General features: G+C 53.8%; 10 protein-coding genes, 1 long non-coding RNA gene, 1 other non-coding gene and 2 pseudogenes across 27 annotated transcripts; 5 read left to right on the forward strand and 9 right to left on the reverse strand.

Moving 5' to 3' along the window:
• Positions 1-10,697: 10,697 nt before the first annotated feature.
• LOC149852709 (urokinase plasminogen activator surface receptor-like) lies at positions 10,698-12,574 on the reverse strand. Its single transcript, XM_090029833.1, has 5 exons — positions 12,452-12,574; positions 11,968-12,105; positions 11,370-11,513; positions 11,046-11,183; positions 10,698-10,912 (listed from the first exon to the last, which is right to left on the reverse strand). Exons 1-5 carry the CDS (start codon positions 12,570-12,572, stop codon positions 10,698-10,700), a joined length of 756 nt encoding a protein of 251 aa, XP_089885959.1. The 5' UTR covers positions 12,573-12,574.
• Positions 12,575-27,518: 14,944 nt separating this feature from the next.
• LOC149852710 (TNF receptor-associated factor 1-like) lies at positions 27,519-48,131 on the forward strand. Of its 10 annotated transcripts, none has more exons than XM_090029810.1 (10): positions 27,519-27,671; positions 27,971-28,036; positions 32,757-32,996; positions 38,937-39,185; positions 44,049-44,183; positions 44,593-44,656; positions 44,852-45,094; positions 45,780-45,957; positions 46,351-46,499; positions 46,602-48,131. In XM_090029810.1, exons 4-10 carry the CDS (start codon positions 39,160-39,162, stop codon positions 46,821-46,823), a joined length of 1,017 nt encoding a protein of 338 aa, XP_089885936.1. In that variant the 5' UTR covers positions 27,519-27,671; positions 27,971-28,036; positions 32,757-32,996; positions 38,937-39,159; the 3' UTR covers positions 46,824-48,131. The 10 variants fall into 10 exon arrangements, with proteins under 10 accessions (XP_089885936.1, XP_089885937.1, XP_089885933.1 ...); XM_090029811.1 differs by having other exon boundaries at positions 27,971-28,032; XM_090029808.1 differs by lacking the exon at positions 27,519-27,671 and adding an exon at positions 27,725-27,850.
• Positions 48,132-48,211: 80 nt separating this feature from the next.
• On the reverse strand, positions 48,212-58,305 carry DDAH2 (DDAH family member 2, ADMA-independent). Of its 2 annotated transcripts, none has more exons than XM_090029831.1 (7): positions 58,194-58,305; positions 52,498-54,768; positions 51,944-52,043; positions 51,614-51,687; positions 51,058-51,177; positions 50,683-50,826; positions 48,212-49,874 (listed from the first exon to the last, which is right to left on the reverse strand). In XM_090029831.1, exons 2-7 carry the CDS (start codon positions 52,783-52,785, stop codon positions 49,758-49,760), a joined length of 843 nt encoding a protein of 280 aa, XP_089885957.1. In that variant the 5' UTR covers positions 52,786-54,768; positions 58,194-58,305; the 3' UTR covers positions 48,212-49,757. The 2 variants fall into 2 exon arrangements, with proteins under 2 accessions (XP_089885957.1, XP_089885958.1); XM_090029832.1 differs by lacking the exon at positions 58,194-58,305 and adding an exon at positions 58,049-58,133.
• A 757-nt stretch (positions 58,306-59,062) lies between these two features.
• CLIC1 (CLIC family member 1) lies at positions 59,063-67,252 on the reverse strand. Its single transcript, XM_090029838.1, has 6 exons — positions 67,179-67,252; positions 62,047-62,156; positions 61,721-61,846; positions 61,194-61,300; positions 60,131-60,312; positions 59,063-59,321 (listed from the first exon to the last, which is right to left on the reverse strand). Exons 1-6 carry the CDS (start codon positions 67,218-67,220, stop codon positions 59,160-59,162), a joined length of 729 nt encoding a protein of 242 aa, XP_089885964.1. The 5' UTR covers positions 67,221-67,252; the 3' UTR covers positions 59,063-59,159.
• Positions 67,253-67,287: 35 nt separating this feature from the next.
• On the forward strand, positions 67,288-72,439 carry SAPCD1 (suppressor APC domain containing 1). 3 transcript variants are annotated; one of them, XM_090029841.1, is made up of 5 exons: positions 67,288-67,440; positions 68,074-68,214; positions 69,349-69,450; positions 69,644-69,769; positions 70,761-72,439. In XM_090029841.1, the coding sequence occupies exons 1-5, from the start codon at positions 67,321-67,323 to the stop codon at positions 70,881-70,883; spliced, it is 612 nt and encodes a 203-aa protein (XP_089885967.1). In that variant the 5' UTR covers positions 67,288-67,320; the 3' UTR covers positions 70,884-72,439. The 3 variants fall into 3 exon arrangements, with proteins under 3 accessions (XP_089885967.1, XP_089885969.1, XP_089885968.1); XM_090029843.1 differs by having other exon boundaries at positions 69,349-69,408; XM_090029842.1 differs by lacking the exon at positions 67,288-67,440 and adding an exon at positions 67,491-67,881.
• A 141-nt stretch (positions 72,440-72,580) lies between these two features.
• On the reverse strand, positions 72,581-74,332 carry LOC149852714 (uncharacterized; annotated as a pseudogene).
• Positions 74,333-74,445: 113 nt separating this feature from the next.
• Positions 74,446-95,730, reverse strand: VARS1 (valyl-tRNA synthetase 1). Its single transcript, XM_090029677.1, has 30 exons — positions 95,513-95,730; positions 95,189-95,332; positions 93,211-93,361; positions 92,950-93,083; positions 92,568-92,658; positions 92,111-92,211; positions 91,759-91,886; positions 91,240-91,404; positions 88,966-89,047; positions 88,750-88,869; positions 88,425-88,533; positions 88,213-88,301; positions 87,391-87,481; positions 86,766-86,890; positions 86,162-86,265; positions 84,596-84,754; positions 83,359-83,449; positions 83,169-83,274; positions 82,815-82,885; positions 82,125-82,250; positions 81,941-82,045; positions 79,941-80,009; positions 79,761-79,839; positions 77,566-77,693; positions 76,900-77,064; positions 76,271-76,474; positions 75,949-76,060; positions 75,677-75,852; positions 74,789-74,938; positions 74,446-74,635 (listed from the first exon to the last, which is right to left on the reverse strand). Exons 1-30 carry the CDS (start codon positions 95,588-95,590, stop codon positions 74,567-74,569), a joined length of 3,522 nt encoding a protein of 1,173 aa, XP_089885803.1. The 5' UTR covers positions 95,591-95,730; the 3' UTR covers positions 74,446-74,566.
• A 3,868-nt stretch (positions 95,731-99,598) lies between these two features.
• Positions 99,599-112,217, reverse strand: LSM2 (LSM2 homolog, U6 small nuclear RNA and mRNA degradation associated). Its single transcript, XM_090028403.1, has 6 exons — positions 112,208-112,217; positions 110,954-111,327; positions 102,361-102,428; positions 101,667-101,697; positions 101,453-101,512; positions 99,599-101,087 (listed from the first exon to the last, which is right to left on the reverse strand). Exons 1-6 carry the CDS (start codon positions 112,215-112,217, stop codon positions 100,962-100,964), a joined length of 669 nt encoding a protein of 222 aa, XP_089884529.1. The 3' UTR covers positions 99,599-100,961.
• Positions 112,218-112,499: 282 nt separating this feature from the next.
• Positions 112,500-127,992, reverse strand: LOC149852717 (uncharacterized). The gene is made up of 9 exons (XM_090029691.1): positions 127,859-127,992; positions 126,984-127,680; positions 126,673-126,883; positions 126,144-126,233; positions 125,465-125,640; positions 124,235-124,361; positions 117,956-118,072; positions 116,425-116,609; positions 112,500-115,924 (listed from the first exon to the last, which is right to left on the reverse strand). Exons 2-9 carry the CDS (start codon positions 127,362-127,364, stop codon positions 114,227-114,229), a joined length of 2,985 nt encoding a protein of 994 aa, XP_089885817.1. The 5' UTR covers positions 127,365-127,680; positions 127,859-127,992; the 3' UTR covers positions 112,500-114,226.
• A 4,613-nt stretch (positions 127,993-132,605) lies between these two features.
• On the forward strand, positions 132,606-188,778 carry LOC149852718 (uncharacterized). Its single transcript, XM_090028404.1, has 16 exons — positions 132,606-132,851; positions 141,656-141,934; positions 142,404-142,466; positions 146,801-154,901; positions 157,922-158,038; positions 159,547-163,509; positions 166,381-166,513; positions 166,944-167,070; positions 174,130-174,246; positions 175,416-176,320; positions 180,581-180,963; positions 181,289-181,456; positions 182,445-182,526; positions 182,993-183,119; positions 186,576-186,692; positions 187,866-188,778. The coding sequence occupies exons 7-16, from the start codon at positions 166,508-166,510 to the stop codon at positions 188,774-188,776; spliced, it is 2,943 nt and encodes a 980-aa protein (XP_089884530.1). The 5' UTR covers positions 132,606-132,851; positions 141,656-141,934; positions 142,404-142,466; positions 146,801-154,901; positions 157,922-158,038; positions 159,547-163,509; positions 166,381-166,507; the 3' UTR covers positions 188,777-188,778.
• A 10,994-nt stretch (positions 188,779-199,772) lies between these two features.
• On the reverse strand, positions 199,773-222,248 carry LOC149852719 (uncharacterized). Its single transcript, XM_090028405.1, is given in 6 exon segments — positions 199,773-201,917; positions 202,909-203,035; positions 214,778-215,042; positions 215,044-215,198; positions 215,200-215,336; positions 222,239-222,248. Coding segments are annotated over 6 exon segments (2,832 nt in total). The 3' UTR covers positions 199,773-199,779.
• Positions 222,249-235,426: 13,178 nt separating this feature from the next.
• Positions 235,427-246,900, reverse strand: LOC149852720 (uncharacterized). Of its 4 annotated transcripts, XR_016439431.1 has the most exons (4): positions 246,260-246,900; positions 245,759-245,814; positions 244,048-245,651; positions 235,427-238,332 (listed from the first exon to the last, which is right to left on the reverse strand). It is a non-coding gene; the product is annotated as an uncharacterized LOC149852720 (long non-coding RNA). The 4 variants fall into 4 exon arrangements; XR_016439429.1 differs by having other exon boundaries at positions 244,048-245,814; XR_016439430.1 differs by lacking the exon at positions 245,759-245,814 and having other exon boundaries at positions 235,432-238,332; positions 244,048-244,335; positions 246,260-246,889.
• Positions 246,901-250,559: 3,659 nt separating this feature from the next.
• LOC149852721 (U2 spliceosomal RNA) lies at positions 250,560-250,732 on the forward strand (annotated as a pseudogene).
• A 3,305-nt stretch (positions 250,733-254,037) lies between these two features.
• TRNAE-UUC (transfer RNA glutamic acid (anticodon UUC)) lies at positions 254,038-254,109 on the forward strand. Its single transcript has one exon. It is a non-coding gene; the product is annotated as a tRNA-Glu (tRNA).
• Positions 254,110-263,844: the final 9,735 nt, after the last annotated feature.

Raw genomic sequence — 263,844 nt, forward strand, 5'->3', positions numbered from 1 at the left:
TGTCCCAGCTGCCTACTGAGGACTAACAATATTTCTTTTTAACTTTTAGGAATGATCATTTCCTGCAGAATCCAGATTGCTCCATAACTGATGGGGTGATGGCCTTATCCAGAGCCCGGCGTCAGGGAGAAGGCACTGGATCTCAGAGGGGTACGCTCAGTGCTTTGCACCTGGTTTGGGGTTGGGAGACCTTGATCCTGATCCCCACCAATCAGGTGCCCCGTTGCTCTGGCAGGGATCTGGGCCTAGAGATCCACCGGATTCCCAGAGATGCCCCCTGCCATAATCCCCTCTGCTGCTTGCAAGGGGGCTTTCAAAGGGGATGTGCACTACAGTGCCAAGAACAGGGGCTACTAGCAAAAGAGGGACCTGCATAGGCAGGAAGAGGTCCTCCAAGGACACCCCCACCCCGCTGGACATCCCTGGTCCTGCACCCCCTCCCCCATGATGGCCACAGGAGTTCATTAGCAGGGGGAGCAGGTAGATGTCTGGCCTACTAATGAGGAAATGGATCATTAGGGGGAAGGCCCTGGCCCCTAGGAAACTGGCAAGGCAGGATGGGGGTGATTATGGGGCTGGGAGTTGTAGATGCCCCTTCCAAGGAGTATTTCAAAGGCTCGGTTGCTCTGGTGAGGCAAGATGGAGGGGAAGGGGCATTATTTGCAGGTCAAGGTGGGTGCTACCCCCTTGTAGCAACTCAGGACACTTCAGTCCACAGAGAGACACGGGGAGGGGGAAGTGGGGTTTGTGTGACTCCAGGGTTTCCTGCAAGTTTCACAGTTTCATAGCTTGTGGGGTCGGAAGGGACCTGAGCAGATCATCTAGTTCGAGCCCCTGCCATGGCAGGAAAGAGTACTGGGGTCAAATGACCCCAGCAAGGTGATTGTCTAGCTTTGTCTTAAAGACCCCCAGGGTAGGAGCCAGCACCACTTCGCTTGGAAGTTGGTTCAAGACCCTAGCCGCCTTCACAGTGAAGTAGCACCTCCTGATATCTAACCTAAACCTAACCTCTTCCAGCTTGTGACCATTATTCCTGGTCACTCCTGGTAGTGCTCGGGGAAACAGGGACTCCCCCAGTGCCTGCTGGTCCCCTCTGACTAGTTTGTAACAGGCCACTAGATCCCCCCTCAGCCTTCTCTTGTGGAGGCTGAACAGGTTCAGGTCCCGCAGCCTCTCCTCATAGGGCCTGCCCTGCTGTCCCCTGATCATGCGAGTGGCCTCCTCTGGACCCTCTCCATGTTGTCCACATCCCCCTTGAAGTGCAGCACCCAGACCTGGATGCAGGACTCCAGCTGTGGCCTGACCAGTGCTGCATAGAGGGGGAGGATCATCTCCTTGGACCTGCTCGAGATGCACCTGTGGATGCATGACAAGGTGCGGTTGGCCTTCCTAACTGCCTCCCCACACTGCCGGCCCATGTTCATCTTGGCATCAATGATGACTCCAAGATCCTTTTCTGCCTCTGCGCAGACAAGAAGGGAGTTCCCCAGCCTGTAGGTATGGTGCTCGCTCTTCCTCCCCAGGTGCAGCACCTTGCACTTGTCAGTTCTGAATCCCATCCTGTTCTCATCCGCCCACCCCTGTAACCCGTCCAGGTCTGATTGCAGCCTATTTCTCCCTTCTAGTGTGCCCACATCCCCCCACATCTTAGTGTCATCAGCAAATTTGAGCAGGGTGCTTTTCACCCTCTCGTCCAAGTCACTGATGAAGATGTTGGACAGTGCGGGCCCAAGGACCAAGCCCTGAGGGACCCCACTGCCCACGTCCCTCCAGGTCGAAAATGACCCGTCCAGCACCACTCTCTGGGTGCAGCCCTCCAGCCAGTTGATGACCCATTTGACTGTGTGGGTGTCAACACCAGTCTCCCAGTTTCTTAATGAGAACGGGCTGAGAGACAGTGCCAAAGGCCTTCTGAAATCCAGGAAGACTATGTCCACTGCTACCCTTGCATCTAAGGATTTAGTGACCTGGTCGAAGAAGGTCACCAGGTTGGTCTGACAGGACCTGCCGCTAATGAACCCGTGTTGGTTGCCCCTAAGCATGACCTCCCCTGCTGGCCCCTCATGGACATGTACCAGACTAATTGAGGGCATTGGGCTGGGTAGAATGGGGACAGGAGCTGCAGTTGGATCTAGAGGGCACTGGGCTGGGTGTAATGGGCCAGGATGCTGCTGGCTCTGGGGAGGGGCTGTACATACACATGTAGATTGCTTTGCACAGGTCTGTGGTGTAGCAGGAGCTTTTGCCACTCAGTCCAGCCACAGTGTCTGAAGGATGCAGGTCACACATCCGCAGAGCCACACATCCCACTCTCAGGGCATTCCCCATGACTACTGGGGGGGAAGGAGGCCAGAGGTGAGCCCAGAACCCAGGCGTCCGGGGCTGGAGCAGATGGCCAGGTACCCAGGAGGGACTCTTATCTGACTGAGACAACCCAGCAGGCATCTGAAGCCTCTCAGGGAACCCAGACATCCGGGCTCCCAGCCACCCCTGCTCTCTTCCTCCAGTCCTCACCCCTCTCCCAGGGTCTCCAGGCATCTGAGCCTCCCTTCCTCAGCCCTCGGAGTCTCACCTGGAGCCAGGCTCAGCTCCTGTACCACACAGGTGTTTTGTGCTAATTGACACATCTCCATCTCACCCCGGCAGTTCCCCTGCCAGGGCAGGCATTTTGGGCAGCGCAGGCCAGAGGCTGTGGAGAGATGGAGCTGATTTTTGGGAGGCAGAAATGGGTGTAATGGGGATAGGAGCTGCAGCTGGCTCTGGTGGGGAGCAGGGCCTACTCACCAGTGACCAGCAGCCTGAGGAAAGTGGCCATCTGAAGGGCAGGCATCATGGCTGCCTTGTGCAGTCCACACCTGTCTGTGCTGGGCTGGGCACCTCCTGCCTCTTATATGGGCACTGGGAGGGGCTGAAGATACTGAGGAATACAAGCATCTGGGCTCCAACCCCTTGTTCCCCCCGGCGGCTGAGGGGCTATGGCAAGCTCCCGCCATGCGGGGCTGACAGCGGCGCTGTCGACAGCAGGAGCATGGCGGCAGCAAGCGGGAAGCTGCTGCAGGCAGCCACAGTGCTGGCAGTGGGGATGGTGAGCACCGACTGGCGGTCAGCAACCACCTGCAGACGCTGACACTGCCAGCAGCCAGTGGCAATTGCAGACTGCCCACAGGTGCCACCGGCAGTGTTAGTGGCGGGGGGCGTGAGCAGCAACGCTGGCAGTGTCAGCAGCGCCTTTTCACAGGGGGCGAACAGCCTGCTCAGGGGGTGTACGTGCACTCGCGTGCACCCCTACATGTTGCCAATGTCTTGTTCTAAGACCCCAGGTCCTACTTCCAGGAGAACCCAGGCATCTGGGCTCCTGGTCCCTGCTGCTCTCACCCACGAGCCCCCAGTTCTGCCCAGAGAGCCCACGTATTCTGGCTCCCAGCCCCACCCCTGCTGTCACCCACCATGCCAGGGGCACCGCCAGCAAGAATGGTGGGGTGGCAGCTCTGTACTTATCCCGGGGACAGTTGCTGCCAGGGCAGGGAGAGAACCCAGAAGTCCAGGCAGGAAGGAAGCTGGTGCTAGCCTCTGGGTGTTATGAGTTTGGACCATAAACCTGTACTGGGCATTGTGCCTGAGGGCTGTAAACCTTATCAGAGCTCCTCACCTGGCCCTAAGATACAACAGGGGTGTAATGGGAACAAGAGCTGCAGCTGACTCTGCTGGAGAACAGGGCACACTCACCAGTAACTAGCAGCCTCAGGAGCATGGCCACATATAGGGCAGGCATCACGGTTCAGTCCACACTGGTCTGGGTTCGGCTATATGAACACCGAGGGTTGTAGAAGTCAGGAGGGTCGGGAGGGGAGGTGAAGTCGCACAGTGATTCAGAGTTCATCCAGAAGGAACCCAGGCATCTGGGCTCCATTTTGGGGTCATGCCAATGAGGTTGTCCATGGTTTGGGCACATGGTGGCCACTTTGGGACACTCTTTTGGCCTCACACCAACCAGGTCATTCAGGCGTGGGCCTGTGACAGCCATATTGTGGTTATCATATTGGGAAGCCAAACAGGTTGTCCAGGGGGTTGGCACATGATGGCCATAAGGTGGACACCAGATTTGTGTGACCTGTGCCACCACGCTCAGTCCAGGTGATGCGCTGGAACTTGGGTCCTCAGGGTGCCAGTAGCCCTGGGAGCCCCTCAGGCAGATCTACTGACTGAGGTGTCCCATGGAGAGGTGTTTCCCTCACCCTTACTGCCCAGTAATCAGCTCTGAACCAAATGAAGATGTTATTCTTTATTATACACAACTAATTTATATAAAGGAAAATATATAACTAAAGAAATATAATAACAATTGTTAATAATAAAACTAAAAATCTGGAATAAATTCACAAATACAACATCAGGTGGATAATACCAGCACACTGGTGATCCCACCTGTGCTAAACTACCTAAATAACTAAATTAAATTTGTTATAACTCTTTAAAACAGTTTCCTCCCATAACCCAATTGATTTCCTTCTGGTCACAATCCACTCCCCATAACAACAAATGACAACACAGCTATAGCTATGATCCACCACTAGGTGGTGGAGGGGGGCCTTCTCCCGCTGGGGGAGAAATGGGCTCCTTTGATGCTTCCTGGTAACACCGCAAAACAGGCACTGGACAGCTGCCGCAGACGGTAGGCTCCCTGTTGTTTCCTTTTGGAAATTCACTGGGCATCCCCTCACATACCCATGATGATTTGTGTTCTCTCAGCCCACTCCCTCTCTGAGCTGTCTCTCCCTCCCAGCACATCCACCCTCAGACATGGGTTTCCCTCTGCAGGCCTCTGATTCTGCAGCTTCTCCCAGCTCCAGCCAGTCTATCAGCCTTGCTTACCAACCCCCTCCCACTCTTTCCCTGGCACCTGTGTCCCTGGTTGCACAGCTCCAAACCTGGTGGAAAATCAGCTTCTCATGGGATGAGCATGGTCATGCTTGAAGATAGGTTCAAGATACAGCAGACCTAGACAGGCTGGCAAGTTGGGCAGATCAGAGCCAGATGAAGTTCAACAGCACAAAGTGTAAAGCGCTCCATCTGGGGATGAACAATCTTCAACATACAGGCTCGGTGGCACCAAACTGCCTAGCTCCATGACTGAAAGGGACCTAAGGGTAATAATAGACCATAGTATGTATGAACATGAGCTGTCAGTGCGATGCTGTAACCAGCAAGACAAACAATACTCTGGCATGCATCAATCAATGCATCTCAAGCAAAATCAAGGAAGTGCTTCTTTCAGCATTGGTGAGAACTCAGCTGGAGTACTGCATCCAATTCTGAGCCCCACACTTCAACAAGATGTGAAAAAGCTTGAGAGTCCAGGGAAGTGCCACCTGTATGATCAAGGCAAGGCAAACCATATGAGGAAAGGCTGAGGGACTTGGGTCTCTTCAGGCTAAAAAAGAGAAGGCTGAGAGGGGACTTGGTAGCAGCTTACTGCTACATCGGGGCGTACATCAAGGGCTCGACAAACAGCTGTTCACACACTTAGGGAAAACCAGGAGTAATGGCCACAAACTCCTGGAAGACCATCCCAGGCTTAACTCTAGGAAAAACTTCTTCACAGTCAGGGTAGCCAGACTGGAATAAGCTCCCTCCATAGGTGATGCAATCACCTATCCTGGAAATCTTCAAGAGGAGACTGGACGGTCACCCCGCTGGGGTCACCTGGCCCCAGTTGTCTTTCCTGACTAGTATAGGGAGGCTGGACCCCATGATCTTGCAAGGTCCCTTCCAGCCCCTAGCAATCTATGAATCTATGACATTAGCTCTCTACCATCCTGAGGCCTGCTCCCTGGGCAAGTTTCAACTCAGTCTCCCCCGGCTGGGGCTAAGTCTCTGCCCCCTCTCTCTAGAGCTGGAGTTGGCTCTTCCCCAGCTTCTCTTCTTCTTTTCCTTCCCTCAGCTTTTTATGGCTCACTAGCAGCCAATCAAAGCCCTCGGTTTGCAGCGTGAGCGCTGGTCACAATTCAGATGCTCCAATAAAAAGCATGCACTGTGCATGGCATACCCTCCTGTCTGGTAGAGCAATTGCACCCTCTGCGAAATTTTTGCCACCTTTTTCTTGCAGAGCTCTTAAGCACGGCTCAACCACTCACCTTGCAGCCAGGTGAGCTTTGTATCTGCTACATTTGCCACGTGTCAGCCAGGGCGTCCAGGGTTTGGGTACCTGGGGGCCATATGAGATTCCCTATGTGCCTCTTTCCAGCCCGGTTGTCTGGGATTTAAGCACATGGTGGCCATTTTGGGACACCATCTTGGCCTTAGGCCATCTAGGTCATTCAGGGTGGGCCTGTGGCAGTCATGTTGTACACACTATACGGGCCTCAGGTCAACCAGGTTGTCCAGGGGTTGGACAGCTGGCAGCCAATTTGGGATGCCATATTGGGGTCATGCCAATCAAGCTGTCTGGGCTTTGGGCACACGGCAGCCATTTCTGGTGCCTTATTTACCTCATGCCAACCTCCTTACCCAGGGATGGGGCACAGGGCAGCCATTTTGGGCCACCAGCTTAGCCTTACGCTAACCAGCTCATTCTGGGTGTGGGCCTGTGGTGGCCGTATCATGGATGCCGTATACTAGGTGGTTTGTAGCTGGGCCTGCGGCAGCCATCTTTGAATGTCACCTTGGCACCATGGTAACCTGGCCATAGTCATGTGGCAACCATATTGATTACTGCTAATAATAATGAAATGTAATGATCGTAACAGTCTGATTATGCATTATATTTGTATTGCACTTATTATTATTGTTCTAGTCATCATTATTATAGTTATGGTGGTGGTGGTGTTTTCATAGTAGCTAGGGTCAGGAGGGACCTGAACAGATCATCTGGCCTGACCCCCTGCCACAGGCAGGAATGAATGCTGGGTTCACAAGACCCCAGACAGACGAGCATCCAACCGCCTCTTGAATTTGCCCAAGGGAGGGGCGAGGACCACTTCCCTGGGAAGTTGGTTCCAGATTTTGGCCACCCTATCTGTAAAATATTGCCTCCTGATCTCTAACCTAAACCTGTTCTCCATCACCTCGTTACCATTGTTCCTCATCACCCCTGCTGGTGCAGTGGAGAAAAGGGCTCGACCTATTTGCTGTTGATCTCCCCTGATGAGTTTGTAGGCAGCCCCCAGGTCCCCCCTCAGCCTCCTCTTGCCAAGGCTGAACAGGCTCAGGTCCCTCAGTCTCCCCTCGTAGGGCCTGCCCTGCTGCCCCTGACCATGCGAGTGGCCTCCTCTGGACCCTCTCCAGGCTGCCCACATCCCTTTTGAAGTGCGGCGCCCAGTACTGGACGCAGGACTCCAGCTGCGGCCTGACCAGTGTCACACGGGGGGGAGGATCACCTCCCTGGACCGGCTTGAGATGCACCTTTGGATGCATGACAAGGTCTGGCTGGCCTTGCTGGCTGCGGTCTGGCATTGGCAGCTCATGTTCACCTGGGAGTCAATAATGACTCCAAGATCCCTTTCCGCCTCTGTGCTCTCAAGAGGGAGCTCCCCAGCCCGTGTGTGCGCTGTGGGTTCCTTCTCCCAAGGCACAGCACCCTGCATTTGTCTATGCTGAACCCCATCCTATTCTCATCTGCCCATTTTTGTAGTCTGTCGAAATCTAGTTGCAGCCTCTCTCTCCCTTCAAGTGTGTCCACCTCGTCCCACATCTTAGTGTCATCAGCAGACTTGGACAGCGTGCTTTCCACCCCCTCGTCCAAGTCCCTGATGAAGATGTTAAGCAGCGCAGACCTGAGGACCGAGCCCTGGGGGACCCCACTGCTCACATCTCACCAGGCTGAGTACGACCCATCCACCACTACTCTCTGGGTGTGCCCCATCAGCCAGTTTTTTACCCATCCAACTGTGTAGACATTAATGCCACAGTCGCTTAATTTATTGATGAGGATGGGGTGAGGGACAGCGTCAAAGGCCTTCGTAAAGTCTAGAAAGACTACGTCCACGGCGACACCATCATCCGAGGATTTAGTCACCTGGTCATAAAAGGCAACCAGGTTGGTCAGGCAGGACCTGCCTTTGATGAACCCATGCTGGTTGCCCCGAGCACGATCTCCCCTGCTGCCCCCCACAGATGTGCTCCTTGATGATCCTCTCCGAGATCTTCCCGAGCACCCAGGTGAGGCTTACAGGTCTATAGTTACCTAGGTCCTCCCTCCTCCCTTTCTTGAAAATCGGGACCACATTAGCCAGTTTCCAATCCCCCGGCACCTGGCCAGATGACCACGAATGCTCATACAGCCAGGCCAAGGGCTCCATGATGACCCCTGCCAGCTCTCTCAACACCCTTGGGTGGAGGGCATCTGGACCTGCAGATTTAAAAATGTCCAGCCCTTTCAGAAGATCCCTAACTACATCTGCACTGACCCAAGACAGAGCTATCCCCAAGATTGTCCCTACCTCTGGCAGGAGGGATGTCCTGGTCCCTGTTCAAGAAAACAGAGGCAAAGAAACTCTTAAATTAAAATATTACCTTTCTTGTCTGGCATAGCCACAAGATTACCGTTTGCATCTTACAGGGGCCCTACATTGCCTGGTGCCCTCTTCTTGCTCCCAATGTACTTGAAAAAGGACTTTTTGTTGTCCTTAATCCTGGATGCTAGCCAGAGTACCATCTCTGCCTTGGCCTTCCTAATAGCCCTCCTACCCTCCCGGGCGAAGAGGAGTACTCCTCCTTGGTGACAGCTCCTCTCTTCCACTGCTCGTATGCCCCGTTTTAGTCCTTGGGTGTTACTGAATGCCCTTGCTGAGCCAAGGAGGTTTCTGAGCACTCTTCCCCCCTTGCTTCTCTCAGGGACTGTTACCCTTTGGGCCTGGAGGATTGTGCCCTTAAGGTACGACCATCCCTCGTGGACTCCCATCTCCTCTACCTTCTGGGCCCTCAGTGTCTCCCCTACTAGTCTCCAAAGCTCACTTAAGTTGGCCCTTCTAAAGTCAAAGGCATTAGCCTTGGTGTAAGCCCTTGATACCCTGCGTTGGATAGTGAAATCCAGCAGGTGATGATCGCTATTGCCCAGGTGGTCAGGGACCTGCAGTCCCCTCACCAGGTCATCCCCCATGGCCAGAACCAGGTCCAGCAAGGCGTTATCCCTGGTGGGGCTGTGCTTTTCCTGGATAAGGTGAAGGTCCTGTAATACAGCCAGGAAACTACGCAAGCAGTCAGACCTGGCTGTCTGCTCCTCCCAGCAAATGTCTGGGTAGTTTAGGTCACCCATGACAATAACATCCCTTGACCTAACCGCCTCCATAAGCTGAGTAGAGAAGTCCTGGTCCAGCTCTTGCCGCTGGTTGGGTGGTCTGTAGTAGACACCCACCATAAGGTCCCTTGCACCACACCCCCCTTGTAATTTGAAAAACTTGGCCTACAGCACCCATTGTGTCTCCCATCCAGGTATTAACCAGACCCAGGACTGCTTAGTTTCCAAGCTTGGACAGGATTGGGTACAATGAGTCTGGTCTGGGCATTGGTGGCTTTTAGTGTTAGCATTACTGGTCTTGTTTTGTTGTTATTATTTATGCTAATAGCAACAATAGTGATTATAGCAATTAACAGCAACAATAGCAATGGTTTAACTGTCAATATCTGTTCACTAGAAATAACCCATCATCAAGTACATTGTAACTTTCAGAAGAAACTTCAGGCTCTTGATTTATTGACTGATGGAGTAACAATTGATTGATTGACAGCCTGACATGTTTATACAGAACACCACAAAATGTTCTTTGTACCAGATGCCTACTGAGAATCAAAAATATTTCTTTTGAATTTTTAGGAATGATCGTTTCCTGCAAAATCCAGATCGATCCATGGGTGTCGGGTAATAACTGAATTAATGGACATGTAGTAGACACGATGGGCTATGTCCAGGACTTGACACCAGGAGGAAGACACTGCATCTCAGAGGTACGTCCGAGGCCTAGCACCAGGTTTGGAGCTAGGAGACCCTCATGCTGATCCCAACCAATCAGGTGCCCCGTTGCTTTGGCATGGATCCGGGCCTAGAGATTCACTGGATTCCCCCAGAACCTCCCAGCCATAATCCCCTCTGCTGCTTGCAAGGGGGTCCCAAAGGGGATGTTCAGCAGGGGCTCCTAGCAAACGAGGGATCCCCATGGGCAGGAGGAGGTCCTCCAAGGGCACCACCCCCTGCTACTGCAGCCCCTCCCCCATGATGGCCACAGGGGTTCAATAGCAGGAGGAGGGGGTGGATGTCTGGCCTGCTAATGAGAAAATGGGCTGTTAGGTAGAAGGATCTGACTCCCAGCAAACCAGCAGGGCAGGACAGGCGTGCTTACTGGGCAGGAAGTCGGAGCTGCCCCTTCCAGGGAGTATTTCAAAGGCTCTGTTGCTCCTGGGGCAAGATGGAGGGCAAGCGGGCATTATTTGGATGTCAAAGTGGGCACTGCCCCCTTGTGGACACCTGTAAGGCTTCGGCCCATGGAGGCAGTTGGGGGGGCTGGGGGGGGGGGTGCGTGCGTGCGTGCGTGTGTGTGTGTGTGTGTGAGACACTTGGGTTCCCTGCATGAGGAATGGGTTCAGGTGATTTAGAGCTCAGACGTGTGGGTTCTGTGAGTGTGTCCCGCACACCTGGGTCTACCTGGGAGTTGGACAGGTTCCAGCGGGTCCCAGCCCGGATGCCTGGGTTCCCTGCCCCCCGTTCAGCTCCAGAGCCCCACCAGCAGCAGCAGCAGTGCCAGGGGCAGCAGCAGGGTGGGCAGGGGGTCCCGGTGGGGGGCTGCACGGTTGCAGAGGTTCTCAGAGCAGCAGTGGAGCTTCTGGTCCCAGGGCAGCAGCAGGCGTGTCAGGGGGTGCCAGGCGTGGCAGAGGTTGGAGGTGCCGCAGCCGCGGAGCAGGGTCCTAGGGTTGTTCTTGTCTGGGGGGCAGAGAGGGAGGTGAGTGCAGGGGCCCAGGACCCTGGACACCTGGGTCTCTTGGCAGAAAAGGATGAGCTGGGGTGGGAGACCAGACTCCTGGGACCCATCGGGGAGGGCAGACTTGGCTCTCACCTGTGCTCTGGACTGTCACACACTGGTCCATGGCCCCCGTACACCTCATGACCGGCATCTGCAGACGGTTGCACTCGCCAGCTCCTCTCTCCCGGCAGCTGTAGCAGAGCCTCCCATTGTGCTTCTCCTGGGGCATCTCTGTGTGGGGAGTGTGGGGGGGAGGTGGTCAGGAAACGCAGGGGTCTGGGCTCCCAGCCCGTTCTGCTCTCACCCCCCAGCCCTCACCCTCAGAAGAATCCAGCCATGTGGGCTCCCAAGTCTCCTGCTCTCACCCCCCAGCCCCCACGCCCTGCCCAGAGACCCCAGGCATCCGGGCAGCATTACCAGTAAAGGAACCGTTGTTGCAGCTGGTCCCATGGCAGCGCTGCAAGTGCACATAGGTGAGGTCAGACCCTGCAGTGATGGCCAGCAGCTCTTTGGGGGGCCCTGGCCACCCGCAAGCCTTGTACATGCTGTCTCCCCGCTCCCCTGCCAGGACATGGGAGTAGTAAGGTAACAGGGAAACTGAGGCACAGGCAGAGGGTTGGGAGGGGGCTAGGTCAGTGTGGGGCATACTGGGGAAACCAGGTGTCTGGGTTTCCAGCCTCCCTGTTATCAACCCTGATCCATGCCCTGCCCTGTGAACACAGATGTCCAGATGGCCAGCCCCCTGCTCTCACCCCTGCCCCACTCCCCCCATCATGGAACCCGGGCTCTGAACCCAGCCACTGTGGTTTTCAGCCAGCACTGGGCTTTCTACCTGCCAGGGCTGTGGAGAGCCCAGTTGTCTGGGCTCTCAGTACCCACAAACGTCCCTTCCCAGTGTGGGGACAAAATCCACATGTCCAGGCTCCCCGCACCCCGTGCGAGGAAGGAGCCCAGAACCGCTCCCCCTCCCCCTCCCTCTCCCCCTGCAGGAGGGTCCCAGGTGTCCGGGCCTTACCAGGCAGCAGGCGCCGGGAGATCTGCAGACACTGGGCCTGGGGATCAGCACAGGTCAAAGTCGGGGTGTCGGGGCCACATTCGGTGGCAGATCCCACGCAGGTCTGACACGGGAGACGCCAGGCAGGACCTAGGTTACCTGCAGAGACATGGGGCTGGGATGCGGCTGGCTCTGGGGTGAATCGGGCTGGGTACAATGGGGACAGAAGCTGCAGGTACATCTGGAGTGCAGCAGTCCTGGGTACAACGGGGTTAGGAGCTGTGGCTGGATCTGTGGGGGGCATTTGGCTGGGTACAATGTGGACAGGCACTGCAGCTGGATCTACAGGGCATAGGTTTGAGTGTAACAGGTCCAAGATGCAGCTGGCTTTGGCGGGGATGGGGCTGGATACAGTGGGGACAGGAGTTGCAGCTGGCTCTGGTGGGGGCAGGGCTGGGTATAATGGGCCGGGATGCAGCTGGCTCTGGGGAGGGGCCGTACGTACCCATGTTGACCGCTTTGCACAGGTCCCCGTAGCAGCAGAAGCTGGATATGCTCAGTCCAGCCGCTGTGTCTGAAGGGAGCGGGTTACAGGTCCCACAGCCCACCCGCAAGGCATCTATCATGACTGCAGGGGGAGGGAAAGAGGCCAGAGGTGAGCCCAGAGCCCAGGTGTCCAGGGCCTGGAGCAGATGGCCAGGTACCCCAAGAGGGACTCTTATCTGACCGGGACAACTCCACAAGCCCTGCAGCTTCCCAAGGAACCCAGGCATCTGGACTCCCAGACCCCCGCTCTCACCCTCCAGCCCTCATTTTCCTCCCAGGGAACCCAGATGTCTGGGCCCCACTGCCCCAGCCCCCGGGGTCTCACCTGGAGATAGGCCCAGCTTGTTCACCGCACAGGCTTTCTGTCCCGGCGCGCACGTCTCCACCTCGCCCTTGCAGTTCCCCTGCCAGGGCAGGCATTTCAGGCAGCGCAAGCCAGAGGCTGTGGGGAGATGCAGGTGATTTGGGGGTGCACAAGTGGGTATAATGGGGAGAGAAGCTGTGGCTGGCTCTGGGGGGGAGCGAGGCCCACTCACCGGTAACCAGCAGCTCAAGGAACATGACCATGTATAAGGCAGGCATCATGGTTCCCGTGTGCTGTCCGCACTGGTCTGTGCTGCGCTGGGCACCACTTGCCTGTTATATGGGCACTGGGAGGAGCTGCGGGAAGGTGGTTGCGGGGGTGGGGAACAACCCGAAGACACAGACTGACTCAGAGCTGATACAGAAGGAACCCAGGCATCCGGGAAGTCAGGCGTCCGGGCTCCAACCCCTTGTTCTAAGACATTACATCCTGCTCCCTGGTGAACCCAGGCATCCTGCTCCTACCCACAAGCCCCAATCCACCCCAGAGAACCAGGTGCCCGGGCTCCCAGCCCCCCACTGTAAACCATATATCAGCCAATCTCCCAGCCCTGGGAAGTAACTGCCTCTAGGTGGCATCAGGCTGGGTATAATGGGCATAGGAGCTGCAGCTCATTCTTTGGAGGGGGGCACAGCTGGGTATAACAGGATAAGAGCTTTGGTTGGCTCTTGGGTGGAGCAGTGTTTACCCAGAGATAGGCGCTGAAATTCCTCTGGGCTGCTGTTGGGTTCATTAATTGGGCAATTAAAGAGCAGAGGTGTCACAAGTGAAAGTTCCTGCCCTCTGTCTTGGCCACATGCACACCCACACACACCCACACCTGGGTCAAGGCCGTGTGACATGTGTCCTACTGGACACTGGGCCTGACAATCCCAAGAACGGAGTTGCCCCAGATTGCAATACTCCCCGCCACCCTGTCCATCTTGGAGAGGGAGGGAGCCGTGGTATCCAGGCTCCCAGCTCCCCCTGCCCTAGTCCCCTCAGCCTCACTTCCCCCCGGAGCTGGAGAGAACCCAGGTGTCTGGGCTGCCCATGCACCCCCTTCCCTGCCCACCCCCGCCCCAGCACATCCCAGCGTGCTGAGGCTGCCTGGGAGTGCCTGTGCCTACCTCGGCACCTTTGTTTTAAGCCAGAGGTGCCCAACCCCTGGCCTACAGGCCAAATGCGGTCCTTGGCACAGTGGCATCCAGCCCACAGGGATCCCCCTGGGTTGAGAAATGTGACAGTTCATACAGCCACTTTCCCCAGCTGCCATATCCCCAAGCCCTGTTGGGGGGAGTTGGATCCAGGCCACAGCCCCTTCCCCACTCCCCACTGGGCCAGGTCAAGCCCCCTAACTGCACACCCCAGTGTGGCTAGGTCACAAGCCATCTTCCCCCTCCCACCCTCAATGGGCACTGCCCTTCTGGCCCACTGAGCAAAAAGGTTGAGCACCGCTGGTTTAGGCTTCTGAGAGCTGACAAGAAGGTGCTGTGAGATCCCAAGCATGGCTCTCCCTGCGAGACCACAAGTGAGGCATGACGTGAGATCCAGCCTCAGTTCCCCATGCTGTATAGATGGGGTCGGGGCAGAACCCAGGATCACAGTCCCAGGTGCCCCCCACATTGGCAATCTTTGCTCCCATGGCCAGGAGCCCCGTTACCATTGGATGAGATGAACAGTGCACTGCAGAGGCTAGAAGCACCAGCACCAGCCACATGCTTAGAGAGGAACCTGCCACAAAGCTGCTCCACATGTTTTATGTAATGACTCGGGTCACCTACTCTGGGCTTCTTCATGCTGTTGGATAAACGTAGCTGGGTGAAGCCTTGAGACGTCGTTAACCAGTTAAGCACCTCTTAAGTGCCACCTGTGCCAGGGGCCTTACAGAGAGAAACCAAGGCCAACCAGTGGGACAAAGGCCTGTGAGAAATTCAGAAAGAACCCAGGAGTCCCGGCTTCTGGCCTGCTCCACCCCTTCAGGCAGAGCCTCACTGGAGAATGCGCCTTTCACTCACCCTGCCCCCTGCAGGCTCACTGGAAGGTCCTCTGGCTGTAGGCATGGATGGTGAGACAGTGGACAGATCTAGAAGGAGATCAGAACTGGTGCAGTCCACAGGTGGAGATGTGTGGGGGGGGCTTGGCTGGGACCGAGATCTGGGTGCGGCAGGCACATAGCCTAGAAAAGCAGGGCAGGGCCACAGAGCTGGGAATTTGGGCTGCACCAGGGCTGGGAAGCAGGGCAGCCCTAGAGCAGGGATCAGTCCTTGAGAGGCTGGTGCCAGCTCCGGAGGCTGCTGAGGTCAGATCTCGTGTGTCCTCCGAATCCATGGGCTAGGGTCTGGACATGGCTCTTCTCCACCAGGGCGATATGGTCATTCTAGGAGACGTGTCCCTACCACCTGGCATGGGAGTCCTGCTTCCCAATACAGTCTGTCTGTCTGCATGCACCCTTGCATCTGTGTCTACCCCCTGCTCTTCCGCCCCACTCCCCACACCACCCCACCCACCAGCTCAAGAATCCCAGCTTACCATTACTTGCCCAGAGCCCCAGCCTAACCTCCCCACCACCAGCTCCCGTGGCCAGCTCAGCTCAGCTCAGCAGCTTTGTTTTGCAGAGAAAGGAAAACATTGGCAAAGAGATGGGCAGTGACCAGGACAGAGACCCACCGAGACTGCAAAAAGAACCCAGGAGTCCCGGCTCCCGGCCTGCTCCAGCTCCTCAGCCAGAGCCTCCCGGCTGCAGCTGGAAGGGGATGGGGCTGCCCCTCGTAGTCCAGAGCCAAGGGAAGTCACTGGACAGACACAAGTATGGAGGGGATGCCGTTCACTTACCCTGCCCCCATCCTACCAGGTGCTTGTAGCAGCACTTGGTCCCAAGGGGGGGCCATGATGCCCCTTGGAGGACATGCGACTCCTGGCCCACTCCAGCTCCTTGGGAAACCTTCCCCTTTTGGCTCACCGGCCACATGGGGATGGATCTTACAGGGTTCTGGGAGTCTGCCCCAAGGTCCCAGAGGGAACCCAGTTCATCCCTGCCAGCTTGTGGTACCCATGCCCAGCTGGCCCCAGCCTTGTCCCTGGGACACTCAGCTGTGGTGCTCTTGGTCTGTCAATCCCTCAATCACCAGCTGCTTCACAGGCAGTAATTGTGGCCTCCATCCTACCCCAGAGCCATGTGCTAATCTCACAGGTGTTACTCTGAGTCCATCCCTTGGACCATCTGTAAGCCAATCCACTCAGTGTGCCAGGTCCTGGCCCTAGACAGGCTCTCCCCTCTCCCTGGGACCTAGTCCAGCTTTCGCCCCTCTTGATCTTCATCTCCTTTCACCTTTCACTAATCTGACTTCAGCTGCTCCCTGGCTTTAGTCTCCTTATGGTGGCCTTAGTCCTCCTGGCCTTGACCTAGTTCCTCCAGCCCCACTTACCCATGGCCCCAGCACGGCTGCTGTAGACCTGCCTCAGCCATCAGCCCTCTGGGCCCCTGACCCCAGATTCTGCTGCTTTCCCCAGCCATAGCTCTCGCACCCTTGGCCTGAACCCTCCACACCAGCCCTAATCCCCCAGGGTTCCCGACCCCTGGCCAGGCTGCTCTCACCAGCCCTCAGGCCCCAGGGTCCCTGACCCGAGGCCAAGCTTCCTGTCCCAGAGTGCCACACTAGGCTCCTCTCCAGGAGCTCCATGTTCCCCTCCCACAACCTGGTTGTCCCGTCTCAAGCTGAATCACAACACAAATACATGCAGACTGCCCAACTCAAACCCACCCCACTCTGGGTCACTGCCTTGCCCCACCTCACGTTCCCTTTACCTCCCGGTTCCCAGCTCTTCTGGGTAGCTCAGGTGCCTGCCGATCTGTCTCCTGCCCCATCTCCCCCAGGACCTCATCTCCCTGCAGCCTGTAGGGTCACACTGACTGCTTGGTCCCAGGTATTTGGTTTCTGTGCCACCAAAGCACTGCCCCTTCCCACCCTGCTGCTTCCCAGCCAACCCCAGGGGTTTCTGCTTTGGCTCGAAGGTCAGCTCGTCCTCCTCTACTGCAGCTGAACTCTGTGGCTTGCAGCCTTTTGTAACAAACCCCTGCAGTGTCAGGCACAATCATATGCCAATGAGGGGTTTACTCGCTTCATATATAGTGTCCTAGAGATAAGGGTCACAGGCCAACACGCCAGCGAGAGTATCAACCAGATCAACCAGATTCCCAGAGATCCCCCCAGCCATAGTCTTCTCTGCTGCTTGCAAGGGAGCTCCCAAAAGAGATATGCATTATAGTGCCAACAACAGGAGCTCCTAGCAAAAGAGGGACCCTCATAGGCAGATGGAGGTCCTCCGAAGACACAACCCTCACCCTGCTGGACACCCCCTTCTCCTGCACCCCCACCCCCATGATCGCCACAGCTGTTCATTAGTATGGGGTGGGGGTTCATGTCCGGCCTGCTGATACTCAGCTCCAGGCCCTCCGCAGCAGCAGTGCCAGGGGCAGCAGTACGGGGAGCAGGGGATCCCAGCGCGAGGCTACACGGTTGCAGAGGTTCCCAGAGCAGCAGTGGATCTTGGTGTCCAAAGGCAGGAGCAGGTGATCCAGGGGCTGCCAGGTGCAGCAGAGGTCAGGGCTGGCACAGCCACGGAGCAGGGTCACAGGGTTGTTCTTGTCTGTGGGGGCAGAGAAAGGGAGCAGTGCAGGGCCTTGGGAGCCTGGATATCTGAGATCTCTTAGCAGGAAAGGGTGAAGTGGGGATGGGAGCAGGGGTGCTGGGATCCCCAACTCCTGGGACCCCTCGGGGAGGGCAGACTTGGTTCTCACCTGTGCTCTGGACTTTCACACACTGGTCCATGGCCCCTGCACAGCTCATGCTCTGCAGCTCCTGACGGTTGCACTCGCCAGCTCCTCTCTCCCAGCACCTGTAGCAGAGCTTCCCATTATAGTTTCATAGTTTCTAGAGTTGGAAGGGACCTGAGCAGATCATCTAGTCCGACCCCCTGCCATGGCAGGAAAGACTACTGGGGTCAAATGACCCCAGCAAGGTGTTCATCCAACCTCCTCTTAAACACCCCCAGGGTAGGAGCCTGCACCACTTCTCTTGGAAGCTGGTTCCAGACCCTAGCCGCCCTGACCGTGAAGTAGCACCTCCTGATATCTAACCTAAACCTGCCCTCTGCCAGCTTGTGACCGTTATTCCTGGTCACTCCTGGCGGTGCTCAGGGGAACAGGGACTCCCCCAGTGCCTGCTGATCCCCCCTGACTAGTTTGTAACAGGCCACAAGATCCCCCCTCAGCCTTCTCTTGTGGAGGCTGAACAGGTTCAGGTCATGTCGCCTCTCCTCATAGTGCCTGCCCTGCTGCCCCCTGATCATGCGAGTGGCCTCCCCTGGACCCTCTTGATGCTGTCCACATCCCTTTTGAAGTGCAGCACCCAGAACTGGACGCAGGACTCCAGCTGCGGCCTGACCAGTGCCGCACAGAGGGGAAGGATCACCTCCTTGGACCTGCTTGAGATGCATCTGTGGATGCATGACAAGGTGCGGTTGGCCTTCCTGACCGCGTCCCCACGCTGCCGGCCCATGTTCATCTTGGAGTCAATGATGACCCCAAGATCCTTTTCTGCTTCCATGCTGACAAAAGGGGAGTTCCCTAGCCTGTAGGTGTGGTGCCGGTTGTTTCTCCCCACGTGCATCACCTTGCACTTGTCTGTGTTGAAACCCATCCTATTCTCATCCGCCCACCCCTGTAACCTGTCTAGGTCTGATTGTAGCCTGTTGCATCCTTCCAGTGTGCCCACATCCCCCCACATCTTAGTGTCATCAGCAAATTTGAACAGGGTGCTTTTTACCCCCTCGTCCGAATCACTGATGAAGATGTTGAACAGTGCAGGCCCGAGGATCGAGCCCTGGGGGACCCCACTGCCCACGTCCTTCCAGGTTGAGAAGGACCCATCCACTACCACCCTCTGGGTGCGGCCCCCAGCCAGTTGGCGACCCATTTGACTGTGTGGGTGTCGACACCACAGCCCCCCAGTTTCTTAATGAGAACAAGGTGAGAGACAGTGTCAAAAGCCTTCCGGAAGTCCAGGAAGATTATATCCACTGCTACCCCTGCATCTAATGATCTGGTGATCTGATCGTAAAAGGCCACCAGGGTGGTCTGACAGGACCTGCCACTGAACCCGTGTTGGCTGCCCCTAAGCATGCAGTCCCCTGCTGGCCCCTCACAGATGTGTGCCAGCATAATTTTCTCGAACAGCTTTCCTGGGATTGAGGTAAGACTAACTGGCCTATAGTTTCCTGGGTCCTCCTTCTTCCCTTTCTTGAAGATGGGAACCACGTTGGCCCTCTTCCAGTCCTCCGGTACCTCACCAGAGCGCCACAAGTGCTCGTAAAGCCGTGCCAGGGGACTGGCAATGACCTCGGCCAGTTCCTTTAGGACTCTAGGGTGGAGATCATCCGGGCCGGCTGACTTGAATACGTCCAACCCCTCCAGAAGCTCCCTAACTAAATCCTCGCTAACCCGTGGCCCAGGTGTGCCTCCCCGGGGGCCCAAGGGGGGCCCAGCAGGGAGGTGACTGTTCTGGTCTCTACTTAGGAAGATAGAGGCAAAGAAATCGTTAAACATGTTGGCTTTGCCATCTGGTGTGACGACCAAGTTTCCCAACACGTCCTGCAAGGGCCCCACATTACCCGGGACCTTTTTTTTACCCCCTATGTATTTAAAAAAGGATTTCTTATTGTCCTTAATCTGGGAAGCCAGTCCCAGTTCCATCTCTGCCTTGGCCTTCCTAACTGCCCCCCTGCATCCCCGAGCAACTACAGAATAGTCCTCCCTGGTGATGACCCCTTCTTTCCATTGGGTGCAAGCCTCCTTTTTAGCAAGGAGACATTCCCGGATGCTTTTGGTGAGCCACAAAGGCTTGCGTGCTCTCCTGCTCCCTTTGATCTTCATTGGGATTACCTTCCTTTGGGCTTGGAGGATCGTCTCCTTAAGGAGCGACCACTCTCCTTGGACATTAGGCTTCCCCCGGGGCACCTGTGTGGGGAGTGGTGGAGCACTCATGAAGCACAGGGGTCTGGGCTCCCAGCCCCCTCTGCTGTCACCCCAACCCCCACCCTGAGAGAACACTGGCCCCCAGGCTCCCAAATCTCCTGCTCCCACCCCCCAGCCCCCACTCCCTGCCCAGACACCCCAGGCATCTGGGCAACATTACCAATAAAGGAGCCGTTATTGCAGCCGGCCCTGTGGCAGTGCTGCACATGCACACAGGCCAGGTCCGGCCCCGCAGTGATGGCCAGCAGCTCTTCAGGGGGGGCCTGCCACCCGCATGCCTTGTACACGGGATCTCCCTGCTCCCCTGCCAGGACATAGGGTAGTGAGGCCACAGGGAAACTGAGACACAGGCAGAGGGCTGGGGTGGGGACTACTGGGGAACACAGCTGTCTGGGTTTTGAGCCTCCTTGGTCTCAACCCTGCCCTGTGAACACAGGTGTCCAGATGGCCAGCCCCCTGCTCTCACCCCTGCCCCACTCCCCCCATCATGGAACCCGGGCTCTGAACCCAGCCACTGTGGTTTTCAGCCAGCACTGGGCTTTCTACCTGCCAGGGCTGTGGGGAGCCCAGTTGTCTGGGCTCTCAGTACCCCCAAACATCCCTTCCCAGTGTGGGGACAAAATCCACATGTCCGGGCTCCCCGCACCCCGTGTGAGGAAGGAGCCCAGAACCGCTCCCCCTCCCCCTCCCTCTCCCCCTGCAGGAGGGTCCCAGGTGTCCGGGCCTTACCAGGCAGCAGGCGCCGGGAGATCTGCAGACACCGGGCCTAGGGGTCAGCGCAGGTCAAAGTCGGGGTGTTGGGGCCGCAGTCGGTGGCAGATCCCACGCAGGTCTGACACGGGAGATGCCAGGCAGGACCTAGGTTACCTGCAGAGACATGGGGCTGGGATGCGGCTGGCTCTGGGGTGAATCGGGCTGGGTATGAGGGGGACAGGAGCTGCAGGTGGATCAGGGGTGTGGCAGTCCTGGGTACAATGGGGTTAGGAGCTGTGGCTGGATCTGTGGTGGGAATCGGGCTGGGACAGGCGCTGCAGCTGGATCTAGCGGGCATCGGGCTGGATGTAATGGGGCCAAGATGCAGCTGGCTTTGGGAGGGTGGGGTGGAATATAACAGGGACCAAAGCTGCAGCTGGATCTGGTGGGGGCAGGGCTGGATGTAATGTGCTGGGATGCAGCTGGCTCTGGGAGAGGCCATAGGTACGACTGTCAATCGCTTTGCACAGGTCTGTGTAGCAGCAGGAGATGAATACTCTCAGTGCAGCCGCTCTGTCTGAAAGGAGCGGGGTACGGTCCCACAGCCCACCCACAGGGCATCTATCATGACTACAAGGGAGGGAAGGAGGCCACAGGTGAGCCCAGAGCCCAGGTGTCCAGGGCCTGGAGCAGATGGCCAGGTACCCCAAGAGGGACTCTTATCTGACCGGGACAACTCCACAAGCCCTGCAGCTTCCCAGAAACCCAGGCATCCGGACTCCCAGACCCCCGCTCTCACCCTCCAGCCCTCATTTTCCTTCAGGGAACCCAGATGTCTGGGTCCCCCTCCCCAGCCGCCAGGGTCTCACCTGGAGGTCGGCCCAGCGTGTGCACCACGCAGGCGTTCTGTCCCGGCGCGCACGTCTCCACCTCGTCCCGGCAGTTCTCCTGCCAGGGGAGGCATTACCGGCAGCGCAGGGTGGAGGCTGTGGGGGGATGCAGCTGAATGGGGGCAGGGGACAGAACTGGGTGTAACGGGAACAGGACCTGCAGCTGGCTCGGGCGTGAGGTGTGACCAGCAGCCCCAGGAGCATGGCCGTGTGTAGGGCAGGTGTAATGGCTCCTGTGTGCCCTCAGCACTGGTCTTTGCTGGCCCAGGCACCACCTGCCTCTTATAAGGGCACTGGGAGGGGCTGCAGGGAGATGGGGGACCCTAAGGCACAGGGTGAATCAGATCTCATCCGAAGGAACCCAGGCCTCCGGGCTCCAACCCCTTGTTCGAAGGCACCAGGTCCTGCTCCCTGGAGAAACCAGGCCTCTGGGCTCCTGGCCCCTGCTGCTCTCATCTACAAGCCCCCAATCCCCACGAAAGAACCAGGTGTCCAGTCTCCAGCCCTGCCCCTGCTGTCACCTGCCATGCCAGGGGCACTGTTGGCAGGGATGGGTGGGGATGGGCAGCTCTGTACTTAGCCTGGAGGCCAGAGAAAACATGGGGACCGTCCCTGCCAGGGCAGGGAGAGAACCCAGGTGTCTGGGCAGGGAGGAAGCTGGTGCCAGCCTCTGGGTGTTCCCAGTTTGCAGCATGAACCTGTACTAGGCATCATGCCTGAGGGTTTAAAGCCGTCAGGCACGATGCCCAGTAGAGGTTCATGGGCCTCTTGCCTGGTCCTGGGATGCTGCTGGCTGTTGGGCAGGGGGGGTCATCAGGATGGGTGTAATGGAGACAGGAGCTGCAGCTGGCTCTGGGGTGGAGCAGGGCTGGGTATCAGGGACAGTGGCTGCAGTCAGTCTAGGGCGAGTGGGGCCCACTTACCAGTGACCAGCAGCCCCAGGAGTGTGGCCATGCGGAGGGCAGTCGTCATAGTTCCCGTGTTCAGTCTGTGCTGGGCTGGGTCCTGCCTCCTCTCATATGAGCACTGGGAGTTGTGGCCGTCTGAATTCGCACAGTGACTCAGAGGTCCTCAGGAAGGAGCCCAGTTGTCCGGGCGCCAACCCAACCCCTTATCCTAGGGCACCTGCTTCAGGGAGGACCCAGGCATCCAGGCTCCTGGTCCCTGCTGCTCTCACCCACAAGCCCCCAATCTGCCGCAGAGAACCAGGGGTCTGGGCTCCTAGTGCCCCCTGCTCTCACCCACCATGCTAGGGGCACTGCTGGCAGGGGCAGAGGTGGATCTGTACTGACCCCAGGGGCTAGGGCAGACGTGGGGACAGTCCCTGCCAGGGCAGGGCGACAACCCAGGTGTCCGGAAATGGGCTCACCATATTGAGCACCTGGCAGGGGTTGAGCAACTGGCAGCCAATTTGGTGCCAGCCTCTGGGTGTTCCCTAGTTTGCACCATGAACTTGTCCTGGGCATCGTGCCGAAGGGCTGTAAACCTTATAGTGGCCTTCTCGCCTGGTGCTGGGAAGTGGCTGGCTTTGTGGGGGGGGCATCGGGATGGGTGTAACGGGGACAGGAGCTGCAGCTGGCTCTGGGTGGGGCACCATGCTATTTCCCAGGGACTGGTGTTGACATTGCCCAGCCCCACCATTAGGGCTCAGGTTCATTAGCTGAGCAGTTAACGAGCAGGTTTTGAGAGGCAGACTCCCTGCCCCCCTGTCCCCACACACCTTGCTGGGGGCGGGGGGAGGCCAGCGGGGGTGCTGCAATCCGGGACAGCCCCGGAAGTTCACCTGCCCCAGCCCCTTCCTGGAGAGGGGGAGCCCAGGCATCTGAGCTGCCCAGACCCCCTCCCCTGACCTGGACCCCCCTTTTGGTGCCCCTGACTGCAGTGGGCAGGCAGCCCTCACTGTCACAGCAACCAGGGCATGCAGGTGGTGGGCACAGGGTTGCCAGGGCGGCCATAGTGAGATGCCCCATTGGCCTCATGCCAGCCAGGTTGTCTGCGGCTTGGGTGCGTGGTTGCCATTTTGGTCACCGTACTTACCTTGTCCGACGTTGGAGCACACGACTGCATTTTGGGACACCGTGTTGGGGGTCATGCCAGTGAGGCTGTCCGTGGCCTGGGCACATGGCAGCCACTTTGGACATGCTTTTGGCCTCATTCCAACTAGTCATTTGCAGGGGCGGGCACGTGACGGGCATATTTCAGTCACCATATTGGTGTCAAGCCAAGCAGGTCATCCAGGGGGTTGGTACGTGATGGCCATAATATGGATACCATGTTTGCCTCATGCTACCCTGGTTGTCCAGGGTTTGGGTACCTGGGGGCCGTATTGGACACCATATTTGCCTTGTGCCAGCTATATTGCCTGGGATTTTGGCACATGGTGGCCATTTCGGGACACCATCTTGGCCTTAGGCCATTCACGTCATTCACGGGATGGCCCTGTGTCAGCCATGTTGTGCTCACTGTATTGAGCATCTGACAGGGGTTGAGCAACTGGCAGCCAATTTGGGATGCCATGTTGGTGTTGTGCCAACCGGGCCGTCTGGGGTTTGGGCACATGGCAGCCATGTTTTGTGCTCTATTCACCTCATGCCAACCCAGTTGTCCAGATTTGGGGCACGTGGCAGCCATTTTGGCCTAATGCCAACCAGCTTGTTCAGGGTGTGGGCCTGTGGCTGCCGTATCATGGACACAATGTTGGTCTCAAGCCTACTAGGTGGCTTGTAGCTGGGCCTTTGGCAGCCATCTCTGAATGGCACCATGTGGCAGCCATGTTGATTACTGCTAATAATAATGAAATGTAACGATTACAACAGTCTGATATGCATTATATTTGTATTGCATTTATTAGTATTGTTCTAGTCATCATTAGTCATCTATAGTTATTACTAGCCAATTGCCCATCGAGAATGATGGGGAGAGGGGCAGAGCACTGCCACCCGCCACCCCGGGCCACCGCCACCTCCCAGGAACGGGGGCAGGCGGGAAAGCTTGCACGCAGCGGCCGCTGCTGCCACCCGCTGTCTGGCCCTGCTGCCACTCCACATCCAGCCACATGTGCCTGCCAGGCCTGCGCCAATCCCCCCACCCACCACTCCGCGTCCGGGCCCACGGTCCCCACCGCCACTCCATGTCCAGCCCCATGCCCAGAGGCAGATTAATGTGTACTGGGGCCCTGGGCAAACACAAAATTGGAGGCCCCCTCCCCACACAGGAGCTGGGTTGCAGGGGCGGGGCGGGGGCACAGGACCACTTCCCCTCCTGGTGCTGCCAGGCTGGGGGTGGGGGACACATGCCACCTCTTCTCCCAGCTCCCTGCCCCCCTGTCCCGCTGTGGCCAAACATGCACATGCAGGAGTGCACACAGACAGGCACGCACTCTACTCTCACTCTCTGCACATGGACACACAGACACAAACATACTCTCCCTGCCGTGAACACACACACACCTAAAAAGAGCAGGGACACTTCAAAAGAGCCGCCCACCTGAGGCTGGAGGTGGCAGCGCCAGGGGAGGGTCTCCTGCATTAACACAGCTGGCCCTGCCCCCACCCACTGCCCCGCCACCCGGCGCATGCGCAGTCGGGCAGAAGCATTATGGACAGACAGACAGCCTAAGCCTTTTATTATATTGGATGGTGGTCATGGTGTTTTATTGTCATCATTACTGGTCTCGTTTTGTTGTTATTATTTATGCTGATAACAGCAATACTGATGACAGCAATTAAGCAATAGCAACAATAGCAATGGTAATAATTATATTTCAGTTGCCAATATCTGTTCCCTAGAAATAACCCGTCCATCAAGTACATTGTGACTTTAGCCACAAATTACAGGCTCTTGATTGATTGATTGACAGCCAGACACATTTATTCAGAACCCAACAAAACTTGCTTTGTCCCAGACACCTCCTGAGGATCAACAGTATTTCTTTTGAGTTTTTAAGAAAGATTGTTTCCTGCACAATCCAGATCTATCTGTCGGTGACAGGTAATAATTTAATTAATGGACATGTAGTAGGGCTAGGTCCAGGACCTAGCGCCAGGAGGAAGGCAATGGATCTCAGAGGTATGTCCAATGCTTTGCACAAAGTTTGGGCTTAGGAGACCCCGATCCTGATCCAAAGCAATCAGATGCCTCTTTGCTTTGGTGTGGATCTGGACCTAGAGATCCACTGGATTCCCAGACATCCCCCCAGCCATAATCCCCTCTGCTGCTTGCAAGAGGGCTCCCAAAGGGGATGTGCACTACAGTTCCAACAACAGGGGCTCCTAGCAAAAGAGGGACCCCCATGGGAAGGAGGAAGTCCTCCAAGGACACCCCCTGCTACTGCACCCTCTCCCCCATGATGGCCACAGGGGTTCACTAGCAAGGGGAGGGGGTGGATGTCTGGCCTGCTAATGAAGAAATGGGTCATTAGGGGAAAGGACTTGGCCCCCAGGAAACCAGCAAGGCAGGACAAGGGTGTTGATGGGGCAAGGAGTCAGAGTTGCCCCTTCCAAGGAGTATTTCAAAGGCTGTGTTGCTCAGGTGGGGCAAGATGGAGGGAAGGGGGTTTTATTTGGAGGTCAAGGTGGGTGTTGCCCCCTTCTGGCGACTCAGGAGGCTTCTGTCCATGGAGAGATGGGGAGGGGCAGTTAGGAGTGTGTGTGTGTGTGTGTGTGTGTGTGTGTGTGTGTGTGTGTGTGTGTGCGCGCACGCGCGCGTGGCACCAGGGTTTCCTGCAAGTTGAATGGGCTCACATGATTTAAACTCATATACCTGGGTTCAACTGTAAGCGTGTCCCGGACACCTGGGTCCGCCTGGGTGTCGAAAGGGCACCAGCAGGTCCCAGCCAAGATGCCTGGATTCACTGCCCCTGCTCAGCTCCAGGTCCCCCCCAGCACCTGCAGCAGTGCCAGGGGCAGCAGGAGGGGCAGAGGCTGGAAGACGTGGCCAAGGTCAGTGGTGGCGCAGCCACGGAGCAGGGTCACGGGGCTGTTGTGGGCTGGCGGGCAGAGAAGGGGTTCAGTGCAGGGGGCTGGGAGCCCAGACACTTGGGTCTCTTGGCAGGAAAGGGTGAGCTGGAGGTGGGACCAGGCGGCCTAAGAGCCTAAACTCCTGGGTTCCCCATGGCTGGGGGGCGGGGCGGTGTTCTCACCTGTGCTCTGGACTTTCACATACTGGTTCATGGGCCCCGTACAGCTCACGCTCTGCAGCTGCTGATGGTTGCACTTGCCTGCTCCTGTCTCTGGGCAGGCGTGGCAGAGCTGCCTGTTGAAGTTCCCCTGGGGCACCTCTGTGTGGGGAGTGGGGGGGTGTTAGGGTAGCTTGTCATATTTTTTGCTTTAAAGTTGCACCTGTTTATCGAGTGGTGAATTATAGCATTGTTTAAAGTTTTCTTTACATTCAGCCTAAAGTTCTGTATCGTCTCATTGTTATCTGAACTTTTCAGTGTGCTGGCATTTGCAGTATCAACTGGCCTTGTTTCCTGCAAGCAGCTTATAGCCTGGAGTTTGCTCGCATGATGTTTCTGTCCGTTTTCTATCTCTGTGAGAAGTTTTTCTAAGACAACATAGTAATAGTTTTGGTACTAGCTCAAATTTACTGAACTTGGCAGTAATCAGCTGAATCAGAGGGAAGAAATGATTGGATATGTTAATGAAAGGTGATAAAGAAGACCAATGGGCAATGCTTAAAGTAAGACACTGGAAAAAGGCCAAATTAAGAGATGTGCTTGTAATGGGGATGTTGAACAAAGGAATATGCTGACAGGATAAAATATGAACAATACGCTGACTGCAGATAGACCAATCCAAAAGCAAGAAGTCGTCAAAGGAGACAAGCTAAAGAAAAGCATAAAAGGGGAAAGCAAGAAAGTTAAGTGTCGTCATCATCCTCATCATCATCATCATCATTTACATCATGAATCCAGCCTTCATCATCTGTCCCGATCATCCCAGCCAACGATGCACCCTTGGGGGGGGCATTATTTGGAAGTTGAGGCGGGTGCTGCCCCTTTGTGGCCACTCAGGAGGCTTCAGCCCACGGAGGCGGGGGAGGGGCTGGGGCTATGGTGTGGGGGGGACGACACACACCTGGGTTCCCTGCGAGTTGAACGGGCTCATGTGATTTCTGTGGCAGGAAGCCACCTTTGTTTCTCCCCAAAATCTCTGTGCTGTGACTGTGATTAGGATGGGCCCAGGAGAAGAGGCACGCCTTTACCCTCTCTCTTTAGGTAACCTGAGCTGGCTGCATTCCTGAGGGAGGGGGAACCTGCTCCCTCTGCCCACGTGACCGGTATCACCTACCTGGGTGAGGGGCATCTACCTGGGGGGCTGGAGTCTGCCCGGCAACTAGTGCTGTATTTCAGATTTGTTGGCCAACAGCCAACCAGAGCTGGCTCCATCGGACCAGGTGAATGAGGTCACAGGGGCTATATAAGTTAAGACTGCCCAGGAGGAGGGGGCAGCAGCCATGCGGGGGACTCAGACTTAGAGAGGAGCCTTAACATCTGAAACTGGCTCTCTCTCCCAGAACTCATGAACAAGGAACTGCCCGCCTCCAGAGGGGATTTCACCAGCCTTGGGATGAAGCGTGTGAGTAAGTTACTTGAGATCTGATTAGATATCTAGCTGGCAATAACTCAGATGCGTGATCAAAAGGCTACCACAGCCAGTCTGTTTGCTTTTTAGGATTTCTAGGATATTGCTCAATCTTGTACCCTATTTTCACCCTACCCCCTGTAATCAATACATTTCTCCTTTGTGACTGGTGTGGGAGACTTATTGAGGAGTGGGTCTAAATTATGCCCAAGAGACCCCTTAGGTCTGCGGACTAAGGGAGACTTTCATTTTTGCCCCCGACTTGGGGAAGTGCCCCAAGTGCCTGTACTGGGTTGAGCATCCATAGGACTATTAAGCCTGTGTTTCCCCAAGGACACAGGGCCGAGAGAGTCCCTTCTCGGGGTGGTGGCAGCTACGTTACCCCCAGGCTAGTGAGTGTGCTCCAGGAAGGGGGTCGGCCGGACGTAAGGCGCCCCTAGGGAGGCATTCGGAGCCTGGAAGGTGGGTGGGTGCAGGGAGGTGGGCGGCTCAACACAGGAGCGCCCCCTACTGGCCCGCCACAATTTCGAGCTCAGATACCTGGGTTCTGTGAGCATGTCCCAGACTTGGAAAACACCCTGAGGCTGGGCTGCGGGAACTGTAACTTGCTCCCTTCAGACACCATGGTCAGACTGAGCATATCCAGCACTAGCTGCTACACAGACCTGTGCAAAGCGATCGACATGCGTACGTACGGCCCCTCCCCAGAGCCAACTGCATCCTGACCCATTACACCCAGCCTTGTCCCCACCAGAGCCAGGTGCAGCTCCTCTCCTGGCTGTATCCACCCCCATCCCCACCAAAGCCCCTGCCTCCCACGCCTGTTACACCCAGCCTGATGCCCTCTAGATCCAGCTGCAGCTTCTGTACCCATTTTACTGAGCCCACTGCCCCGCAGAGCCAGCTGCATCCCAGCCCTGTGTGCCCACAGGCCTGCCCAACTTTGCCTTGAGTCCCCTGAGTCAGAGCTGCGTGGGATCTGCCACCACCTGTGGCCCCAACCCCCCAACCTTCACCTACAGTGACCCCCAGGCCCAGTGTCTGCCTGGTAAGGCCCGGACACCTGGGATCCTCCTGCAGGGGAAGGGGGAGCGGTTCTAGGCTCCTTCCTCACACCGGGTGGGGGAAGACACCTGGGTCCTGTCCCCACTCTGGGAAGGGACATTTGTGGGTACTGAGAGCCCAGGCACCTGGGTTCCCCCCCAGCCCTGGTAGGTAGCAGGCCCGGTGCTGCCTTAAAACCACAGTGGCTGGGTTCAGAGCTCGGACGCCCGGGTCCTCTGCTGGGAGGAGTGGGGCAGGGGTGACAGTGGGGGGCTGGACATCTGGACACCTGGGTGCTCAGGACAGGGTACAGGTTGGGGCTTACATGGGCACTGGGAGGAACTGCGGGGAGGTGGTTGGGGGGAGCTGAAGGCACAGGGTGACTTAGAACTCATCTGGAAAGAACCCAGGCCTCCGCCTCCACCCACTTTTTCTAAGGGCCTTTGTACATGCCACAAAATTGAACTTTAAAGCAGCTTAAATGCTCTTGTGCAACACTTTAATGGTGTATTGCACTTTAAATGACTTTGGTACGCAGCACAATAAAACAACTCTGAGTGCAGCAGCCAGGGAGGGAAGCACCAAGCCCCGCGGGGGCAGCTCAGGGGCTGTGTGCCCCGGCGGCAGCCTGTGCAGGCAGGATCCACTGAAGAAAAAGAAAGTGGCGAGCCTGATTTTTATTTTTTTTCTTCTCCCTGGAGATTGCCTGCTTGAGCTATGCTGGGCCCGGTGCTTCCCTCTGCAGCTGTGGTGGGAGCTGGTGCTTCCTTCCCCAGCTCCAGGGCCCCCCGGACTGCTCAGGCCAGGTGCCAGTGGGTGGGTGCTGCCTGGGGGGGCACCACCGCGGAGGGAAGCATTCCCCCCCTGCACCTCAGGGACAGCTCACCCTGCCAGCAGCTCATCCCTCACCAGGGGAGAGGCAGGTAAGGTTCAGGACCCCACCCTTGTGTACATGCCATGGGGGTTTAGTTCAGTTTAAATTGAAGCAGTGTTTTTAAAAACCCACTGTTTCAATTTAGGGAAAACTAAGCCAAGATAAACCCCTGTGGCATGTACAGGCACCCTAAGATACCGGCTCCTACTCCCTGCAGAGCCCAAGCATCCGGGTTCCTGGACCCTGCTGCTCTCACCCGCCATGCCAGAGGCACTGTCTGCAGGGATGGTGGGGGTAGCTCTGTACTTATCCTGGGGGCCAGGGCAGACATGGGAATAGTCCCTGCCAGGGCGGGGAGAAAATCCGGGTGTCTGGGTAGGAAGGAAGCTCTGCAGCCTCTGGGTATTCCCAGTTTAGACTGTGGAACCTATACTGGGCATCATGCTGAAGGGATATAAACCATATATTGGCCTCTCTCCAGGCCCTGAGATGTGGCTGGCTCTGGGGGCCATCCGGATGGGTATAACGGGGCTGGTAGCTGCAGCTCATTCTTGGCAGGGGAGCAAGGCTGAGTGTAATGGGGACAGGAGCTGCAGCTGGTTCTGGGGTGGAGCAATAGGTTGTTTACCCAGAGCCAGGCACTGACAGTTGCTTTGGGGCTGGGGTTTGTTAACTGAGCAATTAACTAGCAGAGGTGTCGCAAGAAAGTTCCTCCCTGCCCCCCCACACTGACACCTGGGTCAAGGCCCTGTGAGGAGTCCTACTGGAAACTGGGCCTGACAATCCCAGGAAGGGAGTTGCCCCAGATTGCAACACTCCCCCCAACCCTGTCCATCTTGGAGAGGGAGGGAGCCATGGTATCCAGGCTCCCAGCTCCCCCTGCTCTAGTCCCCTCAGCCTCACTTCCCCCCGGAGCTGGAGAGAACCCAGGTGTCCGGGCTGCCCACGCACCCCCTTCCCTGCCCACCCCCGCCCCAGCACATCCCAGCGTGCCAAAGCTGCCTGGGAGTGCCTGTGCCTACCTCGGCACCTTTGTTTTAAGCCAGAGGTGCCCAATCCCTGGCCAGTGGCGATGCATATGGGGTGCACGTGCAGCCCCTGAGAGTGCTGGTGCACCCCCCTGACAGTCAGCGTTTCCTTCTTAGGCAATGGGGGGGCAGGCAGGAGCACTGGTGCCCCCCTGAGAGCACCAGCCAGGGAGTTGGGGCACCAGGAGAAGCACCACTGGCACTTCCGGGCTCACCCCTGGCACTTCTGGGTCAGCATTATCGGCCATGGGGGGACCTCACCCAACCCCATCCATCCCACCCCTGGCCACTGACCAACCGCTGACTCAGGAGCCACCAGGCGCCCATGCCCCAGGCTCTGCTGCTTTCCCTGGGCATAGCATTCCCATCCTCAGCCTGATTCCTCCACACTAGCCCTAATCCCCCAGGATCCCTGAACCCTGGCCAGGCTGTTCTCACCATCCCTTAGCCCCCAGGGCCCCCTCCAGGTCTCCATCCTCACCACCGCAACCCAGTCATCCAGTCACAAGCAGAATCCCAACACCAAATACTGTAAATACAGCCTGCCCAACTCAAACCCTCCCCACTCTGAGTCACTGCCTCACTACACCCCAAGTCCCCTTTAGCTCCATCCTCCCAGCCCTTCTGGGTAGCTCAGGTGTTTGCCAGTCTGTCTCCTGCCCCATCTCCCCCAGGAGCTGTCACCCTGCAGCCTGCGGGGCCAGATTGGCTGCTTGGTCCCAGGCACTCAGTTTCTGTGCCCCCATAGCACAGCCCCTTCCCATCCTGCAGCTTCCCAGACACCCCCATGGGTTTCTGCTTTAGCTTGAAAGCCAGCTTGTTGTCCTCTGCTGCAGCTGAGCTCCGCTGCTTGCAACCTTTCTTCAGGGTCTGCTGCCCCTCAGCGCCTCTAGCTGCTGGGCTGGATATATGTGGCAGGAGAGGTGACTGAGGCCCAGCCTCAAGACTTCAGTGGAATAACTTTGTAGTGTATTCCTCTCCCTGTCATGCTATTGATGGATGGAACATGTGGCCAGTGACTACTGAAGCCGCCTGGTTAATCATACCTTCAGTGTAATGGGTAGATGGGGGCCTAGGAAACATACCCAGCATTTTCAGTGTAAGGCCTAAGATTCTTCCAGACGGGGACCCCTTAAACTGGTATTCTCCTTCCTGCACACAGCTCATGTTCTTCACCATTACTGTTCTCAGTGGCAGCAGATAACAGAACAAGGAGCAGTGGTCTCAAGTTGCAGCAAGGGAAGTTTAGGTTGGATATTAGGAAAAACTTTGTCACTAGGAGGGTAATAAAGCACAGGAACAGGTTACCCAGAGAGGTGGTGCAATCTCCATCCTTGGAGGTTTTTAAGACCCGGCTTGACAGAGCCTTGGCTGGGTTGATCTAGTTGGTGCTGGTCCTGCTTTGAGCAGGAGTTGGACTAGATGACCTCCTGAGGTCTTTTCTATGACTAATGTCTTATTCACCAAGTCAATGTGATCTCAGGTGAATCTAACTTCAGGGCTGGTTGACTCTTTTTGTAGCTGGATGGCCATTTTTATGGCGTAATCAGGACTTTGGACATGTGGCTGGTCTAGCTTTATTGCTCAGGTCACCAGTGAATTGTGTGATAATGACTTTGCAACGGTGGCCTATCTTTATTGTGCAGGTGAATTGTGTAATGCAACTGGTGAATTGTGTAATGCACATAACTTGTGCCAGGCCCTCAGTGTCTTTTTTTCCCCTATTTGTGTGTGTGTGTGTTTTCTTTTTCCTTTCTTATTGGGTCATTCAGTGGTCATGAGGCCTGTTTTCCAAAAACTGCTTTTTGGTCCGGTGGCTTTTGCCACCTGACACAGATCCAAGTTGTGTTTTCTGCATCACTTTTGGGATTGGGAAGATGACTTGCTAGTGTCAGCCTGCCAGAGCACCCAGACTCCAGTGGTCTGTGCATCAAAAGCAACAGCAACCAGATACCACCCAAGAAGACACTCTGCATGCCTCAGGACGACACAGGACCCTGACCTTGGATTCGGTAAGTGGTAAACTACCCTCTTGGAGAGTCACAACCAGTAATGGCACAATCCTTTGAGTTAGGCAATCCCTTCCTTTCCTCCCTCCAAAGTCCTCCAGAGGTTAATGACATACAGACACTGGGTAATAGAGAAAGGCAGTCTGTACAGGTTTCAGAAAGAAGTGGGGTGGACTTGGATGGGAATCTGAAGGGTACTGGCAGAGCTGAAGAACAGTAACGAAAGTAAAAAATGTAGTTTCAGAAGCTCTGGGCACAGCTGGTAGGTGGTGGAGACAGCGTGCAACCAGAATAGCCGAACAGACTATAGAGAAGACCAAGGAGACAGAAGAAGCTGCATAGGCCATAGAGCACTGGAAGCCACAGGCTGGATCATCAGACTTGAAGGGCAGTCATTAGTGGCTCAGCTAGCAGCTGGTATCAAGGGGAGTCCCCCAGGGGTTGGTCCTGAGGCCAGATTTGTTCAGTTTCTTCATCAGCAACCTGGAAGATGGCACAGAGTGCACCCTCAGCAAGTCTGCAGATGACACCAAGCTGGGGGGAGTAGTAGATCTGCTGGAGGGTAGGATGAGTTTTCAGAGTGATCAAGACAAATTGGAGGATTGGGCCAAAAGGAGTCTCAAGACAAACGCAAGGCCCTGCACTTAGAACAGAGCAATCCCAGGCTGGGGGCTAACTGGCTGGGCAGCAGCTCTGCAGAGAAAGCCCTGGGGGTGACAGTGGACAATAAGCTGAATATGAGCCAGCAGTGTGCCCGTGTTGCCAAGAAGGCTAATGGCATCCTGGGCTGCATTGGGAAAAGTGTTGTCAGTAGGTCAAGGGAAGTAATTATTTCCCTCCATTCTGCACTGGTGAAGCCATGTCTGGAGTCCTGTGTCCAGTTTTGAAGGCCCCGCTACAGAAAGGATGTGAACAAATTGGAGACTCCAGTGAAGGGCAATGAAAATGGTTTTGGGGCTGAGACGCATGACTTGTGAGGAGAGGCTGAGGGAACTGACTTATCAGTCTGGAGAAGAGAAGACTGACGGGGGATTTAATAGCAGCCTTCAACTCCCTGCGGGGGGTTGCAAAGAGGATGGAGCAGGTGACAGAATGGGCTCAGGTTGCAGCAATGGAAGTTGAGGTTGGTGTGACAGGCGCTTGGTGCATTTGTCACTTTAAGAGAAGAGCCTGCTCAGGAAGTAACCAGTAGGTGAGGTAGTGGCCAACTAAGCAGACAGCTGGCCAGGACTGGAGCCATATAAGCCCAGGGCCCAAGCCGGTCAGGCAGTCTAGTCCTGGGAGCCGCCGGGATAGGAGCTGAGGGCAGCAGGACTGCTAGCAGAACAGCACAGAGCCCAGGAAGAGGGCAGCCCTGGGAAGAGACAGCAGATGAGCCCCTAGCCCACTGAGGGGCAGAGCATGGGGCCAGAGAGCAGTGTGGGGCTGAGGGGACTCTGTGGCCTGTTCACAGAGGGGACCTGGAAGCTGTGGTCTCTGCGGTCTCAGGGGGGACACGGCCCGGCCCCACGTCTCCCGGGGTCTGGACCACGTGGGGTGCGGAGGAGGGGATGGGCCCTGCCCTGTGAGGACAGCTCAGCAGAGCCCCTCGGCCCCGTTCTGTCTCCCCTCTGCCACAGGCCCAAACCCACATCTCCCTTGTCCCACGTGTCCAAGGAACCTGAGGAAACGGAGGACCCTGGTGCTGCCTCCCCATGACCATCCAGCCCCACCGTCGTGGGGGATCCTCCCGCGGGGCCGTCACTGCTGGGCTAGCTTAGGGAGGAAGCTGTGTGGCTTCACAGGCCCAGACAATCCATGGGGACGCCCTGAAGAGCCCCCGCACCCATCTCCCACAGCTGGCATCAGGGAACAGTCATATATGTCCCATCCCACCCTGGAGTCCACCATCTCTAGGTCCTTCCCATGGGAATGGCACCAAGAGAGACCGCGTTTGGCATCTGCCTTGCATCCTGTTAGGATGTGGGGACATCTTCCAACACCTTCATTACTACAAGGTCCAGACCACCGGCATGATGGGGCTCCAGCACCATGCCCTGGCTCTATCAGCAGTAGGTGGGTAACAGCATATTGTTCCATGGATGTAGGTTGTGATATTTTCCCCTGTCCCTCTTAGTTAAGGCTGTTCTTGACAAATGCACTCCAGGTGTTTTCCTGTCCCCGATTGCCCAGGGATGAGGTCAGGCAGAGGATTCCTGGCTTTCCTGGGTACTGATTTCTGGGTGTCCCCAGGGGGAACAGGTTGCTGTATGTCCAGAGCAGATGTCTGTGAAATCATGAAAGATGCAGAGAAAGGAAAGAGATAGCTCACCCTTTGATTCTGAAGTCAGTCAAAAAACAGGGCTCTAGACTAACTAAATAAGAGAAAGGGAGGGGGAACTAAGTCTAAGCCATAAAAGCTAGTGCTCGCTCACTCTTTCTCTCTCTCAAATATAGATAGATAGATATAAAATGTGTATTATATTAGGAAAATTATGTTCGCTCTGTGCATGTGTGTGTATAGACATAGATATAAATACAGATAAATAGATAGATATTATTTAATTAGTCCATAAAGGTGCATTGCTACCCTGCCTTATTACCGAAGGAATCAATGGCTCGTTAATGGCCTATTTCACTTCACAGGTATTGACCTTTCTCTCGCCTTTTCAATGGTCATGACTGATGAAGCTAAACTTCCTTGGGGGGCAAAGTTGTTCTCTGCTACCTCTGGTCTCTTCTCCCATTTCACAGTTCTTTAGCCAACATCAGAGGTCCCGTTCCCCGCACCCCCCATGGAAACCAGGCTTCAGCAGTCTGTTGAGTTTTATTTGAGTCGGAGAGGGAGAGGGAGTCAGCTGAAGATGAGCCTGCCCTTGTTCTTTGCAACTATAGCTCTGGGCATGGAAAAATGTATCCTGCCTTTCAAAAAGAAAGTGTGTGTTATATTTGGGAGCGGGTTATATGCGAGAGAATATAGTAGCAGAACTAGGGGGCACCCACTGAAATTAATGGGAGACAAATTTAAAACAAATGAGAGAACCGACTTTAGCACAGGAGGATGTAGAGGCAGAGAGCAAAGCCAGCTTCATCCAGTGGTTAAAGCACATTCGCAGAGGATGGATCCATTAATGGCTACAAAACGGGGGGATCTGACATCTTAAACCAACGGCAGTGGATGCCAGTGGCCATGTGAACAGAGGTAGATCACTCTTAGATAGACTATGTCTATATACACTCCACTAAAACATCTATCATGGCCCCTGTCAGAGACAGGAGATTGAGCTTCTGTTACTACAAGGAAAGATCTTTTCCTCTTCAGCTCGCAAAGCCAGGTGTGTGTGATATGCCAGGGCACATTATATGCTAGAAAATGCAGTCATTTTAGTCTTCCTCTGCTTTTATTCTTGCTTCTTACAGAGTGAGAGCATTGACTTGCATTTCAGTGTGGAAATTGCTCTCACAATGTTCATATATTAAGTTTTTAGGGGACTTGATTGTGGGGGCAGGATTACTACCCTTCCTTGGCGAGCACATCTGGAGGTTGAGAGTGCAATGGTGCAATTGGGGAAAAGCATCTTTAGGGCCTATTTTTGCAAGAAAGTGTGACTCAGAAATAGGGGGGACTAATGACACAACAGCATTCAACAATCTGGCCCCTTTTTTGCCTAATTTGTTGTGGTGGGGGTGTGGTTCAATTTAATATATAATCTAGCAAATGAGTGCCTGGTGCAGGAGTTATGTTTGCATTTGCTTTGATCTTCAACTAAATAGTGCAGCCCTAGCCTGCTAGCAGATTAGTAAAGCTTCTAGTTTCTCTTTAACAGGAGAGGAATGTGCAGTGTTACATGTGACGATGCACCGCACCGCCTGTTCCCCACTCTTCAAAATCCACCCGTGCCCAGAGAACTGCAGACCTGGCAGCTCAAGTTCAAGGGCAGGTGGATCTGGGCACAGAGATGAAAGAAAGGCAGGCCAGGGAATAGATAATGGCTTGGTCTGGGGAAGCTGGAGTCAAGTTAACTGAATATCCGGTCATAAGGGGGTGATGTCCCCAGCATGACCACATCTCTGTATTAGGATCAAAGCAGTCTAATATATGTAGATTTATGCAAAGCTCCCCCTCATACCTGATCTGGGGAGAAGATAACAGAGCTGTGGTGTGTGCAGGTCTATGCTAGATGACCGCAGCAGGAAGAAGGGGCAGATGAGTGGCCTTCTTCTAGCCGGTAACAACAACATCCTGAATTTATGGGGTAAGAATGAGGGATTTTCATACCCCTGGTGTCTGCAAGGAGGAAAATCCAGCAGAGCGAGGAGGGTGATTCAGCTGAACGGACACAAGGGGGCACTAGACTGCCACATACATGGTTGACTTGGCCTCTATCCTTATGTGTGTAGCTTGTTTCGTCGGATTACTCTTTCATTTGTACCTATCAGGGCTGACCCTGGCTTTCTGGATAAACAAGGGAAGGAAGAATGGGTCAGGCAGGAATATAGGATCCCAGGTTCACAAGCAAGTCAGGCTAGAAAGGACGCCAGTGTCACATCTAGTCCCGCCCATGCTCCAGGCAGAATGATCCCAGACTCTACCATCCCAGCCAGGACGCTGCCAGGGATGGAGACCCCGCCACCTCTCCGGGCAGCCTGTTCCCAGTGCTGGAGCCCCCTCATGGTCACAAAATTCCTCCTCCTGCAGCCTGAGGCCATTGCTCCTAGTCCGGCCCCCTCTGGCCACAGATAAAAGCCTATTTTTATCCTCTCTGGCTGTGCCCTTCAGGGATATGAAGGTTGGTATTATATCCCCCCCTCCCCCCCCCCCCCCCAGTCTTCTCATCTCCACATTCAATCACTCTAGCTCTTTCAGCCTTTCCTCATCAGTCTTGCCTCCAAAGCCCCTAATAATTTGTGTCACTCTGCCCTGGGATCTTTCCAATCTCTCTACCTCCTTGAAGTAAAAACTGGTCACAGGACTCCAGGGGAGGCCTGAATTGAGTGGGGGAATCCCTGCCGTGGATTTGCAAGTGACATTCCTGTTACTATAACTCCGGAGGCAGTTGGCCTTTTTTTGCAACAAGAACACCCTGGTAGCTCATACTCAGCTTGTTATGGTCTACTATAACCCCAGGTCCCTCTCTGCTGTACTGCAGCCCAGCCAGTTATTCCCCAGGCTGCCTATTGTTATGCCCTCACCCCTTTCATCTCTGCTCGCAATTCTGGATCATCACAGATCTTGTCCCATCTCTTGTAGCCCTGGAGAGAGGTTCCCAGTTCCCACTCCCCCTCTGTGGTGGAAGATGCAGAGAAAGAGGTACCTCTGATGCAGGAGGTGGTGCCTTCTGGGAGGTCTTCTACCCAGACAGTAGAACATCACCCTCTTTGAGACCTCCAAGGGGTCATCACAGGATGGCAGCATTGTAGGGATGGACCTTGTGGGTTATCTGGTCCAATCCTCCATGTCCAGAGCTTATCCAGCCTTCTCTTGGAAACCTCCAGCACCATTCCCCAGGGCTGCATTCTGCTGCCTTGATGGATCTCAACACCCTTCCAATGCAGACGAGCTATTTTCTCCCAGAAGGTCCTTTGATTAGAAGCTTTGGTTCAGTTTCCATTCAAAATGTCGAACAGTTGAGAAATACCCTCTAAGTTGCTGTCTTCTGGGAGGCCTCCTACCACTGGAGAGGAGAAACCACTTCCTCTGCAACCTCCAGATTCTGCGCAGACCCAAGACGGGGCTGTTGGGTTATTTCCATCAAGGCAGCCTCTGAAAACTTCCCGTTTACCACAGAAACCTCTCAAAATGCCCACAAGACTAAGAGTTATTTCACTTTCAGCTTTGACATTTCAGGTTTGAAATGATGGAGGTGGGCACCCGGGTCTTTTCCAATGCTGAGATCACGTGGGTTTTGGGAATTTCTCTTTGTGCTCAGAAGTGTCTCTGTCGCCTTCATTTCCTTCCTACAGAGGAAACTTCTCTCCTACATTAAGCCCGTGGACTCCTTCAGGCAACAGAAAACCTCCATAATCCGCCCTGGATCTGCTGGTATCAAGTCCCTCAGCCAATGATACTTCTGTCTGGGGCTCTGTGTGCTTCCAGCATAACTGGTCCTGAACATACGACCACTCTACTCACCTTTGAGCTGTCCAGTGACTTGGTCACGATTCATCTCTGGTCACAGAAGTCACCATGACATCCTGTTGCCTAGCTGGCAGGTACCCTTGTGAGTTGGCTGCAGATAAAGGAGGCAGAAATAGGTTTACAGCTCAACCCTGAATTTGCTGAGTGCTCCACATTGCCCTTCAGCCTACAGCCCATTTCTATAGACAGCTGGTTCTAAATATTTTAATAAATGGCCTCTGGTTTTGTTTAAATATCTTTGTTTTGCTGAAACTTTGGGGACTGGACTGAACCAGACCTCTCATAGACTTAAAAGGTGCCCATTACTTGGGATTTATATCCTCGGGAGAGTAGAAGGTGTGGCGTGCTGTTCGTCACCATCATGTGTCTTCTCTACCTTAAATTATGGCCTTCTCTGACAAGGCTGTTTTGTTTTTCCACATGATTGAAGCATCCTGACATCAACACATACCTATCATAACAAAATGGCACCCAGCACATTTGGCTATATCAGTCACTACTAATATTTTAAGAGAAAGCTGTGAGATTACTTCATCTGTGGCCTCCCCCTACACTGTCTCCTTTTGGGCCCTGTGCTTTGTTTAATTGGCTCTCCCGATGGGTTTAGTCAGACGTGCTGATGGCTTCCTTTATTTGCTGACTAATTGTCACAGTGGCAAATGTCCAGGCTGATTGCTCAGAAACAGGCTTTGGGGCTTTCTGCTTAGCCAACACTTCTGTGGCTTGGCCCAGGCCCCTTGTAAATGGCCAAGGCTTGGGAACAACCCCGTCCCCCATCAAAATAGATCCCATCTGGCCCTTATACCCACCTCATTAAAGATTAAACAGGGCCCCGTCCCCTTCCTGCCCCTAACAAGAGGTCATTTTCCACTGACGTGCCCCCACAACCCAGCGCTGTGATGATGATGCTGCCATATTGTTTTTCCCTCCAGAGAAAATCGCCCTGGGATTATAGGCCCAGTTGGCCTATAGCCAAGCTGTTGCCTATCCCCATCCTGGCTTTGGGCTTTTGTGTATTTTTGGCCACAAATTGAAAACACCACAGCAGAATGCATCCTCTACGCAGATTTGAGGCTATTCATTATAATGTTATTGGCTTTTTTAGGGCTTGGGAAGGGTAGGAGCCACTTGAGGTCTTTCTCTGGAGATGTGGACCGATTTTTTTTTTTAGAGGGGAAGCTAAAATTGAACCTTAAAGCGTAGGGTAGTGAGAGATCCCTTGAATCATGTGGTAATTACATGCAAATTCACAGTGGGCTGGCGTGAGGGGAGTGTGGGCTACTGTCCGGCGGGGCCCGGCCTCCCTTCGCTGCGTCCTTTGGGGGTCGGGGCCAAGTTAAGGGGGTACGAGGAGACCAGTTGGCCTGGAGGTGAGGCCTCCAGCACCATGCCAGGCCCTGGCCATGGCCTCACTCCCTGTTGGGATGGATTAGGTCAGCCCGGGCCCAGGCCCAGGCATGTCCTGCCCCACACGGGCCTCCATAGTGTCTGGGGTCAGTGCCGTGCAGACAAGGCCAGCGCAGGGGTGGGAGAGCAGGGGGTGCTTGGGGCTGAGGTGGCCAACTAGACAGGACCTGGGTAGCATGGGGGTCACTGGTGTTCCCCTCATGTAGGGAACATGACTGAGTGCTAGTGCTTTGCACTTGTGTGTACACATACGCACACACATACACACAAGAACGGACAGACAGATACAGCCACAAATGAAGACACAGGCACACACAGTGAAAGACAGATGCCTGCACAGAGAGACGAACACAGACACACACACATAAATCTGCACACGTGTATACACACATGCGCGGCTGCCCAACATACAGCGACACATTAACTGTACACAGTGCCCTTTACACAGGCACTCCACTCTCGGACAGATGTACAAACACACACATGGACACCATGCCCATTACCCACATGATCTGACATGCACACACAGTGACACAGACCCTTTTATACACACATGTGCTCTCCAGCATGTCCGCGTGCACACACGCAGAGCCACAAATGAAGAAACAGGTGGTCATAACTATAGACATGTGCACACATGTACACACTCACACAGGTGGCTACCCAGCACATAGTCACACACACACACACACACACACATACACACACCCCTAAAAAGACTCTCCATGACATATGTACACACATGCACACACAGAGTAATACATGACCCATCACACACAAGCTCTCTGACACACACAGTGACACACAGACATGATGGACAGACAGACAGACACACACACACACACCCATCTCTCACATCTGGAGACACACAGAGACACTGGCACAGATGTAATGGACAGAGATGCAAAGACAAATAGTGGCAGACACACAGAAACAGAGGGACACAGCCACAAATGGAAACATAAGACAGACAGATGCGCACACATGGAGACCAATACACACCTATCCATGTGAACACATACATCCTATTTCACACGGACAGACTGCCCTCTCTCTCTCTTTCTCTCTCACTCACACACTGTTTCTTTCTCTTTCTCGCACACACAGACCATATCTTTCACAACTGGAGACAGGTACACACACACACGGAGGTGCACACATACAAATGAAGCTGCAGACAGACACACAGATGTGATAGACAGGAACACATACAGAGTAGACATACACAAATAGTGGTAGACATGCACATGTGCGCACACACTTGCACAGACCATCTCTCATATCCGGAGACAGACACACACACACACGAACAGATACAGCCAAAAATGAAGACAGACACACACACTACCAGACAGATGCGCATGTGTGCACACACACTTACACGCACGCACACACCAGCACAGACATGACAGATGCAGGATAGACACAGACACACACAGCCACAAATGAAGACATAGACAGATGCATACATGCAGAGACTAGCACACACGCACACAGACACAAACATCTCACACACACACACACAGAGAACTGTTTCCTTCCCACCCACCATGGCCTCCCCTCCGGGCCTTTCCCAGTGGCCGAGGCGGGGGGTTCCCGGGCTAGGGTGGGGGGTTCCTGCCGGGAGGCCCCTGGGGCTGCCCCACTGTCCTGGGCAGGAGGGTAGTGCCCAAGGGGGGCAGAGCAGGGACCCATAGCTGGGGGGGTGTTGCACCAGGAGGGGACACAAGGTGCCCCAGCCCCCGCAGACACCTTCAGCTATTTCCTTCCTCTTCCTTCCCCTCCCTGGGCCTGCCCCCACACACAGACACACATGACGCGGGGGCCGGGGAGGGCTGTGAGTCACTGGGGACCCGTGACGCAGGCCTTGGCTTGGCTGTGGCAGTCAGGACCTGGCCGCAGAGAGAGGAGGACGTGGCACTGGGTGAGCTGAAGCTGCGGGTGCGGGGGAGATGGATGGATGCATGGATCGCAAGGATGGATGGCTTGGAGGGAGGGAGGGTGTGTAGGGATGGAACGGACATGTAGATGGATGTAGGCAGGGGGCACATGCGAATGGATGGGTGGGAGTGTGGAGATGAAGGGAGGGAGGGATGGAGACATGGGGGTGAATGGTGGATCAGTGTGGGGATGGGGGGTTGACGGCGATGCATGTAGGAGCAGATGGACGCAGTCTATCAGGATGGCTGGATGGACAGATGGATGGGGGATGTCAGGGATGGATGGATGGATGAATGAAAATGGACGGACAGGCAGATGTGGGGATTGATGGATGGCTAGACAGACAGACATGGGATGGATGGATGGATGGGAGCATGTGGGACCAGATGGCTGGATGGGGCTGGGGATGGAGGGACTGAGGGAAAGGAGAGTGTGTGTGTTGGGGGGGGGGGGAGGAGGAAATGGATGGATGGATGGATGGATGGACAGGAAGGGGTGGGGGCAGGGGTTGCATGGCTGGACGGCGGGATGAACGGAGGGCTAGCTTGAACGGAGGGCTAGCTGGATGGGGAAGGATGGAGGGGACGGGTGCTGGCCGGGCTGGGTGGCTACAGGTGGCAGTGCTGGTGCAGATGGGCCGACTCATGACAGGGCCACGGGCTGGATGGACGGGATGAGAGGGAGGGGAATGGCCGTCCCGGCTTCTCCTCGGCCCAGCGGGATCCCCACTAGTGTTGCCCTCCCTGCCTCCAGCCAGGGGAAAGCCCCCTGCCCTGCCCCCCGCCTCCGGGAACTGCTGCTGCCTGAGGGGAGGGGGTTTCCCAGAAGCCTTCAGGGCAGCCAAGGGGGAAACAACTGAAAGCAAAATCCCCCCACACAAGGGCCTTGCTTCACCCCTGTGAGCCCGGCTTGGCCAATCCCCGCCAGGGGAGGGGCTCACCCACCACTTTGCAGCCCATGAGGTTGGGGGATGGAGACAGACAGGCTGTGCCATGTCCCCTCGGCCAGTCACAGTACGGGGAACGCATTTATGACTTGTCTCCCAACCAAGCAGGGCAGAGGGAGGGGATGAGAGCCAAGGAGAGTTCAGGGAAAGGGAAGGAGGCCCTGGCCTCCCAGCCAATCAATGCTCAGGGAGTGAGAGCCAATGAGAAGTCAGGGGATGAGCCTAGAGCTCTGCCTTGTGGCCAGCTGGACCAGGAGCCCGCCATCTTTCTAAGCCAGTCAGCACTCAGGGAACCCACGGTCTGGTCTCTCATACCTGCCAGCCAATCAGCAGGCCAACACCAGGTCCACTAAGCCAATCAGAAGGGGGGAACCAGGGTAGACATACAGCCCATTGGGAAACAAGCCAATCATAGCACAGCACTGCCTCCCACCCAATTGGGGGCTCAGGGCATGCAGTGACAAGAGCCAATGAGAGCTCAGACTGGCGGACAGAGCCCAGAGACAGCCCCAAGAGCTCTCAGCCAATCTGAACTAGCGGGACCAACAACTTAGCAGCTCAGCCAATCCGCCACAGGCTAGGCTGCCCCACCAGCCAACTGCAGTGCTTTAACCCCTTCCTGCCCTGTTCTGTCCCCTGACAGGGACATGAGCTCCATGGTCTTCACCCCCTGGAGCAGCACCGAGACCCTCACAACCCCGCAGGGGGGCGCTGCAGGGGCCCCAGACCCCTATGAGGAGGAGACACCCCCCTGCGGCTGCTACCAGGCCCTGAGGAGGTAAGGGGCACTACAGGGCATCCCCAGGGGCACTAGGCTGCAGGGAGGGGCCAGAGCCAGTTGCAGGGGGCATCCGTCCATGGCAGGGGCAGGTGGGCTGGGTGTAGCCTCCATGGTGGGAGCAGGGGGGGATCCATCCAGGCTGCCATGGGGGACATATCCAACAGGTGACACCAGCCATGGGGGCCAGGTACAGCTCCCCCACACCCGGGTGAGGGCACTATGCCAGTGTCCCACAGCCCTCCCCCTCCACTGCTCACTTGATTGCAGTAACCTCCCCAACCCCCACCAGCGGCCAGGCTGATGCCTGCCTTGGGGGGCCTCTAGGGGGCACTGTGGGACAGGGGGATCCCACAAGGGCAACACTCACCCCGTCCCCCCATTTCTACCCCTCCCTGGCGTATTTCAGGGACCTGCTGGGTCCAGAGGGGTACAGAGCCCCAGTGCAGCCGCTGTTCAATGACCTGGATCGGGTGAGTGGATGTAGGGGACTGGGGGGTGGGGGTGACCAGAAAAGGGGCATTTTACCCTAGTGCAGGCAGTTGGAGGGGGGAGCAAAATGGGCCTGGGGTCCAGCAGGAGGCGGTGGGGCAGGTGCTGGGCTGTGGGGCAGGAAGGACTGAGCAGGGGGCACTGTGCTCAGGGCCCATTCCTTTGTCCCTGCCCAGGTGCATCATGGTCCATTGGAGGCCCACACCGCTCTCCTGCCTGGCAGAGAGGGGGCTCCTGGTGCCAGCGACCTGCTGGGGCCCCTGGAGCGGCGGCTGGAGCGGGTGGAGCTGCAGCAGAAGACCCTGCACAACATCCTGGCTGTGATGAGCCGGGAGCTAAGCCGGCGTGAGGAGCCTGGGGCCGCAGCCTCTGAGGCCCTGGGGGAAGCCCTGGCCCGAATCCTACAGCTGGAGGAGAAGGTGACTCCTTCCTCTTGCCTCTTCCCCACACGCCAATTCATCCCCCATTGCCACCCCCCTCCCTCCCATATGACCCCATGGCATCAGATTTGACCTGTGACCCATCTCAATTGCCCCATAGTCCTTAGTATGGATCCATATGTCACTCCTCTTTGACATATGACCACTCCCCTCTGGCACTACGGTTGACCTTTGACCTTCTGACAGTGGCCTATGACCTTCCAATGGTAGTGTGTGGTCTTCTAAGTGTTGCCTAGGGTCTTTCAACAGTGGCTTGGCATGGTAGCCTGTGGCCTTCTGACAATGGCTTATGAGGCCTCCCATTGCCCACATTAGCCAGCGACCTCTCACTTTTGGCCTGTGACCTTTGTGGACACTGTCAGAATTGACTGACAGGAAGAGCCTTACAAACTCCCTCACCTTTGTCCTTTCAACCATTGTTGAGCAGGCTAAGTCCAATTTTGACCTCTGACCACCCAGCTCTAACTAGGCCTACAAGCCCAAGGCATGTGACCACGGACCGTGACCTCTCATCTGAACCACATCACCCTTCCCCTTTGTCCTCAGCCCCGTTCTACTGTCTCCTACTTCACTCAAATGACCATGAAGTGGGGAAAAACCTTTGCCATAGGGTTGACCCTTCACCTCTGACCCCACCTATGTCTCCCCCCTGACCTCTCTCCAGGTAGCCCATCAGGACTCACTTCTGGCCATCAAGGATGTCATGATCAGCAGCTTGGGTGCCCGCATCCAGACCCTGGAGCAGACATCCTATGATGGGCGCTTCCTCTGGAAGGTCACCGACATCACCCTTCGGAGGCGGGAAGCCCAGACAGGCCAGAGACTTGCCCTCTGCTCCCCCTGTGAGTACCTCCCTCACATAGCCCACTGTGCATCTCATCTATGTCTGCTCCTCTAGTGAATGTCTGTTGAGAGGGGTGAATGGTCCCCACCCCCGTGGAGCCTATTATAGCCCCTATGACATCCACCAGGAGGAAGCCCCAGGGACAAACACCACTCCCCAGCCAGGGAGGCAAAGGGTAGAATGCAGCTCACCCATCCTGTGTCTCAACACATCAAAGCATGCCATTGTCCCCCAGCTAGGAGGACTTGCACATCCCAGCATGCTTCTGGCCGTTCACCTGGCAAGGAGTACAATGGCTTCCTCCAAGATGGCCAGCTGGGTGGAAACCCCTTTACCCAAGGGGTCTTCCAAGGTGGCCACTCACCTTACACACTCTCTCTCCCCACACCAGCTTTCTACACCCGCCGCTACGGCTACAAGCTTTGCCTTAAACTCTTCCTCAACGGGGATGGAGCTGGAGCCGGGACTCACCTCTCGCTCTTCTTGGTGATTATGAGGGGGGAATACGACTTCCAGCTCCAGTGGCCCTTCCAGCACAAGGTGAGCAGGGCACCAGGGACATATGGGGGGCAGTCTCATCCTAGGCCCCTTTCAGTGCAAGCCAAGGGCAGGCTGACCCTGAATCCCACTCTTCTCACCCAGGTCACCTTCAGCCTTCTGGACCAGAGTGGGCAGCGGCACGTGTCCACTTCCTTTCGCCCCCTGGGGACCTCGTCATCCTTCCAACGCCCTGTTGGCAAGAACAACATCGCCAGCGGCCTCCCCGAGTTCTTCCCCTTGCGTCAGCTGGAAGCCCCGAGTGGGGCCACCTACCTCCAAGAGGACACACTGGTCTTCCAGGCTTTGATAGACCCCAATGTCTAAGGTGGGCATTCCCAAAGGACTAGGGCCTCAGGCCCCTAAAACATGGCCAATGCCTTTGACACACCCTTGGCCACCCTTCAAGCTGGCTGGCCACACCATGTCTCCCCAGTAAATGCTTCCTGCAAGATGACCACCAATCAGAGGTGGCCAAAATCTTTAACTCCACCCTTGGTGTCTTTCAAAATGGACGCCTGCACCAAGTCTGCCTGACATAAGCTTCCTTCAAGATGGGTGCCTGTAAGACATGGTCAGCATTTTCAACTGCACCCGTGGCATGTTTCAAGATGGCCACCTGCGCTGTATCTCCCTGGCAAACACTTTCTCCAAGATGGTTAGCCATAGGATAGGCAACGTTTTTGTTGGCAGCTTAAGATGGCTGCCTGTGCTGTGCGCTCCTGCCAAAAGTTTCCTCCAAGATGGTTGCCTGCAAGGTGTAGCCAACACATTTTAAGATGGCTATCGACACAGTACCTTCTTTGGCTCCACCCCTGGCATGTTTCAAGATGGCTGCCCATGCCATGTCTCCCTGCCAAACACTTCCTCCAAGACAGCCACCTGTAACATGTGGCGTTGGCTTTCTTGGATGTTAATATTTAGCTCCAACCTTAACGTGTTTCAAGATGACCACTACTACAGTTTCCCTGACCCCAATGACCACCAGCAAAACACCATCTGGACAAAGGCTACTTTCAAGATGGCTGCCTAAGATGTGGCTCCTGCTTCCAAGATGGCTGCCACGGCAAGGCACCTGCTTGGTGAAGGCTACCCCCATGATGGCTAACCTTCTTCCAAGGCAGTCACCTGCCTCTTAGGTGTCTCTGCCACTAGTCCCTAGCCAATAGTCTCCTTCAAGATAGTGGTCATGACCAATGGAGTCCCCCCACCAACCCAATCCCATGGGATCTATCCAAGATGGCTGCTTGGCACCTTCCAAAATGGCCTCCATCTAATCTGAAGGCTCCGCTCCAAAGCTGGTAACCAAGATGCCTGCCCATGGAAAAATAACAGAGGAGGAGAAACCTACTTGGTGGCCATCTTGAAAGCCACTTTCCAAGATGGCTGGAGATGCTGGGTGGCAGCCATGTTGGAAGAGGTCTTGTGTCACAGGAGCCATGAAGGGATGACAGTGGTCTTCAAAAATGGGTCTTGCTCATGACAGTGGCCTCCTATTGGCCCCCTGCCTGACGTCTGGGACCAACAGGGTGTGATTTTCAACCCCTCCCCCCATTGGTCACATTCCCCAGCAGACTGAGATGAACCTATTTATTTTGACAATATTAAATTTAATTTATTGGTTTATGACTACAAGGGGGGTGGAGTCTTGTGCTTCTATCATCTCCCACCCAGGAGCGCCAGGACCCACAAATCCACTGCACGGAGGCCCCGGATTGGCTTAATTCTTTATTGAGTTCTTGGAGGCAGTGAGTAATGCTAAGCTAAGAGACAACACCTTCCTCTACATGGGGATACAGACCCCCCGCAACCCATAGCAAACAGGGTGCCGGGTGTGACTTTCTCCCTGGCTACTCTACCACACACGCGCGCGCACACACACACACACAACATAGGAGCCGTGGGCCCAGCCTCAGGAGGCCTAATTGCTCCTTCAGGCCTCGGCCTGGTCTCCCACCATGGATCAGGCCTGTCCAGCCTGGCATCACACGCCAGTGCCCAACCCCAGAGGCCTATTTGGCCTGGCATCCACCTGTTGGTACCATTTGACCAGACCCTGGGGTCTGTACTGGGCCTGGAATTAGACCCTCACCACAGCAGACCAGGGGGTGAGGGTCTAATGAGGTCCACAGGGCTGGGGATCGGATGCCATGGCAATGCTGGCCAACCTAGGAAGCCTGGCATCCAAACCTTGCCATGGCCGACTATGAACCTACCCTACTGGGCACTGTTGGCCAAACCAACTGCCCCATCCAGACTGGTACTTGGCTAGGCCTCACCAGGTTGCACTAGACCCAAACCAGGCCTCACTTAGGCCCGACCATGCCTGACTGGACCCTACAAGGCCTGACCTGACCAGGCCTGATTAGACCCTGCGAGGCCCGACCAGGCCTCAACCAGGCCTGACTGGACCCTACTAAGCCCAGCCAGGCCTCAACTAGGCCCCAAACCAGGCCCCATTAGACCAGGAGTGGGCAAAATGCTGCCCGTGGGCCAGATGCGGCCTGCCAGGCCCGACTGCCTGTCATGCAGCCCTCCATGGCTTGCCAAAACTCACTAAGTGGCCCTCTGCCCAAAATAATTGCCCGCCCCTGCACTAGACCAATAGCTATAGTTGTGAAAGGAGAGGTTGCCGTGGCAGTGAGAAGCCATTGGTTGCATCTGGCAGGGCTCTGAGGATCACCCCGAAACACCAGCACCACAAAGGGGTAGGGGAGCTGAGAAGCCATGTTGAGGGGCTGGGGGCAATTGTGAGGGGAACATGATACACTCCCCACAGCTCCCATCAAGCCACTGAGGGCCTCTGGGCCTGGTGGTCACCGAGCAGCCCCCCAGGAAGTGAGCACAGCCCCACAAAATTGCTCCCCCGCCCCTTGCACTGGACTGCTATAGAGACCCTGCAAATTCTGACGAGGCAATTCATGGGTCCACACCCTTGTCCCGGTACGGGGAGACCCAGTCCTGCCGCCGCTCGTTCTAGGGTACTCTGAACCCCCTCATTCATACATTAATTGTGGGGGGCTATAGAAGGACCCACTTCCCCAGCCAGCAGAGGACAGTAGACTGGACTGTGATTGCTGGGGGGGGGGGAGGGGATGTGCTAAGGGAACCCCAAGTTTGGGAGGGAGAGAAGGAGACTGATGGGGGAGGGGCAGCAGGGGATCACAGGAGCTGCCCCTGCAGGGGAAGGGAGTCCCCCCAGCCCCGAAGGTGGGGGTTGGGGGGTTAGGGCACCCCCATATTTTGGGGGGCCCTAAGGCACTACAGGTCCAGCTTCTTGTTGATGAGGAGGGCACAGGAGCTGAGCGCGCCCCCCAGCTTGGCCACCTCGCTGCAGGCTGCTGGGATGAGGGTGCAGTCCGGAAGCTTCTGGAAAGGCTGTGGAAGGGACCAGACACAGAGGGGTCAGGAGAGAGGTTGGCGGGGGAGATCTGGCTGCAAGTTACTGGGGGTACAAAACTGGGAGCCTGGCTGCCTTCAGCCCTGCCCCCAAAGCCATGTCCCACCCCTAGCTCAAGCCCCGCCCACTACAGCCATGACCCAACCCCTAGGGTTAAGGCCCACCCACCTTTTCACCCCTGCCTGAGGAAGTGCCAGACCTTGCCACCACTGGTCTACTCAACCTCAAGCCCCACCCACCACTGCAGGGGTCCCACCCCCATTGGTCTCTCCTACCTCAAGCCCTGCCCCCAGAGGCCTGGCCCCCATCACCTGCAAGACCTTCCCAAAGGTCCCACAGCCCTCTGTCCCCATTCACTGATGCCACCCCCAATTCTCCACCCCTATTTGCTGATCCCATCTCCATCCCTCCCTCCCCACTGACCATCCCCGCATCTCTCCCAATTGGCTAAGCCCAAACCCACCCCCACCCCCACCGATCAACCTCACTTCCATCCCCATTACCTGACTCTGCCCCCACCCCTCCTTCCCAACTGCTCAATCCCGCCTCCACCCACATTGGCGGACCTGGCCTCCACCCCACATTGGCCTATCCCACTTCCATCCCTCTATCCCCATTGGGCAATCACGCCTCCATCCCGCAATGGCTGATGCAGGGCCCACTCCTCCATCCCCATTGGCTTTCCCTGCCTGCACCACTCCATCCCAGCTAGCTGATCCCGTCCCCACTGCTCTGTCCCCGTTGGCCGACCTGCCCCTCCCTTCCATTCTCATTGGTCGATCCCACCTGGAGGCCACCGGGACACTCCTCTGGGCTGCGGTGGACGAGGGCGGCGCCGCCGGTGCCCAGACGCACAAAGAGGCAGTTGGCGGCCGGGTCGTCGGCGAGGGTCAGCGTTTCGTAGCGGTGGTCAGTCAACTGCTCCATGGCCTGGGGGCCGCAGGGATCAGAGGCCGCGGTGCCCTTCACTCCTGACCCATAGCCCCCACCTTGCCTCACTGGTGCCCCTCATTCCCGACCCAAAGCCCCCATTTCCATGATGTCCTTCACTCCCAAACCACAGCTCCCCTGCCCCCCCCAAATCTCACTGGTGCCCCTCACTTCTGACCCACAGCTTCCCGCCCCCATAGGCCCCTCAACCCCAGCCTCAGGCCTCGATACCTTCATGGCCTTCCTAGCAGCCTCGCTGCTGCCAATGGTGATGGTGTCGGGTCCAGCCATGCTGCAGAAGCTCTTCAGGTGGGAGGAGCCCAGCACAGGCACCGTGGAGACAGCAAAGTCCTGGGGGCGGGTGAAGGAGGCCTACTCATGCCCCTCACTCCCGACTTGCAGCCCCTGCCCTGCCGGTGCCGCTCACTCCCAACCCGCAGCCTCATCCCCTCCCAGCCCTGCCAGTACCCCTCACTCCCAAACCACTGGGCTCCAGCCGGGCAGCGAGGTCTGCTGGGCCAGGCAGAGAGGAGCCTGGACACCCGAGTTCACCCGTGACTTAGAGAAGGGGTGCTCAGAGCAGGCGGGGTTGGGAGCCCGGACACCTGGGTTTGCTCCCAGGTCTGTGTGGGTCTGGTGAGTTCGAGCAGGGGGACTGGGTGCCGGGACTCCTGGGTCCCACCCCTGCTCTGGGAGGGGTGGGGGGCTAGGGTGTGAAAAGGGGGGGGCAGGGCTGAAAGCCTGGACACCGGGGTTACCTCCCACCCAAGCCTACATCCAAACTCACCCGAAAGGCATCGGCCACCATCTCAGCTCCTCTGTGATTGGTCCATTTGGAGATGCCCACAAAGAACTCCCGGCCTATGGGGTGGCAGGAAGAGACCTGAGGTCCCAGTCCCGCCCACCTTCAGCGCCCCCCAGCCTGGTGCTGTCCCCTCACTCCCAACCCACAGCCCCGCTCTGAAACCTGCCCTTCGCACCCAGCCCCCTCATCCCACACCTCAGACTGGGCCCAGGACACCTGGGTTCATTCCCAGCTCTGGGGGAGGGGGAGACTGGACTCCCAGCGCCCCCCCCCCCGGAGCTGCAGCTAATCCCCCCCTGCCGACCCCCTCACCTGTGAAGAGCACGTCGCTGCCATCCAAGGTGGCTCCATCGTCCGCCACCTCGACCACCCGCAGTTTCAGCTCCTCCAGCACCTTCCTGATGCCGCTGATCTGCAGCCATGGAGTGGTGGGGGAGGCTCCTGTCAGGGGATGCCCCCCTCAAAGCTCCCACCAGCCCCCTGGGAGCTCCCATGGAGCCCCGTCCGCTGGGTAGGCCTCAAGGGTTCCTAATGCCAGATGCAGGGAGAGGACCCAGGCGTCCGGGCTCCCAGAACCTCCTGCTCTCACCCCTTCTCCCCTCCCAGAGAACCCAGGCATCCAGGCTCCCAGCCCCCTGCCTCTCTCTGCCGGGAAGGGAACCCAGGCGTCCAGGCTCCTCCACACCCACTTCCATCTCTGGGAAAGGAACCCAGGTGACCAGGCTCCCAGCCTCCCCTGCTCCAACCCACCTGCCCCACTTCCTTCCCAGAGCAGGGAAAGAACCCAGATGTCCAGACTCCCAGTCCCTGCTGCCAGCGCCCACGCCCCTCCATTTGCCGGGAAGAGATCCCCATGCCCAGCTTACCTCTGCCCTCCGTGCAGGCTCCCAGGGCCGCGTGAGCAGCGCTGTGTCCCCCTGTACGACGGCAGCATCCTCCAGCAACGCAGAGCGGGGCAGAGCCTCGTCGGGGGGTAGCTCCACCACCTGCAGGCCCAGCTTCTGGCGCAGGACACCCACCAGCACCCCGTGCTGCCGCTGCGCCTTGGCCAGGTCCACCGGCTCTCCCAGCCCCTCCGCTGCCTCCCCCAGAGAGCCAGGCAGGCGCCGCACCACGGCGTGGGTGTAGCGGCCAAACGATGGCAGCCCTGCCATGGGTGCGAGGTTGGGATCAGGCTTGTTGATATCACCGAGTCCTGATTGCAGCCCCTGGGAGGGTCCGGTCGGTTTCTCGGCTCCTCTCTGCTGGTTCTACTCCAGCCCCTCCCCACTTTTCCTGAGAGCCTCTGTCCTGATTGATCAACTGACCAATATTAGGTCTTGTCAGTATCCCTGATGTCAGTCCCCCTTGCAGGAGCAGGCTGCTTTCTCCTTGGAGCTGAGAGTCTCTGTCCTGATCAATCAGTCAATCAATTGATCAATATCAGTCGTGTCAATATTGCCCACACTGACCTGAGCCGCCTTTGGAGAAGAGAGTCTCTGTCCCAATCAACTGATCTGTATCAGTTGTGTCAGTATCACCGACCCCAATCTCGGTCCCCCCTGCAGGGTCTGATCAGTTTCTCCTTGGAGCTGAGCTTCTCTGTATGGATCAATCAATCAATAATCAATTCCCTTCTGGCACAGGACTACAGCCAATCAGTTGGGTTCTCAGTTCCCAGGAAAGCTGATCCCCAACTGGTCAATCTATAAGCCTCCAAGCAACTGTTTTCTTCTCCCTCTAGAGTTTCTAGTCAGTTTCTTCTCCTTGAAGCTGAGACTTTCTGTCTCAATCAATCAATATCCATCCCATCAATATTGCTGACCCCCAGCCTCAATCCCTGTTGCAGGATCTGGTCACAGTTTCTCCTCGGAGCTGGGAGTCTCCGTCTGGAGCAACTGATCGATATCCAGCAATCAATTCCCCTGGCACGCGATCAATTTCCTCTTGGAGGCAGGAAGAGCAAATCAGTTGGTTTCTCTCTCTCTCCGGAAAAGCTAATTACCACACTGGTGAATCTATAATCCCTCAAGCAATTGGCTTCTTCCCCCTCTAGAGCTTCCGGTTAGTTTCTTCCCTGTGATCAGTTTCAAGTCTCCGATCAATATTCCCAAGTCTGGTCAGTTTCGCTGCCAGGGCACCGATGGGTCAGTCCCCCCACCACGAGCTGCAGATCAATATGTTCCGCAATCAGTCAATGGCCCTCAAGGAAGTTAACTCAGGCCTCCAGCACTTTTGGACCCCAAAATGAAATTAATCCAACAACTGTTGCCAAGGCTGCGGTTTTCCCATGGATCGATCAATACCAGGGCATCTCCAGTTGATTCTCCCCTGCCGCCAGCACTGAACATCCAATTGTGTTGTCCCGGGCAGCAAAGCTTCAATCAATATTTCCCTCCACAGCCGACAAGTTGTCAATTATATTCCTCCCTGCATCCAACATCTGGCCTATTTCTCCCTTTGAGGCCCAACTCCCATCAATCTTGTGTCAATCTGGTCAATTAGATCCCAAGACTGACTGTTCTGGACGGATCCCTGGCGGCGTTCTGTCCTGTCACCAGGCAACCAATCGATTGATCACCAGTTCCCCAATCATTGTTCCTTCCTGATCACTAATTGGATGATTTGGAGTCTATAGATCTCCCCAGTCAAGCAGCTGGTGTTTCCCCGGATCCGACAGAATTCACATCAGCATGGATGGATCAATCAATTTGGGACCCCAATCAATACCTCCTCGTCACCCATCTCTCCTGTCAGCCTCAAAGTGCAGCTATCTTAAATGGGGTTACTCATCAGTCTCTTCCAGGAACAGCTGGGCCACCTATCTTCTTGTTTGTGATTAAATTAATCAATCAACAGGACCCCTAATTAACGTCCAATAAATTTCTCCAGCAACTTCCTCCTTTCCTGGAACAAACTGCACCTTATTTCTCAGTTGGTTCTTGGTGGACACCAAATCTCTTCTTCCTAGTCACCTCTCCCAGAGGACACCAAACTTTGATCCAGTCACAGTTCCTGGAAGACACCAAATTGCTTCGATTTCCACTGAAGGCACAAAAATTCCCACCCCTTTCTGGAATTTCTGGGGGCAAAGTGGAAATTTTGGTGGCAAAAGGCCTATAGAAACAGGCCTGCTCTGGTCTGGGAGCCTCCAGGACCTTGAAAGAGAAGAGAAACGTTGAGATCAGTTGGAGGTTTCAGATGCTAAATCCACAAAAGAACCAGGTGGAGATTTACCCTTGGAAAAATGTACATGTGGCTTCGTATTATAAATTATCACACACTGGTTACACACATGTTGGGGATTGGACTAGATGTGACCTCTCGAGGTCCCTTCTAACCCTCATTTTCTATGATTCTACATCTATGTTTAGATTTATTTATTGTATTTATCTATGTCTATGCATGTATATTATTTATAGATGGGTATAATGTACAATTATGAATATATGCTGTGTGGGCACAAGCTGGAATACATGGCATTGTATTATCAATTATGATGTATATATAATGGATTCTCCATGTGGATATTTATGTATTGGTGTGTGTGTGTATGTATAAAATGAACATATATACATGTAGACTTATTCATATATGTATGTTTTACATATATTTGTGTATAAGGTGCAATTAGGAATCAGAACTTGTGGCAATTTGGAATACATGCAATTAGGAATACATGTTGCATGTGCAAATAAGAATATGTAACACTATTATAAACTCTGTGTGTGTGTGTATAGTAGATTATACATAACTGAGCATGAGTAAATATACACGTGTATATTATTTATATTTGTGTATAATACACAGTACTTGATGCATGCTGTGTGTGCACACCGGCGTATGTGGTATCGCATTATAAACTACTACCTACATACAAATGATTCTATGCATGTATATCCTTTCATATTTATACATGCACATTCATATCTGTGTCTAATATGCAAATATTATATGTTATGTGTATGCCCAGACAAGGATGTGTGACATCATATACATTTATATTTATACAGTTATATACAAGTAAATATATTTACTTCTATTAGTATATTACTTATATTTGTGTATAACATGCAGTTATTAATACATACTGTGTGTGTGCATGCACACAGGGAGATATGGCTTTGTGTATACATAACTGATGATTTATTCTTATATGTGCATCATACTTGGATATATGTAATTAAGATTATATGCTGCATACAATAATTAGCCATACTTCTATCCATATAAACATAAATGGACACATACATATAACACACACATATTCCTACAAATACACATGCATACATATATACACATATGCACCCACATATATGCACATACATGCATATACACACATATATTGATACACGTGCATCATACAAACACATATTCATGCATACACATACATACACACTATATATATGTACAGCATACAATTATGAATACGGTATATGAGGTGTGTGCATGCACAGGGATACACAGCATCACTGCACGCTAAATTATACATACGTGATTATACACATGTGCTTGTATATACCTCTTTACATTTGGGTATAACATGCATCCATCTATACTGCGTGTGTCTGCACATGGAGTTGACACACACAAATATCCCCATGTGGAATCAATGATACATGCATATAGTCATAGTTTCAAAGGCAGTGGCACACGTACATATGGACAGACTGCATGCTGTGATGACTGTGCACACATATGGGTGTGTAATTCTTACGCAAGCTACACACTAAAGTACACACACACACATAATTTTGCACACACAGCACACCACACATAGACGATGTACACTGAAGCAGGCACTTTATAAAACACTGTAATAAATTATACATAGTGATATATAAGTAATCATTCATAACACAATGCCATGTATGTGTGCATGAGAGCCACCTCCTCTCTCCCCCTCACCACCCCTCTCATGCACACACACACACAAGCCCCCGCCAGGGTGTCTGGAACTCACACAAACCAAGACCCAGATGTCTGGGACATAGAATTGCTCATGCATGCACAAAATACCCAGTGTGTGAACCCAGGCATTACACCCCCCGCCCAAGAACCTAGGTGTCTGGGACAAACACACATGGGAAGAACACACATATATGGAACTTAGATGTCTGGGGCACATGCATGTGTGCCCACATACACACACACACACAGAACCCAGGCATCCAGGACACACACACACCATGAACCCAGGTGCCTGGGAGACACAGATGCGCACACACACACACACACACACAGAGCAGGAATCCAGGTGTCTGGGACACACATACACACACTCACAAGGAACCCAAACACTGGAGACGCACGCACGCGCACACAGCCAGCTCAGGCATCCCATACACACACCAGCCAGAAGGGGCCTAGGGAGACAGACGCACACCCAGTGAGTGACTCTCCTCTGTGGAGGGGGTGCTGCTGGCCGGACACTTGAGGTCTCCCCCTGCTGTGAGAAGGGAGTGGGAGTGGGTGGGTCACAGCTGTGGGGGCTGGGAGCCTGGTCGCCTGGGGTCTCTCCCCTCCTCCTTCAGCCAACCCTCGCCCCCCAGCCTCAGTTTCCCCAATCCATGCCAACCACAGCCCACCTGGGTTTGTTAACTGATTGGGGCGGAGGTCACGGGCCTGGCGCAAGGAGCAGCGGAGGTCTGGACTTTGCGGCCTGACTAGGGGCCGGGGGTGGGGGGAAGGGCAGGGGGAGCGGCTGGTCCAGGACTGGGGCCCGGATTGGCTCAGGGGGAAAAAATGCAGCAGCTGGTTCCCGTTAACAACACACACAGACACCCCCCCCCCGCCCCAGAAACCGCACCCTGCACACGCGCACACACAGGGGGACACACCCCCTGCACAGACACAAAAACACGCACACAAGACACGCCACACCCAGCACAGAGCGATGAACTGCAGGACTGGACACACACACACACACACACACACACACACACACACACACACACACACGGCCAGGCCGTCTCCTCCAGCCCCTCCCCCCTCTTCATGCCACACCCAGCACAGACATGAACCCCAGGACTGGACACACACGCGCACACACACACACACACATCGCCTCCAGCCCCTCCCCCCTCTTCTCTCCAGCTCTCAGGCCAGCGCCCTCCCGCAGACCCCAGGCCCCACCCGAACCCTCCCCCCGAGCAGAGACCCCGGGTGCCCAGGCCGTCACCCCCAAGCCACCCCGTAGCCCCTGCTCAGACCCTCCCAGTGCCCCTCTGTCCCCAGTCCCTCCCTAGGACCTCCCAGTGCCCCCAGGCTCCCCGGTATCCCCAGTCCCCCCAGTCTTCCCAGATTGCCCCTAACTGGTGCCCCCAGCCCCTTCCCAGCGCCCCAGTATCCCTCGTGCCCCCCTACCCAGTGCCGCCCCAGTCCCTCCAGTGCCCCCACCCCCGCCCAGAGCTCCCAGTCTCCCCAGTGCCTCACAACCTGCCCCTAACTGGTCCCGGCGTCCCTTCCCAGGGCCCCCAACAGCCCCAGTGCCCCGCTACCCCACCCTTTCCCAGAGCTCCCAGTCTCCCCAGTGCCCCAGGCCCCGCCCCGCCCCCAACTGGCCCCGCCCCCCCGGCCTCACCCCGCTCAGCTCCGCGCGCGGCCGCCGCCCCGGCCCAGGCCATTGTCTGCCGCGGGGGCGGGGCCAGCGGGACACGCCCCGGGGCGGGGGAACGCGCCGCAGCCAATCCGCGCCCGGCGGGGCGGGGCGCCACTGGGGATACTGGGCGGGGCGGGGCTACACGCGGGGGCCGCTAGAGCCGGTAAGCAAGGGGGGAGCTGCTGGGACAGCGCGGGGTCGCAGTGGAGCAAAGGGGAGCTGGAAGATGACACGCTGGGAGGGGCTGGCCTGGACAGAGGGATTGGGAGGTCCCGATGCCAGGATGGAGACATACCGGGATGCAACGGGAGCAGCCAGGGCTGTCTCCGGCTCTCCGGGGCGTGGGAGTGTTCACCCTGGCCCCTACTGATGGCTCCCGACAAAGGCCCCGATCTGCAAGGCAGCCTGCACGTCGGTCCAGCAGCTGGAAGGGTGTGCACCCCCAAACAACCCAGGGGGCTGGGCTGGGCTGGCCACACACACTTCACACCCCGGCACACGCCTGTGCCCCCCCCCACCCGCCAAGCACCTCCTGGGCCATGCAGCTGTTTTCTCTGCTCGTCTCCCAGCGCCTGTTGCAGCACCCGCGCCGCCTCGCCTGTGGCCTGCTGGGGTCGGGAACGTGGGCAGCGGGGGTGTCACCCACCAGTGGGGGGTCGGGGGGGCTGCCCGGGTGAGGCTGGACGGGATCATGTACAGGCAGAGGCCGGCGGTAGGCTGGTGCCCCTCACCCCCACCTGCAGCCCCTGCCCCCAGCCCTGCCCGTGCCCCTCACTCCTGGACCCCTCCTCCTCCTCCCCGACGCCCGAGTCCACCCGCCCCGGGCGCCTGGGTTCACTCCTGACTCCATCCTGGTTTTCGGTCATTTTATTTTATTACAGAAAAACCCAAGCACAGCTGCCCCTTCCCAGGGCATTACAGCACCCCCCCCCCCGATCTGCCCCAGGGCTACTTCAGGGCTTTGGCCACCAGCTCGTAGGCCAGCTCGATCTCGGCCGGGTCGGGGCAGGTGCTGGCGAACTCCTCGCGGGCGGCGGCGGCCGCCAGGTAGCGCTGGAGCCCGTGCAGCTCCGCCGGCACGGAGAAGCCCCGGTACTTGCGGCAAACCACCTGGGGGAGAGGGGGGGAGTCACCCGGGAGGCCACACCGCCTGCTTAACACCCCCCCCCCCACACACAGACAGCAGGCAATGCCTAAGCCCGCCCCCTTGGGAAAGGCCACACCCCCACGGGGGGACAAGTCTCCCCCCCCCACGGGAGAAGCCTTGCCCACCTCTGGCTCCACCCCCACCCAGCTCTAGACCCACCCACCGCTGGGATCAGACCCCTCAGCATAGGCCCAGCCCACATCAGGCTCTGCCCCAGACAAGCCCCTCTTTACTGGCTCCACCCACCCAGAACAAGGCCTGCCCACCCAGGCTCCTCCCCCAGGCCTCCCAATTCTTTCCCCTCAGGCTCCACGCCCCCATTCTGGGACCCTACAGAACAAGCCCTGCCTGCCCCCCTCGCGTTAGACTCCACCCACCTATCTGCAGAGACTCCCCAAACCAGCCCCACCCACCTCTGTGGCTCCTCCCTCACAAAAAGGCGCACCCCTAACCACACACCCCCGGCTCCACTCAGACCCTTTTCTGGGACTCCCAGGCTCCACCTCAGGCCAAGCCCCTCCCACCAAACCCCCAGGCTCTGCCCCCTCCCGCTGGGACTCCCAGGACGAGCCCCCCCACCCTCTCCGCTCTGCCTTCCTCCCCTTTTGGGACCAACCCCCCCTCAGGACATGGCCCACCCACCCCTGAGGCCCCTGCCCCATAAGCCCCACCCACTCCCTTAGGCTCCACCTTCTTGTGACCTCTCCCAGGATAAGCCCCACCCACCCCTTCAGGCTCCATCCTTCTGGACCCCCCCAGGCCCTGCCCCCACCTGGAGCACGTGCAGCTTGGGCAGCAGGTTGCAGTCAGGCAGTGTCAGCTCATTGCCATCCAGGAAGAGGCGTCGTGACGGCCCCTCGGCCTCGGCGCTCATCTCGTCCACCTCGTCGGGCAGCGGCGTCTGTAGGTAGGTGTCCAGCGCCCCCAGCGCCTTCAGCAGCCCCTTCTCCAGCCCTGAGCAGGGTCACAGGGAAGGCAACCAATCAGGACAGACATGGGAAAGGGGGGCAGCCAACCAGGATGGACACAGGAGAGAAGGTGGGCAGCCAGTGAGGATGGGGAAGGATGGAGGGCAGCGAATCGGAGTGGATGTGGGAAGGCAGACAAGAAATCAGAATGACCGTAGGAAGGAAGGCAGCCAATCAGGATCAAGGTGAGATAAAAAGACACCAATCAGACATAGGAAGGAAGGCAGCCAATCAGATCCAGGTCTTTTCCCAGGCTGGCAGCAATGGAGCAGCCAATCAGAATGGGCATGGGACGCCAGCCAATCACATTCCAGGAGGAAAGAGAGGACCCCAGTCTGGATGGATGTGGGAAAGCCAGGGAGATTTGGGCATGAATGGAAAACAGTCAATCAGGATCCATGGCAGATAGAGAACACCAATGGGAGGATCAGTTAGGACTGAGGTGGGATGGGGCAGCCAATGAGCTTTGGGTAAGGATGGAGAACAGCCAATCAAAATGGACGTAGGATGGAGGGCACCAGTTAGGATGCATTTGGGGTGAAAGACCAATAGTGAGGTTTGGGGGTGGAGCCTGAGGTTGGGAAGGAGGACAGCCAATCAAAACTGAGGCAAGAAGGGGGGCAGCCAATAGGCCAATAGCAAAAAAAACAGGCTGGAGGTGGGAGGGGGGAGGGGAGGTGAAGCAAAACCCAGCCCATGAGGAGACAGGCCAGGGAGTTGAGCAGGGCCCAGAGGCAACCAATCAGGATACAGCAAGGGTGACAAATGGTGACCAACAGCACCCAATGGATAGACACGCAACTGCTGGGCGGCCAATGGGGAGGAAGGCTCTGTCTCCAGGCCAAGCCCCGCCCCCGGGGCACTCACCCGCGTTGAGGGCTGGGTTTGAGTTCTTGATATATGCAGAGAACTTGGCGAAGACGTCCAGGCCGGCCGTGTTGGTCTCAGGGTTGCGGGCAGCCAGCTTGGGGTACCTGGGTGGGCCGGGGGCAGGCGCTCAGCAGGGGCTCCGCCCCTTCCCTGAAACCCACCTCCAGCCCCTCAGAGGCCCCCAACGCCCCAGTGCCTCAACTCAGCCCCTTCAGTACCCCACCCCCATTGCTCCAGGGCCCCGCCCCCACCCTCAAAGCCCCACACGTTGTCCTTCAGAGCCTGAGCCCTACCCCCACCCTTTCAGAGCTCCTCCCCATGACATAGCTCCACCCCCACTCCAAACCCGGCCCCCACCCTAAGAACCACCTGCCCCCCAACCTACCCTTCGCCTCACCCCCACCCCCAGACCCTGCCCCTTCACCCTCAGAGCCCCACCCTCACTCCCTCAGAGTCCCACCCTCTGCCACAGACCCTGCCCCTTCCTCCACAGCCCTGCCCCCACCTCCCAGGCCCCGTCCTACCTGGGGGGCCCTAGGGTTGCCTCCAGGAACTCCTCGATCTTGTTGGTGTCAGTGATCACCTCATCCCCGTAGAGCAGGAAGGGCAGCTGCCCCCCGGGGCACAGCCGCTGCACCATCTCCGTGCGCCTGGCGGGGCAGGGGTGAGTCAGGGACACTGCCCAGGCTCGGGGGGGGGGGCAGAGGGCTGCAGGTTGGGAGTAAGGGGCACTGGCAGGGCTCACAGGGGGCAGGGGCTGCAGGTCGGGAGTGAGGGGCACCAGCAGGGCCGGGGGGGGAAGGGGCTATGAGTCAGGAGTAAGGGGTTCTGGGGGCAGGGGGTCACCCACCGCCTGGTGTCCACTGTGGTGACATTGAAGGTGACCCCCTTGAGCCACAGCACCATGAAGAGCCGCTGGGAGAAGGGGCAGTTCCCGATCTTTGCTCCATCACTGCCAGCCTGGGGAGAGGCATGCGAGGGGTTAAACCTGGCCTAGGCCCCTCCCCCTGCTGCCATACCAGCTCCCCCCACCAGGTGGAAGGAGCCAGCCCCCTTCCTCATAGGGCCCTGGCCACGCCTCCGGTTGCTACGGACCCCCCTAGGACCAGGCAGTTGCTAGGGAAACTGCCCCCTCCTGCCCTGCCCAGTTACAGTTACCAAGGAAACCCTCCCCTCAACCCCTCCTAGCCTGCCTGTCTGGACAGATGGTTGCTAAGGAAATAGCCCCTCCCACTCCACCCTCACCCAGGTAGCAACTGGTTCCTAGGGAGACACCTGTCTTGCTAGGGACACGCCCCTTCTTGTCCCACATGGCAACAGCTGCTAAGGGAGGCACAGAAATACAAGCTGTTCCTAGGGAAACTGCCCTCCCCCCCACTATACAGCCCTAGGGAAGTTACTAGGACAGTAAGCCCCACCCCTACCTTCTCAGGGCCACACCCTCCTCTGGTCACCATGGCAGTGAGACACACCTGTCAGGCAACTGTTGCCATGGAGAGACAGCACTACACCTGCCTGGCATCCCGTGGGCCTAGGATGCGTGAGTCCCCCCCAGTCCTGGGAGGGCAGCGGGGTCTGTGGGGCCCCGACTCCTGGGTTCCCTCCCCGTTGGGGGCGGAGGGGGCATGGGGCAGGGGCCCCAGACACCTGGGCTCTCGGGGAGGGGAGGGGAGCAGGGCTCGTTGGTTTGAGCAGCGGGGTGGGAGGAAGCCCCAGTGCCTGAGCTAAGCGGGGAGGGGGCTGCAGGTCGGGAGTGAGGGGCACCAGCAGGGCAGGGGGCATCTGGGCTGCTACCACTGGGCAACCATTTCCCCCCAGCCCCCGTAGGTGGAGTCAAATGGTTCCTTCCGCTGAGCTCCCAGCTAAGCAGGACCACCCCCCCGCAAGTTCAGCCCTTGGATGGGAGACCCAGTGTGGGAAGGGAGAGGTGGGGGGCCCGGCCCGGCCCTCCAGGCCTCTCGTCCTTCGCAGAGTACCCAGGCATCCGGGCTCCAGCCCCCCCTCCCCTTCCCTCCAGGCCTGTTTGCAGTGTCAACACCCAGCCTGGACCTGACCCTGGCCCCACCCTGGGGAGAGGCAGAAAGGAACCCAGGCATCCAGCTCCCAGCCCCCTCTGCTCCCACTCCCTTCCCTGGGAGCCCGGCATCCGGACGCCCAGCCCCACCCGCCTGCTCTAAGGCCCCAGGACTCGCTCCCCTCCTGGAGCTGGAAAGAGCCCAGGCATCCTGGCAGGGACCCAGATGCTTCTGTTGCAATGTTTAATCCCAGTCCAGCCTCAGGGCTCAACCAGCGGCGCCACACCCAGCCCGGCATGCACATGCACATGCACACACACGTACAACCCAGGCATCCTGCATGCACAATGCAGGCACAGAACCCAGACTTCTGGGGCGCACGCGTGCACGGGTATTTCCTGTGCAACTGTATCTTTCCACATCCGATATAGATCATTTTTAATCTCTCTGCATCTCAGCAGGGCCCATGATCCCCCTCCCCCTGCTGTGCATGCGTGTGTGGGGACTCATGCGAACATGTGTGTGCACACATACGGGCGGGGGGGAGGGCTCTGCTGTGTGTACTTAAAGTGTCCTTTTGTGAACCGGTGAATGCCTAGAGTGCTGTGCATTTGTATAGGTGTAAGTCCTCAGATGCAAAAGGGTGTGTATGTGTGTACATGGGTACACACACATGTCCACATGTGAATTCATGTGTGTCCATGTGTGGACTTGTAAACTTGTGTGTGTGTGAGTGTGTGTGCGCATGAGTGTCCACATATGAATTCATGGGTGTCTAGAGGCCTGTGCATGTGTGTATCTGAAGGGAACAAGGAAAGGAGAAAAGATACCGGGGCAGGGAAGAGGTACAGGGAACCCAGCCAGAATGGGGGCCAGAAATGCCCCCAAAAAGACCCCACCACATCCCAGACATAATCCATCCTGCCTTGTCACAGCCATGGAAACCAGTATGCAACACCTCACCAGTCCAGCCCTCAAACTGGTCCCCATCTACAGACTGAGCAGTGGGGAGGGTTGGTCACCTGGGCCCAGTCTGATCCAGTCCCCACAGGATTCAACCTCAGTTCAGGCCCAGCTCCGGGGACTGGGAGATCTCAGCCACACAGATCTCAGGTCAAGTTCAATTCCCTGGTCACTTCCACTGGAGGAAATTGAGGCAGGAGCTAGACGGGGGTGGGGAAGGCAGTGAGCCTTAAACAGCTGGATCCACCAATTAAACCAGGTCTAATGGCGGGGTGGGTCATTAGCCAATTTCACACCCAAATTTGCTTGGAGACAAGGAAAAAAAAGCCCTATTTTAGTCAATGTCACCCCAAAATCAGCTAGAACAAAAAAAACCCCTTCATTTTAGTCAATTTTGGGGTGAAATTGACTTTAAAAGCTGTTTTCCCCCCCCCTTTTAGCTAATTCTGAGATGAAACTGACTAAAAGTATTTTTCCCCAACCTAGCTAATTTCACCCCCAAATTAGCTAGAAGGGGGAAAAAATCCAATATACTGTGGTCAATTTCACCTCAAAATTAGCTAAAGGGGAAAAATATTTTTAGTCATTTTCACCCCAAAATTAGCTTGAAGCCCATTTATTTTCAGCCAATTTCACCCCAGGTTTAGACGGCATGGAACCAACCCACATTTAACCAATTTCACCACAAAATGAATGAGCTGGAGGCCAACAAATGTTGGTCAGTTTTATAACCAAATTAGCTGGAATCCAACTAACTAATGTATTTGTGGCCAATTTTCTACCACAATTAGCTTGGAACCAAGAAACCAACTTGCTATTGAACTTGAAAAGAACCAAGCAACCTGTTTTTAGCCAGTTTCACACCAAAAAAGGCTAGACGGGAAGAAACCAGCATGCTGGTGATCAATTCCACTCCACAATTAACCAGATGGAAATGAATCAACTTGTCTTTCAGTCAGTTTCACACCAAAATGAGCTGGAAGCTTATGGCATCAACCTGCTTTTAGCAAATTTCACACCAAAATGAGCTTGAAGAGAATCAGTCAATGTGCTTTTAACCCAATTCCAACCCCCGCCCCCCAAGCCCCAAATCAGCTAAAAGGAAAAGAAATCAACTTTCCTTCTAGTCAATTTCACACCAAAGTTAGCTGGAAGGCAAGGAATTTTACCCAATTTCACACCAAAAGGATCTTAGGGCCAAATTTATTCTTAGCTAGTTTCACCCCAAAATTAGCTGGGATCCAACAAACCATTTAGCATTGGTCAGTCTCACAGCACAAGGCTAAATTTAGGGAACAAATCAACCGTTTTTTGCGGGGGGGGGTTAGCCAGTTTCACACCAAAATAACTAGAAGGAAACAAGGGGATGTATCTTTAGGCAGTTTCACATGCAAATTAGCTGGAATGGAAGGAACCACTATCCTATTTTTACCTAATCTCATTTTACCAAAACCTAATTTTACCAAAATTAGCTCCAGGCCAATTTATTTTTAGCTAATCTCAAACCAAAAATTAGCTTGGATCCAGCTAGCCAATCTGTTTTTAAACAATTTTTGCCCCAAAACGAGCCTGAAGAGAAGGAACCCGCTTATTTTTAGGAAATTTCCGGCATACATTAGCTTGAAAAGCAGAAGTCAACCTCAGGTTTTTTTAGTCAATTTCACACCAAATTAAGCCTGAACAAAAGGAACCAACCTGCTTTTAGCTAACTGAACACTTAAATTAGCTGGAAGGAAATGAATAAATTTATCATCAGTCAATTTCACATCACAATGAACTGGAAGAGGCCAAATCCATGTGGTTTTAGCTAAGTTCATGCCAAAATGAGGTACAAGGGAAGGGGCCAACTTACTGTTAGTCAATTTCCCTCCAGAATTAGCTGGAATCCAATGAACCAATTTATTGCTAGTTAATTTCAAACTGAAATGAGTTAGAAGGAAACCAGATCCAACGGGGTTTTATCAGCAATTTCCCACCAACATGAAGGGCTTTGACAGGGGGAACTGGAGTCAAACTGATTTCAGAATGAAATCGAAGTGGTTTCTGAGGGTTTGACTTGAGGGGTTTGTTGTTTTCTTTAAACTGGAGAGAACTGGAATCAAATGGGCCTGAGGGGCTTTGATAAGGAGAACTGGAGTTAAACTGGTTTTAGGAGCTTTGATCTGGAATCTAACTGGTTTGAGGGGTTTTCTTTTACTGAGGAAACTGCAGTTAAATTGGTTTTGGGGTGGGGTGATCTTGACTGCAGAAGCTGGTGTCAAACTGGTTTTAAGGATTTTGATCTGGAGTCAAACTAGTTCAAGGCGCTTTGACTGAGGGAACCAGAATCAAATGGGGCTCAAGGGCGTTGACTGTTTCAGGGTCTTTGATCTGGAACCAGACTGGTTTGAGGGGCTCCCACAGGGAGGAAGAGGGGCCAAGCTGGTTTCAAGGGCTCTGACTGGGCGGAACTGGAGTCAAACTGGTTTCCGGAGCTTTGATCTGGAATCAAGCTGGTTGGAGGGTCTGGACTGGGGTAAACTGCAGTTAAACTGGTTTGAAGGCTTTTGATCCGAGGGCCTCTTACTGGGAGGGACTGGATTTACACTGGTTAGAGGATTTGACATCAAACTGATGCGTGGGCGTGTCTGACCGGTTTCCAGAGTTTGATTCGGACTCAGACTAGCTCCAGGGGCTTTGGCTGGGTGGAACTGGGTTCCCACTGGTCTCGGGAGCTCCGATCTGGAATCCGGCTGGTTTCAGGGGGTCCCACAGGGAGGAGCCGGAGCCGGAGCCGGGCTGGTTTCGGGGCCCGCGGCAGCCGGAGCGGAGCACGCGGGAAGGCGGCGGCGCGGATGCCGGCGCGGGCCGGGGAGCGGAAGCCTGGGCTCGCTCTCCTCCCTGCCCCCCCCGGGCTGCCCCAGCCTCCATCCTGCGGGGGCCGCGTCCCTTCCCCGTCCCGGGGCGGCCGAGCAGCGCCCCTCGCTCCTGCCCTCCCACCTCTTCCTCTCCCCCTGCCCCGCACCTTCACGAACAGCTCCACGGGCGGCGGCTCCGGCTCGGCCATGGCTGCACCCAAGGGTCCCCCCGCCCCGCCCCGCCCCGGTTCCCTCCCCGCGGGGCGGGGCGGGGCGGGGGGCAGCCCGGAGACGGGGGATGGGGGCAGGATGCCTGGATCTTTTGGGGGAGGGGACTCGGGCGCCTGGGTGCGCTGGAGGGGGGAGGGGCAGCAGGGCACCGGGGGGGGGCGGGGAGGCGATGGGGACCCCCCGCTCCTCCGGGGACAGGTGGGCACCTGCGTGCTCGGGGCGGGGCCGGCAACCAGCGCCATGAGCCGCCGCGGGACGGAGACTGGGCCGGCTCGGGCGGGGCCGCGATCGTCCCCCGGTTCTGGGGCGCGGGCGGGCGGGAGACCGGGAGTTTCACTCGCGCAGCCTCGGCCGGAGAACCCGCGCCCCCCCGCCAGGCGTCCGCGTGCCTTGTAAACGCCACCGCTGCCTCCTCCCCCGCCCCCGGTGCCCCTCACTCCCGCCCCCCCCGCGGGGATTAGGGCCCTTTGTGCGGCAGCGCCGGGCTCAGCAGTGCGGGGGGGAGGCGGGGCGCAGTCCGGCGGACCCGGCGTCCGGCAGCAGCGCCACGTGCCCATGGCCGCGCGGGGCTACACCGTGCTCATCCTGCCCCTGGGCAGCGCCCTGGGCAGCTGGGACGCGCTGCGGGGCTTCCTGCGGGTGAGTGCCCTGAGCCCCCGGCCCCGGCGTCCGGGCTCTCGACCCCCCTAAAAAACCCAGGCGTCCGAGCCGGGCCCCTTCCCCGAAAGGATCCTCGTGTCCTAGCACCCCCCGCCCCAAGGGCCCCAGGCGTCCGGGTTCCCAGCCCCGCAGGGGACGCAGGTGTCCTGACGCCGCCCCTCCCCCCCCCAGCTGCGGCGCCTCCAGGGGCTGGAGCGGGAGCGAGACGCGCTGCTGCAGGGACTCGAACTCGCGGACCGGCTCCGCGCCTGGTGCCAGCGCCACCTGCAGGCGGCCCAGCGCCGCCGCCGCCACGCCCAGCGCGCAGGCGCGGTACGTACCACGGCGCCCACGGGCGGCGACGCGGGGCGGACCATTGCTGATGTGGCGGGGTGGGGCCAGGTTTCTCAATGGGGAAGGCGTTGGAGGGTCGCCCGTTGTTATCAATGGGTGCGGGGGGTCTTGTACAATGTTCCATACTGTTATAGGCTGGGGGGTTCCGTTATCAATGGCGAAGGGAGATGGAACATTTGGGTGGGGGGTTCCGTTATCAAAGGGGAAGGGGAAGGTTCATTGTTATCAATGGGATAGTGTGTGCGTGGACTCTCCCATTGCTATTATGAGGGGGGTTCCGTTATCAGTAGGGGGAATGGGGAAGGAGAGTTTGGGTCAGTTCATAATTGCCAAAGGAGAAGAGGGGGCAGTAACTGGTTCACTGCTAATGGGGGGGTGGAGTGTTCCATTGCTGTTACAGGGGGTGGTTCCATTATTATGAGTGGGAAAAGGAAAAATTGGACCAGTCCATTGTTATCAATGGAGGCGGGGGGCGTAATTAGCCCACTGCTAATTTAGGCGGGGAAGGGGGGGAGTAAGAGAGTCCATTGGCATCAATGGGAAGGGGGGGTGCCATACCACTGGTATCAATGGTGAGAGTGGAATGTTCCATTGGATTGGTAGTGGGTGGGGAAGCACCCACTGTTATCGATGGGAGTAGGAGGGTGGAATGTGCCATTAGTACGATGGGAGGAGCATCCACTTAATAGGGAATCAGTTCATTGTTATCAATAGAAATGGGAAATAGGAGTGACCCATTCTTGTCCAAGTAGGGGGGATGGGGTGGAATGTTCCATTGCTGGGGGGGATCTGGGAGGTTCCCTTTTTGTCATAGTATCAACGGGGATTTATTACGAATAGAAACAGGGGCACGTGGATGCTATTGGGGGTATGGAAGGCTTCATTATTTCTGACGCAGGAGGAGAGGACATGGATGTTCCACTGTTACACTGTAATGGAGCGGGGTGGACGGCCCCATGTTTCCCACAGGGATCAGTGGAGGCATGGCAGAGCGGGGCAGGTTGCAGGGAAGCCTAATGTGATGGGTGGTAGTTGAGGGGACCCAGGTCTGGGGAGGTGTTCTCCACCAGCAGGCCTCCCTGACAAGTGTTTCCACTGCCTTCCTGCTCCCAGGACTATTCTGGAGACTCCCGCTCCGACCACAGCTGCCCCCTGCTGGCCAAGATCCAGGAGGTGAATCAGTGCCTGGAGAAACTCCTTGCTGGGCCCAGAAAGGTTCGGCTGCGGGCCAGGAGTGGGGGGCACCAGAAGGACTAGGGGAGGCAGGAGCTACAGGTCAGGAGTGAGGGGCACTGGCAGGGCTGAGTAGGGGCACTGAGGGGTGGGGGCTGCAGGTTGGGAGCGAGGGGCACCAGCAGGGCTGGAGAGTAACAACTAAGTGCTGCCTCCTCCCTCCCTCCCTCCCCAGGGCACTGCCCCCCCTTGTTCCCACCAGGACCAGGCCGGGGGCCACCCCATCCCACTGTGGAAGAGGCTGGAGTTTCAGCAGCAAATGCTGGCGGTGCTGCGAGAGCAGAACCGCTTGCTCGTCAAGGTGAGGCCGCAGGGGCAGAGGACACTGAAGTGGCCGACCAGGCTGCTGCCACGGGCCCGTCCGTGGCCAACTCCATTGTGGAGCTGGGCCCAGGACAGCCCACGGGGCTGCTGTGGCTGACCCAAGATGGCTGCCAGGCCCCGTGGCCAGCTGGGACAAGATGGCCGACTTCTGCCAACTATGTGCCCCCCTCCCCGTGGGCGTTAGGCCCTGGGCAGGGCCTCTGTTCACAATGGCCGACTCTTGAGGCAACCACTGTGGATGGGCCCCTGACATGGCCGATACCCCACGGTAGGGCGGCCTGAGGTGGGGGGGCATGACAAATAGCTGCGCCGACAGGTCTGTTTGGGAGCAGGCAATGGAGGAGGCCGGCTTCAAGATGGCCGCTGGCACCGGGCCCTAGGCCTGAGGCGGGGATGGTACCTCAGGGAAGGACGGGGCTGTTGGTAGTGAAACAAGGTGGATGCTGGAGAAGCCAGCCTTGCCCAACAGCACCAGATGGCTGCTAGGGCAGTGGGTTCAAGATGGCCACTTTGCTGGCGGCACAAAGTACACCCCAGGGAATTGCACATTTATGCGTCCGTGTAATTGTGCGCATACAACATACGACCGACCACGCATAATTGCATTATATTGCATACTTTAATCTGGGCAGGCTCTGTGCCTCCAGGGCTCCTGGCGCCAAGAGCAGTGGTGTGCAACCAGGCAACCAGGAGGGGAGCTCCTGCCTGCCGCAGGGCATTGTACACCCCTGCTGTTGGCAACAGCGGCAGCTCCAAGATGGCTGCCTCTCCCCCGCCCTGCTAAGCCAGCCTCGTGAGGGCCTGCCTTATATGACTGCCAGAGGTTGCCTGGCTTAAGATGGACACCCTTGCTGCCCAACTGGGAGATCCCTCCCCAAGATGGCTGCTTCTTCTGGGGGGAGACCCCAAGATGGCTGCCCCCCAAAGGGCCTGCCCCAGGTGGCTGCCCACCGCTGTCTTGGCTGCAGGAGGTGTCAGCCAAGAGCGAGCGCATCGCACGGCTGGAGCTGGAGAAGGCAGCGCTGGTCCAGCTGCTCCGGAAGACCCAGGGCGGCCGCAGCACAGCCCACAGGGCGCCCACGTTCCTCTGAGGTCACGTCCTGCTTGATGACATCGCACCTGTTGAAACAAAACCCTGGCGTGGTGACCTGTGTTGCTCAGCGATGTCACTTCCTGCTGCTCCTCCTCCTAAGGTTGCTGCCTCTGAGCTCACCTGCCTGGCGGTTTCTTCCCCCAAACTGATGTGGTCTGCAGGAACCTGGGCAGCCGGGCCGCCTGCCTGTCCTGCCCGCGCTGGAGTTCGTTGCCCCACTGGGTGCCCCAGGCTTTCCCTCGCCTGGACAACCTAGGCGCATGGGTCCCCTCACTTCCTCATGGCCACATTTCCTCTGTCCTCTCGTACTAACACACAACCCCAAACATGTGGGTCACCCCCAGGCATCCGGGGCACATGTACGCACACACACACCACCCAGGCATCCACGACAAACACAACCCAGGCACACGAGATGTACACATACCCCTTGAACACCCTCCTCCCTGGACCAGTTTCCCAGTGTGTGCCAACTGGGCCTCTGGGACACGCTTTCTAAGATAAGAGCCCAGCCCTTCACTCCTGGTGGCTGCAGCTGGCCAGTCTTCTTGGCCATTTCCGTTCATGCCTGGGAGATAGCAGCACCATATCACAAAGTGCCTTCCTCCAAAACTGGTCTCCAACCAGTCGATCTCCATCAACTGGTTGATCATGGAGCCTCTGACAGTCAGTCTCGGGGGTGGGCACCAGATCCTGCGGTGCCCTTTACTTACAGAAAGTGATCTTCACCATGAAAAGGTTGGAGGCCACTGCTCCAAAAGGTTTGTTTCAGAGCCCCCCTGGTTCTCCACCCTCCTTCCACCACTGTACATAGAAGTATCAGTTGAACTCTGTTTTCAGTAATGCCAACAGTCACAAAAAAAAATCACGAAACTCCTGATTTCCAGGTCAAATTAACTGACTCCTGATCTGATAGATCAAATCTTGGGATTTTTTTTCTTCTGGCATGTGTAGAGAGCGCAAAGCTGGTAAGTCAGTGGAGGGTAGGGGGCAGGGCGTTGACTGAGGCCCCCACGGGGATGGAGGGGGTGGGGCAGGGGCTTTGGCCAGGGCTCGTCATGCAGCAGAGCCATGGGTAGCTGTCTATCTGCATGTCTGCCCCTCACTCCCAAGCCATACCCCACCAGCCCTGCTGCTGCCCCCCACAGCACCCTGAGTCCTCTCAGGTTGTGGGGGGGGACCCCCTCCCCAAGCTCCAAATCCCACACCCACAAACCCACACACCTTCACAAATAACACCCCCCCCACACACACACACATTTTTAATCTATTTTAATTTATTTAAAACCAACACTTCTCTTTGCAAAAATCTAGTTAGTCTAATAAAAGATATCCGCTCTACCATGAGTCCCGATTCCTTCCTCCCCACACATACAGACTTCAAAAATAGCAGTTCATGAGTTACATTCCAAATTCCTCAATTTTTAAGTTTGTCTCACGATTTTTGACACAGGGCTGGCAATTGTGTTTTATTGATACAATACTATTTTTAAGGAATTTGGAAGCCTTCCAGTGCCTCGATCATGATAATAAAATAAGTTCTAAATACCTATATATTTTGGTATCGTTTTATCACAGAAAATCAGAGACCCCACTGCCCCCTTCACCCACCAAGATGTGGGTCCAGCTGTGGCTATCCCCCTCTCCCCCGCTGCTTTGTGGCACTGGGCAGTCCTGATATGGTGGTGCCCCTCACTCTCAACCCACAGCCTCCCCGGCCCTGTGGGTGCCCCTCACTCCCAACCCACAGCCACCCACCCCAGCCCTGCCAGTGCCTCTCAGAATAAACCGACAGTAAGGGCTGGAAAGGAGTCTCAGGAGGGACCTCAAAGCAGGACCAGCCCCAACTAGATCATTCCATCCAAGGCTCTTGTCAAGCCGGGCCTTAAAACCCTCCAAGGATGGAGACTGCGCCACCTCTCTGGGTATCCTGTTCCAGTGCTTCACCACCCCCCGAGCCAGAGTGTTTCCTAATATTCAACCTCAACTTCTCTTCTGCAACTGGAGCCCATTGCTCCTTGTTCTGCTCACCCAACTTCTATCATTAGAAGGAACGAGGGCTCCTGGGTTGTTTGCCAGCTCTGGAGGACTGCAGACCTCAGATGTGAGATCAGGAGGGCTGAGGAGCCAGGACACCTGGGTTCTCACCTCCCTCGGGGCTGTAGGACCTAGTAGGTTCAAGCTGGGGAAGGGGGAGCTGGGAGCCCTACTCTGCATTGGTCACCTCACTGCTTTGCTGTTGGCGTTTGCAGCTTAAAACTTCAGAAGTTGCAGAAATGACAGAAGAAGTTTTGAGGCATACTTCCTGAATGCCTTACAAACTCACTCCTATGGTCTCCTTCACGTTTTTGTAGTAGACCTTCCAGTCAATGAGGCGCGCGTCCACTGCGTTCTCTCCTTTCCTGGAGAAAAAAACCATCTCTCCAACATCACGCTCCATGACCAGCCTTCTGCAGGTACTTCGGCTCATTGGAAAACTTCTCTATGCCCATGTTCAAAGCCTCCCCAACCTTGTTGGGCGCTCACTGCAGACTCCTCACCGTCGACCGCACCATCTTGAGGCTCTTCTCACTCAGGCAGTTTCTGCTCAGCTGAAGCATCTTCCAATACGTTGTCCTTGCTTGGACACTGTAGGTAGGACTCCCCTCCGGCCATTTGATGGTGACCGTGAGGGCCTTGCCTGAGAAGAACCGCAGCCTTGTCCCATCCCACTTCACATCCGTGGTGGGGATCTCTTGGATGCACGCTGGCTCATTGGGAAACTTCTCCAGGAAGAAGAGGTCCAAATAGCCTCTCAGCTCTGCTCATCTCTTCTCAGGATATCAGCCCCGTGTGATTCTCTGGAGGTTCTCCACGCTCAGCCTTTGGGGCTGGGAGAACAACCTTTCCAGGAACGCGTCGGCCGGGGTTCTTTGACTTTGTAGCAAGGATCCCCCTGGGGCTGCCTCTGGCCTGGGACACCCTGCTCTCACACTCCCCTTCTCCAGAGATAAACACCCACTCTGTCCCCTGGCCTGCAAAGACCACCGGGCACTGTCCTGCACACACTGGGGCTCCTGGGGGAATTCCCTCAGGGCCAGCTCGAAGCATCTTAACCTGGGAGTCATCTGTAGCTCTTGCTGGGCCTGACTCTTCCTCAGGCCCTTGGTGCTCGTGGCCCTTTCTGCCATGGGGGCCGGAGGAATCCGAGCCCCGCACTCCTCCCCCACGCCCCCCAACGACCTTCCCGAGTGGCTGCGCGGGCGGCACCCCCAGCTCAGCCACGGCTGCACCCAAGAGCCCCCCAGACCCCTGGGACCCCCTCCCTGCAGGGGGGGCAAGGCAGGGTTTCTATTTTTATCAATGGGGGGAGTGGGGGTCTTCTGGAATGTTCCATCACTTGCTCTCCTCCCCCAGCCCCAACTGCCCTCCCAGAGAACCCGGGCGTCCAGGCTCCTCCCCCCGCACCTCAACCATGGTACGGCCCAACACCACCCCCAAACCCCCTCATGGGATGCCCCAGACACAGCCCCCCACCACATGCCCCCTGCAAGCAGCTACCCAATCACAGGGGCCATCTCAAATGAAGCAAAATAGTTTAATGTCTCTGATACCCAATCAGCTGGGAGAATGTGGAGGGCAGGGGGGTCCGCCTGTCTATCCACCCCCCGGATAGACACCCAGTCTGGGTCCATGGGGGGCTCACAGCAGAGTCTGGAAGGTGGCCAACGCCTCGTCCGTCTTGCGCAGCTCTGCCTCCACCTGGGCCAGCTGTAGGTCAGAGGTCAGAGGTCAGGGGCCAGCACCCCTGTGGCCAGGCACTATGCCATGATCCCCCCTGCTGGACCCCCCCCCTTCTCACCCACCACCCCTAGTGACTCCTCACCCCACAGCCCCGTGACCCCTGCCCTCATGGGCACCCACCTTGGCAGCGTCGGCCTCCTGCACCTGGGGGGGCACCTTGGCACTGTAGCCGGGTGCTGCCAGGCGCTCGTGCAGCCGCTCCACCTGCCGTAACAGCTCTGCCCGGCGCCCCTCCAGCTTGCCCACCTCCTTCTCTACGTCAATCAGACCCTAGTGGGGCAGAACGGGGAGGTGAGTGTTCAGACGCCGGCGTCCCATTCTCCATGCATGCTATACCCCCACACCCCACCGCCACCTGCCGATGCCTGGGTCCACTCCTCATGCCCCCTACCCAAACACCTGGATCCTGTTTTCTTTGACCCCTCAGCACCAGTCCCGGATGCCCGGGTCCACTCTCCATAACCCCCAGAACCAGTCCCAGATGGATGCCTGGGTCTGCTCTCTGTGCTCCTGCCTGCAGCGCCAGCCCCAGATGCCTGGGTTCATTCTCCATACCCTGCCCCTGCCTGCCCTCCTGCACACTTCGGTCTGCTCTCCACCTGCCCGGGTCCTGCTTTCTACTGCCCCCCACCCCCGATACCTGGGTCCTGATCACCACCACACCCTGTGCCCCAGCTCCCCCAGAGGCCCCACTCAGACACCTGGGTCCCTCCATGTGCTCCTCCTGGAAACCTGGGTCCCCCTGCCATCCCTTCCTGGACACTTAGGTCCCACTGGAGGGCCCCTTTGCAATGCCTGGGTCCCCCCTCTGCTAAGATGCCAACAGGCCCCTCCTGGATGCTGGGTCCCACTCTCCACTTCCTACCTCCAAGACACTTGGATCTGACTTTCCACTGCCCATCCTCCCCAGATACCTGGGTGCCCTATGAATCCTTCCCAGATACTTGGATATCCCTCCATTCCCCTCCAAGACCCCTCCCAGATGCCTGGGTGCCCCCATGAGCTGACCTTGAGCAACAGGTGGACAGTGCAGCGGTCAGAGGCAATGGCTACAGCACAGCCGCCAGGGGCAGCCTCGCCAGGCCCCAGTGTCTGCACGGCCTGGCACGAGGCTAGTGTCCGGATGTAGCCGGAGACCTGGGCTGCCAGCTGAGCAGTGCCCCTGTCACGACACTGCAGGAAGCCTGGGGGAGAAAGGGTGGGAAAGCAAGAGAGGTCAGAGGTCAAGGGGGCAGGGCATGGGAGAGCTCCGCCTCCCTGGCCCTGCCCCTGGTACCTACAGTCGGCTTTGGTCTTGGTAAGGTTGTAGTCGGCCCGCAGGGAGCGCACAGCCCGGACGATGCCCAGCGTAAACTCCATGGCTGCCTCAGCCTCAGCGTCCTGCCAGCAGTACTGGGGGCAAGAAGGGGTTAACAGTGCCCCTTACTCCCAGCCCGCAGCGTCCAGGCCCTCATTCCCATGCTGCCAGACCAGCCCTAAGTGTGCCCCTCACTCTTAATCAACAGCACCCCTGCCCAGTCCTGTTGCCACCCCTCGCTCCTGACCTGCTCCCCTTCCTAGGTGCCCCTCTGGACCCACAATCCCCCCACTCTGGGGCAGTACCTGCTGGGGGCTTGGGTAGGGGGCCACACAGAGGCTGGGGGCGGCAGGGGGCCGAGGTGGCAGGCGCTGGAACAACTCCTCAGTGACGAAGGGCATGAGCGGGGCCAGCAGGCGCAGACCGGCATCCAGGCACGTGTGTAGCGTGGCCCGAACCGCCCCCACCCCTGCCTCTGGCCCCTCTGCCAGCACTGGCTTCACCAGCTCCTGTAGGGCAAGGGGGGAACATGGGTCAGACAAATGGGGTGGTGGGGTGCAGCACCCCAAACCCCACCCTCTGCTCCCTCCCTTCATGGGCCCCCCTCCATAGACAGGAGTGTGGAGCCCTCTGTCGTCCTTAGGCCCCACCCTGAAAGCCCCCATGGCTGCACCCACCTCCTTCCAGGGCCTTCCCTCTATCCACATTGGCCCCAGCCCCATAGACCCTCCACCGATCCCTGCTGGCTCCACCCCCACTCCACAGGTCCCACCCCTTCCCTTCAGGCTTCAAGCCCCTCCCTCCACCCCCTTGGGACCCACCCCCAGCCTTATCTCCAACCTTCATGCCCCCCATCTCCAGTGGCCCCACCCCTAGCCCCATAGGCCCTGCCCCCGCCCCCACCTCCAAGCCGTGCCCCCCAGGCGTTGCTAACCAGGTAGACGTCACAGAGCTCATATAGCCAGAAGCTGTAGACAGCCGTGGTGAGGGCCGGGAAGTCGTAGGCATGGAAGGCGGTGTCGCACAGTGCCACGGCCTGGCTCAGCCGGCTCAGCATCCAGCGCTCTGCCAGACCTGCCCCTGCCAGGGCCAGCCCTGCCTGTCAGGGGGAAGCACACGCAGGTCATGCACACGTGCCAACCCAAGGGGCACCTGCCCCCAACCCCCAAGAGAGGGGCACAGGAAATGGGTTGGAGTGAGGTGGGCAGGGCCTATGGGGCTGGTGTCAATGGGGGTGGAAGAAAGGGCATGGATAGGGGTAGGTAGGGCACTATGGGGCTGCTCGCAAGGTAGGGGTACCCATCACCTGGGGTCATGGTTAAGGCTGGGGGGGCATAAGGGGCGGTTTCTATCACCCAGCGGTCCAGGGAAATGGAGGGTGCCATGGGGGGGGGGGTGTCTCTCTCACCTGAGGGTCCAGGGAAGGGGCTCGGGATGCTATGTGAGGGAGGGGGGCCCTCCCCTGGGGGGGGATCTCAGACTTGAGGATTGAGGAGGTCTGGGGCTGTCATACTTGGGGGCCCAGGGGAAGCTGCAGGGTGCCATGGTACAGGTGTCCCACCCCAGGGGGAGCCCAGGGGTGCCTTGAGCAGTCCCTCACCTGGGGCTGCGGGGGGGGGCAGTAGCCGGGGCCCAGGGCACGCAGGCCGAAGCGTGTGGCGTTCCACAGCTTGTTGCAGAAGTGTCGGTAGCCCAGCACGCGCTTCACATCCAGGTTGATATCACGGCCTGGGCGACAGAGGGATGACGGTTAATCAGGGGGCAGGGGCTGGCTGGGGGAGCTGGGGGCTGTCCTGGGTTAACAGGAGGTGATTAGGGGATGCAAGCTGGGAAGCTGGCCCAGAGAGCTGCCCTGGCAGTTTGCAGGAGGGCTGGAGTTACTTAGTCATCTTCATCATTTGGACTGAAAACCTGCAATCTCTGACTGATTTCCATCAGTAATTCAACATGCGGCACCCTTCCATCAGACTCTCTGGAATACTCCAACACCAAAATTTCCTTTTAGATACTACAATCACTATCCAGAATGGTAAAATACAGACACCACGGACCAACATACATATCTGCACAGAACCAGCAATCCCCCTAAACACATCAAGAAGGCTGTAATTTACAGCCAAGCCCTCAGATACCGCTGAATTTGCACGGAGAACACCTGTGATCATCACCTCAAGGACAGAGCGAGCACACAGTGGTAACAGCCACCCAGATACCACATGAAGAACTGCTGCACAATAAAAGAACACCCCCCGACGAATCTCACACAACTGGTTATGACATACTACCATTCCCTGAAACCTGTACAGAAAATCCTCAAACAATTGCAACTCAGACTAGATGAAGACCCAATTCTCACAGAGATCTTCCCAGAAACACCCATCCTAGCCTTTAAACAGGCACCAAACCTATATCCCAAAACATGCTGAATGGATCCTGACCATGCCTGGACAAGAAATGTAGAACCTGCCAACACATTTCCACCACCCTCACTATAACTATATCCCACAGAAACATCCCCATTCCTGGATCTTACAGCTTCGCCTCCAGAAATGTGATATCTCATCCAGTGCACCAAATGACCTGGTGGAAATTATGTAAGAGAAACAAAACAACAACTGCGTACCAGAATGAATGTGCACCAGAAATCTATTAAAGAAAAGAATACCCAACTACTTGTGGGAACACATTTCTCACAAGAAAACCACTCTCTCTCCAATCTCTCAGTTCTAATCCTCAAAGGGAATTTACAAAACACCTTTCACAGATGAGCATATGAACTTCACTTCATAAACCTCTTGAATACAAAAAAATTATGGACATTGGATTTATGACACATTACAACCTGCCTGACATCTGACTCCCGAGGTACGTCTCCACTATTTACCAGCTACATTCTTATCACCAGGTCGACATTCCTCTTCTCTCCCCACCTGTTTCTTTCCCATTGACTGCCTCAGTTTGCATTTTCACTGATGGGAATTCTCCCAGGCTGGCCTCTGGCTTCTCTTCTATCCCATCCAGGAGAGCACAGACCAACTGCAGACACCTCCTCAGCCTGATGAAAGGTGTCTGCACCCAAAAGCTTGCAAAGATTTTTTCCAACTATCTGAGCTGGCCTAGTAAAATGTAATAGATCTACTCAAAGAACCTTGCCTGCTGTTAGCACACTTACACACTCTGCAGGATGTTAACTCTGGATCTTACTGGTGTCACAGCCCAGGAAGCCCAAGCACAAAGGTTTTCAAATGTGTTGACTCTGGAACCTATTGATGGGAACCAGCAAACACTTCTCCAGAAAGGCCAGTGACCCAGAAGCCTAAAGGACCAGTCTGTGAGGGTGAAGCTAGTTAGCAGGGGGGCGGATTTGGGTAGTGGGGGAAGGCAGCCCAGCAGGAAAGAGGGAGTTAGTAGAGGAGGAGCAGGGAGTCAGCCCAGAGGGGGTGGGGGGGGGATAGTGGAGGGCTGAGATGTCAACCCAGGGGGTTAGCAGTGATCTCACTGAGATGTTGACTCTGGAACCTACTGAAAAGCCCCCACTAGCTCCGGTCTAGGAACCCCAAACAGAAGACTGATAACAGGGTGTTGACTCTGCAATCTAATGGTGGGGGCTGGTCACCATTGCTCTAGGAAGGCTCAGCCACAGAGTTAACCAAACTATGTGTTAGTTCTGGAACCTACTGATGACCTCCATTAGCTCTACCCAAGAAAACCCAAGCACGGTTTCCAGGACCTGACTCAAGAGTAGCTGGGGCTGGCCTCACAGGGAGTGGCTGGCAGTTGGGTGGGGGCACCCACCTTGTGCTGTGTAGGCGCAGAGGGCAAAGCGCAGGGCATCAGTGCCGCACTCGGGGATCCCAGCTGGGAAGTCGCTTTTCTGGAGGAAGAAAAACAGTAAGACCCCTCAGCTCAGTGCCTACCACCCCAGACCCCAAAGAAAGTGGTCTGGTCTTGCTTCCCCTCCCTCCTGCACTTCACCTGGCCCTCCTTGGCACGCTCCACCTCGGCGGGGTCTAGGTTGCTGTCCAGGAGCTGGGCATGCAGGCCCTGGGGGAGAGCAGACGGATTGTTGACTCTGGAACCTACTGATGAGCACTTGCCAACAGGGCCCCAGGGGAGCCCAGGAAGGCGAGAGTTTCACTGGGTGTTGACTTTGGAACCCACTGATGGGAGCCCATGTGCTATACCCAGAGAGACCAAGTAGGAGACAGCTGATATAATGTTAACTCTGGAACCTATCGATGCCACATCAACGTTAACTCTGGAACCTATAGCTGGGCAATCACTAGCACCACCCCAAAAAACACAAGCATAAGATAGTTCATGGGTTGTTGGCTCTGGAAACAACCAATGAAGTCAAGTCATCATGGCTCCAGGATAGCCCGCCCAGAGAATGAATCTCAGTGGTATATTAAATCTGGAACGTACTGATGCCAAGTTGCACTGTGCTAACCCTGGAACCTACCTGTGAATTCTTTCTGTGCTGCACTACCTCTAGGCCCCACCCACAAAATCTGTATTGTGTTAACCCTCAAACCTACTCAGAAACCTATGGGTTCTTAACTTGAAAACCTACCAACAGACATTTACACTGTGTGAAATTTACTGATAGAAGCTTGCATGGTCTTACTGCTGAAAGTTACGGTGGTCATTTGCATCGTGTTAACTCTGAAACCTACTGGTGGAAACCTGTGCGGTCTTACTGTTAAAACCTACCAATGAAAAAGGCAGCATTGTGTTGGCTCTGAAACCTATAGCTGGAAACCTGTATTGTCACAGCATGAATACCTACCAATGAAAACCTGCACTCTGTTAAGCCTGGAACCTGCTGATATAAATCTACAGCATCTTCACATTATAACCTACCAATGGAACTTCGTGTTGTGTAAACACTGGCATCTAATGATGGAAACTTACATTGTCTTAAAATTTACCAATGAAAATTGGCATTGCCTTAACTCTGGATCCTACTGATAAAAACCTCTATGGTCGATGATGGAATTTTGCATTACATTAACACTGGAATTACCAAAGGAAGTTTGCATGGCCTTAACACTGAGACCTATTAATGAATATTTGTACAGTGTTGATCCTGGAGCCTACTGATGGAAACCTGCATTCTTAGCCCATCAATGGAATTTCACTGTGTTAACTCTGGAATGCAGATGGAAACCTGAACTGTCTTCATATTAAAACCTACCAATGAAAATTATTTCTGTGTTACCTGTGTAATCTACTGATAGAAACCTGCATTGTCTTAACATGATAACCTACCAATGAAAAGCAGCATCTTGTTAATCTGAAATCTACTGACAGAAACCTTAATGGCCTTAGTATCATAACTGCCCAGTGGAATTTTGCATCATGTTAACACTGGAACTACTGAAGGAAATCTGCATTATCGTAACATTAATGCCTATCAATGGAAATTCACGTTGTGTTGACTCTGAAGTATACTGATAGAAACATGCATGGTCTTAACTTTAAACCTACTGCTGGGAATGTGTATTGAACCTTGAATCAACTAATGAAAACCTGCATAGTTTTACTAATTAAACGTATCATTCTCAACATTAAAACCTATCAATGGAGATTCCTGTTGTGTTAACTCTGGAACCTACCAATGGAAATCTGCATGGTTTTCAGGTTAAAACCTACCGCTGGAAATTACCACTGTGATGACTCTGCATCCTACTCATCAGAACCCACTTTGTCTTAACATTTAAACTCACTGATCTGTATTTGCATTGTGTTAACCCTGCAACCTACTGATGGAAACCCACAGCGCTTAACACTGAAGCACACTGAAAAAAAATGCATGGTGTTAACCCTAGAACCTACTGATGGCCAGGACTCAAAGTCCACTCCAAAACACATTGGCTTGGCGATGAAGTTACCACAGGAGCACCCACCCCCCTAGCTCTCCACTGGGAGTTAGAGCTAAGGCTCAGGGAGGCAGAGCCAAGCCCAGTCCTTACCTCTAGCGAAATGCCACTGATAACATCCAGGGGGTCAATGACATTGCCCAGGGACTTGCTCATCTTGCGCCCGTGGGCGTCCCGTACCACAGCATGGAGGTAGACCTGAAAGACAGGGGCATGAGGCAGTTAGGGGGGCAGGAGGCAAGATGCAGGGGCAGTAGGGGGCACCGGCAAGTCTCACCTCACGGAAGGGCAGTTTTCCAGTCAGCTTGAGGCCCAGCATGACCATCCGAGCCACCCAGAAGAAAAGGATGTCGTGGCCCGTCTCCAGCAGGGTCCCCGGGTAGAAGACCTCCAGGTCCTCATTCTGTGAGGGGGGAAAGGGCAAACATGGATGCCTGGGTCCCTAGGAGTGATGGCCCAATACTACTCTCCCTCACCCTAGATACCCGAGTCCCTAAGAGTGATCGGCCACCCTTGTCCCTGATGCCTGGTTCCCTAGGAGTGATGGCCCAGCCCCACACCCTACCCCCGAAGCCTGGATCCCTAGGAAGGACGCCTATGACCTACCAGGGTTGCAAGCAGCTGGTGCCCACCCCAGATGCCTGGGTTCCCTACGATCAATGATTTTGGGCTGAAGAAGTGTCCTGTATTACGGCCCAGACACTTGGGTTCTGACAGCCCTGTGCTATGGTGCCAAATTGGGTCAGGGGAGTCAGGGACCCGGATGACACCTGGGTTCTTAAGAATGTCCCCACCTGCCTGGGTCCCTAGGAGTGACTGCTTAGTCCACCTTTGCCACAGACACATGGTTTCCTAGGAGTGATGGCCCAGTCTACCCCCTGCCCCAGACAGCTGGTTCCCTAAGAGTGAGGGCCCTGTGCCACAGCCCTCCGGACATCTGGGTCCTACACGCATTTCTCAGACTTACGAGCTCAGGCCAGCCGAAGATGGAGAAGGGGAAGAGGCCAGAAGAGAACCAGGTGTCCAGTACATCTTCATCTGGGGGGGATGTGAGGAAACTGATGGGAACTTATGGTCCTTGCCAGGCCTGCCAGTGGCCCTCGCTCCTGACCCATAGCCCCCCCAGCCCTGCTGGCACCCCTAACTCCCAACCCGCACTTCCCCGTCCGCCCCCCCCTTTCCTGCCAGTACCCCTCATTTCTGACCCACAGCCCTCCTGAGCCTGGCTAGCGCCCCACTCCCAACCTGCACCCCTCAGCTTTGCTGTTGCTCCTCCCAACCCCCCCAGTGCCCCTCAGTCCCAACCAACAGCCCCCCATACCTTGCCGTAGAGAGATTTTGTCAGGGGTCACCCCAAATGCCCTGGCGGCCTTGCCACGCGCCTCCTCTTCGCTGCGCCCACTCACCCAGTACCTGCCGTCCGCATCCTGCCAGCGAGAGACCCTACATCAGCCCATCTTCCAGTCTCCTGCCCCTGGCCCAAATATGGGCCCCCTTCCCCTCTGTCTCACCTCCCCCGGGGGCACAGCAGGGTCATCAACAGTGATAAAGTAGGCAGGAATGCGGTGGCCCCACCACAGCTGCCGTGAGATGCACCAGTCCCTGCAAGGGGAAAATAAAAGCCCTACTAGTGCTGCTGCCTGATAGAGGGACCCCAACCACCCCCATGATATATGTGGATTAGGGGTGGTCCTGGTAAATGACCCCTAGTGGAAAAAGTCCCACTGCTGCTGCTGTCTGCCACAGAAAATAACCCCAGCCCCCCCACAGCATGATAAGAAGATCCTGGTGAGTGCCCCCAGGTGGATAAAAGCCCTACTACTGCTGCTGCCTGGTGTAGACAGCATCCCTTAGTGGCTCACCCATGTGTGATAAGCCAGTCCCCGGCTCTGTGGACCGGGGGAGGGGCCCCTCTGGAGGTGGTTAACCCAATATCAGGGCAGATAATAGCCCTACTATTGCTGCTACAGTGAAAGGAATACCTCTCCCCCTATGATCCCAGTATATAGAAGGGCAGTTTGGGGATTCATCTGATGTCCTCCTATGCCCTGGAGAAGAGATAACAGCTCTACTATTGCTATTGCACCCCCTAGGGGCTCAGGCAGGGGCAGAAGGGACAATTATAGCCCCAATGGGGGACAATTCTAACTCCACTGTGGAGTGATTAGGGTCTGTGCCCCCCTCCCCGTGCCCATCTCTTGGGATCTGATTTTAGAGGATAACAGCCATGCTACTATTGTTGCCATAAAGGGCCAGCCCAGAAGATCAGAAGTCGCAGTTGTAGCTCCACCGTGGGGCAAAAATGGGGGTCAATTCTAACTCCACTGTGGGGTGGAGACTGGGGCTGAGTGCCCCTCCAGTGCCCATCTGCTGGGACTTTATGTACAGTGTGTAACAGTCTACTACTGCTTCTGCAATGGAAGAAGCCTACCACGAGGCTTGTGAGGCAGGGACAACTGTAGCCCCAATGGGGGGCAGAGTCTGGGGGCAACTCTAACCCCACTGCAAGGCAGAGATTGAAGGCTGGGTTCCCCCACTCCTGTGCTTGTCTCCTGGGCCTTAATGTTAGGCAGGTAAGAGCCCTACTACTCCTGCTGCAATAAGGGGTGCTCCATGTTACCGGATGGAGCGCCGTAACCCTCCACCCCAGCTGGAGGTGAAGGCGGGGGGATACCACGGCAAAGGCAGAAAGATGGCGGAGGGGAGGGGGGTGTAAGGGCAGAGAGATACAGGGACGCCGGGCCTCACCGGATGTTGTCCATCCACTGGAACCAGGTCTTGAGATGGAAGTCAGGGAGGATGCGGAGGTCGCCGCGGCGCACGGCCTCGGCTGCCCCCCGCGCCATGCCGTCGCAGCGCACGTACCACTGTGGCTTCAGCAGCGGCTCCACCACGTCCTTTGAACGGCTGCAGGGGAGAAAAAATAGTCCCTGGGGCATGAGGTGGTCCTTCCTCCTCCTCCCCCATACCAAAAGGTATACCTCTGCCACATCAAATAGTACATTCACACCCCCATACCAGAATATATCCCTCCACTGCCTCAAATAGTCCCTGCCTGCCCCCTATGCCAGGATACATTCCTCCAGCCCCTCAAAGAGTCCCTGTCAGACCTCCGCAATATTAGATATACTTCAACCGCCTCAAACAGTCCCTGTCTCCCTCATATTGCCATGTGCATCCCTCCACCCATAGGAGGGGCCACGGGTGTCCCTCTGCCGCCCCCTACCCCCCTCAAAATAGCTCACTGTGCCCCACCCCCAAGACCCACAGATATCCCTCCGCTGCCATCCCAAGACCCAGACTATATTCCGCCGCCACTTCAAATAGTCCGCCTGCCCCTTCCTAATACCAGGATGCGTCCTTCTGCTGCCTCACGTTGTCCCTGTCTGCCCACCACCAATGACAAGGTACACCCATCCGCCACCTCAAATAGTCCCTGCGGCCCCAGCCCCGTACAAGGATACATCCTTCCACCACCTCAGGTCATCCACCTGCCCCCTTCCCTTTCACCGCATATATTTCCACCCACTGAGGCGTGACGGGTGTCCCTCCGCCCCGCCTTTTCAGAGCCTCCCCGCAACCTGACAGATATCCTTCCACCGCCTCAAAGAGTCCCCAGCAAGCCCCAACAGATATCCCTCCACTTGTTCAAAGAGTCCCTCAAAAATACCGATTTCCGCCCTCGGACAGTTCCCTGCATGTCCCGACGGGTATCCCTCCGACCCCTCAAAGAGCCCCCTCCACATGCCCCAAACAGACAACTCTCCACTCCTTTCAGTCCCCACAGCATCCCCCCCCAAAGATATCTTTCCACCCCCTTAAAAACTCCCCTCTTTGCCCTGATGTCCCTTCACCCTCCGCGTCCCCTCCATTTGCCCAACAGGTGTCTTTGAGGGGGCAGAAGAGCAGCTTCTTCACCCCCCCCGACAGAGATCCTTCCACCACGTCAAAGAGTGCCCCCTGCATGCCCTGACAGCTATCCCTCCGCCCTCCGAGTCTCGGCAACATGCCCCGATATCCCGCCACCCCCTCAAGGGCCCCCCCCCAACAGATATCCTTCCGCCCCTCAGAGTCCCTCCATGATATCCCTCCATCCCCTCAAATCCTCTGACAAATCTCCCTCCGCCCACTCGAAGAGTCGCCAGACCTCGGCACCACCCCAGCAGCCCCTAAAGGGATCACTGCCCCCTGCCCCCCTACCCCCACCCCCGGGGCAGAGGGATGCCGCTGTGCAGCCGATATCCCTCTGCCACCCCTTCCCCACCTCCCCCACCCCCTGGATCCTTGCACCGCTGCAGGTAGTCCCCCACGCACCTGCAGATGGGCACCACCATGGGGTTGTCCTGGACCCCCCGGAACAGCCCCTGCTCCTGGAGGGCGGTCAGCACGGCCCCGCGGGCCTCGAACCGCCGCATGCCCTGCAATGGGATAGGAGGGTCACTGAAATGCATTCCCCCACCCCGTCAGCCTGGCGGTACGGTTTCCCCTCCCCCCATCCCAGTTCTTCTTTTCCCTGGACCCAGTATGGCCCAGTTCCCCCTCCCCACCCAGATCCGGAATAGCCCAGTTCCCCCACCCCTGCACCTAGTGTGGCCGATCCTCTGCCCTTCCCAGAACCAGCATGGCCCAGGTCCCCCTCCCCTCGCAGATCCAGTACAGCCCAGTTCCCACCCCCCCGAAACCCAGTATGGCCCAGATCCCCCTCCCCTCCTGGACCCAGTATGGCCCAGGTCCCACCCCCTCAACCCAGTACGGTCCAGGTCCTCCCACCTCCCCCAGCCCCATCCCATCCCAGTTCCCCCCACCTCTCTGTGCCCAGTCCAACCTAGGCCCCTCCCCCAACCACAGTACATCCCAGCCTCCTCAACCCCTCCAGCGCCCCTCTCCCCAGGACAGCCTGGTTTGGCCCCCTGGGTACCAGGAAGGGAGGGGGCACGTTGATGAGGTGCCCGCTGTCGTCAATGATGGTGATGCAGGCCAGGCCATGGCGCTGCCCCACCTCGAAGTCATTGTGGTCGTGGGCTGGTGTGATCTTCACCGCCCCTGGGGGGGAAGAGTGGAGGGGGGAGTGAGAAGGAGAGCACAGGAATATGGGGGGGGGGGGTCAGGGACCAGCCTGCTGCCCCAGGCCCCCCCTACCACCTCCAAGGCCTACCCACTCAGCTCTGCCTCCCCCTCCCCCTCCATACTTACTCTGCATAAAGCCTCACCCACTCCCCATAAAGCTCTGCCCATTCACTGGCATACCACAGCCTCAGGACGCTCCTCCCACCACTAAGCCTCACCTACTGTCTTTAGACTCCACCTCTAAACTAAAGCCCACCCACTCAGCTTCTATCAGGCCCTGCCCACGCCCCTCTCCTTTTCAACCACACCCACTATTGAGTCTGGGCCCCACCCCCCTTTGACCCCACCCATACACTCCCCTAAGCTACACCCTCTTGTCATTCTGCCATCCAGAGCAACTCGGATCTCCCCTGCCCCTCCACTGAGGCTCCGCCTCCCCTTAGCCCCACCCTAGGCCTTGGCCCCACCCCGGGTACCTGTGCCGAAGGCCATGTCCACAAAGTCGTCGCAAACGATGGGCAGGAGGCGCTGGGTGAAGGGGTGCAGGACCTGGCGCCCATGCAGGTGCTGAGGAAGCAGACAGATGGGGGCAGTGAGCAGATACCCCAAACCCCACCCAAATGTCCCAGCCCCCAGGGCACCCCAAACCCTGCCCTGCTCCAGCCAGTCAAACCACGCCCTAGGTCACCTCGAAACCCTACCCCCAATCTCCCAGGTGAACCCAAAACTCTGCCCCTCCCCCAGGAAGATGTCCCAACCTCCAGGACATCCCAAAAAACTGTCCCCTACCTGCATCCACACCCCCCCAACATCCCAAAATGTCACCGCTCCCCCAGCAAGACACTGCAATCTTTAGGGCACCCCAAAACCTTGCTCCTTCCCCCATACCCTCTGGACACCCCAGAACTCCAGCCTTCCCCTACCTGAAGCCCCAGGCCCCAGGGACACCCAAAACCCCCACCATTCTCCCTACCTTTATTCTTACCCCCTGGACACCCTAAAACCCATCACTTGCCCCAACAGCATGCCCCACTCCCAGAGCCCCCGCCCCAAACCCCACCCATCCCCCAACAACCTGCCCCACCTCCAGGACTCCCCAAAAACCCACCCATGGAACCACCTAGTCACTCACAACCCCCCAGCACCCCAAAACCCCATCCCTCCCCGTACCTGTACCCCCACACCCTCTAGATCACCCCAACCCCCTTACCTCGACCTGCAGCTTTCAGGACCCCCAAAACTCTACTCCTCTTCCTACCTGTACCCCCACCTCTAACTGCTGCCCCTGGGGCAGGTACCTGGTAGCGGGGGTCCTTGGGGTGCACAGCCACTGCTGTGTCCCCCAACATGGTCTCCAGACGTGTGGTGGCCACCACCACTTCCTCATCTAAGGGACAGAGAGGAGGACAGACCATGAGACACCCCCCCAGGCCTGGCCCCTGCCCCCCCAGATGACAGCAGTACCCCCCAGTGGTGGACAAGCCCTCCCAGAGCCCCCCCACGACCCCACCTGAGCCCTGGAGCCTGTATGCAAAGGAGACGAGGACGCCGAACTCGACCTTGTGGGCATAGCCGGGCACAGGCAGCAGCGTGCGGCCCCCCAACTCCTTCTTGTCCACCTGCCAAGGGGAAACAGGGGGATCAGCCCCCCAAAACAGTTCCAGCCACCCCAGAGTCCCCAATCCTTCCAGACACACCCAGATCACTCCCCCATTAATGCCCTAATCAACCTTCAGCTCCCACCCTCCCCGCAACCCGCACCCCCCCGAGAACGCCCAGCTCAGCCCTGCTCCCTCCCCGCCCCCCCAGCTCTGCCACAGGTCCGGCCCCCGCACCTCAATGTCGGAGATGGCTGAACACAATGCGCAAGACCAGTTGACCAGGCGAGTACTACGATAGATGACACCCTCGTCATGGAGCCTCACAAAGGCCTCCTGCACTGCCCGCGACAGCTTCTGCAAGGTGACAGCATCACGTTTCACAGCCCCTGTACTGCAGGTTGCTGGGGCAACTCTCCTGCCACCACCACCATGAAGGACCCCTACACTTACCGCATCCATGGTGAAGCAGGCCCGGTCCCAGTCCATGGAAGCACCGAGTTTCCTCAGCTGATGGTAAATCCGGTCGCCCTTCCTGTGGGGTAGGAGGTGGCAGCATCAAGGTTGATGACCCGGGGAAGGAGGGAGCCAGCAGGGACCACTGTGACCCAGGTGGGGCTGGGGGGTAGGGGCTGCTAGAAGGTGCTGTCTCCACAACTCTGAGCAGTTGCTCATACCATCTCCCCCCCCGAAAACATGATTCCCTTCCTACTCCCCAGGCACATGCTGCCGCTATGTCCCCATGTCTGGTCCCTGCCTGTAACAGGTGGGAAAGAACTGCAGGCCAAGAAGCAGGGGTGGTTGGGTGGGTCTGTGCTGGGATTCGAGGAGGGGATCCAGTTGACAGGTGTAAGGCTGGGGTGGGGGCAGCACCATGTGGGATGCCAGAGCTCCCACCTCATGATTTTTTTAAATTTATTTTTCTTTCCTTATTTTTTCACTAGCAAATGTCCAAAAGTTTTTACTGACAACAAAACATTACTGTAGTTGTTGCTAATCCCTAAATTTCAGCCCAGCCCTTGTCACAGCCATCTGGGACCTGGCAAAAGGGTTACATTCACATGTCGTACAACTTGTGTCAATACAATCATATATCAGTTGTATAGTTTGGTCAGTTGCCAGATATAATGCAGGCCAGCAATAATATGTGCCAGCAAATAAGCTTGGCTGTCAGCAGTAACAAGCGACAGCAATAAGGTTGGGTGCAATAATGCGTCAGCAATACCATGTTAGCAATAAAGTTTGGGTGTGAGTAGCAACACGTGCTAGTCACAACACGCATCAATGAAAGAGACTGAGTGTCAGCAAAAAATATGGGTACCATTCACAACACTGATCAGTAAAAAAAATTTGGGGTGTAGGTTACAACCTGGGTCAATAAACCAGTTTGGGTGTCAGTCATAATACACATCAGTAAAAAAGTTTGGGTGTCAGTAAAGAAACTTGGGTGTGACCCAAGTCAGTAACAACATGGATCAGTAAAAAAATCTGTGGTGTCAGTCACAACCTGGGTCAGTAAAAGTGTGTGCATATTTTAACATGGCAGTAAAAATGTTTAGCTATTAATAAAAAGTTTGGGTGTCAATCATAATATATTACAATAAAAAATGTTTGTGTCAACAAAAAGTTTGGGTATCAGTCACGATACGTCAGTAACGTGTCAATAAAAATATGCATCAACCACAACACACATCAGTAAAAGAAGTCTGGGTACCAGTCACAATATATGCCACTACCCAAGCCAATAAAAACATCTGAATGTCAGTTGCACCATGTATCACTAACCTCTCATGTCAGCCATAATACCTGTTAGCAAAAATGTTCAAGTGTCAATCACAATTTGTGACAGTAAAAAGTCTGAATGTCAGAGAAAAGTTTGGGCATCAGTAACACATTCCATATCAGTAATACATTCCAGTCAGAGAATGTGTCAGTAAAAAAGTTCAGATGTCAATGGCAACACATGGCAGTAAAATAGTTGGACACCCACATTTTTTCCACTGACATTCACACTTTTTCACTAGTACCCAATCATATGTGCCAGTAAAAAAAAATTTGGGCACCAGTCACAAGTCACGCCAGTAAAATGTCTGCCACCCAAACTTTTTGTTTGTTTGTTTTTAACTAACACCCAAAAATTTTTATTGGCACCGATGCACAACACATCACCGAAAATTCTGCATGTTGGTCACAACATGTGTCAGCAAAAAAGTTTGCATGTCAGTCACAACGTGCCAGTGGCAACATACATGTGTCAGTAAAAAGTCTGCATGTCAGTCAAAACATATGCCAATTAAAAAGTTGGACACCCATTTTTTTTTAACGACAAACATTTTATTGTTGCCAAATCAAAATATACATCATTAAAAAATTTGAGTTTTGATAAAAATTTCGCCAAAAAGGTTGGGAGTCAGTTAAATAGCTTGGGCGCGGGTCTCACACGCACCAGTAAAAAAAAACAAACAAACAAACAAACACTTGATACCCAAACTTTACTGACACCCAGACTTTTTTCACTGACACCCATTTGTTTGTTTTTTTGATATCCAGTCGTAACATATCTCAGTAAAAAAAACGCTGAGGTGTCAGTAAAAACAGCAAATCACCAGGAAAAGAAAATGTTCTTAGGTTGGGAACCCTGCTAATGTGACACACTGGGGAACCCCTGGGGGAACTCTGTGGGGCAGGGCAGGGAATTCAGCAGGGGGCACTGTTCCAGGTACTCACTCTTCCTTCCACTTCCAGACCTGGCGCACAAACTCATCCCTGCCCAGGTCGTGCCGGGTCTTCCCCTGCTCCTTCCACATCTTCTTCTCTACCACCACCTGTGTGGCAATGCCGGCGTGGTCACAGCCTGGGTTCCACAGTGTCGTCTCACCGCGCATACGGTGCCTGCCGTGGCATGGGTAGGGGGGTTAGGAGCACTGGCAGAGGGCAGGGGGATATAGGTTGGGAATAAGGAACATCGGCAAAGTTGAGGTGGGCAGGACGTTGCAAGTCAGGAGTGAGGGGCCTCTGTATGGCTAGAGCAGATAACGGGCTAAAGGTATGAAGTGAGGGGCACTGCAGTGTGGGGGAGGGAGGGGGCAGAGCAGAATAGGGGGAAGGAAGCTGCAGGTTGGGAGCAAGGGGCACTAATGGACCTAGGGGGTGAAGCAGAGGGCTGCAGATCTGGAGTGAGGGGCATCAGCAGGGCTGGAGGGACAGGGAGCTGTGGGTTGGGACTGAGAGGCACCAGTGTCTCACCAGCGGGTCAGAGTGTCCTGGATGGCATTGGTGAGGGCATGGCCGAGGTGCAGGGACCCCGTGACGTTGGGCGGAGGGATGCACATCATGAAGATCCCCCGAGGGTTTGGCTCTGACACCCTCGTCCGCTGGAGGGAGAAGCCAGAAGGTCATTTGAGATACCACTTGTCGTGTTTCCTATCACCCACACTGTGCCTGCCCCAGGGTGAGTCCCTGATATCCCCCCATCAGAGCCCCCATCTAAAACTAACCCCACAACCATAGTGGTCCCCTGCTAGGGGATCTCCCTACCCCCCTATCATGTCTAATCCCACATGTTGCCCCACGGAGGGGCAAATCCCCCAAGACTCACCCCAAACTCAGGCTTGAAGTAGCCCTGGCGCTCCCACCAGCTGTACCAGGCAGCCTCTACATACTGTGGGCTGTAGGAGTCAGGCATGGGGCCGCTGACATCTGCAGGGCATGGATGGGGCTGACAACAGGCAGAGGTCTCCCTTCCTCCCCACCTGCACCCCATGGCAACATAGAACCCAGGCATCCAGGATACACATGCACACCCAGAACCAAGGCTATAACCTACCTGACCCAATTCAGTCCCCAGAGAACCCAGACACCTGCAGCACATGCAGAACCCAGGCATCTGGGACACACGCACACTACCAGGCCTCCTGACGCTCAGCTGGGAGCAGGCTGAGGCCAGACTGCAGCTGAGGACAGGGGTGAACTTGCCCTCCAGACAGGAACCAATCAGAACCCTAACCTCAGTACATGGCCTGCCTTCCCCACCCCAACCAGCCCCGCTCCTCTACCTTTCTTTTCTCCAGGGGGTGTGGGGAGGTCATAGGTCATAACCCCAGGATCCTTCTTCTCCTTCTTCTCAGCTTTCGGCTTCTTCTGGGCCTGGGAAAGATGGCAGAAGGGGGGACAAGTAGAGAAGAGGGGGTAGGAAAGTGCCTCAGGGTCTTTACCTGCCCCCCCAAAGCCAGCTGCAGCTCCTGTCCCTGTTGTATTCAGCCCTGCTCCACCCCAGATCCAGCTGCAGCTCCTATCCCCATTACACCCAGCACCACCACCCCCAGCCAACCGCAGCTCCTGTCCCTGTGACACCCACTCGATGCCCTGCAGAGCCAGCCGTGGCTCCTGTCCCCGTTACACCCAGCCCGATGCCCTCCAGAGCCAGCTGCACCTCACCTCACCCTGGTGCTGCTGGATACTTTTCTCCTTCTTCTGCAGGAACTTCTCCAGTTTCTCCTTCTTCTTTGCCTCCTTCTTGAGCTGAGATGCACTCTTGGGAGGGGGCTCTAGGGTCTCCGGGGCTGGAGGCTCTGATTTTGGGGGTGGAGAAGACTCAGGCTAAGACCCTAGGACAACCACCTCCAGCAGGAGGGTCCCAGGCTCAGAGAGGTATATTCCCCACCTCCCTTTCTACCCCCTCCCGAGAGGGGTACTTACCCAGGGTGACTGGTGGGGGGGCTGGGCCCCCCAAGCCCTGGGCACAGAGTTCCACTGGTCCCAGTACATCCTTGAACTGGGGCTGGTGAATGCAGGTCAGGAACCAGCGGGTGACGTTGGGATAGGTGGCCCGGCTTGAGGGGTCCAGCACCTTAGAAGGTGGAGGCGGGGAGAAACCATTGTCAGCAAATATAGGGGGGGATGAGAGAGTATCATTACTGGAATGAGGAGATAGAGAGACACCATTTATAGTAAGAGAGGATGAAAGGATGAAGGCGTACCATTATTGAAGTGGATGGCATAGGGAAAAACCATTCCGAGTTGCAGGGGGGAGAAGAGGGTGAAGCATGTGGATGTGACATTATATAATATATGCTTGTGAGTGCGGGCACACACACGTTACATATGTGCAATGTGCATGCATTAATCATATATATTATCTATACCTACACCAGCACGTATTTATAAGTGCACACAGAGGACATGCATGCATGTATGCATGTGTATATATTGTGTACGCATGCACCTACTTGTTTATCACATATGTGCACTTATGCAATAAACATGGTGCATGCATGGGGGTGGGTACACACCTATTGTATGTACGTGTGCATACTAATACATTATATACATGCACAGGTGTACATATATATCATACACATGTATGTGCACACGTTTACATATGTAGGTGTACATACATCATACATACGTGTGTTTATACACATATTAAATAGACGTGCATATATGCACATAATGTAGGTGTGTGCATATGCATATTTTGTGAGTATGCGCATGTACATACAAACGTCATACATACATGTATGGGTATAAACATACTACACAGACACGTGCATATACTCACACAGTACACACGTGTGTGTATGCATATACTGCACAGACATGTGCATGTGCACGTAGCGCAGATGTGTGTGTATGCATATACTGAGTACACACATGCTCGTACGAATATCGTATGTATGGGTGTGAGTATATATGTATTGCATAGACGTGCGTATATCCACATAGCGTAAATGTGTGTGTACACATATATTGTGTGTACATGCACAGCTGTAATGTCACATGTTGTGCCTATACACATACTTCATTGCATACATTGGTGCGTACATATATACTATGCATATGCGCGTGTGCACTGGCATATGTGCCTTGGTACATATGTATTACACATACATCTGTGTGTCTGCATGTGTGGGTACACGTTATGTGTATGTGAATGCGTGTGTATCACACTGATGGGGAAGGAACCATCATGGGAGGAGCAGAGAAAACAGAAGGAATCGTTATCAACCAAACAGAGGATGAGGACAGGGAAATTTTAAAATGGAAGAAACCATCACCAGGATGGTGGGGGGAATATACTGAATGGGGAAGAAACCATTACTGGTTGGAAGGGGATGGTGGAAGGAACCATTGCCAGTGTAATGGGAGGAATATTCCAGATGGGGAAGAAACCATTAACAGTGTGGTGGGGGGAATTTTCTTAATGGGGAAAGGAAAAACCATGTTGGTTGGGAGGGGAGAATGGAAAGAACCAATACATGCAGTGGGAGGAATACACCAAATGGGGGAGGAAGAAACCATTACTGGTGGGGAGGAGGGAAATGCAAGGAACCATTGTGGGAGAGGGAATATTCCAAGGGGGGGAGGGAGAAACCTTTACAAGTTGGGGGGCCATGGAAGGAACCATTAAAGTGTGATGGAGGAAATATTCCAAAAGGGGAAAAAATCATTGCTGGTTGGGAGGGGAATGGAAGGGTCCATTAACAGTGTGGTAGGAGGCAATATTCTGAATGGGGAAGGAAAAAACCATGAATGGAGGGGGATGGAAAAAACCACTACCAGCGTGGTGAGGAGAATATTCTGAATGAGGGAGGGAGAAACTATTACCAGCTCGAGTGTGGGGGTGGGGGTGGGACAGACATGGGATACACCACCACTGGGATGCAGGGGTACTCACATATTTGTAGGGCAGCAGGAGGGTGCAGGCCACGGTGATGTCTGCCAGTGTCACAGCCTCGCCCACTAGGTATGTGCGCAGCCGCAGGTGCCCATCCAGGACGCCCAGCACCCGGCGCAGCTCTGCCTCAGCCCGCTCCACCACCTGCATGTGAATGGGGAACAGGGTCAAGTGCAGCCAAGGCTCCTGCTCTCCTCCTGGAGAACCCAGACATCCGACCTCCCAGCCTCCCTGCTCTTATGCCCCCACACCCCTTCCCAGGGAACCCAGGCCTCCTGCTCCCAGCCCCCACCCCCACATCCCTCCCACAGAACAGAGGCTTACCTGTGGGCCAAGGGCTCCCAGGCCGAGGTGGGGTAGGGAAGGCAGCGGTGGCAGCTGGGGCCACATCGGCTTGGGCATAGGCCACCCACTGGCGCACCAGAGTGGCCTGGGCCAGGCCACAGCCACGCAGGGCTGGGGGTGCCAGCAGGAAGGTGACAGCGATGGCTCCGGTCACGCGCAGCCCCCCTGGATCCTCCAAGGCTGGCAGCCGGGACAGGGCAAAGGGGCCAGGAGGTGTCAGACCGGGCACGGTCACCACACGGGGTGGACAGGGCGCAAAGCGCGATGCCACCAGCGCCTGCTGGCTGCCCACATCTTCAGCACAGGGGGACACAAACAGCGTGGCCATGTCCAGGCCTGGGACCAGGGAGGAAGAAAGGGGGTGAGAACCCAGGCACCCAGTGCCCCTGCTGTGTCCCACTGGAGCTCGTGGGGCCCACCCAGGGAACCCAGGGGTCTAGGCTCCTAACTCTAGCCCAGCAGCTCCCCATTCCCAGTGGCAGAGAACCCAGACATTCAGGCTCTCAGCTCCCCCCCGATCCCCAACCCACCCTAGGAACCCAGGTGTCTGGGCCCCTGGGCCCCAGCTGATGCAATCCCATGGACACCCTCCACCAAAAGGGACCCAGGTGTCCAGCCACGCCCCCTATAACAGCAGGTCCTACTGTAATCTGGGGAGGAGGGAGAGAATTATAGTGGGTTGTACCATAATTCTAGGGAGTAGGGAGGTCCTACCATAATTCTGGATGGGGGGTAGAATTACAGGGGGTCCTACTGTAACTAAAGGGGAGGAGGATTATAGTGGGTGGTATCATCATTTGGGGGAAGGCATGGAGGGAATTACAAGGTGGTCCTATCAGAATCCTGGGGGAGGGTTAAAGTGGGTCATACCATAATTGGGGGGTTACCATAATTCTGGGGGGAGGGGGGAATTATACTGGGTCATACCATAATTCTGGGGGGGAAGGGAAGAATGACAAGGGATCCTACCATAATCCTGGTGAGGGACAAGGGGAATTACACTGGGTGGTACCATAATTTTGGGGGGAGGGAGATATATACATACATATACACATACATACACACATATATACACATAGAGAGAGAGAGTATATATTTTTTCATCTTTTTGTGTTGTTTTTGAAGCATGGAGCTTTGCTCTGCTCACATCTATCCAGAAAACTGATGTAAACATTATTTTCCTAGCCTGTAACTTTGACATGTTGCTCCTCTTAGTGTATCTCTCTGTTAGTTCTTCCTTCTGTGTTGCAGTCTTAACAAAAGCTGCAAGGTGCTGCACCTAGGGAGGAAGAACCAGCAGCATACCTACAGGCTGGGGAACTCCCTTCTCGTCAGTACAAGAGGCAGAAAAGGATCTTGGTGTCATTATTGATTCCAAGATGAACACAGGCCACCAATGTGGGGACGGAGTCGGGAAGGACAACTGCATCTTGTCATGCATCCACAAGGAGGTGATCCTCCCCCTCTACGCGACACTGGTCTGGCCGCAGTTGGGAGTATTGCATCCAGGTCTGGGCACCGCACTTCAGGAGGGACGTGGACAACATGGAGAGGGTCCAGAGGAGGCCACTCGCATGATCAGGGGGCAGCAGGGCAGGCCCTACAAGCAGAGGCTACGGGACCTGAACCTGTTCAGCCTCCACAAGAGAAGACTGAGAGGGGATCTAGTGGCTCTCTACAAACTGGCCAAGGGGGACCAGCAGGTTATGGGAGAGTCCTTGTTCCCCCGAGCACTGCCAGGAGTAACAAGGAATAATGGTGATAAGTTGACTGAGAGTAGATTCAGACTGGATATCAGGAGGCACTACTTCACAGGGAGCTAGAACCAACTTGCAAGGGAAGTGGTGCTCACCCCTACCCTGGGGGTCTTCAAAAGGACGCTAGTTAATCATCTTGCTGGGGTCGTTTGACCCCAGCGCTCTTTCTTGCCTGTGGCAGGGGGTCGGACTTGATGATCCGCTCAGGTCCCTTCCAACCCTACCAACTATGAAACTATATGGGATCCTGCCATAATTCTGAGGGGCTACAGTGGGTTGTACCACAATTCTAGGGGAAAGGAAGAAGAATATGAGGGTCCTACCATAATTCTGGGGGCGGTATTATTAGTAGACTGTACCGTCATTGGGGGGAAGGACAGGGGGCCCTGCCATAATTCTGAAGGGGTGAGAGAGGGATTATATGGGGTTCTATCATAATTCTTGAGTGGAGTGGGAATTACAGTAGGTCCTATGATAATTCGGGGGGGATTAAAGTAGGTCATATGGTAATTCTGAGGGGAGGGGAATTATATGTGGTTTTAGCATAATTGGTGGGGGGCTATAGTGAGTCCTACCAACATTGTGTGGGAGGGAGAGGAATGGCAGAGGCTCCTACCATAATTCAGGGGGGAGGAGAGATTGTAGTGGGTCCTATCTTGACTGGGGGGGGGGGGAAGGGTGAAGCATGACAGTAGGTCCTACTATATGGGGGGGAAGGAAGTTAGTGGGTCATACCATAATTCTGGGAATGAGGGGGGATTAGCAGTGAGTTGTACCATACTTCTGGGGATAGGTGGGAAACGATAGGGTGCTATCATTCTGGGGCTGGGGGGGACTATACTGGGTCATACCATAATTCGAGGGGGGGAGTGACAGGAGGACCTACCATAATTCGGAGGATGGAATTATAGTGGGTTCTGGGTAGTTGGGGGGGGGGTCCAGGGGCTCTACCATAATTCCCAGGGGAGGCAGGGAAATGACAGCAGGTCTCACCATAATCCTGGAGGGGTGGGGGGATAATAGTGGGTCGTGCATAATCCTGGGAGAGGCGGGGTGGGCACTAAGGAGGGTCCTACCACAATTCTGGGGGAGGGGATTCCAGGGGGCCCTTCCAACGCTCTGGGGGGTGAGGGAATTACAGGGGGCCCTGCCACCGTTCCCCCGCCCCCTTCTTACCTCCCAGAGCCCCACGTGTACCGCCCGGCCTGGCTCTATACTCCAAGGACCCGATTAGGGCTGGCCACAGCACTGCCTGAGCCGCGCGACGCAACCCCGCCCCCTCTGCTTCACTAGGCAGCTGGAGGGGCGTGGTCGGATTTAGCCGTGCCCCTCATTAGCATGAATGTGGGTGTGGCTTTGTTTATCCAGCTGGACAAGCACTACCGTGGACACCAGCAAAACGGGGCCTTGTAGAAAGGAAGCTGCGTGAAGGCACAGAGGTGCTGGGGTGGATAGAGCGGCCGCAGCGCGAGCCGTGCAGCTGGGCAGGATCATAGAGCGTCATAGTGCCCCCTGGGAGTTAAAGCAGGGCAGGGCGGGTCCTGGGGCTGTGCAGAGCCGGGGAAGAGCCCAGCTGTCCTGGCCCCAGCCCCTGCTCTCACCCCCAGGCCCCACGCCGTACGTGACACTGGGATCTCTGCGGGGACGGGCCATTAGAGAAGGGGGCTGGGAGGGACATCTGGCTGCTTTAGGACTGGTCCCAGAGAACCCAGGTGTCCCTCCCCACCCCGCTCCCCTAATCCCCACGCCCACTCCGCGCCCCTCCCAGGCTGGGAGGGAGCCCAGCCGCCCAGCTACAAGCGTTTGTGGCGCAAACTCCCTGGCTCCCGGCCTGGTGGACCCCCTACCCGTTTCCAGGCTCACAGGGAAGGAGGTTGGAGAAACCGCCGTGGGGTGGCAAGCAAAAGCCTGCGCCAGGCAGAAGCCGCTCATCGCTAGCAGCCCCTGGCCCGGGGCCGAGGCGGGTCAGGCTGGGCTGGGGTGGGTGCTAGGTGCTCAGCAAGCAGAGCCGCACCGCTGCATGGAAAGCAGCTCTCGGAGGGGCAGGGAGGGCCCCTGATCTTTCAGGCCCTAGAGGGGCCCCGCGTGCCAGATGGAATCGCCTGGCCAGCTGGCTTTTGCCCACCCCTAAAATGCAGAGAACAGGAGGGGGGTGTGATACCCGCACCCCCCCCCCCCGACATAACCAGAGAACCCAGGCATCCCGCCCGGTTCCTGCTTTAACCCCAGGCCGCTCCTGGACTGAACAGAGAACCCAAGGCATCTGGGCCGCAACCCAGGATATGAAAGAAGAGGGGAGACGGGCTGGTACAAAACACTCTTTTATTGAGATGTGGGAGCATAAAACCAGACCAGAAGGGACCAGCACCAGCCCTGGGAGGGATGGAGTCACCCCCCACCCCACCCTGGGGAATGGACCAGGCCAGATGGGCTAGTCCATCCCCCCCCAAGGCAGCCCCGTGTGGCACAGGGGATTCTTGATGAGGCTGAACAGGCCCTGGGGCTGGCTGCTGTGGGGCAGGGGGGTGGGGGGAGAAACTCCAAGATCAGTCCAGTTGACACCATCCCCCACCCCATTCAAGCAAGATGGATCAATTTATGCTTCCCCCTACACACCAAGTCAAAGGAGCTACTCCACCCTACCCCTGCAGTCCAAGCTGGTTGGACTAGTCCTTTCAACCCCGCTACAAAGCTAAATGGATTAGTCTATTCTACCCTGCGCGTTCCAAGATGGAGACCAAAACCCTTCCAGCCCAGAAGCCAGATAAACTAGTCCAGTCTAGAATCCACCCCCCCCAATCCAGGCCGAATAGGCCAGTCCATTCTAAACTCCACACCCACCCCTTTTTTAGCTCTATAGCTTAGAGCCCAGAGCCCCACCTCCTTAAAGGGAAGCCCCCGGCCCCATTTCAGTCCCCCCTAGCTCCAAGGCCCTGGGGGGCCTCCAGGAACCCAGATGTCCAGGACCATGGCCAGTACTCCCCCCCCCCCATAGACCCAGACAAGCCTGGATACAAATCAAAGGTTGAAGACACCCAAAATTTAATCCCTCACTGCCAAGTCTATGCACAGACGAGGCCCCAAAGATGCCCCCATGTGATTGTTTGCCCCACAGGTGCTGGAACCCCTTCCCCCTCCAGGACCCTTGACTCTACCCCATAGGGGGCAGGGAGACTAGATACTCTGCCTTAAAGGAACCAAAGGAGGGGTAGAAAACTCAGTGCAACAAAGGATCAGGCTAAAATAAGGGTGTTCAAGAGTGTGGTGGAAAAAAAGATGGGGGCCCTGTAAGAGGAACCTCCCAGAAGTTGCAGGGGGGAAGAACCCAGGCATCCAGGGCCCTGGATGTGGCTCCAGTTCTGCTCAGGACTGGAGCAGGAACCCAGGCATCTGGGGAGGTAGATGATGGCTCCAGCTCTGCTCAAGACTGGGACAGGGATCCAGGTGTGTAGAAGGGCACGAACCCAGGTGTCTGGGGATCCAGATGTGGGCTCCAGCTCTGCTTAGGACAGTGCAGGACCCAGGCACCTCTGAGCTACTAGCCCAAGTGTTGGTGGGGGGGCAGGCAGACCAGGGCAGGAACGCAGGGGTGTGGGGAGGTCTGGATGTGGGCTCCAGCTCTGCTCTGGCCTGAGGCAGGAACCCAGGCATCCGGGGGGAGGGGGGGCAGGTCACTGCTTCTGCTGCAGCGCCTCCTTGCGCGCAGCATCCTGCAGCAGCTGTGTGTCCACCTCGTCGGCTGGCAGCTGCACATAGCGGACCACTGAGCCCCGGATGAAGCAGTTCTTCACCGACAGCTGGCGGGGGATGCAGGAGGGTCAGTGTCCACAGCTGGGGGACTCTCCACCTCCCCCAGGGTACTCCAGCCACAAGCTAGGACCCCCCACAGCCAGTGAGACAGCCCCACCCAAGCCAGTCCCCACCCCAGGACCTGGCCTCCCCTCACACTACCAGCCACCAGCACCCTCCCAACCCTCCCAGACCCCTGCACCCTCCAAGCCCCTCTATAGCCTTCCTCCAACACGCACCTCCAAGCCCCTTAAACCCCAGTCCCCACCACCCTCAACTCTCCCCCCCCAAGCCTGGCCTCCCCACACCCCCCAAACCCAGCCCTCCCACACACACCCAAGCCTAACCCCTGTGCCCCCCAGCTGGCAATTACCATGTGTGGGTACTTCTCAGGGTCCGTCACACTGATATCTGTCAGCTTGATGTTCAGGTACTGGGAGTGGGAAGAACAGGGACAGGCCCTGAGCCTGGGGCTGTGAGGTAGAGGCCTGGAGCCTTCTACCTGGCTCCAGAGCAGCTTGAGGGGGGAGGGGGTGGCCCTTTAAAGGGACCAAATCATTGAGGGGTGCGGAGAGAAGAGGTCCTACCTGGTCTACGGAGTGGAGTGTCCCACAAATGCTGCAATAGAGGAGGGGGTTAGTTCATGGGGCAGGGGGAGCCCTGATGCCTGGGCTCTCTCCGTGCTCTGGAGGAGTGGAGTTTGGTTGGGGAGTGGAGGGAGTTGGGAGCCCAGATCCCTGGGTTCTCTCCCAGCACCTGGCTGGAGATGGGGGCGGGTGCGTTAGAGCTGGGGGCTGGAAGCCCGGACGCCTGGGTTCTCGTGCTGCTCTGTGTGGGGGATGAGCCTAGATGTCTGGGCTAATCTCCCAGCTCTGGGAGGAGAGTGGGGGCCAGGGGAGTTGGGAGCTTGGATTCTGAGCCAGCACCGGGATGGAGGTAGGGGCAAGTGTGGCGGGGGGCAAACAGGGAGCCCGGATGCCTGGGTTCTGTCCCAGATTTGAGAAGGGGTGGGGAGCACAGCCTGGGAACCTGGTCAGCTGGGTCCTCTTGCTGCCCCGGGAGGCAAACGAGGTGTGGTGGGGGTGCTACTTGGGAGCCCAAACACCTGGGGTCTCTCCTACCTCTGGGAGGGGAACTGGGTCTGGTTGCGGGGGGGGGGGTTGGGGCCTGGACACCTGGGTTCTCCCTCTGCTCTAGGTGGGGAGAGCCGGGAGGGGAGGGGGGAGTTGGGAGTCCGGAAACTAAGGCACCCCCCCAGGCCTGAAGTAGGCACCTGCTCACCTGAGGTCGTTTTTCAGCTCTACCACCACATCTTTGCCCACCAGGGACTTGAAGAAGGAATAGAAAAGCTGTGGAGGGGAAAAAAATGGCAGGGCTCAGCCCAGGGCAGGCACACAGCCCCCCCCTGCCCCGAGCACAAGGCTGAAGCTGGTCCTTTATTTCCAGTTCCTGGTCCCTTTCCCTGACCCAGTCTTTATGCAGCTGAAGGTTGTTAGCAGCAAAGCAGAAGAGCCAAAGAATCCGGGGGTGGGGGCAGCAAAACTGTCTATTTGCTTATGACAACCTAAAATAGCAACATGCCTCAAGGACAGCCCCGAGAAGACCTGATCTGCAGCTGGGTTTCTGGGGTCAAATCCTCTCCAGGTCACCCCAAACCACACGTCTCTACCACCAGGGAGTGCTCTGAACAGGTCTGAGCAGGGCCCTGTCCCACGCCAAGCTCAGTTCTTGTGCCAGCGCTGCCCGCTCCCAGCCTGGGCACTGTGGGCGCCTGCCACAGTGTTGGCTTTTTCTAGCTAAAGATAATCTCTGGGCTTATTTCATTCTTGCAGTGTACCACGATGATTCCCGTTACTATTTTGCCCATAACGTGTCTAACATTCAAAATTCGGTAATGTGCTATTACTAGTAAAAAACACTGGAGGACACATCATAACAATTTTAACCCTCCCGACCTTCTACTACTAAATCACAGCAGGGGGCAGATTAGGAATGAAATTCGTGATTGGTTTAGTTTTTTTCCAGGGGGCTTTAGGTTAGACTCCTCCTACCGCCCCAATTTTCTGCCAGTCAGCGATGCAGTTTCGGGTGCTCGCCCCAAGAAATGTACTAGCTTTGTCAATTTTGGGGACATGGAGTGAGACTGGTTAGTTTTTGGTTGCAGTTCCATAAACACCGCCCCCTGCACAGCAGCCAGCATGTCCCCACATCCATCCGTCAGGATGTGGGGGGCTTGTGCCTCACGTGGGCCACGGGGCCCTCTCTCATTGGCACAAACTTTCTGCAGATCCATAAAGTATTTTCCAGGTGCTCATCCCAAGAAATATACTGGCTTGGTCAATTTTGGGGTACAGCAGCAATCTTTATAAGTCACCTTTGGGTTTGGTTTTTTTAACTTGTTTGTCCAAGCCAGATCATGGTCCTTTTTGTTTGTGGGGGGTGGGATGTTAAATCTGACTCTGCCATTGTCCTATCAGCATTTTCACAGTTAGGTTATTTACATGTTAATTCTGGCTTCCTACACTCACATTACTCTGATCCCCGCCTTTGATTACCTGCCTCTTGGTTGGAGGCAGACTGGGATACAGGATTAACCACTTCTCTACTCTCAGACCCGTGGTCTGGTCTGGTCTGGTCCTCCTGTCCAGAAACTGTTTTGGCTGAACCCTGCCTGCCTGCCAACTACCTGACTTGCTTATCACAGCGATGACCATAGCCCTTCCATGTCCAAACTGTTGTGGTGCTGATCAGGCACCCTTTTTTTCCTGTATTGTGTCCTGAAATCTGATGCCACTACTGACTTCTGCCACTCACCTACACTATGCCAACCTAAACCCTTTTTCTTTGTATTTTAGAACTTTTACTTACGAAACCCCGATTTGACACTTGGGCTGGCTAGAGAGATACCATGGTAATTTTTCTGATGCAGTACCTGTATGCATTTCAGCCCCTGCAGTTCCTCCCCCAAACACACACGCTTGTCCCCAAGCCCCTCCACCTTCCCCCCCCACCACTGCTCTAGCTCCAATATTCAGGCCCCCCGTGGGCTTCTCCTTAAAATTCCTTTCCCCTTCAGGCACCTGACTGAGCAGCCCAGCCCCAGCCCGTGTCCTGCACCCACATCGCCCAAGCACCCCTCCATCCTGCACTGAGGATGTCTTCTTCCTTTCCCATCCTGGACCCCCCCATTCCAAGCACAACCACTAACAGCTCAACCCCCAGATCCCATTATCAAAAGGTATCCAAACTGTTTATCAGAAATCCATTACTGATTTCCAAAGTTATATGAAATATTAAATAAACTTTAAAAAACCATGCAGGTACACAGGAGCATGAAGTCTACCAGTTTTACAGAGCATCTTCGCCCACCTGAGCAGTCCTTACATGTGCCGCCAGGCAATTTCTCACCACAGCTCCTCTACCACTGTTTACTTGAATGTCTAATCCCCCTCCTTGCCCTGCTTGACTCTGTCTAGATCCGGCAGCTGTATGGGCAGCTGGTGCTTCTTGAGTCGGGGGGGGGGGGGGCACATGCCCCACCTGACACCAGTCAGCGACCCCGGGGGGGGGGGGAAGGGGGGAAGCCATCGCCCCATGGCTGATTTCACTTACCAAAACGCAGCTGCACCGCTTCTGGAAGTCCCGTGGCCACTTCCAAAAGTGGCATGGCCGCTTTTGCTGACAGCCACTCTCCCCAACCAGTGCTCACAGGGGTGCACATGCACCCCTATGCATCACCACTGGGTAGCTGCTCTCATTTCCCCCAATTCTTGGGCCCAAGACCCACCGAAAATTTCACCCTATGTTTCACAAATATTGTGCAGCACACAGGCTGCCACTATGAAAGTGGTGATATTCTCTGGCTCCAGCTCCATCTCATAGTTCAGCAACCTCCACTGGGCTTTCAGGCACCCAAAGGCACATTCTACAGTCATGCAGCTCTTGCTTAGGCAGTGGTTGAAGGTCCATTTTTGTGGTTCAGTCACTTGCTCCTCGTACAACTTCATGAGCCAGGGCAGGAGTAGATAAGCCACGTCAGCAATTTATGAGGGATGGCACTGAAACACCCCAGATGACAACATTCTCCAGGCCTGGGGCATCTTGGCCCTTCTCCACCATCCCAGGCAGCAGTGAGTTTCAAAAGACATGTGCATCGTGGGTGCTTCCTGCCCATCCTGTGTAAATGTTAGTAAATCTTCCTTGGTGATCCAACACAGCTTGGAGAACGAGTGAAGAAAATCCCTTCCTGTTGATAAATGACCAGTTGTTCTGGCACAGTGACAGGACGGGATGTGCGCGCTGTCCTGTGCTCCCATGCAGCTCGGGAAGCCCATTGCCCTGAATCCTTCCACCACTTCCCTGGGGTTATTGGAGGAGATTAATTTGTTTGCTGCCAGCTCCAGCAGCAGCTCACAGACCTCTCTTACTGCCACCCCTGCTGTGCAGGGAGCCACACCGAATTGATTTGCCACATGGTGCAGGCTTGTTGGAGTGGCCACTTTCATGACAGCCATGACAATACACTTCGTTGGGGTGATGGGCTTCAACATGACAGTTGTCTGGCACTCAATGTGTGGCGACAGCATACTAATAAATGTGAAAGGTGCCCCCGCTCATTCTCAATGTCTCTAGCCACCGTTTTCCTACAACCAGATCCCCATCCCTGTATTACTTCTCTGTGTGCCAAAGACAATTACCAGGCGTTACCCTTCCCTCACCACAGGCACCCAACACTATATGTGGGGGCTCTCTCCCTAAACTGCATTTGGCAAGCCAGGCACTTTACTGGCTTTGTTCACCAGCTCCCACCCCCACCACACACATTTTTGAGGTCCCAGGAACACTTCACTTGCAAAATTCCCGGCCAGTTTTACATGTGTGCATATCCCCTTCCCACCCACCCCTGGCTGTGGGGGACCCCCTGCTCTCACCATTCACTGTTTTGGGGCACACTAGCTAGGGTTCGGTCCCCAAATTTCATACTGCCTGCCTGTGTAGCCTGGGGGAAAAACTTGTCTGGGAGTAATTCAAATCCAGGCCGGGACTCGATGTGACATTTCAGGACTGTCCTGCCCAGTGAGGGCCAGGTGGTCCCCTACTCACAGCAAACCTCGTGGCACTGCAGCCAGGGGGTAAGGGAGCTACCAGCAGGAAGAGGAGCCCAAGACAGCAGCCTCCCCTGCCCTTCACTGCTGGCTGGCTGAGAAGGTGCCCCCTGTGCTTGCCCCCCTCCCCTAATTGCAGCAAGGAGTGGGGCTGCATGATGGACAACCCTGGCAACCAATCAGTGGCAAGGGGTGGGGCCACTGGCACCCCTTAGCTAAAGGCATAGCGGGGGGAGAGGGCCAGGCTGCCAGGACCAGCCCACAAAAATGGTGGCCGGCCTCCGTGATCTCCACGTTCAGTTTGAGCGCTGACCTGCTAGCTGCCACACACCCCTCAGCGCCTGCACGCAAGGTACATTGCCCAATACAAGGATTTTATCTTGGGCTGGGACTACGGGGCAAGCCCCTCTTCGGCTCACCACAAAACATACGTCTCTGCCAGCAGGAGAGTCTCCCTAAAGAAGACTCGGCAGCGTCCTGCCCGACACAAAGCTCAGTACTTGAGTGCCCCCCACACAACTGACAGCCCACCATGCCTGTGTACTAAATGCATTGCCCCGAATACAGAGCCGAGTCGTGGATAGGATCATCAGGCAAAATCCTTTTTGGGTCACTCCAGAAGACACATCACCACTGCCAGAAGAGTCCCGTGACAAAGCCTGGGACAGTGTTTCCCAACCCGAAGCTTGGTTTTCACGTGCCAGCCTGCCAACTGTCAGCCCCCAGACCCACGTGCCATTGACATTGTTACACATCAGGAGTTGCTTTTAGACTGGGATTATGGGGAAACACCCACTCTGGGTCGCCACAAAACACATCACCACCACCGAGGGGCTCTCCTGAACAAGTCCTGGGCAGGTTTCTGCTTGACTCGCAGCTTGGTTTTTGAGTGGCAACCTGCCAGTTTCACCCACCCTGTAAGGCAAGGGCAGGCAAAATATGGCCCGTGGGCCCGATCCAGCCCGCCAGGGACACTCATCCAGCCAACTGTGTCCAGCCCTTTGTGGGCAGAAGGGCCTGGCCCATGCAGCAGCAGCATCCAGCAGAGCTGCTGTTGCTGCTGCTGCAGCTGCCAAGGACCTGCTCAGTTTTCCCAGTCCCACCAGGGCAGAGCAGGGGACAGACACAGAGTGTCTGCTGCAGGGAGAGGGATGTCCAAGACTGACCCCATCCCTCTTTGCTCTTGCTTCCTGCCTAAACTGAATCCAACTGAGAAAATGGCCCCAGACTCCATAAGAAACAGTGCATCCAAGCAGAGTTCCTATTCTCCCAAAAAGGGACAGAATCCAGAGATCCCATGAACTTCACTACAGATTCTGCAGTCACAGATCAAGTTCTGCCTCGCAGGAGCTTGTACTTCAGAAAATGTGCTATTTTTTTCCAGTGATGCCCACCTCCTGAATGAGCTGCTCTGTCAAACCTGTGCAAGTCCTAGGGCTGCGGGATGCTGGAGGACTCAATCTGCTGCTCGTGTTCAAAATATATTTATGACTTCTGTATCAAATCACCCTTGACATGGGCCAATGTCAGGAACAAGGATGTGACAATTCTCCTGCTAAGGGAGTCCTGGATCCTCTGAAGAAAGAGTTGGGGAGAGCCGTGACAATGGAGTCCAAGGAGAGGGAGGGCATCACAGCGTGGAAGGCAGGTGCCAGGTTTTCTTAAGAGCCAATCCTCACTGCAGAGCTGGCAATGACAGGTGGGGGCAGCTGCCAGGTTTTGCCCCTTAGGTGCTGTGATAACACAAGGTGTACATGGATACAACCTTCTAGGGAGGGCTGCGCCCATACGAAGGGTTTCTGTAAAGCGGGCAGGCTAAGCCCTTCATTGCACTCTCCCAGCAGAGGTGCAGCTTAGGTGCTGCTAGTCCAGAGGAGAGAGTTGATCTTTCCCAACTTGGGTCACTCCTTCCAAGCTGGAGGAGTGTTTGCTTCCAGGGCTACAGCATTTTCTGCACAGTCCCAAGCCTATGTCTTTGTCCTTCCAAGCCATCCCAAGGGGCCTGTGGGCCCCACACCAGAGAGTTAGGATCCTGCTGGTATTTCTGTTTCTGTGAGTTTCTTTATGGAGCTCTATAAAACCTTCAGGCTCTGTATCACACTGAGCATCACTGTGCCAAAGAGGACTACTGTACAGCCCCGTCTGAGGTCACCCGGCACACTGGGTTACCCTGTCCTGGGTACCCGGTGCTGTTCCCCACCCTCCACACACCCAGCGTCTCCCCATGAAGTTCTGAGTTTTCCTAGCACCCGTTCCTGGGGCGAGGGGGAGGCAGTGTTTGTTCCTCTAACCTGGACCCAGGAACAGGGACTCCAGAGCTCCCCACAGCTGGGCAGCTCTCTGAGGCAGAGCTCATGTTTGGTGGGACCCGTTGTAGGGGCCTTACCTCAGCCCTGCATTTCCTTCCAACGCGCATCTTTAAGTACATTGTGAGTCTATGTCCTGGCTCTCAGGGTGTCAGTTAAGCAGTAGCCACTTTCCCCATCCTAGAAGAGAACACCACACTGGCAGGCAGGCCTGACTCCTGTGTGCAAGAGCTCCCGTGGGTGATGGGGCAGTTCTCCTGGGATGCTCCCCATCATCTCCCTTGGCCGATGCCAGCTTGAAATTCCCTGCATTAAACGCTTCTTCCATTCTTCCCCATTTGCGATAGTTGCACAAAGGCAAGGCAGCACAGCACAGTGTCCTGAGCAGGGGGGACGCTAGGGTGGGTCTTGTGGGGCTCAAGGTACCCCAAAATTCCCCATAGCTACCCCTCCCAGCCTCCCATGCCAGAAAGACACCAGCACAGGCCCTGGCCCCAAGCCCAATGGCCAGCCTGTCTTCATCCCACCCAGAAATCTGGGTGGGAACATGCCCCCTGCCTCCCGAAGGCAACAATATTGGCTACACAGGTTAAAAAAAAAAAAAAAAAAGCCAATGGTCGATAACGTTAATCTTCCTTGTGTTGCTGCTGATCCAATAAGCCACCAATATATCAATGCACCTTTAGCTGACAGACGGCAAGAACAGTGCACGGCGACTTCATCCCGTCTCTGCCAGTGAAAAGGTAAAACTAAGGATCACAACTGTCTTGGTTTTGCTGCTTGTTCTGAAAGGACAAAGTAGAGCAGAGGGAGAATCAAGTCTGAGTGCTCGAAACTGTGTGAGAAGGAGCAGCTGCTTCTGCAGGAACTAGAGAGGGAAGAGTAGGAGACTCGGAGGAGCCATCAGGAGAATATAGCCCAACTCTCTAAGCAAAACTCCTCTCTGTGCAAGCTAATCTGAGAGACAGAGCAGAGGAGCCTGCAGCCACCTGCTGGGCTGCTGAAGGCCAGTCTGCGCTGCTGATCCGCCCCTCACTGCTGCTGCCTTCTGGCTCCAAGCAGCCCCTCTGCCTTGATCCCAGGACTGATGGAAAGTGAACCAAGTCCCAGGCAAGAGCCTCCGTCAGTTTGGAGATCTGCCAGTTTGTACTGGCAGGAAATTCTGATTCAAGAAATGCATCAAGTTATTAAAACAAGAGATGGACAAGACAAGATATCCTGAGCAATGTAATGCCGACACAGACAAATGGTCCATGCCCCACTCTGACTGCATTCAAGTGCACCAGGCAGAGGCAGACTTAGGGATTTTTCCTCACACCAAAAAAGTGATGCATATGGAACAGAAAAGTTGTAAACTCACTGCATGTTGGTACAGGTGGTTTCACCCAGTAACAGAATCACTATTTTTTCCTCTTTTACCCTTTCTAGGATGTGAAAATGACCTTGGACAGGTGCTATGTCTTCCCTTTTCCCTTTCCAGTAGATTCCTGCATGTGGGTGGCAGGAGTATTTCCACAGAAGAGCTGGGCTGCGCAATAATGGGGGTATGTTCTTCTTAGGAGCAAGAACGTGAAGCTTCAGGAAACAAAAACTGTATCTACAGAACTGAAGACCGTGTACAGCATCCCAGGGATGATGGAAATTCAAAAATATACAGGGCACATGTCAAGTTCATTGGTAGAAGTAGTATCACCTGTGTTGAGAGCACTTGGTAGACATAAAACACACAGCAAGTACAGTGGGATGCGACTGACTTGTGAGCAGACAGCCCTGGAGCCACCTCCACAGCCCGTGTCCAAGGGACTCTGGGTCGGCAGAGCAAAAAGATCCATTATAATGGGGGACCGGTCACTCCAGTGAACAGGGGAAGTTGCAAACAGGAAAATAAAGGTCAAGCAAGTGGATCCTGCCCTGCAACCTGGAGGAACGCGTGTCTGGATCACACCTTGAGGTGCCATTCAACAATTAATCACCTTTTAAGGGCCTCATGTGCCCGGGGCCTTAGAGAGTGACACCACGGCCAGGCACTGGGCAAAGGCCTGCGGGAAATTCAGAAAGAGAGCAGGAGGCCCGGCTGCCGGCCTGCTGCCCCAGAAGATGGCCTCTGCCCGGGGGGGGGGGCAGCGCCCCGCGCGCTGAATGCCTGCTCCGTTACAGGTTTAAACCAGAGTCTGATCACCTAACCAGCTCACGTGCAAGGCCTGTCCCTCCCCCCGGCGACCCGCAGCTGCGCGCAGAGCTCCCTGGCTGGGCCGCTCTTCCTCTCCACCTGACACGGCCGGGGGCAGCCCACAGCTCCCACCCGCGTTATACGCAGCACGATGCCCGCCAGAGCCCGACGCAGCGCCCATCCCCCCGGTCACGCACAGCCGGCCCGGGCACACGAGGGGAGGGGCCCCCCGCCCGCACCCCGCACCGCCCCGGAGACGCGCTGGCGGCCCGTGACGTCACGCGGGCACTCACCATCGCAGCGGGACCTCGGGGGCACGAGCCGGCAGCACACGGACCGGAACCCGCACCCTGCGCATGCGCGTGCAGGGCACATGGGGAGGAGGCGCGGCTTCTTCTGGCCCCGCCCCGCCGGGAGGCGCGGCCCCCGAGAGCCGGGCGGCGGCCCGGGCTCGCCCCCGCGGCTCCTGGGGGACGGCCCGGCCCGGCCCGGCCCAGCGAGCGCCAGGAGGCGGGGCGGCGCGGAGGGGAACAGGGCCCGCGGTTAGAGCCGCGGACACAGGATCGCGCAGGCCAGGCTCCGGCCCTCCGCACCGGCCAGTGCAGCGCCTGCGCCCGTCTCGTGCGCCCCAAGGAAGCCGGGCTGGCCGGGACCGAGCCCGCTCGCACTCACACAAGGTGATGTGCACCTGAACCTCACACACGCTTCCCCCACCTCTCTGGGCACCTGCCAGGGAAGACCTCCAGCCTTGAAGCGCCGGTTGCAGCAGCCAAGCTCACCCCCACTTTTCTACCAAATCAGCTTCTAGCTGGGACTTCGGGGGTGGGGGGGCTTTATTCCACTTTCCCCAATCGAGGTGGGGGTCTTATTCGGAGGGAGGGTTGGTAAACTAAAAGGTACAGTAATCCTATCATCTTATTGCTTAGCTGATTTGTGCTTGGCATAAATTTAACCAATCAACGCCCCCCACCCCCAACTCCTTGGAGAAAAAGCATTGGTAAACATCACACAAAGCAAAGGTGCTTCTCTTCTCTGATAATTCAGGGATGGGGATATTGTTAAGTCATTCACAAACTGGACAACGACGACAGGAAAACCATGGCATAGCCAGCAGCTGATTGGTCTTGGGAAACTATCAGAAAACCCCTTCAATTCCAATAGCAGTAATTATTAAGAGCCAAACAAAATCAGCATGAATAAACCACCCCCAAACCAGGTGGCACTCAAGCATAAAATAAGAAGTTGAATCCAGTGCAGGATGAAACAGGCATGTTCGAGAAGCCCCCAGAGGGTACTCGGCAGCAGCGTGGAGAAGTGGGGCTAGTCGTCTGTGCGCTGGTAGCACTTCTGGTTTCACTGCTGGCAGTTCTGGGCTTGGCGATCTGCCACCATCCCCCACTCCCATGCTGGGAGCACACCAACCTGAAAAATTTGAAAACCCCTGCACTACGATTTTCTATATACAAGTGGGAATTCTCCCTTGCTTCTTGTGCCCGTTTCTGGGGATGCAGGTTAGCAACCAGGTTGTGATCTGTAAGCACCTGTACTTTGTGCCATGGCTTGTCAAAGCATTGCTGCTACTTCCCAAAACCCACTCTGATACTCATGAGTTCATGGGTCAGGATCTCAAGATTTCTTTTCTGCTGCAGTGGGTCTGCAGGAAAAGAGGCAAGGATGCAGGATTTGGTCTGAGTCCTGCCATTGCAAGGGGGCACCACATCTATTACAGTGCTGGATGGATCCATTTCTACCACAGAGAAGGTTGAATCTGGATGAGCTAGCAAATCGGCAGGGGTGAAGGCCCATTTCAGACACTCAAAGGCTCGCTAGGCTGCCACAGGCCAGTAAAATGAGGTTTTTACTTAGTAGAGTGGGGAGAGGGCTAACAATAGATGGCAATAAACCAGACACAGGCTACCAAATGTGGGAAGTGCAGCTGGGCTCCAAATCACCACCTCCAATTTCACCCTGCTCAGCAGCTCTTTGGGTCTCTGGACTCTGAACCAAGAGTGAAACCAAAAGAGACTATCTATTGGCTTTATCCATCCTGGTGGGAATGCCACTATCAAATAAAAACTGGAGCATAAAACACGGCTGTGGCCGTGGGTGTAAGTGGAGGCCTAACTTCATCAGCAGGGTCTCAGTTGGACTCTCCCATGTTCCCATTTACTTGATAGAGCTGCTCTGGGAGAGAAGCAGACACCTGGCCTTTCTCTTTGCAGCAAATGAGGCTGGCTGTACTCCACATGGGGCGTGACCCATTTTGGCTAGTGGGGGCCTTAGTGGCCTCCCTATGCTCCTATTCAACCCTGTTCAGGGCCCTGACAACATATGCTGATGCATCTACTTTTCTAACACCCCACTCTCTTCTCCATGGGGTGGCAGTAGAAGTTTCTCAAAGACCCCCATCAGCATGTGCAAGCCTGGGAAAGGGGTGATGCAGTGGGGAGGGAAGGCATATGGTTAGGGTGGGAGACATGGACTGATTCCCTAGCAATAAATGTCCTCCTTCTTGCAACTCTAGAGCCTCACAAACAAGAATCTTGGGACCAGGAGGGAAGTCGGAGCTAGGCCAGAGACAAGTCCCCGAGTGTCATTTGGAGCCCGCTGTCCTGGGGAGGACACCTATAGCGAAGGCATCTTTTCCCCATGTGAGCGCCGGCTGCTTTTAGAGGATGGGGATGGTCCAGGCTTCAAGGCTGATGCACGAACATGAGCATGAGCCTGCAATGTGATGCTGCAGCTAGTAAAGCGACCAAAATGCTGGCTTGTATCCATAGATGCTTCTCAAGCAAATCCCAGGACATCATTCCCCCCTTGTATTTGGCCTTGGTGAGGCCGCAGCTGGAGTGCTGCGTCCAGTTTTGGGCTCCACAATTCAAAAAGGATGTGGAGAAGCTTGAGAGAGTCCAGAGGAGAGCCACGCGCATGATCAGAGGTCAGGAAAACAGACCTTTCAACGACAGGCTGAGAGCCATGGGACTCTTCAGCCTGGAAAAGCGCAGGCTCAGGTGATCTGATGGCCACAAATAAGTTTATCAGGGGTGACCACCAGGATCTGGGGGAATGTTTGTTCACCATGAGGTTGAACGGTCAATAAACTAGCACAAGATCCTTTCAGGCTGGACGTAAGGAAGAATTTCTTTACTGTCCGAGCCCCCAAGGTCTGGAACAGCCTGCCATCGGAGGTGGTTCAACCACCTACATTGAACACCTTCAAGAACAAACTGGAAGCTTATCTTGCTGGGATCCTAGCTGACTTCCTGCCCTTTGGGCGGGGCGCTGGACTCAATGATCTTCCGAGGTCCCTTCCAGCCCTAATGTCTATGAAAGTCTATGCAAAGATCATCTCCTCTCAGGTTCCCCCAGCATCTGGGCTGGTCTCTGCCTGAGGTGTCTCCTCTTAACCCTTCACCTGCATCAAACCTGGGAGGCCAACCTCTGTGTCTTTTGGGTTCTACAGTGCGTGTTGCTGCAATGCACCAGCATGAGACTGCTTCCCTGCATACACTGGTGGGTGCTGAGCAGGCATACATCCTCAGTCCCTTCCTGTGTTGCTGGCAGAATCATGGACACTCCTGGATATGGATGCACTGATGCTGGGCCAGTTTGGAGGAGTGGAGGAAGCACTTCCCACACTCTGAGCACTGATGTAGCTTCTCCCCCGTGTGGATAATCTGGTGTTGGGCCAGGTCAGAGAATTGCTTGAAGCTTTTCACACACACTGAGCACTGATGTGGTTTCTGCCCCATGTGGATAAGATGATGCCGGGCCAGGTGAGAGGACTGCTTGAAGCTTTTCCCACACTCAGAGCACCGATGTGGTTTCGACCCCATGTGGATGAGCTGGTGTCTGTTCAGGTAGGAGGATGTGGCAAAGCTCTTTCCACACTCCAAACACTGATATGACTTTTCCCCCATGTGGATACGCTGGTGCTGGGCCAGGCTGAAGGATCGGTTGAAGCTCTTCCCACATTCCGAGCACTGATGTGGCTTCTCCCCTGTGTGGATCAGCTGGTGCTGGGCCAGGTTACAGGATCGGTTGAAGCTTTTCCCACACTCCAAGCATTGATATGGCTTCTCCCCCGTGTGGATAAGCTGGTGCCGGGCCAGGTCAGAGGACTGCTTGAAGCTTTTCCCACACTCCAAGCAATGATATGCTTTCTGCCCCGTATGGATAATCTGGTGCCAGGCCAGGTCAGAGGACTGCCTGAAGCTTTTTCCACACTCCAAGCACCAATGTGGTCTCTCCCCAGTATGGATGAGCCGGTGTTTGGTCAGGTTGGACAACAGGATAAAACTCTTCCCACACTCCAAGCACTGATGTAACTTCTCCCCCATGTGCATAAGATGGTGCCGGGCCAGGCTGGAGGATCGGGTGAAGCTTTTCTCACATTCCGAGCATTGATGTGGTTTCTTCCCTGTGTGGGTCATCTGGTGCTGGGCCAGGTTACAGGATCGGTTGAAGCTTTTGCCACACACAGAGCACTGATGTGGCTTCTCCCCCGTGTGGATAATCCGGTGCCGGGCAAGGTCAGAGGACTGCTTGAAGCTTTTTCCACACTCTGAGCACCAATGTGTTTTCTCCCCTGTGTGGATGAGCCGGTGTTTTGTCAGGTAGAAGGATGTGGTGAAGCTCTCCCCACACTCCAAGCACTGATATGACTTCTCCCCTGTGTGGATCAGCTGGTGCTGGGCCAGGCTGGAGGATCGGTCAAAGCTTCTCCCACATTCCAAGCACTGATGTGGCTTCTTCCCTGTGTGGATTAGCTGGTGTTGGGCCAGGTTACAGGATCGATTGAAGCTTTTCCCACATTCTGAGCACTGATATGGCTTCTTCCCTGTGTGGATCAGCTGGTGCTGAGTCAGGTTACAGGATCGGTTGAAGGTTTTCCCACACTCGAAGCAACGATATGGTTTCTCCCCTGTGTGGATAATCTGGTGCCGGGCCAGGTCAGAAGACTGCTTGAAGCTTTTCCCACACTCCAAGCACTGGTGTGGTTTCTCCCCCGTGTGGATGAGCCGGTGTTTAGTCAGGTTGGACAACAGGATGAAGCTCTTCCCACACTCCGAGCACTGATGTGACTTCTTCCTTATGTGCGTATACCAGTGCCTGGCCAGGTTGGAGAGCTGCCTCAATCTCTTCCCACGCTTGGTGCAGCGGTGCCATGCACTCTGATGCTGGGACAGGTCTTGCCAGCAGATTAAGTTTTTCCTGCACTCAGTGCAGCAGCATGTCTTCCTGTCCAGGTGGATGTGCCTGTGCTGAGGACAGGGAGAAAAAAAAAAAAAAAAAAAGGGTGAATGTCTTGCCATACTTGACACAGCTGTGCCTGATGCTTCCCCCTCTGCACAGGTAGGTGCTTGACCAGGTCTGTGGAGCACACAACGCCCTTCCCCACTTTGGTGAAGTGGTGGGGTAGCTCTCCAGAATGGGTCTGGTGGTGAGCAACGTGGGTAGAGGCAGGTGAAGCTCTTCCCACACCTGGTGTATATATAGGGCTTGTCCCCAGTGTAACTTATCTTGTGAAGAGCCAGGGCTGATGGGCACTTAAAGGTTTTCCTGACCTTGGGGTGGGGCTGGGCTCTGTGTCTATGCTGGGCAGTGAGCTCCTGCTTCCCTTTGAGGCTCTCATGCAGTGCCTCTTTCCAGTGGCTCCTTAGGTCTCTCAGCTCCACACAGCTACAACCTAACACTCCCTGCACCCAGAGCTCTTTCCGGGTTCTGCCCTTTTTCCACTCTCACACTCAAAAGGAGATGGTACCTGGTTCATCACTACGTTCTCCTTCTGCTTTTGGGGCCTCCCCTGACTCTTGTGCCATTGCTCCTTCTCAGGTTTCAGGGAGTCCATCTCATCCAAACTCCCTGGGGAAGCCTGTGCCGGCTCCAGGTCTGCAGACCCTTCCACAGGAGGCTTCTCCTCAGCTCCGCTCAGCATCCAGGCACCTCCTACATGGGGAACAGAAACTCCAGATTAGTCCCTGCCCTGCTGCCAGAGGGCAAACCCTACTATTCCTTCTGCTAAGATGGGCCTCAGAGCAGGCCTGGACCTTGGCACTTGTGTTTCCTTAAGAAAACAAGGTCTTCCCGCCAAAGCCTCAAGTGCTGGGGGTGAGGGAGGGGCAGGTCCCTGTGCTGCATTAATGTTCCCTAGTCAGTAGAGTTCAGAGTTTCTGGCGCAGCTGTCCATCCCATCACCTCAGGCCCTGCCAAGACAAGCACATGTGGGACATGCATGTTAGGGCAGTGCCTGAATAGCTTCATGCTCTAATGGACTAAGCATGAGGGGAAGACTTAGAGCTCTGGCTCTCTTCTGAGAGGAGCAGGGCTGTACTTCCTGCCTGCTTCCAGGGGAAGATCTTGTGCAAGGAATGCAACCATGGAGCTTTCCTCTGCTGATGGGTCTTGGGTGGCCTCCATGTCCCAGGAGTCTTCTAAGGCCTTGGCATGAATCTGAACCTGGACTCTGTGCTGAATCTCAGGCTCTGTGACACTTAAGGCCCCAGACAGGACACAGGAAGGGAACAATTCTGGTGCAAACCATGGGGGATTCACTTCCCACCCCCCAACAACCTGAAATCTTATGAATCCCAATCATGGATTCTATATAGACCTTGGATTTGACACATTACAACCTGCCTGACATCTGATTCACAAGGTACCTGCCAGACCTGACCTCTTACACTTTTTCCCCCCACCCCTCCCTACTTTTCTGCCCTTTGTCTTCCTAATTTCCAGCCATTTCCTTTTTCAAAGACCATCTGTTTTCTACCTCGTATTACCAGGACTGTAGTCTCCCTGACTCACCTTCGGCTTTTCCCCCCTCCCCTCCCTGCTTTACCTTTTGTTTTCCCCCTCCCCTCCCTGCTTTACCTTTTGTTTTCCTAATCTCTACCTATTTACATGCTCAATGACAACTTGTCACACTTTTAGCTTCTCTCATTCCTTGGAGTCTCAGAACAGCAGAGACTTCCTATTCCTGAAGAAGGGTGATTGTACCCAAAAGCTTGCCAAGAGCTTTTTTCTAACTACTCAGTTGGTCTAATAAAAGATACCACATCTTCTCAAAGAACCTTGCCTGCCTATGTCCTTAGACCAACATGGCTACAACCAAAAACCCAGCAGAGTGGGAACAACACCTGCCTGGACAAATTACAGCATAATATACTGTGTTTGAGGTCAGTACCCTGGAATGGCAGCACAGGACAGACCTGCCATTTCCAGGTCCCCCTGGACCTCTGGGCATGAAGCTTTATTGAGAGCAGAGTGAGGTGGAGGGGACAACCACAACTCACCTGGCAGCAGGTTCTCTGATCTTGGGATTTCCCCACTGTCTTCATCATCACAGACCCAGAGCTCCATCTGTCCTTGCTGGATGCTGCAGATTAAGGCAGGTGTGGGACCTTGATATCCTGTTTGGGGCAGCAGTTAAAGAAAGTTTGTGACTAGATAGTAAACGCAGAATAACCAACCTGGATTTGGGGAACGGATCCAATGAACTCATGGTTTCTACTAGGGCTCTGATGGATAAGGGAGAATAGGCATTTACGATGAAAGAGAAGGCACTGCAGGAAGAAGCCTTCAAGAGATGATGGTCCTCATCACCCAGGTGGTAGAGCAGGGGTGGGCAATTATTTTGGGTGGAGGGCCACTTACTGAGTTTAGCAAGCCATCAAGTGCCACATGACAGGCACCCGGTAGCAGATAAATATTAATTTTCTAAATATTTTAGGGGCCCCGCAGGCCAGATGGAATGTCCCAGCGGGCCGCATCTGGCCCACAGGCCGCATTTTGCCCACCCCTGTGGTAGAGGGCTAGTCGTAGGAAACAAAGCACGAACCATTCCTGATTTAGAAAGAGCACTAAACTGACAGAGTCACCAGGGACAGGTGTGGAGATGCGGTGATCCAAGATGTACTAGGGAACAGAAACAAAGCTTCTACTGTTTTCAGAGTACCAAAAAGAACAGATATTGGACATGTTTATGGATGGGTAACATTTATCTTATTGGTGTAATTCCAGGAAAAAGAGTGAAAACGAGCTTAGGAAAGGTTTAAAGCAAGGCAGTGAAAAGCATACATGACAGGTGGATGACAATGAGATTTTTTCTGGGAGAGAAAGTAATTCATCATCTCCAGGGACAGAAAAGAATGATTTCATAACTGTAGCTGCAACTGAACAATCATTCCATCCATTGGGAGGATCATACCAGGAGGAGGGATGATGAGTGCACAGGTTGGCAAATATTACAGGATTTAACACAAAGTTCCTGGGAGTCATGGATATGGACAAAAGGAGGCAGAAGGAGACACATTTCACAGCATGTGAAAGGCCATAATACAGAAATAGAATGATAGACTCACAGAACCAGAAGGGACCTAGAAGCTCATCAAGTCTGGTCCCCTGCCAAAGGCAGGAGGTTAATGAGCTCAAACTAGCTCAATGAGGTGCTTATCCAGCTTCTTGAACACCTCCAGGGATGGTGACCACACCACCTCTACTGGGAGTGTTTTCCAGATTCTGGTTACCCTTATGGAGAAGTTCTTCCATATGCCCAGTCTAAATCTATTAGTTTGTGCCCACTGGTCCTCATCCTTCCAAGAGGTGCCTTCCTGAAGAGCTGCTCCCCCGATCTTGGTGCTCCCCCCTGACATATTTGTAGGTGGCTATCAGGTCACCTCAGCCTCCTCTTACTCAGGCTGAACAAGCCTAGTTCTTCTCAAAGGGCCTATCCTCCAGGCCCCTACTCATGCAGGTGGGCTTTCTCTGCACCCTATCCACATCCTTCTTGAAAACTGGGCACAGTACTCCAACTGCAACTTCACCAGTGCCAAGTAGAGAGGGAGAACCACCTCTCTGGAACTGTTGGCAACATATCAACTGATGCACACCAGCTTCCTATTCCCCCTGCTGGCAACCTCATTGCAATGTTGGCTCATATTCCTTTTCTAATCGACAGCAACCCCCAGGTCCCATTCGGAAGCTGTGCCAGCCAATGCCCATCCTATAATTATGGTGACGGTTCTTCCTACCCAGATGAAGGGCCCGGCACTTTTCCCTGTTGAACCCCATCTGATTCTGATCACCCCTAGCCCCGTCTAGGTCATCCTGGATCCTTACCCTATCGTCTGGTATTCTTGCAATTCCCCACAGCTTGGTATGGTTGGCAAACTTAATTATAGAGCATTCCACTCTCTCATCCTAGTTGTTAATAAGTACGTTAAAAAGCACAGGTCCAAGCACTGATCCTTGTGGGATATCACTGGAGCCAGCCCTCCAGGATGAGGCTATCCCATCGATGACAACTCTTTGGGACCAGCCCCTAAGCTAGTTGTCCACCCACCTCACCGTAGATTGGTCCAGGCCAGTACCCTCCAGTTTAAATGAGAGAATTTCAAGGGAGACTGAAGTCTAAGTAGATGATGTCTACATTATGTCCTTTGTTCAGCTGGTTAGTTGTCTGATCGTAAAAGGACACCAGGTTTGTTAGGCATGATCTACCCTCCACAAAGCTGTGCTGGTTGTTTCTTGATACCCTGTCAGTTACACGTTTGTGATTGATGGCCTCCTTAACAATTTTATCAAAAGTTTTTCTTAGGACTGAAGTCAGATTGACCGAAGTCAGACATCCCTCCTCCCTTTCCTTAAAGATGGGTACTATGTTGACCCTCTTCCAGTCATCTGGGACCACCCCCAAGTTCCATGACTTTTCAAATATCTTTGCCGAAGGCCCTGCTACGAGTTCAGCTAGTTCTTTTAGGACTCTTGGATGTAGGTCATCTGGCCCAGCAGACTTGAAAATGCCCAGTTGTTCTAACAGGACCCATTACCAGGTCAGGGCTGATTTCATGTTGTCTGCTGACATCCAAATATTCCCTGGGCCCCTGGACAGCTCGTTAGCCTTCTGGAATACTGACGCGAAGTAACCATTTAGGAGCTCAGCATTTTCATTGAGATCTACTGTGGGCTGTCCCTCCATATTTAGTAGGGGTCCCACAGTGGAGCTTGATTTTTCCATGCTCCCCATGTACCTGTAGGACTTTTTGTTGTCTTTAATTTCAGATGCTAGCTTGATCTTCGTGCCTGCTTCGGCTTTCCGTATCTCATACCTGCAGAACCTGGTTATACAAGTGAAGTTTTCTCTGGCTGATGATCCTTTTTTCCATTGCTTACACGTATCCTTTTTTCAAGAGTTCTCCAATATCCCTGTTGAGCCAAGCAGGTCTCTTGGTTCCTTTTCCGCTTTTTGATCTCATGGGAACCGCTGCTTTTTGAGTGGAGAAATTGCTCCCTTGAGGAGGCACCATCGCTTCTGAACTCCCAAATCCACCAGCTGCTGGTCACAAAGGGTCTTTCTAACTGGACTCCCAAGTTCATTAAAGTCTGCCCTTCTGAAATCTAGGACCTCTGTTCTGTGAACTGAAATCCCACCCCTCTGGTGGATGGTGAACCGACGCAGTGGTCACTGTCAGCCAGAGTACCACCAATCCTCAGGTCCCCTACCACATCCTCCCCTTTGGTAAACACTGAGTCCAGAGTGGCTTCCTCCCTAGTTGGTCCTTTAACAACTTGTGACAAGAATAGGTCATCAACAGCTGCCAAGAAATTGGCTGACCTGCTGGACCTGGCCAAATGGTCCCCACAACAGTATCATAGTTGGTAGGGTCAGAAGGGACCTGAGCAGATCATCAAGTCCGACCCCCTGCCATGGGCAGGAAAGAATGCTGGGGTCAAATGACCCCAGCTAGGTGTTTATCTAGCCTGCTTTTGAAGACCCCCAGGATAGGAGCAAGCACCACCTCCCTTGGAAGTTGGTTACAGATCCTAGCTGCGCTGACTGAAGTAGCGCCTCCTGATATCTAGCCTGTATCTACTTTCCATCAACTTATGGCCATTATTCCTTGTTACTCCCCTTGTTAACAGATGTCAGGATAGTTGAAATCACCCATGCCAGTCAGGTCTTTGGTGCTGGCTGCCTCAGTCAGTTCCCTGGAGAATGCCTGATCATTCTCCTCTGACTCCCACCATGAGATCTCGCTCTCCTGAACCCCCCTGTATCTTGACCCAAGGGTTTTGAAGGACCTCTCCCCACTATCAAACCTGACCTGCAGGGAGAGGTACCATTCCTTCACACGGAGGGCCACCCCCCTTTTTCTCCTAATGCAATCTTTCCTGTAGAGCCTGTAGCCATCAATATCCACTGCCCAAGCATGTGTGTTGCCCCGCCAGGTCTCCGTGAACCTGATGAGGTCAAAATCTTCGCCTAGCAGGAGAGCTGGCTCCTCCCGTTTACTGCCCATGCTTCTGGCATTCCCATAAAGACACCTGAGTTCCCCTCTGGTTGCCTCAAGTTTTCAGTCACTATGCAAATGTCTTGCAGTGTTGGTGCTCATCTGGGTGTCTGCTACTTAGATGCCCTCTCCCAGGTCATTGTGGAAGGATTCGTGTACAGTAGTGGCTTCATATACAACAGTGGAACCTCCCTCTCCCCCCGGTCTTGCCTAGTTTAAACCCTCCTCAGCAAGTCAGCAATTCTCAGGGAAGAGCTTTCTCCCTCTACCTGAGGCAAATACCATGATCTACATGCAAGAGATGATGGCTGAACTGTCTATAAAGATCGAGGAATCCAAAGGCTACATGGTGATACAATCTCCAAAGCCTTTGGTTGACCTCCTCGATGCACTTCTCCCTTTGTCAGCCTCAGCCCGACTGGGAGGACTGAAAAAAAAACCACTTGGTGCCCCTAGGTCCTTGAGCTTCACCCCCCATGGTCTTGTAATCAACGCATTATTCTCCCAGAGCTGTTTCTCACCATGTCATTGGTGCTCACGTGGACAAGTAGTGGTCTGCAGGGTGGACCAGCTCAGGCCTATATGGTCTTTGTTGAGCTGGAGAAAACATTTAAGCACTTCCCTAAAAAATCCTCTGGGGGAAAGGGAGGGAAAAGAAAGCATCAGAAAAGCAAAGTGATCTAGTAAAACCTAATACCTCAACCCTGCATGCAAGCCAGAACAAGCCCCTGTATGAGAGATCCTCTTGAAATGAAAACTGGTTTTTAGTAGCTCCTGCAGCTAGACCACTTCTTTTTATCAGTGATGGGCATCTGATCAGCAGAGGGATTTTAGGCAGATCACAAGAAAACTTTTGAGAATGGCAGTGAGTTTGAGAGCACAGGCCTTAACATAAATACAGCAAAGCCAGAGTCTCTGATCTATAGAGATGAAGATATTAGGAAGCGACGTGGACAGAAACTTCCATTAACCTTTTAGTAGAAGTACCTCAGGTATGTTATGTATACATATGTCTCTAGAGGAGGAGTTGAGGAAATGCATCATCCACCTATTTTAGCAGGAGAGGCTGATAAGACTTTCTATTAACTTCTGCTGGGTTGTAAGAGGAGAAGAAAGGAGATTTAGATAATCACAGAATGGAGCACGCTAGAATTATTAAATGTGTTTGGAGAGGACACACTAGTGAAGAGAGCAGTGGGGAGGAAGTGGATTTTTATAGATTTATAGATTGTAAGGCTGGAAGGGACCCCAGAAGATCACTGGGTCCAACCCCCGGCACCAAGCAGGAAAAATAACTGGGGAGGTCAGGTGACCCCAACAAGGTGACTGCCCAGTCTCCTCTTGAAGATTTCCAGGGTAGGCGACTGCACCACCTCTGGAGGGAGCTTATTCCACAGTCTGGACACCTGACTGTGAAGAAGTTTTTCCTAATGTTGAGCCTGAATCGATCTTCCAGGAGTTTTCCCCTCGGGTGCTTTGGTGAACAGTTGTTCACCAAGCCCTTGATGTATTCCCCTAATGTAGTGGTAAGCTGCTACCAGGTCTCCTCTCAGCTTTCTTTTCTTCAGGCTGAAGAGTCCTAGATCCCTCAGCCTTTCCTCGTATGGCTTGCCTTTTAAGACTCTGACCATACTGGTGGCTTCTCTTTGGACTCTCTCAAGTTTGTCCACATCCTTGTTAAAGTGCAGTGCCCAGAACTGGACACAGTACTCCAGCTGTGGTCTCACCAGTGCTGAGTCGAGCAGAAGAATCACCTGCTTGGTTTTGATGGAGGTGCATCGATTGATGCATGCCAGAGTATTATTTGCCCTAGTAACTACAGCACTGCACTGTCAGCTCATACTCATACTGTGATCTATTGTTACCCCCAGGTTCCTTTCATTCATGGTGCTAGTCTGGTGCCACCAAGCCTGTAGGTGTGTTGGGGGTTGCTCATCCCGAGGTGGAGCATTTACATTTCTCAACGTTGAACTTCATCAGATTCCGATCCACCCAACTTGCTAGCCTGTCTAGGTCCCCCTGTATCTGTAGCCTATCTTCAAGTGAGACCATGTTCCCCCATAACTTGATGTTGTCCATAACCTTGGCTAGCAAGCTCTTCACCCCCATATCCAATAAAGATGTTGAAGAGTACTGGACCAAGCACTGACCCCTGCGGGACACTGCTGCCCTGATTTAAACCACCAGCCAAAAGTTCATGAGGATGAGACTGGAAACAGGGAAATGACTACAAAACTTCAGAGGTCACATAGCTCCAGGGAGAAGCAAGAACCAGAACTTTACCCAGGGAAACGAGGGCTTGGTAATTCTTCAGCATCTCATCCCGATAAAGCATCTTGTCTTCATCTTCCAGGAGCTCCCACTCCTTCCGTGTGAAATACACAGCCATGTCCTCAAACACCTCCTGGAGCTGCAGTCATAAGTGTTATAGCGTCAGTGTCTCTTCTTCCAGCCCCCACTGCCCTGTCTAGAATCATTCTGTACTACAACTAATTGCAATCTTAACCATGACAAGTAAGGATACAAAATTCCCCAATCTTCAGCTGACGTGATATGGATGCAGCTGTGGATACAGGAGTTCGTGTGTCAGCTTTAGCCCAGCGCATCATATTCTATTTGCTCAGTCCTTTGAGGTAGCCTGGGCAGGATTTTTAGAGGCAGTGAGCCCCAGCTCCATGCACTGTGACCAGGCCTTCCCATGCCAGCACCCCTGGCTTTCTGCACTTGGCAGGGAGCTCATGCTAATGCCAGTTTGGTGTGCTTGCAGGCTTCATCACCACAGGCTTGATGCTCTTCAGGTCTCTCTGCTCCCCAAATTTTTTACAGAAGCCCTGGCTCCTCCTGCCCTCTACCCCATCTGTAGTTTTCAGTTTCATAGTTGGTCGGGTCGGACGGGACCTGACCAGATCATCAAGTCCGACCCCCTGCCATGGGGAGGAAAGAATGCTGGGGTCAAATGACCCCGGCCAGGTGATTATCTAGCCTCCTTTTGAAGACCCCCGGGCAGGAGCAAGTACCACTTCCCTCGCAAGTTGGTTCCAGATCCTAGCCACCCTGACCGTGAAGTAGTGCTTCTGATGTCTAGCCTGAATCTACTCTCCGTCAACTTGTGGCCATTGCTCCTAGTTACTCCTGGTAGTGCTCAGGGGAACAGGGACCTCTCCCATTTCCCGCTGGTCCCCCCTGGTAAGTGTATAGACGGCCACCAGATCCCCTCTCAACCTTCTCTTGTGGAGGGTGAACAGGCTCAGGTCCCATAGCCTCTCCTTGTAGGGCCTGCCCTGCCGCCCATGCAAGTGGCCCTCCTCTGCACCCTCTCCACGTTGTCCACATCCCTCCTGAAGTGCGGCACCCAGAACTGGATGCAGGACTCCCACTGCGGCCTGAACAACGTTACATAGAGGGGGAGGATCACCTCCTTGGCCCTGCTCGTGATGCATCTGTGGATGCACGACAAGGTGTGTTAAGCTTTACTGTACTCCCAATCACAACTGAACCTGGTGCCCTGCTCACCTCCAAGCTCTCCTCCTGCTTTGGGGGCCTGCCCTGCCCCTTCTGCACTTGGCCTGGCTCGGGTGTCAGGGAGCTCCTCTCCCCCAGTCTTGCTGGGGAAGTCCTCTGCAGCTCCAGGTTTACAGCTCCCTCCTCAGGAAGCTGCTGCTGTTCAGCTCTGCTCAGTGTCCCAGCACCTTTGGGGTGGGGAAGAAAATACAAAGGTTAGCCTTGGTGCTGCTGGCATGAGGAATGCCCTGCTAGTCTCCAGTACTGGCCTGGGACTAAAGCAAATAGAGACTTCAGTGTGTGGAAGAGGGGGAAAGAAGGAAGACTCAAAATCCCACAGCTCTTTCTAACAGACCTCCAGAGGCATGAGGCTGGAGATGAGCCCCAGTAACTGTCCCAGTGTGGGATGGTGATCACAGCATCCTGCCAGAGCCTACAGAGACATCACTCCCTGAGAAAGGAGCTTGAGGGACGTTGGGGTTGTATCAGTATCCACGTGCGTGTGTGTTGGGGAGCGGGGAATACAAAGTCAGCCTTCTAGAGGGCATGTGAAATGTTTCCAGGGCTACTGGGAGAACAAGAACCACTGATCTGTTGGAGCACTGACTCCATCAAAGTGTTCTGGCAGAGATTTCTCCACTGAGGGATGGTGCCTCCTGTTGCTGGAAAGGGGAGAACCACTGCTCCTTACCTGCACCAGAGGAAGGGCCTTGTCTGGGGCACCATCCCAAGGAGCTTTCATCTGTTGACAACTCCCAGGTCTCCTCAGTTCCAGGGAAATCTACAACAGAAGAGAGCCCTTGGTTAACTGTACCTGAACCAGCCAGAGGCCACTAGGGAGTCTTATTTCCCCAGACCACCTCCACCAGCCCCTTATTGAGCACAGAGGGCTCACGGGGGCATGAGAAAGGGGTCAGTGAACATTGACTATTGAAATATGAAGTACATCACTGATTTTTACCATGGCAGCACGTCAAAGCCCAAGCAAGATAAAACCTGTGTGCGCTGAGGACTGCATGCATGCATTGAGAAAAATCAGGGTCCTCAGCCTAGGAGTTGCTTACTTACAGGAATTAGAGCTCTGTCCCAGCCCAGCCTTGTGGTTATGAATACTGTAGCCCTGTCATAGCCAGGGGCAGACATCTGACCCTCTCTCCCTGCATGCAAGACAGCCACTCAAGCACCCAGACCAACGCAGAGGCCTCCATGCTGTAACTCACCTGACTCCTGGTGGGGTACAGGCTCCACTCTAGAGACACAAGGTGGCTTGTCCCCACACCCTGGGGTTTCCCTCTGTCCTGCCTCCTCTAGGGGCATGTTCCCATGACAGGCCTTTGGCTGCTCCAGCCAAGAATCACCAGGGTCCTGCCGTGCCCCAGTGGGCTGCACCTTGTATGAGGATACCGCCCTCATCTTCACACTTGTTGTGATCTACAAAAGAGATAAGTATGTCATTGCAGGGCCAGGAACTAGAAGAGATGGAGCTGGGAGGGAACACTGTGTAAGCACATGGAGGTAGGAACACCCTCACCTGGAGATTTTCATCCTTATCCTGCCCCAGCTGGAAGCCCTCAGCCAGGGCCACGGCATCAGCACAGGTCTCCACGCCGCACCCCCACTCCCAGCTCTGCATCTCCTGGGGCAGGATGGCCAGGAACTGCTCCAGCACCACCAGCTCCAGGATTTGCTCCTTGCTGCGGCGCTGGGGCTCCAGCCAGCGCTGGCAAAGCTCCCACAGGCGGCTGCAAACCTCCCACGGCCCCTTGGCTTCCAGATAGCGAAGACCCCGGAAGCGTTGGCGCCAGGTCTCTGGGGTGGGGAGGTCGTCCCCCGGTGCCAGCTGTGGGGTCCCCGAGGACATCTCGGCCTCAGAAGGGGGCTGCAAGGCCTGCATCACCTCCCGCCCCTGCATCTCCTGATGTTGGACTGGTGCCTCCTGCAGCCGCTGCTTTACTGCTTGTGCTGCCGACTGTCTTGGAGACGCCCCCGCATCCAGACCTGGAGGACACAAGGGACCTGTCCTGCCTCCTCGGCTGCTGCCTGGAGACCTCCTGTGCCTGCTCCCCCAGCTTCACTTCAGGCTGCACCAGGGCTACGCAGGGAAGGGCCACGGCTGCCCCGGGCTCCAGCGCCGCCCCCGTCTCCCTGAAAGAGGCCTCAGCCCGCCGAGGGCCTGGGCTCCCGCTCTCCCTGCGCTCAGGCACGGAGCCTGCCCGCAGCACGGCTGCCTGTGGGAAAGGAGGCACTTACAGACTTCACCACACGAAGCGAGGCCCTGGACCCCAACTGACCCCGAGCCATCCCCCTCCTGCCCCACACGGGCTGCGGGCGCCGGGCTGGCTCCAGAAACCCCCAACCAGGGCCCCCCACCTGGCACGCAGCGCCCCGGCCCTCCGCAGCGCCCACCTTCCCCACGGCCCCCGCAGGGGCCACGGCTCCCCGCACAGACGTGACAGGGCCCTCACCCCCACACGCCACCCCGCGGCCCGGGCCGTGCGCAGCGCCCGCCCAGGCTGCAGACAAGGCAAGCCCCGCCCCGCCCCGCCGCGGGGGCTCCTGGGAGCTGAGCGCAAGCCCCGCCCCCGCATTAACGTTTGGTGCCCCCGCTGGGCTCGGGCACTCACGTGGGGGCAGCCCCCTTCCGGCCACGGCCCCGCCCCCAGGCCCCCGGCCTCAGGTTCCCGCTTGCGGCTGACCCCTGAGTCCTGGCCCCGCCCGCGGGACGCCCAGACCCGACCCTCCGCTTCCCCCACCAGCCCTGCGGCCCGTGCCTCGGTTTCCCAGCGCCGCCCACCCCCGAGCCCGCCTCCCGCCACGCCCCAGCCCCCCCGTCAAGGCCTCGTGCCTCAGTTTCCCCCGACCCCTCCAGCCCCTGTGCCTCAGTTTCCCGAAGAGCCTTTCTGCCCCCAGCCCCTCAGCCAGGGGCAGTTTTGCTCTGCTCGGGTCCGAAGCCGGAGGCTTCTCCGGTGCCGGCCCAGCGCTGCTGGCTGCACAGCTGGACGTGCCGCCCAGGCCCCTTCCCTCCTGCGCCAGCACCACTATGGGGCTCGCTGTCCTGACGGTCCCTGGTGCGGGCGACCTGCGGGCCCTTCCTGAGACGGCTTTTTCCTGGTCCGGGTCACTGGACGCGCACGGGAGTTTGTCCCAAGCAGAGGAAGAGAAAACTCAGATTTTCTTGCGGTACCAGCAGGGGCTGCGTCGTTCACCGCCCCCTGCGCGCTTGCACCCCCGTCCTGCCCCCAGCCTGCGCCTGACGAGGAAAACCAGGACAGGGAAAGCCTCCTTGCAAGCAGGGAGCTGTTTATTATCCCCAAAGGAGATCTGGACTCGGGCCTGCAAACACACAGGCCCTTTCTCCTGCTGTGTGTCAAACCCTGCCCCTCCTCCTCCTCCCCCCACAATACCAGCTCTGCCAAGGAAAACGCGCTAGTTTTAACCTGTGACATCAGGTCCAAGGCGTCTCACCCAGGTGGGCAGGCGCAGCCTCCTCGCACGTCCAGCTCGGCCTTCTCCCCCGGCCAGGCACGTCCCGTGTGTGGACACAGCGCCGAAGACCCCAGGCCCCACTTCCCCTAACCCGTGTCTTCTGAGTGCCCACCAGGACCAGCGGAGGAGCCAGGCCCAGTGCTCAGCTGTCCCTGACGCTGGTACGGCTCACAAGAAACCCGGCAGAGCCCAGCAGCCAGGTGCGCTTTGCTGAGAGAGAAGAGCAGCTGCCGGAGCGAAGCAGCAGCACATTGTCACTGAAGCCCCGGCGAGAGGAGGGAACCAGGGGGCAGCAGGCGGCATCCCACCAGAGAGGGGATCATTCAGTTTTCGGGAGAGGAGAGGGGCTCCAGCTGGTCTGAGCTGCCCGCTGCACAAAGGGGCCAGTCACGCCTGTCGCTCCGATTCATGGGTCCAGGTCTCATTGCCACCGCGCTGCTCCCCCATCTCTGTCCTGCCCGTAGAGGGGACCAAGCCCTCCACTTCCACAGACGCAGGGAGGCTCCAGGCCTTGAACGGGGAATAAACGTGCTGGGGCAGGGCTGGGACATGCCCCACAGCAGAAAGCCCCAGGGAGGAAGGGTCTCTGCCCTGACACTGCGCACAACAGGCAAAGCCCCTGGGAAGAGCTGAAACGCAGTCAGACAGACAAAGGAAGAACAAAAGCCGTTATCAGGGGACAGTTGCGATCCACCAGCCTTTGACTCCTGTACCCCTCAGGGTCCTGCTGCCCCGCTCAGCTCACAAGAGGCACCTGCCTTTCACCCCAGCTGGGAAGGAGCAGCAAGGCCTGGCTCCATCGCAGCCTCCTGGCTACCGTGCCTGCCCAGAGCGCCAGGCAGGTCCAAGTGGGCTGGGCATACGTACTGTGAGAGGAGAGAGGCCAGTGAGGCAGGAGTGGGCACAGAGCGACCATAGAGCTGCACCTGGGGCTCCTGCAGGGACCTGCGCCCTGGAGGGATCTGAGCTGGCCCTGGGGGTGGGAGCAGCCAGTGTTGCTGCTCCAAGACAGGGAGAGCAGGTAAAAGAAACAGCTGCAGTTCTGCCCCTCGCTGCCCTGCCCGGTCTCCACCTCCTGCAGCCTCCGTCCATCTGGCTGTCCATCCCCTGGCTCAGAGCCCAGCCCCAGGCCCTGCATCTCCCTCCGACATCTCCTCCTCCCCATCTTCAGTGGCTGGAGCAGCAACTCCAGCCCAGCCCAGCCCCACAGGAACCTACTCCAGGGGTACTCTGGGACTCAAGCCACGGAAAAAAAACAGCAGGTGCTCAGTTTTGGTTTTATGCAATACATGACGTTAGATATCTGTTACGTTAAAAACTCTGCCCTGAAACCAAGGTTTTACAAGCCGGTATGAGGAGGTGGCTGAAGCCTGTTACATGGCTGCACAAGAGGATGGAATTAGACCCGTGCACCCTGATTCACGGGGAGGCAGTGGACCTGAGCAGGGCCAGAGGTAGGGCCAAGGCACCAACTGGCAGCATGTGTGCCACGGCCTTGGCAAGGCCATTGACCAGCACCATCAAGCATGGATGCTCACACAGCTCATCCACCACCTCTGCCCTGCCCTGCCCCGACCACCTGCCTTGTGTTGGGGAACGGGTGAGCCAGGGCCCTGCTAGGGTTCACCAGGAGGCACCAGGGCTCACTAGGATTCACCGGGGGGAGTGTGATCCCAAAGAGGCCATGGTGCCTGCCCAGAAGTGGCTGCATTGCTCAGCGGGGAGGGAAAAACAGGGGGACGCCAGGGCAGCCTGAACAAAATGGCGAGCATTACACCAAACCCAAGGCAACCTGGCTGGCACTAAGCAAAGACAGTTTCCACAATATGGGCACCAGATGCCCACTCCATGGACAACCAGGTTGCCATAGCAATCCAACATGGTTGCCACCTGCCCTCTACCTGCATGCCCTGGCCCCCAAGCAACATCAAGGGATGGCCCCCGAGCAACATCAAGGGATGGGCCGGAAAGGGATGTTGGCTGTAAGAGGGCAACGGGGCTAGCGGGTGAGACCAAGGAAACCACAGATCAGTAGAGCACAGTTGAGAAACACCTTCCCCAGGAAACCTGGGTGTCTGGACTCCCAGCCCCCGCTGTGTCCACCTCCAGGCCCCCACTTTCCCCCAGGAGAACCCAGGCATCCAGGCTCCCACCCCTGCACCGACCCCTCCTCTCTGCTGCCCCAGACTGAAGCCACCCCGTGACCCTGCTTTGCCAGCCCCAAGCTCTGCAGCCTCTTGCAGTCCCTGGCACACCACCTGCTGCTGCTCTGGGAGCCTCTGCAACGCACAGCCCCTGCCTGGATCCCCTGCTCCTGCCCTCTCCTCCCCAGCTCCTGCTGCTGCTGAGCGGGGGGCTGGATCTGAGAGCGGGGTGGGGAGCCAAGAGGTCTGGGCTGGGTCCCACTGGAGCCCATTTAATGCTCAGGGGACCCAGGTGTACCACACACACACAGAGCTGTATAAAAGGTACCCACATTCATGCAGCTGGTGGGGGTTGGGGGGGCACCTGGTTGCCATGATAATGTGTCCCCAACCCCAGTGTCTAGCTGCCCCAGCCTTTCCGCTGCTGTCTGTGGGCTGCAGCCCCTGAGTGGCCACCAGGGGGCAGCACCCACCATGATACCTAAATCAGCTCCCACCCCCTCACTTGCAAGTTGCCCCAACCGGGCCAACAGATCCTTCAAAATACCCCTGGGAGGGGCAACTTCAAGTTCCTGCTTCACAAATACCTCTACTCTGTCCTGCCGGCTTCCTGTGCAGTGGGTTCCTCCCCCTAACTGCTAATTTGGTCCTTAGCCTGCTGGACATCCACCTCTCCCCTGGCTAATGAACCTCTGTGGCTAGCATAGCGGGGTACGGTAGCAGGGGTGTCCAGCAGTGGGGCGATGCCCTTGCAGGACCTCCTCCTGCCTTATGAGTGCCCCCTTACTAGGAGCCCCTGTTGTTGGCACTGTGGTGCACATCTCCTATGGGAACCCTCTTGGAAGCAGTGGAGGGAATGATGGGTGGGGGGGATCTTTGAGAATCCAGTGGATCTCTAAGCGTAGATCCCTGCCAGAACAACAGGGCACCTGGTTAGTGGGGCTCAGGACTGGGGTCTCCCAACCCCATTCCTGGCGTGAGGCACTGGGTATACCTTTGAGATCCAGTGCCTTGTCCCTGCCCCAAGCTCTGAACAAAGCTCATCATCTCTGCCAACTCTTTAATTCATTAAGTACCTGTCACCAATGAAGTGATCCTGATTCTGCGGGAAAAGATCATTCCTAAAAATTCAAAAGAAAAATTGTTGGTCGCCGGTGGCTGACTCAGAGAAAGCCAAGCTTGCGGTGCTCTTAATAAATGTGTCAGGCCATAAATCCATCCATCCATCAATCAGGAGCCTGGAGTTTGTTCCAAAAGTCACAATGTATTTGATCCATGAGTTATTTCAAGAAAACAGGTATTGGCAATTAAAATGTTATTATTGCCTTTGCTGTTTCTTTGTTGTCATCCTAATATCCTTGCTGTTAGTGGTAATAATATAACAATAACAACAAACTACCACAATAACAACAATAGTAAATGCAATAGAAGAGTGATTCGTAATTTATGAAACTGAGGCAGGAAGGAGTTTGCTAGCAAAGTGGGGGAGGGAATCCACATCCGGGCCCTCGCTCCCAACCCCCACGCCTCTTCAGAGAGCCCACATCCGGGCACAGCGCCTCCTAGCTGGCTTTCCCGCACAAAGAACTTCCTCACCCCAGCCAGATCAGTTTCCCAGGGCTGACTACAAAATTTCCCCTGCTGCAGCCAGGATGTAGCAAGGCTCGTGGCCAACACCAGCCCTGGGTGCAGGGGACTGGACCTTGCTGCTGCCCCCCGGGGAGTGGGGACCTGTGACGCTGCCCCCCGGCCCCTTTTGGGGTGCAAAGGTAAGGCGCCACTGGGCTAACTCTGGACAGGAGGGCAGGAGGAGGGAACCGAGGCAGGGGGAGGTCTTGGTGGGGTGGATCGGGGGGAGGCTGGATCTGGGGGTGACTCCAAGTGCTGGATCTGGGTGCGGGGCATGGAGGCAGTCTAAATGGGGGCTGGCCAGGGATTACCCTGGATTAAGGGAAGGGACAGTTGGGGGGCCAGGATGCAGCTACTGGGGTTCCTTCCAGCTCCCTGAGGTGGGACAGAGCAGGAGACCCCAGGACACGCCTTGGAGTGGAGGACATGGGGGGAGGAGTCCGAGCTGTTTCCTCCTGAAGGTCAGTGGAGGTGGGGAGAGCAGATCCAGAGGGACGTAGGATTGTTACCACCACGCTCAGGGGCAGGGAAGGTGGGGGGCAGCCTAGACTGGCCACGGATCCCGGCTCCCCTCCATCTACCCCCCACAGCCCCAGATCTGCTCCCTGAGGTGGGCAATAAACAGACCAAAGAGACACAAGAAGGTGCTATTGCGTCAGTCCAGCCCACATGGCTGCTGTTTCATAACCACGCCTCAGGGAGCCTGATTCCAGCCTTGTGTTGATTCTGGTGGAGACGATCCAGGAGCAGAGCAGGGCGACCAGGGAAAGAGGTCACAGCCTGGCCCACCCTGGCCTGGTCAGACCCCAACTGGCCACACAGGGCTTGGGGTTTGGGAATTTGGTGCAGGAGGCTGTGACCATATGAATTAGTGCTGCTCCACTGCCACAAACTTCTCTGACTCCGTGGGCTAGGTGCAATGGCTCCACTGGCCACATTTGGCCCTTGGGCCGGAGCTTGAGCTCCCCTGGTATAGCGGGTTGGCTCTTTTTTTATAGCTGGGTGACCATTTTTATGGTAGGGTAGTTACTCTGGACATGCAACTTTATTTATTGTGCCGATCAGTGAATTGTAGTTGTGTAATATATGTAATGGGAAGCGGGGGTCTTCAACATAGAAACCATTTCAGGACTGCACTTAGTGTGCTCCCAGGGAACTCCTGGTCCATGGGGCAGTTCATAAAGAGCTTCAGCCTTCATAAAAGTTGTTTGTTAATAAAGTTCCTTGGCCATCTTTTGGCTCCGTTAGATGCCAGCGCATTGTCTTTTGGCACAGGGGCAGACCTCTTCTCCCCAAAATCCTGGGGAGATTTTTAAGCCATCCTTTTTTCCCTGACAAACCAGCTGGGGGAAATTGGGGAGGAGGGGCATTATATGTGAAGAAAAGGCTCCCAGGGGGTATGGGTGTTTGGTGGACATTAAACCTCATCACAGCTGGATTGACCCCTGCTACATGGCTCCAGTACCCAAGCCCCTAGCTCTGCACTCCAACACTGGCTCCCGAGACCCCAGCCCTTAGGTACTTACATATCTTCCCAAGTCAAAATATTTTCTCTTTGGGGCCTGTTGTATTCAGGGCCATGCTGTATGCTGAAAAACACGGTGGCCGTAGGCATGAGATCACCGGGCTTCAGCCAGTGGTGCTGGTGTCTGTGATGGTGATACCTCGCTCTCAGGCTGTCGCATTCTCCTTCTCGCCACCTTTCCTTTATCAGAAGGCAACCACTCTGTTGGTCCCTCAGTCTTCTCCTGGCCAGATGACCCCACAACCTCTATCCTCAGGTCTTCTTGATGGGTCTTCCACTCTAAGGGATCCTCCACTAAACATCTGTTAATTTGTCTGCTAATCGGGTCCTGGCTCTGAAGACCTAATGGGTGAGACCAGAGCATCACCTTCCTGCCCTAGAGAGATCCAGCATCCAAGAGCAGCATGGGAATGCAGTGCTGTGTGGGGCTGGTTGCTGTTTGTTAGAGACAGATCAAGCTGGTAGGGAGGGAGACAATGAGAAGATCTGGGGCCTTCAGAGAGGAGCTAACGAGGGAAGTGCAAAGGAAGATGCTGGTGGGTGTCCAGTGGACAATGTGGTGGAAAGGGCGGTTGTGGAGGTGATGGACATGGTGGTCCATGTCTTCTTCAGCGGAGTTCTTGTGTGGGAGCCAAGATAGACTTAAATGGCCATGGCCAGGGGATGTGGAGAGAAGCGATGAAGAGGAACGTGCAGGACAAGCCGTTCCTCTGAGCCCCAGCGTGGAGAAGAGGTGGGTTCCTTGGAGATGAGGTGGATTCCTGTCCAGGCGCATGACAAGAGCTGGATTTTCTAGAGCCTGGTGGCAGCCTCTGTGTGCGACAGCACATGCAGCCTCTGTGCGTGGCATGGAGCAGACAGCAGAGCAGTGGGGAGTAGTACGAATCACAGAACCATAGAAGTCGGGTCGAAGGGACTTTGCAGATCTTCAGGTCTGACCCCCTGCCTGGGCAGGACAAAAAACTGGGCTCAAATGATCCCAGCTAGGTAGGCATCAAGCTTTCTCTTAAAGACCCCCAGGGTAGGAGCCAGCACCACTTCCCTTGGAGGAGGAGGGTGGCAGGCAGCACAGGGCAGGGAGCAGGGCCTGGGGCTTGTGCGGATGGGCAGAACCAGGAGCCGGGAGAGCATTTCAATTCTGGTTGAAAAGTCTGTTTACATATGTACCCAGAGTGAATGAAGGCCAGGTGTTCCTTAATTATGTATGTTATATGTACACACATAAAATTGGGGGGGGAGTGTATGTGTTTGTATACAGGCAGGTCAGGTTGTTTAGGTAGATGTGGTATCTTTTATTAGACCAGCTAAATAGTTGGAAAAGGTCTTTGCCAGCTTTTGAGCACAAAAGCCCTTCTCCAGCCACAGGGAGAGTCGGCTGCTGTTCTGTGATCTGGGGGGTGGAAAAGAAGCTAAAAGTGTGACAAGACATCTGTGCAAATGCAAACAAGTGGAGGCTGGGAAAACAGTGGGTAGATATAGAAGGGCTTTGTATAGCTGTGTGCGGTATGCGTGTTGTCTGTGCATATATGGTGTGTATGTGTGGTGCGTGTGTTGTCTGTATTTGTGTTGCGTGGTGTGTGCAGTCTGGGTGTGTCTAGTTTGTGGTGTGGGGGGGTTGTATACGAGAGTGTGTCTGTATCTATATGTTGTGTGTATGTGGTGTGTGCAGTTTGTGTGCATCTGGTCTGGAGCGTGCGTGGGGGGATGCTGCGTGTCTATGTGCCGAGTAGGTGTAGCCGTGCGGTCGGCGGGCTCACATACCGCCCTCCGCAAGCACGCGGCGGTGCGCGCACGCGCTGTGCGCATGCGGAAATGAGTTCATGTTCGCCGGCTGCCGAGCAGCTCGGGCCCCCCTCCCTCCCCTTCCGGCGCAGCGGCGGGTCCGCCAGAGCCGCGGGGATGGCCCGTTGGTGTCTCCTGTCAGCGCCGCTCCTGCTGCTGCTGCTGCCGCCGCGCGCGGGCCGGGAGGCGTGCGTGAGCGAGGGGCTGCGGGCCGGTGAGCGCTGCGGGCCGGCGTGCGGCGTGGCTGGGCGGACTAGTGGCCCCGCGCCACTGCCCAGGGCAGCCCTGCCGCCCGCGGGGCCGAGAGGCTGACCCGGCAGGGCAGGCAGCGCGGGGCCGGCCGGCCGGGCGCGGGGGGGGCGCGGCGCGTTTCAGCCCGCGGGGCGGAGGGAGCATCTCCCGTCTCGTAGGAAAGTCTTTTTTCAAAGCGGGGGGGGGGGGCGGGGTAATGAAGATGAGGTGTTCCTTAATTACGTGTGTTATACACGCACACAATTGTACGCATGTGTATGTGTGTGTGGTGTGTAGGGTGTGGTATGTAGTGTGTCGGGGTGGTGGTTGTTTGTAAATCTATACAGATGTATATATCTATATAGATACACCTCTGTGGGCGTGTATGTACATCCATGGGGGTGCAGGTAGCGCAGTGCAGTGTGTTTGGTGAGCACATACATGCAGGTGGGGGTGATACACATAGCTACAGACCTCAGTCCCTGTAGGAGAAGACAATGAGTGCAAGCATGGAGTAGTTTGCAGGGGGCCCTGAGGGAGCCCCTTGTGGCTTCCCCGTGCCCCAAGGACACTCCATCATGGCCCTCTTGGCCCTGTAAGTGCCCCAGTCACCCCACGGGCTCTTTGTGGCCCCATCTGCCCCTACAGCCATGCCTGTACCTCACACGGTGCCACCTTGGTCCTCCTGCAGGGGCCTCAGCCCTGTTGGCTCTATCCCCCTTTAGCCTAGTTGCAGGCTTCCAGCTCTGGCCCACTGGTTCAGGACCAGCTTGCCGCACCAGCCCTCTCTGTGCCTCCAGTCTCCAGCCCCCTTGGCCCTGTCTTGAGCCAGGGATGCAGTGGGGGATGAGACAAGGCACAAGGTGAGGCCGCTCTTCCCACATACCAACCTGTGGCCCTTGAACTGGGCTCACTGTCCTTTCCAGCTCTTCTACCACTGCCTTTCCTCCCCTGCCCATGATCTCGGGGCCCATTTCCTGGGCCTCTGCCTTCCATTCTTCTGACTGACTTCATAGCTCATTGACAGGGGTCTCCTCGTGGCACCTAATGGTTGTTTCTACTTTACTCAGCCATTCTTCCATGGGTAAATGGCCACCTTCCACTATGCACCGGGCATTTCCACCACTTGGATACACTTGAAGGCAGTAGCTCCACCACTTCCTTTGAGCGTGTGAGCGTATCATCTCCTACCTCTTGTTCCCCCTCCCTGTCCATCATCAGTGTTTGAATGATTCCCGTTCTGTCTGCAATGCCAGCTGGGCTTTTGTCCGGGAGGCTCATAACAGCACCCAACACTGCCATTTCTGAGGGGCTCAGGAACACTTCTGGATTATGTATTTCAGCTTTTGCGAGATGTCCTCATTAAATCCTTGTTGTTCATGGTTCTATGGAACAAAGGTTCATCTACTGATTTTAATACCTGCTGCTTGCAACCAGTGGAAACCTCTATGCATCCAACCCACAAGACTGTTAACATTTTCTAAGGGAGGGGATCCTTCAGTACCCACCAAAGCAAAACTTCACTGCCTTTCAGTGCTTCCCCTTCTTGGCTTCAGTCTCCTATGCCCCTGCATTTTCCTTCATCTACTGAATGACCACGTCAGATGATGACTAATTTGTGATTGCACAATTTCAAGCTGTCCCATATGCTGCAGGGACAATCTCACTCCTCCCCTCTCTCTTTCCTGCTCTGTTTCTTCTTCTCTCTCCTGCTTTTCCAGGTGTTGTTCTAGGTTCTAGAATAGCCTTTTCCCAATTCTGGTTCTCCGATGCAGGTGGCTGTGGTGCTGTGGCTTCTGGCTAGGGGCTCAAGGGCAGCAGCTGGTTGGGATCCAATTCTGTTTCAGCAGCCATCCCAATCATCCCTTTGAATTTTGTCACAGGCACTTTTTTTCCATTTCCTGCCGCCCCCCCCCCCCATGCCACCAGTGATAGAGAACTTTTGATGGCTGTTCCTGACCACCAAGATCTCAGACACAGGGCAGTTTTACTTTCCTGCACATTTTCAGCTAGTTGCCAGGGGTTTTTTTGTTCTTGTGCTTGTGGCAGCATGGCATGCCTTGGCATGGCTTCCTGACATGTCAAAATAGAATCAGAAAATTAGGGTTGGAAGGGACTCAGGAGGTTCATCTAGTCCAACCCCTGCTCAAAGCAGGACCAGCCCCCAACTAAATCATCCCAGCCAAGACTCTGTCTAGCCAGGGCTTAAAACCTCCAAGGACAGAGATTCTACCACCCCTCTGGGTATCCTGTTCCAGTGCTTCATCCTCCTCCTAGTGAGAAGGTTTTTCCTAATATCTAACCTAAACTTCCCTTGCTGCAACTTGAGACCATTGGTCCTTGTTATGTCATCTGCCATAACCTGAGAACAGTCTCTAGATCCATTCTTTTTGAAATACTTGAAGGCTGCTATTTAAATTCCCCATCAGTCTTCTCCTCTCAAGACTGAATAAGCCCAGTTTCCTCAGCCTACTGAATGGGGGAGGCAGCCTTGTGACAGAGGATGCAGAAAAGGCTGAAGTGCTCCATGCCTTTTTGCCTCAGTCTTCACAGGCAAGGTGAGGTACCGGACTACTGCACCTAGCAGCAGAATTTGGGGAGGCGGTGAGCAGCCCTCAGTGGTAAAAAAACAGGTTAGGGGCTACCAATACCGATAGCCGATATTTAACGAAGCATATCAGCTAATACCGATCCGATTTCTGATATAGTTGCCTCCAGCTGTGAAGTCTGTTGTGGTGGAAGGGGGAGGGAAGGGGAATGTGGGGAGGGGGCAGGTGCTGCCTGGGCAGGTTGAAGAGGGGTGGCTCCTGCCACTGCTTGCACCTTGGGAGGGCACGGGGGGCGGTGCTGCATCCACCCCAAATTTCACTGCAGCCCAGTGCCACCACTGCCCCGGCTCTTTCCGGCGCATGGGTGGAGGCAGGGTGTTGAGCCAGGGCAGTGCCAGGTGGTGGTGGCACTGGGAGCACAGTGCCAGTGAAATTTGGGGTGGATGCAGCATCCTCCAAGTGCTGCTGGCACCCACTCTGAGGCCAGCCCCAGCTGTAGCCTGTCCTGTCCCATCCCGCCCTGCACAGATCCAGGGGCATATGCCCCCCTTGCCCCTTCTATCACCATGGGGGTGTTCCCCACACCCCTTCCCTCCCCTTCCACCACAGTTGGAGACAACGCTGCATGCTCCTGGGTCTACTCCTGGCTGCCTGAGTGCTGCGCTGTAGCTGCGCGCAACACAAGCATTTATCAGCCCCATCGGGCTGATTTATATCTGATGCAGCCAATTTTCTTCATATCGGTACCAATCCAATATTGCACTGATCCATCTGTGCACCTCTACTAGGAAGTCTCTCGGATGCCACAACCCAGGGCAGGGAAGGAAACCCTCCCCCCCCACCATGCATCCACAGAGTAGGCTTTTCTAGATTGCCTCCGACTCCACCCCCCGTCCCTGGAGTGTCCTGAACAAAATGGAGGCTACTTGCATGCGAGCACAATGTCTGATCTAGTTGGGTGCCAGCCCTGCTGCTGCTGTGCATTCTTTGCTGCTTCCTATCAGCCTACTGCATCCCCGTTCCCTCCCTATATAGGCCAGGCACCATGTAAACGTGGCAGGGTGCCCTCAGGTAATGAGACTGCAGGCTCCCAGCTGCACGTGGGGCCCTGCTCTGAACTTGTAGCATCTTTGTGGAGGGGGCACCTCCTGAGGCGGGGGGTATCAGGTCCCCATGGCCCATGCTGGCCCCAGAAGTGTGGTGGGTACGAGTGGAACTGCAAACTGGGGCAGGTGTCTTGTGGAGTGAGGCCCCTTGGCCTGCATCACTCCCACTTAGTGGTGTAGTGTACTGTATACCTTGACTTCCAAAAAGCTTTTGAACTGGTATCCCACAATGCCCTCATGAGAAAACTGGAAGATTATGGGCTCAACTGCAAGACAGTCAGGTGGGTAGGAAGCTGGCGGTGGGGTAGGACCCAGAGAATCCTAAGAAATGGATCTGTGTCATCCTGGCAAGAAGTGGCCAGTGGTGTCCCTCAGGGGTCAGTGCTTGGCCCAGTGCTTTTTAACATTTTCATCAGTGATTTGGATGTGGGGATAAAGAGCTGACTGGCCAAGTTTGCAGATGACACCAAGTTATGGGGAAGCATGGTCATACTTGAAGATAGGCTGCAGATACAGGCAGGCCTAGACAGGCTGGCAAGTTGGGCAAATCAGAACAAGATGTTGAGAACTGTAAAGTGCTCCACCTGGGGACGAACAGTCCCCTACACGCCTATAGGCTTGACAACAATGATCTGACTAGCCCTGGAGGTAATAATTGACCATGGGGGTCGGAACTGAGGGTACCAGACCTGGGGGGTAATAATTGACCACAGTAGGAACATGAGCCATCAGTGCAACTCTGTAGCCAGCAGGGCAAATAATACTCTGGCATGCATCAACCGATTCATCTCCTGCAAAGCCAAGGAAGTGATTCCTCCACTTTACTCTACATTGGTGAGACTGCAGATGGAGTACTGTGCCCATTTCTGGGTGCCGCACTTCAACAACGATGTAGAAAAGCTTGAAAGTGTCCAGGGGAGAGCCACCCGTATGATCAGAGACTTGTGTGGCAAGCCATACAAGGAAAGACTGAGGGATCTGAGACTCTTCAGGCTGAAAAAGAGATGGCTGAGAGGGGACTTGGTAGCAGCTTACTGCTACATCAGAGGCATACGTCACAGAGGCTCGGTGAACAACTGTTCACCAGAGCACCCTTGAGGGAAACCAGGAATAATGGCCACAAACTCCTAGAAGACCATTTTAGGCTCAACATTAGGAAGAACTTTTTCACAGCTAGGGTGTCTAAGCTGTGGAATAAACTCCCTCCAGAGGTGGTGTAATTGCCTACCCTGGAAATCTTCGAGAGGAGACTGGACAGTCGCCTTGCTGGGGTCACCTGGCCCCAGTTGTCTTTCTGGCTCGGTGCCGGGGGTTGGACCCAAAGATCTTCCGAGGTTCCTTCCAGCCTTGCAATCTGTGAAACTGCACCGTGGAGGGAGTGAGGCTGGGTGACTGTCACGCAGGGGGAGAGGAGCTTGACTCGAACTGTGGAGCAGGAGGGGGCGAGGCCCAGCCCCAGTGGGAGGGGGTGGCTCAGCTTCAATCCAGAAGTGGTGGGCAAGGTTGGGGTTTTGGGGGATTGGGGGAGCATGATAGTATTAGTGGCCTCTGCTTCCCCACTGCCTAAATTCCCACCCGCAGGGAGTTCCACAGCCAGATGCGAAGGCCTGTCCCCAAATCTAATGAAAACCATCCCTCTTGGGAGCAGAGGAAATTCTGGCTCCACCCTTGGTCCATCCTCCTCTCAGCTGAGCTAAGAGCTTCCCAGCATGGCTTGGGGTTACTCACCATTTTCAAATTCTTCCTTTCAGGAGTCCCCAGCCTGTCCTGCTCAGTGCCTGAGGGTTCTTCCATGAACATCTCCTTGAACACATCTAAAAACTCGATGCAACTGTGCTTCATCAATCATTCATGCATTGTGTCCATCTTTGGAAACCCCAGACCCTACAGCGCATTCACCATCGATCTCATTACCCTGAAGAATAACATGTTAATGGTGAAGAAGATGAGCTCTGTGCTGCAAGGATGCTACTACGTTAAGGAGTTCCTGTCTGGAAAAATTTTACAATACCTCACACTGAAAGTGCCTAGTATGTTTCCTAGACTCTTATCTACACGTTACACTAAAGATGTGATTAACCAGTTAATCCCACCTTAGTGGTCACTGGCCACACATTCCATCCATCAGCAGTGTGCCAAAGAGAGCAATATTCAACAAAGTTATTCCACTAAAATCTGAGGCTGGGTCCTACAGTCACACCTCTTGCCATGTACATGCACCACAGCCACTAGAAACGCCTTTTCCCCAGCCCTGCCATCCAGCCTAGGGCCCTATCTGGTGTTCATAGTGTTTGTACAGCACAGTAAGACCTGACTGGTGCTCTAGAGCTCCCTTGTACCCCAGTCCTGGGGCAGCCTAGCTGCCCAGCTTCCCCTGCCCTGCCCTGCTTCCTTTCACTCTGTGCAGCACCTGGCATGCCAAATCCCCCCCATCGCAGCCAGACTCCTCCTGGCATGTCTCCACCTATTGACTCCTCACCCACTGTTATCTCCTTCCAGATGTGGCCACAACCAGACTATCTACAACCAGAGGACCTTCTGACAAGCCTGCAGAGGAGCACGGTAAATGAACAGGGGTGTACACCCAATGGAAGGGAGGGGCCATCCCCAGGGAGGACTTCACTGCGGTTGCTCGGGGCTGCAGAGGGGGTCAGGAAGGCCAAGGCAGAGATGGAACTGGGACTAGCTAGCCGGATCAAGGACAACAAGAAGTCCTTTTTTAAATACATAGGGGGCAAAAAGAAGGTACCGGGTAACATGGGGCCCCTTCAAGACAAGGCCCCAGCTCCCTGACACCTGAGCCAGACCAAGTGCAGAAGGGGCAGGACAGTCCCCCAAAGCAGGAGAGCTTAGAGGTGAGCGTGGCACTGGGTTCAGTTGTGATTGGGAGTACAGTAAGGCCAACCACATCTTGTCGTGCATCCACAGATGCATCTCAAGCAGGTCCAGGGAGGTGATCCTCCCCCCTGTATGCGGCACTGGTCAGGCCGCAGCTGGAGTACTGCGTCCAGTTCTGGGCATTGCGCTTCAAGAGGGATGTGGACAACATGGAGAGGCTCCAAACATGGCTCCAGAAAAGAAGCGGTCCCCCTGTGGCCAATCCTGCCAACCCAGAAGTGCCAGCGGTGTGCCTGGGAGTACCAGTGGTGTGCTGCTGCCAGTTGCGGGCCTGCAGGATTGGCCACAGGGGGATGCCCAGTCACTGACTATCTACTGGGGGGGGCAAGTGGCTCGGGAAGCACCAGTTGCCCATGCACCAAACAGTCTGGTAAGCCCTAGCTTGGCATTATATAATGCCCTGCTGAGCATCATGAATTTTCTCTAGGATTTCCTGGCATAGCATTGAAGATATCAGTACTCTGTTGTGAAACATGACTAAGTCTCTGACAACACAGAGATTGAATCTCTCTTATTGGTACTTTGCCGGTTCAGTCCTTGAATCTTACTTGCAGCCATCCTTCCAAGCAGTACTTCTTTATCTTTTGGCAAGAGCAATCACTTTCTTGAGCTTCCTGAATTCTTGTTTGTAGTGAAACAGATATGGGTATCCCATCCTCAGTAATGTCCATGTAAACAGCAATATCTTGCTCCTGGCAGAGTTCTTCTGGAGACAGTGGAGTCTGTAATGGTGCCCTAGAAAGAGTATCAGCTGTTTAACTCTTTTCCAGGGACGTGTACTATATTGTAGGGGAATTTCAGCATTCTGAGACAAAACCTCTGGATTCTTAGTGGGAGTTCATTTAGAGGTTTGTCTCCTAACAGAGACACAAATGACTGGTGATCGTTTGTAAAGTAAAAGTCAGGCCCACAAGGAAGGTTCTGAGTCACTCATATGTCCATGTAACTGCTCGTGCTTCTTTTTCTATTTGTGCATATCGAATTTCAGGTGGAGCCAGCGCTCTTGACACAAAAGCAATAGGGGCCTAGGGGCCTGCTTCCTGGCATAGTTGTAACATTTCTCCAAGCCCATATGATGAAGCATCTGCTGCAAGAAAAGTTTCTTGTGTTGGATCATATTGGGCCAGTATCAGGGAGGAACTGAGTATAGATTTGTTCTCATTGAAGGGTGACTGCTGTAGCGGTCCCCAGAGCCATATGCTCTTGTCACTTAAGAGGTCTCTTAAAGGCTTTGATATTGTAGCCAAGTTTGGCACAAAATGGCCCAAATATGTGGCTATGCCTAAATCTGTGTAATCCTGGGATATCCTTGGGTTCAGAGAATCCCTTGATAGCTACAACTTTTGATGGATTTGGTTGAATTCTGCATGGTGTAATCCATTGTCCCACAAACATAAGCTGCAAAGGTGCACTTTTCATTATGTGTAACTCCAGTTACTTGGAGTTTTCTGAGCACTGAATCCCACTTTCTCGTATCATGTTGTGCCTTGGTGGTCCCAAAAACCAAAATACCATTGGCATGGCAGAGAACACCTAGGCCATCCAATATCTGTGATGTCCAAAAGTGAAAGAATCCAGGAGAGTAATAAGTTGCAATTCAACAGCTAGAGGAATCTGCCAGAACCCTGCCGATGCATCTGTTTTTGTGAAAACTTTGGCTCCTGCAAATTGAGCCAAGCTATGTTCCACAGAAAGAAGAATGTGTCTCTCCACATGTATTTGTGAGGTCAACACATATCCTAATCTTAACATTGGATTTTGGCACAACCACCATCCCAGAACCCTGAGGAGTAGGTTCTTCAGTCTTTGTAATTACTCCTAGTTCTTCCATGCATGTTAGCTGTTCTTTAACTTTGTCCATTAGTGGCAAAGGTACCTGCCTTGGAGTAGTTAATGCGTATGGAATGGTATCAGCTTTTAGGCATATGTGATATTCATCTGACATTTTTTTTTCCAAGACCAGAAAAGACAGATGGGTATTTGGTTCTGTAGTACTGCTCCAAGGATTTCTGGTCCACTGTTTCATGTACTTGATGGGCAAGTTGCAGTGCCTCTGTAGCTGGTAAGCCAGCTGAAGGCACAGAAGATTACTAATCATACAGACTTCCTGGTCTACGCATCTCCACTTCAGTGTCATCTTTTCATTAAAGGATCCCAGTACTTTGAGGGTAGGGTCACCTAGTCCTCGTAGCTATTCATTAGAGGTAAGGAGAATCCCATCTCTATGTGGGCTGTAATAATAATTGGGGATAGCCGAGCCTGCTGCTCCTGTATCTATTTTAAATGGCATTGGCTGTCCCTTGAGCTCAATTTCTGTCATCCAGACTCCTGGATCTGATGAGAAGACTCTAACTCCATCTAAAAGTACTGTGCAATCCTCTGCATCCCGTTCTGTGACTTCGCAGACACTGATGATGGTGCAACAAACCAAAGCAAAGTAACCTTTCTTTTTACATCGCTGACATCTCTCGCTCTCTCTTCCATAGCAGGACACTGAGCACGACTGTGTCCTGGGGTTTGACTGCACCTATGGCATTGGCCTCCTTTTCTGCTTGTTTGCCGCTGTGGGTGCAAATGGGACTACTCCCTTTGTTCGTTGTGCCTGTCAACTCTATTAGTATTTGTGTGTCTTTTTTTACAATGTGTACTACATCCATATTAACTAATGCCTGACAGGACTGAGAATCACTCTTAATTTCGCTTTGTTTCTGTTTAACTAGCTCTGACTGGCAAGCCTCCTTCTGGAGCATTAACTCAGGGTCCTACTGTAATCTTTGTGAGAGCTGTATATCATACAGCCCCACAACTAAGTGATCCCTAATTAGTTCCTCAAGCTGTCCATATTGGCAGGATTCGGCCATTGTGCACAAAGATGTGATGAATCTGTCCACAGGTCCTGAAGGCTCCTGTTTACAGAGATTGAATCTAGCTCATCCATAAATTACATTTCTTTTGGCCAGAAAATGATCAGTTAATGCCTCTGTCACTGCAGCATATTGCTTTTTCTTTGCATTTGTAAGAGGTGGTAAAGACAGAATATCTTCCCCTGATCTCCCACAGAGTAGATGAGAGTATTCAGTTGGTAAGCTTCCGACTGTTTGTCCAGACCAGACACTTCCCTGAAGTGAATGCCTGATCCATCAAGGCCATATTCCAGGGGACTGGAAATCAAACTCTTCTGGTGGTGCAACTTGGAGTGCCTACATGGTCTCTGTAGCCAGCCTCAGTACTGGACTAGTCTCTGCTGCAGGTAGAGATACTTGGCTCTACTCTGCAATGGATTCAAGTTCTGCTAAAGTCCAGTCCATCATTTGGGAATCACCTGTTGCTGGTGTGGGTGGGGGAGCCTGGGACCATGTGTTGGGAACTGAGGCTAGGTCTCACAACCACACTTCACCTGTGACCTGGCAGGAAGAACTATGTTTGGGATCTCACAGCACCCTTTTATTAGCTGTCAGTGGCCTAGCTAGCGGTGCTGGATGAACAGCACCCATTGCCCAGCGGGTCAGATGGGCAGTGCCTATTGTGGGTGGGAAGTGGAAGATAGCTTGTGACCAAGTCCCACTGTGGGGTGGGGAGGTTTAAGGGGCTTTACCTGGCCCTGTGGGGGGGGTGGGGAAGGGGCTGTGGCCTGGCTCTGACCCCATCCTTGCCACTGCAACAGGGCTTGGGGATTTGGCAGCTGGGGAGAGTGGCTGTATGAATTGCTACTGCTCCCCCGCTACCACATTTCCTGACCTGGGGGGATCTCAGCAGGCTGGATGCCACAGCTCCGGGAATTACATTTGGCTCGCAGGCCAGGGGATGAGCACCTCTGGCTTAAAACAAGGTGCTGAGGTGGGCACAGGCACTCTGAGATGTGTGGGAGTAGGGGGCATGACACCCTTCATGCTAATGTATAGCCCCAAGCCAGCCTATGGGGCACCTGCTCTTCACTTGTGGGGCCCCTGTGACTCCTGACACAGCCGGTGGCTGACGGGGCTCTTGTTTGATTGCAGGTTCAAAGAGCTCCTCCACATCGATTGATAAGGGCGCTGTTACTGGCGTTGCTGTTGCTGCTGCTGTTGCTGTTGCTATTTGTGTTGCTGTTCTGTAGCGTCGTCTGTCTTACCTCTGGAAACGTGGTTGTACCTCATGGATCTATAAGAAATGTGGCAGGCAACCTGATCAGTCCCATGGCACAGCATCCACTGATCAATTTGGCGCCACAGCATCTCTCAATGGCAAAGTTTGGACAAATGGAACCAGCCCTGCCAGCATCCCTCCCCTCCAAGGGCAGATGGGCGAGGCAGACACTTGCATCTAGCTCCTTACCCACCTTGCCTCAAGTGCCTTCCTCCAGGATTGAACCAATTGGATCAGCAGCACTGACTATCCAACCTCCAAAGTGCCAATCCTGCCAATTTGACCATCCTGCGGGACCATAAGAAAGTCGGGATGGACAGAACCTCTGTGTCATCTTACGGGTACTTATTTATTTCTTCATCAGCTCATGTCCAAGGTTGTTTCATAGCTAGGTGCTCCTCTTGCCTGATGACAGGGGCAGGGACGGGTCAGTTTGTATTCAATGCCAGAGTCTGCTGCTGCTCCAGGAGACCCTGCAACCACACAGCCCCCACCCCAACCAGGGCCCCCTGCCGCTGATCCAGGTGCCCCTGTGGCTGAGCAGGGTGGGGAGGATGGGGCTGGAGCTGAGCATGGGGCAGGAAACCCAGGCATCTGGGCTGGGACCTGCCAGAGCCACTTGGATGATGGGGACCCAGGCGTCTGACACCCCCTTTCCCCCAGATATTTGGGCTCTAACACACCTGAGCCCATTCAAGTCCAAGTGTTCTGAACACGCACGCACACGCACGCATACACCCTGGATACATGGGTTCCCTAGCAGGCCAAACATTTTCCCCCGATGCTAAGGAAACTCTGTGGCCATCACAGGGTGGGTGCAGTAGGAGGGGATGCCCAGAAAGGGGGTGGTGCGCTTGGAGGACCTCCTCGTGCCCATGGGGTTCCTCTTGCTTGGAGCCCCTGTTGTTGGCACTATAATGCACATCTCCTTTGGGGCTCACTTGCAAGCAGCTGAGAGGATTATGGGGGGAATCTCCAGGCATCCAGGGGATCTCCAGGCCCAGATCCCTGCCAGAGCAATGGGGATCCTGAAGGTGGGGATCAGGGTCTTCCCCGCCAGGTGCCAGAAATTCCTCCCAGATCAGATGCCTGGACAAAGCCTGTGGGATGCTGGACAAAGCCTGGCATGTCTAATGAATGTCAATGAATTACTTCATTACCCACCACCAATTAAGCCATCCTGATTCTGCAGGAAAGGAGCATTCCTAAAAGTTCAAAAGAAATATTGCTGGTTATCAGCAGGCAGCTGGGAGAAAGCAGATCTGGTGGAGCTCTTAAGAAATGCACCAGGCCGTCAATCAATCAATCAAGAGTGTGGAGTTTGTTCCAAGAGCCAAAATGTATTTGACAGACATGTTATTTCTAGTGAACATGTAGTGGCAATTTAAAATATTATTATTTTTGTCATTGCATTTGAAGAATGCTATCATTATTTTTATTATTGATATTATCATTAATTATAACAAGAACAACAACAAAACATGACCATTTATGATAACAAAACACCACCACCACCACCACAATAGCAATACTTCCATGTGTGCCCCACCCCCTGTCTGCCACCGCTCACCGAGCAGTTGTGGGGTGGGGGGTGTCACTTGGTGGCTGATCGTCAAGGCCGGAAGTGCCCAGGCCGAAACTGGAAGTGCTGCCAGGGGACCAAATACCCCAGGAGGGCCTGGTCAGTGCCCCACCCTGGCCACACCTGGGGCCATGCCCTCCCACCCTGTCGCTACACTACTGCCTGGAGGGCACATGCCATGGCCACCTTTGTCACAGGGGCACGGGGCCCTGCCAGGCCCATGGAGCTCCTTCCTCTGCCCCGTCAGTGATGTCCCCTCCTCCCCGTCCTCTCCTGTGGCAGGGAGCTCCACAGGTACGGACAGAGTGAGCTTCGTAGGCCTGGGGCTTTGATCCTGGCCACAGTGCCTGGCACCCCCTGTTCATGACCTTGGAGGTCTGTACAGCACTTGTGCCCCAATCTCACCCTGTGCGGTCTGTATAGCACCTGGCACCCCCCAATTCTAGCCCAGGGAGTCTGTATGGCATCCATGTGCCCCCCAATTTGAACTTGGGGGCTCTGGGTACATCACACCCACTGCTTCCCCCGCATCCACAGAACTGGTCATCTCATCATAGAAGGCAATCAGGTTGCTCAGGCATGACCTGCTCTTGGTGAATCCAGGCTGATGGCTCCTGATCATCTTCTCCTCCAAGTGCTTAGAACGGATCCATGATTTTTCCTGGGTCAGCCCCAACAGGTACAAATGAAATTGTAATGAAACCAAAGCAAGCTGCACAGTGCAAGGATAACAAGATGTCAGTCTTGTTCATGGTGATCTTGTGCCCTTTTGTGTCCATTCAGCTGAATCACCCTCTGCTCTGCTGGATTCTTTTCCCCGCAGACACCAAGGGCATGAAAATCCCCCATTCCTACCCCATCAATTTGGGATATTGCTGTTACTGGCCCCACATCTGCCCCTTCTGGCTGATGCAATGGTCTAGAGTAGACCTTCATGCGCATGTGCACGTGCACACACGCACACACACAGAGCACAGCACAGCTTTTCTGTTCCCCTGTTATCTACTCCTCAGATAAGGGATTGGGTGAGCTTCGCATAAATCTACATATATTACACTGATTCCATTCTGATACACAGAGCCATCATCACACCAAGGATATCACCCTATTATGACAGCATATTCAATTAACCTGACCCCACTATCCCCAGACCAGGCCATTCTCCATTCCCTGGCCTGCCTCTAAAGCCCCCTCCTTTCAACTCTGTGCCCAAATCCACCTGCCCTTGAACTCGGGCTGCCAGGTTTGCAGTTCTCTGGGCGCGGGTGGATTTTGAAGAGTGGGGTACCGGCAGAGCGGTGCATTGTCACATGTAACACTACCTACATTCCTCTCCTGTTAAAGAGAAACTAGAAGCTTTACTAATCTTTTGGGGGAACTTGGGCTGCACTATTCAGTTGAAGATCAAAGCAAAAAACAAACAACTCCTGGACTGGGCATTCATTTGCTAGATTATATATTAAATTGGAAAAAACACCCCACAACAAACTAGGCCAAAAAAAGGTCAAATTGTTGAAAGCCATTGTGCCATTAGCCCTCCTGTTTCTGGGTCACTCTCCCTTGCAAAAATAGGCCCTAAAGATGTGATTTCCCCAACTGCACCATCACGCTCTCAACCTCTAGATGTACGTGTGGGACCCAGGAAGGGTAGCAATGCCCCGTCCCCATCCAGTCCTCTAAAAAATGTAATGAATGAACATTGTTGTGTGAGAGCAGTTTTCACACTGAAATGCAAGTGAATGCTCTCACTCTACAAGAAGCAAGAATAAAAGCAGAGGAAGAACAAAGTGACCACATTTTCTAGCATATAACATGCCCTGGCATATCGCACACATATGGCTTTGCGAGTTGAAGAGGGAAAGATCTTCCCTGCTAGAAACTGAAGAAGCTCAATCTCCCGTCTCTGACAAGTGCAGTGGTAGATGCTTTAGTGCAGAGTGTATCTACGTGGTCTGTCTGACTGTTGCTTGGCCCCCCCCAGTCCCTCCCCCACCTAAGGAACTGCCCCTGCCTCCTCTCAGACTCCAGGGTTTGCCCCTCGCAAGTCCCTCTGCTGCTCTACAAACTGCCCCAGCCCTTGTTGGGATCCAGAGGCCTTCAGGCCTGAGTTTTGACCTTTGTGTTTAGCTTAAGCTGCATGCTTAGCTTGAAATGTGGTAAAGACATGCACCTGGTGAAGGGACCAGACGGAAAAATACTGTCCCTGACTTAAAACGAATTGGGAAGTTGGCTAACTAAAGTGAAAAAATATAGTCTGGCCAAAAGAAGAACAGTCAGAGCAAAACCTACCCCTGGCTAAAAATGAAAAGATTAACTTGGAATAAAAAATTCCAGTTAAGGGTAACCACATTTGGCAAACAGAAGCAAAATTATTAATATGCATTAGGAAGAAGGCTTAAGCTAATTATATGTATTAAGAAATGCAACTATCTGGTATATAAAGAGAGGTGAGCGAGAGCGTACACTTCGGAGCTTAATCCTGAAAGAACTCAGATGAAGGAGTTGGGAACCTCGGACAGGACCTTATGGGCTGATGAACCAGTGACGTTGCATTCATTCAATCTCAGGGTGGTGAGCATGTTGCTTTTGACTAACGACAGTAACAGAAGCGTAACTGCTGAGGTTATTTTGGCTTTTGGATTTAGAATGGTAACTGTTAGGGTTTAATAAATATGGTCATAGTTAAGAACAGCCATGTCTTCATTTCCATACCGGATACAAGACCCATAATAGTGTCATTGGATGTAACACCCTCTGGCACCCCAGAATCTCCTCCCCTGGTCCCTCCGCAACCCAGGGGGGCACCTCTGTCACAACCCCCTCCCTGTGCCAGTTCTGCTTCTTTTGCCGGGGGGGAAGCAAAAACAGAAGTGGGAGCAGTGCAGACGCCAGATCAGGCACGAGGGCAGGGGCTGTGGGTCAGGAGTGCGGGGCACTATGTGGGGGGCAGGCTCTGTGCACTGGTGTCTCTGAAGCCCGGGAGGTGTGCAGGGCAGGGTGGTCAGACCCTGTGCTCCGGGGGGAGATGGGACAGGCCCAGGGGCTTTGCAGTTAAGCTGAAGCTGGGGCCCATATACAGGAGCTATGGGCTCTGGTGGCAGTATTTGGGGGGCAGGACCCTGTGGAGCCAGGGTCCTGGTACAGGGGGAGAGGCTCAGATGCCTGCCCCTGTCCTTGCTCATGACAGAGCCCCCCAGGATTTGTAGCCCAGTGGTCAGGGTGCCACAAATGGGCGACTGTTGCCTCCTGAGTTGGGGGGGCACATGCCCTTGCAGTGGCCAGTCAGTGACCAGGGGGGAGTCCCCCTGCAGCCAATCTTGCTGACTGGGAAGCATGAGCAGGGCACACAAGTGCCAGCAGCACTTCTCTTGGTGCCCCTGTTCCCCAGCCAGCACTCGCGGGGGGACACCGGTGCTCCCGCCTGCCCTGCCTACCCATCACCTAAGCAGGGAGTGCTGGCTGTCAGAGGGTACACTAGCGCTCTCAGGGGTGCACGTGCACTCCCTACACATTGCCACTGGTGGCACAGAGCTCTGGCTCCTGCGGCCAGACAGCAGCCTGCCTGGGGGCTCTGGTGGTTCTCACAGCATGTGCTCAGCACCTGGCAAAAAGATGCTTTCCCTTAGCTGGGCCTTGTGGCGCTGCCCCGGGTACAAGCAGTAATCTCACTCCTGCCCCATCAGTAGCACTTGCTGCCCCTTTCCCACCCCAACATGAGCCCTGTGTGCCCAAGAAGGGGCTGGCGAGGTCTCTGGGATATGACAGCCCCCCGTGACTTGTGGCTGGGTTGGGTCATGTGCAGGCCACCTCAGAACTTGGTCCTGCTGCAGATGTCCCCACAACAGTGGAGACCTGATTACTGGCAGCAGATGAAAGCTCCTCAGGCTGGTGCCTGAGGCGAGGCCCTTCCCCAGGACCAGGCAAGGGGCAGCAGAGAAATCTGAAGAGTGGCAAGGTTCCAGTGATGGAAGCTACAAGCCCCCCAAGCCGGCATTAGCTGGAGCTCCCTTCCAGTTGGACTGAGCAAGTAAAACAAGATGGCACACAGTTGTAGCAGAGAGGAATTGCAGACAGGGCAGCAGGGGCTGGAGGCAGCTGGACCAGGAGACACTGATGGTGTAATGCTTGTGACTGCAGCTCTGGGAGGCCTATGAGGATGTGGCTGTGTATTTCACACAAGAGGAGTGGGAGCTGCTGGAAGATGAAGACAAGGGGCTTTACTGGGACCAGATGCTGAGGAATTACCAAGCCCTCATTTCCCTGGGTAAAGCTCTGGGTCTTGCTTTTCCCTAGACCTATGTGACCTCTGAAGTTTCTTGTCTTCTCCCTCATCTCATGAACATCTAGCTGGTGGTTCAAACCCACTTCCATGGGCGACGTGGAGGGGCATGGGGGGAGGCATGTGCCCCCCCCATAATTGCCCTTGCTGGCTGGGGAATGAAGAACACTGGCAGCGCTGGCAGTTTAGCCAGCAGTGCTTTGTTTGCCGCCAGTGATTCTGGGGTCTTTGATTGGCCACCAGGAAACACCCCAGCTGCAGTCGGCGATCAGTGCTGGTGCTTCCCCAGAGCCAAGAGGCACCAGTCACCTATGCCCACTTTCTCCCTACTGTTACGTTGGCGATCAGGCTTCTCTCTCATCTCACAGCGATACATCCTCCTTCATTTGGTTCTGTCCCAATACATTTAACAATCCCAGAATACTCAGTTCAGTGCTGTCTGAATCCCTTCCCCTTCTTTACTCATGACCCTGTTAGAAATGGAATATTGTTAGAAATGCACAGCTTGCATCTTGCACCTGATAAGAAATACTGCCAAGGACTTTTTTCTTTCCCAGCTTTGCCACAGCCTTTCTTATGCTAAATTGCAGACTCTCCCCCAGCTTCTCCCTAGCCTTTCTCATACAGATTACAGAAGCTGGAATTCAACTGACTGTGTCCTTGAAAGAAGGGGGGATTTGAACTCTTGGCGACCTGCTGTAGTTTCTGAGCATGCTTAATTAGCTGATGCATATTTACCTCTCCGCCCTGCATACTTAAGTAGTTAATTATACTATACATGCGATGTATGTAGTGATGTAACCACATGTATGCTTGTATGAAACAGAAGTGAGCTGTAAGAGTTCCTGTTTCTGCACACATGCCCAGGAGGGAGAAGATAAATATTCCCTGCAAAATTCCTTTGTTGGTTCGGAGTAATCTGAGTTCTTGACTCTGCTCTGACCCTATTTGCAAATACACCTTTTGTGCCATCTAATGAGTGTGTGTCTGTAATTTTTGTGGCCTCCAGAGAAACGAACCGCCTTTGTGCAACAACCCAGTACAAATTAATCGAAGTCTTGTCAGCCTCTCCTACTGCAGCACATGTATCATGCGTTTCCTCGACTCCTTCTCTCGTGACATGTTTTAGACATAATGGAACCTCAGTGCTTTGAACAGGGGGTGACAGGAAGCTTCGGCACATGTTCTTTCTCAGCATCTTCATCTCCATAGACCACAGGCTCTGGCTTCACTGTATTTACTTTAAGATCTATGCTGTCGAGATCACCCTGCCATTCTCAGAAGTTGTCTTGTCCTCCTCAAATCCCTCTGCATAGCAAATGCCCATCCCTTTAATCAAAAGAAGTGGGCTAGGTGCAGGGCCTCATAAAAGCCAGTTTCCATTTCCAGACAATCTCTAATACAGGGGCTTCTTTTGACTTGTGTGCGGGTTTAAGGCCCTTACTTTTTTTCTAAGTCAGTTTGCTTCTCTGGTGCTGGCTTTTCTCTCTAGTTCCCAGAAAGGACTTCCTTAGGGAAGTGCTCAAATGCTTTTTCTAGCTCCACCAAGCCCATGGAGAAAGATTTTTTTTTCTTCTTTTCTGTAATTAACTTGAATTTGTTTGAGTATTTCTGCACGCTTGTAAAAGCATCCTGGTTATCACTCGTTCCAGTGGTCCTCTGCATTCTGGCTGTAACAGCTGTTTCCGTACCTTTTTCAGTGAGTGGATAAGGAACTGTCCTGCTCTCACTGGGATGCTAGTATTTACTGCCTCTCTCTTTGAACAAGAGATGGGATTTCATATTAGTCCCCTTCCAGCCCCAGTCTCTTACTTGGTTCAGTTTTCTAGGTGAAACACAATAATTCCCATCCTGTATCTCTCCTAAAGTTTCAGGATCTTCCACAGCCTGGGTAGACAGTGTCAACAGTTGCAAATGTTCTTTGGGTCATTCACTTTTCAATCAGTTCTCATAATATGTCTTCTATGCACCTGTTTTTTTGTTATTTGGCACAGTTTCGCTGAAGACTGCTTCAGTACCTATAAGGCCCAACGGCTTCCCTGTATTCCAGATTGTATCTGCATCAAGCTTTTTCTTATAAGAAGACCATAGGTGGAGTTTCTACATATTTCAGGTATTCTCTTATAAGCTGATTTCTACCACGTCATGTCGCCACCAGTTTTCTTTCTGTTATATCTTTGTGAGTACCTCAAAGTCATCAAGCAGGACACTGTGTCAGGCCACTGGGCTCTCACAAGATATCACATTTTCTTTGTGGTTATACCTCTCTTTCTTTATCTGTCTTGGATGGCCCTCTCTTTTGGACGCAGTTCTAGGGTTCTCCTTGCTTTGGGAAACTCTAGATCATTTCCACATAATGGGATTTCATGTGCGGTAAAATGTGTCTCCTTTTTATTCTTCTTTTTTCCAAATCCATGATACCCATGAAGGTTGTCTTAAGCTCTGCAGTATCTGCCAACCTATATACTTACTCATCTCTGCCCTGGGACTGTCCTCACATTGGATGAGACGATTGCTCTAGTTGCACGTGCACTTACGATAGGATCATCCTTTCCTATGTTCACTCACCTTTTCACAGCTCTCTGAATTTTATACAAGGGTGGCGCCTGCATTCTGAAGAGGAAAACCACCTTGTACCTTAGGCCAACTTGAATTCCCACCTGGGGAAGTGCCAGGATGTGGGGTCCTCTGAGGCACCCGCACAGGGCCGAGCCCTTCCCCTGGCATGGAAATCCAGCTGCTGCCAGGCTGAGCTTTGAGCTCAGTGCAGCCACTCCTGCATGTCTGCTTCTCCCAGCACATACTGCCCACCAGCACTTTGCAGGCTCCATGGAGCTGGCTGGCCAGAATCACGGCTGGGATACGCCCAGCTACCATCAGCGCCTTGTCCCACTTGAAGAGCCACTTGCTGGGCATGGGCTCCCACCCCATGAGACCTGAGTCCTCACCCCCAAGGGCAGCAGTGTTTGGAGGTGACGCCCAAGCCCTGTTTCTGGTCCCCAAGTGTTGGCACCCCAATCCCCATCCCTAGCTCTCACAGCCAGGGGTGGTCTCTGCACCATGTTCCTGGCACCATCCTGGCCATCCCATGGCACACAAATGGCAGGACAGAGACATCCAGGTGGGGGATACAAGGTGACTTCCTGCCAAGAGCAGCATCTCAGGGTAAGCTGCCAAGTTATGGCCTGGGAACAAAGGTACCACACACCCAACATGGGGCTTGAACCCATGACCCTGAGATTAAGAGGCTCATGGTCAACTAGCTGAGCTAGTCAGGCTGCAAGGGTAAGGATGCACCTTGTCTTTCTGCCTTGCACTGTCTTCAGGCAACAGCTGCAGAAGCTGTCAAGAGCAGGGCCCGGCAGGCCCAGCCTCGGTGAGCAGGGCTCGGGCACGAAGGGTCCAAGAGGCGCTGCGGCAGGAGGAACTTGGGGCCATGACACGCCAGAGAACAGGAACAGGAGCAGGCGTGGGTTTTTTTAACTTGGGGGTTTGGGTATCCAAGGTGCCTGTAACCCTGAGCTCATCCTACTCTTGTCTCTACTCCTAGAGCAGTCCAAACGCTCGTGACAGGACAAGAGATCAGAAAGTGAGTCCGCAAAAGCTGGAACTCACCGGTCCAGGGGCTTGTACTGCTTTGGCTTTGCCACTTTCACCTTTGTGGCAAAAGATCAGTTCCCAGGCACAAAAACCGCCCTGCCCCCCACCTTTTTTTTTTCTCTTGCCCACGGCCTGTCTCTTTTTCTCCCTACATTTGGCAAGGAAAGAGCCATTCCCCTACACATGCTGTTGGGCACCAGGTGCTGCACCGGAGTTGTGAGCTAGCTTTAGCATGGGGCTGGCCAAGCACAGAGAAGAACAGGCCCCGGGATCCGGGTCTATTGATGGCGATCACCCTCTTTCCCAGCAAAAAGTATCTATGTCGGCATATGAGGGAGAAAAAATTATATGGGAGACGAAGCACATGTGTGGATACGCACACGAGCCCTTCCCCCAGTAGGTGAGTTTGTGGGAGAAGGGAGCGGGGCAGGGGCAGGCCCTGCACAGCTGGGGCGGGCGCAGGACGGAGCTGTGAGTGGCTTCCCAGGGAGGTGCCTGGCATGAAGACGGGGTGGTGGCTGCTGCCACTGGGTGCACCCCAGGAAGGCGTGTGCCCTGGATCTGCATGTGGGGTAGGGTGGGCTGTGGCTGTGGGATGCGACCGGGGCTGTGCTGGGCTGTTCCCACCGGGGGGATAGGGATAGGGCTGCACTGCACTTGGGGCAGGCAGCAGCAGCGCTGGGAAGGGAAGAGGTAGGGTGAATATGGCACATTTTGGGGTGGCTGCAGCCTCCCAGCACCACTGCCACCCAGCCCAAGCACAACCCAGCCAAGCCCCCCAGCCTACAGCCGCAGCCTGCCTCACCCCACCCTGCACAGATCTGGTACACCCCCCATGCCTTATCGTGGTACGTGTAGCGGTGGGAGCCATGTCCCCTGGACAAGCACCTATTACAGCCCCAGCCCCACTCCTTCCTTCACCCCTGCTGCAGCCACCCACCGGGACCCCACAGCTGGGCTGCCTTGTGGCCCTACCACTGCCCTGCATTTGGGGCAGGGTGAGATAGGTTATCCCCACCATGCACCGCCTATGAATGTCAGCCATCTGTCATGGATTCTTTTCACTGCCATGAGTCCTCGCTTTAAACTTTCACTAGGAATAAACTCATTTCCATGTCTTTGTCCGCAAAGACACTCATAAGGTAAATCTATCTGTAAGTGTGTGCAATGACTCTTAATTTTGGTACCTTGAACACAGTAAAAGTTTTGTCATTCTGCCTTCTAGTACATCACAGATAACTGAATTTCCACCCCGTCCCTGGTGACTTAGTTTCATACCCTTTTTTTTAGCTTGGAGTGGCCCGTGCTTTGTTTCCTATGCCCATCTCTCCACTACATGGTGACAAGGACTATAATCTATTGAAGGCTTCTCTCTGCAGCACCTCCCTTTTCCTGCTAAGTGCCCACCTCCCCTTGTCCTTCAAGGCCCGAGTAAAATCCATGAGTTCATTGGATCCATTCCCTACATCCCAGCTGCAGCTTCTCCATCCAGCCTGTGGTCACACGCACTCTTTAATTGCTTCCCCTTCACAGGATATCGAGGTCCCGTGCCTGACTTAATCTGCCGCATCCAGCAAGAGCAGGTGGAGCTGTGGGTCTGTGCTGAGGAGGACCGTGAGGGAATCTCGAGGTGGGAGGACGTGCCACCAGGTGAGTTGTGGCTGGTCTCAACGATACTCCCCTCTCAGAAATGCTTCCTAGCCAGAGTGAGAAGTAGCGTGGAAGCTGCAGGCCTGCCCTGTGCTGCCATTCCAGGTGCTGACCTCAAATAGCTGATGCTGTAATGTGTGCAGTCAGGTATTGTTCCCACTCCCTGAAATTAAAGCAGTGGAAACCAGCAATCACTTCTTTCCTCTCCCCTCTAATGACAGCTCTTATGGGACAGTCAAGTTTGCCATCTTGATTTTTAGGCACAGATCTGGTATTCCTGGGATAGCATGATCTTAAATTTCCATCTTCACTCAGCAGTGTAAGAGTCGATTCCCCAGTCCAAGGTAGCCATAGCTCTCTAACATCCTCTCCGAGGACAAGATGAGATATATCGTCCCCCATAGAAAAAAGCATTGTTGGCAAAAGCTCTATGTAGTCATTATTGTTGGATAAGAAAGGCTGGGGCTCTCCCTTGATTTTCCTGGTGAGGTTGATTTGGGTCTCAGGAAGTATTGAATCATGATCTCAGGCTGCATTAAATGGCTCCATGGAATGGTTGGGACCCACAAGCCTTCCCGCTGTGGGGGAAAGTGAATACCCCATGGTTTGCACCAGGGTCTCCCCCATTCTGTTTAATCTCTGGGGCCCTGAGTGTCACAAACCCTGAGGCTCAATGCAGAGGCCATGTGGGGTAATGCCAGGGCCTTCGTCCTGTGACATGGAGGCCTCATAAGCAGAGCAAAGCTCTGTGGGCTCATTCTCTAGTGCACCAGACCTTTCCTGGAAGCAGACAAGAAGCACGGCAATGTTTCTTCCAGAAGGGAGAGCCACAGCTCTCAATCCTACCCACCCAGATCACTTCGTGGAGGTTGGAGGGCTGCAACATGGTGGCTTTTCCTCCCAAGCAGAAGCAGCACTTGTGTGTGCTGCAGAAGCAGCTGTTCCAGTGTAAGGCAGTGCTCCCCACAGCATATGGCTGCAGACAAGCCCCAGACATCCACCGTGGGGCTGTTCTCCCTTGTATCCAGATGTTGCTGTCAAGACTGCCAGAGATCAGGGGCGAGCACTGGAGAGCAGTCTCACCATTGCACTTTGGTAGTAAAGTGGGACAGAGCCGCCTTTAGAGGTTCATTCTTCCTTTACGCAGATGGTCATTAGTGCATGAAACAGCCCATTAGAGCATGAAGCCACTCCAGCGCTGTCCTCAGGCACGTCCCACATGGGTTTCTCACAGCAGGGTCTGAGTTAATGGGGCTGACATCTCGGACAGAAACCCTAAGAGTCTGGCTCTGAAATCCACTAGGTAGGGAACATTAGTATGGCCCATGGACCTGCCCCTCCTGCACTTCTAACCCTTGGGATTTTGGAAGGAAAATGGCGTTTTGTTAAGGAAACACTAGTGCCAAGGTCCAGTCCTGCTCTCAGGCCCATCCCAGCAGAAAGAGTTGCAGTGTTTGGCCTGTCCCAGCAGGGCAGTGACTAATCTGGAGTTTCTCTTCCCCATGCAGGAGGTGCCTGGCTGCTGGGCCGAGCTGAGGAGCAGCCTCTTGAGGAAAGGCCTACAAATCTAGAGCCAGTTCAGACTTCTCCAGGGAGTTTGGGTGAGATGGATTCACTGAGACCTGAGAAGGAGAAATGGCACAAGAGTCAGGGGTGGCCCCAAAAGCTGGAGAATGTATCGGTGAAACAGGTCCCAAGTGGGCATGAGAGTGGAGAAGGGAGAGAAGCCAGAAAGAGCCCTGGGTGCAGGGAAGAATTTGTGGAGCTGAGAGCCCTGAAAAGCCACAAGGCAAAAGGCCACTGGACAGAGAGACTGCATCTAAACCAAGCCAGTGGGGAGGTCCTTGAAGAGAAGCAGGAGCTCACTGACAAGCAGCGGGGGAGAGCTCAGCCGTACCCTGAGTGCAGGAAAAGCTTTAACTGCTCCTCAGTCCTGGCTTTGCACAGGATAGGGCACGCTGGGGAGAAGCCTCATGTATGTACTAAGTGTGGGAAGAGCTTCACCTGCCTCTTGACCCTGATTACTCGCTGCAAGATCCATTCTGGAGAGCTCCCTCACCGCTTCAACAAACTTGGGGAAAGCTGTGTTTGCACCTCAGACCTGTTCAACCATCAACATGTGCACAGGGAGAAGCATCAGTACTGCTGTGTCACGTGTGGTAAGACCTTCACCCATTTCCCCTCCCTGGCTCAGCACCAGATCATCCACTTGTGGGGGGAAGACACACCACTGCACCAAGTGCAGGAAGAACTTAATTGGTGGACTAGGCCTGTCTCAGTGTGTGCAGAGGGGGAAGTATCTATACCACTGCACCAAGTGTGGGAAGAGCTTTGAGCAGCCCTCCAACCTGGCCAGGCACAGATGCGTGCACACCAGGGAGAAGCCATATCAGTGCTCTGCATGTGGAAAGAGCTTCACCCTCTCCTCCATGCTGACCAAACACCAGCTCATCCACACAAGGGAGAAGCCATGAAGATGCTCTGATAGCGGGGAGAGATTTCCCTGTCCTTCCCAACTGGCCTGGCACCAGCCTATGCACATAGGAGAGAAGCCACATCAGTGCTCTGAGTGTGGGAAGAGCTTTATCCAATCTTCTAGCCTGGTGCTGCACCAGCGCATCCACACAGGGAGAAACCGTATCAGTGTCCTGAGTGTAGAAAGAGCTTCACCCAGCCCTCCAGCCTTGACTTGTACCAGCGCCTCCACAGAGGGGAGAAACCACATTGGTGCCCTGAATGTGGGAAGAGCTTCATCCAGTACTGCAGGCTGGCAGAGCACCCACTTATCCACCCAGGAGAAAAGCCATATGAGTGCTGTGTGTGTGGGAAGAGCTTCAGCACACCCACCTACCTGACCAGGCACCAGAGCATCCACACATAGAAGCCACATCAATTCCCTGTGTGTGGGAAAACCTTCATCTGATCCTACACCTTGTTCCAACACCAGTGTCCACACAGGGAAGACACCATATCAGTGCCTTGAGTGTAGGTAGAGCTTTACCTACTCTTTTAGCCTATGTGTGCACTGGCACATACACACAAAGGAGAAGGCACATTTATACTCTGTGTGTAGGAAGGTTTCATCCTGTCTTCCTACCTGGCCTAGCACCAGCACATCCACATCCAGAAGCATCCATAATTCTGCCAGCAGTGCAGGAAAGGCTTGGGGCTGTCTGCCTGCTCAGCATCTGCCAGTGGCTGCATTCAGGGAAAAAGCATCATGCTGGCAGAGTGCAGAGGTCACCGGACCTTTGGCACTTGTAGGGCACTTCTGTACCCAAAGGAGCCAGAACCTGACTCCCAAGGTTTGAAGGGGAAGAGGGACTAAGAGGCAACACCATAGGCAGAAGCCATTCCGTGAGAACCTGTGGGGAGACCTTTGTGTCACCCTTGGTGCCCACGCTTTCCCCACCGTTCTGTAAGAGCAGCCGGTGCTCCCAGGGGCGGAAGAAGTGCCATCACAATAGGGTGCCCTCCCCAAGACACCTGGCTCCACATGGTACCCAGGAACTGTCACTGGCCACCTCCCAACTTCATGCTTCCTCCTAGTCCCAGGATTCTGGTATGTGAAGCCCTTTATTGCAGGAAGGAAGATATTTATGGCTGGAGAAACATTTCCTGCCCTCCACCCTGATCTTGCCTCCCCCCCCCACCACATAGCCTCTTTCCCTGGCCTGCTCAGGCCCATCAGGTGTCTGCAAGGAGCTGATGCTACCACCTCCTCTCCCCCCCAGCTCCATTTGGCAGGTATTGCTTTTCAGCTTCTTTCCAGGACTTTGCACCACTGGGTGCCTGGTGCTCCCCCTTCCCCATTGGCAACATGTAGGGGGTGCATGTGCACCCCCTCAGATTGGTCATACATCCCCTGGAAGCGCCAGCCGTGAAACTGGAATTGCCCGCCCCCCTGCCCTGGTTGGCAATCTGGTGCCCCACCAGACTCAGGAGGCACCAGTCACCCATGCCCTTCCCTAAAGGGATCTTCACTACCTTCTCTGTAGCCGGGAGACTCTGCTAGGGAAGCACCAGAGTGAACATGGTATCCCTGTGGATGGCTTTTGTGTCCTCTCCAGAGCTGTACAATAGGAGCAGACCTGGGTCCCAAAACATTTCCAGGGTAGAATCTGTGATATCCCAGCCTCTTCTCTTTCCAGAGGATTCACTATAATCCAGGGGTTGTTGCTAACCCTCGGGAACAGGAGCTGGTCCTCACTCAAGGTTTCCCCCCATGTTTTGCTGTGCAACAAGAACCCTGCACTTTCAGAGGAACTTCTAGCTGGGGCAGTAGAGTCCCTTTTCTGGGGGAAGTCGGGTAGCAGGGCTAAGGGAGGTGCAGCCTGTGGCAGGCCCAGCCTTTCCTGTGGAGGAGCGGGGAAAGTACAAGGCCATCCCCTGGGTGAACTCCAGCATGTTGTAACCTCCAATGGTGAAGCCAAAGCCTCCTTCCGTTTTGGCTTCAGTGTCCCGTAGGGGCTACTCTGAGAAGTTAATAGCCCATCATTGAGCACTTTCTTTCATTCATCTCCTCCATAATTGTCCTCTCTGTTGATTTTCCCTGTGTATAAAGTCACCCCCACTTTCTCTGTATTACCGTGCTTAAGAAAATAACCTTGTGACTTTTGAACAAGCTTCTGCTTTTTGGCAGGAGGACTGGCATGTCTTTTTGCTGGAGGTGGCCTCAGGAAGAGGGGAGGGAATGGGAACCTGTGACATGTTCAGAAGGTGCCTGTTACTGGTTGAACCTCTAAGGTGCTGTGCAGGTTGGGGAGCAATGGGTGTAGGTGAGGGAATGTGTGTCAAAGACGGTGAGATCCTTACGCCTGTTTCCAAGAAGGGAGCATTGTTTTAGTTCAGTTAAGGTCACCTGGTGCACCTTCCCAAGGCCTGAGTTCAACGCCTGCTTCCCAAAGGCAGTTCTCACTGGGTTTTGTGATACTGTCTCACGGAGAAGAGGAGAGCGTGTTACAAGAGTAGATCCATCAGCGCTTGTCTTCAGAGTCCTGCACAGTGTTGAATAAGAGCTTGGAGAGGCGCCTAAGTCCACTAAGGCCTGTCAGCCAAAATGGACCAGGCTCCATGTGGGGATTCAGTCAGCCTTTGCTGCAAAAAGAAAGACCAAATGGCTGCTTGTTTCCCAGAGCAGCTCCAGCAAGCGACTGGGAATGTAGGTAAACCCAGCTGGGATCCTGCTCATGAAGACAGGTCTCCAATCTCACCCGTGTCCCCAGCCATGTTGGGCTCCAGTTCCTATTAGATGATGGCATTGACTCCAGGAGGGATGAAGCTTGTAGATCTTCTCCTTCAATTTCTCGCTCCTTGCTTCAGGTTCCAGAGACTGAACAGGCTGCTGGACAAGGTGACGTTGGAGGGGGCAATTTAGAGCCTGGCTTCACTTTCCAGCTCTACCAGCCGCTGTCAGATGGATCGCTACCTGTGCTTTCTCCACCCTGCTATGGAAACCCCCCGTTTTACTGGTACGTGAAAGCCCAGCAAGCTCCTGAATATCTGAAATGGGCCTTCAGCTCAGCCCTGTTAGCTCACCCAGACCCCACCTTGTTACCCATGAAAAGAAAAGTGGACGCATCCAGTACTGCAGTGGGTGTGGATCCTGCAGGTGACATCCAGGCTCCTCTGTGTTCACAGCCTCGTCCTCCATTCCCCAGCAGCTCCTCAGGCATGGGTGGGGGGTGGGGGGGACAGCGGGTGTGGGACAAGTAGGGCCGCAAGGGAAAGCCGACGGGTGCAGGGGATGCCTGGCTGGATGGGGGGGGGGCACTGCGGCGGTGCCGCGGGAATCAGGTGGGCCAGTGACTTGGCATCTGGGCTGGGGAGCCCTGGCCAGTGGTGCAGCTCCAGGCACCAGGTGTGAAAGTTCAGGTAGCGGGTGGCCACCACATCCAGCACTGGCACAGGCCTGGACTGCCTCTGTTGCCCCCCGTCTTTCCCAGTGAAAGCTTGGGGAGGCAATGGGCTGGGCTGGGGCAGCCACCCCATCTTCCTCTGGAGGTACAAAGTCCTGCCTCACCTGGGCCACCAGAAACGGCTCCACAGGAGGACCCGCGTGGCGCCGGGAGGTCACAGGCAGCCGGGTCCGCGGACCTCGGTTTCCTCAGAGGTCCAGCAAAGGACGGGGGATGCGAATCTGGGCCTATGGCAGGGGAGCCAACGGTGCCCTCACAACAGCAGGGCACGTGCCCAACTCCCACCCCACGCGGTGCAGCCCCCGCGGGAGCACTGGGCCGGGTCACGTCCCCACAGCAAACATGGCCATTGGGTCCCCTCAGGGAACGCGGCTGCCAGCGCCCCACGCGAAATACGGGCCCCACTTCCATCTCAGGGGAAACGGCTCCCAGCCCCCTCAGGCAATGCAGCCCCAGCTCCCCCCGGCGCACGGCACCCGTCCCCTCGGGGAATGCGGCTGCCGCGACAGAGGGGCCCACGGTGCCAGCACGGGCAGGGGGGAGAAGGCCGCCGCTGGGTGTGGGAGGGCCCCTGAGGGGCTCAGACCCGGACCAGAACCTGCTTTACCCCGGGTTAAAGCCCCCACGTGTGACACCCCCGCCCCCACCCGCGCGCTCCGTCTGGGGGAAGGCACAAGCTCCGCCCAACTGCATAGGCCCCGCCCCCTCTCGCATCCCATCCGCTCCGCCTCGCGCCGGACCGAGAGGCCGAAAGTGTCGTCACCTTCCGCGCCGCACGGCCACGTGACCCGGAAGCAGCGGCGGGAGTAGCTGTGAGGATGAGGGTGGGGGATGCTCGGCCGCCGCCCGCCGGGAGGGTGTTGCTGCCGGGAGGGCCCCGGGCCTTGTCCTGCTGCGGCTGCTCCGGAGCAGACGAGACCTGGCGTGTGGGCGGGGCGGAGCTCCTTACATCCGGGCCCTGGGACACCTGCCCCCGTCTCCGCCAGTCCCCGTTCGCCCCAGCCCAACGAGGAGTAACGGCCACAAGCTGACTGAGAGTAGGTTTAGGCTAGACACCAGGAGGCGCTACTTCACTGTCAGGGCGGCTAGGGTCTGGAACCAACTTCCAAGGGAAGTGGTGCTGGCTCCTGCCCTGGGGGGCTTTAAGAGGAGGCTAGATAGACACCTAGGAGGGGTCGTTTGACCCCTGCATCCTTTCCTGCCATGGCAGGGGGTCGGACTTGATGATCTGCTCAGGTCCCTTCCGACCCTAGAAACTATGAAACTCTCCAGCTTCACGTCTGCTGAGGTCTCAGCAAGGAGTACATCAGTTTGGTATCAGATCCACAGCATACAAAGAAAATTGGCTGTATCAGATATCCACCCAATGGGGCCGATAATTTGGCGGATAAGTGCCCCTGCTGCACGCAGCTGTAGCGCAACACGCAAGCAGTGAGGAGCAGGGCCGGCAGCAGCGTGGAGAGCTGCCTCCAGCTGGTCAGTCCATTGTGGTGGAAGGGGAGGGAGGAGGGAAGGGGCACAGGGGAGCAGATCAACTCTGCAGGTGACAGAGGGGGTAGGGACAGGCACTGCCCAACCAGGGTGGCACGGGACACAGGCTTGTGGCGGGGGGGTGCAGCTCCTGCTGCTGCTGGCACCTGGGGTGGGGGTGGGGGGAGTGTGTACCTGGAGAGGGGCAGGCTGTACAAGGTTGTTCTTGACAGGGGGCTGCGCTCAGATAAGGTGGTGGCAGCACTGGGAGGGGGCTACAGCTACCTTAGATTTCACCACAGCCTGGCTCCCAGTGCCACCACCACTTGGCCGGCGCAGCACAGGTGGGTGGAGACGGGGATTAATCTGGGGCTGCCCCAGGCAGGCAGTGGTGGAGGCAGCACTGGGAGCCCGGCTGTGAAATTTGGGGTGCGGCCAGTGCTTGCTTGGAGACCCATCCCCACCAAGAAAAACCCTGTGCAGCCCGGCTCCGGCCTGCCACGCCCTTCCCTCCTCATGCAGATCAGGTGCACACATACCCCATGCCCTGCTGGGGTGCAAGGAGCGACTGGAACCACGCCGCCCCGCAACAAACCACAGCTTTGTCCTGCCTGACCTGGGCAACGCCTGCCCCTGTCCCCTCCCTCATCATGGGGGTGGGGGGTTGTTGATTTGCCCCTACCCACACCCCTTCCCTCCCCCCTGTCCCCTTCCTCCACAATGGACTGACCAGCTGGAGGCAGCTGTATCAAATCGATATCGGCTTAAATATTGGCTATCGGTATCAGCCCCAAAAATCTCTATTGGTGCACTCCTAATTTTGAGTCTTCCTCCCCCAGCCCCCGCACACTGAGGATTCCAGCTGCTGTAGTCACAGGCCCGTCCAGGAGAAGAGCAGGGCTTTCTCTGTGCTGGCAGCACCAGGACTGACCTGTGCTTCTTCCTTAACCACAGAAGCAGCAGCCTGCTGAGGAAGGGCCTGTAAACCTGGAGCTCCAGAGGACTTTCTCAGGGAGACGGGGAGAAGGGCTCCCTGACATCTGAGCTGGGCCTGGACAGGCCTTCAAAGCAGGGGGAGAGCATGGAGGTGAGTAGGACACCAACCGTACCTGGGGTGGGAGTCAAGCTACAGTGGAGCCAGGGGTACTGTAAAGAATTTGGGGAATGGAGAGACCCAGAGCTCTTCCCCCACAGCACAGATCGCCAGGGGTGCTGACCCTGGAAGGCCTGGTCAGAGTGTGGAGCCAGAGGTCTCCACCTCTGAAAGTGCTGCCTGGGCTGCCTCCAAGGACCCAGCAAGTAGAATGTGTTGAGCTTGGTCAGGGCAGATGCATGAACTCCCCTGTCCACAGCTGCAGCCATATCATGTGTCAGCTGTGTAATGGGCAAGTCTGCTCCCTGACCTGCCATGGCAAAGCTTGCCCATAGTTGTAGCAGAGAGGAATTGCAGGCAGGGCGGTGGGGGCTGGAGGCAGGTGAGACAAGAGATGCTGATGGTGTAACGCTTGTGACTGCAGATCCGGGAGGCCTTTGAGGACGTGGCTTTGTATTTTACGCAGGAGGAGTGGGAGCTGCTGGAAGATGAAAGCAAGGGGCTTTACCGGGACCAGATGCTGAGGAATTACCAAGCCCTTGTTTCCCTGGGTAAAGCTCTGTTTCTTCCTTCTCCCTAGACCTATGTGACCCCTGAAGTTTCTGGTCTGCTCCCTGTTTTTCACCAGTCTCATCTTCATGAACTTGTCTGGTGGTTTGAACCCACTCCACTGCTCTGTCAGTGATCAGCATGGATCCTGGTTTTCTCTGATTTACAAAAATCTCCAATTTTCTGTTTAAAAAAAAAAACAAAAAACCTCCAAATTCACATTTTTCAGTGATTAAAATGAAACACCATGCTACTTCCGTCTGTGTGTCTGTCTGTGCGTAATGCTCCAGGCCAACTGCGCATGCACTGCCCGCAGGGCGGGCAGCAATTGGCTCAGAGCATTAGGAACAAACAGACAGACTGGAGAGGGAGGTGGTGGGGTCCAGGCAGTTGGCGGGGGGAGGGGGGGGACGTGGAGCAGGGGGTGGTGATGGGAGGCAGCGGGGAGCACACATGGACCTCTCTGCAGCTGTGGAGGCGGTGGATCCATGCAGAGCTCCCTGCTGGCTCTGATTGCCTCCCCCTCTTCCACCCCTGGAGCACAGCAAAGTCCTGGACATTTGGGCAGGACAGGGGGAATGGGGCTGCAGCTGTGATAAGGTAGGGGGGATGGGGTTGCCTGCCCTGTGGCTGGGCAACAGGACCATGCAGGCACCAATGCTGGTGCTCTGTGCCCTGGGGGCTGAGCTGCCAGGAGCCGCTGGGTGGCGGAGGAGGGAGGGGGAGGGGGAGGGGGCCATGGCCAGGCTGCCCACAGAGTACTGCAGCCCAATCCCAGGGCCAGGTTGCCACAAGCCTCCTGTCCTCTTCCCTCAGCCTGCACTGGGCCTGGACATGATCCGCCGCTGCGTGCATAAAGCGGAGCCACCACGCTCCGGACCCAGGCAGAACAAACACAGCTGGGTCCCTCTGGAAGGGCTGGGGCACAGAGGGCAGGGAGCTGTGGGTTGGGAGTGAGGGGCATGGGTAGGGGCAGGGGACTGTGGGTTGGGAGTGCAGGGGGCACTGGCAGCACCAGGGGGCTGCAGGTCAGGATTGAGGGGCACCAGCAGAGATGGGGTGGGGGGGTGCAGGTTGGGAGTGAGGGGTACCAGCAGTGCTCAGGGGGGCAGTGTACAGCCGTTTGGTGAGTGAGAGGCACTAGTAGGGCTGGAGTCAGTGGGTTGGTAGTGAGGGGCAGCTGAGGGGGTCTGTGGCTTGGGAGTATGAGGCATTGGGGTGGGGGCAGGGAACTGGCAGTGCCAGGGGGCTGTGGGTCAAGAGTGGGGGGCATCAGCAGGGATGGGGATGGAGAGTGTGGGTCAGGAGTGAGGGGCATCAGGGTGGGTGATGGGGACTTCTCAAATCAGGCAGACTGTTTGTGTCTGTGGGTCCATGTGTAAAGAGTGCGCCCATTTGTGTGTGTGTCGGTGCATATGCATGTGCAGGGCCATCCCAATTTGGGGTGACTGCCCCAGGGCCTGTGTTTTGTGGGGGCGCTGTGGACAGTGCTGTACAGCCCCACCACCACTACCACCACCTTCTGTGGGCAGTCAGCCCCACCCCCGCCACTGCTGCCAGCTTCTGCAAACAGTCACCACTCCCACCCCCAGCCCCTCACAAGCTGGTATGCCCCGGGCCCTGCACACCCCTAGGGACGCTCTGCATGCGTGTGTCTGTTCGTGGCAGGAGGGAGAGTGTTTGTGTCTGTGTGTCCGTGTGCGGAGAGTAAGTGAGTAGAGTGTGCGCCTGTCCGATGCGTGCATACATGTGTCTGTGTGTGCGTGCATGTGTCTGTGTTCGTGGCAGGAGGGAGCGCGTTTGTGGCTGTGTGTCCATGTGCAGAGAGTGAGCGAGAGTAGTGTGCACCTGTCTGTGTGCGTGCCTGTATGTGTGGGCCAGTGTGTGTGTATTTTTGGCCATAGCGGAACCGGGGGCAGGGAGAAGAGGGGGACATGTGTCCCCACCTGCAGCCTGGCAGGTTCCCCCCAGCCTTCCCCAACAGCACCAGGAGTGGAAGGGGCCTTGCCATGCCCCCGCAGCCCAGCTGCCATGGGGGGAGGGGGCCTCCAGTTTTGTGTTTGCCCAGGGCCCCTGTGCACATTAATCTGCCTCTGGCTGTGGTGGGGCAGTGGGCCCAGATGCTGGGGGGGAGATGTTGGCAGTGGGGTGTGTGGGTGGGTGCATGGGGCCAGACATGGAGTAGGGGTGTGGGTTGTGTGTGGCCAGATGCAGAGTGATGGCAGCGCCAGACAGTGGGTAGGAGTGCCACCTGCTGTGTGCAAGCTTTCTCCCCTACCCCTGTTCCTGGGAGGCAGCAGTGGCGCAGGGAGGTGGGTAGTGGTGCTCCATCCCTGCCCATCCCTCGCCACCTTCATTCTTGATGGGCAAGTGGGTAGTATCTGTATATTAGTGGTATTTCATTTAAATCACGGAAAAAATGTGGATTTGGGGTTACTTTTTTTTAAACCAAAATTTGGGGATTCTTTAAATTGGAGAGAACCAGGATCCCTGGTGATCAGGCCTCTCACCAATTTCATAGTGATATGTTCCCCTTCATTTGATCCAGCCACCTGCATTTGAGCCTTCATCATTCTCTTAACACCTGGTGCTTCTCTATTCAGCAGCTTCTTGACAACTTGATCTCCCTTTGCCTTCTCAGTTTGCTCATATCATAGATTTCATAGACATTAGGGCTGGAAGGGACCTCATAAGATCATCGAGTCCAGCCCCCTGCTCAAGGGACAGGAACTCAGCTAGGGTCAAAGGATCCCAGCAAGATAAGTGTCTAAATGTTTCTTGAAGGTGTCCAGAGTAGGTGCCTGAACCACCTCTGGGGGGCGGAGTCTGTTCTAATCATGATCCCCAAGTCTCTTTTGGTTGTGGTGCTGGTGAGTGTAGCACTGCTGAGCCTATAAATGTGATGCGAGCTTTTCTGCCTGAGGTGGAGCACCTTGTATTTCTCCATATTGAATGGCATTAGGTTTTCATCCGCCCACTTTGCAAGCCTATTGAGGTTGACCTGAATCACCAGCCTGTCCTCAAGTGTGGATACTCTTCCCCAATTTGGTGTCATCAGCGAACTTAGCCAGTCTGCTTTTGAGACCAGTGTCCAGATCATTTATTAAGACATTAAAGAGTACAAGTCTGAAGACGGAGCCTTGGGGGATGCCACTAGTCACTGAGTGCCATGTTGATTTGGTTCCATCAACTACCACTCTGGGTCCAACTTTGGAGCCAGTTCCTCAGCCATCGGACTGTGGAGTAGTCGAGGCCACAGTTGTCTAATTTTTCCATGAGGACATCATGGGATACCAGGTCAAAAGCTTTTTTAAAGTTCAAATATTTGATATCGCCTGGACAAAGGGGAAAAGGTTGACATGTCACCTGGTTGTAGGAGGAAATATTGGTCAGGCAAGACCTACCCGCAACAAACCCATGTTGGCTGTCCCTCAGAATGTTGCCATCTGTTACCCTGTCAAGAATGGTTTCTTTGATAATTTTTTCCAAAATCTTCCCAGGGATTGTGGTCAAACTGATTAGCCTGTAGTTTTCCAGGTCTTCTTTCCCCCCTTCCTTGAAGATGGGCACCACATTGGCCCTCTTCTAATCTTCAGGTACTTTGCCTGAGTGCCACAAGCTCTTGAATATCCTCTATGATGTCTGGCAGTTCCTTTAGCACTCCTGGGTGCACTCTATCTGGACCAGCTGATTTGTGGGGGTCCAGCCTCTCAAGAAGCTTCTTTACAAGATCCACACCATGGTGGTCCTATATTCACCCTCGCCCTGGTCATCCGCATCATGTTGGGGAGGGTGGTCCCTTTGGGCTGGTGAAAAACCGATGCAAAGTAATCATTAAGCCGATTGGCTTTTTCCTGGGTGTTAGTAGTCAGCTGCCCCAGCTGGTTTAGCAGGGGTCCAATGTTGCCCTTGTTTTTCTTTTGACTCCCCACCTATATGAAGAACGACTTTTTATTGTCCGTGTATTGGCGTTCAGTTGCAGCCTTGGCTTTTCTAGTTTGGTCCCTGCAGGTGCAGACCAGTGCAGAATACTCCTCCTTAGTGGTGATTCCTGTCTTCCATCCTTTATAGGCCTCTCTTTTCAGATGCAGGAGGTCCATGAGTCCCCTGTTGATCCAAGGGAGTTGTTGAGCCCTTTTACCACCTTTCCTATGGGCTGGGATGGACTCCTCTTGTGCTTCTAGGTTGCTTCCTTAAGGAGCAACCATTCATCATGAACTCCCCTCCCTGTGAAATCATGGCCTCTCAGGGCCTTAAGAACATGCCTCCTGAGCTTATATGAAAGTTGGCTTTCCTGAAGTCGAGGATTATTGCATTGCTGACTCACTTGCCAGCTTTGCGATGGATAGTGAAAGTGATCAACTCATAGTCATTGTCATCCAGCTTCTCTTTGATTCTTAGGTTGCTGATGAGATCATCCCCTTTGGCCAGTACCAGGTCCAGCAGCACCTTGCCTCTTGTCCGCCCATAGACTTCTTGAGACAGGCAGAGCTCATCCACGCATGTAAGGAAGCTTTGAGACCAATTGGATTTGGCTGAGTGCACTTCCCATGAGATGTCTGGATAGTTGAAGTCTCCCATAACAACCCTGCAATGGGAGCATGCAGCCTTGGTCAGTTCCCTGGCGAATTCTTGGTCAAGCCCTTGTTCCTGGTTTGGGGGTCTGTAGTAGATTCCTACCATCGCATCTTCACCATGTTCCCCTCGTATTCTAACCCAGAGGGTCTCCTATTGTCCTCCTTTGGTGCCAGTCTCAGCCTGTAGGGACATGTAGCTCTCCTTCACATAGAGAGCTACACTCTTGCCCCTTTTTTCAGCACGATCTGTCCTGTACATTTATACCTGTAGTCCAGTCATAAGAGGAGTCCCATCAGGTCTCCGTTATCCCTATGAGATCGTAGCCATTTTTGTTTAGCAGAAGGACCAGTTCCTCCTGTTTATTCCCTAAACTCCTGGCATTGGTGTACAAGCAAGTAAGTACGCCTTTGGAGGCCCTGGGCTTCCTTGTACTCATGGAGAAGCTCTGTTCCTGGGCTGGGGTAGGAGTGGGTTCTCTTGAGCATCCTAAACAGCTGATTTTGTAGTTAATGCTTGGTGAGCTTGCTCTGGTGGTTGTCTGCCCATCCCCGGCAAATGTAATTTTAATCCCGGTCAGGCAGATCAGCCATTCTGGCTGAGAAGAGCTTCTTCCCCAGTGGAGTGAGGTGGAGGTAGTCTCTTCTCAGCAGACCACTGCCTCTCTGAAGAGCGGACTGCGGCCGTAGAAGTGGAAGCCTTCACGGTGGCACCAGCACCACAGTCTTCTGTTTACTGCCTCAATTTGTCTCTCCCTCCTCAGCTCATGACCCATAGGTTTGAGGAAAGAATCACCTGCGCCCTCAGCCCCCTGAGCCCTGCTCTCAAAGTCCTGTAACCACTCGTGACCCTGCTGAGATTGCTCTGAGCTGTGTCATTTGTGCCCACATGGATAAGGGGCACAGGGTAGTGGTGAGAGGGCCGGATAAGTTCTGACTTCCACTTGGTCACATCCTGGATACAAGCTCCCAGGAGGCAGCAGACCTTCTGGGCTGCGGGGTCAGGGTTACAGATCGCTTCCTCTGTCCCCCTCAGGAGGGAATCTTCCACAACAACCACTCTGCGTTTTGTCTTGGGGATGATAGCTGGTTGCATTTCTTCCTTGCTTGCAGTAGCTGGCAGGTCTTCAGGCTCTGGTGGTGCTGCCAGAGGTTTGTACCTGTTGCAGAGATCTGGGAGGGGTGATGACCCTGGTACAGTGAGCCTTGGGGCCGGAGACCACCTCCATCATCTCCAGTTCATTGTGCATAAAAATTCACTGAGAGCTGTTCCTTTGGGAATTCTTCTGTTTTCCTTCCCTTCTTCCCTAGTGTGTCCCTGTCCAAACAGCTTAACAATCCCAGCGTACTTGGTTCAGTGTTGACCCTTGTTTCCCCTTTCTCCTTTGCCCATGAGCCAGCAGAACTTAGTGGAAGTCTTGTGAGCCTCTGCTGCTACAGCACACATATGCATTTCATGATGCAGCAGAGCAGGGCGGGGGGTGGCTCCGGAGCTGCTGGGATTTTGTAATGAGGGCAGCTTGCTCCGGAGCCAGGGCAGATACATAGCCCGCACTCTCCAGGCAGGGGCACGCAAGCAGGAGATCATGGTTCTGCCCTGACTTGTAGTGGTGACAGCCTGGTCTGGAGCAGGGGTTGAGCTGCAATCTCCTGTGGATGCGCACCTGCCCGGAGCGTGCAGGCTACAGATCGCAGTTCTGCCCTGGCTCTGGAGCAAGCTGCCCCCATCACAAGTTCCCAGCGGCTCCAGAGCAGCCCCAGAGCAGCTGCAGCTTGTCTCCATGGCAGCCTGAGCCTTGAGCTTTCCAGGGGCTATTGCAGCTGGGGTCCCCATAGAGACCAGCCACAGCCATGCGCAGGGGTGGCTGGGAAATGGAGCCCGCTGCTGACTGGATCTGGCCCATGGGCCAGACTTTGCCTGTCCCTGCTGTAGTTACACCTGAACATAAGGTAGAATCATCCTTTCCTACTCCCTGTTGATGCAAAATTACACTCCCTCCCAGAAAACATTCCAGTGTCAGACATCTATCATGAATTCTTTTCACTGCAGTTCATCCGGGCTTTAAAACTCCTCTGGGAGTAAACTCACTTTCATGTCTTTGTCTGCAATGACACTCATAAGGTAAATGTTATTCATCCGTAAGTGCGTGCATTGACTCTTAATTTTGGTACCTTGAAAACAGTAACAGCTTACTATCACAGATCACTGCATCTCCACCCCTGTCCCTGGTGACTGCGTTTCATACCCTTTTTTTGACCTCGGAGTGGCCTGTGCTTTGTTTCCTCATCCCACCCTTGTCATGGTGACAAGGACTATCATATATTGAAGGCTCCTCCCTGCAGCACCTTCCTTTTCCTGCTAAGTGACCTTGTCCTTCAAGGCCTGAGTAGAATCCATGAGTTCATTGGATCCATCCCTACATCCCAGCTGCCGCTTCTCCATCCAGTCTGTGGTCATAAGCACTGTTTAACCGCTGCCCCTCACAGGATACCGAGGCCCCATGCCGGACTTAATCTGCCGCATCCAGCAAGAAAAGGTGGAGCTGTGGGTCTGTGCTGAGGAGCACCATGGGGAAATCTCAAAGTGGGAAGACGTGCTGCCTGGTGAGTTGTGGCTGGTCTCTTCCTTGATATTCCCCTCTCAGAAATGCTTCCTAGCCAGAGTGAGAGGTAGCCTGGAAACTGCAGGCCTGCCCTGTGCTTCCATTCCAGGTGCTGACCTCAAATAGCTGATGCTGTAATGTGTCTAGTCGGGTATTGTTCCCACTTGGGTTAGGATCCATAAGCTTTCATGTTGTGGGGGGAAGTGAGTACCTCATGGTTTGCGCCAAGCTCTTCCCCCATTCTGTTTCATCTCTATAGCCCTGAGTGTCTCAGAACCTGAGACTCAATGCAGAGACCCCATGTGGAGTAGTGCCAGGGCCTTTGTCCTGTTGACATGGAGGCCGCCTGGGCTTTGTCAGCAGAGGAAAGCTCTGTGGGCTCATTCGCTAGCACACCAAACCTTTCCCTGGAAGCAGGCAGGAAGCACAGCCATGTTTCTTCCAGAAGGGAGAGCCACAGCTCTCAATCCTACCCACCCAGATCACTTCGTGGAGGTTGGAGGGATGCAACATATGGTGGCTTTTCCTCCCAAGCAGGAGCAGCACTTGTGTGTGCTGCAGAAGCAGCTGTTCCAGTGTAAGGCGGTGCTCCCCCACACCCTATGACTGCTGAAAAGTCTCAGAAATCCACCATGGGCTGTTCTCCCTTGTACCCAGATGCTGCTGTCAAGACTGCCAGAGATCAGGGGTAGAGAGCAGTCTCACCAGTGCACTTCGGCTTTTGGAACATGTCAGCACAGCCAGGTGCAGTGCTTGGCATCATGTTGCCCTGGACCCAGCAGTGCTGTGGGACAGATCAGCCCTTAGAGAGCCTCACTCTTCCTTTAAGCAGATCCCTCTGGTCTCATCCAGAGCCCATTAGAGCATGAAGCCAGTCGGGCACTGTTCTTAGGCACATGTCCCACATGGGTTTCTCCCAGCAGGGTCTGAGTTGATGGGGCTGCCAGCTGGGCCAGGAACTCCCAAGAGTGGCTTCTAAATCCATTGAGTAGAGAACGCTCGCCTGGCCCATGGACCTGCCCCTCCCGCATTCCCAAGCTCAAGGAAGACCATTAAGTTTTATTAAGGAAACACTAGTGCCAAGGTCCAGTCCTGCTCTGAGGCCCATTGCAGTGCTAGGGCTGTGCCAGCAGGGCAGGGACTAATCTGGAGTTCCTCTTCCCCATGTAGGAGGTGCCTGGCTGCTGAGCAGAACTGAGGTGCAGTGTCCTGAGGAAGGCTCTGCAGACCCGGAGCCAGTACTGACTTCTCCAGGGAGTTTGGGTGAGATGGATGTGCTGCAACCTGAGCAAGAGCAATGGCACACGAGTCAGGGGTGGCTTCAAACACTGGATAACGTAGTGGTAAACTGGGTCCCATGTCCAACTAGGCATGAGAGTGGAGAAGGGAGAGAAGCCAAAAAGAGCCGTGGGTGCAAGGAAGAAATTGTGGAGCTGAGAGTCCTGGAGAACCACATGTCAAAGGTCCACTTCAGACAGAGACGGTCACGTCAGTGCCCTGACTGTGGGAAGAGCTTCACCCAATCCTCCAGCTTGACCCGACACTGGCGCATCCACACAGGGGAGAAGCCATATCGGTGCACTGAATGTGGGAAGAGCTTTGCCCAATCATGCAACCTGGTCCACCACCAGCGTGTCCACACAGGAGAGAAGCCGTATCAGTGCCCTGTGTGTGGGAAGAGCTTCACCCAGTCCTCTAGCCTGGGCCTGCACCAACGCCTCCACACAGGGGAGAAACCACATTGGTGCCCTAAATGTGGGAAGAGTTTCATCCAGTACTGCAGGCTGGCTGAGCACCAGCTTATCCACACAGGGGAAAAGCCATATGAGTGCTCTGTGTGTGGGAAGAGCTTCAGCACACCCACCTACCTGACCAGGCACCAGAGTACTCACGCACGGAAGAAGCCATATCAATGCTCTGTGTGTGGGAAGAGCTTCACCCGATCCTACACCGTGTTTCAGCACCAGCGCATCCACACAGGGGAGAAACCATATCTGTGTCTTGAGTGTGGGAAGAGCTTTACCTATTCTTCCAGCCTGGCTCTGCACCAGCGCATCCACACAGAGGAGAAGCCACATTGATACTCTGTGTGTGGGAAGGTTTCATCCTGTCCTCCAACCTGGCTTAGCACCAGTGCATCCACACCCAGAAGCATCCATAATTTTGCCAGCAATGCAAGAAGGGCTTGGGGATGTCTGCCTTCTCAGCATCTGCCAGTGGATGCATTCAGACAAGCAGCATCTTGCTGGCAGAGTGCAGAAAGAGTTCACCAAGCTTTTGGCACTCATAGGGCACTTCAGCAAAAGAGCCAGAAGCTGGTGCCAAGGTTTGATTGGGGCTGGGGGAGGGACTAAGACGAAACAACTTAGGCAGAGGCTAGTCCAGACCCTGGGGGAACCTGAGAAGATGATATTTGTATCAGCCTCAGTATCTGTGCCTTCTCCATCATTCTCTAAGAGCTGCCAGTGCTCCCAGGGGCAGAAAGTGCCATCACAATAGGGTGCCTTCCCCAAGTCACATGGCTCCAAATAATATCCAGGGACTGTCCCTGGCCACCTCCCAGCTTCCTCCTGCCTTCTGGTCCCAGGTTTCTGGTATGTGAAGTCCTTAGTTGCAGGAAGGAAGATCTTTATGGCTGGGGAAGCATTCCCTGCTCTCTAGCCTGACCTTACCTTTTCTCCCCACTCCCTAGCCCCTTTCCCAGGCCTGCTCATGCCCATCATGTGTTTGCAAGAAGCTGATGCCGCCACCCCCCAAGCTCCATTTGCCAGGTATTGCTTTTCAGCCTCTTTCCAGGACTGCACCACTGGGTGTCTGGTGCTCCCCCTTCCCTAAGGGGAACTTCACTGCCTTCTCTGTAACAGGGAGTCTCTGCTAAGGAAGCACCAGAAGTGAACATGCTATCCCTGTGGTCGGTTTTTGTTTCCTGTTGAGAGCTGCGCAATAGGAACAGACCAGGGCCTGAAACCCATTCCAGGGTAGGTATCTCTGATTTCCCAGCCCCTTCCCTTTCCAGAGGATTCACCATAATCTAGTTGTTGCTAACCCTCGGGAACTGGAGTTGGTCACACTCGAGGTTTTCTCCTATGTTTTGGTGTGCAACAAGAACGCTGCACTTCTGGAGGAACCCTGCAGTTCTGGCTGGGGTCAAAAGAGTCCCTTTTCTAGGGGAAGTGGGGTAGCAGGGCTGATGGAGGTGCAGGCTGTGGCAGGTCCAGCCTCTCCTGTTGATGGGTGGTGAAAGTGTGAGGTCATTCCCTGGGTGAACTGCAGCACGTTGTAACCTCTCATGATGAATGCTAGGCTTCCCTCCTGTTTGGCTTTGTGAGTGTCCTATAGGGGCTACTTCGAGAGGTTAATAGCCCATCACTAAGCACGTTCTTTCATTCATCTTTATAATTGTCCTCTCTGCTGAACCCCCAGTGTATAAGGCCACCTCCATTTTAACCTTGGAACTTCTGAATGAGTTTCTGCTTTTTGGCAGGAGGACTGTCTTGTTTTCTTGTTGGAGGTGGCTGTGGGAGGAAGGAAGGGAATGGGAACCTGTGATGTTCAGAAAGTGCCTGTTACTGATTGAATCTCTAAGGGGTTGTGCAGGTAGGGGAGCAATGGGTGTAAGTGAGGAAGTGTGTGTCAAAGGAAGTTAGAGTCGAACTCCCCTTTCCAAGAAGGGAACATTGGTTTAGATCAGTTAAGGTCACCTGATGCATCTTTACAACGCCTGAGTTCAAAGCCTGCTTCCTGAAGGCAGTTCTCACTGGTTTTTGTGACACCTTCTTATGGAGAAGAGGAGGGCGTGTTACAAAAGTTGATGCATCAGCGCATGTCTTCAGAGCCCTGAGCAGGGTTGAATAGGAGTTTGGAGAAGCACCTAAATCCACCAAGGACCCTTTTAACCAAAATAGACCAGGCTCCATGTGGGGATGCAGCCAGCCTTTGCTGCAGAGGGAAAGACAAAATAGCTGTTTCTCTCCCACAGCAGATCCAGCAAGTGACTAGGGACATGGGAAAGTCCAGCTGGGACCCTGCTCATGAGGTCAGGCTCCCACTCTTGCCCATGGCCACGGCCATGTTGGGCTCCAGTTCCTACTGGATGATGCCATTGCCACCAGCAGGGATGAAGCTAGTAGATCTTCCCCTTTAATTTCTTTCCTCTTGGTTTAGATTCCAGAGACCCAAAAGGCTGCTGGACAAGGTGACTTTGGAGGGGGTGATTTAGAGCCTGGCTTCACGTTCCACCTCTGGCAGCTTGTATAACATGTATTGTGACTTTTGGTCAGGTGATGAGCCCCCCTCTCTCCACCCTGCTATGGAAAGTCCCCCCCGTTTTATTGGTGCATTAAAGCCCAGTGAGCCTTTGAATATCTGAAATGGGCCTTTCACCTCTGCCCCTTTGTTAGCTCACCCTGACCCCACCTTGTAATTTCTGAAAAGAGAAGTGGATGCATCCTGCACTGCAGTGGGTGTGGATCCTGTAGGTCAGATCCAGGCTCCTCCATGTTCACAGCCTCATCCTCTGCATGCCATGGCAGCTCCTTATGCATGGGGGGCAGCAGGTGTGGGACAAGCAGGGCCACAAGGGAATCCTGATGGCTGCTCAGCTGCCCTCACAACAGGAAGGCATGGTCCCCTCCTAAATTGCCAGTCCTCCAGGATTGCCCCAGACTCTCCAGGGATTAGATATAATCTCCAGGAGACTGCTGGGAGTCACCTGGGAGACAAGTGATAGGGCAGGGGCCGGCAATTATTTTGGGCAGTGGGCCGCTTAGCAAGTTTTGGTGACCTGTGGGGGAGCTGCATAGGTAGCCCTGCCCCTTGATAGTTGCCACGCCCCCTGGTCACCACATTGGGACCAGAAGTCCTGGCCCTAACCCCTAACCTTTGCCACTAGAAGTCCCTCCCCTTGACACCAGAAGTCGCCACCCCATGCTCCTTTTGGGAGGTGGGGGTTGCCATGTTAGAACCAGAAAAAACCCAAATCATACACTAGCACTCAAACACCTACTATATTTTAATTTTATTGCAAAAAATGTCAGGACTTGTGATTATGCAATTCCTTCTATATACAGCACACAATAACTCAAAAATAAAGTGTCACTTTTATATTGTGTGTGTGTGTGTGTGTGTGTGTGTATGGGGTATATGGGGGGTTGAGAGGGTGTGGTTGTGTAGGGGCATAGGTTATGTTGGGGTGTATGTCTATGTTGATGGGAGCTGTGGGGGCAGGTTGTGGGGTGTGAGGGAGGGTGGGGGGTGTAAGGACCCTCCCACACTCTGCCCCCATCATGTGCAGCCCCCACTGCCTGGTAGCAGCAGCAGGTGGGGAGGCCAGGGTTCTGGCTAATGCAGGCACGGGTCCAGCCAGCACTGCATGGGAAGAGAGAGCAGAGCCTGCCTTATCGATGGGGCTTGGTGCCACGCACCTGCAGCTCCAGCACTCACAGTGGGGGAAGACCCACACAGGAGCCTGCTGCCTCTCCCGCTTCCTGCTGCACAGGTCCCCATACTCTGCGGGGAGTGAAGGGAGTCCTGCCCCCTGCTTCCCCACAGAGTCCAGTCCAGTCCTGTCCTCCCACAGTCACTCACATCCTAGGGGCCTTTCCTGCTCCCAGTGCCCCCCAGGTTGGTGCCACCTGCAATCACACAGCCACCCTGTTCTGGGGCCAAGAGGAGTCCAGGTCATACCCTGGACCCAGCTCCAGGTGCCAGAGGAAGGATGTGAGGCCTGCCCAGGGCCTGAGGAGCTGCGTTACTGGTGCCCGTATTCTAGCATGAACAAGGGAACAGGGAGGGGTTCTTAGGTCCTATGAGACTATATGTGGCATTGGGCAATGCTTATCGTCTGCCCTACGTCGGGGCGGGGGTGTCTCCTTGCTTCCCCAAGCTGCTAGAAGGGAGAGAGGAAGCAGCTGGCATTGACCTGGGAAGACACTGCCACTCCCCACCTGGGACCCCAAGCCTACGAGCAGGGCCTCAGCCACTCCTCCACACTCCCATAGGCTTGGAGGGGGCAGGGGGCTGTGCTCTCTGCCCTGACCCTGGGACTGTGTGTGGGTATGGGAGTATGTGGGGTTTGTGGGCAGATCTAGGGTTTGTGGGGGGGAAGATGTGAACAGGTGTGTGTATGTGTGTGGGGGGGTTGTGTGTGGGTGTGCAGGGGTGTGGGTATGGGAGTATGTGGGAGGGTTGTGAAGGGGTATGTGTGGGGTTTGCCACATACGCCCCCCTCCATGGTGCACAGCCCCCACCGCCAGCAGCAGGGGGCGGGCGCTCAGGGAGCTCATTGCCATGGCAGGTGGAGTCCCCAGCGGTGCATGCCTCTGGCTGGGTCCCAGGGCCTGCATGTGCTGGCACAGAGCCAGCTTGGCTCACTGGCACGCGCCTTCAGACAGACTGTGCAGATCACGGCACTGGAGGCAGGAGCCGTGCGCCATCTGGCCATTGCTCCCAGCCCTGGCCCCACCGGCCACAGAGGAAACTCCATCTCCATCCTCTCTGTTGTCACCCTGCATGAGGCCTCACCAGTGCCCTGGGGATTTGGGGGGTCCCTGGCACCTGGAGCCGGCGGAGAGGAGGCTCGAGCGGCTGGGCAGTGTCTCGGCTCTGCAGAGCTGAGCCAGGATTCGTTGCCCGGACGCGACAGCGACGGAGCAGTCTCCAGCCCCGCCCAGGGGCACCAGAGAACCTGGGACCAGCCCGACCGGCGCCGCCTGGATTTGTGGGTCTAAGTGATCTGGGCCCCAGGGCTTCAAGGCACGGAGAGGCCGGGGGCACGGGACCTGCAGAGGGCGCGTCTAGTCCAGTCCTGTCCCAGGCAGCTCCGCGGTCTCACCTTCGCCACAGGGCCGCGGAGCCGGAGACAGCTTGCCTGAAGAGATCCCGGGTGGAGCCATGCCCCGGCTGCAGGGGAAGGCAGGGACCCCACCGCCCGGCCCACTCCGACCCGGCGCCATTCCTCCCCGACCTCGAATCCAGCACCGCGGTCACCCTGGGCAGGGGGCGGGACCCTCTGGCCACGCCCACGCGAGGCACCGCCCCCGCAGAGGCGCGCTCCGCTCCAGTGACGTAACCCCGCTGGGCCTGCCCCGCCCCCTCCCCACGGTCCATTGGCTTCGATTTGAACCCGCGGCCGGAGGTGACGTCAGCCTTCCTGGCGGGGCTTGCGGTGGCCACGTGACGCGGAAGCGGCGGCAGGAGCGGCGCGGAGCGGGGTGAGGGGCCGGAGCCAAGGCCCATCCCGCGGCGCGCCACGCACAAACGCGCCCGCGTCCCCGGACAGGGGCTGTCGTGCGCGGGGGGACGGAAGGGCCGCGCGCAGCTCCCCCGGGCCTGGTCCTGCTGCGGCTGGCCCCGAGCAGAGGAGACCTGGGGCTGGGCGCGGCGGAGCTCCTCCCAGCCGAGTCCGGGACACCTGCCCGGCAGCGGGAGGCCCCGTCCCCCGGGACACGTCTCTGGCAGCAGGGCGGCGTCAAGCAAATTTGGCGTCCGAGGCGTAGTCCGTAATGGCAGCGCACCCTGGGCCCGTGCACAGGTCCGGAGGCCACATGCCCCCAGTGAGTGGACGTGGCAGGGGGAATCGCGCTCCCTTCATCCCTGCCCCCCCCCCCCCAAACAAGCCACTCGCAGCTCCGTCCGGCGCCTGCCCTGGCTGCACAGCAGCTCTGGGTGCCCCTTCATTTCAGCCCCGCACCCCTCCTTCCTGCAGCACTGTTTGCCACAACACGTGGACGGGGACAACGCTGCCGCAGATCGGCCTTCCTCATTGTCATGGGGCCAGGGAGCCTTTCACCCCTCTGGAGATCGACCTGCGTCTCCCCTGCCCTCCCCTCGCAGCGCAGACACTGACACAGCACCCATGTCCCTCGGGCTTCTCCCAGGGACCGATGTCCCAGCAGCACTGACGCGGGCTGTGATCCCCGCCCCGGCCTGGCACACAGGTGTCGGTCGTCCTCTCCAGCTCTGTGTCTGCGGAGGTCTGTTGGCAAGAGCTGTGGGTTTTTGAGTCTTTCTTCCCCACTTCTGCATGCTGAGGCCTCTGGCTGCCGCAGTCACAGGCCAGTCCAGGAGAAGAGCAGGGCTGTCCCCGTGCTGGCAGCACCAGGACTGACCTGTGCTTCTTCCCCACCTGCAGGTGCAGGGGCCGTGAGCAGAGCTGAGCAGCAGCCGCCTGGGAAGGGGCCTGTAACCCTGGAGCTGCAGAGGACTCCCCCAGGGAGAGAGGGGCTCCCTGGCAGCTGAGCAGGGCGTGGGCAGGCCTTCAAAGGAAGGGGAGAGCATGGAGGTGAGCAGGACACCAGCTTCAGCTAGGGGTGGGAGTGCAGCTGGGGCAGAGCCAGGAGGAGCCAGGGCTGCTATAGAGAATTTGGGGAGCAGAGAGACCTGCAAACTCCCCAAGCTGGCATTAGCTGCAGCTTCCCCTCCCCCCAGGCAGATGGCCGGGGTGCTGGCCTGAGAAGGCCTGGTCACGGCGTGGAGCCAGGGCTCCCCACCTCTGAAAGTGCTGCCTGGGCTGCCTCCAAGGCCCCAGCAGGTAGAACGTGCTGAGCTGGGCCTGGGCAGATGCATGAACTCCCCTGTCCACAGCTGCAGCCACATCACGTGTCAGCTGCATAATGGGCAAGTCTGCTTTCTGACCTGCCATGGCAGAGCTTGCACATAGTTGTAGTGGCAAGGAATTGCGGACAGGGTGGTGGGGGCTGGAGGCAGGTTGTTAGGAGGTGCTGATAGTGTAACACTTGTGACTGCAGATCCGGGAGGCTTTTGAGGACGTGGCTGTGTATTTCACACGGGAGGAGTGGGAGCTGCTGGAAGATGAAAGCAAGGGGCTTTACCGGGACCAGATGCTGAGGAATTACCAAGCCCTCGTTTCTCTGGGTAAAGCTCTGATTCCTGCTTCTCCCTAGACCTGTGCGACCATGAAGTTTCTAATCTACTTCCTTCTTTTCAGTAGTTTCATCCTCATGAATGAAGTTTCTTGGCAACCTGATCTCCCTGTGCCTTCTCAATCTGCTCATATCATCTCCAGTTCATTGTGCATAAAAGTTCACTGAAAGTTGTTCCTTTGGGAATTCTTCTGATTTTCCTAGTTAGTAGGGGTGGAAGGGACCTGAGCACATCATCAAGGCCAACCCCCTGTCTTGACAGGAAAGAGTACTGGGGTCAAACGACCCCAGCAAGGTGTTCATTCTAGCCTTGTTGTAAAGACCCCCAGGGTAGGAGCCAGCACCACTTCTCTTGGAAGTTGATTCCAGATCATAGCCGCCCTGACCGTGAAGTCACACCTCCTGATGTCTAGTCTGAACCTACCCTCTGCCAGCTTGTGACCGTTATTCCTGGTCACTCCTGGCGGTGCTTGGGGGAACAGGGACTCCCCCAATGCCTGCTGATCCCCCCTGACTAGTTTGTAACAGGCCACTAGATCCCCCCTCAGCTCCTCTTGTGGAGGCTGAACAGGTTCAGGTCCTGTAGCCTCTCCTCATAAGGCCTGCCCTGCTGCCCCCTGACCATGCGAGTGGCCTCCTCTGGACCCTCTCCATGTTGTCAACATCCCTCCTGAAGTGCAGCGCCGAGAACTGGACGCAGCACTCCAGCTGCAGCCTGACCAGTGCCGCATAGTGGGGGAAAATCACCTCCTTGGACCTGCTTGAGATGCATCTGTGGATACATGACAAGGTGCGGTTGGCCTTTCTGACTGCATCCCCACACTGCCGGCCCATGTTCATCTTGGCATCAAAGATGACTCCAAGATCCTTTTCTGCCTCTGCATTGACGAGAAGGGCGTTCCCCAGCCTGTAGGTATGGTGCTGGTTCTTCCTCCCCAGGTGCAGCACCTTGCACTTGTCAGTGTTGAATCCCATCCTGTTCTCATCTGCCCACCCCTGTAACCTGTCTAGGTCTGATTGCAGCCTGTTCCTCCTGTCTAGCATGCCCCCATCCCCCCACATCTTGTTGTCATCAAATTTGAACAGGGTGCTTTTTACCCCCTCGTCCAAGTCACTGATGAAGATGTTGAACAGTGCGGACCTGAGGACTGAGCCCTGGGGGACCCCACTGCCCATATCCCTCCAGGTCGAAAATGACCTGTCCACCACCGCTCTGGGTGCGGCCCTCCAGCCAGTTAGTGACCCATTTGACTCTGTAGGTGTTGACACCACAGTCCCCCAGTTTTTTAATGGGAACAGGGTGAGAGACAGTGTTGAAGGCCTTCCTAAAGTCCAGGAAGACGATGTCCACTGCTACCCCTGCATCTAAGGATTTGGTGACCTGGTTGAAGAAGGCCACCAGGTTGGTCTGACAGGACCTGCCTCTAATGAACCCATGTTGGTTGCCCCTAAGCATAACCTCCTTCGCTGGCCCTTGTGGACATGTGCCAGGATAATTCTCTCAAAAAGCTTGCCTAGGACTGAGGTAAGACTAACTGGCCCATAGTTTCCTGCGTCCTCCTTCCTCCCTTTTTTGAAGATGGAAACCATGTTGGCCCTCTTCCAGTCCTCTGGTACCACACCAGAGCACCATGAGTGCTCATAAACCCACCCCAGGGGTCCCACAATGACCTCTGCTAATTCCCGCAGCACTCGGGGGTGGAGATCATCCGGACCAGCTGATCTGAATACATCCAGTCCCTCCAGAAGTTCCCTGACTAGGTTCTCTCTGACCCTGGGCCTAGATATGCCTTCCCTGGGGGGGTCCTGGTGGGGGTGTTGATTTGGTCTCTGCTCTGGAAAATGGAGACAAAGAAGTTGTTAAATAGGTTAGCTTTGTGTGACAACCAGATTTCCTAGCGTGTTCTGCAGGGGCCCGTTACCCGGTACCTTCTTTTATTCCTGTCTTCTCCAATTTGTCCTGTCCAAACACATCTAACAGTCCCAGCATACTCAGTTCAGTGTTAGCCCTTTTCATTTCCCTTTTCTTCTTTTCCCACGAGCCAGCAGAAGTTAGTGGAAGTCTTGTCAGCCTTTGCTGCTACAGCACACATATCATGCATTTCAACTCCTTTTCTTGTGACATGTTTTACATGTGATGGACCTCAGTGCTTCTAACAAGGAGTCATTGGAAGTTTCTTCCACATTCCTTCCTAACATCCTTGTCTCCATAGACCGCAGGCTCTGGCTTTGCTGTATTTACTTGCAGACCTGTGCTGTCGGGATCACTCTGCCATTCTCAGAAGACATCTTTTCCTCAAATCCCTCTGCATAGCAGATGCCCATCACTGTAATCAAAAGAAGTGGGCTAGGTGCAGGGCCTCTTGAAAGCCAGTTTTCATTTCTAAGGATGTCTGATACAGGGGCTTGGTCTGACTTGTGTGTTCAGATTTCAGGTTCTTACCTTTTTTCTAAGTCAGTTTGCTTCTCTTGGGCTTGCTTTTCTCTCCAGTTCCCCTAAAGGACTTCATTAGGGAAGTGCTCAAAGGCTTTATCTAGCTCCACAAAGTCCATAAAGAGAGAGTTTTTCAAGATAATTACAGAAAGTTTAAAATGTTTGAGAACTATGACAGCCCTGTCTATGGAGGAATGGGCCATCAGATGAGAACAATTGGGTGACTAAAGGATATGGAAAATGGGGAGAAGGAGGAGGTGGAGGTGGAGGGAGAGGCTGGGAGGCTGAAGGTAGCAGCAGCAGCCAAGGCTCTCCCACAGCCTATGAGACCACAGAGGTGGGTTTAACCCCTTATGGACAGTTGGAGTACTGCGTCCAGTTCTGGGCACCGCGCTTTAAGAAGGATGTGGCCAGCCCGGAGAGGGTTCAGAGGAGGGCCACCCGGCTGAGGAACCTGAACCTGTTCAGCCTCAGCAAACGGAGGCTATGGGGGGATTTGGTGGCTGCCTACAAACTCATTAGGGGAGATCAGCAGCAAATAGGAAGGGTCCTATTCCCCCCAGCAGCACCTGGGGTGATGAGAAACAATGGCCAGAAGCTGCTGGAGAATGGGTTCAGGTTAGAGATTAGGGGCACAGTTTCACTGTTAGGGTGCTAGGATCTGGAACTAACTTCCTAGGGAAGTGGTCCTCATTCCTACCTTAGGTAAATTCAGAGAGAGGTTGGATGAACACCTATCTGGGGTCTTGTGATCCCAGTGTGTGCTCTGGCCAGTGGTGGCAGTTCAGACTAGGTGATCTGTTTAGGTCCCTTCTGTCCCCTAACTACTATGAAACTGTCTATTGAAGGCTTCTCCCTGCAGCACCTTCCTTTTCATCCTAAATGCCCACCTCCCTTATCCTTCAAGGCCTGAGTAGAATCCATGAGTTCATTGGATCCATTCCCTACATCCCAGCTGTTGCTTCTCCATCCAGTCTGTGGTCACAAACACACTTTAACTGCTGCCCCTCACAGGATATCGAGGTCCCGTGCCTGACTTAATCTGCCGCATCCAGCAAGAGCAGGTGGAGCTGTGGGTCTGTGCTGAGGAGGACCGTGAGGGAATCTCGAGGTGGGAGGACCTGCAGCCAGGTGAGTTGTGGCTGGTCTCCACGATACTCCCCTCTCAGAAATGCTTCCTAGCCAGAGTGAGAGGTAGCCTGGAGACTGCAGGCCTGCTCTGTGCTGCCATTCCAGGTGCTGACCTCAAATAGCTGATGCTGTAACATGTGCAGTCAGGTATTGTTCCCACTCCCTAAAATTAAAGCAGTGGAAACCAGCAATCGCTTCTTTCCTCTCCCCTCTAGTGACAGCTGTTATGGGACTATTGAGTTTGTTATCTTGGTTTTTGGGCACAGATCTGGTTTTCCTGGAATTCTGTGATCTTAAATTTCCATCTTCACTCAGCAGTGTAACTGTTGATTCCCCAGCCCAAGTAGCCATTGCTCTCTAACAGCCTCTCCAGCCCAAGTAGCCATTGCTCTCTAACAGCCTCTCCCAGGGAATGATGAGATTTGTGGTCCCCCATGGAAGTGAGCATGGTTGGCAAAAACTTTGTAGCAATTATTGTTGGACAAGAAAGGCTGGGGCTCTCCCTAGATTCTCCTGGTAAGGTTGACCTGGAACTCAAAAAGTGCTGAACCATGATCTCAGGCTGCATTAAGTGGTTGCATGGAGTAGGCTGAGTTTCACAAGCCTTCACTAAGTGGGGGTAAGTGAATATGCCATGGTTTGCTCCAGGGTCTCCCCCGTCAGAGATCAGGAGCAAGCACTGGAGAGCAGTCTCACCAATGCAGTTTGGTTTCTGGAGCATATCAGCTCAGTCAGGTGCAGTGCTCAGCATCATGTTGCCCTGGACCCAGCACTGCTGTGGCACAGATCAACCCTTAGCGAGCCTCACTTTTCCTTTAAGCAGATCCATCTGGTCTCATCCAGAGCCCATTAGAGCATGAAGCCAGTCAAGCACTGTTCTCAGGCACATGTCCCACATGGGTTTCTCCCAGCAGGGTCTGAGTTGAGGGGACTGACAGCTGGGCCATAAACCCCAAGAGTCTGGCTCTGAAATCCACTGAGTAGAAAGCATTAGTATGGCCCCTCTTGCACTACCAGCCCTTGGGAATCTGGAAGGAAGACCTTGTTTCATTAAGAAAACACTAGTGCCAAGGTCCAGTCCTGCTCTGTGGCCCATTGCAGGAGAAGGAATTGCAGTGCTTAGGCTCTGCCAGCAGGGCAGGGACTAATCTGGAGTTTCTCTTCCCCATGCAGGAGGTGCCTGGCTGCTGAGCAGAACTGAGGTGCAGTGTCCTGAGGAAGGCTCTGCAGACCCGGAGCCAGTACTGACTTCTCCAGGGAGTTTGGGTGAGATGAATGTGCTGCGACCTGAGCAAGAGCAATGGCACACGAGTCAGGGGTGGCTCCAAACGCTGGATAATGTAGTGGTGAACGAGGTCCCATGTCCAACTAGGCAGAAGAGTGGAGAGGGAAGAGAAGCCAGAAAGAGCCCTGGGTTCAAGGAAGAAAATGTGGAGCTGAGAGACCAAAAGAGCCACAAGACAAAGGTCTACTTCAGACAGAGACGATCACATCAGTGCCCTGAGTGTGGAAAATGCTTCAACCGATCCTCCCAGCTGACTGGACACTGGCGCATCCACACAGGGGAGAAGCCATATCAGTGCTCTGTATGTGGGAAGAGCTTCGCCCAATCTGGCAACCTGGTCCACCACCAGCGTGTCCACACAGGGGAGAAGCCGTATCAATGCCCTGTGTGTGGGAAGAGCTTCACCCAGTCCTCTAGCCTGGGCCTGCACCAGCGCCTCCACACAGGGGAGAAGCCACATAGGTGCTCTGAATGTGGGAAGAGTTTCATCCAGTACTGCAGGCTGGCTGAGCACCAGCTTATCCACACAGGGGAAAAGCCGTATGAGTGCTCTGTGTGTAGGAAGAGCTTCAGCACACCCACCTACCTGACCAGGCACCAGAGCATCCACACACGAAAGAAGGCACATCGATGCTCCGTGTGTGGGAAGAGCTTCACCCGATCCTACACCTTATTCCAGCACCAGAGCGTCCACACAGGGGAGACACCGTATCAATGCCTTGAGTGTGGGAAGAGCTTTCCCTATTCTTCCAGCCTGCGTGTGCACCGGCACGTCCACACAAAGGAGAAGCCACATTGAAACTTCATGTATGGGAAGGTTTCATCCTGTCCTCCTCCCTGGCCTAGCACCAGTTCGTCCACACCCAGAAGCATCCATAATTTTGCCAGCAATACAAGACAGGCTTAGGGATGTCCACCTGCTCAGCATCCTGCAGTGGCTGTGTTCAGTCAAACGGCATCATGCTGGCAGAGTACAGAAAAAGTTCACTGAGCCTTTGGCACTTGTAGGACACTAGAACCCAAAGAAGCCAGCAGCTGCCCCCAAAGTTTCATTGCGGGGGAGGGACTACAACGGAGGCAGGCAATTATTTTAGGTGGATGGCTGATTACTGAGTTTTGGCAAGTCTTCAAGGCTGCCCAACAGGTAGCCAGAGGCAGATAAATATTAATTTTCTACATTTTTAGGGGCCCTGCGGGCTGGATAAAATGGGCTGGACGGCCACATCTTGCCCACTCCTGGACTAAGAGGAAGCACTTTAGGTAGTGACCAGCCTAGACCCTGGGGAACCTATGAAGAGGATCTTTGTATTAGGCTTCGTGCACGTGTGCCTTCCCCATCATTCGTTAAGAGCAGCCAGTGCTCCCAGGGGAAGAAGTGCCATCACAATAAGGTGCCTTCCTCAAGTCACATGGCTCCAAGTGATGCCCAGGGACTGTCCTTGGCCACCTCCCAGCTTCGTCCTTCATCCTGGTCCCTGGTTTCTGGTATGTGAAGTTCTTAGTTGTAGGAAGGAAGATCTTTATGGCTGGGGAAGCATTCCCTGCTCTCTAGCCTGACCTTACCTTTTCTCCCCACTCCCTAGCCCCTTTCCCAGGCCTGCTCAGGCCCATCGTATGTTTGCAAGGAGCTGATGCCGTCACCCCCCAAGCTCCATTTGCCAGGTATTGCTTTTCAGCCTCTTTCCAGGAATCTGCACCACTGGGTGCCTGGTGCTCCCCCTTCCCTAAGGGGAACTTCACTGCCTTCTCTGTAACAGGGAGTCTCTGCTAAGGAAGCACCGGAAGTGAACATGCTATCCCTGTGGACGGTTTTTGTTTCCTGTCGAGAGCTGCGCAGTAGGAACAGACCAGGGCCCCAAACCCTTTCCAGGGTAGGTATCTCTGTGATTTCCCAGCCCCTTCTCTTTCCAGACCATTTGCCATAATCCAGGGGTTGTTGCTAACCTTCGGGAACAGGAGTTGGTCACACTTGAAGCTCTTCTCCCATGTTTTGCTGTGCAACAAGAACCCTGCACTTTTGGAGGAACTTCTGGCCGGGGTCAGTAAGGTCCCTTCTTTGGGGGTAGCAGGGCTAAGAACATGCAGCATGTGGGAGGCCCAGCCTTCCCTGTGGAGGGGTGGGGAAAGTGTGAGGTCATCCCCTAGTAGCCTCCTGTAGTGAAGCTGAAGCCTCCCTACTACTGCCAGAGCTGTTTGACTTTAAGTGTCCTGTAGGGGCTACTCTGAGGTTAATATCCCATCACTGAGCACACTCATTCATCTCTGTAATTCTCTTTGCTGATTTTCCCCAGTGTACAAAGTTGCCCCCAGTTTCCCTGTATTACAGTGCTTAAGAAAATAAGCTTGTGACTTTTGAATGACTTTTTGGAAGGGGGCCTGATTTATCTTTTGTGGGAGATAAGCACAAGAAGAAGGGAGGAAATGGGAACCTTTGACATGTTTGGAAGGTGCCCGTTACTGGTTGAACCTGTAACGGGATGGGCAGGTTTGGGAGCAGTGGGTGCAGGAGAGGGAGCGCGTGTCAAAGACAGTGAGATCCTAACCCTGCCCCTTTCCAAGAGGGGAGCCTGGGTGCAGATCAGTTAAGGTCACCTCATGCATCTTCCCAGGGCCTGAGTTCAAAGTCTGCTTCCCAAAGGCAATTCTTCCTGGTTTTTGTGACATTTGTCTCACGGAGGAGAGGGTATGTTACAAAAGTAGATGCATCAATGCTTGTCTTCAGGGCCCTGGCCAGGATTGAATAGGAGCTTGGAGAGGCACCTAAGTCCACTAAGGCCCCTGTTAGCCAAAATGGATTGGGCTCTGTCGGGATGCAGCTAGCCTTTGCTGCACAGAGAAGGGGCAGATGACTGCTTCTCTCCCACAGCAACTCCAGCAGGTGACTGGGAATGTGGGAAGGTCCAGCTGGGACCCTGCTCATGTGGTCAAGCCTCCGCTCTTACTTGTGGTCACAGCTGTGTTGGGCTCCAGTTCCTATTGGATGATGCCCTACCCCTGCCCCAGGAGGGATGAAGCTAGTAGATCTTCCCTTTTGAGTTCTCCCCTGCTTCCCCCCCCCCGCCCCTGATTCATATACCAGAGACCCAGAAGGCTGAGAGGAGAGAACAGGAAGGGTGATATTGTAGTGGGGGTCTACTGTAGATCACCGGATGAGGATGTGATGGATGAGGCTTTCTTCAAACAGCTGTCGCAAGTTGCATCATAGGCCCTGGTTCTCATGGGGGACTTCAGTCACTCTGACGTGCACAAACAACATGGGAAGTTTGGGAGAGTTTTGGACACAATTTGCTGGTGCAAGTGCTGGAGCAGCCAAGTAGGGGCTGTATTCGTCTTGACCTGCTGCTCACAATCTGGGAATACTTGATGGACAGTGTAGTAGTGGATGGCAACTTGGGTAGCAACTACTGAAATGATTGAGTTCAGGTTCCTGAGGAAAGGAAGGCAGAAGAGCAGCAGAGTACAAGTCCTGGACTTCAGAAAAGCAGCCTGACTCATTCAGGGAACTGATGGGTAGGATCACCTGAAGCCAGTCTGAGAGGGGGCGGAGGGAAGCAAGGAGTCCAGGAGAGCTGGCTGTATTTTAAACTTCTGAGAGTGCGGGAACAAACCACCCCGATGCACAGGGAGACTAGCAAGTGTGGCAGAAGACCAGCTTGGTTTAGCAGGGAACTCCTTCAGTAAGCTAAAATACAAAAAGGAAGCTTATAAGTAGTGGAAATGTGGACAAACAACTAGGGAAGAGTATAAGATGATTGCTTGGGCAAGCAGGGAAGAAGTGAGCAAGACCCAAGTGCAATTAGAGTTGCATCTAGCAAGGGACGTGAGTAACGAAGTGTTTCTACAAGCATGGGTGTCAACATGTGGGGCAAGCCTCATGGGTACTCAGAAGAGGCAGCACATTACTTCAACCCAGCTTATCTGACATCTGTAAAGATCAGATGCTTTAGTGGGGCTTTTTTGCACTTTTGTGTAATAGCATCATTGAATCAGCTTTAGCTAAAAGCCCCACTGAAGCACCCAGTCTTTACTTCAACCCAACTCTAGCATCTGTAGTGTCTGCTTGCACCCTTTTTTTTTTAACATCTCTAAGCAGCCACAGTGATTTTTGCATGTAAAACCCAAACAGCCATGTCTCATGGGTGCTGAGCACCTGCTAATTTTTTTGGTGGGTGCTTGAGGCCTGGACAACCGATAGAGTTGATGCCTATGTCTACAAGTATGTCAGCACCAAGAGGAGGATCAGGTCCTTTACTGAATGGGGGAGGCAACCTAGTGACAGAGGATGCAGAAAAAGGTGAAGTCCTTTTCTGACTGGGGCAGGGGGTTGGACCTCATGATCTGTTTAGGTCCCTTCTGACCCTAAGCACTATGAAACTACTTGATGCCCTTTTCAACTCGGTCTTCACGGGCAAGTCAGCTCCCAAACTATTGCACTTGGCAGCACAGTTTGGGGTGGAGGTGAGCAGGCAATAGTGGCAAAAGAACAGGTTCAGGTGTATTTAGAAATTCTGGATGTGTACAAGTCCATGGGGCCAAATGCAGTACACCCTGGCTTGCAGGCTTGTGGCCATTGGGTGGATGGTGGGACCCAAAGAGCAGCACGTGTCAGTGCAAGGCCCCATGTCACAAACAACTGGCCACCCTGACTCCTCCTCCTACCCCCACCCTCACACAGTGAACACCTCCAGAGGGTCTACTGACTCCAAAGGCATCACATCCCATTGCTTCTGCAGGGCAGCATGAGGCATCAGCTGAGCTTAGTGTTGTCCAGCACTCATGGCTTGGGTACTTGGAAGGGGCTGAGTCATTACATGGGGCTCACCCCCCCCCCAGCTCCAGCCGGGCCCCCAGGCCGACAATGTGGGGTTAGGGATATGCTGGGCATTGGGATACGCCTGTGACAGTTTGGTGAGGATCTGACTGGGGCCCGGGGCTGCTTCCAAGCCAGCTGGTCCTCTCCAGATGCCTGGCGCTGTGCTCTTCTTGCCAGTCTCCTGGCTTTCATCCCCCTGCCCACAGAAGGACATGCCAGTGGTCCACCTTCCCAGTCTTCTGTCTCTGACAGTGGCGGGAGTGCAGGCTTTCAAAGGAGAGCATATGAACAGGGCAGAACCAGAGCTGCACTTCTCAGCAAGATGTTGCAGCTCTCTGGGTGCCCTGAGAGCCTTTCAGGACTGTTCCCGGTTGCCACATGCTTTTAGGTGCACAAGAATGATTCCCAAACTAGACCTGCAGACTGTGCTCTGCAGGAGCTGTTACTGCACAGGAAAGAGATCTGGGAGTTGCTGTGGCCAGTTAGCTGGAAAGTCTCAGGATGCCCCTTTATGGCGCCTCCACAGCTTGAAGACGGTGCCCATTTCTGGTCCCCACACTGCCAAAAGGATGTAGAAGAACTGGAGAAGGTCCAGAGAAGTGCACCAAGGATGGTGAGGCATAGAGGGGCTTTCCTATGAGGAGAGACTAAAGAAGCCAGGCCTGTTTGGCTTAGAAAAGAAATGTTGAACGGAGATGTGAGAAGGGTTTACCAGATACTAAATGGTGAAGAGAAAGTCAAAGGGATTTATTCCTGACTCGCCGTACAACATCTAGGGGCCCCAACATGCAAGTAGTCAGTAGTATGCTGAAAGTGAACAATAAGGAAGTTCTTTGCCACCCAGCGCGTCTTTCAAGGGTGGCCTCGTTACCATGAAATGTGGGAGCTGAGAGTCGAGCCAGATTCAAGAAGGGGTTTGACATATTCTCAGAGGAAAGGGGCATCCGTAGCTATTGAGGCTATTGAGCCTCTGAATCAGCTTGCCAGACCTTCAATGCTGGAGGCTGCAAGTGAGAGGGAAGCACTGGATAAACCCTGATCATGGCACATTCCCTCTCCTTTTCAGCATCCCCTCTGCCGGTGGGATGCAGGAGACTGGGCAAGACCACCCCTGGTCTGGCTCAGTACATGGCAGTGCTGATGTTCACTCCTCACCTCTGTCCCAGTGGGCTCCTGTGGCTCAGTGAAGGCAAAGGTCTTTAGCAAGGGCAGCCCGGTTGAGGCAGGGCTCTGGAGATGCTTGCTCAGTCAGGATGAAGCCACTGGTAGAGCAGAGAGAAGTCTTTAACGGAGAGCCAAAGGCTCCTGTTACTTTAAGGTGAAGGAGTAGCGGTGGGCTAGAGCCTGGCGCAGGAGCACAGCTGGGCGCAGCAGCAGTAAGTCCCCCCAAGCAAGCTGACTTGGGAAACACCTGCACAGCTCCGGGAGGCACGTGACCAGCAGGGGCAGGGCCAGGGGGATATATAAATACGGGCCCTGAGCCAGAAGGGACAGTCAGGCCCTGGTGGCTGCGGCGGCAAGAGCCCCAGAGCAAGGGGCACTCGGGAGTGCTGTGAGCTGGCCCTGGCGCCGGCTTGAGGAAGGTGAACAGGGTGCTGGGGCCCTACGGGAGAGCAAGGGAAAGCCTCACTGTGCACAGGGAAAGAGGAGTTGGGGTGCCTGGGACATGCCAGTGTTAAGAGCTGTGCTAGGGGCCTTGATCAGACTGGAGGGGGAAATCCAAGCCTAGAGAGAGAGAGAGAAAGGCTGAAGCCCAGCTTGGACAGCAGGTGGAGAAGGGCCCGGAGGTCTAGTGCATGAGGGGGTAGAGCCAGGGCCAGGGGGTCCTGTGCACAAGAGGGACAGAGAGAGGAGCTGGGGCCCTGAGTGAGGGACACTAGGGCCAGGGACCCAGACACAGCCAAAGCCTGCTTGGTGCTTAAGGCAGGGCAGAGACAACCTTCAAGGGGTGAGACTGAGTCCAAGGTCTGGGAGCCCAAGCAGGGCACAACCCGAAAGGGTAAGACTTGGGCTGGGACCCAGACGTGAGGCCTGGGCCAGTAGGTCTAAGCTAGGGGAGCCAGCAAGAGAGATGGGGCTGAGGCCAGGAAGGCTGAAGCCCTGGCAAAGGTGTAAAGGCCTGGGGTGGCCTGGTATTGGATTGGGGCTGAGTGCTCGCTAGGGTCATTAATTGGCAATGTCTGTGAGGCATGGGCATGGTGTAAGGGGTGGTTGGAGCCATGTAATTAGCTCTTAAGGATAACAGGTGCCCTGGGAATCTAGCTGGCATCCAGAGGAACTGGAGCTCCCTAGGCCCTACTAGACATCCTCCTTTCTGATCAGACAGTTGCCTCCATGGCGTGGGGAGTGAGCGAGAAGAGCTGGAGCAAGGCAAGTGTTGCATGGCCACCAGGGGACATGCCAACTGCCCCTGGAGTGTGAACCAGGTTACAAGGGCTCGTAACTGGGGAAGTGCCAAGGCTGGGAGGTCCTATGTGTGTTCGGCAAAGGGACAGAGCCGTGGCTGTTCAAGCAGACCGAGGCAAGCCCTGACACCTGAGTTGCCCCCCAGCTCTGGGAGGGCTGCGGGGTCCGGTGCAGAGAGGGCCTGGGATGGGAACCTCAACTTCACGTAGGAAATGCCAGGTTGGGTCAGATCAATGGTCCATCAGTGGAGCCTGCAGTCTCCGACAGTGGCAGGGGTAGCTGCTATTGAGGGAGAGCATTGAATCAGATAGATCTAGGACAGTGGTTCTCAACCTTTTGTCGGTTGTGGAGCTTTACAAAATTTTGATGGGAGGTGCAGAGGCCTTGGAAGTTTAAGTGTGGGTGTTCACATACCTTTGATTGGTGCTAGTCACCTTCTGCAGGCTCCTTAGACAGTCTGCAGACCCCCAGGGGTCCATGGACCACAGGTTGGATCACTGTGATCCAGAGTGATTTAATACCCACCCTGCCATCCACCATTATAGAGAGTGAGCTGTATGCCCCAGCCTACAGACAAACCAACCTCCTGTGGTCCTTGGCTCTCCAATCTGGAGGAACACCCCTTCTAAACCCAATGCCTGGGGATCAGGTTCCCCAAGGGCCGGTGGACAAGTGCCACTTGCTGGTATTTCTCGGGGGTCACTCAAGCCATGGATGTGTTACTTCCCCCCATCTCTGCCTTAGGAAAGTGCGGTGGAGACCAGAAGCCGAATGATGCATTAAAGGGGGCAAGTTTAAATTGCAGCATCTTGGGGACAAGCAACAGGTTGGATCACAGGGCTGTCAATCCAAGAATCGCAGGCTAGGGAGGGATCTCAGGGGCCAGCTGAAGCTCCAGAAGGAGGAGGTAGCAGGCAAGGAAATTCAGGCCCGAAAGGGCCAATGCAATGACCATCTTGGGCCCCGTAGAGAAGGTTACAACTAGATCTGGACAGGTTACAGGGGTGGGCAGATGAGAACAGGATGGGATTCAACACTGACAAGTGCAAAGTGATGCACCTGGGGAGGAAGAGCCAGCACCATACCTACAAGGCTGGGGAACTCCCCTCTCGTCTGTGCAGATGCAGAAAAGGATCTTGGAGTCATCACTGATGCCAAGGTGAACGTGGGCTGGCAGTGTGGGGACATGGTCAGGAAGGCCAACCGCACCTTGTCATGCATCCACAGGTGCACCTCAAGCAGGTCCAAGGAGGTGATCCTCCCCCTCTGTGCGGCACTGGTCAGGCCACAGCTGGAGTCCTGCATCCAGGTCTGGGCGCCGCACTTCAGGAGGAATGTGGACAACATGGAGAGGAGCCAGACAAGGCCACATGCATGATCAGGGGGCAGCAGGGCAGGCCCTACGAGGAGAGGCGATGGGACCTGAACCTGTTCAGCCTCCAAAAGAGAAGGCTGAGGGGGGGATCTAGTGGCCTGTTACAAACTAGTCAGGGGGATCAGCAGGCACTGGGGGAGTCCCTGTTCCCCCGAGCACCGCCAGGAGTGACCAGGAATAATGGTCACAAGCCAGCAGAGGGTAGATTTAGGTTAGATATCAGGAGGCGCTACTTCACGGTCAGGGCGGCTCGGGTCTGGAACCAACTTCCAAGAGAAGTGGTGCTGGCTCCTACCCTGGGGGTCTTTAAAAGGAGGCTGGATGAACATCTTGCTGGGGTCGTTTGACCCCAGCACTCTGTTGCCCACTGCAGGGGGTTGGACCTTATGATCTGCTCAGGTCCCTTCTGACCCGACCAACTATGAAACTGTCTTTCTTATTGGCACCTCATAAAACTCCCTGGTATCGCACCAGCGGCTCAGTCCTGCAAAGAGCCCAGGTTCCCCTTGCACCCTGAATTCTTGCAAGGTGCCCCCCAGTACACACAGGGTCCCAAGGCTCAGCCTCCCCTTGGCTCCAGGGAGCCATGTCCACCCTGAGATCACTTTCTTCTGCTGCGGTTGCTGCCCCCAGCTCCCTGCCATGCACACAGCTTACATCAGCACAGGAAGGGAGTTCTCCTCTGTCTAACCTGCTGTTTGCTCACTTTTACTCACTGGCTGGACTTGGTGGGGGTGGGCTCTGTTTTTTCTAAGGAAAAACCAATGCAGATGCTCAAAGATTATAATTTGGCAAGCTTTATTGTTCTCAGACCCAGAATTACAATACAGCTACGATTCTTTTCCTTCTTAGTTTTTATATGCACAGAATTCAAATACAGCTACAGGCCCCTCATTCTTAGCTCCCCAGAGGTCCGCTGTTCTGGATAGCAAATAAAGTACAACCATCTCCTTGGTTCGACTCCTGCCTCTTCTCTATAGGGCCCAAATGTACTGTATTTTCTCACGTATAATACGCAACCTTTCCCTGCCAAAATCAGCCTCTCAAAATAGGGGTGTGTATTAAGTGAGGAAGCTGATTGTTTCCCTGAGACAGAAACCCTCTGTTGTGATCCCCTTTCCCAACCACAAGTGCAGCAGCCTAAGACATCAAGACCCATCACAACCTCAGGCAGCTGAGGAAGTCAGCTGGTGGAGATCATCTCTCCTGTGTCATGGTCTGGACATCCATTAATGAAGCTGCCCTTTCTTAGGGGAACGTTGCTGGCTGCTAGGGCTGCTGAGCTCTTTAGCTCTTTCCAAGATCAGAGGTCCTCCCCTGGAGACCAGGCTTCTGCAGCAGCTAGGGTTTTCGTTAAGCAGGAGGGGGAGGGGGAACCTCTGTCCCTACTTTCTGCTGCCAGGACTCTGGGAAAAGTATAATTTCTTCATGATGCTTTTCAAAGACAAGGTGCACGTTACATTTGGGGTGTGCAATATACAAGAAAATATGGCAATCCAGTATATTTTAAACCACAAGAATAAACATTTGTGCTGGTAGCAATCTGGCTCCCTGGAACAGCACAGGATGGATTCTCCCCTACACCCACTGGGGAGTCTCCAAAGGGAGGAGGCGGCAGGTGCGCAGGCTCGCGCGCAAGCCTTTGGGCGTTTGAAAAAGCTGCTTTGTTTTCTAACTTATGTTTTAAAAATAACTTGTCCGCAACATCTTCATCAAAGCCAAATGATACCCAGTACATTTGATTCCATCAATCAGTAACTACTGCTAATGATTTTAAGCTGATTATAGGATCTACTCTAGTTGGATGGTCCCTGACAAGGCCTTCTGGGATACTAGTTTCTTTTCAGCTTGTTGATTTTGTTTAAAGCAATCTTCTTACTGGTTTACATGGACATATTGCTTGCTTGCTTCACTTTGTTGATGCCTGCAAAGGTTCGCTTGGCCATCCCTGCAAAGCAGGCTTTGGGGCTGTGGCAGGGCGGCCCCTAGGGGTGCCGTGACCTCCCCTAGCGCCCCTACCTGGCTACCGTGTCAAGCCGGTGTCAAATGCACCCTCACCAATCTCGTCCGCCACGTCTTTGCTGTTTTAAGTGTTTAGGGGAGGCTGCCTTTTATATCTGCTTTGACACGGTGCCTACTTTGCTATACTGGGGCTCGGTCCAATTGCCCACCAGTGCCCTCACGGGCGCCCCCCTTCGCCTCTCTCACAGCCCTCGCCGCACTGGGAACTGTCTCCCGGGCTCTCGTAGCCCGCACCGGGGCCTTGCCCTTCTGCTGCCGCCCGCTCTGGGCCTTGCCTCTGTATTCGCCCTGCCCGGGCCTTTGTGTCCCTAGATGTCTGCTCCTAGGGCTCCTCTCCAGGGCCTCTCGATGTACGTGCCCCCTCTCGGGGCCTCCCAATAAGCTCACCCCTTCTAGGGCTTCTCCCATACAGACAGTGTCCCACTGGGGCCTGTCTCTCTGCGCTCAACTCTGGGCTTACCTTTGTACCACCGCCCTCCCTGGGCCTTGCCTTTATGTACGTGCCCCCCCCCCGGGGCCTGCTCAACATACTCGCCCTCTCCTGGGACCTGCTCAACATACTCGCCCCACCCCGGGGCCCTTGCTCGTGCTTCTCGCGCTCCCTGCCCGCACTGGGGCCGGGGTCAGGACACCCCAAAACATCCAACAGGGACAGCATCTCCATCCCGTGACCCAAGCCTGGGTCTGCTCTGCGTGTGGGCATTTCCATGGACAGTGAGGACGATAAGATGATGGGCTTATCTCCTGCCTTTGACTCCTCTAGGGTGTTCCTTCACCAGTTTTCTGGCACAGGTTTGAGGTAGCTTTTGTCTCGCCCTCAGCAAGTTAAGATGGTGGCCAAGGCTTGGGTTCATCCCTTCTTCGTTGTCTTTTCATCGACTTTGGTGAAGCTGCGCTAAGGAGACAGGCCTGGGGCATAAACAGCCGTAATTAAGCTGGAAATTACATTTAAAAAAAAAAAAAGCATGGATGGCTGTTCATTCACTACCTATATAAAAGAAAGAATAAGACAATATATAGATAAGACAATCATCCTCAACTGCGAGGGACTGCTGAAGATATATAGCGACACTGTACTATAGAGATGTATAGGTTTCAGTACACTGCTTTGCTTTCCTATTGATTGATCATGGCAGAGACATAGCTAGACTATTGATCCGGACTACAGAAGAGCAATTGAGATTTTCTAAGCATACTGATCCTGCTCCTCCAGGATCAGCTCCCGGGAGCCGTGCTGCACTGTATCTTGAATGACTTTCTCTTCTTCTCTGGTCACTTGGGGCAACGCTGAGTTTAGCTCGCGGGTGATTGTTTCTGTTCTTGTCTTTAAATCATTTTCAAACTCCTCCTTCTTCTTTATCACCAATTTATAGATCTCCTCCCTTGCCTCATCACATGCACACGCTAGCTTCTTACGTTCAGATTCAAATGTGGAATCAGAAGAGTCCATAGAAATGAGTCTCCCCAAGCTGCTCACACGGTCCATCAGATATTTGGAGAACACTTTGGTGTAGGTCTCGGAAATCATATGCACCAGGTGAGAGAGACTGGTGGCATTGCATGCTTGAGTGTAGATCAAGTCTGTCACAAAGGACTTGGAAGAATAGTTCTCAATTTTCTGAACACTTTCAGCTGAACTTACAAAGCCCTTGATGGAGCGGCTGAGGCAGGACTCAATCATGCTGGAGATCATCTGGAAGAAATGCACCATTTTCTCCCACTGCTCCTTCACCTTTCCCAGGGCCTCCAGACCTTGGATCAGCATATCCTTGGCTTTTTGAAAATCGATTTCCTTTGTCTCACATTTTCTCATGGTGTGTAGGATATCTGCCAGCTCCTCGTTCTGTTTCTTGAAGTTGTCGAAGCTCCTCTGGTACTCTTCCTGTGTCATCTTCAGCATCTCACAGGTCTGCTGTATTTTGAAACGGGCATTTTGTGTTGCTTGTGATCCTACTTGGTGGCCCGCTCCCATGCTCTGTTGCCATTTGGTCATGTTAGGTGCTTTGGGAGGTAAAGGCGTAGTCTTTGACTGCAATTTAGTTTGAGACTTAAACGCATGTACTGCATTGGTTAGACGTCCAAGTGCTTCCTTTACCGTTTCAGAGTTAGACCTATTTTTATCTGGAGACTTTCCAGTGTTTTGTAAAACTGAACAAGCTTCAACTACAGAAGAGCAGATTTCCAAGGCTAGGGGCTTTATTTGACAGCTTTTTTCGGCATTTATTTGATCATGCAAAGACTGAGCATGCTGCTTTATAAAATTAAACATCCCCTCCTGTTGTTTCTCATCAGGTGCTCTACTACTGTTCTCGTCATCAAAAAGAGAGCAGACATACTTTGCAAGACTCAGCAAGAGCTGCGATCTGGACGATATGTTGATCACAGCAATGATATCATCCTCTTCATTTTCTGTGGAAGTCTTGGGAGAATGCTTCTTTTCCCTGAGTGTAGAGAAAAGCCTGGAAACTGCATTTGGAACCATGTTCACCACATTTATTAAACCTTCTATAGTACCAAAAGCTAAAGCTTTCCACCCTAAAGGAAGAGAACTCATTGCATCATTATAGTCTTGCCAGGTCTTTTCTACTTGCCCTTTCATCATTGTGTAATACTCCTCAGCCATCTCCTTGGCTTGATTTACTGACTGTTCCCTTAGCTGTGCATCTTCCAATGTTCTCTTAATTTCTATCTGATCATCCTCGTACCCTTTTTTGGAACTGATACAGGCTACCAGCAGCTCTTGGATGAGATAGATGACATCGGAGAACGTGTGCTCCACCGATTTTGCTAATTGTGTACACTCATCTGCAATGGATTTTATATTCTTCAGCTGTTGAGGGAGCAGAGCATCCACCACATCTAGATCCTGGAACAGGGTTTGGACACTGGTGTTCACGTGGCGTGGGACACTCATGGAGAGAAGCCGGATCTGATCCATGTTCTTGTGAGCAGTGTTGAATGTGGCCCAGCCCTTGTGACTTACCTGCATCAGGCAAGCGAGGAATGAGTCTGGGTGTCTGATGTAATTAAACCCGCCTGGAGGGGAGTTCTTGTTGATGGAGAAGTCCCCTTGCCTTGTGGAGATACAGGCCAGCTCTCCCAAGATGGCGATGGAGAGAGGACCTGGCATCAGGAACTCCTCCCAGTTTGCGTAGGGCTTCATCATCAGCTCTGTCTCCTTCTGCACCATCTCCGCTTGGCAAAGCCTCATCTCAGCTTGCTGCAGGGCACTCGGATTCTGGCTGGAAACGGCCATGTTGTTTCTGTACAAGAGAAACGATTGCTGTTGAAAAGGAGAAGCATTATTAAAAGGGCCTTTGTGCCCTCACAGAGGTTAAAGATTAAAATCACTTGCCACCTGTTAAACAGGATTAATTTTTCTTCCCAATAGTGTTACTGGGCTGTATAGTCATGGATGTGTAGAAAATTAGGGCTGGCAGGGCCCTCAGGAGGTCACATCTAATCCGGTCAGGCCAGAAACATCCCTGATTAGGCCAGGGATACCCCTAACTAAACCAGCCCACCCAAGTGTCTGTCCAACTTGCTCTTGGATGTTGCTAGGGATAGAGACCCCCCCACCACTCTGCGCAGCCTCCTCCAATACTGGACCCCCACACGGTCACAAAGTTTCTGCTGCATTTCTTGTCCTATCCCCTGTGGCCATAGAAATAAGCCCATCACCACCTTGGGGCTGGAAGTCCCTTCCCTAAGCCCTGCCCTTTGCCACCAGAAGTCCCTCCCCTTGCCCCCTAGACATACCCCTTTTGGGACGGGGGAGTTGCCATTTTAGAACCAGAGAAAAGTCATACGCTGAAAGTCAAACACCGACTAGAACGTATTTGAATTTTCTGACAAAAAATATTTTTCTCATGGTTTGTGTTTTTGTACTGTATATATGCATTATAACTAAAAAATAACTTAGTCTTTTATCTTGTGGGGGGGTTGGGTATGTGTGTGTGTGTGTGTGTGCGTATGGTGGGGGAGTATGGTGTGTATGTCTGCATGGTGGGGGGGTGTGGGGCTGCTCCCCGCAGTCATCGGGCACAGGAGGGAAGCCCCAGGTGTTGGAGCCAGCTGCTCTCCCTACCCCAGTCCGCGCCAGTGCCCGGGGTTTCCTTCCTGTGCCCTGCGAGTGCGGGGAGTGCCGAGGAAAGAAACGGCGCAGCGGGGGCTGTACTCCTCTCAGCATTGGCCACGGCCAGGAGCCAGGCAGCACTGCCGAGCAGAGCACCATGCTCACCTGCTGCTCCTGCTGTTGCTCCCGCTGCCTGCCAGGGCTGCGCACCATGGGGGGAGTGTGGGAGGATCCCCCTACCCATGCACGCCACATGCCCCCAGAGGCTGGCAGGGCCCAGCGACCACCCGCTGGCATTGGTGGCGGTGTGGGTGGCGGGGGCGTCAGTGGTGAGCAGGGAGCTCTCGCAGGCGGCCACCCGCAGACGCTGCCAGCAGCGGTGGCAGCAGCCAGTGGCGATCAGGTGCTGCCTGCAGAGGCTGGGGGGTGGGGTGGGAAGTGGAGACTGTTGGGGGTGCTTTTTGCCGGGGGTGCGCAGCCAAACTCCTAGGGTGCATGTAGACCCATGTGCACCCCCTGCACATCGCCCATGCCCGTACCACTCCCCCCTCACACCTACACCCTGCCCACCCGAGCTCTGCACTGCTGCCACTCCCCTGGGCAAGGGCTCCATGCTGCAGCCAGCCCCAGCCCCATGCTCCATGCTCCTGCCCAGCTGCAGCCCCCTCCCCACTTCCCTACCTGCTGCCCAGTGGGAGCGGGACCCTGGGAAGCCTGCAGCAGCAACCCCGCCTGGTGCTAGCAGGGCTGGCCCCTCTGCCCACCAGGGTGAAAGCAAGGCATAACAGGATCTCTTGGGGGTGGGTGTAGGTGCCTTGCTCCCACCTTTGTGGGCAGAAGGACTGGGTGGGGTACAGTTTGTTGCAGGGTGCCGTGGGCTGGTCACCACTCGTCACCACATCCCGCTGTCACCGACAGTGCCAGCGGCATCTGCGGGAGCTCCCCACCTAGCACCGCCGTGCTGCTGCAGTGCCCTCCCAGCCGCCAGGGGCACGCGTCATCCATGATGCTAACAGTTTACTTGCGGGGATGGAGGAGGGCTATGAAGTAGAAGAGAAGAGGTGAGAACAGGAGTCTCTGTCTCTAACTACATTGCCTGTGCTCCTGCACTTCCCACTCCTAAAAAGACTGGTTACCTCTCCGCTCCGTGTTCTTGGGGAAGCCTGGCACAGGACACAGCCCGTCGGACTCACAAAGGACTCACTCCCACCCCCCAACTTCTGCCTGAACAAGAACTGATTGGAGGAAGGACTTACAAAAGCCAATGAAGATGCAGTGGGAGATGCACCTAAAGCCCTCCAGACATGGGTGATAGGTGTGAAGCAACTCCCCTGGTCCCATTACATCAGAGGTGGAACCGGATGACAACTCATTTACAGGGAGATGGGACAGGCGTGCACCTTCATGAGCATTCAGGATGGAGAACAGAGAGTCCAAGGCAAGGACCGCACTGGACTCTGGGACCAGAGAAGCAGGGCAGCATGGCACGGTGGGGGATCCCTGCTCCAAATGCTAATCAACCCACATCTGCACACACCCACTCTGCACTTATCAGACCAATTCTAGTAATGACTCCTCCATTGGTACCCAAAACACTGACTCTGCTGGTCTGTATTGTGAGCGCTCTCAGAGTAATGCCACCCATAGCCATCGTTAACCCATAAACAAACCTAGTGTTGTCCCGTGAGCCATTGTTAGTTCTCCACAAACCCCCTACCCAAGCTCAAGTTTCTGTCCTGGTGCTTGCATCCAAAAGCTGCACCAGCGTCACTCCTTTTCTGCCTGGAGTCCCTCCACCGAGTGTGCTGAGGGCCCTGCCTGTCTGCAAGCTCCAACAACGCCTGGGAACCTCTACTGGTTCAAGCTTCACTGAGTGGTAAGACCCCAACTCTCTCTCCCTCTCCCCCCTCACTCCAAGAACCTGACTTTTGCTCTCTTACTCCAGGCACAGCTTTCTAAACCTGACTTTTGCTGATCAAACAAACCTGAGCTAGACTTACAGCTTCAGGTTCCTGCGCAGGTGCAGGGCCCTTGAAATTCGAAAGGCTCCCGCAGGTCAGGCTCTCTTGTAGGTTTCCAGTCTGACATCATCATCTTATCTGCTCCCCCGCACATCCCCACTCGGGTGTGCATGGCCTGTGTCCTCCTGCCTCCCCTCCCTGCCCGCGCCTTCCCCGGCTGGGAGGAGGGGGGGAGAGGGAGCAGGGCCAGACCCAGAGCGGTGCAGGGGTGGAGCGGGGCTGGACCCAGAGCAGGGAGGAGGGCGGGGGCCGCAGCAGGGCCAGACCTGGGGTGGCGGTGGCGCAGGGTTGGACACAGAGGGGTGGGGAGGAGGCCTGGACCCTGAGTGGTAGGAGGGGGGAGTGGGTCTCAACCTGGAAAGGCTGGGGGGGGGAGCAGGGCCAGATCCAGAATGGCAGGGAGGGGGCAGGGCCAGACCCACAGTGGATGGGGGGACCAGACGGGGGGGGGGGGGGGCAGGGGCAGACCTAGAGTAGTGGGGAGGAGGTGACGAGTAGAGCAGGGCTGGACCTGGAAAGGTGGGGGGGGTGGAGATCATAGGAGGGCCAGACCTGGAGCAGTGGGAGGGGGAGGGGGGGAGCAGGAGGGGAGGGGGGCTTGACCTGTAGCAGCGGGGAGGGGGGTGGATCGGGCCTGAGCAGAAGTGGGGGGCGGTTGGAGTGGGGCCAGGCACAGAGCTGCGGTGGGGGGAGTGGAGCAGGGCTGGACCTGGAGCAGTGGGGAGGGGGTAGAGCGGGACCAGGCCTCGAGCACCGGGGGGCGGCAGGGCTGGATCTGGAGCAGCAGGAAGGGGGGGGCCAGACCTGGAGTGGTGGGGGTGGGGGGGCATGGCACAGGGCTCAGTCCCCACCAATCTTCATGGGCTGTTTGCTACTCTGTGTGTGTGCGTGAGCATGTGTGTGAGTGCGTGTGCGTGCACTTGAAATTTGAAAGAGAGTGTGAAGGATTAAATATACATTTCACTGAGGTACATGAGGAGCGGGTAGGGAGCGGGGCCTGCTCCCGGCGTTGCTTCCAGGTCTGCACGCCATTTAGGGTGGCAGACCAGCCTGGCATGCTGGGTCCAGAGCCAGTGCACAGTCCCAGGATCCACACACAGCTCTGGAGGCAGCGCTGGAGGCTGGACTCAGAACATGGCTCTCATACAAGTGCATGCAAGTTGGGCCCCATGTGCACATCTGCTTTAGCACACGCGTGGGGAGGAGGGCTCTACACTCAGCTATGGCGATCCTTTTTTATTGCATATAATGCACACACCAATTTTCTCCAGCTGGTTTGGGGTGAGGGGAAAGAGCTGATTATATCCAAGAAAATATGGTAACCAGCTCAAATGGCAACTGGACAAACTTAGGTTGGCTGTGAGGAAACCTTAATAACTGAAACCAGTTCAGCCCTGGAGCAGATACTTGGAGGGCCTGTGGTGTCTCTGCCGCTAGAAGTTTTCAAGAGCAGACACGTAGTTCGGCTGGTTTAGTCAGGGCTGGTCCTGCCGTGAGCAAGGGGCTGGGCTAGATGCGTGTTTCTGAGGGCCCTTCGGCCCCTTCTAGCCCTATATTTCTGTGACTCTATGGGTTCCTCTCATTAGGATGTCTGCGAGTCCCCCTGCCTCTGTTCATGAGAGGGTAAATGCAGTATATTCTACAAAGGCAAAACCAGATCCATCAGAGTAGGTCTTTGTAGCTCAGGGCACATCTACACACGCATCCGACTGTGCAATCCCAGCAACACATGGGTCATTTCCAACCCTGCTTCGCACTATCAATGAGCTACTATGCAGTAGCATTGGTGTCATGGTTCGTTTCCACCAACACTACATCACTGTAGTATCTCATGTTGACATACTCAATGAACCCCATTTTGGATCCTGAACTCCATTTTGAGATGGGGAAGCAGAGGCACAGCAAGATGATATGACCTCCCTGTGGCCAGCCTGTAGGCAAGTGGCAAGGATGAGCCTGGGACCCGGGTGTCCTGAATCTCACTCTAGTATTTGATCCACTTAACTCCAGTGCTTCCCCCTCGTTCGTGGGTTTCATGACATCCATTACCTCCCATTTACCGTCCTTCCAAAGAGACCGGTAGGGCTACTAATCGGTTTCCAGATGTCCCTGAGGTTTACTTACATTCGGTTTCCTTTCACTTGAAGAGTGTCGCTGGCTTGCTCCCCATCAGAAGTTGTGTCAGAAGTTGTGGGTCAGCTTTGCCCAGGCTGTGAACTCCTGCAACGGGTGAACCACCTGGCATTTACAAGGTGTATTTTATGGAAATTACAATCAGACAATCCTGACTCAGCGTGCAAACTGGTGGGCTCTTCTGTGATTGTCTGTGATTCTCTCTCCTGCCGTGAGCTTGGGCTCACCCCAGCTTGTGCTACAGCCTGCCTCTGATTCAGTGAGTCGATACAATGCAAATCTACCCTGCCCTCTTCACTTCTCAGCCAGCCCAGCCATAGGGAGCCAGGCATCCACCCCACCCACACCATGGCAGGCTGGAGGGAAGCGGCCATGCACGCAATCACAATTTTTCCTTTCCTCCATTCTAACATTTCTAAGCAGCTCTGTGCAGCTCTGCACGCCGCGCTGTTGGACTGTCTCACGTCTTCTAACTCCTTGCTCAGCTGGGTGACCTCTTCCCAGAGCTGGGCATCCTCTTCGGCCCCTAACTGCAGGCATGTGGCCAGCAGCCACAACAGGCACCCCTTCTCGGGTTTACCCTGGGCAGCAGTAGCAAACCTAGCCCAATGACAGTTCCTGGGTCACTCCAGGCAGGTCTCATCCTACCCTTATCCCACCTGGGATTTTCCATCCCTGTCACTTCCTTAAGCAAAGCCACTAACGGGACCCATGCAACTCCCTTCATTCCAACCTTTCTCTCTGGACTAGAGCCTCTCAATCCTGTTTGTGATGCCAATTTATGTCCCAGCCACCTGTGGAAGGTTTGAGATTGAGAGTATGGTTGGGGGTAGAAAGGTAAGAAAGGTTTATTGACTTAACAAAAACACAACTACGTCTAGTAATGACAAACAATGACAGACAAGAACAATTTGCGTCAGCAACTTATTGGCAGTCCCTCTGATGCCTGATGTACAGCAAGTTTCTTTCCACAAAGTTCAGTGAAGTCAGGCATCCCTGATTAGCGCTGTCCAAGAGGTACCAGAAAGGACCCTGGAATTCAGTTCATGGGCTCCTCAAGGTCCACGGGCCCACTGATTCAGGCCAACAGCTAACTAATCCTTTTCACAGAGCTGTATCTTCCTTCTGAATGGTTTCCAGATATTTCAGCTAATTTATAGCTTCTGAATGGTACTGATAACGTACAGCAACTCAGATTCCTTTTACTTCAACTGTCCTTAGACTGACCAATAGCAGTACAAGCCTTGCATTCCTTTGATAAGGTTAATTTTAAGTTGTGCCACTGGGCCTTACTACATTAAGGCTTTGCTAAATTTACTAGGCCTTACTTTATACAAGGCCTCACTACATCTTAAACTTTAATTAGGCTTTTAGCAACAACGTATAGCTTAATATCTAAACAAATACAGAAAAACACTTAATCTAATCTTCATAGAGCCTTCAGCAAGCACCTTTACTACACAGACAGAATTTCAGCTGTCACACCTCCTAGTTAGAAAGCTTTTCCTCATATCTAACCTAAACTTCCCTTGCTGCAACTTGATATGGTTGTCCCTTGTTCTGTCATCTGCCCCCATGGAGAAGAGTCTAGCTTCATCCCCTTTGTAAGCACCCTTCAGCTAACTGAAGGCTGTAATTTCATAGACATTTTTTTTCATAGACATTAGGGCTGGAAGGGACCTCAGGAGATCATTGAGTCCAGCCCCCTGCCCAAAGGGCAGGAAGTCAGCTGGGGTCATAGGATCCCAGCAAGATAAGCATCCAATTTACTCTTGAAGGTGTTCAATGTAGGTGCTTGAACCACCTCCGCTGGCAGACTGTTCCAGACCTTGGGGGCTCGGACAGTAAAGAAATTCTTCCTTATGTCCAGCCTGAAACGGTCTTGCAGGAGTTTGTGACCGTTCAACCTCGTCATCCCTTGGGGCGCTCTGGTGAACAGACGTTCCCCCAGATCCTGGTGTTCACCCCTGATAAACTTATAGGTGGCCATCAGATCACCCCTGAGCCTGCGCTTTTCCAGGCTAAAGAGTCCCGTGGCTCTCAGCCTGTCATCGTAAGATCTGTTTTCCTGACCTCTGATCATGCGCGTGGCTCTCCTCTGGACTCTCTCAAGCTTCTCCACATCCTTTTTGAATTGTGGAGCCCAAAACTGGATGCAATACTCCAGCTGCGGCCTCACCAAGGCCGAGTACAAGGGGAGAATGACGTCCCGGGATTTGCTCGAGAAGCATCTATGGATGCACGCCAGCGTTTTGGTTGCTTTACTAGCCGCAGCATCGCATTGCAGGCTCATGTTCATCTTGTGGTCAATGATGACCCCCAAGTCTCTTTCTTCTGTAGCGCTAACCAACGTAGCACTGCCGAGCCTATAAGGATGCTGCAGGTTTTTCCTCCCAAGGTGGAGAACCTTGCATTTTTCGGTGTTAAACACCATCAGGTTCTCGTCTGCCCATTTGCTGAGCTTGTCCAGGTCAGCCTGGATCATCCGCCTATCTTCTGGCGTGGATGCTTTGCCCCAAAGTTTGGTGTCATCGGCGAACTTGGCCAGTCCACTCCTGACTCCAATGTCCACATCGTTAATGAAGATGTTGAACAGGATGGGTCCCAGGACAGAGCCTTGAGGGACCCCACTGGTCACAGGGCACCATGATGAGTGACTGCCATCAATCACAACCCTCTGGGTCCGACCACGGAGCCAGTTTCCCAGCCAGCGGATCGTGGTGGAGCCAAGGCCACAACTGGGCAGTTTGGCCAAGAGGTGATCATGGGATACCAGATCAAAAGCTTTTTTGAAGTCAAGATATATGACATCAATCTCTTCTCCCTTGTCCAGGTGATAGGTCACCTGGTCATAGAAGGAAATGAGATTGGTCAAACAAGACCTACCCGCAACAAACCCATGCTGGCTGTCCCTTAGGATGTTAGCCTGGGCCAGTCCCTCAAGGATGGCCTCCTTAATAAACTTTTCTAAGATCTTCCCCAGGATAGAAGTCAGGCTAATGGGCCTGTAGTTAGCCGGATCCACTCTCCTCCCTTTCTTGAAGATCGGCACCACATTGGCTTTCTTCCAGTCTTCGGGCACTACACCAGAGCGCCAGGAGTTTTCAAAGACCCGTGCCAGGGGCTGGGCTATGACGCTCGCCAGCTCCTTGAGTACCGTGGGGTGCAGATTGTCAGGGCCGGCTGACTTGAAGGTATCCAGCTTCTCAAGGTGTTCCTTCACGAGGTCAGCATTGACGGAGGGTAGGGGATCCCCCTCACCCAGATTTCCCTGTCCCATAGCAGGCATGGGCATCCCGTGTGACTGATGAAAGACTGACGCAAAGTACCTATTTAATAGGTTGGCTTTTTCGTCGGCGTCAGTTGTCAGTTGCCCCATCTGGTTTAGCAGGGGTCCAACATTGCCCTTGCTTTTCCTCTGGCTCCCCACATATCTGAAAAAGGACTTTTTGTTGTCCTTGATGCCTGAAGCTAGTTGGAGTTCAGTTGCAGCCTTGGCTTTCCTGGCTTGCTCCCTGCAGGACCGGACCAGCACAGGATAATCCTCCTTGGAGTTGAATCCCGTCCTCCATCCTTTGTAGGCTTTCCTTTTTAGCCGCAGGAGGTCCGCTAGGTCCCTGGAGAGCCAGGGGGGCTGCTGTGCCTTCTTGCTGCCTTTCCTCCGTGTTGGAATAGATTTAGCTTGTGCATTGAGGATCGCTTCCTTGAGAAGCAACCACTCTTCTTGAACTCCCATCTCCCTGGGGTCATGGTCCCTGAGGGCCTGACCGAGAAGCCTCTTGAGCTTGTCAAAGTCGGCTTTTCTGAAGTCAAGGACTTCTGTGTTGCTGACTGACTTGCCAGCTTTACGGCGGATGGTGAAAGTGATCAGCTCGTGGTCGCTGTCACCCAGCTTCCCATCGATCACTAGGTTGCCGATTAGGTCATTCCCCGTAGCCAGTACCAGGTCAAGCAGCGCTTTGCCTCTCATTGGCCCATAGACTTTTTGAGTCAGGTAGTGGTCATCCACGCATGAGAGAAAGCTTTGCGCCCGCTCAGATTTAGCTGAGTGATCTTCCCACGAGATGTCCGGGTAATTGAAGTCACCCATGACAACCAAGGTCCTGGAGCAAGCGGCCTCAGTCAGTTCCCGGGCGAACTCCTGGTCAAGCTCGGGACTTTGAGTGGGAGGTCTGTAGTAGACTCCCACCGTTGTGTCCCCTGTGCCGAATTCCCCACGAATTTTTACCCAGAGGGTCTCTAGCTGTCCATGCCGGTCGCCAACATCAGCTTGCAGGGACATGTAGCTTTCCTTCACATAGAGAGCTACACCCCTGCCCCTTTTGTCAACACAATCCCTCCTGTACAGGGTATAGCCCTCTATCCCCGTGGTCCAGTCATGGGTGGAGTCCCACCAGGTCTCCGTTATCCCAATTACATCATATTTCTTTGCACTGAGTGGGAGGATGAGCTCGTCCTGCTTGTTGCCCAGGCTCCTGGCATTAGTGTACAGGCAGGCAAGTGTGCCCTTGGGGGCTCTTGCCTTGCCCACAGATTGTGCCAGGGCTGGGGCAGGGGTGGGCTCCCTTAAGTGCCCCCTTAAGTGCCTTGGTCCGCTGGCTTTGCAAGGGCCGTTCAGCGGGCCAGCAGGGGCAGTAGTCCCCCATCCCCCAGCGGGCTTAGTTTAAAGCCCGGTGGAGCAGGTCAGCCAGCCTGGCTGAGAAGAGCCTCCTCCCCAGGGGAGACAGGTGGAGGCCATCTCTTCCCAGCAGCTCGCTGCCTCTCTCTCCAAAGAGCGGGCTGTGGTCATGGAAGCCAAAGCCTTCCTGATAACACCAGCGCCGCAGTCTTTGGTTCACCGCGTGGATCCTCCTCTCCCTCCTCAGCCCATAGCCCGAGACTGGGAGGATCAACGAAAACACCACCTGAGCTCCCAGACCCCTAAGCCCCACTCCCAACTCCCTGTAGCACCTCATGACCTGGCTGGGGGTGCTCCGAGCCGTGTCATTGGTGCCCACGTGAATAAGGAGCATGGGGTAGTGGTCTGTGGGCCGGAGGAGCTGCGGGATCCTCTCCGCAATGTCTCGGATGCGGGCCCCCGGGAAGCAGCAGACTTCCCGGGCTAAGGGGTCGGGGCGGCAGATTGCCCACTCAGTGCCCCGCAGGACGGGGTCTCCCACAACAAACACCTTACGCTTTGTCTTGGGGAGAGCGGGGGCAGTGGCTGCAGTCGAGCCTTGGTTGCCTGCGGGAGCTGGCAACTGCGTGGGCTCTGCTGGGGCTGCAAGAGGTGCGAACCTGTTGCTACGCTCCGGCGGGGCGGGGGCCTTGGTGCGGCGGGCCTTGGGGCCCTTGACCACCTCGGTCCATGCCCCTGACTGGGCAGAGCGGGAGGTCCCAGAGTCCTCCTTAGTCGCGGGGGGAGACGGCGCTCTCCCCTGCGGCTCCCGGGGGAGAAGGGCCTGGCAGTAGGAATCTATCTCCTGCTCGCAGTCCCTGATGGCACGCAGTCTCTGGACTGTGGCCTGGAGCTCCTCCAGCTGGCGCACCAGAGACCCCAGTAGGGAGGAGACCCCACAAGGGGAGGGGGCCATGCTCCCGGGTCCCAGAGCCTAAAAAAGGGACAGGCAGCCCCCGCAGCCAAGAGCCAGGGGCTCCGTCTGCATGGAGCCCGGGACCATGGGCTCCGTCTGGGTGGCCGTCTCTGAGCTGCCCAATGGGGGGGCCGCAGAGCCCAAGGGGACCCTCGGGGTGCGGCGCGTGCCCATCCGTGTCATGCCTCTGGTAGGCTGGCTACGGCTGGGGCTGGCTATGGCGGTGGGGGTCGCAGGCAGGGTCTCGTGCCCTCCCACGCCCTCCCCTGCGCGAACTCTGCGCTAACTCGAGCGCCTGTTCCCGCGGCTCTGGTCGCGCGGCTCCCTGGGGGGCTGGGCCAAGTAGGGGCCTGGGCGGGGGCTTGACCCGCCCGGCACCAGGCAGCCGCCTCCTCCCAGCAAGCGAGGAGTTAACCCCTTCCCACCACGAGCCCGCTCACCTCCGGCTGTGCTGGGGGTCGGCAGGGGGCTCGGCGGCTGCTGAGGGAGTGTCTGGGGGGCTTCACCCACGCGTCTCTCACCCCTCCAGAGCCTACCTGAGTGTCAAATTAATTCCCTCCCCCTCCTCTCTTCGTTTCTCAAACTAAATAAAACCAGGTTCCTCAGCTTCTCCTCACATGTCATATGCCCCAGTTCCCTAACCATTTTCATTGCCCTCTGCTGGACTCTCTCCCATTTATCCACATCCTTTCTGTAGCAGGGGGCCCAAAACCAGACACCATACTCCAGATGTAGCTCACCAGTGCCGAATAAAGGGGAAGAATTGCTTCCTTTGATCTTCTGACCACACTCCTACCAATGCAGCCCCGTCTGCCAAGGGCACGCTGTTGGATCATATTCAGCTTATTGTCCACTGTAGCCAGCAGGTCCTTTTCTGCAGCGCTGCTGCTTAGCCAGATGGTCCCCAAGCTGTGGCAGAGCATGGGATTGGTCTGTCCTAAGTGCAGGACTTTGCACTTGTGCTTGTTGAACCTCATGAGATTTCTTTTGGTCCATTCCTCCAATTTGTCTAGGCTTCTCTGAATCGTAGGCCTACCCTGCAGTGCAGGTGGGTGTCGTTTGCAGCCTTGCCGACAGTGGGCTCCATCCCATCTTCCAGATAGCTGATGAAGATGCTAGGTTGTTAACAAAGATATTCTTCATTGTTGATGAAGGTAAAGATAAGCTGGAGGCCTAGGGCTCTATTCTTCAGTTTAAGATGGAAGCAAAGACAAATATAACAATACTAGCAAACTGCCCATCAAGAATGACGGGGGGGGAAGGGTGGGAAACAGTGCCTGGGAGCCAGGAGAAGGTGGGAATATGGATAGGAATGACAGCTAACATGACAGCAATCTGGCATATTCCCTGTAGTGGCCTGAGCTAGCCTTCTTGAGCATCTTGGGAGTGCCCCCAGTACTTCCCTGTTAGTCATTTCTACACCTGAGTTCATATGACCACACCTGAGTTAAGGCTTTTAGCTAATGAGAACACCAGGTACTATGGGTCACGCCACCCTAATTTTATTGACTTACCTCCACAGAAGTTGTGACAGGAAAGTACTGAAGTTCAAATCAATTTGTTCAACTTATGTAAACCTCTGTGGGGAACTAAGATCTCAGCCATGACTACTACAGTTCTGACTCCCCACTTACTCCCTTTCCTGACTGATCCCATGCCCACTGGTTTCCAGAACCCAACTCAGGAGTCCTCACTCTCTCTTCCCACAACCAATAGGTTCCTTTAGCAGTTATTTTTGTGGTCACTGAGGCCCCCGTCACGTTACATATATTACACAATTGACTGATAAACTGTGCAGTAAATTTAGACTGGCTGCATGTATAAAGTCAGTCCAGCCACACATGCAAAATAATTATCAGCCATAAAAATGTCTCCTTCTTCTTCAGCAATCCCTCATAGATGAGGATGATAGTCTTACATGCTTGGCTTATCTGTGGGTCTGAAGATGGCTGATGAAGCCTACCCGGGATCCACAGACCCTACTGCAGCTCGGACATGCGTTTCCACACGGGTGGGTGGCACTGGATTCTTGATTTGGTCTGTGACGCACTGTTTCTGCTGCTCCCACTTTTCCATCTCCTGTTGTTGTGAGGTTCAAGGTACTGAGATCCCTGCAGCAGACTCTTCCTCCGTTTGGGGTGGTCCTGGGCATTAGCCTCTCAAAACCTGACAACAATGTTACAATTTTTAAGTTGGCCTTGAGGACATCCCTGAAGCCCTTTCTCTGCCTTCCACTTCAGCATGCACCTTGGCTGAGCTGGGAGAATAAAACTTGCTTTGGGAGTCTGGAGTTGGACAGCCAGATAACATGGCCAGCCCAACAAAGTTGATGCCAGATGATCATTGCCTCAATACTCATGGAGTTTGCTTTCAGGAAGATGCTAATGTTGGTGCATCTGTCTTTCCTGAAACAGCATGCAGTGCATCTTCTTGCTCCATGAACTTGGCCTTCGCTTCTTCAGCCAGAATCCTGCACTTCTTCGCTTTTTTCTGCGCCAGCTCAATCTGCACAATAAGCAGGTCCCTTTTCTTGTTTACATCTTGGAGGAAGCCCTGGATGAGGTCTTCCATCTTTCCGGGGACATTCTTCAACTGCAGGTGGATCAGGGTGGCTTTGTTCCTGCCCAGCTGGAAGGCATCCCACACTGTCACACGCTTCCTGCAAGCACACCTTGAAGGACTGAGTCTCTCTGAAGTATCTGTACCCACCACTAGGGGCATGCTCACAGATGGAGAAGTCTCCTCTCTCCACAGGGATGCACACCAGCTGTCCCAGCAAGGCAACAGTGATGGGGGCGGGCAGGTGAGATGAGCTTCTCCCAGTCGGCCTCCGGCTTCATCAGCAACTCGGCCTCGTCACGCACCTTGCTCTCGTCCTCATAGCTCAGCTCAGATTTCATCGTGGTGTGAGTTGGTTGCTCCTCAGCTGTCATGGTGCAGCCTGTAAAACAGGGAACAGGGGTCACCCATAGGCAGATCTAGGATTTTGAAAAGCGAGGTGCAGACGGTGAGGTGCATCAGCACATACAACACAATAGAGATTTTTCTCCAGTTACAAAGCAACTGGAAGCTTTACTAATATGCTAGGGGGCTAGGGCTACATTAGTCAGGTTGGGATCAAAGAAAAACAAGCATTTATTTATTGGCATGTGTCTGGCTATATCACATCATGCATAATAAACACAGTAACTCCCTTGGGCTCCCAAGGGAGGTGAAGTTCGCCCCATCCTTACGGGTCTTCAGGAGGAGACTGGACAGGCACCTGGCTGGGATCACATGATCCCAGGTTTGGTGACCCTGTTCTTGCCTGCCAGGGGCAGGGGGTCGCACTAGATGGCCCACTGAGGTCCCTTCTGGCCCTGGAATCTGTGAAGCTATGAATCAATAAAGTAGGCAAAAAGTACCAAAAGCCGTTGTTTCATTTGTCCTGCAGTCGTTAGAATGAAGCAGAGATCTCTTTCGGCTTCAGCAACCAAAATCTAGCCTTCTTGAGCATCTCAGCAGTGCATCCAATACTTCACTGAAAGTTATTTCCCCGCACAAATTACTCTTCACCTGTCTTAACATTTTCACACCCGAGTTAATGTTTTTAGCAAGAAGTAAAAGCAGACTGCAGGATTGTGAAACAGGAGCTCCATGACAAGGAGCAGATAACAGACAGCAGTATTGCGGGACAAAGGACAGCTGGATAAGCAGAACGTCCACAGTATTAAAAAGGAGAGAGGGGGGTTAACACCTGTGCAATGAAGAGTTTAGAAGGAATGGGGTAGATTACAATGAGCCGTGAACTCAGTTGACTCCCTTGTTACTGCCTGACTAGAAATGCTGTTGCCATTGCCAGGCAGTTGCTTTTAAGCTCTGGATGGAGCAGAAATCAAAGGGGAGCGCAACCGCACCACTGCAACCCCCCTTGGATCCACCTCCGAGGACACACATCTAGCTGAAATGTCATTGCAGGACATTCTTGTACGCTCTGATGCCTACTGGGTCCTCCCTTTTTCCAGGCACCCTCCCTGGCCTCTCAGATTTGCTCTCCAGTAGAAGACTCCTTGTGTTGTACTCCTCTGCACAGGTTTCAGACCGTGTGACCTTGCTGCCCTAGGCTGGAAGACCTGTCTTCCTCTGCCACCCCATCTTAAGATCACCCTCCAGAAAGATTCACCCTACTTAACTTGTAGTTTAACCCAGTGGTGATCAACCTTTTTCCCTGGGGAGAAAGCGCTGGAGGGGGTGTGGGGACTGTCCAGTGCCTGGTCAGTACACAGCCCCATGGGGGAAGGGAGCATAGTCTGGCCTCAGTCAAGCCTCATGGGGGTGATGGGGTCAGGGGTCCCAGAACCATTTCAGTAATGTGGAGGGAAGTGGGCATAGCCTGGCCCCAATCCAGCTGCATGGGAGGAAAGGAGGCATGGCCTGCCCCGATCTCGTCCTGTGGATTATAGTGAATTTAAGTTTGGTTTCACATGCTAAGTGGGAGAACCTGCTCTTGCTGCATTTATCCCATATAACGCACACTGATTTCTAGCTGCTGGTTTTCAGTGAGGGAAAGGTGCATGCTGCATATGAAGAATTATGGTATTAAACACAGAACCTGTTTGTTGTTTTTGTACCTTATTTGGTCCTGGGAGCAGAGCGTGGAACCCAGGTTTCATAGTTTCCTAGTTAGTCGGGTCAGAAGGGACCTGAGCAAATCATCAAGTCCTACCCCTGCCATGGCAGGAAAGAGTACTGGGGTCAAACGACCCTGGCAAGGTGATTGTCCAGCCTTGTCTTAAAGCCCCCCAGGGCAGGAGCCAGCACCATTTCCCTAGGAAGTTCTTTCCAGCTCCTAGCCGCCCTGACCGTGAAGTCGCGCCTCCTGATGTCTAGTCTGAATTTCCCCTCTGCCAGCTTGCGACCGTTATTCCTGGTCACTCCTGGCAGTGCTCGGGGGAACAGGGACTTCCCCAATGCCTGCTGATCCCCCCTGACTAGTTTGTAACAGGCCACTAGATCCCCCCTCAGCCTTTTTGTGGAGGCTGAACAGGTTCAGGTCCCGTCGCCTCTCCTCGTAGGGCCTGCCCTGCTGCCCCCAATCATTCGAGTGGCCTCCTCTGGCCCCTCTCCATGCGGTCCTGAAGTGCGGCGCCCAGAACTGGACACAATACTCCAGCTGCGGCCTGACCAGTGCTGCCTAGAGGGGGAGGATCACATCCCTGGACCTGCTTGAGATGCATCTGTGGATTCACGACAAGGTACGATTGGCCTTCCTGCACTGACGAGAAGGGAGTTCCCCAGCCTCTAGGTATGGTTGGCCTGTAGGTATGGCCTTCCTGACTGCACTCCCTTCTCGTCAGTGCAGAAGCAGAAAAGGATCTTGGAGTCATCATTGGTGCTGAGATGAACATGGGCTGGCAGTGTGGGGGTGCCCCAAAGGAGGTGTTCTCTATTTCAGCAGTCTAACATAGAGAAGAATCAAAGTTCAAGGCCCCAGAGAATATTTCAGGCTCACAAAATCATTCAAAATATATTTCAAAATCTTCTTACATTTTCCTTATAGAAGCTAGTTCAAAATATTAACTTTTTCTTAGGAAAATCTGATTTTTTTTTTGTGTTGAAATGGCTTTTTACCAAAACTGTCATTTCAGTATATTCCCATGTTTTCTCACACCCCCAAATGAGAAACACATTTTTTTTTGTAAAGCAAAGTAAAGATTTGTGTTTGAGTTGTGGAGAAAGAAAGAGTTGCATACAGCAGGGACAAAGCCTAATCACTCTGCTCCCTTTCTGGTTTAGGCCAAAGCTGCAGTTTTAACTCTTTCATGGATGAATTTGTCAGCAGCTCTTGGCTGCTTTGCCAAAAGCTGAAAGTCTAGCTGCTGCTGAAGACGAGAGTCCATGGGTGGACCTTGATGTTGAAAAGAGCTAAAAACAGTCTGCTGGAAGGTTTAGAGCAGGGGTTGGCAATGTTTCTGGACGGCATGCCAAAAGCACCTGCAAGCTCAACTTGTAAGATGTTGGCGTGCCAGGAGCAGACAACCGGGGAGCAGCAAGGGCCCCAGTCCCTGTTGTGGCAGTGCAGCCCTGGCCACTTCCCTGCCGTCTGCCCCAAGGTGCACGTGCCAAGCAAAATGCCTTCGCGTGCCAGACTGGCATCTGTGCGAGGGGTTGCTTACCCCTGTTTTAGAGAGAGCCAGGCTGCAGGGGAACGCTGCAGGATGCCGCTGGGCAGGAGGAGCCATATGCTGAGGCATGGCACACCTCGGTGAAACCCCGGGAGGAGGACCAGGAAACGCTGCCATGCAGGGCGAGGAAGGCTCAGCGGCACGCCCCGGAGGAACCCCGGGAGAAGGACCAGGGAACCTTGTTGTGAGTGTGTTCTTCTTCTAGGACACAAAATAAGACATTATAACTGTCCTCCCTCCTCTCGGTGTCAATCTCACCTGCCATGACTTTGATAGGAGTGATTAAAGAGAAACACCACACAAGAGGAGTGCTCACTTAGTTTTAATAATGAGCATCCATAATGCCCGCTCACAAGAAGTGTAACTCGGCTAGCCGCCAGCTGTCAGTCCCTCCACCGGCTCTCCCTACGAGTTCCCAGTTCACTTATCAGTCCCACAATGAATACTCACCAGGTGGGTGTTTGCAAGCCTGCCCCGCTTATCAACTCACAGCAACAAAGTCCTTGCCATGGACCCGGATGGAGCTGCAATCATCTGGCTGAATCAGCCGCCCATCTTCCAATGGGCCGGACACACAGACACTCACCGCTTCAACAAGAAATACTTGGCAAATCTCTCTCTCGTCGCCTGTGCCTCCCTGCAGGGCTGCTTGCCATCACTGGTGTCTAAAGCCTCAGCTCCTCTGATCACACCCACAGTCCTTTATACATTGTTTCCACCCGGCTGTTATCAATCATATGAGTTTCATAGTTTCATAGTAGCTAGGGTCAGGAGGGACCTGAACAGATCATCTGGCCTGACCCCCTGCCACAGGCAGGAATGAATGCTGTGTTCACAAGACCCCAGACAGATGAGCATCCAACCGCCTCTTGAATTTGCCCAAGGGAGGGGCGAGGACCACTTCCCTGGGAAGTTGGTTCCAGATTTTGGCCACCCTATCTGTAAAATATTGCCTCCTGATCTCTAACCTAAACCTGTTCTCCATCACCTTGTTACCATTGTCCCTCATCACCCCTGCTGGTGCAGTGGAGAAAAGGGCTCGACCTATTTGCTGTTGATCTCTCCTGATGAGTTTGTAGGCAGCCCCCAGATCTCCCCTCAGCCTCCTCTTGCCAAGGCTGAACAGGCTCAGGTCCCTCAGTCTCTCCTCGTAGGGCCTGCCCTGCTGCCCCTGACCATGCGAGTGGCCTCCTCTGGACCCTCTCCAGGCTGCCCACATCCCTCCTGAAGTGCGGCCCCCAGTACTGGACGCAGGACTCCAGCTGCGGCCTGACCAGTGTCGCACAGAGGGGGAGGATCACCTCCCTGGACCGGCTTGAGATGCACCTTTGGATGCATGACAAGGTCTGGCTGGCCTTGCTGGCTGCGGTCTGGCATTGGCAGCTCATGTTCACCTGGGAGTCAATAATGACTCCAAGATCCCTTTCCGCCTCTGTGCTCTCAAGAGGGAGCTCCCCAGCCCGTGTGTGCGCTGTGGGTTCCTTCTCCCAAGGCGCAGCACCCTGCATTTGTCTATGTTGAACCCCATCCTATTCTCATCTGCCCATTTTTGTAGTCTGTCTAAATCTAGTTGCAGCCTTTCACTCCCTTCAAGTGTGTCCACCTCCCTCCACATCTTAGTGTCATCAGCAGACTTGGACAGCGTGCTTTCCACCCCCTCATCCAAGCCGCTGATGAAGATGTTAAACAGCGCGGGCCTGAGGACCGAGCCCTGGGGGACCCCACTGCTCATATCTCACCAGGCTGAGTACAACCCATCCACCACTACTCTCTGGGTGTGCCCCATCAGCCAGTTTTTTACCCATCCAACTGTGTAGGCATCAATGCCACAGTCGCTTAATTTATTGATGAGGATAGGGTGAGAGACAGCGTCAAAGGCCTTCTTAAAGTCTAGAAAGACTACGTCCACGGTGACACCATTATCCGAGGATTTAGTCACCTGGTAATAAAAGGCAACCAGGTTGGTCAGGCAGGACCTGCCTTTGATGAACCCATGCTGGTTGCCCCAAGCACGATCTCCCCTGCTGCCCCCCACAGATGTGCTCCTGGATGATCCTCTCTGAGATCTTCCCAAGCACCCAGGTGAGGCTTACAGGCCTATAGTTACCTAGGTCCTCCCTTCTCCCTTTCTTGAAAATTGGGACCACATTAGCCAGTTTCCAATCCCCCGGCACCTGGCCAGATGACCACGAATGCACGTACAGCCAGGCCAAGGGCTCCATGATGACCCCTGCCAGCTCCCTCAACACCCTTGGGTGGAGGGCATCTGGACCTGCAGATTTAAAAATGTCCAGCCCTTTCAGAAGATCCCTAACTACATCTGCACTGACCCAAGACAGAGCTATCCCCAAGATTGTCCCTACCTCTGGCAGGAGGGATGTCCTGGTCCCTGTTCAAGAAAACAGAGGCAAAGAAACTCTTAAAAATATTACCTTTCTTGTCTGGCATAGCCACAAGATTACCGTTTGCATCTTACAGGGGCCCTACATTGCCTGGTGCCCTCTTCTCGCTCCCAATGTACTTGAAAAAGGACTTTTTGTTGTCCTTAATCCTGGATGCTAGCCAGAGTACCATCTCTGTCTTGGCCTTCCTAATAGCCCTCCTACCCTCCCGGGCGAGGAGGAGTACTCCTCCTTGGTGACAGCTCCTCTCTTCCACTGCTCGTATGCCCCGTTTTAGTCCTTGGGTGTTACTGAATGCCCTTGCTGAGCCAAGGGGATTTCTGAGCACTTTTACGCCCCTTCTCTCAGGGACTGTTACCCTTTGGGCCCGGAGGATCGCCCCCTTGGACTCCCATCTCTACCTTCTGGGCCCTCAGTGCCTCCCCCACCAGTCTCTGAAGCTCATTGAAGTTGGCTGTCCTAAGCTCATTGAGGTTGTCCGCTGCCAGGCGGGAAGGCTTAATTGGCAATTAAGTCTTTCGTTATCTCAACCTGATTGAACACCTCGCCGCTGTCAGCAAGTAATGGATACTTCACCAAAGTCTGTGGTGGGCATTTAGCGACCTGGGTGGGCAAACAGTCAATATGTCGCCCAGTTCCACGGGGTGAACAGAAAGCTCTCCACAAAACGGGTGCTTTGCCTGGACGTTCCCGTCACAGGAAGACTCTCTCCCTGTTACATACCTTCCCCTTTAGTTAGAATATCGCCTTCACAATGGTCGTCCAACGTCTTTTCTTTAATATCCTCAATCTCCCTTCTGGCTTCATACCATCACTTGTCTCCGTTGGTCGTGGAGCGGGACAGGAAATCAGCTACCACGTTTCGTCTCCCGGCTCAGTGCTCGACTGAAACATGAAAAGGTTGTATGGCGAGAGCCCATCGTAGTATTCTCACATGGTCTTGGCTGCCTATAGCCATCTTAGAGGAGCACGGTCTGTAATCAACACAAATTTCCGACCAAGTAAATAATATCTGAACAGTTAAATGCCCCACCTGATTGCGAGGCATTCCCGTTGTGTGGTGGAATACTTGTTAACGGCGTATGCTACAGGCTGTTCCTTGCCCTGCCGTTTTTTAAATAACGCAGCACCTAAAGCACACTCTGATACATCCGTTTGCAGGAAAAACGGCCCCTGAAACCGGGGTGTGTACAAGACAGGTGCACTGCAAAGCGCTTGCTTGGTTCTTTCGAAAGCCTTTACGGCCGTTCCTGACCAGTGTAACCGCTGTGGCTTACCTCTCGCCATACCTGTTAGCGGGGCCACCATTTCCGAAACATGTCGGATGAAACCATCTATAGTAGTTTGTGAACTCCAATAACGATCCCAGTTGTCTTAAAGTTCTGGGTAACTGGTAAGTTCTTGTGGCTTCTCTCTCGTCAGCCACCGGTTTGATCTTCCCCCGACCTAGCTGAAAACCTAAGTACTTGGTCTCTCCCTGTCCCAGGCTGCATTTCTTAGGGTTGGCTGTCAATCCTGTCTTCCCAAGTTCTTGTAAGACTGCTTGTAAATGCTGTTCCTAGGACAGTGAAAATATTATAATATCATCAATACGCGGAAGCATAATGTTGATGAGGAGTTAATATCTTGTCCATCAGGTGCTGAAAGGACACAGCCACCCCATGGAGTCCGAATGGCATACATTTAAACTGAAAAAGCCCTCATGGAGTCCCAAAAGCTGTTTTCTCTTTTTCACACTCGTGGATAGGTATTTGCCAATATCCTTTTGTTAAATCCAAAGTGGATGTGCATCTGGCTTGCCCAGTCTTTTCTAACATCTCCTCTATTTGTGGCATGGGAAAAGCATTAAAGGCTGCCACCTCATTAACGTTCCTAAAGTCCATGCAAAGCCTAAGACTGCCATCTGGTTTAGGTATGGGCTTCACCACAGATTTCATGACTCCTCTCTTATTCCTGCCTCTAACATTTGGACAAGTTTTTGCCTCACAGCTTCCCAGAGATGCTTGGGCGACCTCCGATGGTGATCTCTGACCACATACCCCTCCGGGGTCCTGATCATGGTATACCCCTCTCGCCCTTCTGGGCCTGGCTTGAAATACATCCTGAAACCTAGGGATTAACTGCATTGCTCTTCTTTCTGATCTGCCGACACCTCACCTCCTATTCGGGGCTCCCGCGGTTCCCACTCTGATATTATGGGATCCCCTATGTCATCTAAATCTCCTACGTCTTCTTTCATTAACCAGGACTCTCTACTGTTCCATTTCTTTAACACGTTTATGTGATATACTTGTCTCCTCCTCACTGGTTTGGTTCTTTGTACTTCATAATTTACAGGACCTAACTTCCGGGTTACCCGGAACGGACCCTGCCACCGAGCCAACAATTTTTTACTATGGTCGGGTAGCAATACTAACACCCAATTACCAGCCTGTAAGTCTGTTTCTCAGGTATGAAGAACATAGGTACATTTTTGTCTTTGTTGACTACTCTCTAAATTCCCTTGTGCCACCTCCTGTACTCTCTCTAAACCGTCTCGGAAGTCCTGTACTCACTGAGTGGTCTCTCCTCTCTCAAAATCTCTCAGACCAACCTTCGCAAACAATATCCAGTATATCTCTGGGTTTATGCTTGTAGACCAACCCGAATGGGGTACAGCCCATTGAGGCCTGTGGGGCCTCTTTGCCCGTGAACAGCAACGACTGTAGCATTAACTCCCACTTCCAGAGGGATACAGGCCTGCGGCACGCTTTTCAGACTTCTATTGAATCTTTCCACTAAACCATCCATCTGGGGGGTGGCAGACGGAGTTTGTAAGTTGTTTTATTTGGAGCGTCTCACATACCCCCTCAAGACTCCTGACATAAAGGTCTTGCCCTGGTCTGTCAAAATTTTGCAGGGGATTCCTACCCATGATACCCACTTTAGCAATTCTGCTGCCACCATCGATGCGGTGACACTATGCAAGGGTATGGTTTCAGGAAACCACAGAGCATAATCTATCATGACTAATATGTACTGAAGCCCGGCCACGCTCTTTGGGAATGGCCCTGCAATATCTAACACAATCCTGTCAAAAGGGGCCTTCTGCCTGGGGCATCGGTATCAAGGGCACCAGAACTGGCCTATAACCTGAAACTTTCTGACACTCAGGACATTTTTTACAGTATCTCTCTACCAACTTATACATCCCAGGCCAAAATATTCTTTGTTTTAACTGTGCCTCAGTTTTGTCCCATCCCAAATGTCCTTACATGGGCAGAGTATGAACTATCTCTAACAACCTCAGCCAGTACTGTCGGGGTACCAATATCTGGGCAACTTCTCCTCCCTTGCCCTTGTCTATCCACTAAAAAATCCCATTTCTTACCTCAAACCGAGGAAGCACCTCCATTAACTTAGGTCAGATCACCTCTTCCTCCCTCCGGGTGAGACTGTAAATGTTCTGGAGCAACGTCCTTCACCTGTTACCTCATCGAAATGCCATTCTTCTTCTCCCGTCCTAGCTGTCCCTGGGTTATCTTCACTGTTCCCCGTCAAAATTGTAGCCCGTAATCTTGAGTCCTAACTTTTCCCATCACCTCTGTGACCACTCGCTTTAAATAGGGCCAGTCTGTCCTCAGTAGCATCGGGCAAGGTAAAGATTCAGCCAGGCCCACTGCGATCACCTCTGTTTGATCGAAGATTGTTAACTTCAGCCTCTTCCTAGGATAAGTATAAGAAGCCCCATGGATACAGACCATGTCCACTGAGGACATGACTTCACCCACTTCCAGGTTTACTAAGTCAGATCTTAACACCGTCTGATTGCATCCAGTATTGACTACCGGGAGCACCACTAGGTCCCCAATCTTTACTTCCACAATTGGTTTGGCCTGCCGCCAGGGTCCCTTGTGTCTCCCAAAACTGCAATCCATCTGTTCCTCATGAGGGGGCTCATGAACCCCTGCACTGGCTCCCCTTTTATTGCAACCTGGCTATGTGTCCTCTTTCACCACATTGGAAGCGTATTACATTCCTGACTTCCCAGCTGCTAGTCTCCCTCGGATGAGTCCTGCCGCCTTCATTACACCGTGCTCTAGCTCTAGTCTCAACTCTGGGAGGCAAGAGCCAGACGACCACCAGCAGATGCTGATTGATTTCTGTTGATCTTTACTCCTGGGTTTCCTGTTACCCCAGGACTGAGGCGAGTTCAGCTGCAGAGGCCGCAGCGCGCAGACAAAGGATGGCCTGCGAGGATGTGATGGCTGGGAGGTCTGTGCCCCGCAGCGGCAGGACTTTACAGATGAGAAGCTCTCATCTGGAAGTGAGACCTCGGGATAGTGATTCCTGCCTCGGCTGTGGGCGTGGCGAGGGTGGGGGAAAGGGCAGGATGGTGTCGCAGCGCGCAGCTGCTCTGCTCCTATAAAGGGGGAGGCGTGTCGCAGAGCGTGCAGGTGCCCGGCGGGAGCGGCGATGGAGAGCCCTGGCGGCGAGGGGCGCTGAGCTGCTGGTTACCAGGGCAGCCAGAGAAGAAATGAAGAGGCACGGGTGCTGGTTGCCGGGGTAACCGGTGGGCGCCAGTTGACTGGAAGGGGCGGGGCCTGGCTCCCCTCGAACCCCAGGCTGAGGCCAGGCGGCAGCCAGAGGGGAAGGAGCTCTGCCGGGCTGAGGAAAGAGGAGAGGCTAGCCTGTAGGTACAGCTCCGAGACTGGAGAAGGACAGAGCCCCCCCCGGTGTGGCGGGACTAGTGTTCAGCAGAGTGGCTTGAATTTATGTTGCAGCCCAGGGGCTTGAGTTTTCTGTTTGCGGTTTGCTACTGGTGGTTTGGGTGAGGCTATTAGGGGTTGGAGGAGGCCTCATAGGGGACCCATGGTAGTGTGGGGACCCCGGCGCCAGAGGGTGCGCAGACCCCAGCCCTAGAGAAAAGAGGCCAGGCATGGCTACGGCCACCTGAGCCCATCTGCAGGGGTTCAAGAGCCCGAGGAGGAGAGTTGGGGGCCAGGCCCGGCTACGGCTACCTGAGCAAGAAGCCCAGAGGCAAAGGGGGTGACAAGAAGCCCCAGAGCAAGGGGGCAGCAATTGATGAGCGCCACAGGGTGCAGTTGTGAGACGAGTCAGAGCGCCTGTGGGGCTCAGGGTGAGAGACAAGGGGCTGCGGAGAGCCTGAGCGCCAGAGGGCACCGAGAGCGAAACAGACCAAACAACGTCCGGTACATCAGCGAGGCTTGGGGCGAGGTAAAGGGGCGGTTGGAGCCATGCATAGCCCATGAGGCTGGTGTGACCAGAGCCCCATTACAGAAGTGAGACACGGGGTAGCAAGAGCACTGTAACCAAGAGGACGGAAAGGCAGCCTCCCTTTTTATTTATAAGAACAAGATGTGGAAGGAGAGAACAAGGGTGCTTAAACGCAAACTTGGCACAGTAGGGGGTGCTAGGGGAGATCATGGCTGCCCCCAGGACCCCGCGCTGTGACAGTTGGAGTCCCTCAAAGAAACCAAGGTGTGGGAGCTCACATGCCACCTGCCGGGAACTGTTACCCATGAGGAAGAAGATCAAGTCGTGGGAGACGAGCAAGAACAGCAACCACAACATGCAGGTGGTGCTAACTCAGGGTCCCACCCTGACACTGCTGAGGGGGCAGGGCACCAGTCAAGTGCAGACCCAAGCCCTACAGCACCTACCAGTGATACAAGACCATTAAAAGTGGAAGGGGGTCATTAACACCTGTAAAATGAAGTGTGTCAAATGCGTGTAGAATGGAAGTTCCTGATAAAAGCCTCCCAGACCCCTTTTATACCCCAATCCTATGTAAAGAATATGCGTTCTGATTCTCATCGGGCACTCAATGTGTTTGCTGGCATCATTCACATCCAGGTTTCATCAGACATTGTGGCTCTTTCCACAAGATAGATGGACCTGAGTACCACGTCACTCTGATCTTTGCTTTGGTGTCTTTTAGCGGTGGATCCAGGGGAGGTGGGGGCAGTGGTAGTGACGTCCTCCTTGGATTCCTGCTCTACCCAAATTTTAAAACAACTGCCTGGCAATGGCAGCAGCATTTCTATTCAGGCACAAGTGAGGGAGTCAGCTGAAGTCTTGGCTTGTAATACACCTGATTCCTTCTAAACTCTCCTTTCTCCAGGGGTTAACAACCCACTCTCCTTTTAATGGTCTTTTGTGGTTTCAATATAGCCTTTTTTTCTCTACTTCTACTGTCCATTAGCTACTTTGGTAACCTAGTTCCTATTTCACAGCCCTGCAGACTGCTTTTAACTTGAGCCAGAAACTTTTCCTTGGGTGTGGATATAACATTCAGTGAAGCACTGGATGCCCTGTCCAGATGCGCAAGAAGGCAAGACTCTGCTTTATAAATCTGAAAGAGATGGGCATCTAATTTTCAAGGCTACAGAACTAATGACATGTCTACCTTTATACAATTATGAGGCTGTTGGGGGTGAAATGAGACTCCTGGTTTTGCCTTCAGTTTGATTCTTGCACTTAAATTCCTGCCTGCGCACGTACATTTCTATTATGTGTGCTTTTCAGAGAGTAGATTACATTTTGGTTGGCTATTCCATAGCCACTATCAGCTGATACCTTAGTTTACTTTCTTCGAGATAGCATAAATATTATCTCTGCGGCTTGGCAAGGCAGGAGCATATTGAATTAGTCTTTGCTGTGTGCCTTTCTCAATGAGACACTGGCCCATGCCCATTGAATTAGACTTTCTGCAGTTTCATTGCAGTTTTCATTGTAATCGTGAGGCTCCCAAGCTGTCTTGATGGAAATGCAGCTCTGGTGCTTGGGATCAGGTCCTCTGTTGCCACCAGTGTGACCTGAAGTGACACCTGCCCCCTGACAGCTCGTCTCCTGCACTCTGTGATGCGGTTTAGGTTATTTTTTTGAGACCCAGCGCTGGGCCACAACACTCAAATTGCAGGTGAGACCCAGAGAGGCACATCAGGCTGCTCCATCTACAGCACCACAGCAGCTGGGTCCAGGAAGAGGATTCAGACAACGAGAAACAAGCATCAGGGCTCCAGACCAAGGTGCCTCCAAAGGGTGGTTCAGCACCAGAAAAAGGAGCCGCTTGGAGAGCTACAATCCTAAACTTGGGGGTTGAGTGAACGCCTTCCCTTGGGTGGAGCTGAAGTGCCTCTGCTGGCTCGGGATCCCGAACACTGCGCTGTTTCCTGAAGGTGAGCGTTGCTGAGTATCTTCAGTAGGGGCCGGGGAACGGGACCGAGCGCTGCTTAGGAGCAACAGTGCGCTCTTGTTGCAAGAAATCCCAGCACAGAGACTGTCTCTGCCTGGGTGTCTGCGCAGTGCCCAGCACCATGGGACTTGGATGGCAGCTGCAGACTGCAGCAGGGCCCATCTCTGCCTGGGTGCCTGCATAAAGTCTGACACAAAGGGCCTTTGACTTAAGTTGGAAATGCTGGGGGTGCCCATAGAAGTAACCACAGGCACAGCCCATTGGGTGGGGGGTGGACGTGGCTGGGTGACACCTCTGGGGAAGGGTCTCTGCACATGGCCAGACGTCTGGGGTGTGGAGCATGCGAGCAGGTCATGGAGATGGGTGTCCGGGCCATGTCATGGACCAGCACAGGGCAGGAGCTGACGCGAGGCCAAGCCAGGCTGCTCCCCAGAACCAGCTGTATGGAGGGCCCCCCAGGCCTGAGCTCAAAGGCAGCGGTGGCCAGGCTGGTCTCTCACTTCCTCCTTCCCCAGGACAGTCTGTCCATCCAGCCGTGCACTCATCAGCCCCCACTCCCCATCCCGGGGCAGAAGCCGCAGCTGCTTTACTGGCCCTCCCACCCAGCTCCCACGGCTCCCAGGGCCCCTTTCCCGGGCCTAGTGTCCTCCTGACTAAGGGGTCCAGGTCCTTTCTGGGGAGCAGCATGGACCTGGGGCAGGAGGGAGAGCCCAGAGCGGCTAGAGATGGCCCACGTGAGAGGCCACAAAAAGCTTGCCCAGGATCAAGGTAAGACTAACTGGCCTATAGTTTCATGGGTCCTCCTTCCTCCCTTTTTTGAAGATGGGAACCATGTTGGCCCTCTTCCAGTCCTCTGGCACCACACCAGAGCACCACGAGTGCTCGTACAGCTTGTACAGCAGAAGGAGGGGCTCTGACGATGATGGAGGCAGGAGCTTGTAGCCCAGGAAAGGAGGTGCCCGCGCCTACCCGCCTGTGTGGCAGGCTGGGACTCCAGTGACCTAGGGTCTACTCCCAGCCCTGCCACTGACCTGGTGAGTGATGAAGATATGGTAGGGGGCTATGGCTCTATTATTCAGTTTAAGATGGAAGCAAAAGCAAATATAAGGATCTAGTCAGGGAACTTCTGGAGGGACTGGATGTATTCAGATCAGCTGGTCCGGATGATCTCCACCCCCGAGTGCTGAGGGAATTGGCTGAGGTTATTGTGGGACCCCTGGCCCGGCTGTACGAGCACTCGTGGTGCTCTGCTGTGGTGCCAGAGGACTGGAAGAGGGCTAACGTGGTTCCCATCTTCAGAAAAAGAGGAAGGAGGACCTGGGAAACTATAGGCCAGTTAGTCTTACCTTGATCCTGGGCAAGCTTTTTGTGAGAATTATCCTGGCGCATGTCCACGAGGGGCCAGCAGGGGACTGCATGCTTAGGGGCAACCAACACGGGTTCATCAGTGGCAGGTCCTGTCAGACCAACCTGGTGGCCTTTTACGATCAGATCACCAGATCATTAGGTGCGGGGGTAGCAGTGGACGTAGTCTTCCTGGACTTCCGGAAGGCTTTTGACACTGTCTCTCACCCTGTTCTCATTAAGAAACTGGGGGGCTGTGGTGTAGACACCCACACAGTCAGATGTGTCGCCAGCTGGCTGGCGGGCCGCACCCAGAGGGTGGTGGTGGATGGGTCATTTTCGACCTGGAGGGATTGTTACCTGTCTGCTCCATGTTCTTGGGGAACCCTGATACAGGACACAGACTGTCTGACTCACAAAGACTCACCCCCTCCACAACCTAAACAGAAAACCTGAAGCAGAGACTGCAGTAAATTCTGGGGTCAGCGAAGCAGGGGAGCACTGCATGATGGGGAATCTGTGCTCCAAATGCTAATCGACCCTCACACCCAGCTCAGCATTTATCGGACCAGTTCTAATCTGGATTTACAAAGGACTTTTCCTTCCCCTCCTCCCCCCCCCACACCTCTCAGCAGAAGTAAGTTTACTAGGCATCTTGGGCCATACATTCCCCGGTCCCACTATGGGAGGTCCATGTAAACTCGGTTGGCTACAACTCGGTTGCCGGGTTAGGGAGCGCTGAGGCAATAGACCGAGTCCGAGGCGTATGGGCAACATTTGAACAATGGCACAGGGTTCATCCCAGCGTCCAGCCTGCTGGAGCCCTGACCACACGTGTTGTCATACTTTTCCAGAGACGACTGGTGGAAGTCCTCTCCACAACAGGTTATGAACACTCCAATAAGTGCTTGAAGTCTGTTAAAAGACTATAGTAAGATCTAAAAAGTCATGCTAAGCTGAGGCTTGTTCACAGCAAGCAAAAATCCAAAAACCCCTTGTCAATTAAAAGGGTGTTTCTAAAAACGCCAAGAGAGATATCTGCTATCCATAAAAATATCAAGCTGGCTCCAAGTAGGTGTTTTACTGAGTATCAATCAAATTCCTGGGATGTTCCACTCAGATAACCCCTTGTCAATGGAGAGGTTGTTTCTGAAAACACCAAGAAAGATATCTGCTATCCATAACAATTTGATTTACAATATTGACAATGCTTGAAAGAAACTAAACTGAGGGTATAAAATCTGTAAAAAGAAGCAGCAGTGGGGTGCTGACACCACTCGCTTTCTTCTGGAGAGTCTGCAGGAGGCAGATCGCCTCCCTTCAAGGATCCTGCCGAGAACTTTGACCTGTCGGCTTTGCAACCCGAGTGCCTTGGACTGGGGAGATCCCAGCTCGCTCTCTCTCTTCTCTTCTCTCCCTCTAAGCAGAGATTTCTGAACTCGAACTGTATTAGTTAAGCTTGAGCTAAGTTTCCCCAAATACTTAGTGAAACCAGGGTATACTGTGACTGTTTGTGTTTGTTTTTCCTTTGCATGTATATCACTACTAGTGTCAATATATATATTTCATCTACTTAGCAATAAATAACTTTTATAGTCAAACTGGTGGTAACTGGGTATATTTTGCCTTCTTTACTTCTCTTTCCCCAGTCGCTCTGTAGCAACGCCCCTCTTACCTAAGCTAAAGATCCCTGTGAAGCCCAGAAATACTGTGGGGTCTGCTCATCAAGAGACTAAAAGATTGGGACGTGCTGAGTTCGAAACACATCAGGGGATCAGCTTGTACAGGCTGATTGACCCAGTTTGGCTCAGACGTGCCCTAATGAACTGAACGCTGGCCCATGAGGGTGTCATCTGGACACCCAGCCAGATTCAGAGGTCTTCTGTTTAACTATGTGCTTGTGTCTGACTGTGGTTATTGTTGCTCTGATGAACTGATTCCTGGCACATAAGGGTGTCAGCCTGTCCATGCTGATCAATCCGGCCAGGTCAGGCGTGTCACGTTAATCTGTGTGTGTTTGTGGGTATGACTGATTTGGGGACTGGAGGAGCCCAGCCCCACTGAACTGAGTCCTGCAAGATAGCTCCATTGGGGGTGAGGGCTTGCAGAAGGCAGAGATACAGCTCCATACAGAAACACCAGTGACACAAGCAGCACATTGATAGAATTACCAAGACCCTAGCCATAATAAATGAGCACACCCCAAAGTAGCAGGCAAATCTAGTAACAAAATTGGTGGAGAAGGCTGGCAGCACGTGACTCTAATCATGTGGTAATTGTTGGGTAGTTGCTGCAGAGTGGTAAACTGAGGCACCAGTCTGAAAACTTTCCTTTCCTTTTTTTTTTCTTTTCTTCCTTTTTTTTTTTCTCTCTTCTTTCTTTTCAGACCAAGCTCCTTCAGCAAGGTCCCTCCTCTCACATAACCTTCTGTAACTTTTAAGTTAAGAACTGAGCTGGAATAACTTTAAGACAGTGCTAGAGAGTTAAGAATGCTGCTTTAGAGTTAAGATTGTGGAAGAATACTGTGTCAGTGTAAAATCTAAGTGACTGTGTAAAAGAGGCTTTTTGATAGTGATCACTAGTGTGATAAGGGAAATGGAGATGTCTGGAAAAACCCCTTTAGCTGCTCGTTTGAGGCAGGAGAAACCCTGCAGGTTAGAGAGATGGGTAATGAAGAAGGGAAAATGTCCTTGGGAAAAAGGGTGCTTCAAGGGTGAGAATCCCCTGATTGAGGCAGTTTTGAACAGTATTGCACCACTCTTAAGCCACGTAGTAGTGCAAAAGATGCAGCTGCTGCCTGGGCATTGTTTTATGCATGCTTGGAAATGACTGAAATGTTGAAGGGGAAGCAGGAATTGGAGCTTGAAAAAGAACAGTTACAACAGCGTTTGCAAGATTGTGAGATAAGTGGGTGTGATTTTGTAGCAGAAAAGCTTAAACTGGTAACTTTGCTTAGAGATATACAGGAAGACAGAGACAAGGCCAGCAAGACTTTAGAGCTGTATAAGAAAGAATTAGCACACACCAAAGTGTTGTTAGAGGAAGCCAGAGCTGCAACTCGTTTCCTGGCAGAGGAAAACAAGGCAGCAAAGACAGCAGCAAGCCATCAGAAGTGTGAGGCGGAGATCAGTAAATTGCATGCCCAGCTTAGTGCTCATAAGGGAGTGGTAGCAGCTGTAAGGTTGAGAGAGGATTGTGACTTTGAGTCCCCTGGGAAAGTAGAGATGCTCCCTGATGCAGTCCCCAAAAGCCCATTCAACCCCGATTGGCCCCACATGCATAACGTTGCCCCTGTTACCACAAAGGAGGTTAAACACCTAGTTGCAGGAGATGATCTTCCCACAATGGAGATAGTCACTGACAGAGTGAGATGGTCTCCCAGTCAAGCCAAGGCTATTGCTGAGAGACTGGGGCCACTGAACCGAGACACTGCTATTGCATGGCTGGCTCGTGTTTGGGTAAATGTACCCCCTGCTGATGGCATAGACTTAACTCAGTTAGCTCAGTTATGTGCCTCTCCTTGTGATGCAGATGCTCTAGACATGGGCATAGGGTCTTGGGAGCGAACTGCTCCTGGACCCCAGGAATTGATGATAAGCGCTCTTAAAATATTACTGCCTGCTTCTTCCCTTAAGAAATTGTATGTACTGGAAGCGCAGAAGCCAGGAGAAGCCCCAGAGTCTTACCTGATCCGAAAGAAAATGCTAGCAGCTCTCTCGGATTCATTACCCCAGACAGAAGAGAATGGAGTTATCGCTCTCCAGTGTCGGGGACCTGAATTAATACAGAGCACCTATGCAGGGTTAAATTCCCAGACACAAATGACCACAGGGGTTGTGGATCTAGAACACATAACCTGGAACGAACCAGTGGCAAAAATCAAACAGGCAGGAGATTTGCTGCGAGAGACTGGTGTCTTAAAGAGGCAAGCAGGCAAAAAGATTACATCAGAGCCCGTGCAGGCTATCACCTTTGCAAATAACGGTCCTCGCTCTGCCAGTCGCCCTCCCAATTCTAATCCCCCTTGGCCTCACAACCCTGGGCAACGACAACCCGAGGAGTCCCTTAGGAGAATGATTTGGAAAGAGCTAGTGAATTTAGGGGAGGATGTGGGAAAATATGATCACCAGCGCATTAGTGCCCTGATTAATGCTTTGTCTCAAGTGGTACGGAGAGTAGAGCTAATGCACATAGCCGGACACCCTGAGTCCTCTGGACAAGTAGAACGAACCAATCGTACTCTGAAGGACCTTTGAAAAAACAGGTAAAAAGCTCAGGAAAAGATTGGGATGAAAAGTTACCAATCATCTTGATGGCTCTAAGAGGCTCTAAGGCAATACATGGATACACTCCCTTTGAGGTCATGACTGGACGGCACACGCGCACGCCTGAAAGCTGGTGGTTGGGAGTAGAACTGCCTCGTGCCTGGGAAGGGAATGTGGTGACAGATGAATGGGTACAGACCCTTGTAGAAACAATAGCTGCGCTACACAAGCAAATGGCAACACAGCTAGGCATGGGATGGGGCATAGGATGGGGAAAACCTCCTTTAATTTGGGCATAGGATGGGGAAAACCTCGGGCCCGCACTGTTCAATATCTTCATCAGTGACTTGGACGAGGGGGTAAAAAGCACCCTGTTCAAATTTGCTGATGACACTAAGATGTGGGGGATGTGGGCACGTTAGAAGGAAGCAATAGGCTGCAATCGGTCGTAGACAGGTTACAGGGGTGGGCAGATGAGAACAGGATGGGATTCAGAACTGACAAGTGCAAGGTGCTGCACCTGGGGAGGAACAACCGGCAGTATACCTACAAGCTGGGGAACTCCCTTCTCGTCAGTGCAGAGGCAGAAAAGGATCTTGGAGTCATCAGTGATGCCAAGATGAACATGGGCCGGCAGTGTGGGGAGGCAGTCAGGAAGGCCAACCGCACCTTGTCGTGCATCCACAGGTGCATCTCAAGCAGGTCCAAGGAGGTGATCCTCCCCCTCTATGCGGCACTGGTCAGGCCGCAGCTGGAGTACTGCGTCCCATTCTGGGCGCCGCACTTCAAGAGGGATGTGGACAGGGTCCAGAGGAGGCCACTTGCATGGTCAGGGGCAGCAAGGCCTGTGGGGAGTCTATGAGGAGAGGCTACAGGACCTGAACCTGTTCAGCCTCCAAAAGAGAAGGCTGAGGGGGATCTTGTGGCCTGTTACAAACTAGTCAGAGGGGACCAGCAGGCACTGGGGGAGTCCCTGTTCCCCCGAGCACCGCCAGGAGTGACCAGGAATAACAGTCACAAGCCGGCAGAGGGCAGATTTAGGCTAGATATCAGGAGGCACGACTTCACAGTCAGGGCAGCTAGAGTCTGGAACCAACTTCCAAGAGAAGTGGTGCTGCTCCTACCCTGGGGGTCTTTAAGACAAGGTTAGCTAATCACCTTGCTGGGTCATTTGAGCCCAGTACTCTTTCCTGCCATGGCCAGGGGTCGGACTTCATGATCTGCTCAGGTCCCTTCCGACCAACTATGAAACTATAATGGTATTGGAATGCACATTATATTATAATATAGTTTAAAGATATGTGTAATATAACATTATAACTTAAGATTGTTATATGACTTCTCATGTATTAAGAACCATAATGAAGTAGGCAAAAATAAGGAAAAGATGCTGTTTCATTCATCTTGTAGGCAGAAGAATTAAATGGACATTTTTCTGTCATAGTCATAAAACTAAATGTAGCCTTTTTGAGCATCCTGAAGGAACCTCCAAAACTTGACTGAAGGTTATATCCACTCTACAATTAATGTTCTGGGCTATGAAATAAAAGCTACATTACCAGGTGCAGCAGAAAAGAGAGGCTAGCTTGCTTAGTGGTACATCAAGACCATTAAAAAGGGGAGGGGGTCGTTAACACCTGTAGAATGAAATATGTTGAATGTGCATAGAACAGAAGTTCTTGATAAAAGTACCCTCCTCTCTCTGCACCAAGATTTAGGGAGGATTTTGGTCAAAAAAATAAATTCAAAACTGTTTTAGTGTTCAGTTACAATGTGAAGTTTAACCAGGGCAAACTTTGCCATTCAAAACCAATGGTTTTGCTTTCATGACTAAGAAGAAATCCGTGATCCAGGGAGCTCCAGTTCAGGTGGAATCATAATTTAAAACCTCCAGGATGTCTCTGGGCAGCCGGTTCTAGCGCTTTGCTACCGTGTGTTATTCTCAAAAGACCAAGGAGTTAAACTTATAAAATGATAACGCTTGTTTATTCAGAGACCCTACTTAGCCTACTGATCTGCTGTTCCCTCCTGCAATCCCGGGCCAAATGTAACAATTTATACATAACACTCATACAGGTATCCACACATTTTCCCCGCCCCATATAATACTAGCATTGGCAATTTAGTTCAACCCACAGTTCAAGCACATTTTAGCAGGTGACTATTAGTTTTTCTGTTGGCTTTTTAGCTTTAAGTCAGGGGTGGGCAAAATGCAGACCATGGGCCAGATGTGAACCGCCAGACATTCTATCTGGCCCGCGGGGCCCTAAAAAATTTAGAAAATTTAATATTTATCTGCCCTTGGCTGCCTGTCATGTGGCCCTTGGTGGCTTGCCAAAACTCAGTAAGTGGCCCTCCACCCAAAATAATTGCCTGCCCCTGGTTTAAGTGGTCTTCTCAGTTTCTCTGCATTCTCAGTCCTTGTTGGTTCAGTTCCACTTTGGTTTTCTTGTTCAGATGTCTCTACTTCTGTGTCATGCTCTGTCTCCTTTGTCATCTCTTGTTGCCTTCTTGTTAGTTCTGCTGCCTTTGGTGACTCTTGTGATGCTGCTCTTTTTTTTCCCCTTTACAAGCTGCAAGTGCTGTCTGTTCCTTCTTAACAGCTGTCCTTCTGCTGTGACTACTTTATAGGATCTGGGAGCTACTTGATGGGAAACTAGTGTCTTTGTTGCCACGTCCATCCATCTGAAATAAGCACCGTATCTTTGTTGTGCAGTTGTGATAACTCCCAGGAACCCCTGCCATAGTACAATTTTTGTTTGAGTTAGTCAAATTTCTTTAATGTTTTCACATTTTGCTTTTCATTCTGGTGAGAATCATCTACAAGGTTTGGCAGCCTTGTTTTGAGTTTCCTGTTAAACAGCATTTCTGCTGAGGACAATCTTTGTTTCATGGGTGTTGCCCTGTAATTTAGGAGTGACAATTAAACATTGGTGTGTGAATCTGTAGGATTTTTTTTTTTAACCATTTCTTCACTATTTGTGCTCCATTCTCCACCAGACCTTTGGATTGTGGGGATTTAGGACTCGAAGTGTTGTGCCCGAATCCATCTTTGTTTGCAAACTCTTTTAAACTCAAGACAGTTGAATTGAGGCCCATTGTCTGTTCTCACCATTTGTGGAATATCATGTCTAGCAAAAATTGATTTAGGGAGGATTTTGGTCAAAAAAATAAATTCAAAACTGTTTTAGTGTTCAGTTACAATGTGAAGTTTAACCAGGGCAAACTTTGCCATTCAAAACCAATGGTTTTGCTTTCATGACTAAGAAGAAATCCGTGATCCAGGGAGCTCCAGTTATGACATGGTTTGCTGTAGTGCTTTTGAGCAATGCAGTTCAGGATAGTGAGAATAATAATCCAGCACTAATACATATTTTTGCCTGCATGTATGAATAACTCATTGCCCACTTGATACCATATGTGTGGATGTGTCTGGGTAAGTGTGGGTAGGTGTGTAGATGTGTATATAGGTGAAAGTGGGGCTGGGGATGTATGTGTATTTTTGTGGGTGTGTATGTACTTGTATGTACACGCATTGCACACACCCACAGTGTCTACCTCAATAGCCTCTCACCTCTGTTCTCATGCCTGGGCATTATCACATCTAAAACCCTTTCTTTTAGTCTTCTCCCCTTAGTGAGATGTAGCCACCAGCTCCCTTTTTTCTCCTCTCTTGTTCTGGAGGTTTTGCTCTGTATTCAGGAACCTTGCTAGCATCTGGATGATTTCCTGCCCTCTACGTGGGAACTGCAGTGTCACGCACAGATACAATGTGATCACCCCATTGGAAAAAGCCATTTTGCTGGGAACCAAATGGCTGTTTAACATCAGCCTTTTAGACTCTCTTAATCAGGGTGAGGTCCATGGGCGGATCTAGGATTTTTGAGAAGAGGGGTGCAGATGGCATGATGCATATAGAATGCAATATACATTTTTCACAGAATCATAGAAAATGTGGGTTAGAAGGGAGGTCATCTAGTCTAACCCCATGCTCAAAGCAGGACCAAGGCTTTGTCTACTCGGGTCTTCAAAACCTCTAAGGGTGAAGATTCCCCCATCACTTTGGCTAACCAGTTCTAGTGTTTTATTAATCTTTTATGAGAAGGTTTTCCCTAATATCTAATCTAAACTTCCCTTGTTGCAACTTGAGCCCATTGTTCCTTGTTCTGTCATCTGTCACAGCTGAGAACAGTCCAGCTCCCTCCTCTTTGGAACGACCTTCATGTAGCTGAACACTGCTGTTAAATCTCTTTTCAGTCTTCTCTTCTCCAGACTCTATAGGCCTAGTTCCCTCAGCCTCTCCTGAAAAATCAGGTGCCTCAGCCCTCTAACCATTTTTGTTGTCCTGTGCTGGACTCTCCAATGTGTCCACATCCTTCCTGTAGTGGAGGGCCTAGAACTCAACACAGGACTCCAGAGGTATCTTCACCAGTGCTGAACAGAGGGGAAGAATCACGTCTCTTAATCTGTTGTTAACACTCCTGCTAATGGAGCCCAGGATGCCAAGTTCATTTCTATCTTCATTTCTTTTACCTTTCTTCTCATTCACTTGGTGAAATGGGATCTATGGAAATAAAAGAATCAAGTCTTAGCCTGTGAGCCCATCCTGCTCTCCTCTGAGTTTGGGCACTCCTGTTACTGCACTGACTCACTGCAGCTGCACTAGTCTTGGGTATGTCCATCTAATAGTCATTCAAAGTGCTTTAGATGTACCAGAAACCATTTGTAAACTTGGTGGCCAGTCCTGACTCAGTGCCCCTCACTCCCGACCCGCTGTCCCCTACTCCTTGGCCCCAGACCCTAGTGTGTGGGGCATATGGGGCCTCAAGCAGCCCCTTGCAGACTGGAGCTCTGCAGCCTGCAAGGGAAAAGCCATGGTTTCCCATGTTTTTCCTCTTTTAAAGGAGAAGCCATTTTTTAGAGTTGGTTGATGCATTTCTAAAGCTTATTCATGACCCTTTTGTGTATTCTTGCAACACACAGGTTGAGAAATGCTGCTGTAGGTCAGGGCTGAAGGCTACATCTGACCCCTCAGCTCCTGTCCTACAGCTGTCCCAGGAGCTGTTCCTTGTGCTGGGAAATGGCCATTGCTGTGTCCCTCACCAGATCAGCCCTCTGCACAGGAGACAGGCCTGACACCAGAGTGTATAACTCTCTCCTCCAGTCGGTCCAGCAAGGCCAGTGGAGCTGTGGGAGCTAGAGACTGTTTTCAGCTCGGGTGTGTTGAGGGGGGTCATTCATTTATGCCAATCGGATAAAGTCAAACTTTCTGGAGGGGCAGGGGGTGTGCAAGCTGGACGTGGCCATGTCCCAGTTTGCAGTCTGTGGAGCTACAGAGCTGAAGCTCGTAAGAGGCCACTATCATTGCTGTGCAGATGCAGCCAACTTTCTAGACCAGTCATGGTGGATCAACTAGACATATGATCTCATCTGATCAACTAGACATATGATCTCTCGCAGATTCATCCAATATACCCATTTTCCCAGAACTATCCATGAGTGAAAGAAATCAGAGCCACACTGGTGTTTGCCCTCTGCTTGTGAGTGGACAGCTGGGCAGAGGTGGTTTCAGCAAGGGGAGGGTCTGCTGAGTGGGGCTGTGTCTGGGAAAGGACAGACAAGTGCCAGTAGCGCCTGTGGTGGTGGTAGTGTCTGTCAGGGCTCTGCCACATGTTCAAATTAAAGCTGGATAGAAATGAGCTACAGAGTTGTTACATATTTTCAAGCACTGACTTTTTGGCTGGTTGATTCTTTTCATAACGAGGTAGCCATTTTTCGGGTGTGATAGGTGTTTAACTGGTGGCAGGTCTAAATTTATTGCATGATTAATCCATTAAATGCGTGGTAATTACTTTGCAGATGTGGCCAGTCTAAATGTATTGCACAACCCACCAGTATTCTGTGTAACGTGGGCACACGTGTAGCAGGGGTTTCAGAGTGGACGCTCCCTGTGAAGAGATGTGAGCCGTTGATCAAGGCCATGAGTGGACAGAGCTTGGTACTGGGGGTGAATTCTGTGAGGGAGAGTCACGTGGCAGGGGTGAGGGTTTGGCTGAGCAAGGCTTTTTCTTTCTAGCAGGGGAGAAACATGGAGATCGGGCCTCTGGGGGAGAGAATTTGGTAGAGAGGGGCCTGCTTGTGTGAGGCATGGCAAGGGGAAGGGCCTGGATAAGTGGGGCTCTATCTGTGAAGGGAGAAAAGGGCGGTTGGGGGGTGGATCCAGGTGGGCACAGTGTACATTGTATCCCCCATTCATTCCTGCTCTACCCAACATTTAAAACCAACTGCCTGGCAGTGGTAGCAGCATTTCTATTTAGGCAGCACTGGAGGAATCTAATTGACTTCATGGCTCATCATAATCAACCTGATTGCAATCAAACCCTTCCTCCTACAGATGTTAATGACCCTTTCTCCTTTTTAATGACCTTTAATGGTTGCACTAATCAACCTTTCTTCTGCATTTCTGCTGCCTGTTGGCTGCTCCTCCTACCTCGCTTCTATTTCACATGCCATGCAAACTGTTTTTAACTCTTGCTAAGAAACATTAACTCAGGCATGGAAATTTGAAGTCAGGGGAACATTAATTCAGGTGTGGCAATAACATTCAGGCAAGCATTGGCACTGTGAGATGCTTAAGGAAGCTAGATTGTGTTTTACAAATCTGCCAAAGAGACATCTGTGTAATTGCAGCAAAGGAAGTTGAGGTTAGATATTAGGAAGAACTTTCTCACTGAGAGGGTAGTAAAGCACAGGAACAGGCTACCCAGAGGGGTTGTGGAGTCTCCATCCTTGAAGGTTTTTAAGACCTGACAAGACAAAATCTTGGCTGGGATGAGACAGTTGGGGCTGATCCTGCTTTGAGCAGGGGTTGGACTAGGTGTGACCTCCTGAGGTCCCTTCTGGCCCTAATTTTCTATGATTCTAATACTAGTGATGGTACGATCAATGAAACAGCAGCTTTTGACTCTTTTTGCCTGATCAGTTATAGCTTTTCATACAGGATATTTATTATAGCAAATTTATGCACACTATAATAAAGATGCACTTGTTTTTGCTTTGATCTTCAACTGAGTTGAAGATCAAATTGCCCCTAGCGTATACCTAGCATATTATAAAAGCTTCCAGCTTCTTTTTGGCTGGAGAAAAATAAGTGCTGTATTATATATGATTAAGCACCCTACCATATGCACCCCTGTTTCAAAATCCTGGATCCAACCAAGCAGAAATGTACTTATAACGATCCTTAAATGGTGACTGAGGCTATGTCTGGCTTCTGCCTCTGTTCAGAAATTATTGGGCTGAATTTACTTGCGAGCTATTTCAACTGGAGTCACCAGATGGCAGGATTAAAGAGAGGACCAAATGCTTTCCGAGCAAGAAAATTGATCTTCCTGGAAATTAGAAAGGGCAGGGTTTAAGTAAGCGCTTGCCAAAAGCCAGGCCTTGAAGACATAAGGCAGATGGTCCTTCCAACACTTGAATTAAAAAAGAGAACAAGGAAAGAAGTGAAGGGCAGGCCCTAAGAGCTGAACTAATCCTTCCTGTCACTTCATCTCTACAGCATATTCCCTCTCTCTGTCTTGTTTGCCACGCCTTGTTGTACCCGTTATAGCTTGCATGAAGGCTGCCTCAAAGTCTGGGAGACCAGCTGAGGATGCCACCTGTAGTCTCTCATCCAGCATCGCCTACAGCACTGCAGCGTGCATTCACTCCCTTTAATCACTGCAGAGATGCAACTGGTGAATACTGTATTTCTTGGCTATACTGCACACCACTATTTCCAGCAGCCACATTTTGAAATGTGAACAGATCAGGCTCTTGAAGCCCCAGGAGAGACTGCTCAGGTTCCCTCATTTGCAACTCCAGCACAGCTGATCCACTTCATGTGTTGACATCTGTTTACACCTGTAAGTACAGGTGAATTGTGGGGGGGGGGGGGGGGGTCACAGGCCTAGTGGCCTGCTACTTTAAAGAGCTGAAACTGAGGTGGAAGCCCCAGCTGCTGGTTACCATGGCAGCCAGAGTGAGCTAGTGGCCCGCACCTGCCAGCGGTCAGCTGACCGGAAGGGGCAGGGCCTGGCTCATATATAAACCCCAGGGCTGAGGTCAGGACGGCAGTTCCCTGCCAGCAGCCAAAGGGGAAGGAGCTCTCCTGGAGCAAGCAAAGGGGAGAGGCCTGACTGCAGGTACAAATTCTGATACTGCTGAGGGACGGAGTACCCCGGTGTGGCTTGAATGATGTTATAGCCAGGCGGCTTGAATTTATGTGACAGCCCAGCTTGTGTTTGGTTTGCTGTTGTATAAGACCAGTGGTTTAGGTGAGGCTATTAGGGGAAGGAGGAGGTCTCATAGGGGACCCACGGCAGCATGGGGACCCTGGTGCCAGATAGGGCACAGCACTTGGGGTGCACAGACCCTGGCACCAGAGAAGGCGCAGCACTTTGCAGGGCTGTGGAGAGTCCAGAGAGGACAAGGGGGCCAAATTACAACAAGGCCCAGACCGGACAACATTGGCGTCATCTGTGAGGCTTGGGGCATGGTAACGGGATGGTTGGAGCCACACGTAGCCCGTAAGGCTAGGGCGCCCCAAAAAACCCATCCTGACATCTGTTTTGAAGTGGGATGCACCAGGGGTCTGGGAACCCACGGGATCCAGTGAATCAATCAAGCCTGTGTCTGAGGGGACTTAAAGGCAGCCTCCTGATTAATCATTGTATCAAAGACGTGGCAGAAGAGAATCGAGGGTGCCCATTGGGCCAACTTGGTACGGTAACGGGGTCTTAGGGAGATCACGGCTATCCTTCAGGACCCCATCCTGTGACAGGGTGCACTTTGATTCCTGCTCCTCCCAAAGTTAAAAACCAACTGCCTAGCAGTGGCAGCAATATTTCTAGTCTGGCAGGCCTGAGAAAATCACTTCACTTCCTGGTTCATTATTAGGGTGACCGTGTGTCCTGAATTGGCTGGGCCCATCCGTTATTTCAGAGGCCAGATTCCTGGCTGGCCAGTGAAAGTTCAAATGAATGTCTGGGCATGGAGGTAGGGCAGCAGGAGTTATGTAATAGGAAGACCTATTAACATTAATGTTTTTCCTGGTTGTTAATCCATTTTTTGATAAATTAGAACATATCATCAAGAAATGAATTAGTAAACAGGAAAAACGCAAGGTTTTTGTCCTCCATGCCCAGGGTGCTCGTTTTAATTTTCACTGGCCAGCCAGGAATCTGGCCTCTGAAATTGGGGACTGGCACAGCCAATCCTAAATGGATAACCTCTTGTTACTGAGGAAGGTAATTCACCAAAATTAGGACTTTCTGATAACCAATAATGAACAGTTTAATTAACAGGATTTTCCTGTTAATTACTCCTTTGGCTGTATTGGTGAGAAACTATCACTTTTACAGCTAAATATACTGGACTTTGCTTTGCTTTAGGCTCATTTTACAGTGGATACTTGTAGTAAATAAAGCCTTTCTGTCATTCATCAAACGAGTTGTCATTTCAAATCTTTATACACTAGTCCTGAATCCCATTTCATCACTTAACAGCATTGCATTAGTTAGATCCAGCTCACCCAATGTCTATATAGATTAGGCACTTCAGCGGGGCTTTTATGGCACTTGTGGCTGTGCCGTGATAAAAGTGGTATCTGTCTGTGCCACAGTCCTGCAGTGGACGTCTGTTTGCTTTAAGGTGGAATAGATTGAGCTCTTGAAGCCCCTGAAAAGCCTACCCAGGTTCCCCCAATATATGTTTTCTTCTATATGATGCACCACACCATTTACACCCCCCTTTGCAAAATCCTAGATCCGCAATGGGGAATGGTGCATGTAATATCCAAGAATATATGATAATAGATTAATATTTCTAATGATACAAATCAAATATATATACACTAAGACTCATTAAGAGCCATTTCTCATGAGAAGGGTAAAAAGGCACTGGAACAGGTTATCCAAAGGTGGTGGGATCTCGATCCTTAGAAGTTTTTCCATCCTTAGAAGTTTTTAAAAGCCAGGCAGACAGAGCCTGGGTCAGGATGATCCAGTTGGAGCTGGTCCTGCTTTGAGCAGGGGATTGGACTAGATGACCTCCCAAGGCCCCTTCCAACCTACTGTTCTATGATTTCACAAAAGAGGAAATAATCTATGTATGTATTATAGTTTCAAAGGACTTTTATCCCTATCGAAGCTTGTGAAAAATTTGCTTCGCTAATTGTTGAGACATCAAAATGCTGTGGTGCCATTACATTGTACAGTTCATTTTTAAAAGAGAATACCCTGAGGTTTTTTTAAGGAGAGTCATCGCAGTGCACGTCAACATGGTGAGCGTCAACACTGTGGGAGTCATTGGCATGATGATGGACTTCATGGAAACAAGTTTCCGATAAAGACGGATGGTCATGAGCAATGAGAAGAAGCCAGAAGAGACAGAGAGGCATTAGGTTGTGAAGCATCCCATCTCCATCCCACACCTCCAGTCCTGATTCATCCCAAGTGACTCGGGGGGCAGTAAACTCTCTGCTCCCTGTAGAAGATTAATGATGAGGGAAAGTCCAGCGAGATTCCTAAGAACAACAGAAGAACGTAAGCATTGCCATTTACGGGGGGGAGGGAGGGGGGGTGCATGTGTGTGCGCGTTCGCACATGCGTGCGTGCACATACATGTGCTCAGGGCAGGCTCAGCTCTGTGTGGCCAGGCTCCCTGCAGAGTTGCAGCAAAGCCTCTGGCTCTGGTGAGATACCTAAACCTGTTGCATGATTGGTTGTGCCTCCTTCTCCCCAAGCCCAGGCAAACCATGGACCTAAAAGAGAATCTCTCTTAGCTTTTGACAGTATAGGGCTTATAACACATGCTATGGCAGCTCTGAATCTCTCACGCAGAACCCAGGCATCTGGGACACACACACACAGACACACACACATCCCCCAGCCCCAGCTGTGGCAGCTCCAACACCCGGCCTGGCTAAGCCGGCCAGGAGACACCATCATCAGTGCTACGGGCAGCAGCCCAGCACCCAGGATCAAGCTGGTTCAGGTGTTGCAGCTGCATGTCTCCGGGGTCTGTGCACGGATGTCTGAGGATACGTCCTTGAGGGCAGCATGTTTCATGAGAACCATTGACATAGAGCTCTGTACGTGTGCACGTGTGTGTGTCTGCGTGTGTGTGTCTGCATGTGTGTGCATGCGCACATGTCAGATGCCTGTATTCATTGTGCATGTGTGTATCCTGGATGCCTGTTTTGTGCCTTTGTTTGCGTGTGCATGTGTCCTGCATGCCTGGGTTTTGTGCATCTGCATTGGAGGCCTCAGTTCTTTGTGCATGTGTCTGGCTGTGTATCAGATGCCTAGAGTTTTCTGTGCATCTCAGACACATGAAGTGTGTGTGTGTGTGTGTGTGTGTGTGTGCGCGTGCGTGTGTGTGTGTGCGTGTGAGGCACCTGAGTTCTGTGTGTGTGTCCTGGACGCCTGAAATGTGTGTACGCGTACATGTTTCCCAGATGCCTGGGTTCTTGTGTGCACGTCCTGGATGCACGTCTGCACGCGGGTGTTTGAGCCCAAAGAATTGAAGCACCCCAGACCTGTGCCGCTTCTGTGGGTCACGAAACCCCCACCTCCCATCTGTGAGAGGGACAGGAGTGGAGGCCAAGGAACAGCACATGAACAGGGACATCCAGAGAGCCCGTCTGCAGCCCTGGCACCTGCCAAACCCCGCTGGCGTTTGCCGTCACTGGGTCAGAGCTAGCAGAGGTGAGATCTGTTTCAAAGCTACTCGTGGATCCATCCCGTTTCCATCCCCTGTGAAATCAGAGTCCCTTGGCGAGCCTGGCTATTGTGGCCGCCCCAACAGCCTTCTGTAGCAACAAGTCCCGGGGCAAATGACCTGCGGGGAAAGGAAGTCCTGTGTCTTCTGCCTTTTAGACCCATCTCCTGCCCCTTGCTCCAGGGACCCGGTGCCACCTCCCCATGTCACATGCATCATGCAATTACCTGGTTCACTATGCCATTCATTTACCCCGGAAACCCGTGCAAAATAACTTTTGGGCCTTAAAAAGAAAGGCGGGGGGTTATTAGATCACAGGCCCAAGTGGCGGGAAGTGCCCCCTCCCCCCAGGCTTCACCTCCCTCGCAGCCACAGCCCAGTGGGAGCTCCTCGGGCGGGTGCCCAGGCCCGGCCCGGCCCGGCAGCAGGAGGCCCCGTCCCCTGGCACCCGCCGTCCTCGGTCCCGGGGCCGGGGGGCCTCTCCCCCCCGGAGACCGGCCCGCGCCCTCGGGCTCCTCCAGGGCCCCGCGTCCCAGCACCGACAGGGCCGCGACCCCGCCCGGCGCGCGGGTGGGCCCGAGCTGCGGGCTCCTGAGGCCCCCTCCCCCTCCTGCGCGGGAGCCCGCGGCTGCCGCAGCCTCCGGCCCCGAGCCGGAGCGCCAGGCCCGGCCAGGACGTGCTTTGTCCCTTTAAACGAGTCAGCACTGAGTGCCGTACTGGCCAGGTACCTGGTGAGCTCCTGCGGCCCCATCAGACCTAAGATGCAGCATTTGGGGCAGCCCCAGCGCCTCTGGGCACGTCCCCCCGCAGGCTCCTTCCCCCGGCTCCTGCCGCAGTTTCTAATCTTTACTTCTCCTTCTGTCCCCTGTGGCTACAGTGAAAAACTCATCTCCATTTTCTCTGCCGTTGCCTTTGAAGGCTGTGAAGACTGCTTTTGAATCCCCCCTTGGTTTTCTTCTCCAGACTAAATAATCCCAGGTTATTTCAATATTTTCTCCTGTTTTCTAGACCTCTCATCATTGTTGCTCTCCCCAGGGCTCTTTCCAATGTGTCCCTTCCCTTGACAAACAAGTGACACTGCTGTTAATGCAACACAGCACACAGAGGCTCACAAGCAGTCGATGATCACTGTAAGCCCCAGGTCCTTCTCTGTAGTACTACAGCCCAGCCAGTTATTCCCTGGGCTGTATTTGAGCATGCAGTTTTTCCACCCAAAGTGCAGGACTTTGCACTTGCCCATGCTGAATTTTGCCTGATAGACTATCTGACCATATCTGTAGGTCGTTCTGGATCCTAATCCTGTCCTCCAGAACGTCTGCAACTTCACACAACTCGGTATCATCTGCAAATTTCCTAAGCATGCAAGCGATCCCATAGTCCAAATCCTTCATGAAGATGAAGAATACTGGACCCAGAAACGACTCCTGGAGAACCCCGCGTGATCCCACCTCCCAAATAGCGACATCGAGCCGCTACGGTGACTTAGCGAACACGATGATCCAACCAGTTACCTACCCACGTTGTAATACATTAATCTAGTCTGTATTTCCCTAGCTTGCTAATGAGAATGCTGTGGGAGACCTTGTCAAAATCTTGCCAAAGTCAAGGTCTATCACATCCACGTCTCTCTCCCATCCATGAAGCCCACCACCTAGCTATAGAAGGTAATCAGCTAGATAACGGCGAAAAACCCCAATGTAGATGCTAATGCTAACATTACTTGGAGGGATGGAGGAGGACCATGAACTGGAAGAGAAGAGGTGAGAACAGCAGGCGTCTCTGCCTCTGCCCTGTTCTCACCTCTTCACGCCCAGTTCACAGCCCTCCTCCAGCCAGACCGACCACTCCTTGTCCTGGCAGGACTCTGTTGCTAGCAACCACTCTGGAACATTTAGCAGAGGCACATTTATGCTTAGACCCAGCCTGAGTTGGAACAGGCCCTTTAATCTGCAAGTACCCATCCCAAGAGTAGTAACAACCAGGTCTTTCCTAGCACTCGTCCTCAGTGGATCACTTAAGTACAGTGAAGAGGACAAGGATTTACCAGTTTCTTGTGTATACAACCCCCCCGTATATATATACTAGGAAACTGCCCGTCAAGAATGATGGGTGGGGGGGCGGGCAGGGATGAAGCCCTGCGTCCTGCTCTGTGCCCCTCCACCCCTGCCGCTCCCGTCCTGCCGTGCATCTGCCTGCCTCCCCTCCCCTCCCCTCCCCTCCCCTCCAGAGGTGGATTAAGGTGCACTGGGGCCCTGGGCAAGCACAGAATTGGAGGCCCCCTCCCGCCATGGGAGCTGGCCTGCAGGGGGGGAGGGGGGCCCCTTCCCCTCTTAGTGCTGGCGAGGGAGGCTGGGTGCACCCTGCCGGGCTGGGGGGCACATGCCGCCTCTTCTCCCTGCTCCCCACCCCCGCTGTCGCCCAATGTGCACGCACGCAGGTGTGTGCAGTCTCCTCTCAGTCTGCACACGGATACACACACACAGACTCACAGGCACACACACAGACCCGCACACACAAACACAGCCAGGCACACAGACCCACACGCACAGACCCAGACACCCGGACCCACAGACATAGGCACAGACCCACATACAGACAGGCACACAGACCCATAGAGGCACAGACGGGCACATACAATACCCCCCCACCCCCCCAACAGGCACACAGACCTACACACATGCACAGATCCACACAGAGGTATGTGTACAACCACACACACACACGTTCCCTGCAGACAGCCTCCCCCCTCCAGTCTGGGAGCCCCCCCCGGCTCTGTCCCACTGCCCTACAGGCGCTGCTCCCAGCTGTCCTGTGCAGCCGGGCAGATGCCGAGGGCCACCGGGCTGGACCAGCAATGCCATGTCCCTGTGGGCCGGCCGCAGCACTGAGGGGTGGTGGCTGCGGGGGGCCAAGATGAACTTTGGGGAGCCACAGCCCCCAAGGCCTCCCAGCACCACTGCCCGCAAAAGCGCAGCGCAGCGCTCCTGGCCTGACTGGCCCACCCCGGCTCGGCGCTCTCCTCCCCGCACGCAGCCCCCCGGGCCCTGCAGGCCCCTCCCCGCACCCCCTTGGGGAAGGGCCCTGCTCCCAGGTTCCAGGGGACGAAATGTGAAAGCCACGGTTTGAAACTTGGCAGCAAAAGTGGGCGGGGGTTCAAACTGCAGCTCTTGCTGTCCTGCCAGGGAGGATTCACAGTCACACACCGGGGCCACGCAGTCAATCGCCACTGCCCTCTGGGCCGCGCATGCGCAGTTGGCTGAAAGTGTTACGGACAGACAGACACACAGCCGGGCTATGCCTTTGATTATATTAGAATACGTGCTTGAATTTTGTAACCAATACTTGAAGGTAGACCATTTGATTCCTAAGGAGAAATGAATATCAAGCAAATTATTCCTATCTCCAGGGATTCCCTTTGTTTTGTGAATTGGGAAATAATAGGTCAGTTTAGGGGTTTATACTATGGGTACGTTACACAACATTCCTCCCTTTCCGAACAACTCCTGCTAACCCAGTTAGACAGACACCACTTTCTCTATGATAATGCACTCTAGTTGTTTCATTGTTTAGTTCATCCCAATACCAAGTAGACAGACTTGTGCTCTGTGTTAGGCAGGTTCTTCTAAAATGAGAAGAGTTGGACGTATCCACTGTCGTGGTGTCCATCTATCACAAACTCAATGATTTATGATATTTCCATTGCTATCTATGCGTGTCCTGACTAAGCGAGGTATCCAGATATGTCTTCCCTTAATAAAAGGCAAAGCTACAACAGGCCATAATAATTTTCTGTGTCAGTCTGGCTGGAAACATATCACTTGCACAATAATCTGCCCAGTTCAAGTTCTTATATCATCAGTCTGTCTGGAGGGGCCTATACCATCCAGGAACATAAGGGGATAATATGTTGTCTGCATGTCAGGCCGATAATAGGGCTAAAACACTCATATCCTTGGCTCTTGTCCACTCCAGATCAGTTTCAGGTAACACAGTAGCTAGTAATTGTTGTTCAGCCTGCTGCATTGCTATTGCCATTTTACTGGCTGTGTCCCTCAGGGTGGTATATTGAGCCCAAAGGTTTATATGATTTCAGGTATGCCATTGTAATTCAAGAGTACCTGTGCCAGTTTGGGTGAGTTCAGCAAACTGATGTTCCTGTCCCTGTGCACTGGTGTGGTGTAGGCCCTCAGTAGTGCTCACCTTGTTTTTTTAATGCTTCCAAAAGCCACAGAATTTAAAATCCCCATGCCTGCTCCTAGCCCTCTGTATATTAAGTCAGTTAAATCACGTCTTTGTCGAGTGTCTTCGTGCTGTAATGACTGATATCAGGCATTAAACGAGGGAGCACTGTAGGACCTGCACTTGGGTTTAATCCAAGTTAAGTTGTTTATTATCCAGTTTACTTTGATATGCAAGGTAACTATTAAGGGTGCTAATTGCATCTCTGTAGGGGGTTGTAATTTAAGCACCTGAGGAAAATGTGCCTTAGTAGGATTCCCCTGTAGAAAAGTGAACATTTGCTGAGTTACAGGCCAACAAGATTCAAAGGGACAGTCCAAGGAATCACACTGATACAACAGCAATGCCCGTAGATCTCTGGCATTTACTTGCAATAAGGAGCCTTGTGTTTGATAAGGATAAGTCTCCCAATAGTAAAGTACGGTTTCCAGGATATATTTAAATCCTTCTAGAGTGCCAGACCTTGTTTCTTCTTTAATTCCACATCCCCAGGTGTGATTAGTGTCACTCCTATGGTTTACCCAGACCCCAACTTGCACAGAATTTATGGCAGCTACAGTGTTATCCTGATATATATCTGTGAATGGGGTGGTGGTTTTGCCACCATTTAACGCACCATGTTAGGCTTAGTATTTGTTTTTCCTGTGGTTTCTTTGAAGTCTATGGGGCCCAGGTGATGGCTTTAGAGAGTTCAGAAAAACACTTCTCCGACATATTTACCTGTCAGGGGAGACACCATGATCTAGAAGGTGGTTGGCTCTGGGCAGATATCATGCATAGTTTGCATGGGCCCCTCACATGACCTGGTGGCTCGGGGTCAGTGATTATCTCTGATATGTCCTCCATCGGAGGTCTATATTGAGCAGATTCTTTGTGGTGTTGGGTGGTGGAACTGGAGCTTGCTCCATCCACTCCATGCATTGACCTGGTATTGCAGTGCTTCTAGGACCGGTGCAAAAAAAAAAAAATAGAAAAAAAAAATCATGAAGTGGTCTTCCTTCTTCAGTGCCAAACTGTATAGTAAGGATAAGATACCAGTTACGTAATACAAACATAAAAACAGACTTATACATCTTTTGCTTCACTGACTTCCAGAAAGATACCCCAGAAAGATACTTCCAGAAAGTAAAACACTTGCACAATTTAAAATGCTCCAAAGAAAGATAACAAGAATGTAACAACATGCTGATCAGTCTTAACAAAGCAATAAGCAAGGCTAAGCCAAAATATGCAGTGTTCGTGCCATGCGGTTCCCAGCATCACATGCAGCTTCTCTCTCTCTATATATATATATATGTTAAATCTGAAAAACATAAACATTGCAAGTAAACGTGTTAAGAGAAGGACTTCAGCTGGGAAACATGAACCCACTTAAGTTTCCTATCCTTCTCAGTTCAGTAGATCAAAGGACTCAGTCTATCAACCATGGAGTATGGGCCCATCCATTTGGAGGCTAGGGTATGATCCTTTTTGCCCAGTTTCAGATACAGCACTTGGTCTCCTGTTTCCCACAGCGCTGAGTCTGTGGCCTTTTGTTTCTGCATTGCCATTGCCTTGGTTTTTCAATTGCCCCATTAATTCTATGTTGCAGGGTACGCTTGTCTGATCGCAGATGCTCTAACCATTGAAAAGAGTCATTTTCTGTGGCCGCTGGGTGGTGGTCCAGATATTCTGTAAGCTGTTCTGGATTTATTATTAGTTGCATAGGTTGTCCAGATAAAATCTGGTGTGGCTGAATTTTGGTTCACAGTCTATCACTGCTGCAGATGGCAGCTAAAATCAAAGGTAATTTCTCAGGCTAATTCTTCCCTGCACAGTCTACTACTTTCTGCAGTGCCCCTTTGATGGTGTGGTTCATTTGTTCAACTTGACCTGAAGATTGAGGTTGATACAGGATATGTAATTTCTGTTTAATTCCTAGGGCTTGAAGCATTATAGTAAACACTCTTCCTACAAAGGCCCCTCTGTTATCAGAGTCAGTGCTTTCAGGAGTCTCATATCTGCATACTACTTTAGTGAAAAGCATTTTGGCTGCTATCCCAGCGTTGTTGTTCTTAGTAGGGAAAGCCTCTACCCACCCAGAAAATGCATCAATATTTACAAGCAAATACCAGAATCCTTCCTTACTCCTAGGCAATTTTTCAATAAAATCAATTTGAATCCGATGCTATGGTCCAAAGTGTCTTTGACACATCATTGGTTGCCAATGTGGAGGTTGAGGCTTTTCTATGGCACATCAAACGCAGTTTCTAGCCCACGTTTCCACATCATCTTTAAAACCTTCCCACTTAGCAATCTGCTTGACTTGTTTTTCTATTATACCAGGGATGTGTTGAGATGGCTGTTGAGGTAACTCATCTTCAGTATCAGCATTTAAAGGAATTATTTGGTCTGACTTCTTTGCTCGATCCCCTGGTGACAACAGCTATAGGTCTGTTTCTTGCCAGGGTAGCTACTCGATTGTTCCACTATGTTTCTAAATACCTATCCTTATTGTGTGCCTTTACATGTCTGATTTTCAGTAAAGGGGGGTGTTGGGTTACCCAGTGGAAAACCCACTGCCTCTCTTTTACTTATGCAATGTCCTTTCCACCTGCGCCTAAATATACGCTGATCGGGGAGCCTCTTCATATAACTTTAAAACCTGGTAAATAGCATGCACTTCTGCATGCTGAGCAGATCCATGGTCTGTATCACCCTCCAAAATTTCCTCCCCTAAATTTACAGCTGCATATTTGACACTTTTTTCCCCCCAGTTATTATCATTGAACTTCCATTGGTGAACCACACGATTGTCCTGCCCTTTGGTGTCTAATTCCTCTAATGGTGGTGCTTCTGCTAAAGCTATCCTCTGTTCTAAAGTGCCTTCGGGCAGGGCTGCCCAGAGGGGGAGCAACTGGGGCAATTTGCCCCGGGCCCCTGCAAAGCAAGGGCCCTCAGCCTCAGCTCCTGTCTGTACTGCTGGTCCCTGCCCTGCGACATGGCTCACCCGAATTCTTGGTATTTTGTTTTCATAAAAAAGAGGAAATCAGTGCATTAGAGTGTATGATGACACTGAATCATTCTCAACACGTCATTGTGACGTTATGGGACCCATCCCCGACCAGGAAGTAGATATTATGCATAGCTGTGTGTGAAACGGATGCTAATTTGAGGTTTAGGTGATTGTTGCATTGATGTCCAAAGGGGGGTCTAAATCAGTCACGGTAAGGTACTGTCTTTCTTTATCTCTGGGAAGCTGAGGGCCTAGGGCAAGTAGCCCTGGTGACAGAGTCTGTCGCAAGGAGAGAAGGAACAGGGAAGGTTTAAGGAGGGATCGGTGGCAGAGCAGGGCTGTTGTCCCAGAAAGACCTCCAAGGGGAAAGAGTTCAAGTCGTGAGCATATGCAAGCTCTGTGGGTTCTTAAGGGCCAAAGTCAGAAACCAATTTCCAAGACTATAATAAGTAAAATGATATATATTGTTTTCTTTATATTTGCCAAGGACAATAACAACATTAGACAGAGCGCATATTCAGGTTCACACGTTTCCCCACTTCAAAAAGTACTTAAATGCAAAGTGTCAATATAACTCTTAGGAAAAAAAAAATTAAAGTCCTTCTTGATTGAAGAAGCCTGTGCTTCAAACTGCAAATCTTGCTTTCAGTATTGTAGAGACGATTTGCTCTCTTCTGGTCCTTCAGACAGCAGGAGTTGCTTACTAAGGCCCATAAGAATATGAACAGTCTCACAACGCCCTTAATCAAGGGGTTAAAGACTAAACGTACAAGTTTATTCTCCAGCAACAGTACAAAATCAATCCTCCTTCCTCTGTCTACTCTCTTTGCAGTTACTTTCTTTTCCCTCTAAACAGGGGCAGGGCCTGCTTATCCCCTGCCATACCCACGAGCCTGCACCAAGCACAACCCAGCTTATGGGGGTTACATGTGCACCACCTAGGATTTCCAGGCAAGGTCCCACTGGAGAGCAATGGGAAAGGCCTAGGAGCGGTGTGAGGCCAGGCCAGAAGGCAGGAACCCTTCCTTCCTGGGTAGTGGCGGAGGCCAGCCAGCCGGCCACAACTAGAAGACCTGGCAGACTGAGCCGGGCCCCAGCAAGCCGGTAGGAGAGAGCAGCTCTGCCAGAAGGGGTTGGAAATTGGAGGTGCTCAGGAGAGGTACAACTTCACTCCTATCCCCTTATCCTCCGTGTAAGAAAAGATGAAGCACACCTAGCAATCTGAGGCATCAAAAAGAAAGGAGAAGGCAATGAATTTTTGCCTCTGTGGGTTCCCTGATGGTCTAGTGGCTAGGATTTGGCACTTTCACTGCTGCGGCCCGGGTTCGATTCCCGGTCAGGGAACACGTCCTTTTTAACTGCTCAGCCTCCACAAGAGAAGGCCGAGGGGGGATCTAGTGGCCTGTTATAAACTAGTCAGCGGGGACCAGCAGGCACTGGGGGAGTCCCTGTTCCCCCGAGCACTGCCAGGAGTGGCCAGGAATAACGGTCACAAGCTGGCGGAGGGGAGATTCAGACTAGACATCAGGAGGCGTGACTTCACGGTCAGGGCAGCTAGGATCTGGGACCAACTTCCAAGAGAAGTGGTGCTGGCTCCTGCCCTGGGGGTTTTAAGAGGAGGCTGGATGTACCCCAGCACTCTTTCCTGCCATGGCGGGGGTCGGACTCGATCTGCTCAGGTCCCTTCTGACCTGACCAACTATGAAACTATGAGAAATAAGCTCAGGATGAAAAGGGGAGATGGACATTGGATGAGTTTGGCTGGGTGGTGAAAGGAAATAAGGAAGCTGGAAGTGGAGCAGGTGATGCAGGTGGCACATCACTGCAGGGAATGAAGAATATTCTGATCATGAAAATATCACCAAGCAAGCAAGCCGTGATGCAGCGGGGAATGTGCAAATGAGTCGGGTTTGGTGGTGCAAGCTGAAGGAGACATAGCATCAAATAAGAAAAATGAAACAATTGATCTGGTTTCTGGATCTGCGCCTGAGCTTCACCAGGAAATGTTCTCTAATTACCAGGCCACCTGGAAGCATCTCGCTAGGTTGCAAAGGGATCTAATTGTGTCCAAGGGCCCACCACCCAAACCTGCAAGCTTCCCACGCGATTCCTCCATACAGTCATTCCCTACATCTGTTTTCTGCAAGACTGTCCAATGACGAGAGTGTGAAAAGGGACTGGCTCATTTGGAGCAACAAGGCAGCTGTCCTGTTCCGCTTCCCATGCTGTCTCTTCCGAGATCAGAACAAAAATCAAGCCCTGCACCATTTCAGATTCTGCCATGGGGCATGAACAAAAACTGGAGAAAACTGTATGACAGAGTGAAGAGTCACGAGGCCAATTCTCGTCATCTTCAACATTATTTACAGTGGAAAGATCTTGCAAATGCTCTTGGTGGAAAAGGAGCCATTGATAATGCTCTTGAAAAGGGTGTATGTTCAGAGAAGGAAAAGTGGAGTATAGCGTTGCAAGGTCTGGTTGACGTTACCTGGCTTCTGGCAGAATGAAATTTGCTGTTGCGAGGATCACGTTCTACCCGAGGGCATGACGACAGCGGGTTGTTCCTTTCTACTGTACGGTTCAGCAGTAAAAACAGTCAAGATCTGAACTGCCACCTTGAAAGCGTTACGGAGCATCGGATGGCTGGGGAGAGAAGGCAAGCACATGACATGTCCTGGCATGGTCAGAATGAGTATTTGGAGGTGTGCACCAAGAAAGTACTAAATGCGATTCTTGAGGAGGTGAGAAACGCTCGCTACTATGGAATCATTGTAGATGGGGACACCTGAGGTCTCACATACTGAGCAGCTGGTATTTATCATGAGATATGTATATGAAAAAGATGGAAGATGGGATGTGCACGAACGATTTCTGAAGATGGTGGACTGCAATAAAAAGAAAGGAGTAGATATCGTGGAGCAGATAAAGGAAGCACTGGCGGACTGTAAGGTAGAGTTGCAGAACTGCAAAGGCCAAGGGTACAACAATGCTTCAGGTATGTCTGGGAACTACCACGCATGAAAACTAGGATGTAGGCTGAAACTCCTCAGGCTTTGTTTTCACCCTGCAGTGCACACTCTGAACCTATGTGGGACCCATGCCCTGAAGTGAAAACTTACTTTGGAAATGTACAGAAGCTGTACACTGAATTTTCATGCAGTCCTGCAAGATGGGAAATTCTTGAGGAACCGCAGGACTGTCGCTTCACGCCGCATCAACAATGAGATGGCGCTCGAGAATCGATGCTGTTCACCCCCTCGTGAAAAATCCTAAAGGGATGCTGGACTCTCTCTCCAAAATTGAGGAAGAACTGGACTTCACAGCAGAAACCCAGGCTGATGTTTCAGGTCTCATTGAGTGGATGCAATCCTTGAGTTCAGCCTTCTGACTACTGTGTGGTACAAGATGTTGCAGTCCATCAATATCCAAAGCAAGCTTGTCCAAGGCTCCAAGCTCACCATGGAAGAAGGGATGCAACGTGTCAAGAGCCTCCTGGAAGAAATTCAATGGTTGAATGATTCCTGACCAAGTCTTCTCACGGAAGATAAGGTCATCACCAAAATCGAGAGCACACACAGAGGAATCTGAAGGATGAAGCATTTCCACAATGAGCCAGCCAATACAGAACACACTATCTCTTCCTCTGAAGATAAATTCAGGGTTGAAGTGTTCATCACAGCCATGGATATGCTCCTCTCGGATCTCCGAAGCCTAGCTGAGCCCATGGGGAAACTCTCGAGCTTGTTCTCACGCATACTTGACCCACCAGCTATTGCAGAGGATGAAGAAATTGCAAAGTCTGTGGAGTCCTTGTCCACCAGATACCCACAAGATGCGAACAAGGATGAGTTGCAAGAAGAACTTTGCCTGTTTTACAAAATCAGGAAAGACTCAAATGTGTGCACCTCTGGAGGAGCCACGGGCACTGCACTTGAGCTTCTCAACCAGATTTAGGGCAAAGGTGTGGGATTGGTGTTCCCTCAGATGTGAATTTGCTTGAGAGTGCTCGTTGCCTTGCCAGTCTCCGTTGCATCCGGACAGTGCACTTTACGTAAGCTTAAGATTATTAAGAACTACCTGTGGTGGTCAGCGATCAGGGAGGATAGGCTGAACGATTTGGTCAAGCTTTCAGTGGAGAAGGCACATGCAAAGCAAATAAATTATGATGATGTAATTGATGACTTTGCACCCCAGAGAGTGAGAAAGAAATACTTTACTTAAACTTTTCTCTTCTCATTGTGCTCTTAAGTTCCTAACTTTGTAGCATAAGTTTAATAAATGTTCCACTTGCAAACTGATAATGTCATTTTGCTTTAGTAACCTGCCTCCCAGGTAAATTCTCTCTGCCTAGCCCTCCTTGCTGCGGGAACAAGCAGGGAAAGCCCACTTATACCCACTTTCCAGGGCAAGGGAAGGAGGAGCCACATGTGAGAATTCACACGTGATGCGCGTGTGCAAAAATTCTCGCACATGGTCCCCGGCTTTGTACACACACACGGGTCCTCGTAGGGGGCAGTGGTGGGGCGCCCAACATCATACCTGCCCCAGGCCCCATAAGCCTTCTGGGTGGCCCTGACTTTGGGCACTCATGCTGTTTCCCCCTTTCAATTAAGGCATGAGTTAGCATGTCATGTTTAGACACTGTTTCAGTAGTGACTGCTCTGTTGATTAAAATTAGTCCATTGTGCCATGCAGATGTTAGACAGTTTTCCTCCCATGAATTTGCCAGATAAAATGTATTTGAGGGGAGCGTGCGCGCTCTGGATAGTGATATGAGCAGTACCAATACGGGGATTCAAAAGACTGTATGGCCCAAATCATGGCTAAGCATTTTTGCTTACAGGGGTCAAAATTCAACTCAGCTTCCTGAAGCTTCCTGGATTCATAAGCTACTAGCACTAATTTGCCTGCCTCATTAGTTTTGAAGCAGTGTTGCAGCTAAAGCCCTTTCATTTGCTGCCAAGTGAATTATAGACGTCCTTGATTCATCAGGAAAATGCAAACCTGGAGCCATTAAGGCTTTTTGTTTTAAGATGTTCAGGTCCCCAGTGCCATGGAGTCTTTTTCTTTAACAGTTTCCACAACGGAAGAGTGCTTTCTGCATCCTTGTAAAGGTGAGGTCTTAAAAAACTAAATCCTCCAAGCAAGACCCTCAGGGAATATGCATGTGTGGGTGCTGGCACCTCTGTTGGTGCCCGCACTTTTTGCTGGTCTGTCTCCCCTCCTCTCCAATGATCATACCTAAGTATGTTACTTGTGCTTGCCCCCACTGAGCTTTTTCCAGATTAACTTTAAACCCAGCTTTCTGAATAAGAGTTAAAACACTGTCAGTGAGCTGCTGTACTTGCTTTTCTGTATCTTCAAAAATTAAGCTATCGTCCACATAGGAGGCAACGAGGGTCTTTCTCGTGGAGACAGGTCATTTGGCATATTCGCCACATGATGGTGTGCTAGGGCTGGTGAGTTGTGAAAGCCCTGAAAGTACATTGCTGCCCCGCATTGTGAAAGCAAACCTAGCTTGTGACTCTGGGTGTAAAGGAATAGCAAAGAAAAAGTTACAGGTCAGTTAGAGGAAAGTATTTTGCTGTAGCTTGTATCTCCTGTAAGACCTCTGTCATGTTTGCCACACTAGGAGTCATGGAGGTTGTGCCTTTATTAACCCGTCTATAATGCACCGTTAGATGCCACGACTTGCCATACTGGCGAGTTAAAAGGGGAGTTAGTTTTCCTAATAACTCCCTAAATCCTGAATGATCTGCATAAGCTGAATCTCTGCCTCTTTAGGATAGGAATATTGCTTTGGGGATAGCACCAATTCTCCTATAATTTTAGCACAGGCTTTGATATGACCTTATTCTGTTTTCTTACGCATCCTGACCGCGGGGCATTTTAACCGCCATTCTTCGACTTGTTCTGCCGATTGGGCTGCAATTTGTTTCTCACCCCCTTTTGTTATTGGGGCTGCACTCGATGATCTTCCTAGGTCCCTTCCAGCCCAAATGTCTATGAAATCTATGAAATTATGGCTCTTCGGGAGCAGTGAGGACGAGTTTCTAATTTCCATAAGGCTCCCCTGGGAAAATCAATCCCCATGTTATTTTTGAAGAGCCAGTCAGTTCCTAGAATGACATCCCCTGTTGTGTTGGGGGTCTGAATTAGTTCCCGCTTGGTCTGGAAACCTTGTATGGGGAGGGGTACTTTTGAGTCCACTCCCAGACAATACTTGGTTGTCCCTGGAATGATCCTAGGGTAACTTGTCAGGACTTTTTGCCATCATGTGGGGTGAATTTTATTAGTGAAACTGCTGCTCCAGTGTCAATTAAAGTTAAAACAGGAGCACCATCTCCATGCTGGACACCAGTTGTAGGTCTCCCCCCGGGATCCCAAGTAACTTTGCCTATGAGCCTCCGCTGTTGTTGTGCTCCTGTCTCTTGAGGTGGCCCCACGTCCAGCGGGCACCCCTAATCCTGCTGCGGTGGCGGTGGTAGTGGTGCACGAGGAGTGGTGACGCTCGCCACCCCCTTTGGCTGTTGCATCTCAGTCTGGAGAGCTTTCTTTACAATGTTTGTCCTAGGGGCCTGATCTCATTGCTCAAAGCGCTCCCTATTCTGCATAAGGACTCACCATGTTAAATTACAGCTCTCTCTCGTAGGCTTCTGAGGTATCATTCATAAATCCCCTTCTAAATCCCGTCCCTTCTTGTTGACAGGGCTGGAGGGTCAGATACAAATTGCTTCTGCCTTTACCACATCCTCTGCCTCTGAAGTGGTCCCCTCCTGGTTTAAACTGGGCACCACTCTCACTAGTGGATGTGACTGTATCTGATGCTGCTACAACTGCCCCTCTTTCTTGTTTAATCTGAGGGACTCCATGGGCTGTAATCTGCCTAATCTGGCCCCGGATGGTGACCAGAGAATTGGGCTGCCCTGCAGTCCTTGTCCCCATTTGGCTAGCATAGTGGGGAGTAAGTGAGGCCGCACAGTCTCAAAGGGCCTTTACACCAAAACTGACTGCATCAAGATTAGCCGCAGCATGCCCCCGAGTGTTTACAGGCTGGGCTACTCCTGCCATCAGGTGCATCAGGCCCCATCGATACAGACACAGCTCAGGGTCTTCTCTGGGAGCTTGGGACATAGCTGCAGCTTGCACTCGCAGCTGTCGCCTTCCTAGCTGCTCTCCCAGAGCTGGAACACGAGCATGGTCCTCAAATACCACCCGATCCACAAGTCCTTGTAGTTCGGTAACAGCATAGGTGGTAAAAAGGCGTCTGAAGTCTTCTAGGGTTACCTCCTGCCAGACACTCAGTTGTAAGGCACAGACAGCCCACTGGGACAGATTTTCTCTAGTTAAAACTCCCAATGTTCATGCCATGGCCTGTACGTTGGAAGTGGGGAGGGGGACTACAGTCCGGGCTGTGGATTTTACATGATCCTGATTGTCCCTATTTTCAGCAACCTGGGTAACTGCTGTACAAATTTTCCTTCCCCATTCTGAATATCTCTATCCCATCCCTCCAAAAGGGTCGCTTCCCTATCTTCTTCTTCACAATAATTTTCTCCTGTAACTGCAGCTATCTGGTGAGTAGTGAAGCCTAATTTGTGTTTCGGGTGTTTAATGATCGACTCATAGTGGCTATAGTTAGCAGGGGCTTTTCTAGGGTAAGCCAATGCACCATGCCCTGTAAGACTTCTGTCTCTTTTTTATATTTAGCTTGTTCATCCACCTTTCTCGACAATTCACTTTCTCTTATATCCCCTTCTCGGTATGCCTCTTGTAAAGGCTCCAACTGACTTTGAACCCCCAAAGCTGTAGCCTTCCATCTCTCCCGATCCTCCGCAACCTGCTGTAGCTCCTTTTGCAATGCGCTGTTCTCTTGTTTCTCTCTCCTTACTTTATCATACGCATCCTGGCATCTTTCTCACAATAACCAAAAGACAGCAGTCTGTTTTTCTTTTGAAGTCCACGGCTTGTAAATTGCCAGGTACTTCTCCAGTCTATCCTTTATACCTGACAAGGAACCAGCATCTGTCACCACCTGTTCTGCCCAAGGATTGCGACCAAGTCCCTGTAAAACCTTTTTCATGGCAAACATCTCCTGCACATAAGGTGAAACTATTGAAAAAACTTCCTTCCCAGGTTTCTGTTTCTTAGGTTCCTTCTTTCTTCTGAACAAAAACATCTCTGATCCTCTGCCTAATCGGCAAGAATCGAACTTCTCCCCTAAGCTCAGGGACTTCTACCCCCCCCCCCGAGGGCGCACACCAGGGGAACAATAAACACGGAGCTGCCTCTATATCCCGCTTCCGCAATTCTCCACCAATTAAATGTTACACAAATTGCCAGTGCTCAAATCACAAGTGAGACCCTATAAGGGGGGATAAGGCAAAGTGTTACGTTTATCGATTAAGCGCTTAATACACCCCACCCCCGCATCCCCAACATTCATTCCCTGATTTCTGTTCTGCGCTGGTATGTTACCAGTCTTATCGTTGCTCGGATCAACTTAGTGGCTGGCTAAGTTGATCACGCGTACAAGCTGGGCTCCTGCCAGTCTCTCTTGTCGGATGAACTGATGCTTCAGGATGACATGCAGAACAAGACCCAAAAGTGATATGTCTTGCCCCATCTTCTATAGTTTTGTCAGTTCACCCAGTCCTCTGCTGTGTTATCACTGTGTTCTTCCTTGAAGGTGGATTGCCGTTGTTGTCTCGCTGTTCAGGGGCGGATTCTTCTTGTTTTGGTCTTTTATCGGCCTGCATTCTTCAGGCAGTAGCCAGCTGGTGTCTCCCTTTTCCACAGACACGCTGTCACCCATTCGCTCACACATGCAGCATACAGAGGTCGAGCACTTATGTCAAGCTACAGAGCAATACAAAATGGAGTTTCCTAAGGCAATACAAAACTAAAAAAAATACATATAATTCAAAGCAATAGGCAAAAAGTCTATTTGTCTAACGGGACTACTAATCCGTTTCTAGAAGTTCCTAAAGTTTACTTACATTCAATTTCTTTTTCCTTGAAGCGTGTCAGTGGCTTGCAGTTGTTCCCTGTCAGAAGTTGTGTCTTGGTCAGCTCTGCCTGGACTGTGAACTCCTGCAAGTAGTATTTACAAGGTGCCTTTTATACAAATTATGATCAGACATTCCCGACTCAGCTTACAAACTGGTGGGCTCTTCTGTGATTTGTCTGTGATTCTCTCTCCTGCTGTGAGCTTGGGCTCACCCCAGCTTGTGCTACAGCCTGCCTCTGATTTAGTGAGTCGATACAATGCAAATCTATCCTGCCCTCTTCACTTCTCCCAGCCATAGGGAGCCAGGCAGCCACTCCATCCATGCCATGGCAGCTCTTGCTGAGCTCTTGGCCCATGCAGGCAGGGGGATCAAGGGATCAAGAAGACAATGGGCTCCAAGGATCCAAGGGCCCTGATCAGTCGCTGGCTCCTGCCCCTGGGAGTCTGTATGGGCTTCTCAAATCCAAGTCTGATGCATCTGCCAGCTATAGTTACCCTGTTCCCACTGCCGGTCAAACCCATGCTCCAAGAACCTCCAAGCACCACGTACCATGCTTGTCACGTGAGCTAACTCAGAGGGCGACGGTCTAAACATCTATGGCATTTATCAGGCCAAGCCTCCCATGAAAGAGACCCCCCATTCCACAACTTGTTTCAGAGTTTAACTACATCTAATTGAACTGCTTTATCAATCCCAGAATGATGAAGAGGAGAAATGTAGAGCACCTGGGATCAAGGCGCGTGATTCAGGCCCATGAAGGTCGTCGGTCACTCCCAGAAATTATGGCCGGTCTTAGCAAGCAGGGGTCCAGTTACACAGATGTGTACCATGGTCTGTCTGTAGACATGTGGGAAGGCTGCTCCAACATGTTGTAATTACAGTGCGTCAGAGCAGACCCAATTAACAGTCTGCTGGAGTGTGCTAATTAGCATGCTTTTGTACCTGGTGTATCAGTTTCCCCTTGCTTTAAAATGATGGCTGGGGTGCTTTAACTAAAGCTCATTTGATGAGGATTAGTTAAAGTATGTCTGCTGCCATTTTGAAGCAGGGGGATGCTGATACACAAGACACTGCTGGCGCTTTAATTAGAGTGGCTCTCAGACCCATTATAATTAAAGCCCCCCCCCCCGGATACCCCAGAGCACGTGTAAAAATGCCCTAGATGCTCTAGCTGTGCTGAACTCAGTGCCATGAAATGGCACAAGATACCTGCCAGCAGCCATAACCTGGTGCTGACCAAAACAAAGGGAAAGGAAACAAGGGAGCCGCTATCAGCCATAAGTCCTTTAATTTTGTGCAGGGTACATGACAAAGGTTTGTCTTCATTTCTTGTCTTAAGACAATTATCTTGATTTCTCCAACAGAAAGAGGAGCGACAACAAGCAGAGACAGAAGTTGCAAGAAGTCCTTAATGAGTGTGCAAAGAAGAGCAAGAGGACAGAGGGGAAGCCAAGTGACGTGGCCTGGGTGGTCATTCGGGCCTCAGGGCCAAGCTATGGCTACTTTCCACCTGGCGACCTAGAATCACAGAACATGAGGGTTGGAAGGGACCAGATAGTCCAACCCCTGCTCAACGCGGGACCAGCCCCCGCATCAAAGGCAGCTGACCCCCAGTAACGCTGTGTGAGCAAAGACCCCGCCACTTGCTGTTTATCCCCTATGGGGACCAGCAACGGTTCGGGTAGGTCGAAATTCACCCTAATTCTGTTCCAACAAGGCACTTTTCTAACTCGGGCAAGGGTTCTGTTTGCATTATAAATACCTGAATTGCAACTACAATACATGAATCCTGCTGAAATCAAACGGGCCACGTCTGCTTTTCACTGGTATAAACAACACATGAGTCCTGGCTCTTGGATTCAGGCAGAACCATTGCTTCTTCCCCTAATCCGAGGGAGGGCCAGGGGGACAAACTGGAGTATGGGTGGTAAGAGGCACAGGCAGCTTGGGGCCGATCAGGGCGGGGAAAGGCAGCAAAGTGTCAGACAAGCGGGAGCAGACAGCAGAGCACCAGATCAGGCTGGGACTGCAGGGCAGGGAACAAAAACCACCAAAGCAGTTGATCATG

The sequence above is a fragment of the Crocodylus siamensis genome, chromosome 15 (genome assembly GCF_052110815.1).
Source record: "Crocodylus siamensis isolate JL-2025a chromosome 15, ASM5211081v1, whole genome shotgun sequence".
In the NCBI taxonomy this organism is placed as follows: domain Eukaryota; kingdom Metazoa; phylum Chordata; order Crocodylia; family Crocodylidae; genus Crocodylus; species Crocodylus siamensis.

Coding starts and splice junctions, on each gene's coding strand:
- LOC149852709 (XM_090029833.1), bottom strand. CDS start 12,572: ATGATAGATGCCTTGCGGGTGGGCTGTGGGACCTGTAACCCGCTCCCT. Junction 11,184..11,369: donor CAACAACGGTTCCTTTACTG/GTAATGCTGCCC, acceptor CTCCCCACACAG/AGATGCCCCAGGAGAAGCAC. Junction 10,913..11,045: donor TGTGACAGTCCAGAGCACAG/GTGAGAGCCAAG, acceptor TCTGCCCCCCAG/ACAAGAACAACCCTAGGACC.
- LOC149852710 (XM_090029807.1), top strand. CDS start 39,160: ATGACATCCTGTTGCCTAGCTGGCAG. Junction 44,184..44,592: donor TGCTACCAGGCCCTGAGGAG/GTAAGGGGCACT, acceptor GGCGTATTTCAG/GGACCTGCTGGGTCCAGAGG. Junction 44,657..44,851: donor TGTTCAATGACCTGGATCGG/GTGAGTGGATGT, acceptor GTCCCTGCCCAG/GTGCATCATGGTCCATTGGA.
- DDAH2 (XM_090029831.1), bottom strand. CDS start 52,785: ATGGCAGGGCTGCCATCGTTTGGCCGCTACACCCACGCCGTGGTGCGG. Junction 51,688..51,943: donor CAGCGACGTGCTCTTCACAG/GTGAGGGGGTCG, acceptor GCCACCCCATAG/GCCGGGAGTTCTTTGTGGGC. Junction 51,178..51,613: donor TGGTGGCCGATGCCTTTCGG/GTGAGTTTGGAT, acceptor ACCCGCCCCCAG/GACTTTGCTGTCTCCACGGT.
- CLIC1 (XM_090029838.1), bottom strand. CDS start 67,220: ATGGCCGAGCCGGAGCCGCCGCCCGTGGAGCTGTTCGTGAAG. Junction 61,847..62,046: donor ACCACAGTGGACACCAGGCG/GTGGGTGACCCC, acceptor CTGCCCCGCCAG/GCGCACGGAGATGGTGCAGC. Junction 60,313..61,193: donor AAACCCAGCCCTCAACGCGG/GTGAGTGCCCCG, acceptor GACCCTGCTCAG/GGCTGGAGAAGGGGCTGCTG.
- SAPCD1 (XM_090029841.1), top strand. CDS start 67,321: ATGCCTGGATCTTTTGGGGGAGGGGACTCGGGCGCCTGGGTGCGCTGG. Junction 67,441..68,073: donor CCCCGCTCCTCCGGGGACAG/GTGGGCACCTGC, acceptor TCCCCCCCCCAG/CTGCGGCGCCTCCAGGGGCT. Junction 68,215..69,348: donor ACGCCCAGCGCGCAGGCGCG/GTACGTACCACG, acceptor TCCTGCTCCCAG/GACTATTCTGGAGACTCCCG.
- VARS1 (XM_090029677.1), bottom strand. CDS start 95,590: ATGCCCAAGCCGATGTGGCCCCAGCTGCCACCGCTGCCTTCCCTACCC. Junction 86,891..87,390: donor GGACATGGCCTTCGGCACAG/GTACCCGGGGTG, acceptor CTTCCCCCCCAG/GGGCGGTGAAGATCACACCA. Junction 77,694..79,760: donor CTGCGCCTACACAGCACAAG/GTGGGTGCCCCC, acceptor TCTGTCGCCCAG/GCCGTGATATCAACCTGGAT.
- LSM2 (XM_090028403.1), bottom strand. Junction 102,429..110,953: donor CCCGAGGTCCCGCTGCGATG/GTGAGTGCCCGC, acceptor TCCCCTCCACAG/CTTTTCTATTCCTTCTTCAA. Junction 101,088..101,452: donor CTGAGAAGTACCCACACATG/GTAATTGCCAGC, acceptor ATCCCCCGCCAG/CTGTCGGTGAAGAACTGCTT.
- LOC149852717 (XM_090029691.1), bottom strand. CDS start 127,364: ATGCAGGGGCGGGAGGTGATGCAGGCCTTGCAGCCCCCTTCTGAGGCC. Junction 118,073..124,234: donor CCAAGCCCTCGTTTCCCTGG/GTAAAGTTCTGG, acceptor TGCCCCAAACAG/GATATCAAGGTCCCACACCT. Junction 115,925..116,424: donor AGAACGTAGTGATGAACCAG/GTACCATCTCCT, acceptor CCCTGTCCTCAG/CACAGGCACATCCACCTGGA.
- LOC149852718 (XM_090028404.1), top strand. Junction 181,457..182,444: donor CAGGAGCGGCGCGGAGCGGG/GTGAGGGGCCGG, acceptor CTGGAGCTGCAG/AGGACTCCCCCAGGGAGAGA. Junction 183,120..186,575: donor CCAAGCCCTCGTTTCTCTGG/GTAAAGCTCTGA, acceptor TGCCCCTCACAG/GATATCGAGGTCCCGTGCCT.